The 288,358-nt window shown below is 41.0% G+C and overlaps 2 protein-coding genes across 2 annotated transcripts in view; both read right to left on the minus strand.

The window, feature by feature from the left end:
• Nucleotides 1–3,813: 3,813 nt before the first annotated feature.
• LRGUK (leucine rich repeats and guanylate kinase domain containing) lies at nt 3,814–211,973 on the minus strand. The gene is made up of 20 exons (XM_053716389.1): nt 211,111–211,973; nt 204,990–205,097; nt 174,842–174,923; nt 170,104–170,204; nt 169,161–169,242; nt 161,996–162,120; nt 159,341–159,484; nt 157,749–157,829; nt 154,836–154,922; nt 140,540–140,646; nt 128,575–128,694; nt 99,343–99,439; nt 97,304–97,417; nt 91,627–91,828; nt 91,389–91,499; nt 62,471–62,616; nt 62,304–62,392; nt 29,574–29,708; nt 28,405–28,577; nt 3,814–4,254 (listed from the first exon to the last, which is right to left on the minus strand). Exons 1-20 carry the CDS (start codon nt 211,288–211,290, stop codon nt 4,070–4,072), a joined length of 2,469 nt encoding a protein of 822 aa, XP_053572364.1. The 5' UTR covers nt 211,291–211,973; the 3' UTR covers nt 3,814–4,069.
• A 52,355-nt stretch (nt 211,974–264,328) lies between these two features.
• Nucleotides 264,329–288,358, minus strand: part of EXOC4 (exocyst complex component 4) — a 1,163,948-nt gene continuing 1,139,918 nt past the window's right edge. Inside the window, exon 18 of the mRNA XM_053716390.1 lies at nt 264,329–264,839. Coding sequence (XP_053572365.1) covers nt 264,602–264,839 — 238 coding nt within the window. The 3' untranslated portion in view covers nt 264,329–264,601. The remainder of the gene's footprint in view (nt 264,840–288,358) is intronic.

Consider the following 288,358-nt stretch of genomic DNA (forward strand, 5'->3'; position numbering starts at 1 on the left):
TATTGGTGTTACAATGTAACTATCGCCAATTTTGAAAAAACATGGTTTTGAAATAGCAAAGTGCTACTTGTACTTATTGCCCTATAACTTGCAAAAAAAGCAAAGAACATGTAAACATTGGGTATTTATAAACTCAGGACAAAATTTAGAAACTGTTTAGCATTGGTATTTTATGGTGGTTGTAGATGTGTAAGAGATTTTGGGGCTCAAAGTTAGAAAAAGTGCATTTTTTTTCATTTTTTCCTCATATTTTATATTTTTTTTTACAGTAAATTATAAGATATGATGAAAATAATCATATCTTTAGAAAGTCCATTTAATGGCGAGAAAAACAGTATATAATATGTGTGGGTACAGTAAATGAGTAAGAGGAAAATTACAGTTAAACACAAACATCGCAGAAATGCAAAAATAGCCTTGGTCCCAGATGGTCAACAAATTGAAAAGTGGTCTGGTCACTAAGGGGTTAAGGAACTAGCTGACAATCCTTTTTCCAATCCTTCTTGGAATCCTGACTTTACTCCATGAGTAACCCTTGGATTCACACCAATAAAGATATTTACGCCATATCTTATGATAGATTTTCCTGGTGAAAGGCTTTCGTGCCTGAATTAAGGTATCAATGACTGACTCGGAGAAGCCACGCTTTGATAAAGTCAAGCGTTCAATCTCCAGGAAGTCAGTCAGTCTCAGAGAAATTAGATTTGGATGGTTGAAAGGACCCTGAAGTAGAAGGTCCTGTCTCAGAGGCAGAGTCCATGGTGGAAAGGATGACATGTCCACTAGATCTGCATACCAAGTCCTGCGTGGCCACGCAGGCGCTATCAAGATCATCGATGCTCTCTCCTGCTTGATTTTGGCAATCAGACGAGGGAGCAGAGGAAACGGTGGAAACACATAAGCCAGGTTGAAGGACCAAGGCGCTGCTAGAGCATCTATCAGCGTTGCCTTGGGGTCCCTGGACCTGGATCCGTAACAAGGAAGTTTGGCGTTCTGGCGAGACGCCATGAGATCCAGTTCTGGTTCGCCCCCTCTTCCCTGAGTCAGAAAAATCACCCACAGAAAGAAGCTCTCCTTCCTCAGCTTCTGCATATTGTGAGGGGGTATCAGACATAGCTACTAAAGCGTCAGTATGCTCTGTATTTCTTCTAACTCCAGAGCTGTCTCGCTTTCCTCGTAACTCAGGTAGTCTGGATAATACCGCTGACAGTGTTTTATCCATGACTGCCGCCATGTCTTGTAAAGTAAACGTCATGGGCGCGCTAGATGTACTTGGCGCCTCTTGAGCGTGAGTCCCTTGAGCGGGATTTAAAGGTTCTGATACGTGGGGCGAGTTAGTCGGCATAACTTCCCCCTCGTCAGATTCTCGTCAGTGGTGATAAATTTTTTAAAGACAGAATATGGTCTTTATTACTTAAAGTGAAATCAGTACATTTGGTACACATTCTAAGAGGGGGTTCCACCATGGCTTCTAAACATAATGAACAAGGAGTTTCCTCTATGTCAGACATGTTTAAACAGACTAGCAATGAGACCAGCAAGCTTGGAAAACAATTTAAAGCAAGTGAACAAGCAAAAAATAAAAACGGTACTGTGCCTTTAAGAAAAATAAAAAAGGTCAGAATTTGAAAAACAGTGAAAAAAAGCAGTAAATCAAACAAAATTTTTACAGTGTGTATAATAAGTTAACAGAGCATTGCACCCACTTGCAAATGGATTAACCCCTTAGTTTAAAAAACGGATAAAAAAAACGATATAAACGTTTTTTAACAGTCACACCAACTGCCACAGCCTTGCTGTGGGCCTACCTTTCCATACAAACGACTTTGGAAAGCCTAAAAGCCCTTTAGAGAGGTCCTATAGCATTCAGGGGACTCCTTGAGGGAAGCTGGATGTCTCAGTCTGCAAAAGTTACTGCGCAATTAAGCGCTAAATTAGGCCCCTCCCACTCATAGTAACACAGTGGTAGGCCTAAGAAAACTGTTTCTAGGCAAATTTAAGCCACCCATGTGGAAAAAAACTAGGCCCCAATAAAGTTTTATCACCAAAAGTATATATAAAAACGTTTAAGCACTCCCAGCAAACGTTTTATATGACAGGAATTGAAAAATAATAAGAGTATTACCTCTGACAGTAAGCATGATACCAGTCGCTATTAAATCACTGTAATCAGGCTTACCTTAAATAAATCTGGTATCAGCAGCATTTTCTAGCATTTACATTCCTCTAGAAAAAATTTAAACTGCACATACCTCATAGCAGGATAACCTGCACGCCATTCCCCAGCTGAAGTTACCTCTCTTCAGTTATGTGTGAGAACAGCAATGGATCTTAGTTACAACCTGCTAAGATAATTAGAGACCACAGGCAGATTCTTCTTCTATTTTCTGCCTGGGACCAAAATAGTACAACTCCGGTACCATTTAAAAATAACAAACTTTTGAATTGAAGAAAAAACAACTACATTTCACCACATCTCTCTTACTGCTTCCATGCTTGTCAAGAGTTGCAAGAGAATGACTGGAGGTGGCAGTTAGGGGAGGAGCTATATAGACAGCTCTGCTGTGGGTGATCCTCTTGCAACTTCCTGTTGGGAAGGAGAATATCCCACAAGTAATGGATGATCCGTGGACTGGATACACCTTACAAGAGAAATGAGAAGCGCCTTGAGACCCTTACGGGTGATTAGCCGCGCTTTACAAGTACCCAATACATACATACATACATATGGTGAGAAAAATCTTAAAGGGACAGTAAAGTCAAAATTAAACTTATATGGATTGGATAGAGCATTACATTTTAAACAACTTTCCAATTTACTTCAATTCAATTTTGCTTAGTTCTCTAGGAGCGTGCACGTGTCTTTAGCCATCTGACAGAAGTGTTTGTATCTATGTATAACATTGCTATGATTGGAAAAAGGTGGGAAATAAGGGAACGCTAAACCAGCTATTCCTGAACAAATTTATTTCAAATCTTATATATAAAAGTCTAAAGGATTATATATATAGTATTAATGAACCAATTTTGGTGGGTTATAAACAATAAAGGATTTATTAAAAAAAACAGTGAAATGTTGGATATGGCCAATCCCAACTAATCTAATATATTATAAAAGCATAAAAACATATGGTGCACCTATAAATCTTCATATATTTTGGTTTCAATAGAAAAGCCTATAGGTGTCAGAAATAAATCCAATAAAATGCTTTATGTTACTTTGAGACGAGAACAGGGGAGTTCTTCAGAGCTTATCTTCCAGTTTACTCACTTTTTACCACCTCCCTGTTAGTGGAATGATGAAACCATCCCAATTGCGGAAACCGTTCTGGATGAATTGCGACTCGTAGTGATAGCTGCAGCTCACATTAAAGAGGTTCAGTTCCTGAGCTTATCCAGGTGGTTGTTGGTATTGGAGGTCATACGTATAACCGGAGACCGGACTTCCCTCTGTGAATAGGTGAGTGGCCATTACATTTTCAGATGAGTGATACAGATGAATCGGAGGCCCGAATTAGACCCGATTCTCTTGCCTTTGCTGAAAAAATTCCTTTCTTTCATGGAGCAGATTCCTCAGGCTACTGTTTGTAGATGTGGGCTTGTAACTCCTGTCCTATCAGTGTACCTAGGTTTACTCTCAACAAAGAATAACACAAGAACAAAGCAAATTTAATAATAGAAGTAAATTGGAACATTGTTTAAAATCACATGCTCTATCTGAATCATGAAAGTTTAATTCTGACTTTACTATATCTTTAATGCTTGATCACACAATGTATCTATAAAATACATTATAGAATAGGAAGAACAGTCTTTATGTGAAATATTTATTCAGGATAAGTATTACAGTTCATGAAACAGAATTAGCAGGATAATGAAAAACAACTGGATTTTGTTTACAATATGAAATATTTCTAATTTTATGCCCAAAACAAACTCAGATGAACTAGGAATAAAGCATTCATTTTTCTGTATAGAGATGGAAACAGTTGACGAGCCCAGAAACCAAGCGAGCGTTCATTAAAAATAATGCTGTATTTGTATAGCTCAGGAATCACAGATTTGTCAGTCATTTCGTTTTCTTCCGCCCTGATGGGATGGGAGGTAGAATTGGTTTTGTATCAGAACCCGGGCGGCTTGTGTGGGCTGAGAGCCTGGATGAAGAAGATGCTTTGGACTTGGACGCTTTGTGATCAGAACGGTCTGTAGATGGCAACCGCGGTGTATCCGGAGTGTGTCCTACACTGTTCTGATCTGTGAAAGAAGGAAAAAAGTCTCATAAGCAGGTGACATATTGGTAAGATCTATTATTCTGGGTTCTGTTTTTATATTTTTTGTATAGGATTTTTTTTGTAAGGACCTTCACCTCAAGCAATGTTCTCATCTTATGAAAACTAAACCCTTATCAGTTATTAACTACTCACCTGACAATTGTTTGTAATAATAATTGTGGATGTACATGGATGGAGAGTGTAGGATCCGCCCATTAGCCTGGGATATCAAACAACCATAGTCTGTTTATATGAGGGATCTTTTAGCCCATGCACCACAATGTGATACCTTTATGTGTGTAATGTGTTAGTTATTGTAACCCATTAGCCTGGGATATGAAACAACCATAGTCTGCTTATATGAGGGATCTTTTAGCCCATGCAATACAATGTGATACCTTTATGTGTGTAATGTGTTAGTTATTGTAACCCATTAGCCTGGGATATGAAACAACCATAGTCTGCTTATATGAGGGATCTTTTGTTTAGCCCATGCATTACAATGTGATACCTTTATGTGTGTGATGTGTTAGTTATTGTAACCCATTAGCCTGGGATATGAAACAACCATAGTCTGCTTATATGAGGGATCCTTTAGCCCATGCAATACAATGTGATACCTTTATGTGTGTGATGTGTTAGTTATTGTAACCCATTAGCCTGGGATATGAAACAACCATAGTCTGCTTATATGAGGGATCTTTTGTTTAGCCCATGCAATACAATGTGGTACCTTTATGTGTGTGATGTGTTAGTTATTGTAACCCATTAGCCTGGGATATGAAACAACCATAGTCTGCTTATATGAGGGATCTTTTGTTTAGCCCATGCAATACAATGTGATACCTTTATGTGTGTAATGTGTTAGTTATTGTAACCCATTAGCCTGGGATATGAAACAACCATAGTCTGCTTATATGAGGGATCTTTTAGCCCATGCAATACAATGTGATACCTTTATGTGTGTAATGTGTTAGTTATTGTAACCCATTAGCCTGGGATATGAAACAACCATAGTCTGCTTATATGAGGGATCTTTTAGCCCATGCAATACAATGTGATACCTTTATGTGTGTGATGTGTTAGTTATTGTAACCCATTAGCCTGGGATATGAAACAACCATAGTCTGCTTATATGAGGGATCTTTTGTTTAGCCCATGCAATACAATGTGATACCTTTATGTGTGTGATGTGTTAGTTATTGTAACCCATTAGCCTGGGATATGAAACAACCATAGTCTGCTTATATGAGGGATCTTTTGTTTAGCCCATGCAATACAATGTGATATCTGTATGTGTGTAATGTGTTAGTTATTGTAACCCATTAGCCTGGGATATGAAACAACCATAGTCTGCTTATATGAGGGATCTTTTGTTTAGCCCATGCAATACAATGTGATATCTGTATGTGTGTGATGTGTTAGTTATTGTAACCCATTAGCCTGGGATATGAAACAACCATAGTCTGCTTATATGAGGGATCTTTTGTTTAGCCCATGCAATACAATGTGATACCTTTATGTGTGTGATGTGTTAGTTATTGTAACCCATTAGCCTGGGATATGAAACAACCATAGTCTGCTTATATGAGGGATCCTTTAGCCCATGCAATACAATGTGATACCTTTATGTGTGTGATGTGTTAGTTATTGTAACCCATTAGCCTGGGATATGAAACAACCATAGTCTGCTTATATGAGGGATCTTTTGTTTAGCCCATGCATTACAATGTGATACCTTTATGTGTGTGATGTGTTAGTTATTGTAACCCATTAGCCTGGGATATGAAACAACCATAGTCTGCTTATATGAGGGATCCTTTAGCCCATGCAATACAATGTGATACCTTTATGTGTGTGATGTGTTAGTTATTGTAACCCATTAGCCTGGGATATCAAACAACCATAGTCTGCTTATATGAGGGATCTTTTGTTTAGCCCATGCAATACAATGTGATACCTTTATGTGTGTGATGTGTTAGTTATTGTAACCCATTAGCCTGGGATATCAAACAACCATAGTCTGCTTATATGAGGGATCCTTTAGCCCATGCAATACAATGTGATATCTGTATGTGTGTGATGTGTTAGTTATTGTAACCCATTAGCCTGGGATATCAAACAACCATAGTCTGCTTATATGAGGGATCCTTTAGCCCATGCAATACAATGTGATATCTGTATGTGTGTGATGTGTTAGTTATTGTAACCCATTAGCCTGGGATATCAAACAACCATAGTCTGCTTATATGAGGGATCTTTTAGCCCATGCAATACAATGTGATACCTTTATGTGTGTGATGTGTTAGTTATTGTAACCCATTAGCCTGGGATATGAAACAACCATAGTCTGCTTATATGAGGGATCTTTTGTTTAGCCCATGCAATACAATGTGATACCTTTATGTGTGTAATGTGTTAGTTATTGTAACCCATTAGCCTGGGATATGAAACAACCATAGTCTGCTTATATGAGGGATCTTTTGTTTAGCCCATGCATTACAATGTGATACCTTTATGTGTGTGATGTGTTAGTTATTGTAACCCATTAGCCTGGGATATGAAACAACCATAGTCTGCTTATATGAGGGATCTTTTAGCCCATGCAATACAATGTGATACCTTTATGTGTGTGATGTGTTAGTTATTGTAACCCATTAGCCTGGGATATGAAACAACCATAGTCTGCTTATATGAGGGATCCTTTAGCCCATGCAATACAATGTGATACCTTTATGTGTGTAATGTGTTAGTTATTGTAACCCATTAGCCTGGGATATGAAACAACCATAGTCTGCTTATATGAGGGATCTTTTGTTTAGCCCATGCAATACAATGTGATACCTTTATGTGTGTGATGTGTTAGTTATTGTAACCCATTAGCCTGGGATATGAAACAACCATAGTCTGCTTATATGAGGGATCCTTTAGCCCATGCAATACAATGTGATACCTTTATGTGTGTGATGTGTTAGTTATTGTAACCCATTAGCCGGGGATATGAAACAACCATAGTCTGCTTATATGAGGGATCTTTTAGCCCATGCAATACAATGTGATACCTTTATGTGTGTGATGTGTTAGTTATTGTAACCCATTAGCCGGGGATATGAAACAACCATAGTCTGCTTATATGAGGGATCCTTTAGCCCATGCAATACAATGTGATACCTTTATGTGTGTGATGTGTTAGTTATTGTAACCCATTAGCCTGGGATATGAAACAACCATAGTCTGCTTATATGAGGGATCTTTTGTTTAGCCCATGCAATACAATGTGATACCTTTATGTGTGTGATGTGTTAGTTATTGTAACCCATTAGCCTGGGATATCAAACAACCATAGTCTGCTTATATGAGGGATCTTTTGTTTAGCCCATGCAATACAATGTGATACCTTTATGTGTGTGATGTGTTAGTTATTGTAACCCATTAGCCTGGGATATGAAACAACCATAGTCTGCTTATATGAGGGATCTTTTAGCCCATGCAATACAATGTGATATCTGTATGTGTGTGATGTGTTAGTTATTGTAACCCATTAGCCTGGGATATCAAACAACCATAGTCTGCTTATATGAGGGATCCTTTAGCCCATGCAATACAATGTGATACCTTTATGTGTGTGATGTGTTAGTTATTGTAACCCATTAGCCTGGGATATCAAACAACCATAGTCTGCTTATATGAGGGATCTTTTAGCCCATGCAATACAATGTGATACCTTTATGTGTGTGATGTGTTAGTTATTGTAACCCATTAGCCTGGGATATGAAACAACCATAGTCTGCTTATATGAGGGATCCTTTAGCCCATGCAATACAATGTGATACCTTTATGTGTGTAATGTGTTAGTTATTGTAACCCATTAGCCTGGGATATGAAACAACCATAGTCTGCTTATATGAGGGATCTTTTAGCCCATGCAATACAATGTGATACCTTTATGTGTGTGATGTGTTAGTTATTGTAACCCATTAGCCTGGGATATGAAACAACCATAGTCTGCTTATATGAGGGATCTTTTAGCCCATGCAATACAATGTGATACCTTTATGTGTGTGATGTGTTAGTTATTGTAACCCATTAGCCTGGGATATCAAACAACCATAGTCTGCTTATATGAGGGATCCTTTAGCCCATGGAATACAATGTGATACCTTTATGTGTGTGATGTGTTAGTTATTGTAACCCATTAGCCTGGGATATCAAACAACCATAGTCTGCTTATATGAGGGATCTTTTAGCCCATGCAATACAATGTGATACCTTTATGTGTGTAATGTGTTAGTTATTGTAACCCATTAGCCTGGGATATCAAACAACCATAGTCTGCTTATATGAGGGATCCTTTAGCCCATGGAATACAATGTGATATCTGTATGTGTGTGATGTGTTAGTTATTGTAACCCATTAGCCTGGGATATGAAACAACCATAGTCTGCTTATATGAGGGATCTTTTAGCCCATGCAATACAATGTGATACCTTTATGTGTGTAATGTGTTAGTTATTGTAACCCATTAGCCTGGGATATGAAACAACCATAGTCTGCTTATATGAGGGATCTTTTGTTTAGCCCATGCAATACAATGTGATACCTTTATGTGTGTGATGTGTTAGTTATTGTAACCCATTAGCCTGGGATATGAAACAACCATAGTCTGCTTATATGAGGGATCTTTTAGCCCATGCAATACAATGTGATACCTTTATGTGTGTGATGTGTTAGTTATTGTAACCCATTAGCCTGGGATATGAAACAACCATAGTCTGCTTATATGAGGGATCTTTTAGCCCATGCAATACAATGTGATACCTTTATGTGTGTGATGTGTTAGTTATTGTAACCCATTAGCCTGGGATATGAAACAACCATAGTCTGCTTATATGAGGGATCTTTTAGCCCATGCAATACAATGTGATACCTTTATGTGTGTGATGTGTTAGTTATTGTAACCCATTAGCCTGGGATATGAAACAACCATAGTCTGCTTATATGAGGGATCTTTTAGCCCATGCAATACAATGTGATACCTTTATGTGTGTGATGTGTTAGTTATTGTAACCCATTAGCCTGGGATATCAAACAACCATAGTCTGCTTATATGAGGGATCTTTTAGCCCATGCAATACAATGTGATACCTTTATGTGTGTGATGTGTTAGTTATTGTAACCCATTAGCCTGGGATATCAAACAACCATAGTCTGCTTATATGAGGGATCTTTTGTTTAGCCCATGCAATACAATGTGATACCTTTATGTGTGTGATGTGTTAGTTATTGTAACCCATTAGCCTGGGATATGAAACAACCATAGTCTGCTTATATGAGGGATCTTTTAGCCCATGCAATACAATGTGATACCTTTATGTGTGTGATGTGTTAGTTATTGTAACCCATTAGCCGGGGATATGAAACAACCATAGTCTGCTTATATGAGGGATCTTTTAGCCCATGCAATACAATGTGATACCTTTATGTGTGTGATGTGTTAGTTATTGTAACCCATTAGCCTGGGATATGAAACAACCATAGTCTGCTTATATGAGGGATCTTTTAGCCCATGCAATACAATGTGATACCTTTATGTGTGTGATGTGTTAGTTATTGTAACCCATTAGCCTGGGATATCAAACAACCATAGTCTGCTTATATGAGGGATCTTTTAGCCCATGCAATACAATGTGATATCTGTATGTGTGTGATGTGTTAGTTATTGTAACCCATTAGCCTGGGATATGAAACAACCATAGTCTGCTTATATGAGGGATCTTTTGTTTAGCCCATGCAATACAATGTGATACCTTTATGTGTGTGATGTGTTAGTTATTGTAACCCATTAGCCTGGGATATGAAACAACCATAGTCTGCTTATATGAGGGATCTTTTAGCCCATGCAATACAATGTGATACCTTTATGTGTGTGATGTGTTAGTTATTGTAACCCATTAGCCTGGGATATGAAACAACCATAGTCTGCTTATATGAGGGATCTTTTGTTTAGCCCATGCAATACAATGTGATACCTTTATGTGTGTGATGTGTTAGTTATTGTAACCCATTAGCCTGGGATATCAAACAACCATAGTCTGCTTATATGAGGGATCTTTTAGCCCATGCAATACAATGTGATACCTTTATGTGTGTGATGTGTTAGTTATTGTAACCCATTAGCCTGGGATATCAAACAACCATAGTCTGCTTATATGAGGGATCTTTTAGCCCATGCAATACAATGTGATACCTTTATGTGTGTGATGTGTTAGTTATTGTAACCCATTAGCCTGGGATATCAAACAACCATAGTCTGCTTATATGAGGGATCTTTTAGCCCATGCAATACAATGTGATACCTTTATGTGTGTGATGTGTTAGTTATTGTAACCCATTAGCCTGGGATATCAAACAACCATAGTCTGCTTATATGAGGGATCTTTTAGCCCATGCATTACAATGTGATACCTTTATGTGTGTGATGTGTTAGTTATTGTAACCCATTAGCCTGGGATATGAAACAACCATAGTCTGCTTATATGAGGGATCTTTTGTTTAGCCCATGCAATACAATGTGATACCTTTATGTGTGTGATGTGTTAGTTATTGTAACCCATTAGCCTGGGATATGAAACAACCATAGTCTGCTTATATGAGGGATCTTTTAGCCCATGCAATACAATGTGATACCTTTATGTGTGTGATGTGTTAGTTATTGTAACCCATTAGCCTGGGATATCAAACAACCATAGTCTGCTTATATGAGGGATCTTTTAGCCCATGCATTACAATGTGATACCTTTATGTGTGTGATGTGTTAGTTATTGTAACCCATTAGCCTGGGATATCAAACAACCATAGTCTGCTTATATGAGGGATCTTTTGTTTAGCCCATGCAATACAATGTGATACCTTTATGTGTGTGATGTGTTAGTTATTGTAACCCATTAGCCTGGGATATCAAACAACCATAGTCTGCTTATATGAGGGATCTTTTGTTTAGCCCATGCAATACAATGTGATACCTTTATGTGTGTGATGTGTTAGTTATTGTAACCCATTAGCCTGGGATATCAAACAACCATAGTCTGCTTATATGAGGGATCTTTTGTTTAGCCCATGCAATACAATGTGATACCTTTATGTGTGTGATGTGTTAGTTATTGTAAATAGATCTCTCTTGCTCACAGCAGCTGTAATTTAATTTAATTCCGGGTTTTTAGCCTGGTATATTTTTTACTAATGATTAAAGATTACGTTTTGTGGTTGTTTTCCGTTTCACTTCTCAAACTACATTTTTAAAGGGATATTAGACCCCAAATTTTTCTTTAGTGATTCAGACAGAGCAAACCATCTTAAAAAAGTTTCAAATGTACTTCTATTATCAAATTTGCTTTGCTCCCATGATAGTCTGTGTTGTAGAGATACCTAGGTAGCATATGGAGCACTGCATGGTGGGAAATAGTGCTCTTGCAAATGGTTAACAAAACTGCTGCCATATAGTGCTCCAGGCACGTGCACGCTCCTGAGCTTACATCCCTGCTTTACAACAAAAGATACCAAGCCGACAAAGACTTTTTTATAATAGAAGTAAATTAGAACGTTGTTTCAAATGATAAGCTCTATCTGAATCATAAAGGAACATTTGTGGGTTTCATATCCCTTTAAGAACACTACATTTGTGTACATAGACAGAGCCCAGTTCAGCTCTCTCTGCCTTTAGATCTGAGGTCACACTTTTCTCCTACATTCTATTACAACAGATGAAGTCATATTTCATATTTATAGTCAGGTTCCCTCCCTCCCGGAGAGCTAGAAACACTTTGAAGTTAACAGCTGACAATAGTCTGTAGCCCTCTCTTCCCTCGGGTTTCTACAAGATGATAAGGACACTCTGCATGAGCACAGCTCTTGATGGGCACAATTTATAACAGACTCTAATGTGAAACATGTTTGTCGTTGGTTCCAGCTCCTGCAGTGAAAACTCTCAGCACAGAACATGTGTCTCTCGGTGCCGCCGTAAAGATAAAGAAATCAAATGTCTTCTTCATTCCAGAGAGAGTGGTCAGCATGTGCCACCCCTTGCACACTCACTCACCCACACACACATGTATATTTAGATAGATAGATGAATAACATTGAGCAATGATACTTTTTTTATTGTACTAACTATAACTATATATATATATATAAATATATATATACAGTTGTGCTCATAAGTTTACATACCCTGGCAGAATTTATGATTTCTTGGCCATTTTTCAGAGAATATGAATGATAATACAAAAACTTTTCTTTCACTCATGCTTAGTGTTTGGCTGAAGCCATTTATTATCAATCAACTGTGTTTACTCTTTTTATATCATAATGACAACAGAAACTACCCAAATAACCCTTATCAAAAGTTTACATCCCCTGGTGATTTTGGCCTGATAACATGCATACTAGTTGACACAAAGGGGTTTGAATGGCTATTAAAGGTAACCATCCTCACCTGTGATCTGTTTGCTTGTAATTTGTGTGTGTGTGTATAAAAGCTCAATGAGTTTCTGGACTCCTGACAGACCCTTGCATCTTTCATCCAGTGCTGCACTGACAATTCTGGATTCTGAGTCATGGGGAAAGCAAAATAATTGTCAAAGGATCTGCAGGAAAAGGTAGTTGAACTGTATAAAACAGGAAAGGGATATAAAAAGATATCCAAGGAATTGAGAATGCAAATCAGTAGTGTTCAAACTCTAATAAAGAAGTGGAAAATGAGGGGTTCTGTTGAAACCAAACCACGGTCAGGTAGACCAACTAAAATTTCAGCCACAACTGCCAGGAAAATTGTTCGGGATGCAAAGACAAACCCACAAATAACTTCAGGTGAAATACAAGACATGTGGTGGGCTGTTTCAAGATGCACAATAAGGAGGCACTTGAAGAAAGATGGGCTGCATGGTCGAGTCGCCAGAAGAAAGCCATTACTACGCAAATGCCACAAAGTATCCTCTTACAATACGCCAAACAACACAGAGACAAGCCTCAAACCTTCTGGCATAAAGTCATTTGGAGTGATGAGACCAAAGTTGAGCTTTTTGGCCACAACCATAAACGCTACATTTGGAGAGGAGTCAACAAGGCCTATGATTAAAGGTACACCATTCCTACTGTGAAACACGGAGGTGGATCGCTGATGTTTTGGGGATGTGTGAGCTACAAAGGCACAGGAAATTTGGTCAGAATTGATGGCAAGATGAATGCAGTATGTTATCAAACAGAACGCCTCACTTTCCACTTCTTGATTAGAGTTTGAACACTGCTGATTTGCATTCTCAATTCCTTGGATATCTTTTTATATCCCTTTCCTGTTTTATACAGTTCAACTACCTTTGTGTACCTTTTTCTGTCCTACCTAAAATGTCAGCTATTTCTTCTGTCCTACCTGAAATGTCAGCTATTTCTTCTGTCATACCTGAAGTGTCAGCTATTTCTTCTGTCCTACCTGAAATGTCAGCTATTTCTTCTGTCCTACCTGAAATGTCAGCTATTTCTTCTGTCATACCTGAAGTGTCAGCTATTTCTTCTGTCCTACCTGAAATGTCAGCTATTTCTTCTGTCCTACCTGAAATGTCAGCTATTTCTTCTGTCATACCTGAAGTGTCAGCTAGTTCTTCTGTCCTACCTGAAATGTCAGCTATTTCTTCTGTCCTACCTGAAATGTCACAATTTTTTCTGTCCAACCTGGTGTCAGCTATTTCTTCAGTTCTACCTGAAATGTCAGCTATTTCTTCTGTCCAACCTGGTGTCAGCTATTTCTTCTGTCTTACCTGGTGTCGGCTATTTCTTCTGTCCTACCTGAAGTGTCAGCTATTTCTTCTGTCCTACCTGAAATGTCAGCTATTTCTTCTGTCATACCTGAAGTGTCAGCTATTTCTTCTGTCCTACCTGAAATGTCAGCTATTTCTTCTGTCCTACCTGAAATGTCAGCTATTTCTTCTGTCCTACCTGAAATGTCAGCTATTTCTTCTGTCCAACCTGGTGTCAGCTATTTCTTCTGTCTTACCTGGTGTCAGCTATTTCTTCTGTCTTACCTGGTGTCAGCTATTTCTTCTGTCCTACCTGAAGTGTCAGCTATCTTCTGTCCTACCTGAAGTGTCAGCTATTTCTTCTGTCCTACCTGAAGTGTCAGCTATTTCTTCTGTCCTACCTGAAGTGTCAGCTATTTCTTCTGTCCTACCTGAAGTGCCAGCTATTTCTTCTGTCCTATCTGAAGTGTCAGCTATTTCTTCTGTCCTACCTGAAGTGTCAGCTATTTCTTCTGTCCTACCTGAAGTGTCAGCTATTTCTTCTGTCCTATCTGAAGTGTCAGCTATTTCTTCTGTCCTATCTGAAGTGTCAGCTATTTCTTCTGTCCTATCTGAAGTGTCAGCTATTTCTTCTGTCCTACCTGAAGTGTCAGCTATTTCTTCTGTCCTATCTGAAGTGTCAGCTATTTCTTCTGTCCTACCTGAAATGTCAGCTATTTCTTCTGTCCTACTTGAAGTGTCAACTATTTCTTCTGTCCTACCTGAAGTGTAAGCTATTTCTTCTGTCCTACCTGAAGTGTCAACTATTTCTTCTGTCCTACCTGAAGTGTCAGCTATTTCTTCTGTCCTATCTGAAGTGTCAGCTATTTCTTCTGTCCTATCTGAAGTGTCAGCTATTTCTTCTGTCCTACCTGAAGTGTCAGCTATTTCTTCTGTCGAAGTGTCAGCTATTTCTTCTGTCCTATCTGAAGTGTGAGCTATTTCTTCTGTCCTACCTGAAGTGTCAGCTATTTCTTCTGTCCTATCTGAAGTGTCAGCTATTTCTTCTGTCCTACCTGAAGTGTCAGCTATTTCTTCTGTCCTACCTGAAATGTCAGCTATTTCTTCTGTCCTATCTGAAGTGTCAGCTATTTCTTCTGTCCTACCTGAAGTGTCAGCTATTTCTTCTGTCCTATCTGAAGTCCTATCTGAAATAGCTATCTGAAATAGATGACACTTCAGGTAGGAAAGAAGAAATAGCAGACACTTCAGGTAGGACAGAAGAAATAGCTGACACTTCAGATAGGACAGAAGAAATATCTGACACTTCAGATAGGACAGAAGAAATAGCTGACACTTCAGGTAGGACAGAAGAAATAGCTGACACTTCAGATAGGACAGAAGAAATAGCTGACACTTCGACAGAAGAAATAGCTGACACTTCAGGTAGGACAGAAGAAATAGCTGACACTTCAGGTAGGACAGAAGAAATAGCTGACACTTCAGGTAGGACAGAAGAAATAGCTGACACTTCAGATAGGACAGAAGAAATAGCTGACACTTCAGGTAGGACAGAAGAAATAGATGACACTTCAGGTAGGACAGAAGAAATAGCTGACACCAGGTAGGACAGAAGAAATAGCTGACACTTCAGGTAGGACAGAAGAAATAGCTGACACTTCGACAGAAGAAATAGCTGACACTTCAGGTAGGACAGAAGAAATAGCTGACACTTCAGGTAGGACAGAAGAAATAGCTGACACTTCAGGTAGGACAGAAGAAATAGCTGACACTTCAGATAGGACAGAAGAAATAGCTGACACTTCAGGTAGGACAGAAGAAATAGCTGACACTTCAGGTAGGACAGAAGAAATAGCTGACACCAGGTAGGACAGAAGAAATAGCTGACACTTCAGGTAGAACTGAAGAAATAGCTGACACTTCAGGTAGGACAGAAGAAATAGCTGACACTTCAGGTAGGACAGAAGAAATAGCTGACACTTCAGGTAGGACAGAAGAAATAGCTGACACTTCAGATAGGACAGAAGAAATAGCTGACACTTCGACAGAAGAAATAGCTGACACTTCAGGTAGGACAGAAGAAATAGCTGACACCAGGTAGGACAGAAGAAATAGCTGACACTTCAGGTAGGACAGAAGAAATAGCTGACACTTCGACAGAAGAAATAGCTGACACTTCAGGTAGGACAGAAGAAATAGCTGACACTTCAGGTAGGACAGAAGAAATAGATGACACTTCAGGTAGGACAGAAGAAATAGCTGACACCAGGTAGGACAGAAGAAATAGCTGACACTTCAGGTAGGACAGAAGAAATAGCTGACACTTCGACAGAAGAAATAGCTGACACTTCAGGTAGGACAGAAGAAATAGCTGACACTTCAGGTAGGACAGAAGAAATAGCTGACACTTCAGGTAGGACAGAAGAAATAGCTGACACTTCAGATAGGACAGAAGAAATAGCTGACACTTCAGGTAGGACAGAAGAAATAGCTGACACTTCAGGTAGGACAGAAGAAATAGCTGACACCAGGTAGGACAGAAGAAATAGCTGACACTTCAGGTAGAACTGAAGAAATAGCTGACACTTCAGGTAGGACAGAAGAAATAGCTGACACTTCAGGTAGGACAGAAGAAATAGCTGACACTTCAGGTAGGACAGAAGAAATAGCTGACACTTCAGATAGGACAGAAGAAATAGCTGACACTTCAGATAGGACAGAAGAAATAGCTGACACTTCGACAGAAGAAATAGCTGACACTTCAGGTAGGACAGAAGAAATAGCTGACACTTCAGGTAGGACAGAAGAAATAGCTGACACTTCAGGTAGGACAGAAGAAATAGCTGACACTTCGACAGAAGAAATAGCTGACACTTCAGGTAGGACAGAAGAAATAGCTGACACTTCAGGTAGGACAGAAAAAATAGCTGACACTTCAGGTAGGACAGAAGAAATAGCTGAAACTTCAGGTAGAACTGAAGAAATAGCTGACATTTCAGGTAGGACAGAAGAAATAGCTGACACTTCAGGTAGGACAGAAGAAATAGCTGACACTTCAGATAGGACAGAAGAAATAGCTGACACTTCAGGTAGGACAGAAGAAATAGCTGACACTTCAGGTAGGACAGAAGAAAAAGCTGACACTTCAGGTAGGACAGAAGAAATAGCTGACACTTCAGGTAGAACTGAAGAAATAGCTTACACTTCAGATAGGACAGAAGAAATAGCTGACACTTCAGGTAGGACAGAAGAAATAGCTGACACTTCAGATAGGACAGAAGAAATAGCTGACACTTCAGATAGGACAGAAGAAATAGCTGACACTTCAGGTAGGACAGAAGAAATAGCTGACACCAGGTAGGACAGAAGAAATAGCTGACCCTTCAGGTAGGACAGAAGAAATAGCTGACACTTCAGGTAGGACAGAAGAAATAGCTGACACTTCAGGTAGGACAGAAGAAATAGCTGACACTTCAGATAGGACAGAAGAAATAGCTGACACTTCAGGTAGGACAGAAGAAATAGCTGACACTTCAGGTAGGACAGAAGAAATAGCTGACACTTCAGGTAGGACAGAAGAAATAGCAGACACTTCAGGTAGGACAGAAGAAATAGCTGACACTTCAGATAGGACAGAAGAAATAGCTGACACTTCAGATAGGACAGAAGAAATAGCTGACACTTCAGGTAGGACAGAAGAAATAGCTGACACTTCAGATAGGACAGAAGAAATAGCTGACACTTCGACAGAAGAAATAGCTGACACTTCAGGTAGGACAGAAGAAATAGCTGACACTTCAGATAGGACAGAAGAAAACATAATTTATGCTTACCTGATAAATTCCTTTCTTCTGTAGTGTGATCAGTCCACGGGTCATCATTACTTCTGGGATATTACTCCTCCCCAACAGGAAGTGCAAGAGGATTCACCCAGCAGAGCTGCATATAGCTCCTCCCCTCTACGTCACTCCCAGTCATTCGACCAAGGACCAACGAGAAAGGAAAAGCCAAGGGTGAAGTGGTGACTGGAGTATAAATTAAAAAATATTTACCTGCCTTAAAAAACAGGGCGGGCCGTGGACTGATCACACTACAGAAGAAAGGAATTTATCAGGTAAGCATAAATTATGTTTTCTTCTGTTAAGTGTGATCAGTCCACGGGTCATCATTACTTCTGGGATACCAATACCAAAGCAAAAGTACACGGATGACGGGAGGGATAGGCAGGCTCTTTATACAGAAGGAACCACTGCCTGAAGAACCTTTCTCCCAAAAATAGCCTCCGATGAAGCAAAAGTGTCAAATTTGTAAAATTTGGAAAAAGTATGAAGCGAAGACCAAGTTGCAGCCTTGCAAATCTGTTCAACAGAGGCCTCATTCTTGAAGGCCCAAGTGGAAGCCACAGCTCTAGTAGAATGAGCTGTAATTCTTTCAGGAGGCTGCTGTCCAGCAGTCTCATAAGCTAAACGAATTATGCTACGAAGCCAAAAAGAAAGAGAGGTAGCGGAAGCTTTTTGACCTCTCCTCTGCCCAGAGTAAATGACAAACAGAGAAGACGTTTGTCGAAATTCCTTAGTTGCCTGTAAGTAAAATTTTAGAGCACGGACTACATCCAGGTTGTGCAGTAGACGTTCCTTCTTTGAAGAAGGATTTGGGCATAAAGAAGGAACAACAATCTCTTGATTGATATTCCTGTTAGTAACTACCTTAGGTAAGAACCCAGGTTTAGTACGCAGGACTACCTTATCCGAATGAAAAATCAAATAAGGAGAATCACAATGTAAGGCTGATAATTCAGAGACTCTTCGAGCCGAGGAAATAGCCATTAAAAATAGAACTTTCCAAGATAACAACTTTATATCAATGGAATGAAGGGGTTCAAACGGAACGCCCTGTAAAACATTAAGAACAAGGTTTAAACTCCATGGTGGAGCAACAGTTTTAAACACAGGCTTAATTCTGGCCAAAGCCTGACAAAAAGCCTGGACGTCAGGAACTTCTGACAGACGTTTGTGTAACAGAATGGACAGAGCTGAGATCTGTCCCTTTAATGAACTAGCAGATAAACCCTTTTCTAAACCTTCTTGTATAAAAGACAATATCCTAGGAATCCTAACCTTACTCCAAGAGTAACCTTTGGATTCACACCAATATAGGTATTTACGCCATATCTTATGGTAAATCTTTCTGGTAACAGGTTTCCTAGCCTGTATTAAGGTATCAATAACTGACTCAGAAAATCCACGTCTTGATAAAATCAAGCGTTCAATTTCCAAGCAGTCAGCTTCAGAGAAGTTAGATTTTGATGTTTGAAGGGACCCTGTATCAGAAGGTCCTGTTTCAGAGGTAGAGACCAAGGTGGACAGGATGACATGTCCACCAGGTCTGCATACCAAGTCCTGCGTGGCCACGCAGGTGCTATTAGAATCACTGATGCTCTCTCTTGTTTGATTCTGGCAATCAATCGAGGAAGCAACGGGAAGGGTGGAAACACGTAAGCCATCCTGAAGTCCCAAGGTGCTGTCAGAGCATCTATCAGGACTGCTCCTGGATCCCTGGATCTGGACCCGTAACGAGGAAGCTTGGCGTTCTGTCGAGACGCCATGAGATCTATCTCTGGTTTGCCCCAACGTCGAAGTATTTGGGCAAAGACCTCCGGATGAAGTTCCCACTCCCCCGGATGAAAAGTCTGACGACTTAAGAAATCCGCCTCCCAGTTCTCCACTCCCGGGATGTGGATTGCTGACAGGTGGCAAGAGTGAGACTCTGCCCAGCAAATTATCTTTGATACTTCCATCATAGCTAGGGAGCTTCTTGTCCCTCCCTGATGGTTGATGTAAGCTACAGTCGTGATGTTGTCCGACTGAAACCTGATGAACCCCCGAGTTGTCAACTGGGGCCAAGCCAGGAGGGCATTGAGAACTGCTCTCAATTCCAGAATGTTTATTGGCAGGAGACTCTCCTCCTGACTCCATTGTCCCTGAGCCTTCAGAGAATTCCAGACGGCACCCCAACCTAGAAGGCTGGCGTCTGTTGTTACAATTGTCCAGTCTGGTCTGCTGAATGGCATCCCCCTGGACAGATGCGGCCGAGAAAGCCACCATAGAAGAGAATTTCTGGTCTCTTGATCCAGATTCAGAGAAGGGGATAAGTCTGAGTAATCCCCATTCCACTGACTTAGCATGCACAGTTGCAGTGGTCTGAGGTGTAAGCGTGCAAAGGGTACTATGTCCATTGCCGCTACCATTAAGCCGATTACCTCCATGCATTGAGCCACTGACAGGTGTTGAATGGAATGAAGGGTGCGGCAAGCACTTTGAAGTCTTGTTAGCCTGTCCTCTGTCAGGTAAATCTTCATTTCTACAGAATCTATAAGAGTCCCCAGGAAGGGAACTCTTGTGAGTGGAACGAGTGAACTTTTCTTTTCGTTCACCTTCCATCCATGTGACCTTAGAAATGCCAGCACTAACTCTGTATGAGACTTGGCAGTTTGAAAGCTTGAAGCTTGTATCAGAATGTCGTCTAGGTATGGAGCTACCGAGATTCCCCGCGGTCTTAGTACCGCCAGAAGAGCACCCAGAACCTTTGTGAAGATTCTTGGAGCTGTAGCCAATCCGAATGGAAGAGCCACAAACTGGTAATGCCTGTCTAGGAAGGCAAACCTTAGGTACCGATAATGATCTTTGTGAATCGGTATGTGAAGGTAAGCATCTTTTAAATCTACAGTGGTCATGTATTGACCCTCTTGGATCATAGGTAAAATTGTCCGAATAGTCTCCATCTTGAACGATGGAACTCTTAGGAATTTGTTTAGGATCTTTAAGTCCAGGATTGGTCTGAAAGTTCCCTCTTTTTTGGGAACCACAAACAGATTTGAGTAAAACCCCTGTCCCTGTTCCGATCGTGGAACTGGATGGATTACTCCCATTAACAAGAGCTCTTGTACGCAGCGTAGAAACGCCTCTTTCTTTGTCTGGATTGTTGACAATCTTGACAGATGAAATCTCTCTCTTGGAGGAGAGTATTTGAAGTCCAGAAGGTATCCCTGAGATATTATCTCTAGCGCCCAGGGATCCTGAACATCTCTTGCCCAAGCCTGGGCGAAGAGAGAAAGTCTGCCCCCCACTAGATCCGATCCCGGATCGGGGGCCCTCAATTCATGCTGTTTTAGGGGCAGCAGCAGGTTTCCTAGTCTGCTTGCCCTTGTTCCAGGACTGGTTAGGTTTCCAGCCTTGTCTGTAGCGAGCAACAGCTCCTTCCTGTTTTGGTGCAGAGGAAGTTGATGCTGCTCCTGCTTTGAAATTACGAAAGGAACGAAAATTAGACTGTCTAGTCTTGGCTTTGGCTTTGTCCTGAGGCAGGGCATGGCCTTTACCTCCTGTAATGTCAGCGATAATCTCTTTCAACCCGGGCCCGAATAAGGTCTGCCCTTTGAAAGGTATATTAAGCAATTTAGACTTAGAAGTAACATCAGCTGACCAGGATTTTAGCCACAGCGCCCTGCGTGCCTGAATGGCGAATCCTGAATTCTTCGCCGTAAGTTTAGTAAGATGTACTACGGCCTCCGAAAGGAATGAATTAGCTAGTTTAAGGACTCTAAGCCTGTCCGTAATGTCGTCCAGAGTAGCTGAACCAATGTTCTCTTCCAGAGACTCAATCCAGAATGCCGCTGCAGCCGTGATCGGCGCAATGCATGCAAGGGGTTGCAATATAAAACCTTGTTGAACAAACATTTTCTTAAGGTAACCCTCTAACTTTTTATCCATTGGATCTGAAAAAGCACAGCTATCCTCCACCGGGATAGTGGTACGCTTAGCTAAGGTAGAAACTGCTCCCTCCACCTTAGGGACCGTTTGCCATAAGTCCCTTGTGGTGGCGTCTATTGGAAACATTTTTCTAAATATCGGAGGGGGTGAGAACGGCACACCGGGTCTATCCCACTCCTTAGTAACAATTTCAGTAAGTCTCTTAGGTATAGGAAAAACCTCAGTACTCGTCGGTACCGCAAAATATTTATCCAACCTACACATTTTCTCTGGTATTGCAACTGTGTTACAATCATTCAGAGCCGCTAACACCTCCCCTAGTAATATACGGAGGTTTTCCAGTTTAAATTTAAAATTTGAAATATCTGAATCCAGTCTGTTTGGATCAGAACCGTCACCCACAGAATGAAGTTCTCCGTCCTCATGTTCTGCCACCTGTGACGCAGTGTCTGACATGGCCCTAATATTATCAGCGCACTCTGTTCTCACCCCAGAGTGATCACGCTTACCTCTTAGTTCTGGTAATTTAGCCAAAACCTCAGTCATAACAGTAGCCATATCCTGTAATGTGATTTGTAATGGCCGCCCAGATGTACTCGGCGCTACAATATCACGCACCTCCCTCTGAGCGGGAGATGTAGGTACTGACACGTGAGGCGAGTTAGTCGGCATAACTCTCCCCTCGTTGTTTGGTGAAATTTGTTCAATTTGTACAGATTGACTTTTATTTAAAGTAGCATCAATACAGTTAGTACATAAATTTCTATTGGGCTCCACTTTGGCATTGCAACAAATGACACAGGTATCATCCTCTGAATCAGACATGTTTAACACACTAGCAAATAAACTTGCAACTTGGAAATACAATTCAATTAGAATAATATTAAAACGTACTGTGCCTTTAAGAAGCACAGAAGATCTATGACAGTTGAAAATTAATAAATTGAAACAGTTATAGCCTCAATCCTTGTAAACAACACAACTTTAGCAAAGGTTTAATCCCATTAGCAAAGATAACAAATTCTGAAAGCAGGAAACAAATTACAGAATAAACGTTTTTTATCTCAGTCAAACTATAATTCTCACAGCTCTGCTGAGAGAAATTACCTCCCTCAAAATAAGTTTTGAAGACCCCTGAGCTCTGTAGAGATGAACCGGATCATGCAGGGAATACAATGAGTTGCTGACTGAAATATTTGATGCATAGTAAAAGCGCCAAAAAACGGCCCCTCCCCCTCACACACAGCAGTGAGGGAGAACAGAAACTGTCAGAAAAACAGATTAAGCAACTGCCAAGTGGAAAAATAGTGCCCAAACATTTATTCACACAGTACCTCAGCAAATGAAAACGATTTTACATTCCAGCAAAAACGTTAAACATAATCTCTAGTTATTAAACAGCTTTATGTATTTCTTACAGTGTAATTCTAGTGAAGTACCATTCCCCAGAATACTGAAGTGTAAAGTATACATACATGACATTATATCGGTATGGCAGGATTTTCTCATCAATTCCATTGTCAGAAAATAAAAACTGCTACATACCTCTATGCAGATTCATCTGCCCGCTGTCCCCTGATCTGAAGTTTACCTCACTCCTCAGATGGCCGAGAACAGCAATATGATTTTAACTACTCCGGCTAAAATCATAGCAAAACTCTGGTAGATTCTTCTTCAAACTCTGCCAGAGAGGTAATAACACACTCCGGTGCTATTTTAAAATAACAAACTTTTGATTGAAGATATAAAACTAAGTATAATCACCATAGTCCTCTCACACATCCTATCTAGTCGTTGGGTGCAAGAGAATGACTGGGAGTGACGTAGAGGGGAGGAGCTATATGCAGCTCTGCTGGGTGAATCCTCTTGCACTTCCTGTTGGGGAGGAGTAATATCCCAGAAGTAATGATGACCCGTGGACTGATCACACTTAACAGAAGAAATAGCTGACACTTCAGGTAGGACAGAAGAAATAGCTGACACTTCAGGTAGGACAGAAGAAATAGCTGACACTTCAGGTAGGAAAGAAGAAATAGCTGACACCAGGTAGGACAGAAGAAATAGCTGACACTTCAGGTAGGACAGAAGAAATAGCTGACACTTCAGGTAGGACAGAAGAAATAGCTGACACTTCAGATAGGACAGAAGAAATAGCTGACACTTCAGATAGGACAGAAGAAATAGCTGACACTTCAGGTAGGACAGAAGAAATAGCTGACACTTCAGGTAGGACAGAAGAAATAGCTGACACTTCAGGTAGGACAGAAGAAATAGCTGACACTTCAGGTAGGACAGAAGAAATAGCTGACACTTCAGGTAGGACAGAAGAAATAGCTGACACTTCAGGTAGAACTGAAGAAATAGCTGACACTTCAGGTAGGACAGAAGAAATAGCTGACACTTCAGGTAGGACAGAAGAAATAGCTGACACTTCAGGTAGGACAGAAGAAATAGCTGACACTTCAGGTAGGACAGAAGAAATAGCTGACACTTCAGATAGGACAGAAGAAATAGCTGACACTTCAGATAGGACAGAAGAAATAGCTGACACTTCGACAGAAGAAATAGCTGACACTTCAGGTAGGACAGAAGAAATAGCTGACACTTCAGGTAGGACAGAAGAAATAGCTGACACTTCAGGTAGGACAGAAGAAATAGCTGACACTTCAGGTAGGACAGAAGAAATAGCTGACACTTCAGGTAGGACAGAAGAAATAGCTGACACTTCAGGTAGGACAGAAGAAATAGCTGACACTTCAGGTAGGACAGAAGAAAAAGCTGACACTTCAGGTATGACAGAAGAAATAGCTGAAACTTCAGGTAGAACTGAAGAAATAGCTGACATTTCAGGTAGGACAGAAGAAATAGCTGACACTTCAGGTAGGACAGAAGAAATAGCTGACACTTCAGATAGGACAGAAGAAATAGCTGACACTTCAGGTAGGACAGAAGAAATAGCTGACACTTCAGGTAGGACAGAAGAAAAAGCTGACACTTCAGGTAGGACAGAAGAAATAGCTGACACTTCAGGTAGAACTGAAGAAATAGCTGACACTTCAGATAGGACAGAAGAAATAGCTGACACTACAGGTAGGACAGAAGAAATAGCTGACACTTCAGATAGGATAGAAGAAATAGCTGACACTTCAGATAGGACAGAAGAAATAGCTGACACTTCAGGTAGGACAGAAGAAATAGCTGACACTTCAGGTAGGACAGAAGAAATAGCCGACACTTCAGATAGGACAGAAGAAATAGCCGACACTTCAGGTAGGACAGAAGAAATAGCTGACACTTCATGTAGAACTGAAGAAATAGCCGACACCAGGTTGGACAGAAGAAATAGCTGACATTTCAGGTAGGACAGAAGAAATAGCTGACACTTCAAGTAGGACACAAGAGATATGTAGCATACGGGTTAGCTACAAGCAGGTAGATGCCAGATGGGTCAGTTTGATGTGGTGACACTGGCCTGGTTTATAAGTCCTGGGTTAAATGAATCTGCCTGTAGTATATAGTGTATGTAACATGCGCCTCTATTGTCTGGTTATGTGTGATGTTGTATGACATCCTCACCATGATGTAATCTAACATATATGTCAGCAAGTAGCAGGTACTAATTACTACAATTACACGGGTGTGCTGCTGAGCTCCATGTACTCTTCCTTCATTTCTGTTTTCTGGCAGCAATTGGTTGTCATATTACATGAAAAACTGTAAAATAACTGAGTGAACCCCCATTTGTTTGTAATAATCATTTCAGGGCAAATGTGTTGAATTATTTTAATTCCCCAGTGTCTTACTTTACACTAAGTTGTTATGGGCCGGATTACAAGTGCAAAAATGCAAGCGGTATGGAGCCCTAATGTAATATTGCTCCAGCTAAATCACTACAGCTTCCATTTTTGCACTAAAAGGGATATCAAACCCCCCAAATATCTTTTATGATTAAGACAGAACATACAATTTTAAACAATTTTCCAATTTACTTCTATTGTCAAATCTGTTTTTATTCTCTTCATATCCTGTGTTAAATGAGCAACAATGCACTACTGAGAGCTAGCTGAACATATCAGATGAGCCAGTAGCAAGAGGCAAATGTGCAGCCTCCAATCAACAGCTAGCTCCTAGTAATGCATTTCTCCTCCTGAGTCTACCTAGGTATGATTTTCAACAAAATTATGCCAACAGAACAAAACAAATTAGATAATAAAAGTAAATTAGAAAATTGTATTCTCCATCTGAATCATTAAAGGGCCATAATACCCAAATGTTGAAACACTTGAAAGTGATGCAGCATAGCTCTAAAAAGTTGACTAGAAAACATCACCTTAACATCTCTATAAAAAAGAAAGATATTTTACCTCAAAATGTCCTAAGTATTCTCACCCAATTGTTAAGGACTTTAAGCAGTAAATCAGTATGTCTGTCCCGGGACAGGCAAGGGAGTGAGCCTCATGCACACTCATGCTATTTCTCTATTCAGTTTAAGGAAGTTTACTATGAAATCTCATGAGAGTTAAGTCAAATCTCATGAGATCACAGTAAAAGAGTTCATGACCTCAGCACTGCTGATGCTGATTGGCTGCAGTTCATTTCTTCTTTTTTTTTACATGCAGCTGGGCAGCAGCTGAAGTATAACTTTTACACAGAACTTACTCTGCTAAGCTGAGGAAATTGTAAGGTAAAATAATATCTTTTTTTACATAGAGATGCTCAGGTGATATTTTCCTGTCAGCTTTTTATAGTTATACTGCATCAGTTTCAAGTGACTTAGCATATGAGTATTATGTCCCTTTAAAGAAAAATTGTGGGTTTCATGTCTCTTTAAATTATAAGTAGTTGGTTAACTTTTTTGGTGCATCACTATAGTTTTGCATGTGGTTTTGCACTATTAAACCCTAAACTGCCAGAACCCCCATTGCAAAAAAAACAACTTCTAGACCACAATAACCCCGCCATTACAATGAACTCTCTCACTGCTAAACCTGCCTCCAGCTTTTATTAACATTTAAACTGCCAGGCCCCCCATTGCAATTAACTCCTAACCACCACAATCCTCATCACAATTAGTCCCCCACCACAAAAACCGCTAGACCCCCATTAAAACTTACCCACTAGCCATTACCCCTATCATAATTACCACACACACACCGTAGTGAAGGCTGACAATAGCTTTTGCCTGTTTTTGTGTTTCATTACATTTTTTTTGTGATTTGTAAACATCAAGTGATATGAAGTCTACAAATGGCAGGCACAGTTCTAGGAGGTTTATGCACCCCTATTTATTATGGTTGCACCCCCATATATCAAATGTGCCAGCTGCCCTGATTTTGCAAGGTAGCTCCATTTCTTTTTTGTTTTTAAACTTATCCAGCACTTTATACTAAGCAGGGACTGAGATCAGTGAAAGAGAAGAGGGTTCCTAGGGGTCAGTAGAAGATAAGGTCCTTTACCAATACCTTCTGCATCCTTAATATTTAGTATTATACCCCCTAGATTTTATAGGCTAAAACCCACTCCTGGGCAAGTACCATTCCATTTGCTTCTGTCTCACAAAAGGGACCTGCTCCACCGAAATAAAACAAAAAATGGTGTTACGTGTCTTGATTGGCTGGACAAAATACAATATTGCTGAACATTTTTTTCCTAATTATTATTATCGGTTATTTGTAGAGCGCCAACAAATTCTGCAGCGCTATAAACATAGGCGGAATACAACAAAACATTTATAGAGATTAAACTGGTAGAGGGCCCTGCCAAGAGTCGCACTGTTGTAGTCAGCTCTTAAGAAGGTGATCTACAAACAGCTGGGCTCTTAGGCTTACATGCTAAGGGGGTTCAGGGGATAGTAATGGAGGAGAGGAACTGGTATAAAGAAAGGTTAGTGTAGGTTGTATGTATCCCTGAACAGTAGAGTCTTTAGAGAATGCTTGAAGCTTTCAAAACTAGGGGAGAGTCTTGTAGAGCGAGGCAGAGAGTTCCACAAGATGGGAGCCAGTCTGGAGAACTCCTGTAAACGGCAGTGTGAGGAAGTAACAAGAGAGGAGGAGAGTAGGAGGTCATGAGCGGAGCGAAGGGGACGGGAGGGAGAGTATCTGGAGACAAGTTCTGAGATGTAGGGGGGAGAAGTGCAGTTGAGCACTTTGTATGCCAGAGTGAGAATTTTGTGTTTAATCCTGAAGGCAAGAGGAAGCCAGTGAAGGGATTGGCAGAGAGGTGCAGGAGATGAAGAGTGACGAGTAAGGAAGATGAGCCTGGCAGAGGCATCATTATGGATTGTAAAGGAGCTAGGCGGCAGCTGGGGAGACCAGAGAGGACAAAAAAGAAAATATAGTTTTCTTAACTTGACATAACTATTTGTAGGGTTTTAGTTATGTGCTAAGTTTGAACTCTACCAGGATAATATGATAGATAAAATAAAATAGATAATTTATCTACAACAGCTGTACATGCTCTGTACAACATACAGACGCATCATATCTAGAGATGAGCGACACATTTTGCATCAGTAACTGAATTATAAATTATAAACTGAAATCGCTGCTCCTGTAGTAGATACATAAGAACATCTCATACCTGGTGTGCTCTCTGATCCTTGCCCAAGGCCAGACAGATCCAGAGGCTCTATCTTATCTTCTGGAGGAGAGTGAATATTAATGATCGGAGTTTGTTGAGATGATCTTCTTGTAGAGAATGCGCCCGCTGAGGAGACTAAAGAAAGGCCTGAACTGGCCCGTGACTCTCTGGAGCTGTAACATTAAGGGGAGCAGTAAGAGGGTGTATTAGATTTTCTGAAGTAAGAGAACAGACATTCTATAACTATGTAATCAATATGACAGAACACCGATAAGATGCAGGTAAATCTGTTCTTTGATATTGATCCATTATAAGAGAAAAAAATTCTGCCCAGGAATTTTGCTCATATTGAAAATATAATTTAATTTAAATTTCCAGTCTTACCAATTAGGGGTTAGGTGATAACAAGTAGAAAGCTCTCTTACAATAACTATCAAAGACTGGATAATGGAAGGTGGGGGTTGTTTGGTGTATTAATAACTCAGTAACTGCTAAAATGATTCAATACCGTTATTTCAAATTTGAACTGGTGACATGAGATGCCAAATGTGAGCCAATGGTTTTGTGGTTATTAAAAGTCCTTTATGAGATAGCAAATGTGTAATACAGCAGCAACACTGATACGACCCTATCAGATAGGTTTATAATATCATGATAACCTCACAGTCAGTAATAAAACAACACATTTGGCCCAATGAACTAAGCTGGGTTCCTGACTTGGGAAACTGTCCAACTGGCTTTGAATCGAACAGACAGCAGACACTGTATGGCCGCTGCCCAGATGTATCATGACACACTCACTTGAGTGTGTAATGCCGCCCATTGAGTGTTCAAGCCTGCCCTGCAAGGTCTAATAAGCAACATACACTGCTTAGTACACTGAGCCCATTATATATTAATAATATCCCTGGGAGTTTTCAAAAGAAAGAGCTTTAATCAGAATATCCAGTTATAAGTAGCTCTGTAGACTAAAAAGAGCAAATGTTTCTACAAATGTTTATACTTCTAAAATGATCACTTACAGGGTACAGTGCTGGTCGTTAAGGGGTTAAAAAGACACAAACGTAATTTAATTTTTTTGCATGATAGAAATGTTTAGAGTTTAACAGACTTATGGTTGTGAGTTACTCTATACCTGTGTAATCTATGGGCACTTATATCTTACTTGCCTGGTATCAGGGCTGGCCAGTGCCAGGCTGCGATCTCCAGTAACATTACTCCCGCTCGGGAGCATAGATGAGCACGATGCCGGGTCTAGTAAAAGACGGTGCGTTCCCAGTGTTGCTGGCGCAGTAACGGGACATCTACAAAAATCAGCATTAAACATTACACGACAAAACATTATTATAAACATTACAATCACGTATTAAGTAACCAATGAACATTGAAATTTAGCTTTCATGATCCCGGCAGACTGTACAGATTTAAATACTTTTGTTTACTTCTATTATTAGACTGACCTCTTGTTCTCCTTTGTTAATTATGGTATTAATCACAAAAAGATATGTCCTTAAAATGTGCAGTGGCCCAGATTTAGGTAAGATTGCAACTTACTCTTTTCTACTGTTCTCTCCTCCAGAGGGCGCTTTGAGTTGTGGCCACCCCCAAGCACAGATTTTCAGTTATACTTTTTCCCAGATTCCGTAAAACCCAATGCAAAGGATCACATGTGGCCCCCTCAGCAACCAGATAGTCACCCCCTGCTTTAAATACCAGCCTACTGAGGTATGCTCATGAGCGTGCACATGTGTTGAGTTGAGCACTATATGGTATCAGTGTTTTTAACAGTTTTTATAGAAATAGTATAAATGTAGTCCTGCAACACATGCACGATCCTGAGCATACCTTGGTATGTCCTCATGGAAATGTTTTAAACTGAAATGTGTCCGAAAAAATCTACAGCTCATTTGAAATTCTGCTCTAAAGCCTCAGGATGATTTACACTACAATGTCTTTATCTAAACATTTAATAACTAAATATATTCCTTCTAGTACTGAAGTCAATAAACTCATTATTTATTTTTGGGTCATACTGCTCTAAAGCTCTCTGCTATGGCGAGATTATCTAGGAATTCTCATCAGTACTGCAAGATAACATAATTTATGTAAGAACTTACCTGATAAATTCATTTCTTTCATGGTGGCAAGAGTCCACGAGCTAGTTACTGATAGGATATACATTCCTACCAAGAGGGGGCAAAGTTTCCCAACCCCTAAATGCCTATAAATACACCTCCCACCTCACTCATACTTATAGCTAAGTTGGTGAGGTGTAAAAGAAGTAAAAGCATAAAAACAAGGAGCAGGAAAAAAAATGTGCTTTATATAAAAAACAGAATTTATGCTTACCTGATAAATTTCTCTCTCTTGTGATGTATCGAGTCCACAGATTCATCCATACTTGTGGGATATTCTCCTTCCTAACAGGAAGTGGCAAAGAGAGCACCCACAGCAGAGCTGTCTATATAGCTCCTCCCTTAGCTCCACCCCCCAGTCATTCGACCGAAGGCTAGGAAGAAAAAGTTGAAACTATAGGGTGCAGAGGTGACTGAAGTTTTTCAAATAAAAATATACTTCCTGTCTTAAACAGACAGGGCGGGCCATGGACTCGATACATAACAAGAGAAAGAAATTTATCAGGTAAGAATAAATTCTGTTTTCTCTTGTAAGATGTATCGAGTCCACGGATTCATCCATACTTGTGGGATACCAATACCAAAGCTTTAGGACACGGATGAAGGGAGGGACAAGACAGGTACCTTAAACGGAAGGCACCACTGCTTGTAGAACCTTTCTCCCAAAAATAGCCTCTGAAGAAGCAAAAGTATCAAATTTGTAAAATTTAGAAAAAGTATGAAGAGAAGACCAAGTCGCCGCCTTACAAATCTGTTCAACAGAAGCCTCATTTTTAAAAGCCCATGTGGAAGCCACTGCTCTAGTAGAATGAGCAGTAATTCTTTCAGGAGGCTGCTGGCCAGCAGTCTCATAAGCCAATCGGATGATGCTTTTCAGCCAAAAAGAAAGAGAGGTAGCCGTAGCCTTTTGACCTCTCCGCTTACCAGAATAGACAACAAACAATGAAGATGTTTGACGGAAATCTTTGGTTGCTTGTAAGTAGAACTTTAAAGCACGAACCACATCAAGATAGTGCAACAGACGTTCCTTCTTTGAAGAAGGATTAGGACACAGCAAAGGAACAACAATTTCCTGATTGATATTCCTATTAGAAACAACCTTAGGAAGGAATCCAGGTTTGGTACGTAAAACCACCTTATCTGCATGGAAAACAAGATAAAGTGAGTCACACTGTAAAGCAGATAACTCAGAAACTCTTCGAGCCGAAGAGATAGCTACTAAAAACAGAACTTTCCAAGATAGAAGCTTAATATCTATGGAATGCATAGGTTCAAACGGAACCCCTTGAAGAACTTTAAGAACTAAGTTTAGGCTTCATGGCGGAGCAACAGGTTTGAATACAGGCTTGATTCTGACTAAACGCTTGAAGGTCTGGGACATCTGCCAGACGCTTGTGTAAAAGAATAGACAATGCAGAAATCTGTCCTTTTAAGGAGCTAGCTGATAATCCCTTCTCCAATCCTTCTTGGAGAAAAGACAATATCCTAGGAATCCTAATCTTACTCCATGAGTAACCCTTGGATTCACACCAATAAAAATGTTTGCGCCAAATCTTATGATAGATTTTCCTGGTGACAGGCTTTCTAGCTTGAATCAGGGTATCAATGACCGACTCAGAGAAACCACGCTTGATAAAATCAGGCGTTCAATCTGCAAGCAGTCAGACGGAGAGAAATTAGATTTGGATGCTTGAAAGGACCTTGGATTAGAAGGTCCTGCCTCATTGGCAGAGTCCACAGTGGAACCGATGACATGTCCACTAGGTCTGCATACCAAGTCCTGCGTGGCCACGCAGGTGCTATCAGAATCACTGAAGCTCTCTCCTGCTTGATTCTGGCATCCAGACGTGGGAGGAGAGGAAACGGTGGAAATACATAGGCCAGATTGAAGGACCAGGGCACTGCTAGAGCATCTATCAGTACCGCCTGGGGATCCCGGGACCTGGACCAGTAACGAGGAAGTTTGGCGTTCTGCCGGGACGCCATCAGATCCAATTCTGGTGTGCCCCATAGCTGAGTCAGCTGGGCAAATATCTCCGGATGGAGCTCCCACTTCCCCGGATGAAAAGTCCGCCTCCCAGTTCTCTACCCCTGGGATATGGATTGCTGAGAGATGGCAAGAGTGATCCTCCGCCCATCAGATTATTTTGGTTACCTCCATCATCGCTAGAGAACTCCGTGTTCCTCCTTGATGATTGATATAAGCTACAGTCGTGATGTTGTCCGACTGAAATCTGATGAATTTGGCCGCAGCTAGCGCATTGAATATCGCTCTCAGTTCTAGAATGTTTATCGGGAGGAGAGTTTCCTCCCGAGACCATAAGCCCTGTGCTTTTAGGGAGTTCCAGACTGCACCCCAGCCTAGCAGGCTGGCATCTGTCGTTACTATGAGCCACTCTGGCCTGCGGAAACACATTCCCTGAGACAGGTGGTCCTGAGACAAGCACCAGAGAAGAGCATCTCTGGTCTCCTTGTCCAGATGCAGTTGAGGAGATACATCTGCATAATCCCCATTCCACTGTTTGAGCATGCATAGTTGCAGTGGTCTGAGGTGTAGGCGGGCAAAAGGAACTATGTCCATTGCCGCTACCATGAGTCCGATTACCTCCATACAGTGAGCCACATATGGCCGAGGAATGGAATGAAGAGCTCGGCAAGTGGTTAAGAGTTTTGATTTTCTGACCTCCGTCAGAAATATTTTCATTTCTACCGAGTTTATCAGAGTCCCTAGGAAGGAAACTCTTGTGAGAGGGAAGAGAGAACTCTTTTTTATGTTCACCTTCCACCCGTGAGATCTCAGAAAAGCCAACACGATGTCCGTGTGAAACTTGGCTAGCTGGAAAGTCGACGCCTGAATTAAGATGTCATCTAGATAAGGCGCCACTGCTATGCCCTGCGGTTTTAGAACAGCCAAAAGGGACCCTAGCACCTTTGTGAAAATTCTGGGAGCCGTGGCCAACCCGAAGGGAAGGGCCACGAGCTGGTAATGCCTGTCCAGAAAGGCAAATCTGAGGAATTGATGATGATCTCTGTGAATAGGGATGTGTAGATACGCATCCTTTAAGTCCACGGTAGTCATATATTGACCCTCCTGGATCAACGGTAGAATAGTCCGAATAGTCTCCATCTTGAATGATGGTAGTCAGAGGAATTTGTTTAGAATTTTGAGATCCAAGATTGGTCTGAAAGTTCCCTCTATTTTGGGAACCACAAACAGGTTTGAGAAAAACCCTAGCCCTTGTTCCGCTTTTGGAACTGGGCGGATCACTCCCATGTTATGTAGGTCTTCTACACAGCGTAAGAACGCCTCTCTCTTTGTCTGGTTTGCAGACAATTGATAAATGTGAAATCTCCCCCTTGGGGGGGGGGGGGAGTCTTTGAAATCCAGAAGATATCCCTGGGACACAATTTCTAAAGCCCGGGAATCGTGGACATCTCTTGCCCAAGCCTGAGCGAAGAGAGAGAGTCTGCCCCCTACTAGATCCGGTCCCGGATCGTGGGCTACCCCTTCATGCTATCTTAGAGGCAGCTGCAGGCTTCTTGGCCTGTTTACCCTTGTTCCAAGCCTGGTTAGGTCTCCAGACTGACTTGGATTGGGCAAAATTCCCCTCTTGCTTTGCAGCAGGGGAAGCTGAAGCGGGACCACCCTTGAAGTTCTGAAAGGAACGAAAATTATTTTGTTTGGTCCTCATTTTATTTGTTTTATCCTGAGGGAGGGCATGGCCTTTCCCTCCAGTGATGTCTGAAATAATCTCTTTCAGTTCAGGCCCGAATAGGGTCTTTCCTTTGAAAGGAATGTTAAAAAGTTTAGATTTTGATGATACATCAGCAGACCAGGACTTAAGCCATAACGCCCTGCGTGCTAAAATGGCAAAACCTGCATTCTTTGCCGCTAATTTAGCCATTTGGAAAGCGGCATCTGTAATGAAAGAATTAGCCGACTTAAGGGCCTTAATTCTATCCATAATATCCTCTAATGGAGTCTCCATCTGAAGAGCCTCTTCTAGAGCCTCGGACCAGAAAGCAGCTGCAGTAGTTACAGGAACAATGCACGCAATAGGTTGGAGAAGAAAACCTTGATGAGCAAAAATTTTCTTCAGGAGACCCTCTAATTTTTTATCCATAGGATCTTTGAAAGCACAACTGTCTTTGATAGGTATAATTGTACGCTTAGCAAGAGTAGAAATAGCTCCCTCCACCTTAGGAACCGTCTGCCACGAGTCCCGCATGGTGTCAGATATGGGAAACATTTTCTTAAAAACAGGAGGGGGAGCGAATGGAATACCTGGTTTATCCCACTCCTTAGTAACAATATTCACAATCCTCTTAGGGACTAGTAAAACATCAGTGTAAACAGGAACCTCCAAGTATTTGTCCATTTTACACAATTTCTCTGGAACCACTATAGGGTCACAATCATCTAGAGTCCCTTATACCTCCCTGAGCAATAAGCGGAGGTGTTCAAGCTTAAATTTAAAGGCCGTCATATCAGAATCTGTCTGAGGGAGCTTCTTTCCTGAATCAGAAATTTCTCCCTCAGATAACAAATCCCTTACCCCTACTTCAGAACATCGTGAGGGTATGTCGGATACGGCTACTAAAGCGTCAGACGGCTCAGCATTTGTTCTTAACCCAGAGCTGTCATGTTTTCCTTGTAAACCAGGCAGTTTAGAGAAAACCTCTGTGAGGGTTTTATTCATAACTGTGGCCATGTCTTGTAAAGTAAATTAATTTGACGCACTAGAGGTACTTGGCGTCACTTGTGCGGGCGTTACTGGTTGTGACACTTGGGGAGAGCTAGATGTCAAACACTCATTTCCTTCTGTCTGAGAATCATCTATTGCTATATTTTTAAGTGCTAAAATATGCTCTTTATAATTTATAGACATATCAGTGCAAGTGGGACACATTCTAAGAGGAGGTTCCACAATGGCTTCTAAACACATTGAACAAGGATTTCCTTGATGTCAGACATGTTAAACAGGCTAGTAATGAAACAAGCAAGCTTGGAAAACACTTTAATTAAAGCAAATAATACTTAGAAAAAAACGGTACTGTGCCTTTAAGAGAAAAAAAGATGCACAAACTCTGTAAAACAGTGTAAAAAAGCAGTAAACTTTACGAAATTTTTAACAGTAGCATCATAAAGCCTTAGTAAGATTGCACAGCTAGAGAAATAAACGATTAACCCCTTAATGTAAAAACCGGATTGACAAAACGTCAAAAATCGGTAAAAAACGTTCAGCACCTTGCCACAGCTCTGCTGTGGCGCCTACCTGCCCTTTAGGAAAGATTTGTGGGGGAAAAAACTTCTTTTAAGCCCTCAAACACAGCAGGACCCTCTGGAGAAGCAGCTGGATGTCTCTGAGGAAAAGAAACTGCGCAACTGAGGTGCGACAATAGGCCCCTCCCACTTCACTCGATGTTATGGGGCCTAAACGAAACACACCAGAGTGTTTCTAAACTATCCATGTGGGTTAATAACCCTTAAATAAGCCACAATGACCCCTTAAAGTCCCTCAAAAAACGTTATGTTTGCAATAAAAAAACGTTTTTTCCTAACAGTGTCACCAGTAACCAATGAGCCCTTTATGCAAGCTGGGATTCCTACTAAGTGTCTGAATACAGCTTACCCTTCCCTCATGGGGATATTGCCAGCCTTTTCTAGAATTATCACAGTCTGTCTAGAAAAAAATAGACAGAACATACCTCAATGCAGCTTAGCATGCAAACCGTTCCCCCAACTGAAGTTTTCCTGTACTCTTCAGCCCTTGTGAGAACAGCAGTGGATCTTAGTTACAAAGTGCTAAGATCATCATCCTCCTTGCAGAAATCTTCATCCCTTTTCTGCCAGAGAGTGAATAGTACACACCGGTACCATTCAAAATAACAAACTTTTGCTTGAGAAAATAAAAACTAACATTTTTGTCACCACACTAACTTTACCCTTCCTAGCAGTTAAGCAGGCAAAGAGAATGACTGGGGGGGGTGGAGCTAAGGGGGGAGCTATATAGACAGCTCTGCTGTGGGTGCTCTCTTTGCCACTTCCTGTTAGGAAGGAGAATATCCCACAAGTATGGATGAATCCGTGGACTCGATACATCTTACAAGAGAAATTGCAACAACAAAAAACAAACAAAAAATGGGTGGATCTTGTGGCTTCTTTCCACCATGAAAGAAATGAATTCATTAGGTAAGTTCTTTCATATAGGTGGCAGGGGTACACAAGCTTGTTACTGATGGGATATAATACCAGGGCCGGATTGGGCCGCCGGGATTCCGGGAAAAATCCTGGAGGGCCGGCAGAGGCTGGGCTGGGGCAGCTGCAAAAGCGTGTCTGGAACACTCTGGAGAGCAGCAAAGTTGTGAGGGAGCGCAACGGGCTGCCGCTCGGCTAATTCACTAGCCGCATCGCTCCTTACATCACCGCCCATCACCTCCTTACAAATCCGCCCATATCCCTCATTTTGAACCGCCCACCCAGTAATCCTACTGAGGGCGTTCCAACAGATTCAGTATCCCCCATTAGAATCTATATCACTGTCTCTCGCCGCACTTGCTTTCAGCCCCTCCCCTTTCTGACAGACGCAGAGAAACACTGCCCAGTGATGCCTTGGTGTATAGCTCTGTCCATACGAGTAAGAGAATGTCATTCTGGTAAACACCTTTTTAAATAGTCATTAATTACTGCCTATGCTTATGTTTATAGACTGTTTCACATTCCCTGTTTTGAGTCTTCTCAGTAACCAGGGAACCCTGATTTCAGCTCCGGTAAAAGTAAAGGAAGTGACGTGAATGTTATTTATATATCAGGTCATTTTTTTTGCTGCAGGAAATAATGCGGGGCTGCTATATAACGATCTGCACTGGCTGGTATTTTACCTGGGCACAGAAGAAAATGATTGTTCCTCGTTTTGGTCTCAGTAAAATGTTTATTTGCGTGTGTAGCAGCAAACTGGATCCTAGGGGAATTTACACACTTGTAAGGCTGTCATCAATAGCCTTAAAAAGGAAGTGTAGCCCTCACTGTACTGGCTAGTAGCCATTAAATCAATTATGTGGGATGCAAGCATGCATAGAACGCATATAAATCAGCCCGATTTTATAATAAGGTATTACAACATGACCACTACAATTTAACCCGCGTAGAGCCCATAGCAGGATTTTTTTTTGTCTTTGTTCTTTCTACTTCCTAATAATACTCATTGGCTTATAAAGACAATTACAAAATTTCTATTGGTGGAGAGGAATATGTCTCTGCAAGTATGTCATTCAGGATATCAATGTGCCTTTCTTAGAAAAAAAAATACTCTAAGATGTTTAAAAATGTTCACTTTAACATAAATGCTTTTTTTTAAAAAAAGAAAGCACTACAAATGGTGGGTGGTACTCTCCTGAGTGTGGATATTTTAAAATAATAACTTTTCTTAAAAAAATATATTAAACAGCAAAGATTTATGTTAATGATTTGTTGCTGAACTGTCTAATGTGTTTTACATCCCTTAGTGGCAAATAAAAATGGACTACAACGTCCCTTTAAAACCTTTTTTTTCCCAGAAGTTTGGGAATAATGCACAGCAATTAATGGGCCAGAGGGGCGGGGCTGGGTCAGAGGGGGCGGGGCTGGGTCAGAGGGGGCGGGGCTGGGCCAGGCCGGTCTATACAAATTTCCAGGGCTGGTCTGATGTCCCAGTCCGGCCCTGCCAAGCTGTGGAAGTCCACGATTAACAATAAAGGGAGGGATAAAATAAAAACAGCTATTGTCGCTAAGAAATTAAATCCAAAAAGTTATTGTCTTTTTGAAAATAAAAAAAACTCAAAATATAGGCACTAGAATCAAACTGAGACAGCTGCCTGAAGAACCTTTCTATCAAAAACTGCTTCAGAAGAAGCAAAAACATAAAAATGGTAAAATTGAGTAAAGGAATGCAAAGAAGACTAAGTGGCTGCTTTGCAGATTTGATCAGCTGAAGCTTCATTCTTGAAAACCCAAGATGTGGCAACTGATCTAGTAAAAAGAGCAGTAATTCTCTGAGGTGGAGACTGACCTGCCTCCAAATAAGCTTTGTGAATCAGTTTCAACCAAGATGCTAAAGAAATGGCAGACACTGTCTGACCTTTTCTGGAACCAGAAAAAAAAAACAAATAGACTAGAAGTCTGTCTGAAATCCTTAGTAGCATCTACATAGAATTTAAAAACTCTAACAAAGTCCAAAGAATGCAAAGAACTTTCAATAGAAATCTTAGGATTAGGACATAAAGAAGGAACAATAATTTCCCTATTAATGTTGTTAGAATTCACAATTTAAGGTAAAAAATTTGAAAGAAGTCTGCAAAACAGCTTTATCTTGATGAAAAATCAGATAAGGAGACTCACAAAAGAGAGCAGACGATTCAGAGACTCTTATAGCAGAAGAGTTGGCCAATAGAAACAACAATTTCTGAGAAAGTAGTTTAATGTCCAAAATATGCATAAGCTCAAAAGAAGACGCCTGTAAAATCTTCAATACCAAATTAAGACTCCAAGGTGAAGAAAAAGATTTATGACAGGTTTAATACGAATTAAAGCCTAAACAAAACAGTGAATATCAGGAAGATTAGCAATCTTTCTTTGAAATAAAACAGCAAGAGCAAAGATTTGTCCTTTCACAGTATTGGCAGACAAATCATTATCTAAACCATCCTGAAGAAATTGGAGAATCCTAGGAATCCAAAAGGAATGCCAGGAGTAATCATGGGAAGAACACCATGAAATATACATTTTTCAAACCTTGTGGAAGCTCTTTCTTGAAACAGGCTTGTGAGCCTGAATTATAGCGTTAATCATAGTCAGAGAAACTTTTATGACTGAGGACTAAACGTTCAATTTCCATGCCCTCAAGATTAGAGATTTGAGATCTGAATGGAAAAACTGACCTAGAGATAGAAAGTCTGGTCTTAGAGGAAGAGGCCGAGGCTTGCAACTGGACAATGGGACAAGGTCCGCATACCAAAACCTGAGAGGCCACACTGATGCTATCAAAAACACATAAGATTGTTCCATTATGATCTTTAAAATCACTCTTGGAAGTAAAACCAGAGGGGAAAAACGTAAGCTGGCTGATAAGACCAGGATACTGCTAGTGCATCCAACATTTCCGCCTGAGGATCCCTGGACCTGGAAAGGTACCTGGGAAGTTTCTTGTTCAGACGAGAGGCCATCAGATCGATCTCCGGAAGGCCCCACATTTGAACAATACGATAGAACACATCTGGGTGAAGGGACCACTCCTCAGGATGTAGAGACTGTTGGCTGAGATAATCCGTTTCCAATTGTCTACACCTGGAATATGAATCACAGTGATTAGACAGGAATTGGATTACGCCCAAGATAGTACATATGTCACTGTTGTGATAATGTCTGTCTGAAAACAATGGAAAGATTCTCTCTGCAACAGGGGCCACGCCTGAAGGGTTTGAAGAGAGCACAAAGTTCCAGAATATAGATTGGTAACCTCATCTCTTAAGGATTCCAAACTCCTTGTGCTGTCAGAGACCCACAGACACCTTCCCAACCTGTAAGACTTGCATCTGTGGAGATCACAGACCAGGTAGGACGAACAAATAAGATCCCTTGAAGAATAAAGTCAGAGAGAGTTAAGTGTTGGGATTAAAGAATATCAGTTGTGATATCCGAGTGTAACCCTTGCACCATTGGTGCAACATGTAAAGCTGAAGAGGTCTCATATGAAAAATGAGCAAAGGGGATTGCGTCTGATGCTGCAATCATGAGACCTAAAACTTCCATACATATAGCCACTGAAGGGAATGATAGAGACTGAAGGTTTAGACAAGCAGAAACCAGTTTTATTCATCTCTTGTCTGTCAGAGTTAGAGTCTAACTGAATACTGAATCTATCTAGAAACAAAAAAAGGTGACCCTTGTCTGAGGAATCAAGAAACTCTTTGGTAAATTGATCCTCCAACCATGTCTTCAAAAAAACAAAAATAGTTGTGTCATGTGAGATTCTGCTAAGCTTGTACCAAGATATCGTCCAAATAAGGAAAACACTGCAATACCCTGCTCTCTGATTACAGATAGAAGGGCACCAAAAACCTTTGAGAATATTCTCAGAGCTGTTTCTAGTCCAAATGAAAAAGTGAGAAATTGGTGATGTTTGTCTTGAAAAGAGAATCTCAGAAAACAATAGTGATCTGGGTGGAATGGGATGTGAAGGTAAGCATCTTGTAAGTCTATTGTGGACATAAACTGAACAAAAGGCAGAATAGTCCTTAAAGTCACCATCTTGAAAGTCAGGACTCTTACAAATCGAAAGTTTTCAGATCCAAAATTGGTCTGAAAGAATTTTCCTTCTTTGGGACAATGAAAAGATTTGAATAAAACCCCAACACTTGTTCCTGAAGAGGAACTGGAACAATTACCTCCAAAAGTTCTAGATCTGAAATGCATTTCAGAAAGACCCGAGCTTTTACAGGGTGTTTTGGAACATGGGTTAGAAAGAATCTTCCCATGAGAGGTCTTATTCTGAATCCAATTTGATAGCCCTGAGAAATAATATACTGAATCCAGTGATTTTCGATAGAGTTGGCCCAAGATTCTTGAAACAGTTTAATCTGCCCCCCACCAGAAGAACTGGATTAGTAGTCGCACCTTCATGATGGCTTAGGGGCTGGATTCGGGTTCTTATATTGTTTGGATGTGTTCCAATTAGAAGATGGTTTCCAATTAGAGCCAGAGGCTTTAGGGAAGGGAGCAGGTTTTTGTTCTCAAAAGGATGAAAACGATTGGAAGCTTAAAATTTTTCCCTAGATGTTTTGTCTTGGGGAAGAAAAACTAATTTCACCCCAGTAATAGTAAAAATAATTGAATCCAATTGAGAACCAAAAAGGTTCTTACCTTTAAAAGAAAGAGATGGTGTCTAAAACAAGATTACAATGTCAGCATTCCAAAATTTTAAGCCAAAAAGCTCTTCTAGTAAGAATAGCTAAAGACATAGATTTGATACTGATTTTTATAACATAAAAAATTCCATCGCAGATAAAGTGATTTGCAAGTTGAAGTAAAAGAATAATGTTAGATAATTCAGGGTCTGAAGACAACTGCAGAGCTTAACTGTCCAACCAAAAAGGTAGAAGCAGCAGCGACATCAGCCATAGATATAACTGGTCTAAGAATATAGCCAGTAAGTAAGTATGCCCTTCTAAGATAAGATTCAAGCTTCCTATCTATAGGGTCTTTAAAATAAGTGCTGTCTTCAAATAGTAGTGCATCTGGCAAGAGTGAAAATAGCCCCGACAACCTTTAGGTACTGTTTCCCAAAGTTCCAAATTAGCAATAGGTAAAGGATATCATTTTTCAAACCTAGAAGAAGGGTTAAAAGAGGTACTTTTAGCAATCACATTAGAGATAGCGTCTGTAATAGGAAAAACTTCAGGAGTAATAACAGTAGTCTTAAATACAGAAATTAAATTATTACAAGTTTAAACATCAGATGCTTTAGGATCCTCAATCCCCAAAGTAAACAACACTTCCTTAAAAAGAGAGTGAATATATTCAATTTTAAACAAAAATGAAGATTTGTCAATCTCTGTCTCTGATGTAGGAACCCCTGAATCAGATGAACCCCCATCAGTAGAGGATATGTCAGTATGTTAATGGTCATTACAAAATTCACTAGATTATGGAAAATTTTGTAATGTCCTTTTACGTTTATTTGAAAATGGTATAACAATTATAGCCTTCTCTATGGCTGTAGCAATGAAATCTTTCATTGCTGCAGGAATGCCTTCTATATGAGACAGAGTTAATAATAGTGGATACATTTGTACTCATAGAAATATTGTCAGAATGTAATACATTTTCAAAACAAGAGCCACATAATTGAGCTGAAGAAATCAGATCAGCTTTTTTACAACAAACACACTAAGCTTTTGTAGAAATAATTTCAGGCAGCTCAGTTTCTATGGTAGTATCTGAGGCAGGTTCAGTTTGAGACATCATCGCAAAAAAATTACAAAAAATATATAGTTAGTTGCCAAACATCACATGCTCCTTAAAGGGACAGTACACTGTAAAATTGTTTTTACATTAATGTATTTTCAATGACTTGTTATATCAGCAACAGAGTATAAAATATTTGAGAAATTGCATTTTCAGGTTTATTTGTGTATATGAAGTAGCTGGTTTTGTGCTTTGAAACCACAGCCTATTACAATGGGTTGAACTTAAAGGTAATATCATTTCTCATTATGGCCTAGATTTAGAGTTGGGCGGTAGCCGTGAAAACCAGCGTTAGAGGCTCCTAACGCTGGTTTTTACCGCCCTCTGGTATTTGGAGCCAGTCATTAAAGGGTCTAACGCTCACTTTCCAGCCACGACTTTTCCATACAGCAGATCCCCTTACGTCATTTGCGTATCCTATCTTTTCAATGGGATCTTTCTAACGCCGGTATTTAGAGTCGTGGCTGAAGTGAGCGTTAGAAATCTAACGACAAAACTCCAGCCGCAGAAAAAAGTCAGTAGTTAAGAGCTTTATGGGCTAACGCCGGTTTATAAAGCTCTTAACTACTGTGCTCTAAAGTACACTAACACCCATAAACTACCTATGTACCCGTAAACCGAGGTCCCCCCACATCGCCGCCACTCGATTAAATTTTTTTAACCCCTAATCTGCCGACCGCCACCTACGTTATACTTATGTACCCCTAATCTGCTGCCCCTAACACCGCCGACCCCTACATTATATTTATTAACCCCTAACCTGCCCCCCACAACATCACCGCCAGCTACCTACAATAATTAACCCCTAATCTGCCGCTCCGTAAACCGCCGCTACCTACATTATCCCTATGTACCCCTAATCTGCTGCCCCTAACACCGCCGACCCCTATATTATATTTATTAACCCCTAATCTGCCCCCCTCAATGTCGCCTCCACCTGCCTACACTTATTAACCCCTAATCTGCCGAGCGGACCGCACCGCTACTATAATAAAGTTATTAACCCCTAATCCGCCTCACTCCCGCCTCAATAACCCTATAATAAATAGTATTAACCCCTAATCTGCCCTCCCTAACATCGCCGACACCTAACTTCAATTATTAACCCCTAATCTGCTGACCGAATCTTGCCGCTACTGTAATAAATGGATTAACCCCTAAAGCTAAGTCTAACCCTAACCCTAACACCCCCCTAAGTTAAATATAATTTAAATCTAACGAAATAAATTAACTCTTATTAAATAAATTATTCCTATTTAAAGCTAAATACTTACCTGTAAAATAAACCCTAATATAGCTACAATATAAATTATAATTATATTATAGCTATTTTAGGATTTATATTTATTTTACAGGTAACTTTGTATTTATTTTAACCAGGTACAATAGCTATTAAATAGTTAAGAACTATTTAATAGCTAAAATAGTTAAAATAATTACAAAATTACCTGTAAAATAAATCCTAACCTAAGTTACAATTAAACCTAACACTACACTATCAATAAATAAATTAAATAAAATACCTACAATTAAACCTAACACTACACTATCAATACATTAATTAAATACAATACCTACAAATAACTACAATTAAATTAACTAACTAAAGTACAAAAAATAAAAAAGAACTAAGTTACAAAAAATAAAAAAATATTTACAAACATTAGAAAAATATTACAACAATTTTAAACTAATTACACCTACTCTAAGCCCCCTAATAAAATTACAAAGCCCCCCAAAATAAAAAAAATGCCCTACCCTATTCTAAATTAAAGAAGTTCAAAGCTCTTTTACCTTACCAGCCCTGAACAGGGCCCTTTGTGGGGCATGCCCCAAGAAATTCAGCTCTTTTGCCTGTAAAAAAAAACATACAATACCCCCCCCAACATTACAACCCACCACCCACATACCCCTAATCTAACCCAAACCCCCCTTAAATAAACCTAACACTAAGCCCCTAAAGAGCTTCCTACCTTATCTTCACCTCGCCGGGTATCACACCGATCCATCCTGGCTCCAAAATCTTCATCCAACCCAAGCGGGGGCTGGCGATCCATAATCCTGCGGCTGAAGAGGTCCAGAAGAGACTCCAAAGTCTTCATCCTATCCGGGAAGAAGAGGCGATCCAGACCTGCAACCATCTTGATCCAAGCGGCATCTTCTATCTTCATCCGATGAGGAATGGCTCCATCATGAAGACCTCCAGCGCGGATCAATCTTCTTCTGACGACGTCCAACTGAAGAATGACGGTTCCTTTAAGGGACGTCATTCAAGATGGCGTCCCTCGAATTCCGATTGGCTGATAGGATTCTATCAGCCAATCGGAATTAAGGTAGGAAAATTCTGATTGGCTGATGGAATCAGCCAATCAGAATCAAGTTCAATCCGATTGGCTGATCCGATCAGCCAATCAGATTGAGCTCGCATTCTACTGGCTGATCGGAACAGCCAATAGAATGCTAGCTCAATCTGATTGGCTGATCGGATCAGCCAATCGGATTGAACTTGATTCTGATTGGCTGATTCCATCAGCCAATCAGAATTTTCCTACCTTAATTCCGATTGGCTGATAGAATCCTATCAGCCAATCGGAATTCGAGGGACGCCATCTTGGATGACGTCCCTTAAAGGAACCGTCATTCTTCAGTTGGACGTCGTCGGAAGAAGATTGATCCGCGCTGGAGGTCTTCACGATGGAGCCGTTCCTCATCGGATGAAGATAGAAGATGCCGCTTGGATCAAGATGGTTGCCGGTCTGGATCGCCTCTTCTTCCCGGATAGGATGAAGACTTTGGAGCCTCTTCTGGACCTCTTCAGCCGCAGGATTATGGATCGCCAGCCCCCGCTTGGGTTGGATGAAGATTTTGGAGCCAGGACCGATCGGTGATACCCGGCGAGGTGAAGATAAGGTAGGAAGATCTTCAGGGGCTTAGTGTTAGGTTTATTTAAGGGGGGTTTGGGTTAGATTAGGGGTATGTGGGTGGTGGGTTGTAATGTTGGGGGGGGGTATTGTATGTGTTTTTTTTTACAGGCAAAAGAGCTGAATTCTTTGGGGCATGCCCCGCAAAGGGCCCTTTTCAGGGCTGGTAAGGTAAAAGAGCTTTGAACTTTTTTAATTTAGAATAGGGTAGGGCATTTTTTTATTTTGGGGGTCTTTGTTATTTTATTAGGGGGCTTAGAGTAGGTGTAATTAGTTTAAAATTGTTGTAATATTTTTCTAATGTTTGTAAATATTTTATTATTTTTTGTAACTTAGTTCTTTTTTATTTTTTGTACTTTAGTTAGTTTATTTAATTGTAGTTATTTGTAGGTATTGTATTTAATTAATGTATTGATAGTGTAGTGTTAGGTTTAATTGTAGATAATTGTAGGTAGTTTATTTAATTTATTTATTGATAGTGTAGTGTTAGGTTTAATTGTAACTTAGGTTAGGATTTATTTTACAGGTAATTTTGTAATTATTTTAACTATTTTAGCTATTAAATAGTTCTTACCTATTTAATAGCTATTGTACCTGGTTAAAATAAATACAAAGTTACCTGTAAAATACATATAAATCCTAAAATAGCTATAATATAATTATAATTTATATTGTAGCTATATTAGGGTTTATTTTACAGGTAAGTATTTAGCTTTAAATAGGAATAATTTATTTAAAGGATTACTTTCTGTTATCATTTTTAAGCTAAACAACTAACATATTAAAGTTAATAAACATTAATTAAAACCTACTGACCTATATTTTCTCCAAAACGAAGTTTCATAACGTTCTAAAAGTTATATCTTTTATTCGCCGATGATGTCACGTTATCCTGCCCACTATTTTCAGCACTGTGTGTTCAAAATACTTAAACCAATAACTTTGTGTTTAAAGCGCCATTTTGAAACCTAGGTATTGTAAACGGATTGGTACAGAGCAAAGGATACTCACAGAGTGGGTTTGGAAAACAATTAAATTTGCAGACAAGATTTCTGATATACGGTAGAGATATGTTAATGAAATGCTATTGATAAAAAGCGTATTTTGGGTAGTTAGTTAGTAACAGGCATAGAAAATATTTACTTACAGTGGCCCTTTAATAAGAGTTAATTTATTTAGTTAGATTTAAATTATATTTAATTTAGGGGGGTGTTAGGGTTAAAGTTACACTTAGCTTTAGGGGTTAATAAATTTATTAGAGTAGCGGTGAGCTCCTGTCGGCAGATTAGGGGTTAATACTTGAAGTTAGGTGTCGGCAATGTTAGGGAGGGCAGATTAGGGTTTAATACTATTTATTATAGGGTTATTGAGGCGGGAGTGAGGCGGATTAGAGGTTAATACATTTATTATAGTAGCGCTCAGGTCCGGTTGGCAGATTAGGGGTTAATAAGTTTAGTTAGGTGGAGGCGACGTTGGGGGCGGCAGATTAGGGGTTAATAAATATAATATAGGGGTCGGCGATGTTAGGGCAGCAGATTAGGGGTACATAGGGATAATGTAGGTGGCGGGGGTGTACGGAGCGGAAGATTAGGGGTTAAAAATAATATGCAGGGGTCAGCGATAGCGGGGGCGGCAGATTAGGGGTTAATAAGTGTAAGGTTAGGGGTGTTTAGACTCAGGGTACATGTTAGAGTGTTAGGTGCAGACGTAGGAAGTGTTTCCACATAGAAAACAATGGGGCTGCGTTAGGAGCTGAACGCGGCTTTTTTGCAGGTGTTAGGTTTTTTTTCAGCTCAAACAGCTCCATTGTTTTTTATGGGGGAATCGTGCACGAGCACGTTTTTGAAGCTGGCCGTGTCCGTAAGCACCGCTGGTATCGAGAGTTGAAGTTGCGGTAAATATGCTATACGCTCCTTTTTTGGAGCCTAACGCAGCCATTCTGTGAACTCTAAATACCAGCGGTATTTAAAAGGTGTGGCCAGAAAAAAGCATGCGTAGCTAACGCACCCCTTTGGCCGCAGAACTCTAAATCTAGGCGTTAGTTATTACTTTGTGTACACACACTTGCTTCCTTATCTTATATTTGTCTGGAAAACTAAAGCTCAATACATACAGAGAACAATGGAAAATTATAATTGTATTACTTAACTATCCTGCACACCACTGAGAGTGTAACTTCTGGCTGTGTTTACCTAGGCTATTCAGTAGCTGAGACTCCAGTTTCGAAACTTTCAGTATAGGTGACTAAAACAAAGGCTAAATTAGCTATTTCAAATGCTGAAATAGGAGTAAAGGAGCTACTTGTAAACAATTTATTACACTCTAGCAGGTAAAATGGAAAATTGGGAATAATTTAAAGGGGAGAACATTTTTGGGTGAACTGTCCCTTTAATACAGCAGTACTTTTACGAGGAAATGAGAAACATTGCTATTAAAATAATAAAACATCAATGAAGATGTACAATCAAAATTTGCATATAGCTCTCTAAAAATTGAGAGAGCACAGTGAAGTGGAAGCAGGTCTTTTAAGCTGAAAAAAGACACAACAATTTTGCCGCCAAAAATACAGCGCAAATTTATGATGCTTCACTAGTGACGCAAATAGCGTCACCCGTGGTGCGCCATAGATGACCCAATAGCGTCAATATGTGCCCGATTTTGCGTGCAAAATATGAAAAAATAGAACCTCCGAGTATGCAGAGGTAATGAAGGCCTAAGCTAAGCTAAAAAATAAACATTGTTTAACTAACCCCCAAACACTAAAAAACTAAATTTATGCTTACCTGATAAAGTGTTAAGTGTCACTCCCCTACCCATAATCCCCAGTCATTCGACCAAAGGGAAATGGAAAAAGAAGGTTCAGTAAAAAATAACTGAGTTTAGTAAAAACTATCTGTCATAATAAAGGGTGGGGTCGTGGACTCTCCATATCCGGAAAGAAAGAAATTTATCAGGTAAGCATAAATTTTGTTTTCTTTGCTAAGATATGGAGAGCCCACAACGTCATTCAATTACCCAAGCTAGAGGACACAGAATGAACAGGAAGGGAGAACAAGACAGGCAGACCTAAACAGAAAAGCACCACCACTTGAAGAACCTTTCTCACAAAAGAGGCCTCAGCTGAGGCAAAAGTATCAAATTTGGGAAAAGTATGCAGAGGACACCAAGTTGCAGCCTTGCAAAGCTGTTCCACGGAAGCTTCATCTTTGAAAGACCAAGAAGAGGAGACAGTCCTAGTGGAATGAGCTGTAATTCTCTCAGGAGGCTGCTGTCCAGCAGTCTCATAAGCAAAACGAATCATACTTCTCAACTAGAGGGAAAGAGAAGTATAAGTAGCCTTCTGACCCTTACGCTTTCCTGAGAATCAAACAAACAGGGCAGAAGACTGGCAAAAATCCTTAGTCACCTGTAGGTAGAATTTCAGAGCATGCACAACATCCAAGTTGTGCAACAGACGTTCTTTATAAGAAGAAGAATTGGGACAGAGAGAAGGAACAACAATTTCCTGATTAATATTTCTATACAAAACCACTTTAGGAAGAAACCCCAATTTAGTACGAAGAACTGCCTTATCTGCATGAAAGATAAGGTAAGGCGAATCTCACTGCAAAGCCGAGAGTTCCGAAACTCTCCGAGCAGAAGAGATAGCAATAAGAAACAAAACCTTCTAAGATAGCAACTTAATATCAATGGAATGCATTGGCTCAAACGGAGCCTGCTGCAAAACTTTAAGAACAAGATTAAGCCTCCAAGGAGGAGCAACAGGTTTAAACACAGGCCTGATTCTGACTAGGGCCTGACAAAAAGACTGAACATCTGGCACGGATGGAGAGCCCACTCCCTGGGATGAAATATCTGTCTGCACAGGAAATTCGCTTCACAGTTACTCCAGGAATGTGAATGACAGATAGACAACAAATGTGAGCTTCTGCCCACTGAATAATCCGTGCCACCTCCTTCATGGCTAAGGAACTCAGAATTCATCCCTGCTGGTTGATGTAAGCTGGTTGAGGTGATGTTGTCCAACTGAAACCTGATAAACCGGGCTAGGGACAATTGAGGCCAAGCCATCAAAGCATTGTAAATCACTCTCAACTTCAAGATGTTTATGGGGAGAGCAGACTACTCCCTAGTCCATAGTCCCTGCGCCTTTAACATTTCCCAGACTGCTCCCCAGCCTTGCAGGCTGGCGTCCATGGTCACAATCACACAGGAAGGTCTCCAGATGCATGTGCCCTGAGACAGATGGCCCTGAGAAAGCCACCACGGGAGAGAGTCTCTTGTCGACTGGTCTAGATCTATCCTCTGAGACAGTTCCGAATGGTCTCTGTTCCATTGTTTGAGCATGCATAATTGCAGAGCTCTCAAATGGAATCGAGCAAAAGGAATGATGTCCATGGAAGTGACTATCAGACCAAGTACATCCATACATTGAGCCACTGATGGACGAACAGTAGACTGAAGAGAGAGGCAAGAGAAGAGAATTTTGGATTTTCTGACCTCCGTCAGAAAAATCTTCATAGATAGGGAATCTATTATGGTCCCTAAGAAAACCACCCTTGTAGCTGAAACAAGGGAACTCTTTTCCAGATTCACTTTCCAACCACGGGAACGTAGAAAAGACAACAAGATCTCTGATCACTGCCAAAAGAGCCCCCAGAACCTTTGAGAAAATTCTGGGGGCTGTGGCAAGGCCAAACGGAAAGTATTTGTCTAGAAAGGCAAATCTCAGGAATTTGTGATGATCCCTCTGGATGGGAACATGAAGATATGCATCCTTCAGGTCTATGGTCGCCATGTACTAACCCTCTTGGACCAAAGGAAGAATGGAACGAATGGTTTCCATTTTGAAGGACGGTACCCTGAGAAACTTGTAGCGGCACTTTAGGTCTAAAATGGGTCGAAAAGTTCCCTCTTATTTGGAAACGTTTGGTAATAATAGACCCCCATTGATATCTCCACCTTTAGCTGCAGCGCTCCTGTTTTTCTTGTGTACTATTATTGTTTTACCTATGTGAGGGACACTTAGGTTATATCAGGAGTCTGGTGGTACACTCAGCGCTCACCTATACTATATATTTGCTACACCATCATATCTAACTCCGGCACCCCCCATTTGAGGTCTAAGCTGGAAAACGCCTCCGGGATGAAAAGTCGGTCTGCTCAGAAAATCCGCTTCCCAGTTGTCTAGTCCTGGAATGTGGATGGCAGATAGACAGCAATTGTGGGTCTCTGCCCACTGAAGAATCCGAGTAACCTCCTTAATGGCTAAGGAACTCCGAGTTCCTCCCTGGTGATTGATGTAGGCCACAAAGGTTATGTTGTCTGACTGGAACCTGATAAACTGAGGCCAAGCCAATAGAGCATTGTAAATCGCCCTCAACTCCAAGATGTTGATGGGAAGAGCAGACTCCTTCCAAGTCCAAAGGCCCTGAGCTTCTAATGAGTTCCAGACTGCTCCCCAGCCCAGCAGGCTGGCGTCTGTGGTTACGATCACCCAGGAAGGTCTCCGAAAGCATGTGCCCTGAGACAGATGTTCCTGAGAAATCCACCACCGGAGAGAATCCCTTGACGACTGATCTAACTCTATTCTCTGAGATAGATCCGCATGGTCGCCATTCCATTGTCTGAGCATGCACAACTGGAGAGCTCTCAAATGGAATCGAGCAAAAGGAATGATGTCCATGAAGCCACCATCAGACCGATTACCTCCATACATTGAGCCACTGTAGGATGAGCAGAAGCCTGAAGAGAGAGGCAAGAGGAAATTATTTTGTTTTTCCTGACCTCTGTCAGAAAAATCTTCATCAATAGAGAATCTATTATGGTCCCTTAGAACACTACTCTTGTAGCAGGGGAAAGGGAGCTTTTTTCCAGATTCACATTCCATCAGTGGGAACGAAGAAAACGAGCACAATCTCTCTGTGTGAGATTTTGCTAGTTGAAAAGATGGCGCCTGAACCAATATGTCGTCCAGGTAGGGTGCCACAGCAATTCCACGAGAACGGATGATTGCCAAAAGAGCCCCCAGAACCTTTGAATAAATTATGGGAGCCATGGCTAGACCAAATGGAAGAGCCACAAACTGGAAATGTTTGCCCAGAAAGGCAAATCTCAGGAATCTGTGATGGTCCCTATGAATAGGAACATGAAGATACACATTCCTTAAGGTCTATGGTTGTCATGAACTGACCCTCTTGTACTAAAGGAAGAATGGAGTGTATAGTCTCCATCTTGAAGGATGGAACTTTGAGAAACTTGTTTAGACACTTCAAGTCTAGAATGGGACGGAAAGTTCCCTCTTTTTTGGGAACCACAAATAGGTTGGAGTAGAACCTGAGACCCTGTTCCTGCACTGGAACTGGAACTATCACTCCCAGGAAAGAAAGATGTTGTATACATTTCAAAAACACCTCTCTATTTATCTGGTCTGCAGATAATCTTGAGAGAAGGAATCTGCCTCTGGCAGGAAAAGTCTTGAATTCCAATTTGTAACCCTGGGATACTATTTCCACAGTCCAGGGATCTGGGACATCTCGTATCCAGGCTTGAGAGAACTGAGAAAATCTGCCCCCCACCTGATCCGATCCCGGATCGGGGGCAAACACTTTATGCTGATTTGGAATCAGCTGCAGGTTTCTTTGATTGTTTCCCCTTGTTCCAAGACTGATCGAGTTTCCAAGAATGTTCCTGCTTGGAAGAAGAAAGGAACAAAAATTACTCTGACGTCCTTTAGGCCTATTCTTCTTATCTTGAGGTAGAAAAGACCCTTAACCGGGTCCAAACAAGGTTTTGCCCTTGTAAGGAATCGCAAGAAGCTTGACTTTAGAGGAAACGTCCGCAGACCAGGATTTCAACCATAATGCCCTGCGGGCTAGAACAGTGAAACTAGAAGTTTTAGCTCCTAGTCTAACAACCTGTAAAATGGCATCTGCAATAAAGGAATTGGCCAACTTAAGAGCTTTAATCCTATCTTGAATTTCATCCAAGGAAGTCTCTACTTGAAGATAATCAGACAAGGCTTCGAACCAATAAGATGCCGAACTAGTCATGGTGGCAATACACACTGCAAGTTGCCATTGGAGACCTTGATGAACATAATTTTTTTTTTCAAATAAGCCTCCAGCATCTTGTCCATCAGATCATTAAAAGAGCAGCTATCCTCAATAGGAATAGTGGTTCTCTTAGCCAGAGTGGAAATGGCCCCTTCAACTTTTGGTACAGTATACCAAGGGTCTTTAATGGAGTCCTCGACAGGAAACATTTTCTTAAAAATGGGAGACGGGGAAAAAGACACCCCTGGTTTCTCCCATTCCTGTGAGATAATCTCCCTAGCACGGTCCGGCACAGGAAAAACCTCTGAAGTGGAAGGTTTATCAAAGAAACTATTAAGTTTACTAGATTTCTTAGGAGTGACAACGACAGGGGTATCAGAGTCATCTAAAGTAGCTAAAACCTCCTTTAACAACACACAAAGGTGTTCAAGCTTAAATCTGAAGGATACCACCTCAGTCTCAGAAGAAGGAATTATACTGTCCGAATCTGAGATTTCACCCTCAGAAAGTCCCGATGTATCTTCCTCATCAGACTTATGGGAAAGGGCAACTTGGGAAGCAGAACTGAGGACAGGCACCTTACTTTCTAAATTTCTAGATTTGCTCTTGCATTTTCCCTGTAATCTGGGAATGGCAGCAAATGCTGCAGATATCACTGAAGATACCTGGGCAGCAATTTCTGCTTTTTAAATTAACTCCACTAGGAGTTATAGAGGAACTGCAGGGCACTGCATGTGACGCTATTGAGGCTTGGGATGTAGCAGAAGAAAGCTGAGGTATTATTTTAACAGCAGCATCCTGAGAGACATTAGGCTCAAAAATTTTACATTTATTTTGCAAGGTTTTCTTGACACATGAAGAACAAAATTGCATAGGAGCTGCAATTTGTGCATCTAAACATAATAAGCATGAATTCATGAGAGCAGGCTCTTTCTACATATCAGACATGCTGTGAAGCAGTAAATAAACTTGTATAGATAAGTTTCAAAGATTTTAATATTCAATTAAAATAAGCCAAGGAAAAATTTCACTTTAAATTTTATCCCAAATTAGGAGGGATCCCCAGCTAAAATTATGTGAGAAAAGTTAAGAAAAAACATTTAACAAACAACTTTCCTCAGAAACGTTATGAAGTAAAGCCGGTCATGTGACCGCAACAGCCGAGATCAAATTACTGCTGCGACACGTAGAGGCACTAAAAATGGCTTCCTGGTACACTGAGTACCAGAAATAACCGTTTTTTCAAACCGGACACTTTAAAATGTTGCATTGGTTTATTTTAAAGCAATGGGGAAATGAATAAGCTGCTGAAATAGAAAATTCAGACTTACTTTCAGTTTAAACTTGTATTGTTTTATGAAGTAAATATGTGTCAGAAAATAAAGCCTAATAAAAACATTTTACCCTTTCTTTTTAAAAGTGTTAGTCTCACACATGCTACAGTGCCTGCGTCATGCCCCAGTGTAACCCATACAACAGGATTATCTATGTCCCAATAAAAAAGCAGTGTCTTTTAATTTGTTAAGTGCATGGTCTCCCCAACTGGGAGAAAAATCACTTACCTGCTCCGCTGTCCGGCATGTAGACAGTTACAAGGTATGAGAAGACACAGTTCTTCACAGAGACCTTTGAAAAGAAAGAACAGAGTAGCCAACTCTGGCTTTCTAAACTAGGGCAGCAATTGTTAGGAAAACTCAGTAAGTACCTCTTTACAAGTTCCTAACTGCTTTAAAGCCACCACTACCCGACTGCAAGGAATGACGTGGAATATGGCTATACCCCAAAACTTTCTTGTAGATGAAATAAAAAAATTTCTTCAGACACCTAAACTTCACCTCCTCCATGCACCAAAGGCAAAGAGAATGACTGGGGGTTGTGGGTAATGGAGTGATACTTAACAGTTTAACTGTGGTGCTCTTTGCCTCCTCTTGATGGCCAGGAGTGATATTCCCAACAATAATTACTCAAGCCGTGGACTCACCATATCTTAGGAAAGAAAGCACTTGCAGTCTAGCCGTCCGGCAGGAAGACCGCTCACAAGGTGTAAAAGGACACATACTCCTTACAGAGACCTGTAGAAAAAGAAAGAACAGAGTTACCAGCTCTGGCTTTCTGTACCATGGGCAGCAATGTGTTAGGAAACAAAGCAAGGACTACCTCACAACTTCCTAACTGCTTAATAGCCACCACTACTCTTCTGAAGAGATTGACGTGGACTCAGCTAAACCCAAATCATTGCTTGCATGGAAAAGTACCTGAAAAAGGAATTCATTTCTTCAGACACCAAACTTCACCTCCTCCATTGATAGAGGCAAAGAGAATGACTGGGGATTATGGGTAGGGGAGTGACACTTAACAGCTTTGCTGTGGTGCTCTTTGCCTTCTCCTGCTGGCCAGGAGTGATATTCACACTAGTAAATGAATGACGTTGTGGACTCTCCATATCTTAGGATAGAAAGCAATGTTTCACAAATTCATGCTGCATTTATGACTTTTAAGAAGAAATAAATAAACACATATTTATACATATTTATAACTTTAAACAAATAAAGTGCCTTCCATAGCTGAGAGTGTCTTAAAGAAAAAAACGGATTATACTTATAATAAAAAACCCATCCACATATAGCAGACAGCCAAACCAGTACTAAAACATATAAACATTGGTAATGGTAGAGGAGTATAATGTCGATCTGTAGCAGATGAATCTTTGGAAACCGAATTTACAGAGTGCCTAATGAATAGATTTCCCATAGGTGAAAACATGGCGTCATCAGGCAATACTCCCTTCACTTCCCTCAGACAATCCCTGTACTTAGAGAGGAACTGGGCTTCAATATACTTAGAAGCGCCTTTCACTGAAGAATCAAGCACATCATGCTTCCTCACCTCCTAAGAAGGTGTATTTATAGGCATTTGGGGTTTGGCAAACTTTGCCCCCTTCTGGTAGGAATGTATATCCCATCAGTAACAAGCTCGTGGACTCTCGCCACCTATATGAAAGAAATAATGGTACATTTTAGCTTAAGAGCTGTTTATCTATTTATGGAGGGACTGGATGGGAAGGTTTCACTCCATGCTTGTTAATGTTTGATTATCAGCCCTTGGAATCTTTTATTTGTTGGCATTTTGCCGTTATTGTATTGTTCAGTGAGCGCACACTAAGATCGCTAGCTACATCAGTAGTCAACAGGTGAGCAATTCTCTGAAATCTAAAGTGCAGCTCAGCTGTCTCCTTGACAATCTTCAGTGAAAACAATTAAATGTCTGGGTAGTTTGAAATGATAATAAAAATATACTATTTTCTATCAAAAGAGATACTGATCTTTCATATTTGTACTTGATTATTAACAAATTTACTGTGCTAATTATATGTAATTTACAAATGCAAAACAGGACGTTTAAAGGGACAGTAAAGCCATAATTAGACATTTATGATTTAGACAGAGCATACAATTTTAAACAACTTTCCAATTTACTTCTATTTTTTAATTTGCTTCCTTCTCTTGTTATCATTTGCTGAAAGGTTTATCTAGGTAAGCTTAGGAGCAGCAAAGAACCTAGGTTCTAGCTGCTGATTGGTGGCTGCATATATAAATACTGATTGTCATTGGCTCACCCATGTGTTTAGTTAGAAACCAGTAGTGCATTGCTGCTCCTTCAACAAATGATACCAAGAGAATGACGCAAATTTAATAATAGAAGTAAAATGGAAAGTTGTTTAAAATTGTCTGTTCTACCTAAATCATGAAAGAAAAAACTAAATTTATGCTTACCTGATAAATTTCTTTCTTTCTGGAAATGGTGAGTCCACAACGTCATCAATTACTAGTGGGGAATATCACTCCTGGCCAGCAGGAGGCGGCAAAGAGCACCACAGCAAAGCTGTTAAGTATCACTCCCCTACCCATAATCCCTAGTCATTCGAACGAAGGGAAATGGAAAAAGGAATAACACAAAGGTGTAGAGGTGCCTGAGGTTTAGTCAAACATAACCGTCTTAAATATATGGGTGGGGTCGTGGACTCCACCATATCCGGAAAGAAAGAAATTTATCAGGTAAGCATACATTTTGTTTTCTTTCCTAAGATACAGTGATTCCACAATGTCATCAATTACTAGTGGGAAGCAATACCCAAGCTAGAGGACACAGATGACTAGGGAGGGAAAACAAGACCGGCAGACTTAAACAGAAGGCACCACCGCTTTCAGAACCTTCCTCCCAAAAGAGGTCTCAGCCGAGGCAAAAGTATCATTAATTTATAAAATTTTGAAAAAGTGTCCAGAGAGGACATCTGTTCCACAGAAGCTTCATTTTTGAAAGCCCAAGAAGACAGCCCTAGTGGAATTAGATGTAACTCTCTCAAGAGGCTGCTGTCCAGCAGTCTCATAAGCAAAACGAATCATACTTCTCAACCAAAAGGAAAGAGAAGTTAGCAGTAGCCTTCTGACCCTAACGCTTTCCCGAGAAACAAACAAAAAGGGAAGAAGAATGGCGAAAATCCTTAGTCGCCTGTAAATAGAATTTTGAAGCACGCACTACATCCAAGTTGTGCAACAGATGCTCCTTATGAGTAAGAAAACCCAACCTAATAGTTAGGACCACCTTATCCGCATGAAAGATAAGTTAAGGAGAATCATACTGCAAAGCCGAGAGTTCCGAAATTCTCCTCGCAGGAGAAATAGCAACAAGAAAAAAAACCTTCCAAGATAACAATTTAATATCTAAGGAATGCATTGGCTCAAATGGAGCCTGCTGTAAAACCTTAAGAACAAGGTTAAGACTCCAAGGAGGAGTAACCGACTTAAACACAGGCCTGATTGTGACCAAGGCATGACAAAAAGATTGAACATCTGGCACAACCAGCCAAACACTTATGCAACAGAATAGATAAAGCAGAGTACTGACTGACAACCCTTTCTCCAGACCTTCCTGGAGAAAATACAAAATTCTAGGAATTCTAACCCTACTCCAAGAGTAGCCCTTAGATTCATACCAATAAAGGTATTTACGCCATACCTTATGGTAAATTTTTCGAGTAACAGGCTTGTGAGCCTAAATCACGGTCTCAATGACCAACTCAGAAAAAACACACATATACAAAACTAAGCGTTCAATCTCCAAGCAGTCAGTTTCAGAGAAACGAGACTTGGATGGTAGAAAGGAGCCTGAGTAAGAAGATCCTTCCAAAATGATAGTATGGGATACAGCACCTTTTTTCTTTTCTTTCCTGTGGCAAGGAGCAGGACTAGCCAGGTCCCAATGTATAACTGCAAATAAGTAGATTTCCAGCCTCCAGGGAAAAAAGACCTTTATTTCTTTTTCACAGGGTCCATGAAACAAACGACTAAGAAGATCCTTCCTCAGAGGCAGCCTCCAAGGAGGCAGAGATGACATGTTCACTAGGTCTGCATACCAGATCCTGCACGGCCATGCAGGAGCTATTAGAATTACCTACACGCTCTCCTGTTTGAGCGTGTCGGAGAGCAAACGGAGGAAACAGATAAATTAGACCGAACCCCCAAGGCACTGCCAGAGCATCTATCAGATCTGCCTGCAGATCTCTTGACCTTGAACCGTACCTTGGAAGATTGGCGTTCTGCATCAGATCCAACTCCGGCACCCCCCATTTGAGGATTAACCTGGAAAACACCTCCAGATGGAGAGCCCACTCCCTGGATGAAATGTCTGTCTGCTCAGAAAATCCACTTCCCAATTGACCACTCCTGGAATGTGGATGGCAGATAAACAACAATCATGAGCGCCCACTGAATAATCCGAGCCACCTCCCTCATGGCTAAGGAACTCAGAGTTCCTCCCTGATGGTTGATGTAAGCCACTGAGGTGATATTGTCCGACTGAAATCTGATAAAGCGGGCTAAAGCCAACTGAGGCCAAGTAATCAGAGAATTGTAAATCGCTCTCAACTCCAAGATGTTTATGGGGAGAGCAGACTCCTCCCGAGTCCATAATCCCTGCGCCCTTAACAGGTCCCAGACTGCTCCACAGCCTAGCAGGCTGGAATTCGTAGTCACGATCAACCAAGAAGGTCTCCGGAAGCATGTGCCCTGAGACAGATGTTCCTGAGAAAACCACCACGGAAGAGAGTCTCTAGTTGACACGTCTAGATCTATCCTTGACACAGATCCAAATGGTTTCCGTTCCATTGCTTGAGCATGCATAATTTCAGAGGTTTCAAATGGAATCAAGCAAAGGGAATGATGTCCATGGAAGCGACCATCAAACCAATCACCTCCATACATTGGACTACTGATGGCCGAACAGTAGACTGAAGAGAGAAGCAAGCAGAGAGAATTTTGAATTTCCTGAACTCCGTCAGAAAAATCTTCATAGATAGGGAATCTATTATAGTCCCTAAGAACACCACAATTGTAGCTGGAACAAGGAAACTCTTTCCCAGATTCACTTTCCATCCGTGGAAACGTAGAAAAGACAACAAGATCTCTGTATGGGAGCTTGCTTGTGGAAAAGATGGCGCCTGAACCAAAATGTCGTCTAAGTAAGGCGCCAGTGCAATTCCCCGAGACCTGATCACTGCCAAGAGAGCCCCCAGAACCTTGGAATGAAAAGTTCCTTCTTTTTTGGGAACCACAAATAGATTTGAATAGAATTCTAGACCCTGTTCCTTTACTGGATCTGGAACAATCACTTCCAGAGAGAAAAGATCCTGAACGTAGTTCATGAATGCCTCTCTTTTTACCTGATCTGCAGACAACCTTGAGAGGTGAAACCTGCCCCTGGGAGGAAGAAAATTGAATTCTATCTTGTAACACTGAGAAACAATGCCCACAGCCCAAGGATCTGGGACATCTCGTAACCACTCCTGACAAAACAGGGAAAGTCTGCCCCCCCACTTGATCCAACTCTGGACCGAGGGCTGGCCCATCATGCTGACTTAGACTCAGCTGAGGGTTTCTTAGATGGCTTCTCCTTGTTCCAGGACTGACTGGGTCTCCAATAGGACTTGGATTGCTCCAGTTTGGAAGCAGAAAAGGAAGGCTTTTGACCTTTCAAATTACAAAAGGAACGAAAATGACTCTGATGTCCTTTAAATCTAATCTTCTTGTCTTGCGGTAGAAAAGATCCTTTTTCACCCGTAATATCAGATATTATTTCTGCCAGTCCAGGCCTAAACCAAGTCTTACCCTTGTAAGGAAGCTCCAAAAGCTTAGACTTGGAGGAAACCTCAGCTGACCAAGATTTAAGCCACAAAGCCCTGCAAGCCAAGACAGAGAAACCAGACATCTTGGCCCCAATTTAATAATTTGCATGTAAGCATCAGAAATAAAATAATTGGCTAGCTTAGGAGCCTTAATCCTATCCTGAATTTCCTCCAACAAAGCTTCCTCTAAAATAGATTCAAACAAAGCATCGCACCAATAAGATGCTGCACTTGTCACTGTGGCAATACAAATTAAAGACCCTGATGCACATACATCTTCTTTAAATATACCTCCAGCTTCTTATCCATTGGATCCTTAAAAGAGCGACTATCCTCTATAGGGATTGTAGTTCTCTTAGCCAGAGAAGAAATAGATCCTTTTAGTTTAGGCACCGTGCGGCAAGAATCTTTAATGGATTCAACAACAGGAAACATCTTTTTAAAAACTGAAGACGGGGAGAAAGGAATCCCTGGTTTTTCCCATTCCTGCACAATAATCTCCGTCACACGATCTGGAACAGGAAATACTTCCACAGAGGAAGAGACATCATAGAATCTATTAAGCTTACTAGATTTCTTAGGGTTAACCACAACAGGAGAGTCAGAATCATACAAAGTAGCCAATACCGCCTTTAATAAAACATGACGGTGTTCAAGCTTAAACCTAAAGCTTACTTCTTCCACCTCAGACAAAAGATTAACACTGTCAGAATCAGAGATTTCACCCTCAGAAGGAACCAAGGTAACGTCCTCCCTAGAATTATGAGGAAGATCGACCTGCATAGTATTTGCTGAAACATGCACCTTACTATCTATTAAGTGTTTAGTTTTCCTCTTGCGTTTTCCTAAAACAGGAAAAGCAGATAATGCTGCAGATACCGCAAAAGATATCTGTGCGGCGAAATCTGCAGGCAAATATACCCCACCAGTAGGTTGAGAGGAACCGCAGGGCACTGCATGTAACGCCATAGAGGCTTGGGATGTTTGAGGAGAAGGCTGCGGCATTGCCTGAAGAGCATCATCCTGAGAGACATTAGAATCATAGGGCAATAATTTTTCTTTACAATGTAGCGTTCTAGCTAAACAAGTAGTACAAAATTGCAAAGGAGAAACAATTTGCACCTCTAAACATAATAAACATTTATTAAAAACAATATCATCATTATCCATGTCCATAGCTTAGAAAAATCAGGCCCAGGAAAAAAAGTAAAAATACATTTGAATAAAGGACAACTGTCAGTTTAAGAGAGACCTTAAAACAAAAAACGTTATCAAAAAACTAAAGCTTGACAACCTCTACACCTCGGCAGCACTGGGGTGCCTGCCGCAACTCCAGGAGACTTGAAGAGGACACAGAGACCAGCACGCAACTGCACATACACTGAGACTGCAGCAACAACACAGAGACGCCGATCAGTTCCGTATAACGGAAACACAAGGATCACATGACCAGCACCTCCGGAAAAGCGCAGACAAGAAAAAAGGCGCGCAATCCGAAAAAAACATAGCAACAACCGTTACTAACATAAACAAAACATTTGCCGACAATAAATATCTCCAAGCAGCACCCGGTCCAAAAAAGAACACAGTGCAATCCCCAAATCACATAGTGCCTGCATACTGCCTATTGAATCCTAATAAAAGGATTACTAAATCACATAAAGAAAAACTGCAGAATATAAATAATGAATCTTCTAAAGTACAAAGTCTCCTATACCTAGAAGACAAAAAAGCACCTGCAGTCTAACTGTCCGGCAGGAAGACCGCTCACAAGACGTGAAAGGACACAAACTCCTTACAGAGACCTGTAGAAAAAAAGAAAGAACAGAGTAACCAACTCTGGCTTTCTACACATAGGGCACAAAGTAAGGAAACAAAGTAAACACCACCTTACAACTTCCTAACTGCTTAAAAGCCACCACTACTCTGCAGCAGAGATTGACGTGGACTACAGCTATACCCAAATCCTTGCTTGCAGGGAAAACTATCCCCATAAAGGATTTCATTTCTTCAGACACCAAACTTCACCTCCTCCACTGACAGAGGCAACGAGAATGACTGGGGTTTATGAGTAGGGGAGTGACGTTTAACAACTCTGCTGTGGTGCCCTTGGCCGCCTCCTGCTGGCCAGGAGTGATATTCCCCACTAGTAATTGATGACGTCGTGGACTCACCCTATATTAGGAAAGAAATTTAGTGTTTCATGTCCCTTTAAATGGACATAAAACCCAAAATTTTCTTTCATGATTGAGACAGAACATACAATTTTAAACAAAGTTCCAATTTACTTCTATTATGAAGTTGTTTTGTTTTCTTGGTATTCTTTGTTTAAAAGCAGAAAAGTACATTCAGGAGTGTGCACGTGTCTGCACCTCTGTATGGCAGCAGTTTTGTAACAATGTTATACATTAGCAACAGCACTAGATGGCAGCACTATTTCCTGCCATGTAGTACACTAGATATGTTCACGCTACCTATCTAGATATCTCTTCAACAAAGAATAACATGAGAACAACGCAAATTTAATAATAGAAATACATTTGGAAACTTTCTTAAAATTGTATTCTCTATCTTAATTGTGAAATAATTTTTGTCCCTTTAAGTTACCTTTGGAACAGCTGGGTGTATGTGCTCGGGGTCTTCATTGCTAGGGCCTGCCGGGCTGCCTGCTGACGTCTCTGCACAGAGGCTTCTTCCTGAGCAGAAAATAACAACGATGCACATATTGTATGGATAGACGCTACTATTAGAGAGCAGACACGTTCGCTCCTTACCACGGGCGTTTTCTGCGCGCACACTTTTGCAGAGATTCTAGCGGAGTAGTTTCTGGCAGCTGCATCCAGGAAATCATTAGTGGATTCCATCCGAGCGAGTTTGCCAACTGCACCTGGTGACGACCCACTCAGCGACTTACCAGAATCTTAACAAAAAGAGCACAGCAGATATGTTCATCTTTTTTTTTCTTCTTCAAATACCTCAACTTTATTGAATATTATCATGAAAATTAAAGTTCTAATAAAAACATGTGGCAGATGAAAGCAGAGGAGAACGTGACATTGGAGAAGTTCTCCTACATTTGAGCACTGCATAATGTAATGGTGCTGGTCCGCATAATCTGAGCACTGCATAATGTAATGGTGCTGGTCCGCATAATCTGAGCACTGCATAATGTAATGGTGCTGGTCCGCATAATCTGAGCACGGCATAATGTAATGGTGCTGGTCCGCATAATCTGAGCACTGCATAATGTAATGGTGCTGGTCCGCATAATCTGAGCACAGCATAATGTAATGGTGCTGGTCCGCATAATCTGAGCACGGCATTATGTAATGGTGCTGGTCCGCATAATCTGAGCACGGCATAATGTAATGGTGCTGGTCCGCATAATCTGAGCACGGCATAATGTAATGGTGCTGGTCCGCATAATCTGAGCACGGCATAATGTAATGGTGCTGGTCCGCATAATCTGAGCACTGCATAATGTAATGGTGCTGGTCCGCATAATCTGAGCACGGCATAATGTAATGGTGCTGGTCCGCATAATCTGAGCACTGCATAATGTAATGGTGCTGGTCCGCATAATCTGAGCACGGCATAATGTAATGGTGCTGGTCCGCATAATCTGAGCACTGCATAATGTAATGGTGCTGGTCCGCATAATCTGAGCACGGCATAATGTAATGGTGCTGGTCCGCATAATCTGAGCACTGCATAATGTAATGGTGCTGGTCCGCATAATCTGAGCACAGCATAATGTAATGGTGCTGGTCCGCATAATCTGAGCACGGCATAATGTAATGGTGCTGGTCCGCATAATCTGAGCACGGCATAATGTAATGGTGCTGGTCCGCATAATCTAAGCACTGCATAATGTAATGGTGCTGGTCCGCATAATCTAAGCACTGCATAATGTAATGGTGCTGGTCCGCAAAATCTAAGCACTGCATAATGTAATGGTGCTGGTCCGCATAATCTAAGCACTGCATAATGTAATGGTGCTGGTCCGCATAATCTGAGCACTGCATAATGTAATGGTGCTGGTCCGCATAATCTGAGCACTGCATAATGTAATGGTGCTGGTCCGCATAATCTGAGCACTGCATAATGTAATGGTGCTGGTCCGCATAATCTGAGCACTGCATAATGTAATGGTGCTGGTCCGCATAATCTAAGCACTGCATAATGTAATGGTGCTGGTCCGCATAATCTGAGCACGGCATAATGTAATGGTGCTGGTCCGCATAATCTAAGCACTGCATAATGTAATGGTGCTGGTCCGCATAATCTGAGCACTGCATAATGTAATGGTGCTGGTCCGCATAATCTGAGCACGGCATAATGTAATGGTGCTGGTCCACATAATCTAAGCACAGCATAATGTAATGGTGCTGGTCCGCATAATCTGAGCACGGCATAATGTAATGGTGCTGGTCCGCATAATCTAAGCACTGCATAATGTAATGGTGCTGGTCCGCATAATCTGAGCACTGCATAATGTAATGGTGCTGGTCCGCATAATCTGAGCACGGCATAATGTAATGGTGCTGGTCCGCATAATCTGAGCACTGCATAATGTAATGGTGCTGGTCCGCATAATCTGAGCACGGCATAATGTAATGGTGCTGGTCCGCATAATCTGAGCACGGCATAATGTAATGGTGCTGGTCCGCATAATCTGAGCACTGCATAATGTAATGGTGCTGGTCCGCATAATCTGAGCACTGCATAATGTAATGGTGCTGGTCCGCATATAGGTCTCAGGCACAGCTAAATAAAGAACATAGGTCTGGTGCTCTGGGACCATTAACTGTCAAAGGGACATTAAACCCACATCTTTTCTTTCATGAGTCCGATAGAGCAGAAATTTTAAGCAACTTTCTAATTTACTCCTATTATCAATTTTTCTTCGTTCTCTTGATTTCTTTATTTGAAAAGGCAGGAATGTAAGCTTAGGAGCCGACCCATTCTTGGTTTAGCACCCTGGGTAGCGCTACATTTAGCCACAAATCAGTAAGCGCTACCCAGGTTCTGAACTAAAAATGGGCCGGCTCCTAAGCTTACATTCCTGCTTTTCAAATAAAAATTCAAGTTATTGGGAGTGTGCGCTGCCTGTTTTGTTTCAGTTTAGCTTTAGTTGTTTATTTTCTTCTGTTTTGATTGGATGGACTGACCGGACATGAAGTATCATTTATGCAACAAACTGGATTTAAAGGGTTTTAAAAGCGAAAACGTAACATTTTTAACTATGCATAATTTTAAAACTTTTCATTATTTATTTCTCCTGCTTGTTCTGTATTTTAACTCTGAAAATTGTACTGTTTCGTTCCACCCAGAAAAGCTGGAGTGCTTTCCATGAATGCAAAACCTTAACCCTGCTACATGCTGCCCAGTGATTGGCTGGCCACAGCAAAAGGAGTAAGACAGCATCCAAGAGGCTTTACAAGGAGTGTGTCCAGGGCCTGAAAAATCTAGTATTACCAGTGACCTGTTCAACATGCAAAAAGTAACCTACTCAGGACCCAACTAATGAGTAAACGGCTAAAGAACTAAAAAGTAATCTGCATGGACTTCCGGTGGGCGGGGCATCGGGCTGGAAGCAGGACACAGGAGCTCCGCAACTTAGTCTCCAACTTTGTTCTTTATACTGCTTCCAGCCGACCCCTATGCCTCAGTATTGCTTGTTAAAGCGGTTTAATTGCCGCTACCGCATCGGGGCTACAAGATATCCCTGCACAAAGGACTTTAACATCAGTCCTAGCCCACGGAGGACAGGAGGAAGGAAAGGGCGCGAACGGCGCCATATTGGAGAAAAAAGTTTTACATCCCGGATCCCCCCCCCTCTCGAAGCTGCATATATCGCCCAGCACAGGGGCATTGGAAAAGGCTGCATCTCTACACAGCTCCTTTAATGAGAGTGCTGGCAGGTCGGATCGATTTGAAGAGAGCGACTCTGCTGGTGGCCGGTCTGGGTGAGCTATTTGGGGGCTGTACTATCTTTGCTCTACATGACAAGAGACGTTCAGTTAATTTAACCTGCTCCTTATTAATTTGGATACACAGACACCATTGCAGAGAGGGGTGACATCTTATGCACTGTTTTTGCACATACTGGAACTTTCCACACATTACTGCTGTTTACACTGGTGCTTAAATGTTTTTTTTTTTTTTTTCTGCAAGGTACCTTTTTTGAGTGCCCCTTTGCTATCTCTACATAAGCTATCGTTGCCTCCTGGTGGGCTGTGACTGTGAGTGAAGAGGGAAGTTTATTTACTGCAGTATACCCCCTGAGATCTGCTGCTGTCATTTGTTTTTCCAGACCCCATGCAGTTTGGTTTATTCTGCTTCTTTTTTGGAGAGTAACAGCACCAGCTAGTGAATTATATATATTTCTGCAATCTCATCATTCCCTTCTTACTTTATTCTATGAAAGTTGACGATTATTTTCAAAGGCTGCCACCGCCTATAAAAAACACCATGAGTCAGAGATCTAAAAATCAAGATAAAAGACAACAGAGCGCCATGGAAGCGCAAGTGACCGCCTCACTTTCTGATGTTGAAGGTCAGCCCTCAGGAGACCATATTTCATTGCTGCAGGAGCTTAAGGCATTTTTCTTGGCTAAAATGGACACTTTACAGGTTGGAGTGGACACATTAACCAGCGAGGTGCGTCTGTTCTCCACACGTTTGTCCGCGGCAGAGCAGAGAATCTCTGGTGTTGAAGATAGGCAACAAGAATCCGATATATCCTTAAAACACCTGCTGAAGCAAAACCAACAGCTTCAAATCAAAGTGGAAGATCTAGAAAATCGCAGTAGGCGAAATAACCTAAGAGTTATTGGAGTTCCGGAATCTATCAAGGATAAAGATCTACTGGAATTTGCTGCCATCACTCTGCCTAAACTCCTGGGAATGCCTCAGGAATGCATACCGCTAGACATTGAAAGATCACACCGCATAGGCCCAAACAGATACCTGGAAAACTCCATGGAGAAGCCACGCCAAGTCATCTTTAAATGCCTGAACTTTCAGGACAAGCTAGCCATCCTTAGAGCCTACAGAGCAGCGAAAGAAGTCACCTATGAAGATCGCCGTCTCCTGTTATTTCAGGACTTCTCTGTGGAGGTTACTAAGAAGCAAAGGGACTTTGCATCAATCTGTTCCAACCTCCATGATCAGGGGAGAAGATTTGCCCTTATGTTTCCTGCTACATTAAAGATCCAAACCACGTCTGGTCCTAAAACCTTCCATACTCCAGCAGCAGCACAGGCCTTCCTGGCATCGGAGCGAAGACAGGACAATGGCTGAGAACTCTGTATTAAGTATCATTGTTTCAAACTTAGCTCACACTGTATTTCAGGATGAATGTTATTTGTTTTTTACAGGGGTTACTCTTCTGGCTGCTTGGTTCACTCCAGAACCTATGCACCTGGGGTCGGGGATTGGGGCATTGCTGCGCCGGGGTGTTGCTAAGCCGAAACCTATGGTCCTTCTCAAAAATGTCTGACCATGGTTATTCCCCCCCCTGGTTGCGGCGGCGCCCCTCTCCCTGCCTTCACAGGCTGTCTGGATTGTGTGGGACCCAAGGTCTCACAGATGTTTTATTTAATTTGTTATTGTATTGTTTCTGTTGTTCTTAATTTGTATATGCATAACTGTTTTCTGTTCCTGGTTTTGCTTTGCACCTTATGCTTTATTGGTCTGTATGTAGTGCAGGGATTTCTATGTAAATACCTAGTACTCTATGGCCTGTGTCACCCTGTGCACATAAATAACCTCATACTCCTGCCCCCCTCTGAAACCCCTCAGAGAAGAGTATTTCTTGAAGTGAGACATGTCACCCATGTACTCCCTCAGATTGTATTATCCTTTAGCCTTCCCCCTGGAAGTGGATCTGTGGATTCATATCACTGTGTTATTTCTTTTGTCATGGGAAATCTCTCATACCCACAGCCCAGATACATTTATACTCCCTTTCGGCTGTTATTTCAATCTGCTGATGTTAATGTGTTCTGGAGAATATTGTGTTGCATTACTTATGCCTTTCTCTGTGTTCGCTTTTTTTTTAGAGGTTCTCATGCCGCTGCCTGGACGCCTCTGGTCTCCCCTACAGATCTACATCGTTGTAACTTGAAGATCTACTTGCTCTATCGCACCACTGTAAGTCAGAAAGCAACTCACACTTCTCATACACCAAAGATCCGAACAGATTTGCACCATCTATCCTGGGAGGGACACATACTCTTTCACATAGTTGTAAGTCTTTTTACATTTCCTACGCTCTATATGCTGATACTTGAGTTAGGCAGGGTTGGCTTTCCTGATAGCTTGCTTTTTACCTGCATGAGCTTTATAAATGACCACCCCTTGTAGGATTGTCTCCTGGAATGTATGGGGCATATCGTCCCCTGCAAAAAGGAGTTTAATACTTCAACACTTAAAATCGCTCCGTGCCGACGTAGCTCTGCTCCAGGAGACTAAATTGACGGCAGAGGAGCATGAGAAGTTGAAATCTCGCTGGGTAGGTCACATTATATGTTCCCCTACAGAGGGTAGGAAAAGAGGGGTGGCCATTTTAGTACGGAAGGGTCTTGCAGTTTCCTTTTCCAAATTAGAAATAGACCAGAGAGGCAGATTTATTGTTGCTCTTTTCCATATTGACAATTTCACCTTCACCTTATGTAATGTGTATGGCCCCAACGTATTTGACTCTACCTTTTGGACTGACTTATTAGCGATCCTCTCTACATACGATGCTCCTATAATCATGGGGGGAGATTTTAACTTGGCCCAAGCTCTCCCACTAGACAGATTCAGGGATCCTACTGTTTCGGGGGTCTCTGGGGCGCATACTGGTAGATATAAACGTGAAGCAACCCTAATTACATCCTTTAAAGGACACCTTGGACTTGTTGGATGTGTGGAGGGCGAGAAACCCAGATGGCAGAGATTATACATTCCTATCAAAGACGCACCATACTATGTCTCGCATTGACTACTTTTTAACCTCCTCAGCCATAACACCACAGGTTTATTCTTCTGACATAGGACAGATTACTATTTCAGATCATGCCCCAATCACTTTAGTTTTGCACCCACAACCTCCCAGGCCTTTCACCATGTCTTGGAGGTTCCCTTCCCATCTGTATAATAATATAGATTTTCGTAGGCACCTTAAAGCTTCTTGGACGCATTATGCATCAGACAATGCCTCTCATATTAACACTCAAGATTTATTCTGGCATGCTTCGAAAGCAGTAATGAGAGGCCACATAACTTCCTTCTCAGCACATTATAATCAGAGTCTTAAAAAAGTGGATAGGGATCTTCTTTCCCAGCTTACAGATTCTTATAACAACTATCTATCTAACCCCACACCCTCGTCCAGGAAATCCTATTATGACCTCAAACAAACTAGAGACACATTCCTAGCTCAGCGAGACAACAAACTTAATATTCACAGACAAGGCCGTTATTATAGACACGGCAACAGGGCCGGTAAACTGCTAGCCAATCTAGTTAAATCCTACAGCCCCAAATCCCACATCCTTGCCATTAAAGCACGGGGCCAGTTAACCACTAATTCTAAAGAAATAATGTCTGAATTTGTAGACTATTACACATCTCTGTACTCTAAACAAAAAATTAATTTAGAGGCAAAGCAACGTTTCTGGGAGGCGGTGCAGCTGCCGGCTCTGACTGACGAGCAGACTTCACTCCTTAACTCACCAATTTAGCCGCAGGAAGTACTAAAGGCCATACGTCATAGTAAATTAGGAAAGGCTGCAGGTCCGGATGGCTTACCTGCAGAATATTTTAAATTGTTAGATGAGGAGTTCGCCCCAATCTTGTCCTCGTTATTTTCAGCCTACTTAGCAGGCAGTGAACAGATGGACTCTAGATTTTCTGAGGCTACTATCTGTCTCTTACTCAAGCCAGACAGGGATCCTACCCAAACTGCATCATACCGTCCAATTTCCCTACTAAACGGGGACTACAAATTATTAACGAACATCCTGGCGGACAGGCTGGCTTGTGTTCTGCCTTCTATAGTCCATACGGATCAGACTGGCTTCGTAAAGGGTAGATCTTCAGTAGTAAACATCAGGAAAACCATTGGTATCTCTGCACATTATTGGTACAATTCTCACTCACATTCTCCCTCCCTTCTACCGGATGCTTGCCTTTTGGCGCTTGACGCCGAGAAGGCGTTTGATAGGATTGAGTGGGATCATCTACACACTTCCTTGACGCATTTTGGTTTAGATGGGAACTTTTCTAACTTTCTTCAGAGGCTGTACTCTGCTCCCAGGGCTTCTCTCATAATTAATGGTGGGCTTTCCGATTCTTTTACTCTGCAGAGAGGTATGAGGCAGGGGTGTCCGCTCTCTCCTCTTCTTTTCGACTTGGCCATCGAGCCGCTAGCATCATTTATCAGACAACACTGTGCGGGACTGGATGTGGGTGGACAAAGGCATCACTTGTCACTATACGCAGATGACCTGTTGCTCTTTGTGGGAGACCCTCTTAGAAATCTACACCCCCTCATGAATATTATTAATAGCTTTGGCACATTCTCAGGTTATAAGATTAACGTTGATAAGTCCGAGGTCACTTGGTTGCAAAATAATTGTAACATGTCCCTAGCGGATACAGGTCTTAGGACTACCGACGGTAGCTTTAAATATTTAGGCATAGTTATCAATGTAAATCCCCATAAATTATACTCTTTAAGCATTAGTGGTATTATTCATGGCATCAAACGAATGATGCAGGGTTGGTTAAGGCTTCCCCTTACTCTTTCGGGTAGAGTACACCTCTTTAAGATGGTTGCTCTGCCCAAACTTCTTTATCCGTTACAAATGCTGCCACTTCTTTTAACTCAGAGGGATGCCAGTTCCCTGCAGGCTTCTGTTGGGAATTTCATTTGGCAGGGCAAGAAGCACAGAATAAGCAAAACTCGTTTGGTAATGCCACCGGGTGGGGGCGGACTCCGCCTCCCGAACATCTGCTGGTATAATTGGGCTGCCTTGTCCAGATTCGTACTGGACTGGTTAGTGGGAAATGAATGTTACACCGTTCCTGGCTTGGAGTCTGCCCTTATTAAGCCATTGCATCTGGCCTTTTTGCCTCATGCTGACCTTAGATCCTTGTCTCCTTCTGTCCAGAACCATGTACACTTTAGGGACCCCCTGAGAGCCTGGGCAAAAATTTGTAGGCTATGGGGGGTGCAACGATCGGTGAGTAAGTATTTTCCGATTCAGGGCAACCTTAATTTTCTGCCTGGATACACCACTAAGATATTTCAACTGTGGCAGCAGTCACAGCTCACTAGGCTTCATCAACTTCTTCACCCTCTGACCTTTGAGATAGTGTCATTTCAGGATTTGCAGATCCGTTTCGGCCTCCCATCTACCCACAAGTTTGCATATTTCCAATGCAGACATTATATTTTTCAATTAGTTTCAGCAGGTCTATTATCTAGGGAAACATCTAATTTAGATAGGCTGTGTGTCTTAGCAAAAATGGGCACCTTCAGACTCTCCCATACCTATAACCTTCTACTCCACCACTTTGAGAACTCCGCTCTACGTGGGATTGTCTTGAAGTGGTCACATTATGGGGAGTTGGTTGTCGACACAGACTTGGTTGCAGCAAGCTTTGAGAAGGCAAATCTTTGTACTGTCTCTGCTAATCTGAGAGAGTCTCATATGAAGTTCTTACACCAGGCTTATGTCACTCCTGGTGTGCGCTCTAAATGGGTACCTGGGGCTCAGAATCTTTGTAATAAATGTAGTTTTGACTCCCCTGACTGGATCCACTTGTTATGGGAATGCCCTAGGGTACGGAGCTTCTGGCATAAAATTTCCTATTGGCTCACCAAATTGACTAAACAAAGGGTACCCCTCACGCCACATCATATTATTTTTTTAATTCCAAAAGACAGGACTTTCATACATGACATTTTTATTACTACGGTTCTCATGCTAGCCAAACAGATCATCCTACAGGAATGGGTGAACGACCGGTCCTTACCCTTTCAGCAACTACTCAGGAAAATACACAATCAAATGCTAATAGAACAGGCAGATACTAAGGGAGATCCTGAGAAGAGAATAAAGCGCTTCCTTCTTGAGTGGGAGGCTTACTTACTACATCTCCCAGCAGTCGTGAGGGATAGAGTTATTTTACCCTTTAAAAATAGCTTGTATGTTTTAAACGAGAATATTAGGGGTAATTGGTGTATATCCTCTGATTAGGTCCTGCTTTACTCTCCTTTATGCACATAACTGGAAATATAGCTATATCATAGACTCTCTTGGGAGCCTCTCTGGGCTCCTACTGTTTTCTTCTTGCGGATCTGTGTGGGGGGATCCGGAGGTGTTCTGGGTAAGTACGGTTCCCATTTTAGTTAATGTGTTTTTTGTTAATATGTTTCTTTTTTTGTTTGTAAGGAAAACTCTGAAAATTTTGGATCCAATTTGCATGCATGCAATCTGCATCTTAATTGTCACCTTGTACTACAGTCTTTGTATTACTATTTTTTATGTATTTGTTTATGACCAAATATTTGAACTTTTGTGACTGTTATTCTCATGCATGCCTTGGATCTTCTTATAAATAAAGTTATTTAAAAAAAAAAAGTAATCTGCATAATAATGAGTAACCTCCCTTACAGCGAGGCGAGCAATTAACCTGTGTAAGAACTGAGCTCTCAGAACCAGCAAGTAGCCTGCATAAGAATAAGTAACCTCCCTTATAGCGAGCAATTAACCTGCGTAAGAACTGAGCTATCAGAACCAGCAAGTAACCTGCATAAGAATGAGTAACCTCCCTTACAGCGAGCAATTAACCTGTGTAAGAACTGAGCTATCAGAGCCAGCAAGTAACCTGCATAATAATGAGTAACCTCCCTTATAGCGAGCAATTAACCTGTGTAAGAACTGAGCTATCAGAACCAGCAAGTAACCTGCATAAGAATGAGTAACCTCCCTTAGAGCGAGCAATTAACCTGTGTAAGAACTGAGCTATCAGAACCAGCAAGTAACCTGCATAAGAATGAGTAACCTCCCTTACAGCGAGCAATTAACCTGTGTAAGAACTGAGCTATCAGAACTAGCAAGTAACCTGCATAAGAATGAGTAACCTCCCTTACAGCGAGTAATTAACCTGTGTAAGAACTGAGCTATCAGAACCAGCAAGTAATCTGCATAAGAATGAGTAACCTCCCTTACAGCGAGCAATTAACCTGTGTAAGAACTGAGCTCTCAGAACCAGCAAGTAACCTGCATAAGAATGAGTAACCTCCCTTACAGCGAGTAATTAACCTGTGTAAGAACTGAGCTCTCAGAACCAGCAAGTAACCTGCATAAGAATGAGTAACCTCCCTTACAGCGAACAATTAACCTGTGTAAGAACTGAGCTATCAGAACCAGCAAGTAACCTGCATAAGAATGAGTAACCTCCCTTACAGCGAGCAATAAACCTGCGTAAGAACTGTGCTATCAGAACCAGCAAGTAATCTGCATAAGAATGAGTAACCTCCCTTACAGCGAGTAATTAACCTGTGTAAGAACTGAGCTCTCAGAACCAGCAAGTAATCTGCATAAGAATGAGTAACCTCCCTTACAGCGAGCAATTAACCTGTGTAAGAACTGAGCTATCAGAACCAGCAAGTAACCTGCATAAGAATGAGTAACCTCCCTTACAGCGAGTAATTAACCTGTGTAAGAACTGAGCTCTCAGAACTAGCAAGTAACCTGCATAAGAATGAGTAACCTGCCTTACAGCGAGCAATTAACATGTGTAAGAACTGAGCTATCAGAACCAGCAAGTAACCTGCATAAGAATGAGTAACCTCCCTTACAGCGAGCAATTAACCAGTGTAAGAACAGAGCTATCAGAACCAGCAAGTAACCTGCATAAGAATGAGTAACCTCCCTTCCAGCGAGCAATTAACCAGTGTAAGAACAGAGCTATCAGAACCAACAAGTAACCTGCATAAGAATGAGTAACCTCCCTTCCAGCGAGCAATTAACCTGTGTAAGAACTGATCTATCAGAACCAGCAAGTAGCCTGCATAAGAATGAGTAACCTCCCTTACAGCGAGTAATTAACCTGCGTAAGAACTGAGCTATCAGAACCAGCAAGTAACCTGCATAAGAATGAGTAACCTCCCTTACAGCGAGCAATTAACCAGTGTAAGAACAGAGCTATCAGAACCAGCAAGTAACCTGCATAATAATGAGTAACCTCCCTTCCAGCGAGCAATTAACCTGCGTAAGAACTGAGCTCTCAGAACCAGCAAGTAACCTGCATAAGAATGAGTAACCTCCCTTACAGCGAGCAATTAACCTGTGTAAGAACTGAGCTATCAGAGCCAGCAAGTAACCTGCATAAGAATGAGTAACCTCCCTTACAGCGAGCAATTAACCTGTGTAAGAACCGAGCTATCAGAACCAGCAAGTAATCTGCATAAGAATGAGTAACCTCCCTTACAGCGAGCAATTAACCTGTGTAAGACTGAGCTATCAGAACCAGCAAGTAACCTGCATAAGAATTAGTAATCTCCCTTACAGCGAGCAATTAACCTGCGTAAGAACTGAGCTATCAGAACCAGCAAGTAACCTGCATAAGAATGAGTAACCTCCCTTCCAGCGAGCAATTAACCTGTGTAAGAACTGAGCTATCAGAACCAGCAAGTAACCTGCATAAGAATGAGTAACCTCCCTTACAGCGAGCAATTAACCTGTGTAAGAACTGAGCTATCAGAACCAGCAAGTAACCTGCATAAGAATGAGTAACCTCCCTTACAGCGAGCAATTAACCTGTGTAAGAACTGAGCTATCAGAGCCAGCAAGTAACCTGCATAAGAATGAGTAACCTCCCTTACAGCGAGCGATTAACCTGTGTAAGACTGAGCTATCAGAACCAGCAAGTAACCTGCATAAGAATGAGTAACCTCCCTTACAGCGAGCAATTAACCTGTGTAAGAACTGAGCTATCAGAACCAGCAAGTAACCTGCATAAGAATGAGTAACCTCCTTTCCAGCGAGCAATTAACCTGTGTAAGAACTGAGCTATCAGAGCCAGCAAGTAACCTGCATAAGAATGAGTAACCTCCCTTACAGCGAGCAATTAACCTGCGTAAGAACTGAGCTATCAGAACCAGCAAGTAATCTGCATAAGAATGAGTAACCTCCCTTATAGCGAGCAATTAACCTGCGTAAGAACTGATCTATCAGAACCAGCAAGTAACCTGCATAAGAATGAGTAACCTCCCTTATAGCGAGCAATTAACCTGCGTAAGAACTGAGCTATCAGAACCAGCAAGTAACCTGCATAAGAATGAGTAACCTCCCTTACAGCGAGCAATTAACCTGTGTAAGAACTGAGCTCTCAGAACCAGGAAGTAACCTGCATAATAATGAGTAACCTCCCTTACAGCGAGTAATTAACCTGTGTAAGAACTGAGCTATCAGAACCAGCAAGTAACCTGCATAAGAATGAGTAACCTCCCTTACAGCGAGCAATTAACCTGTGTAAGAACTGAGTTATCAGAACCAGCAAGTAACCTGCATAAGAATGAGTAACCTCCCTTCCACCGAGCAATTAACCTGTGTAAGAACTGAGCTATCAGAACCAGCAAGTAACCTGCATAAGAATGAGTAACCTCCCTTACAGCGAGCAATTAACCTGCGTAAGAACTGAGCTATCAGAACCAGCAAGTAATCTGCATAAGAATGAGTAACCTCCCTTATAGCGAGCAATTAACCTGCGTAAGAACTGATCTATCAGAACCAGCAAGTAACCTGCATAAGAATGAGTAACCTCCCTTCCAGCGAGCAATTAACCTGTGTAAGAACTGAGCTATCAGAACCAGCAAGTAACCTGCATAAGAATGAGTAACCTCCCTTAGTGCAAGCAATTAACCTGCGTAAGAACTGATCTATCAGAACCAGCAAGTAACCTGCATAAGAATGAGTAACCTCCCTTCCAGCGAGCAATTAACCTGCGTAAGAACTGAGCTATCAGAACCAGCAAGTACCCTGCATAAGAATGAGTAACCTCCCTTACAGTGAGGAATTAACCTGTGTAAGAACTGAGTTATCAGAACCAGCAAGTAACCTGCATAAGAATGAGTAACCTCCCTTAGAGCGAGCAATTAACCTGTGTAAGAACTGAGGTATCAGAACCAGCAAGTAACCTGAATAAGAATTAGTAATCTCCCTTACAGCGAGTAATTAACCTGTGTAAGAACTGAGCTATCAGAACCAGCAAGTAACCTGCATAAGAATGAGTAACCTCCCTTACAGTGAGGAATTAACCTGTGTAAGAACTGAGCTATCAGAACCAGCAAGTAACCTGCATAAGAATGAGTAACCTCCCTTAGTGCGAGCAATTAACCTGTGTAAGAACTGAGCTATCAGAACCAGCAAGTAACCTGCATAAGAATGAGTAACCTCCCTTACAGCGAGCAATTAACCTGTGTAAGAACTGAGTTATCAGAACCAGCAAGTAACCTGCATAAGAATGAGTAACCTCCCTTACAGTGAGCAATTAACCTGTGTAAGAACTGAGCTATCAGAACTAGCAAGTAACCTGCATAATAATGAGTAACCTCCCTTACAGCGAGCAATTAAACTGTGTAAGAACTGAGCTATCAGAACCAGCAAGTAACCTGCATAAGAATGAGTAACCTCCCTTACAGTGAGCAATTAACCTGTGTAAGAACTGAGCTATCAGAACTAGCAAGTAACCTGCATAATAATGAGTAACCTCCCTTACAGCGAGCAATTAACCTGCGTAAGAACTGAGCTATCAGAACTAGCAAGTAACCTGCATAATAATGAGTAACCTCCCTTACAGCGAGCAATTAACCTGCGTAAGAACTGAGCTATCAGAACAAGCAAGTAACCTGCATAAGAATGAGTAACCTCCCTTACAACGAGCAATTAACCTGTGTAAGAACTGAGCTATCAGAACCAGCAAGTAACCTGCATAAGAATGAGTAACTTACCTTACAGCGAGCAATTAACCTGCGTAAGAACTGAGCTATCAGAACCAGCAAGTAACCTGCATAAGAAACAGAATTTATGTTTACCTGATAAATTACTTTCTCCAACGGTGTGTCCGGTCCACGGCGTCATCCTTACTTGTGGGATATTCTCTTCCCCAACAGGAAATGGCAAAGAGCCCAGCAAAGCTGGTCACATGATCCCTCCTAGGCTCCGCCTACCCCAGTCATTCGACCGACGTTAAGGAGGAATATTTGCATAGGAGAAACCATATGTTACCGTGGTGACTGTAGTTAAAGAAAATAAATTATCAGACCTGATTAAAAAAACCAGGGCGGGCCGTGGACCGGACACACCGTTGGAGAAAGTAATTTATCAGGTAAACATAAATTCTGTTTTCTCCAACATAGGTGTGTCCGGTCCACGGCGTCATCCTTACTTGTGGGAACCAATACCAAAGCTTTAGGACACGGATGAAGGGAGGGAGCAAATCAGGTCACCTAAATGGAAGGCACCACGGCTTGCAAAACCTTTCTCCCAAAAATAGCCTCAGAAGAAGCAAAAGTATCAAATTTGTAAAATTTAGAAAAAGTGTGCAGTGAAGACCAAGTCGCTGCCTTACATATCTGATCAACAGAAGCCTCGTTCTTGAAGGCCCATGTGGAAGCCACAGCCCTAGTGGAGTGAGCTGTGATTCTTTCAGGAGGCTGCCGTCCGGCAGTCTCATAAGCCAATCGGATAATGCTTTTAATCCAGAAGGAGAGAGAGGTAGAAGTTGCTTTTTGACCTCTCCGTTTACCAGAATAAACAACAAACAAAGACAAAGTTTGTCTGAAATCCTTAGTAGCTGCTAAGTAAAATTTGAGAGCACGAACTACATCTAAGTTGTGCAACAAACGTTCCTTCTTTGAAACTGGATTAGGACACAAAGAAGGCACAACTATCTCCTGGTTAATGTTTTTGTTAGAAACAACTTTTGGAAGAAAACCAGGTTTAGTACGCAAAACCACCTTATCTGCATGGAACACCAGATAAGGAGAAGAACACTGCAGAGCAGATAATTCTGAAACTCTTCTAGCAGAAGAAATTGCAACCAAAAACAAAACTTTCCAAGATAATAACTTAATATCAACGGAATGTAAGGGTTCAAACGGAACCCCCTGAAGAACTGAAAGAACTAGGTTGAGACTCCAAGGAGGAGTCAAAATTTTGTAAACAGGCTTGATTCTAACCAGAGCCTGAACAAAGGCTAGAACATCTGGCACAGCTGCCAGCTTTTTGTGAAGTAACACAGACAAGGCAGAAATCTGTCCCATCAAGGAACTTGCAGATAATCCTTTTTCCAATCCTTCTCGAAGGAAGGATAGACTCTTAGGAATCTTAACCTTGTCCCAAGGGAATCCTGCAGATTCACACCAACAGATATACCAAATTATGTGGTAATTTTTCTGGTTACAGGCTTTCAGGCCTGAACAAGAGTATTAATAACAGAATCTGAGAACCCTCGCTTTGATAAGATCAAGCGTTCAATCTCCAAGCAGTCAGCTGGAGTGGGTCGAACGGACCTAGAACAAGAAGGTCTCTCGAAGGTAGCTTCCATGGTGGAGCCGATGACATATTCACCAGATCTGCATACCAAGTCCTGCGTGGCCACGCAGGAGCTATCAAAATCACCAACGCCCTCTCCTGATTGATCCTGGCTACCAGCCTGGGGATGAGAGGAAACGGCGGGAACACATAAGCTAGTTTGAAGGTCCAAGGTGCTACTAGTGCATCCACTAGAGCCGCCTTGAGATCCCTGGATCTGTACCCGTAGTAAGGAACTCTGAAGTTATGACGAGAGGCCATCAGATCCATGTCTGGAATGCCCCACGGTTGAGTGACTTGGGCAAAGATTTCCGGATGGAGTTCCCACTCCCCCGGATGCAATGTCTGACGACTCAGAAAATCCGCTTCCCAATTTTCCACTCCTGGGATGTGGATAGCAGACAGGTGGCAGGAGTGAGACTCCGCCCATAGAATGATTTTGGTCACTTCTTCCATCGCTAGGGAACTCCTTGTTCCCCCCTGATGGTTGATGTATGAACTTGGCCCTCGCTAGCTGAGGCCAAGCTTTGAGAGCATTGAATATCGCTCTCAGTTCCAGAATATTTATCGGTAGAAGAGATTCTACCCGAGACCAGAGACCCTGAGCTTTCAGGGATCCCCAGACCGCGCCCCAGCCCATCAGACTGGCGTCGGTCGTGACAATGACCCACTCTGGTCTGCGGAAGGTCATCCCTTGTGACAGGTTGTCCAGGGACAGCCACCAACGGAATGAGTCTCTGGTCCTCTGATTTACTTGTATCTTCGGAGACAAGTCTGAATAGTCCCCATTCCACTGACTGAGCATGAACAGTTGTAATGGTCTTAGATGAATGTGCACAAAAGGAACTATGTCCATTGCCGCTACCATCAAACCTATCACTTCCATGCACTGCGCTATGGAAGGAAGAGGAACGGAATGAAGTATCCGACAAGAGTCTAGAAGTTTTGTTTTTCTGGCTTCTGTCAGAAAAATCCTCATTTCTAAGGAGTCTATTATAGTTCCCAAGAAGGGAACCCTCGTTGACGGAGATAGAGAACTCTTTTCCACGTTCACTTTCCATCCGTGAGATCTGAGAAAGGCCAGGACAATGTCCGTGTGAGCCTTTACTTGAGGAAGGGACGACGCTCGAATCAGAATGTCGTCCAAGTAAGGTACTACAGCAATGCCCCTTGGTCTTAGCACCGCCAGAAGGGACCCTAGTACCTATGAGAAAATCCTAGGAGCAGTGGCTAATCCGAAAGAAAACGCCACGAACTGGAAATGCTTGTCCAGGAATGCAACCCTTAGGAACCGATGATGTTCCTTGTGGATAGGAATATGTAGATACGCATCCTTGAAATCCACCTTGGTCATGAATTGACCTTCCTGGATGGAAGGAAGAAGTGTTCGAATGGTTTCCATCTTGAACGATGGAACCTTGAGAAACTTGTTCAAGATCTTGAGATCTAAGATTGGTCTGAACGTTCCCTCTTTTTTGGGAACTATGAACAGATTGGAGTAGAACCCCATCCCTTGTTCTCCTAATGGAACAGGATGAATCACTCCCATTTTTAGCAGGTCTTCTACCCAATGTAAGAATGCCTGTCTTCTTATGTGGTCTGAAGACAACTGAGACCTGTGGAACCTCCCCCTTGGAGGAAGCCCCTTGAACTCCAGAGAATAACCTTGGGAGACTATTTCTAGCGCCCAAGGATCCAGAACATCTCTTGCCCAAGCCTGAGCGAAGAGAGAGAGTCTGCCCCCCACCAGATCCGGTCCCGGATCGGGGGCCCGCATTTCATGCTGTCTTGGTAGCAGTGGCAGGTTTCCTGGCCTGCTTTCCTTTGTTCCAGCCTTGCATAGGTCTCCAGGCTGGATTGGCTTGAGAAGTATTACCTTCCTGCTTAGAGGACGTAGCCCTTGGGGCTGATCCGTTTCTGCGAAAGGGACGAAACTTAGGTTTATTTTTGGTCTTGAAAAGACCTATCCTGAGGAAGGGCGTGGCCCTTGCCCCCAGTGATATCAGAGATAATCTCTTTCAAGTCAGGGCCAAAGAGTGTTTTCCCCTTGAAAGGAATGTCAAGCAATTTGTTCTTGGAAGACGCATCCGCTGCCCAAGATTTTAACCAAAGCGCTCTGCGCCACAATAGCAAACCCAGAATTTTTTCGCCGCTAACCTAGCCAATTGCAAGGTGGCGTCTAGGGTGAAAGAATTAGCCAATTTAAGAGCACGAATTCTGTCCATAATCTCCTCATAAGAAGAAGAATTACTAATAATCGCCTTTCCTAGCTCATCAAACTAGAAACACGCGGCTGCAGTGACAGGGACAATGCATGCAATTGGTTGTAGAAGGGAACCTTGCTGAACAAACATCTTTAGCAGACCTTCTAATTTTTTATCCATAGGATCTTGGAAAGCACAACTATCTTCTATGGGTATAGTGGCGCGCTTGTGTAGAGTAGAAACCGCCCCCTCGACCTTGGGGACTGTCTGCCATCAGTCCTTTCTGGGGTCGACTATAGGAAAACAATTTTATAAATATGGGGGGAGGTACTAAAGGTATACCGGGCCTGTCCCATTCTTTACTAACAATGTACGCCACCCGCTTGGATATAGGAAAAGCTTCGGGGGGCCCCGGGGCCTCTAAGAACTTTTCCATTTTACATAGTGGTTCTGGAATGACCAGATAATCACAATCATCCAAATTGGATAACACCTCCTTAAGCAGAGCGCGGAGATGTTCCAACTTAAATTTAAAAGTAATCACATCAGGTTCAGCTTGTTGAGAAATGTTTCCTGAATCTGAAATTTCTCCCTCAGACAAAACCTCCCTGGCCCCCTCAGACTGGTGTAGGGGCCCTTCAGAAACCATACCATCAGCGTTCTCATGCTCTACAGAATTTTCTAAAACAGAGCAGTCGCGCTTTCGCTGATAAGTGGGCATATTGGCTAAAATGTTTTTGATAGAATTATCCATTACAGCCGTTAAATGTTGCATAGTAAGGAGTATTGGCGCACTAGATGTACTAGGGGCCTCCTGTATGGGCAAGACTGGTGTAGACGAAGGAGGGGATGATGCAGTACCATGCTTACTCCCCTCACTTGAGGAATCATCTTGGGCATCATTTTTACTAAATTTTTTTATGACATAAAATACATATAGTTAAATGAGAAGGAACCTTGGTTTCCCCACAGTCAGAACACAATCTATCTGGTAGTTCAGACATGTTAAACAGGCATAAACTTGATAACAAAGCACAAAAAACGTTTTAAAATAAAACCGTTACTGTCACTTTAAATTTTAAACTAAACACACTTTATTACTGCAATTGCGAAAAAGTATGAAGGAATTGTTCAAAATTCACCAAAATTTCACCACAGTGTCTTAAAGCCTTAAAAGTATTGCACACCAAATTTGGAAGCTTTAACCCTTAAAATAACGGAACCGGAGCCGTTTTTATATTTAACCCCTTTACAGTCCCTGGAATCTGCTTTGCTGAGACCCAACCAAGCTGCTGTCCTCAAAAACAAGTGCGCCATACCGGCGCGAAAATGAGGCTCTGACTATGATTAGGGAAAGCCCCTAAAGAATAAGGTGTCTAAAACAGTGCCTGCCGATATAATCATATCAAAATACCCAGAATAAATGATTCCTCAAGGCTAAATATGTGTTAATAATGAATCGATTTAGCCCAGAAAAAGTCTACAGTCCTAATAAGCCCTTGTGAAGCCCTTATTTACTATCTTAATAAACATGGCTTACCGGATCCCATAGGGAAAATGACAGCTTCCAGCATTACATCGTCTTGTTAGAATGTGTCATACCTCAAGCAGTAAGAGACTGCACACTGTTCCCCCAACTGAAGTTAATTGCTCTCAACAGTCCTGTGTGGAACAGCCATGGATTTTAGTTACGGTGCTAAAATCATTTTCCTCATACAAACAGAAATCTTCATCTCTTTTCTGTTTCTGAGTAAATAGTACATACCAGCACTATTTTAAAATAACAAACTCTTGATTGAATAATAAAAACTACAGTTAAACACTAAAAAACTCTAAGCCATCTCCGTGGAGATGTTGCCTGTACAACGGCAAAGAGAATGACTGGGGTAGGCGGAGCCTAGGAGGGATCATGTGACCAGCTTTGCTGGGCTCTTTGCCATTTCCTGTTGGGGAAGAGAATATCCCACAAGTAAGGATGACGCCGTGGACCGGACACACCTATGTTGGAGAAATGAGTAACCTCCCTTACAGCGAGCAATTAACCTGTGTAAGAACTGAGCTATCAGAACCAGCAAGTAACCTGCATAAGAATGAGTAACCTCCCTTAGTGCGAGCAATTAACCTGTGTAAGAACTGAGTTATCAGAACTAGCAAGTAACCTGCATAAGAATGAGTAACCTCCCTTAGTGCGAGCAATTAACCTGTGTAAGAACTGAGCTATCAGAACTAGCAAGTAACCTGCATAAGAATGAGTAACCTCCCTTAGTGCGAGCAATTAACCTGCGTAAGAACTGAGCTATCAGAACTAGCAAGTAACCTGCATAAGAATGAGTAACCTCCCTTAGTGCGAGCAATTAACCTGTGTAAGAACTGAGTTATCAGAACTAGCAAGTAACCTGCATAAGAATTAGTAATCTCCCTTACAGCGAGCAATTAACCTGCGTAAGAACTGAGCTATCAGAACCAGCAAGTAACCTGCATAAGAATGAGTAACCTCCCTTACAGAGAGCAATTAACCTGTGTAAGAACCGAGTTATCAGAACCAGCAAGTAACCTGAATAAGAATAAGTAACCTCCCTTACAGCGAGCAATTAACCTGTGTAAGAACTGAGCTATCAGAACCAGCAAGTAACCTGCATAAGAATGAGTAACCTCCCTTACAGCGAGCAATTAAACTGTGTAAGAACTGAGCTATCAGAACCAGCAAGTAACCTGCATAAGAATGAGTAACCTCCCTTACAGCGAGCAATTAACCTGCGTAAGAACTGAGCTATCAGAACCAGCAAGCAACCTGCATAAGAATGAGTAACCTCCCTTACAGCGAGCAATTAACCTGTGTAAGAACCGAGTTATCAGAACCAGCAAGTAACCTGCATAAGAATGAGTAACCTCCCTTACAGCAAGCAATTAACCTGTGTAAGAACTGAGCTATCAGAACCAGCAAGTAACCTGCATAAGAATGAGTAACCTCCCTTACAGCGAGCAATTAACCTGTGTAAGAACTGAGCTATCAGAACCAGCAAGTAACCTGCATAAGAATGAGTAACCTCCCTTAGTGCGAGCAATTAACCTGTGTAAGAACTGAGCTATCAGAACCAGCAAGTAACCTGCATAAGAATGAGTAACCTCCCTTAGTGCGAGCAATTAACCTGCGTAAGAACTGAGCTATCAGAACCAGCAAGTAACCTGCATAAGAATGAGTAACCTCCCTTACAGCGAGCAATTAACCTGTGTAAGAACTGAGCTATCAGAACCAGAAAGTAACCTGCATAAGAATGAGTAACCTCCCTTACAGCGAGCAATTAACCTGTGTAAGAACTGAGCTATCAGAACCAGCAAGTAACCTGCATAATAATGAGTAACTTACCTTACAGCGAGCAATTAACCTGTGTAAGAACTGAGCTATCAGAACCAGCAAGTAACCTGCATAAGAATGAGTAACCTCCCTTACAGCGAGCAATTAACCTGTGTAAGAACTGAGCTATCAGAACCAGCAAGTAACCTGCATAATAATGAGTAACCTCCCTTACAGCGAGCAATTAACCTGTGTAAGAACTGAGCTATCAGAACCAGCAAGTAACCTGCATAATAATGAGTAACCTCCCTTACAGCGAGCAATTAACCTGCGTAAGAACTGAGCTATCAGAACCAGCAAGTAACCTGCATAAGAATGAGTAACCTCCCTTACAGCGAGTAATTAACCTGTGTAAGAACTGAGCTATCAGAACCAGCAAGTAACCTGCATAAGAATGAGTAACCTCCCTTACAGCGAGCAATTAACCTGCGTAAGAACTGAGCTATCAGAACCAGCAAGTAATCTGCATAATAATGAGTAACCTCCCTTAGTGCGAGCAATTAACCTGCGTAAGAACTGAGCTATCAGAACCAGCAAGTAACCTGCATAAGAATGAGTAACCTCCCTTACAGAGAGCAATTAACCTGTGTAAGAACTGAGCTATCAGAACCAGCAAGTAACCTGCATAAGAATGAGTAACCTCCCTTACAGCGAGCAAATAACCTGTGTAAGAACTGAGCTATCAGAACCAGAAAGTAACCTGCATAAGAATGAGTAACCTCCCTTACAGCGAGCAATTAACCTGTGTAAGAACTGAGCTATCAGAACCAGCAAGTACCCTGCATAAGAATGAGTAACCTCCCTTACAGCGAGCAATTAACCTGTGTAAGAACTGAGCTATCAGAACCAGAAAGTAACCTGCATAAGAATGAGTAACCTCCCTTACAGCGAGCAATTAACCTGTGTAAGAACTGAGCTATCAGAACCAGCAAGTAATCTGCGTAATAATGAGTAACCTCCCTTACAGCGAGCAATTAACCTGCGTAAGAACTGAGCTCTCAGAACCAGCAAGTAACCTGCATAATAATGAGTAACCTCCCTTACAGCGAGTAATTAACCTGTGTAAGAACTGAGCTATCAGAACCAGCAAGTAACCTGCATAAGAATGAGTAACCTCCCTTACAGCGAGCAATTAACCTGTGTAAGAACTGAGCTATCAGAACCAGCAAGTAACCTGCATAAGAATGAGTAACCTCCCTTACAGAGAGCAATTAACCTGCGTAAGAACTGAGCTATCAGAACCAGCAAGTAATCTGCATAAGAATGAGTAACCTCCCTTACAGCGAGCAATTAACCTGTGTAAGAACTGAGTTATCAGAACCAGCAAGTAACCTGCATAAGAATGAGTAACCTCCCTTACAGCGAGCAATTAACCTGCGTAAGAACTGAGCTATCAGAGCCAGCAAGTAACCTGCATAAGAATGAGTAACCTCCCTTACAGCGAGCAATTAACCTGCGTAAGAACTGAGCTATCAGAACCAGCAAGTAACCTGCATAAGAATGAGTAACCTCCCTTACAGCGAGCAATTAACCTGCGTAAGAACTGAGCTATCAGAACCAGCAAGTAATCTGCATAAGAATGAGTAACCTCCCTTATAGCGAGCAATTAACCTGCGTAAGAACTGATATATCAGAACCAGCAAGTAACCTGCATAAGAATGAGTAACCTCCCTTCCAGCGAGCAATTAACCTGCGTAAGAACCGAGCTATCAGAACCAGCAAGTAACCTGCATAGGAATGAGTAACCTCCCTTACAGAGAGCAATTAACCTGCGTAAGAACCGAGCTATCAGAACCAGCAAGTAACCTGCATAAGAATGAGTAACCTCCCTTACAGTGAGGAATTAACCTGTGTAAGAACTGAGTTATCAGAACCAGCAAGTAACCTGCATAAGAATGAGTAACCTCCCTTAGAGCGAGCAATTAACCTGTGTAAGAACTGAGGTATCAGAACCAGCAAGTAACCTGCATAAGAATGAGTAACCTCCCTTACAGAGAGCAATTAACCTGTGTAAGAACTGAGCTATCAGAACCAGCAAGTAACCTGCATAAGAATGAGTAACCTCCCTTACAGCGAGCAATTAACCTGTGTAAGAACTGAGCTATCAGAACCAGCAAGTAACCTGCATAATAATGAGTAACCTCCCTTACAGCGAGCAATTAACCTGTGTAAGAACTGAGCTATCAGAGCCAGCAAGTAACCTGCATAAGAATGAGTAACCTCCCTTACAGCGAGCAATTAACCTGTGTAAGAACTGAGCTATCAGAACTAGCAAGTAACCTGCATAATAATGAGTAACCTCCCTTATAGCGAGTAATTAACCTGCGTAAGAACTGAGCTATCAGAACAAGCAAGTAACCTGCATAATAATGAGTAACCTCCCTTACAGCGAGCAATTAACCTGCGTAAGAACTGAGCTATCAGAACAAGCAAGTAACCTGCATAAGAATGAGTAACCTCCCTTACAACGAGCAATTAACCTGTGTAAGAACTGAGCTATCAGAACCAGCAAGTAACCTGCATAAGAATGAGTAACTTACCTTACAGCGAGCAATTAACCTGCGTAAGAACTGAGCTATCAGAACCAGAAAGTAACCTGCATAAGAATGAGTAACCTCCCTTACAGCGAGCAATTAACCTGTGTAAGAACTGAGCTATCAGAACCAGCAAGTAACCTGCATAAGAATGAGTAACCTCCCTTACAGCGAGCAATTAACCTGCGTAAGAACCGAGTTATCAGAACCAGCAAGTAACCTGCATAAGAATGAGTAACCTCCCTTACAGCGAGTAATTAACCTGTGTAAGACTGAGCTATCAGAACCAGCAAGTAACCTGCATAAGAATGAGTAACCTCCCTTACAGCGAGCAATTAACCTGTGTAAGAACTGAGCTCTCAGAACCAGCAAGTAACCTGCATAAGAATGAGTAACCTCCCTTACAGCGAGCAATTAACCTGCGTAAGAACTGAGCTATCAGAACCAGCAAGTAACCTGCATAAGAATGAGTAACCTCCCTTACAGAGAGCAATTAACCTGTGTAAGAACTGAGCTATCAGAACCAACAAGTAACCTGCATAAGAATGAGTAACCTCCCTTACAGAGAGCAATTAACCTGTGTAAGAACTGAGCTATCAGAACCAGCAAGTAACCTGCATAATAATGAGTAACCTCCCTTACAGCGAGCAATTAACCTGCGTAAGAACTGAGCTATCAGAACCAGCAAGCAACCTGCATAAGAATGAGTAACCTCCCTTACAGCGAGCAATTAACCTGTGTAAGAACTGAGCTATCAGAACCAGCAAGTAACCTGCATAAGAATGAGTAACCTCCCTTAGTGCGAGCAATTAACCTGTGTAAGAACTGAGTTATCAGAACCAGCAAGTAACCTGCATAAGAATGAGTAACCTCCCTTAGAGCGAGCAATTAACCTGTGTAAGAACTGAGGTATCAGAACCAGCAAGTAACCTGCATAAGAATGAGTAACCTCCCTTAGTGCGAGCAATTAACCTGTGTAAGAACTGAGTTATCAGAACCAGCAAGTAACCTGCATAATAATGAGTAACCTCCCTTCCAGCGAGCAATTAACCTGTGTAAGAACCGAGCTATCAGAACCAGCAAGTAACCTGCATAAGAATGAGTAACCTCCCTTACAGCAAGTAATTAACCTGTGTAAGAACTGAGCTCTCAGAACCAGCAAGTAGCCTGCATAAGAATGAGTAACCTCCCTTACAGCGAGTAATTAACCTGTGTAAGAACTGAGCTATCAGAACCAGCAAGTAACCTGCATAAGAATGAGTAACCTCCCTTACAGCGAGCAATTAACCTGTGTAAGAACTGAGCTATCAGAACTAGCAAGTAATCTGCATAATAATGAGTAACCTCCCTTACAGCGAGCAATTAACCTGTGTAAGAACTGAGTTATCAGAACCAACAAGTAACCTGCATAAGAATGAGTAACCTCCCTTACAGCGAGCAATTAACCTGTGTAAGAACTGAGCTATCAGAACTAGCAAGTAACCTGCATAATAATGAGTAACCTCCCTTATAGCGAGTAATTAACCTGCGTAAGAACTGAGCTATCAGAACCAGCAAGTAACCTGCATAATAATGAGTAACCTCCCTTACAGCGAGCAATTAACCTGCGTAAGAACTGAGCTATCAGAACAAGCAAGTAACCTGCATAAGAATGAGTAACCTCCCTTACAACGAGCAATTAACCTGTGTAAGAACTGAGCTATCAGAACCAGCAAGTAACCTGCATAAGAATGAGTAACCTCCCTTACAGCGAGCAATTAACCTGCGTAAGAACTGAGCTATCAGAACCAGCAAGTAATCTGCATAAGAATGAGTAACCTCCCTTACAGCGAGCAATTAACCTGCGTAAGAACTGAGCTATCAGAACCAGCAAGTAACCTGCATAAGAATGAGTAACCTCCCTTACAACGAGCAATTAACCTGTGTAAGAACTGAGCTATCAGAACCAGCAAGTAACCTGCATAAGAATGAGTAACTTACCTTACAGCGAGCAATTAACCTGCGTAAGAACTGAGCTATCAGAACCAGAAAGTAACCTGCATAAGAATGAGTAACCTCCCTTACAGCGAGCAATTAACCTGTGTAAGAACTGAGCTATCAGAACCAGCAAGTAACCTGCATAAGAATGAGTAACCTCCCTTACAGCGAGCAATTAACCTGTGTAAGAACTGAGCTATCAGAGCCAGCAAGTAATCTGCATAATAATGAGTAACCTCCCTTACAGCGAGTAATTAACCTGTGTAAGACTGAGCTATCAGAACCAGCAAGTAACCTGCATAAGAATGAGTAACCTCCCTTACAGCGAGCAATTAACCTGTGTAAGAACTGAGCTCTCAGAACCAGCAAGTAACCTGCATAAGAATTAGTAATCTCCCTTACAGCGAGCAATTAACCTGTGTAAGACTGAGCTATCAGAACCAGCAAGTAACCTGCATAAGAATGAGTAACCTCCCTTACAGCGAGCAATTAACCTGCGTAAGAACTGAGCTATCAGAACCAGCAAGTAACCTGCATAAGAATGAGTAACCTCCCTTACAGAGAGCAATTAACCTGTGTAAGAACCGAGTTATCAGAACCAGCAAGTAACCTGAATAAGAATAAGTAACCTCCCTTACAGCGAGCAATTAACCTGTGTAAGAACTGAGCTATCAGAACCAGCAAGTAACCTGCATAAGAATGAGTAACCTCCCTTACAGCGAGCAATTAAACTGTGTAAGAACTGAGCTATCAGAACCAGCAAGTAACCTGCATAAGAATGAGTAACCTCCCTTACAGCGAGCAATTAACCTGTGTAAGAACTGAGCTATCAGAACTAGCAAGTAACCTGCATAAGAATAAGTAACCTTCCTTACAGCGAGCAATTAACCTGTGTAAGAACTGAGCTATCAGAACCAGCAAGTAACCTGCATAAGAATGAATAACCTCCCTTAGTGCGAGCAATTAACCTGTGTAAGAACTGAGCTATCAGAACCAGCAAGTAACCTGCATAAGAATGAGTAACCTCCCTTAGTGCGAGTAATTAACCTGTGTAAGAACTGAGCTATCAGAACCAGCAAGTAACCTGCATAAGAATGAGTAACCTCCCTTACAGCGAGCAATTAACCTGTGTAAGAACTGAGCTATCAGAACCAGCAAGTAACCTGCATAAGAATGAGTAACCTCCCTTCCAGCGAGCAATTAACCTGCGTAAGAACTGAGCTATCAGAACCAGCAAGTAATCTGCATAAGAATGAGTAACCTCCCTTACAGAGAGCAATTAACCTGTGTAAGAACTGAGCTATCAGAACCAGCAAGTAACCTGCATAAGAATGAGTAACCTCCCTTACAGCGAGCAATTAACCTGTGTAAGAACTGAGCTATCAGAACCAGCAAGTAACCTGCATAATAATGAGTAACCTCCCTTACAGCGAGCAATTAACCTGTGTAAGAACTGAGCTATCAGAACTAGCAAGTAATCTGCATAAGAATGAGTAACCTCCCTTACAGCGAGTAATTAACCTGTGTAAGAACTGAGCTATCAGAACCAGCAAGTAACCTGCATAAGAATGAGTAACCTCCCTTACAGCGAGTAATTAACCTGCGTAAGAACTGAGCTATCAGAACTAGCAAGTAACCTGCATAAGAATGAGTAACCTCCCTTACAGCGAGTAATTAACCTGGGTAAGAACTGAGCTATCAGAACCAGCAAGTAACCTGCATAAGAATGAGTAACCTCCCTTAGTGCGAGCAATTAACCTGCGTAAGAACTGAGCTATCAGAACCAGCAAGTAACCTGCATAAGAATGAGTAACCTCCCTTACAGCAAGCAATTAACCTGTGTAAGAACTGAGGTATCAGAACCAACAAGTAACCTGCATAAGAATGAGTAACCTCCCTTACAGCGAGCAATTAACCTGTGTAAGAACTGAGCTATCAGAACCAGAAAGTAACCTGCATAAGAATGAGTAACCTCCCTTACAGCGAGCAATTAACCTGTGTAAGAACTGAGCTATCAGAACCAGCAAGTAATCTGCATAATAATGAGTAACCTCCCTTACAGCGAGCAATTAACCTGCGTAAGAACTGAGCTATCAGAACCAGCAAGTAACCTGCATAAGAATGAGTAACCTCCCTTACAGCGAGCAATTAACCTGCGTAAGAACTGAGCTATCAGAACCAGCAAGTAACCTGCATAAGAATGAGTAACCTCCCTTACAGCGAGCAATTAACCTGCGTAAGAACTGAGCTATCAGAACCAGCAAGTAATCTGCATAATAATGAGTAACCTCCCTTACAGCGAGCAATTAACCTGTGTAAGAACTGAGCTATCAGAACCAGCAAGTACCCTGCATAAGAATGAGTAACCTCCCTTACAGCGAGCAATTAACCTGTGTAAGAACTGAGCTATCAGAACCAGCAAGTACCCTGCATAAGAATGAGTAACCTCCCTTACAGCGAGCAATTAACCTGTGTAAGACTGAGCTATCAGAACCAGCAAGTACCCTGCATAAGAATGAGTAACCTCCCTTACAGCGAACAATTAACCTGCGTAAGAACTGAGCTATCAGAACCAGCAAGTACCCTGCATAAGAATGAGTAACCTCCCTTACAGCGAGCAATTAACCTGTGCAATTCTTACTGGCAAAGAACAAGTAAGCTGCTTAGTAATTGAGCTACCAGCCTAAGAATCAGCAAGTAACTTGCTTAGGAACCAAAATGTAACCTGCTTAAAGAAATACTAAACCCACATTTTTTTCTTTCATGATTCAGATAGAGCAGCGATTTTAGGCAACTTTCTAATTAATTCCTATTATCAATTTTTCTTCATTCTCTTGGTATCTTTATTTGAAAAAGCAGGAATGAAAGCTTTGGAGCCGTTCCATTTGGGTTTAGTATCCCTTGAATAACTGAGGTACTGGCCTAAGAAACAGTAATTAACTTGCTTAGGAAACAACATGTAACAAGTAACAAGTGTTAGAAAATAAAAGATAACAATTAAGAACGTAAGACCCACTTACCAGTGCTTGCTTTCTCCCTTGTAACACTCTGGTTGGAACGTGTAGGTTCAATGAGACCCAAGTATTCCTTAATCAGTAAACTTAATTTAGTGTAGGCTTCATCCAAATCATCTGAAAAATAAAACACACAAATAGCATAGCAATGTGCACACGGGGCCTGTATAATTATTGTCTAGCAGGTACAGGGAACACACATCCCATTACTAAATGCGTGTGAAGATCTGAGAACCTCAGTTACCTGTATTGATCACAGCATCAAAGAAGCCTGGGTTATTCTCATTGATTTTTCTGTACATGTCTACACGGGACACCGCGACCTCTATCTCCGGTCTGGTGAATAAGCCTTTCCTCCGCAGCCATCCCTCATATCGCTCCTTGTTTACAGGCAGAAGCAGGATGTACCGAGGTTCAAAGTGGGAATTCTTCAAGCTCCTTACTCCCTGGAAGAGTCCACAACTGGTATTCAGGAGGCAACATGGGCAGACTTGATGGGGTTTATCTGCCATTTAAATCTTTGTTTCTGTGTCTCTAATGTTATTGCACATATTTGAAATTTGGCTGCAAATGCAGTGACTTGTGGAAGCGTTTATACCTAGGCACTTTAGATGGGGCATTTTTTCCACCATCTCTCCATTCAATTCAAATCATAAAGGGCACAATACACAGCCCATTATTTTACAATCTTTTACAACATTTTTTATGTTCATAGGATTTTATGCAAGGGTAATACTGTTTTGATTATTTTGACACAATTTAGCCAGTATTTTGTTTGCCTGCACAGTGTAGTTTTATTACAATTTCTACTTGTGTCTTAAATAGTTTTTTTTCAGCGTAATTTCAACACGAATTCAAATTTTTCCATAAAATATGATTTTTGCAGAACATTGTTTGGCTTTTTATTTTCATTCTAATACTTAATTTATTCCTTTGTTACGCAAGGAACACCCCTATGCAAGACACACTGTTTTCAAGGTAAACACTGTCTTTAGAGAATGAGGCCAGGGGCGTCATAATACTGGTGAGATTTCTTAGAGAATCTCTCAAGCCCAGAGAGCTTTAGATCACTGGGCCCTCAGTCACTACCATAAAAAGTGAGGCAGGAGACAAGTCACATGAGGGGGGCACTTCTATCTTAGAGCTTGTTTCCATTGAGCCGTTAAAAATGGAGCCGTAAGCTTCTGAAGTTGCCGGCAGCTAAAAGTAATTTACGCTCCATTTTAGTACCAGGTTTCCATTGAATTATTTAGCACATTGCATGCAGTCTCTCTTTTCGTGTAGGTGTAAGTTAGCGTTGTGTTAACAATTCCACCCTATGCCGGATTTCTTTAAAATCAATAGGTTACTATAGTAACCTGACCTTATACTATACTTACACTTGATCGCATATATGGTGCGTATATTTTACCCGTCGCTTGCTGTTAAAATAAAAGCAAACACCTAATGCATGCGCAATATCTACCTCTCAACCGCCACCCCCCCCTCCCCACCGCAAAAACTTATAAATGTATTAACCCTTTAGTGACCAGACCATTTTTCAATTTTCTTACCCTTTGGGACCAGGGCTATTTTTAAATTTCTGCTGTGTTTGTGTTTAGCTGTAATTTTCCTCTTACTCATTTACTGTACCCACACATATTATATACCGTTTTTTTCTCCATTAAATGGACTTTCTTAAGATACCATTATTTTCATCATATCTTAAAGTTTACTATAAAAAAAATTATAAAATATTATGAAACAATTTAAAAAAAAACACACTTTTTCTAACTTTGACCCCCAAAATCTGTTACACATCTACAACCACCAAAAAACACCCATGCTAAATAGTTTCTAAATTTTATCCTGAGTTTAGAAATACCCAATGTTTAGATGCTCTTTGCTTTTATGCAAGTTATAGGGTAATAAATACAAGTAGCACTTTGCTATTTCAAAACCATTTTTCCCCCTCAAAATTAGCGATAGTTACATTGTAACATTGATATCTGTCAGGAATCCCTGAATGTGTATATTTTTTTTTAGTAGACAACCCAAATTATTGATCTAGGCCCATTTTTGTATATTTCATGCCACCATTTCACCGTCAAATGCTATTAAATAAAAAAATAGTTAACTTTTTCACACTGAAATTATTTACAAACAGCTTGTGCAATTATGGCACAAATGGTTGTAAATGCTTCTCTGTCCCCTTTGTTCAGAAATAGCAGACATATATGGCTTTGGCATTGCTTTTTGGTAAACGCTGCTGCGCACAACACTTGTATTATGCCCAGCAGTGAAGAGGTTAATTAGGTAGCTTGTAGGGTTAATTTTAGCTTTAGTGTAGAGATCAGCCTCCCACCTGACATATCCCATCCCCTGATCCCTCCTTGACCTCCCTCAAACAGCTCTCTTCTCTCCCCCACATCACAATTGTCACGCCATCTTAAGTACTGGCAGAAAGTCTGCAAGTACTAAAATAAAAAGCTTTTTATGTATGTGTGTATATATATATATATATATATATATACACACATACATACACTGGTCCTAAAGCATGTTTACACGGGCCATTTTTTGCAGTACAGCGGTCCCACCCTTTGCTCTCTCTCCCCCTCTCTTTTGTTCTCTCTCTCTCCCCCTCTCTTTTCCGCTCTCTCCCCCGTCTCTTTTGCTCTCTCTCCCCCTCTTTTCCACTCTCTTTTGCTCACTCTCTCTCCTGCTTTCTTTTGCACTCTCTCAACCCTCTCTTGCTCTCTCTACCCCTCTCTTTTGCTCTCTCTCCCCCTCTCTTTTGCACTCTCTCTGCCCCCCTCTTTTGCGCTCTCCTCCCCCTCTCTTTTGCGCTCTCTCCCACTCTCTTTTGCGCTCTCTCCCCACTCTCTTTTGCTCTCTCTCCCCACTCTCTTTTGCTCTCTCTCTCTCCCACCTCTTTTTTTTTTCTCCCCCCCCCTCTCTGTTGCTCTCTCTCCCCTCCTCTCTGTTGCTCTCCCTCTCTCAAGGCCATGGCCGCTCCCGCCTGGTCCTGCCCCCGTCACGCCAGCTGGGCCCCACCCCTGTCACGCCCGGTCGGCCACGTCCCCGTCATGCCCGTCTGGTCCTGCTCTGCCCTCATCATGCCTACAGTTCTCGCGGTGGACAGGTCAGTTAGTTGAAGGCAAGGTGTATTTTTCCTCATGCAGTTTCTACTGCGCATGAGAGCTTTGGACAAACACACTTGGCCTTTTATATTATAGGATAATTTTTTTTTATTTATTCTGCAGTGTTGGATCCCCCCTTAGCCCCCAACCTCCATGATCCCCCCCAAATAGCTCTCTAACCCTCCCCCCTCTACCTATTTGCCACCATCTTGGGTACTGGCAGCTGTTTGCCAGTACCCTGTTTGCTAAAATAAGTGTTTTTTATTTATTTTTTGGCAAAAAAGCCAATTTTCTGTAGTGTAGCTGCCCCCGCTCAATAGCCCACCCCCTCCCAGATCCCTTTCTTAACATTTATTAACCCCCCTTTTCCTTCTCCCTCCATCCCATCATCTCCTGCCCCCCCCCCCCCCGCACTCCCAACCACTCGAGCGCACCGGATATAACCTGCTACGGTTCCCACCCACCAATGATCAGCACCATCGCTAGTCGATGCAGCCAATAGGATTTTAGTAGCTCTCATCCTATTGGCTGATTTGAAAATATCAGTCAAAAGGAATGCAACGGTACCCCAATATAAAACGGGTACCTTGCATTCAAGCTTCAGTGTGAGCGGTGACGATCGTACGAAGAGGATCCTTCAAACTGGATGGCTCCGCGGTCACCGGTCCTGTTACGCGGTCACCTCCGCTCCACGTCGCCTTGGTCCTGGATGAAGATAGAAGAGGTCCCCACGCTGGATGAAGATATCACCAGCTGGAAAAAGACCTTCAGCGCCTGGAAGAAGATCTTCTCCGCCGTACTTCAGGAATGGTGAGTACCTATTTGGGGTTAGACTTAGGTTTTATTTTTATTTTTTTGGGTGTTTTTTTTTTTTAGATTAGGACTTTGTTATTTTAATGGGCTGAAAAAGAGCATACAAATGCCCCTTTAGGGGCAATGGGTAGTTTTTGTTTTTTTTAGTGTAAGGTTTTCTATTTTGGGGGTTTGTGGGTTTACTGTTAGGGGTTAATTTGTATTTTTAAGTAAAAGAGCTGATCGCTTTAGGGCAATGCCCTACAAAAGGCCCTTTTAAGGGCTATTGGTAGTTTGGTTTTAGATTAGGGGGTGTTTTTATTTTGTTTTTTGTTTTTTTTATAGGGGTATTAGATTAGGTTTACATTTTTTTATTTTTGATAATTTGGTTTATTTTTTTCTTTAATTTTAGACTTTTTTATTTTTTGTAATTTTAGATTTCATTATTGTAATTTAATCTTAGGTTGTATTTTAAAATTAATGTTAGGATTTTTTAGTTTAATTGTAATTCAGTATTTATTTAATTTATGTAATGGGGGTTTATTTAGGGGGTGTTGGGTTAGGAGGCTTAGTAATTAGATTAGTTATTTGTGTTGTGGGGGGATGGCGGATTGGGGTTAATAGTTTAAATAGGTAGATTGCGTTGTGGGTGGATGGCGGATTAGGGGTTAATAGTTTAAATAGGTAGATTGCACTGTGGGGTGATGGAGGACTAGGGGTTAATAGTTTAAATAGGTACTTTGCGATATGGGGCAATGGGGGTTTAGAGGTTAATACATTTTATTGTTAATTGCGATGTGGGGGAATGGTGGTTTAGAGGTTAATAACTTATATTGTTAGTTGCGATGTGGGGGGATGGCGGTTTAGAAGTTGATAAATTTATTATAAGTTGCGATGCGGGGGGTGGCGGTTTAGAAGTTGATACATTTATTATAAGTTGCGATGCGGGGGGGGGTGGCGGATAGAAGGGTTTTGACGGGTCAGGTTAATTTTTGTGAGGCGGGTTAGTCTTCAATGGGAAAAAGGTCTCAAAAAGCACCCCTTTCCTATTTTACACCTAGTTGAGCTGGGTGTAATTTTTGTTAATGTATCGGCAGCCTCCGACAGTGTATTAACTGTTTGCACGGTCATTGGAAACCTGGTATTATTTAAAGATTAGCGGGTTCTGATACTTTGTATGGGACACGAAAATGTTTTCGGCAGCCGGAGTCCAGTTGCCGAAATTGAGGTATAACAGGCAGTTGGAAGCAGTCGGTGAACAATATTAATTCCGACAGCATATTTAACGGTTTGCAAGCGCACGCAAACCTAATTACAGCTCAATGGAAACGAGCCCTTAGTGTCTTACTGTCACATAATTCTACTGTCACATAACATTTACCAATTACCTCTTGAATCCAAGTCAGTTATATGATAGTATTTATTATGCATGATCAGAGCAACAATAATCATCATATAGTAATTAGGTTATAATCCTCCTCTCCACTGATGCAGTTTTCCTGCGCAGACAGTGTGGCTGGTGACATGAATTGTGTGACTGTACTGTGCGTAATGTGCTGTACAGTCTGCATCATGCCGTGTGCGGCATAGCTAGGATCACAGGGACAAGAGGACAAAACTAGTGGTGCAGCGCACGACTTCATGCTATTAAGTTTATATACATATATCAGAGTTTATCATTTACCCGATTAACCACTACTAAGCATTAACCATGTGAGGATATAAATAGTTTTCTACTAATGCCAGCACTTCAGCTTCTGTTGGTGCTCTACAAATAAATAAATAATAATAATGCTGCTAAATTATTGCTCATAGAAAGCTGCTACACAGATAAAATGTAATGTGGCCCTCGGGGCTTATGTTGAACATATCTGCTGTGTATAAATAGACTGCAATGATTTATACATTGAAGATTGTAAAACCTGGAAGAGAATTAATCTTCAACTGGTCCATGAAAGTGAATGGATTCCCTTACAAGATCTGATATGATTTAGTGTCTGGAGATACCTCTATTTCCATGTGGGTGCAGCAAGCAAGACCTTCTCTTGCAACAGACTCAACAGCCTCTCTGCTAAGACCGTAGTAGTGGCCACTGTATTTCATAGTCACAAGAAACTGACCCTGAAATTAAAGGAGAGATGTAAAAATAAAAATGTAGTGTTAAGTGTCTAAAAACAAAAGCTGCAAACAACACATATCTGCAACATATAAGATTTTTAGCTCAGAATACTTATATATATATATATATATATATATATATATACTGTATCTCTATTAGTGAAACTATAAATATCAGCTTATTAAAAAGCAAGCAATTCGGTAAGTATTTACAGTGAGATTATGGTTTGGATGTAAGCCACAAAGTAAGTGTGACATAGATAGAAATTAATAAAAAGTAGCCCTGTCTGCCTCTCACTGTCTTGCTGTGTCTGTGAGCCAGTCACAGAGAAGCATCTCCTCTTGATGATGCCTGTGGGTGCCTGCTTATGTGTGACTGTGGATGTCTGTGGTGCTTTGTCTGTGCATGTGAGTGCCGACTGCCTGTGGGTGCCTGTTTATGTGTGACTGTGGATGTTTGTGGTGCTTTGTCTGTGCATGTGAGTGCTGACTGCCTGTGGGTGCCTGTGGATTTCTGTGGTGCTTTGTCTGTGCATGTGAGTTCTGACTGCCTGTGGGTGCCTGTTTATGTGTGACTGTGGATTTCTGTGGTGCTTTGTCTGTACATGTGAGTGCCGACTACCTGTGGGTGCCTGTTTATGTGTGACTGTGGATGTTTGCGGTGCTTTGTCTGTGCATGTGAGTGCCGACTGCCTGTGGATGTCTTTGTGTGCTATTGCTCTCTGATAGTGCAGATTGTGTGTGATGATAAATACTCAGGTCGCTATTTTGGGGTCTATTTATGAAGCAGCGGATGTTGCTTTGGAACTGAAGCGGAAGTTAAGAAGCAGCGGTTCTACGACCGCTGCTCCTTAACTCGTCCACCACCTCTGAGATGGCAGACAGCAATCAGCCCGATCGAATACGATCGGATATACTGATACCCCTGCTAGCGGCCGATTGGTCGGGAATCTGCAGGGGGCAGTATTGCACCAGCAGTTCACCAGAACTGCTGGTGCAATAATAAATGCCGACAGCACCTACATAAATAGACCCCTTTGAGTGATTGTGACTATACAGGCTAATGAGCAATAAACACTAATTCTTTATTTAAATGTTAACTGTTTGTTTTTTTTTAAATTAAATTTCACATTTTTAATGGCAATTTACAAAATACAGTGACAGAAGGGTGTTACGAACTAGTACCTTATACTTGTCAGTTTTCCTGTATGGTTAAATAACAAAAAGGGGAGAGGAGAAGGCTGCTCCTCCTTACAATGCCAGAGACTATTTTTTGTCCCAGTCTGTCCCTGTATACTATACAAAACATATGTTTTATGTGTTTATAGGGACATTAAACTGCTGGGCACGACTACATGGTTATGACTTAATACGCTATCGCGGTTCTTCTATTTTAACACTCATAAGGTATCCGATACTGAAGCTCAACCTCTTCAAACTGGGAACCGCATTGTAGAATTGCATCATGCGCTTCAGGTGAGCGCGCATGACACAAAGCACAAGCTTTACATTTCTGCAGCAGTTGCATTACTCTATATTATTCTTGAGGTTTTTAATTATTTTTTGGACTTTAAAATTGTTGTAAATGCAAATATTTTAAGCTCAAACTGTATTATTCAAGCTAACCTCAAATAAATGATAAAGGTCAGAAAGCCAGCAACATTAATAGTCTGTGAGGTTGGACCACATCTATCACAGGTTGTGAGAATACCTATACTCCAAGATGGCGGCACTTAGTTTGAAGAGACGGGGCTTCAGCCTTTTTTTTAATATAGTAGAATAGCTTTGCAAATAGCTGCAGGCACAGGAAGAAGTACACTAGCATGGTGAGTGGTAACCATTCTAAAGTAATAGTACCCAGCAATTTAATGTCCCTTTAAATAATCAATGGACAAAATATATATTAAATAATGCCCAAAATTTCTTACCGAGCAGGTCATATCCTCAAACACCTCTGGTGTAACAAAGTGGTAATCAAAACGTTTCTCCTCACCAAAGTATGGATTCCGGGTGGTGTGGCATGGGCTGAAATAGAAGCCAGTTGTATCACTTCCTGGATAATGAGGTGCAAATTATATTTGTATATCTGATAGTATTTTATGAAATATATAAATATATAACCAGAATGAAATAGGACTGAACACAAATACTGTAACTAATTCTAATTAAGAGAACCAGAAGAGAACAATATTTTCAAGTTACAGAAATATTTTTCATAGTCATTTATGTAGTTTATTCTGTCAAGATTTATGTCTCCAACATTTGCCAAACGATGAGGTGCATTTCCATCCATGATATGTTTGATATGACTTTTGAAAATTTTATAATTAACTTTTTTAGTGTCCAAAAACTGAATTGCTTTCAGAAAGGAATATCCTGGTTACATTTCCATAGAGTGCTTTGAGATATATATTATTAATAAACCAGATGTAATATTGTAATCAGGCATACAAAACCCCTTTAACATGATGACTAAGCTCTCTAGCTCTGGATTCTTTATGAAATTGTAATTTTTGTTTTATGAAAAACTGTAAGATCGGTAATTAAGTTATCCTGTTTGTACTTTGATATATCAATAAAGCTGATCTTTTTTAAAGAACAAAAAACTTTAACACTGAAAAAAGTCAATATTCAACCTACATAATTCAGATAGAGCTTGCAAATGTAAACAGAATTCCAATTTACTTCTATTATCTAATATGCTTCATTCTTTTGGCATCCTTTGTTGAAGAGTAAACCTTAGGAGCATCAGTGCACTGCAAAGTAAATTGACCCCACGTAATTTTTATCTCTTTTTCAAAGCAAGCCTGGAATTGTAACAATTACTACAAACTGCTGTGCGTCTAGGTGCTAAACGTTAACATATAATCTTCTCTAACAAGATGTGATAGCATTAACTCAGTTACAGCTTATATAGTTAATCTAAAGTTACTCCATCGTTTGCTTGTAAATTGCTGCCCAGCTTTTAAAATGTCTATCTGCACATTTTTGTGATTAGGTTGACATGCACAATATGTAGGGAATAAAAACAATATGCTGCATCTGGTGCACATCAGACCCTCAAAGAAAAGAATCATGTGACCTTCTCGTACACTGACCCATTTGGTCTATGTGGCCTACACAGCAGCTTAGAAAATATTTCAAAATGATAAGTGGTTCCTGTTAAAAGGGAATGGAAGACAAAATTAAAGTTTCATGATTCAGATAGAGCGTACAAATGTAAAAACTTACCAAATGACATCTATTATTATCTACCTCTTTCTTGTGGTGTAGAAACTGAGGACCTTTCCATGAGAGCATACTGAGGTAGCCACAGGAGCGTACGGCAGCAGTGTCTGCAACAATGCTTGTAAAAATGTTATTCATATGGTGCTTAAGACATGTGCATGCTCCTGAGTTACCCAAGTATGCTCTCATGGAAAAGAACTAAGTTTCAACAAAGAATGTGGTAAATGTAATACTATAAATCAACTGGGGAGTGTTGTCTTTTCTTTCGTACAATTATAAGAGTCCATAGGAATTCCATAACATGTGGGAAATACTTCCCGCCACTAGTAGGAGACAGAGAGCCCACACAAAAGCTGTTATCCTTTCCCACCTCCCGTCTCTCCTCAGTTTAATCTTGGCCTCCCAGGAGGAAAAGCTTAAAGTGAAGGTAAAGTCAAGTATAATTGATCACGCCATCTGAAAAATCATTTGAAAATAACGATAGTTTAATTCATCATTTTCTCAGCAACATTATGCTACTCACAAAATAGAAGTTTAAAGTCTCTATCCCTTTGCGCCGCTTCTCCGCCCGACATCAATCATTATTGATTGACATATACTTAAAATCATAGTTTCACCCCCGGGGCGTTCGGCCCCTTTCCTGCAACGTCACTATTGTTATGCGCTTGTGCTAATCCAAAATTTGCGTATGGATTCTAGATGCGCGTCCACGATTTGCGCATGCTCAATGCTGCTGCCATCGCAAAATCGGACTTCTCATCCGATCTTTCTAAGTATAGATGCTGTATTGCTGCGGGGTTAGCAAAACCGGGTTAAATTATCTCCAATCGATTTAACGTTGTTCTTCAATCTTATAATCTAAATGCTGCTGCGCTCTCTGCTCTTATAGTATTCAATAAATGCATCATTCATTGAATACTATAAGAGCAGAGAGCGCAGCAACATTTAGATAATAAGATTGAAGAACAACGTTAAATAGATTGGAGATAATTTAACCCGGTTTTGCTATTGACATATAGCTGGAATTTGTGCCTGCACTGGGCTGAGATTTGCGCATGCGCAGGACCACGCTATCTCGGGAGCGCGCATCAGACTTACGTATGCAGCGGGTTGGACCGCTGTACATGCCAAACCAGGAAGTCGGCTCTGGGAGGAGTTTGATAGGAAACGGTACTATTATTGAATTAGATTTTATAATAAAAATGTTAATGATAATAAAAAAAAAAGATAGCGACTTCACTACTGTACTATAGATAAATGTGTAGCAGGCTACCAGAAACCGAAAATTGACCTTCACTTTAAGATTGAGGTGCTCCAGCTATTTGATAAAAAAAATGGATTTCACGGGAGCTCAAAAACGAATTTGAGACCCTTAACCCATGATGCAGATTCATTCTGTAAGAAGAGATCAACAGAGAGAGCGTTGTGGCCCATAACGCATCATTTTCCCTAACACAGCCATTACAAGTCTTGTCGGTATGGTGTACTGCAAGCCTTTAAGCCTGTAACGCAACGTCAGTAACACACTCGTTTTTTTTTTTAATGGGATTCTCATAGTGCTGGTATTAAGAGTTTTGCGTTCTGGCTAAAAAGCGAGCGTTACACTCTAAAACTACAAGATCCGTACCACCATCTAAAGTCAGTAGTTATGAGTTTTATGCTACAAAGCTGTAACATAAAACTCATAACTAATGTGTTAAAAAGTACACTAAACACCCATAAGCTACCTATTAACACCTAAACCGAGGCCCTCCTGCATTACAAACACTATAATAAATGTATCAACCCCTAATCTGCCGCTCCCGACTGCCGCCACAAAAAATTATTAACCCCTATTTCTCCGCTCCCCGACATCGTCACCAATATACTAAAAGTTATTAACCCCTAAATCGCCGCCCTCCCGCATCTCAAACACTATTTAAATATTATTAATCCCTAATCTGACATCCGCCCACATCGCCCCCACTATACTAAAGTTATTAAGCCCTACACCGTCGCCACTATAATAAGCCTATTAACCCCTAAACTGAAAGCCCCCACAACGATATATAATAAATTAATCTATTAACCCCTAAACCGGAAGCCCCTAAAACGCAATAAACTAATTTTAACTAGTAAACCCTAAACCTAACGCCTCCCTAATGTTATATTAAAATTAAAATTTCCCTATCTTAAATTAAAACTGACCTGTCAAATGAAAAAAACTAAGTTTAAACTATATATTAAACTAATATAATTATTAAACTAAAATTAAACTACCAATTAAATAAACTAAACTACACATTAAAAAAAATCCTAACACTACTCTAATTGCAAAAAAAAAGAAGACAAAATTACAAAAACAAGCAAACACAAAATTACGGAAAATAACAAACGAAAGTATCAAAAATAAAAAAGAATTACACCTAATCTGATAACCCTATCAAAATAAAAAAGCCCACCCAAAATAAAATAAAAACAATAGCCTACAATAAACTACAAATGGCCCTTTAAAGGGCCTTTTGTGTGGCATTGCCCCAAAGATAATAGCTCTTTTACCTGTAAAAAAAATACAAAGACCCCCCCAAACAGTAAAACCCACCTCCCAACCATCCCCCCAAAATAAAAAACCTAAAACCAATAGGATTTAAGCAGCTCTCATTCTATTGGCTGATTCATCATCCAATAGAATTAGAGCTGCTTAAATCCTATTGGCTGATTTGAACAGCCAATAGGAATTTAGCAGCTCATTTTTCTATTGGCTGATTCAAATCTTTCAGTCAATAGGAATGCAAGGGACGCCAATTTGACTCGCGTACCTTGCATTGAAGATTCAGTATATTGCGGCGACCGTATGCAGAGGATGCTCCGCGACGGATGTCTTCAGGATGGACCCGCTCCGCGCCGCCGGGATCAAGATAGAAGATGCCGCCTGGATGAAGATTGAAGAGGCCGCCTGGATGAAAACTTCTCACCTCTTGGATGAGGACTTCTCCACGGGGATGAAGATTAAAGAGGCCGTCTGGATGAAGACTTCTCCGCCCGGGATGAAGATCGTTCAAGCGGGACTTCAAAAATTGTAAGTTTATCGTCTTGGGGTTAGTGTTAGGTTTTTTTTAAGGTTTTTTTTTGGTGCGTTTTATTTTTAGATTAGGGTTTGGGCAGTAATAGAGCTAAATGCCATTTTAAGGGCAATGCCCATACAAATGCCCTTTTCACAGTAATGGGTAGCTTAGGTTTTTTAGATAGTTTTATTTATTTTGGGGGGGTGTAGGTTTGTAATGTTAGTGGCTATTTGTATTTTTTTTTTTTTTTTCAGAAAAAGAGCTGATATCTTTAGGGCAATGCCCTACAAAAGGCCCTTTTAAGGGTCATTGGTAGTTTGTTCTAGATTAGGTTTTATATTTTGGGGTGTTTTTTTTTTAATGGGTATTAGAATAGGAATAATTTGTATTATTTTTGATAATTTGTTTGTTATTTTGTGTAATGTTTTTTTTAGGGGGTGTTTGTTTTTCTTTTGTAGGAAAAGAGCTATTATCTTTAGGGCAATGCCCTACAAAAAGCCCCCTTTTTTTAAAGGGTATTAGAATAGGAATAATTTTTATTAATTTGTATAATTTAGTTTTTTTGTAATTTATTTTTTTTATTTTTTGTAATATTAGGTTTTAGTGTAAGGTAGCTTAGGTTTTATTTCACAGGTAAGTTTGTATTTATTTTAACTAGGTAGTTAGTAAATAGTTAATAACTATTTACTAACTAGTCTACCTAGTTAAAATAAATACAAACTTACCTGTGAAATAAAAATAGAACCTATGCTAGCTAAAATATAACTATTAGTTATATTGTAGCTAGCTTAGGTTTTATTTCACAGCTAAGTATTTAGTTTTAAATAGGTATTATTTAGTTAATAATTGTAAATTTAATTTAGATCTATTTTAATTATGTTAAAGTTAGGGGGTGTTAGGGTTAGGTTTAGGGGTAGGGTTAGGGGTTAATAGTTTAATTTAGGTTCTTGCGATGTGGGGGGCTGGCGGTTTAGAGGTTAATAGGTTTATTTAGTTAATAATTGTAAGTTTAATTTAGCTCTATTTTAATTATGTTAAAGTTAGGGGGTGTTAGGGTTACATTAGGGTTAGGTTAGGGGTTAATAGTTTAATTTAGGCTGTTGCGATGTAGGGGGCTGGTTGATTTAGGGTTAATAGGTTTATTTAGTGGTAGTGATGTGGGAGGCCAGAGGTTTAGGGGTTAATAGGTTTATTTAGTTGCAGTGATGTTGGGGAGCGGCGGAATAGAGGTTAATAGCTTTATTATAATGTGGGCGATGTTGGGGTGCAGGGGAATAGGGGTTAATGACTTTAGTATAGTGGCTGCGATATTGGGAGCAGCAGATTAGGGGTTAATTTGCATAATGTTGAGCAAAAAGAGGCTGCTTCTTGGGTGGTAACTAGCCATAGAGAAAGCTATTATGCTATTGTTCGTTCTCAGGTTGAGCGCTTCGCTCTGTTGATTTATGCAAATTATGACACTTAGGGAAGTCTCCCTAAGTGTGGTGCGGGAATCCAGACGTGGATCCGTTGCTCAGTGTGCCTAGAGAGATATGGCTGCACCTCACTGACGAGGCCCACAATAGGCCGAAACGTACGTCTGGGGTTTTGCTGTTTCTCTCGTTCAGAGAGGGATTGCCTGGTATTTCTGGGCTGGACTGTACTGTGAAGTCAGGATCAGGCTGATATGATTCAAGAAAGTTCTTCTCTGTGAAAGGCACATGTTGAGCAAAAAGAGGCTGCTTCTTGGGTGGTAAATAGCCATAGAGCAAGCTATTATGCTATTGTTCGTTCTCAGGTTGAGCGCTTCTCTCTTTTTATTTATGCAGATTAGAGGTTAATATCTTTATTTTGGTGGCAGCGATATCGGGAGCGGCAGATTTGGGGTTAATAACTGTAGGCAGGCGTCGGCGATGGCACATTAGGGGTGTTTAGACGTAGGGTTTATGTCAGGGTGTTGTGCTACCTCACATTATACATGCAAATCACAATAAATATACCGAATATCACAAAGAAAAAAATGTGAAATAAATGTGATAACAAAAATCATAAAAGGAAAACCAAATAAAGTTCTGAATCAAGGATATGTCTGTGTCCTCTGGATGAGTTTTTCAGCTTGTTAGCATTCCTCAGTGAGATCCCATAAAAAAGGAAACAGAAAATTGCAACATAGTGTGAATCTGTAATGGCACTTTGAGGAAGTAGTTGTTTTGTAACAAATGACTACTCACATTTGTTGGAGCTTTCAACTAAGCTCAAGGATATGCGCACTCCCACTTTATACTGATAGGAAAACAGTACACTAGGCAAAACTTGGATACAAATTTATTTTAAAATATATAAAAGCGTCACATAAGCCTTATCAGTATAAAGTGGGAGTGCGCATATCCTTGAGCTTAGTTGAAAGCTCCAACAAATGTGAGTAGTCATTTGTTACAAAACAACTACTTCCTCAAAGTGCCGTTACAGATTCACACTATGTTGCTATTTTCTGTTTCCTTTTTTATGGGATCTCACTGAGGAATGCTAACAAGCTGAAAAACTCATCCAGAGGACACAGACATATCCTTGATTCAGAATTTCATACATGCAAATCAGCCATAAACCATAATCCCTGCTATAGCTCTCTGTTCTGCTCCAGTCTGTAAGGTTAACCAGCTATACAATAGTTGTGCTACCTCACATTATAAATATAAAATCAGCCATAAGCCATAACCCCTGCTATAGCTCTCTGTTCTGCTCCAGTCTGTAAGATTAACCAGCTGTACAATAGTTGTGCTACCTCACATTGTACATACAAATCAGCCATAAGCCATTACCCCTGCTATAGCTCTCTGTTCTGATGAAGTCTATAAGGTTAACCAGCTATACAATAGTTGTGCTACCTCACATTGTACATACAAATCAGCCATAAACCATAATCCCTGCTATAGCTCTCTGTTCTGATGAAGTCTATAAGGTTAACCAGCTATACAATAGTTGTGCTACCTCACATTGTACATACAAATCAGCCATAAACCATAACCCCTGCTATAGCTCTCTGTTCTGCTCCAGTCTGTAAGGTTATCCAGCTATACAATAGTTGTGCTACCTCACATTGTACATACAAATCAGCCATAAGCCATAACCCCTGCTATAGCTCTCTGTTCTGCTCCAGTCTGTAAGATTAACCAGCTATACAATAGTTGTGCTACCTTACATTGTACATACAAAATCAGCCATAAGCCATTACCCCTGCTATAGCTCTCTGTTCTGCTCCAGTCTGTAAGGTTAACAAGCTATACAATAGTTGTGCTATCTCACTTTGTACGTACAAATCAGTCATAAGCCATAACCCCTGCTATAGCTCTCTGTTCTGCTCCAGTCTGTAAGGTTAACCAGCTATACAATAGTTGTGCTACCTCACATTGTACATACAAATCAGCCATAAGCCATAACCCCTGAAATAGCTCTCTGTTCTGCTCCAGTCTGTAAGGTTAAGAAGCTATACAATAGATGTGCTACCTCACATTATACATACAAATCAGCCATAAGCCATAACCCCTGCTATAGCTCTCTGTTCTGTTCCAGTCTGTAAGGTTAACCAGCTATACAATAGTTGTGCTATCTTACATTGTATATACAAATCAGCCATAAGCCATTACCCCTGCTATAGCTCTCTGTTCTGTTTCAGTCTGTCAGGTTAACCAGCTATACAATAGTTGTGCTACCTCACATTGTACATACAAATCAGCCATAAGCCATAACCCCTGAAATAGCTCTCTGTTCTGCTCCAGTCTGTAAGGTTAAGAAGCTATACAATAGATGTGCTACCTCACATTATACATACAAATCAGCCATAAGCCATAACCCCTGCTATAGCTCTCTGTTCTGTTCCAGTCTGTAAGGTTAACCAGCTATACAATAGTTGTGCTATCTTACATTGTATATACAAATCAGCCATAAGCCATTACCCCTGCTATAGCTCTCTGTTCTGTTCCAGTCTGTAAGGTTAACCAGCTATACAATAGTTGTGCTATCTTACATTGTATATACAAATCAGCCATAAGCAATAACCCCTGCTATAGCTCTCTGTTCTGATGAAGTCTGTAAGGTTAACCAGCTATACAATAGTTGTGCTACCTCACATTGTACATACAAATCAGCCATAAACCATAATCCCTGCTATAGCTCTCTGTTCTGCTCCAGTCTGTAAGGTTAACCAGCTATACAATAGTTGTGCTACCTCACATTGTACATACAAATCAGCCATAAGCCATTACCCCTGCTATAGCTCTCTGTTCTGCTCCAGTCTGTAAGGTTAACCAGCTATACAATAGTTGTGCTACCTCACATTATACATACAAATCAGCCATAAGCCATTACCCCTGCTATACAAATCAGCCACAAGCCAATCTAAAGAAAAGTTGCCTAGTGTTGGTAAGGCAAAAGACGAAATTTCTTTTCTTTAGATTGGCTTGTCTTGACAACACTGTATACTTCAGCTTTTAGATAAGTTAGACATGGATCCATGCGTCTAATTTGATTTTAATTGTTTATGTATATTATTTATTATTAATATGTAATAAATTGTGTCCATTTTACCTAGCCTTTAAGCTATTTAGCGCTTACTCTCACCCTTATCTGTAATAGCTACCTCACATTATACATACAAATCAGCCATAATCCATTACCCCTGCTATAGCTCTCTGTTCTGCTCCAGTCTGTAAGGTTAACCAGCTATACAATAGTTGTGCTACCTCACATTAAACATACACATCAGCCATAAGCCATAACCCCTGCTATAGCTCTCTGTTCTGCTCCAGTCTGTAAGGTTAACCAGCTATACAATAGTTGTGCTACCTCACATTGTACATACAAATCAGCCATAAGCCATTAACCCTGCTATAGCTCTCTGTTCTGCTCCAGTCTGTAAGGTTAACCAGCTATACAATAGTTGTGCTACCTCACATTGTATATACAAATCAGCCATAAGCCATTACCCCTGCTATAACTCTCTGTTCTGCTCCAGTCTGTAAGGTTAACCAGCTATACAATAGTTGTGCTACCTCACATTAAACATACACATCAGCCATAAGCCATAACCCCTGCTATAGCTCTCTGTTCTGCTCCAGTCTGTAAGGTTAACCAGCTATACAATAGTTGTGCTACCTCACATTGTACATACAAATCAGCCATAAGCCATTAACCCTGCTATAGCTCTCTGTTCTGCTCCAGTCTGTAAGGTTAACCAGCTATACAATAGTTGTGCTACCTCACATTGTACATACAAATCAGCCATAAGCCATAACCCCTGCTATAGCTCTCTGTTCTGATGAAGTCTGTAAGGTTAACCAGCTATACAATAGTTGTGCTATCTCACATTGTACATACAAATCAGCCATAAGCCATTACCCCTGCTATAACTCTCTGTTCTGATGAAGTCTGTAAGGTTAACCAGCTATACAATAGTTGTGCTACCTCACATTATACATACAAATCAGCCATAAGCCATAACCCCTGCTATAGCTCTCTGTTCTGCTCCAGTCTGTAAGGTTAACAAGCTATACAATAGTTGTGCTACCTCACATACATACAAATCAGCCATAAGCCATTACCCCTGCTATAGCTCTCTGTTCTGTTCCAGTATGTAAGGTTAACCAGCTGTACAATAGTTGTGCTACCTCACATTGTACATACAAATCAGCCATAAGCCATTACCCCTGCTATAACTCTCTGTTCTGTTCCAGTCTGTAAGGTTAACCAGCTATACAATAGTTGTGCTACCTCACATTATATATACAAATCAGCCATAAGCCATAACCCCTGCTATAGCTCTCTGTTCTGCTCCAGTCTGTAAGGTTATCCAGCTATACAATAGTTGTGCTACCTCACATTATATATACAAATCAGCCATAAGCCATAACCCCTGCTATAGCTCTCTGTTCTGCTCCAGTCTGTAGGGTTAACCAGCTATACAATAGTTGTGTTACCTCACATTGTACATACAAATCAGCCATAAGCCATAACCCCTGCTATAGCTCTCTGTTCTGCTCCAGTCTGTAAGGTTAACAAGCAATACAATAGTTGTGCTACCTCACATACATACAAATCAGCCATAAGCCATAACCCCTGCTATAGCTCTCTGTTCTGTTCCAGTCTGTAAGGTTAACAAGCTATACAATAGTTGTGCTACCTCACATACATACAAATCAGCCATAAGCCATAACCCCTGCTATAGCTCTCTGTTCTGCTCCAGTCTGTAAGGTTATCCAGCTATACAATAGTTGTGCTACCTCACATTGTATATACAAATCAGCCATAAGCCATAACCCCTGCTATAGCTCTCTGTTCTGTTCCAGTCTGTAAGGTTAACCAGCTGTACAATAGTTGTGCTACCTCACATTGTATATACAAATCAGCCATAAGCCATAACCCCTGCTATAGCTCTCTGTTCTGTTCCAGTCTGTAAGGTTAACCAGCTGTACAATAGTTGTGCTACCTCACATTGTACATACAAATCAGCCATAAGCCATTACCCCTGCTATAGCTCTCTGTTCTGATGAAGTCTATAAGGTTAACCAGCTATACAATAGTTGTGCTACCTCACATTAAACATACAAATCAGCCATAAGCCATAACCCCTGCTATAGCTCTCTGTTCTGCTCCAGTCTGTAAGGTTAACCAGCTATACAATAGTTGTGCTACCTCACATTGTACATACAAATCAGCCATAAGCCATTACCCCTGCTATAGCTCTCTGTTCTGCTCCAGTCTGTAAGGTTAACCAGCTATACAATAGTTGTGCTACCTCACATTAAACATACAAATCAGCCATAAGCCATAACCCCTGCTATAGCTCTCTGTTCTGCTCCAGTCTGTAAGGTTAACCAGCTATACAATAGTTGTGCTACCTCACATTGTACATACAAATCAGCCATAAGCCATTACCCCTGCTATAGCTCTCTGTTCTGCTCCAGTCTGTAAGGTTAACCAGCTATACAATAGTTGTGCTACCTCACATTGTACATACAAATCAGCCATAAGCCATAATCCCTGCTATAGCTCTCTGTTCTGATGAAGTCTGTAAGGTTAACCAGCTATACAATAGTTGTGTTATCTCACATTGTACATACAAATCAGCCATAAGTCATTACCCCTGCTATAACTCTCTGTTCTGATGAAGTCTGTAAGGTTAACCAGCTATACAATAGTTGTGCTACCTCACATTATACATACAAATCAGCCATAAGCCATAACCCCTGCTATAGCTCTCTGTTCTGCTCCAGTCTGTAAGGTTAACAAGCTATACAATAGTTGTGCTACCTCACATACATACAAATCAGCCATAAGCCATTACCCCTGCTATAGCTCTCTGTTCTGTTCCAGTCTGTAAGGTTAACCAGCTGTACAATAGTTGTGCTACCTCACATTGTACATACAAATCAGCCATAAGCCATTACCCCTGCTATAACTCTCTGTTCTGTTCCAGTCTGTAAGGTTAACCAGCTATACAATAGTTGTGCTACCTCACATTATATATACAAATCAGCCATAAGCCATAACCCCTGCTATAGCTCTCTGTTCTGCTCCAGTCTGTAAGGTTATCCAGCTATACAATAGTTGTGCTACCTCACATTATATATACAAAATAGCTATAAGCCATAACCCCTGCTATAGCTCTCTGTTCTGCTCCAGTCTGTAGGGTTAACCAGCTATACAATAGTTGTGTTACCTCACATTGTACATACAAATCAGCCATAAGCCATAACCCCTGCTATAGCTCTCTGTTCTGCTCCAGTCTGTAAGGTTAACAAGCTATACAATAGTTGTGCTACCTCACATACATACAAATCAGCCATAAGCCATAACCCCTGCTATAGCTCTCTGTTCTGTTCCAGTCTGTAAGGTTAACAAGCTATACAATAGTTGTGCTACCTCACATACATACAAATCAGCCATAAGCCATAACCCCTGCTATAGCTCTCTGTTCTGCTCCAGTCTGTAAGGTTATCCAGCTATACAATAGTTGTGCTACCTCACATTGTACATACAAATCAGCCATATGCCATAACCCCTGCTATAGCTCTCTGTTCTGCTCCAGTCTGTAAGGTTAACCAGCTATACAATAGTTGTGCTACCTCACATTGTACATACAAATCAGCCATAAGCCATTACCCCTGCTATAGCTCTCTGTTCTGCTCCAGTCTGTAAGGTTAACCAGCTATACAATAGTTGTGCTACCTCACATTAAACATACAAATCAGCCATAAGCCATAACCCCTGCTATAGCTCTCTGTTCTGCTCCAGTCTGTAAGGTTAACCAGCTATACAATAGTTGTGCTACCTCACATTGTACATACAAATCAGCCATAAGCCATTACCCCTGCTATAGCTCTCTGTTCTGCTCCAGTCTGTAAGGTTAACCAGCTATACAATAGTTGTGCTACCTCACATTAAACATACAAATCAGCCATAAGCCATAACCCCTGCTATAGCTCTCTGTTCTGCTCCAGTCTGTAAGGTTAACCAGCTATACAATAGCTGTGCTACCTCACATTGTACATACAAATCAGCCATAAGCCATTACCCCTGCTATAGCTCTCTGTTCTGCTCCAGTCTGTAAGGTTAACCAGCTATACAATAGTTGTGCTACCTCACATTGTACATACAAATCAGCCATAAGCCATAACCCCTGCTATAGCTCTCTGTTCTGATGAAGTCTGTAAGGTTAACCAGCTATACAATAGTTGTGCTATCTCACATTGTACATACAAATCAGCCATAAGTCATTACCCCTGCTATAACTCTCTGTTCTGATGAAGTCTGTAAGGTTAACCAGCTATACAATAGTTGTGCTACCTCACATTATACATACAAATCAGCCATAAGCCATAACCCCTGCTATAGCTCTCTGTTCTGCTCCAGTCTGTAAGGTTAACAAGCTATACAATAGTTGTGCTACCTCACATACATACAAATCAGCCATAAGCCATTACCCCTGCTATAGCTCTCTGTTCTGTTCCAGTCTGTAAGGTTAACCAGCTGTACAATAGTTGTGCTACCTCACATTGTACATACAAATCAGCCATAAGCCATTACCCCTGCTATAACTCTCTGTTCTGTTCCAGTCTGTAAGGTTAACCAGCTATACAATAGTTGGGCTACCTCACATTATATATACAAATCAGCCATAAGCCATAACCCCTGCTATAGCTCTCTGTTCTGCTCCAGTCTGTAAGGTTATCCAGCTATACAAAAGTTGTGCTACCTCACATTATATATACAAAATAGCTATAAGCCATAACCCCTGCTATAGCTCTCTGTTCTGCTCCAGTCTGTAGGGTTAACCAGCTATACAATAGTTGTGTTACCTCACATTGTACATACAAATCAGCCATAAGCCATAACCCCTGCTATAGCTCTCTGTTCTGTTCCAGTCTGTAAGGTTAACAAGCTATACAATAGTTGTGCTACCTCACATACATACAAATCAGCCATAAGCCATAACCCCTGCTATAGCTCTCTGTTCTGCTCCAGTCTGTAAGGTTATCCAGCTATACAATAGTTGTGCTACCTCACATTGTACATACAAATCAGCCATATGCCATAACCCCTGCTATAGCTCTCTGTTCTGCTCCAGTCTGTAAGGTTAACCAGCTATACAATAGTTGTGCTACCTCACATTGTACATACAAATCAGCCATAAGCCATTACCCCTGCTATAGCTCTCTGTTCTGATGAAGTCTATAAGGTTAACCAGCTATACAATAGTTGTGCTACCTCACATTAAACATACAAATCAGCCATAAGCCATAACCCCTGCTATAGCTCTCTGTTCTGCTCCAGTCTGTAAGGTTAACCAGCTATACAATAGTTGTGCTACCTCACATCGTACATACAAATCAACCATAAGCCATTACCCCTGCTATAGCTCTCTGTTCTGCTCCAGTCTGTAAGGTTAACCAGCTATACAATAGTTGTGCTACCTCACATTAAACATACAAATCAGCCATAAGCCATTACCCCTGCTATAGCTCTCTGTTCTGATGAAGTCTGTAAGGTTAACCAGCTATACAATAGTTGTGCTACCTCACATTGTACATACAAATCAGCCATAAGCCATTACCCCTGCTATAGCTCTCTGTTCTGCTCCAGTCTGTAAGGTTAACCAGCTATACAATAGTTGTGCTACCTCACATTGTACATACAAATCAGCCATAAGCCATTACCCCTGCTATAGCTCTCTGTTCTGCTCCAGTCTGTAAGGTTAACCAGCTATACAATAGTTGTGCTACCTCACATTGTACATACAAATCAGCCATAAACCATAACCCCTGCTAGCTCTCTGTTCTGCTCCAGTCTGTAAGGTTAACCAGCTATACAATAGTTGTGCTACCTCACATTGTACATACAAATCAGCCATAAGCCATTACCCCTGCTATAGCTCTCTGTTCTGCTCCAGTCTGTAAGGTTAACCAGCTATACAATAGTTGTGCTACCTCACATTGTACATACAAATCAGCCATAAGCCATAACCCCTGCTATAGCTCTCTGTTCTGCTCCAGTCTGTAAGGTTAACCAGCTATACAATAGTTGTGCTACCTCACATTGTACATACAAATCAGCCATAAGTCATAACCCCTGCTATAGATCTCTGTTCTGCTCCAGTCTGTAAGGTTAACCAGCTATACAATAGTTGTGCTACCTCACATTGTACATACAAATCAGCCATAAGCCATTACCCCTGCTATAGCTCTCTGTTCTGCTCCAGTCTGTAAGGTTAACCAGCTATACAATAGTTGTGCTACCTCACATTAAACATACAAATCAGCCATAAGCCATAACCCCTGCTATAGCTCTCTGTTCTGCTCCAGTCTGTAAGGTTAACCAGCTATACAATAGTTGTGCTACCTCACATTGTACATACAAATCAGCCATAAGTCATTACCCCTGCTATAACTCTCTGTTCTGCTCCAGTCTGTAAGGTTAACCAGCTATACAATAGTTGTGCTACCTCACATTGTACATACAAATCAGCCATAAGCCATTACCCCTGCTATAGCTCTCTGTTCTGCTCCAGTCTGTAAGGTTAACCAGCTATACAACAGTTGTGCTACCTCACATTATATATACAAATCAGCCATAAGCCATTACCCCTGCTATAACTCTCTGTTCTGCTCCAGTCTGTAAGGTTAACCAGCTATACAATAGTTGTGCTACCTCACATTATATATACAAATCAGCCATAAGCCATTACCCCTGCTATAGCTCTCTGTTCTGCTCCAGTCTGTAAGGTTAACCAGCTATACAATAGTTGTGCTACCTCACATTGTACATACAAATCAGCCATAAGTCATAACCCCTGCTATAGCTCTCTGTTCTGCTCCAGTCTGTAAGGTTAACCAGCTATACAATAGTTGTGCTACCTCACATTGTACATACAAATCAGCCATAAGCCATTACCCCTGCTATAGCTCTCTGTTCTGCTCCAGTCTGTAAGGTTAACCAGCTATACAATAGTTGTGCTACCTCACATTGTACATACAAATCAGCCATAAGCCATTACCCCTGCTATAGCTCTCTGTTCTGCTCCAGTCTGTAAGGTTAACCAGCTATACAATAGTTGTGCTACCTCACATTAAACATACAAATCAGCCATAAGCCATAACCCCTGCTATAGCTCTCTGTTCTGCTCCAGTCTGTAAGGTTAACCAGCTATACAATAGTTGTGCTACCTCACATTGTACATACAAATCAGCCATAAGTCATTACCCCTGCTATAACTCTCTGTTCTGCTCCAGTCTGTAAGGTTAACCAGCTATACAATAGTTGTGCTACCTCACATTGTACATACAAATCAGCCATAAGCCATTACCCCTGCTATAGCTCTCTGTTCTGCTCCAGTCTGTAAGGTTAACCAGCTATACAATAGTTGTGCTACCTCACATTATATATACAAATCAGCCATAAGCCATTACCCCTGCTATAACTCTCTGTTCTGCTCCAGTCTGTAAGGTTAACCAGCTATACAATAGTTGTGCTACCTCACATTATATATACAAATCAGCCATAAGCCATTACCCCTGCTATAGCTCTCTGTTCTGCTCCAGTCTGTAAGGTTAACCAGCTATACAATAGTTGTGCTACCTCACATTGTACATACAAATCAGCCATAAGTCATAACCCCTGCTATAGCTCTCTGTTCTGCTCCAGTCTGTAAGGTTAACCAGCTATACAATAGTTGTGCTACCTCACATTGTACATACAAATCAGCCATAAGCCATTACCCCTGCTATAGCTCTCTGTTCTGCTCCAGTCTGTAAGGTTAACCAGCTATACAATAGTTGTGCTACCTCACATTGTACATACAAATCAGCCATAAGCCATAACCCCTGCTATAGCTCTCTGTTCTGATGAAGTCTGTAAGGTTAACCAGCTATACAATAGTTGTGCTATCTCACATTGTACATACAAATCAGCCATAAGTCATTACCCCTGCTATAACTCTCTGTTCTGATGAAGTCTGTAAGGTTAACCAGCTATACAATAGTTGTGCTACCTCACATTGTACATACAAATCAGCCATAAACCATAACCCCTGCTATAGCTCTCTGTTCTGCTCCAGTCTGTAAGGTTAACCAGCTATACAATATATATATTTGGCAGCTAGTTCCAATCCTTATTTCATGTAACTTAATGACAGAACATATTAATTACAAGTCATGTACTGGCCAATTACATGTATTATTGTATGTAAGATAGATTCTGTGGTTACAGAACATAGTAATTTTAGGATTTTGGGCAATAGTCCTAGATTATGTGTATGGTTACAAGTTTATTTGCGTGTGCTTCAGAACATACAATCTCATTAAATGTAAACAAGCACCTTATATACGTAGATTCTGTTTTGGCAATACATCTCATACAATGCACACTATATCTTTCCATTTACTTGGTGCATTATTGTGTAACTTCTGTATAATTGATGGTTTATATGCAGTTTGTACCATATAGTGGCTATATGTATATGTGTCTTTGTTTTTGTCAGAATACTACATAGGCGGTAATACCATGTGCACATCTGTAGGTTAAAAGGGACACTGAACCCAAATTTTTTACTTTCATGTTTCAGATAGAGCATGCAATTTTATACACCTTTCTAATTTACTTCTATTATCTATTATCAATTTTTCTTCATTCTCTTGATATCTTTATTTGAGAAGCAAGAATGCAAGTTTAGAAGCCGGTCCATTTTTGGTTCCCAACCTGGGTTGTACTTGCTGATTGGTGGCTACATGCACCCACCAATTAACAAGTGCTCAAATAAAGATAATATGGGAACGAATAAAAAGAAATAATAGTAGTAAATTAGAATGTTGCTTAATATTGCATGCTCTATCTGAATCATAAATTAAAAAAATTGGGTTTAGTATCCTTTTAAATAATTACTGCTTGACCAGTTTGTGTAATAATAGGTACAGCAACGCCCACAAGGTTATAATATGCATGCCTGCTCTTTATTTATACAAGCAGCTCTTAAAGGAACATTAAACACCTCAAGATATCAATATAAAATGTTAAATTACATGCAGTATAACAACTGTGCTATATACTATCATTATTTATTTTGTCCTTTCCTGTAACTGAGTTCTGAATATTGTGGGTTTTCCAATTCATGTTAAACATGGGAAGTGCAGACACAGCTGTATTCCTCACAGCCATTGGTTGCACACCCTAGTGAACCATTTCTAACCATTCCTAATTGGTCTCAGTGTAACCTAAGTTACAATATGGTGGTACCTGGACATTAGACTTTAGCCTTATTTTTTCAATATTTGAACTAATATAATTTTTAAAAATACATGTACACTTTATTCTCATGCTAATCTTTGCTCTGGATATATCATTCAATCAATGATTTATTTAGTGTTACATATCCCTTTAACTTCTATGAGAGCTCATGTGTATCTATGGGAGGAGCTGTGTTCAAGTCTTAATAGACTCTGCATATAACCGTATGAGCGCAGATTCCTTTTATGTTGCTTTATTATGTATTATTATTTATCTTACGGCAATGTATGTCTACCAAGCATATTAATCCCTCCATGTTTTTAATATAGGCAGTTCATATTTATGAAGCTTTGTTTTTTTCTAAAATGTATCCCATAACATGTACATCTATACACAAGATATACAAATTGTACACATGTAGCAATGTGTATATCCTGCAAAGGTGTAAGTAGTCACTGTATGCAGACTAGGTCAGATTAGAGTTTGAATACAGTGCAGTTTGTTTCTCACTTTTAAGCTAGTCCTTTATATATTTGTAGAACATGTCCTTTTTTTCTTATGCAGAACCTACTTTGATTAAATCTAATTATCAATCACTTAATGTAAGCTCCTCAATACAGCTGTCAATTTTCTGGATTGGAGTACCCCAATCTATTATGAATGCTTCTGCTAGACTCATCCACCTAAGTCGTCGATCTACATCAGGTGCTCCGCTCTGCCAGTCTCTACACTGGCTCCCCATACACTCCAGAATACAATTTAAAAGTATTAACCCTAACTTACAAAGCACTAAACAGTCTAGCACCCAACTATATTTCCTCTCTCATTGTGACATTTTTCCCCATCCCGTCCTCTTCGATCAACCTCTGATTTACGTCTCTCCTTTCCTGTTATCTTTACGTCCCACTCCCGCCTCCAAGACTTCGCACGTGCTGCTCCTGTCCTCTGGAACTATCTACCCCGCTCCATAAGACTGTCTCCAACCTTGTATAGCTTCAGACGCTCCTTGAAAACTCACCTATTCAGAGAGGCTTACCATCTCTCCTCCATCCCTCATCCGAACCAAATAAATACATGTACATGGACTGCCTGACTCACTGCTGCAAATACAACTGATGTAACAAGCTACCCCAACCTTATGTTTCTGCACCCTAACCCTATAAACTGTGAGCTCTCCAGAGCAGGGCCCTCTTCCTCCTGTGCTAGATTTGTTTAGTTTTGTATTTTATCACAAATCTTTGTCATTGTATACCCCTATCATTGTACCCAGCGCTACGGAATTTGGCGGCGCTATACAAATAAATGATAATAATAATAATAGGAGTGGCAAGGAGCACTAGAATTTTGGACTCATCTTGAGGCGAGGTTTCCAATTATCTTCTTGGAGCTCCAAGTATTCAGTCATGGCTCCTACTAAAGAAAGAAAATATCATTATGGACAGACTCACAGTCACCTGGCTATGCTAGAGGTATTCTAAATCTGTTTTGGGTAGAGCAGATTCAATGTTCTGTTTCAGATTTTCTCTGCCAGTCTCTACACTGGCTCTCCATACACTCCAGAATACAATTTAAAAGTATTAACCCTAACTTACAAATCACTCAACAGTCTAACTCTCAACTATATTTCCTCTCTCATTGTGAAATTTTTCCCCATCCCGTCCTCTTCGTTCAACCTCTGATTTACGTCTCTCCTTTCCTGTTATCTCTACGTCCCACTCCCGCCTCCAAGACTTCGCACGTGCTGCTCCTGTCCTCTGGAACTCTCTACCCCGCTCCATAAGACTGTCTCCAACCTTGTATAGCTTCAGATGCTCCTTGAAAACCCACCTATTCAGAGAGGCTTACCATCTCTCCTCCATCCCTCATCCAAATCAAACAAATACATGTACATGAACTGCCTGACTCACTGCTGCAAATACAACCGATGTAAACAAGCTACCCCAACCTTATGTCTCTGCACCCTAACCCTATACACTGTGAGCTCTCCGGAGCAGGGCCCTCTTCCTCCTGTACTAGATTTGTTTAGTTTTGTTATGTTTTGTATTTTATCACAAATCTTTGTCATTGTATACCCCTATCATTGTACCCAGCGCTACGGAATTTGGCGGCGCTAGACAAATAAATGATAATAATAATAGGAGTGGCAAGGAGCGCTAGAATTTTGGACTCATCTTGAGGCGAGGTTTCCGATTATCTTCTTGGAGCTCCAAGTATTCAGTCATGGCTCCTACTAAAGAAAGAAATTATCATTATGGACAGCCTCACAGTCACCTGGCTATGCTAGAGGTATTCTAAATCTGTTTTGGGGAGAGCAGTTTTAATGTTCTGTTTCAGATTTTCTCTTTCCAGAAGTGTAGAACAGGGAAGTAGATTTATCAGCAATCTCAGGGGAGCAGTCTCTCAGGAATTTGCCGGATATATTCAGATGTTTTTCTTGAACTGTGACCTTCCAGGTACTGTGCCAGACCTAAAGGCACAATTGATATATGCATTAGAAAGCCTATGGCATTTCTTTTTCTAACTCATCTGTTTTTCTTTCATTTGGTTTCCTTTCAAGAATGTTTGCTTGAATCAGGAGTCTGCTTTAGCAATCCTAACAGCTCCAGCTTGGGCCTGAATAGGACCTGGTATACTGACCTGGCTCAGATAGCCAGTTGCTGCCTTCATTTCTTCATGCTAACTTGTGTCTCAGGGGTGACCCATTGCAATTCAAGACAGCAGTTTTAAGTTCAATACCCAAGTAGGCTGTTAAAAAAAAAATTGTAAGGAAATTAAACACCTAATTCTGAGACATAGAGTTTTATAGGATTGGGTTATGTCTCTCTCTGGAACTAGTAAACCAGTTTCCCAAAGAATAGTCCACATGTTTGGAAGTTTTTTCTTTGAGTGGTGATCTTCAGAGGTTTTTTTCATGGCATTTTTTTAGGATCCGTTGGATTTTTCAGTTTCTGCTTGATGGTTTTGACAAGGGATTTTCAGTTCCTTGAAGGGCCAACATTGTTCCTTTTTCAGTTCTTTTAAATAAGAATTTAGCCAGTCTTTATAATGTTTATATATCTTTGTTTAAGATTTGGAAATTAGGTCAGTTGTTAGACCTATTCCTCCACCATGGAATTGTATTTAGTTCTTCTGCTCTCCAAGGACCTCCCTTCCCTTGAACCTATGTTCATCATAGTTTTCAATATTATGTCCTAGAGGTTCTTTAAATTATTTTTATCTCAGCTAGAATAATTTACAAATTATCTGCTTTCTTGTGAATCTCCCTATTTTCTGGTTTTCATAAGGATAAAACTGTTCTTCTTAACCAGTATGTTTTTCTCTAAAATTGTTTCTGCAGAAAATTTTAAACAATTGATATAACTTCTTTGAATCCTCTAGAGCGTTAAATATATTCATTAAGATTCCTAACAAAGTTCAGTTTGTTTGTTCTCTATTCTGGTTTTTCATTACTGGCAAGGCGGCTACTAGTAGCTCTAGCTTTTGGTTCAATCAAATGATTTTCAGAACTTATTGGTGGCAGGGAAGTCTCCTCCTATGCATGTCTTAGCTCATTCTTCCAGTTCAGTAGCTACTTCCTGGTCTGTCATAAATTATGCATCTATTGGAGTAGATTTGTAAATCTGTACTATGTCATCTCTGCACATACGGCTAGATTACAAGTGTTGCGGTATGGCTTTTAACGCTGAAAAAATGGCCATTCCAGCGTAATGGTCAGGAACACATATTACGAGTTGTGTTGGTATAGCTATACCGCAAGCATTTTAGCCTGTAACGAAACGTCCATTTCACACTCAAAAAAATGACGTTTTTGTGTGGAACTTCCATAGCACCGGTATTACAGGTTGTGCGGTCCGCCTAAATTGCTTGCGTTACAGCCTATACAGACATGATCTATACCGCCATCTGAGAGTAGTAGTTATGGATTTTGCGAAACAAAAATATGTTTCACAAACATCATAACTAAAAGTTACAAAGTACACTAACACCCATAAACTACCTATTAACCCGTAAACCGCCGCCCTCCTGCATCGCAAACACTATTTAAAACTTATTAACCCCTAATCTGACACATAACCCACCCACCCACATCGCCAACACTATTTAAATATATTAACCCCTAATCCGCCCCTCCCCGACATCGCTGCCACTTTAATAAAGTTATTAACCCCTAAACCTCCGGCCCCCCCACATCGCCGCCACTATAATAAAGTTATTAACCCCTAAACCTCCGGCCTCCCACATCGCTGCCACTAAATAAACCTATTAACCCTTAAAACGCCGGCCCCCCCACATCGCAAAACACTAAATTAAACTATTAACCCCTAAACCTAACACCCCCTAACTTTAAATTAAAATTACAATATAACAATATTTAAATAAATTTAAAAAAAAAAAAACTTACCTGTGAAATAAGAATAAACCTAACATTAAACTATAAATTAACCAAACATTACTATTTCTAATAAAATAAAAAATACTACCAGGCTCCAGGTCCAGATGGGTACCCGACAGCCTTCTATAAATTGTTTAAATCGGAATTACATGGGATCCTCCTCAAGGTCTTTTCGGAAGCCCGAGAAGCAGGCTCATTCCATAAAGAATTTTTACAAGCAGTAATTCTGCCCATTCCGAAACCAAACAAAGATCCCTCACAATGTACGAGTTACAGAACAATCTCCTTGATAAATGGTGATGTAAAGCTATATGCAAAGCTATGGGCTAACCGCCTTAATGGCCTGCTCCCGAAGGTGATACATACAGACCAAGTTGGTTTCACGTTTGGTAGAGAAGGCCCAGACAATTCTCGAAAAACGCTAAACATACTTACAGAAGCCTCCCGCCTGAGGTTGCCCATGCTGGCCCTGTCGCTAGACGCAGAAAAAGCGTTTGACAGGGTCAGATGGGAATACTTATGGCATACGCTTGCTCAATTTGGCATACCAGAGGACGTGATTAGAGCAATCCGTGCCCTGTATTCTTGCCCCTCAGCAGTAGTTAAAGGGCCACTGTAAGTAAATATTTTCTATGCCTGTTACTAACTAACTACCCCAAATACGCTTTTTATCAATAGCATTTCATTAACATATCTCTACCGTATATCAGAAATCTTGTCTGCAAATTTAATTGTTTTCCAAACCCACTTCGTGGGTATCCTTTGCTCTGTACCAATCAGTTTACAATACCTAGGTTTCAAAATGGCGCTTTAAACACAAAGTTATTGGTTTAAGTATTTTGAACATGCAGTGCTGAAAATAGTGGGCAGGATAACGTGACATCATCGGCGAATAAAAGATATAACTTTTAGAACGTTATGAAACTTCGTTTTGGAGAAAATATAGGTCAGTAGGTTTTAATTAATGTTTATTAACTTTAATATGTTAGTTGTTTAGCTTAAAAATTATAACAGAAAGTAATCCTTTAAGGGTATGGGTTTTGCCTCTCCGGAAATATGTATCACTAACGGCACCAGACAAGGATGCCCCCTGTCACCTTTAATTTTTTCCATGGCTATTGAACCTTTAGCCCAGGCTATTAGGCAATCACCTACAGTAAGAGGGGTTCAGCTTGGAGGCGCGATTGTGAAGATCTCACTGTACGCAGACGATGTTACGCTCTTTTTAACAAAACCAATAGGCTCCCTGCCAGTACTCTTTAATATTATCACTGAGTTCGGAGCTCATAGTTACTACAAGGTAAATGTCACCAAAACGGAGGCTTTACCAATATGCATTCCAGCATTTGAATTGGATATACTACAAACATCGTACTCCTTCCAATGGTCATGAACCACCATTCGACATTTGGGGGTACAACTTGGTCCAGACCCGATATTAGTTATTTCCGTTAACTATACAAACCTTATTAAAGAGGTTACTGAGCTCACCTCCTCGTGGAGTCTTAAAGAGATCTCATGGCTGGGCCGCATCGCCTCCTTCAAAATGACGATCTTGCCAAAAATTCTGTACTATTTTCGCTGTATCCCTCTTAATGTACCTACCGCTCTAATAGATAAGTTCCAATCTCTTGGGCAACACTATATCTGGGATAGGTCCAGGCCCCGGGTAGCGGCGAAAGTACTCCAAAAAAGATATGAACATGGAGGAGTTGCAATGCTTAGCATACGTGGATATTATGAGGCAGCCAGGCTTTCTCACATCACAGCGTGGGCAGACAAGGGGGAACAACAGGGCTGGAAAAGCATAGAAACATTGGCCCTTCCTCTGGGCCTAAAGTTGGCAGACTTACCCTGGATCCCTAGTCACTGCTTTGACAGCTTGGGACTACAAAATGTCATTATCAGAGATAATCTGAAAGTTTGGTATAGCCTTAGAAATCTACGCGACATCGCTCCACACCCGTCTCCCATTCATTCTATACCAGCCTTACTGGCGGCTCTCCCTGATACACACATACAACAGTGGAGTGAATGGGACCTGAAAGTGGTCTCCCGTGTATACCTCTCAGGCACCCTAATCACACCCCATAATATAAGTACAATTATCCCAGAGCCCCCCCTGTGGGCCTCTTTTGAATACTCGAGGCTTTATGCTTTTATGACATCTTGGGGATTCCCCAAAGCCCTAAACAGGCCCCTGACTAACTGGGAAAAGCTATGGCAACTCCCTATTAGGACTCCTAGGCTCATATCGTTCCACTATGATCTCTTACAGTTGTTCACTAACAAAGACAGACCCTGGCAGCTAAGGGCCTGGGAGGGAGATTTATCCAGACCTATTTCAGATAAAGACCTATCTACAGCTATGACGTTAACTAAAAAGACGGTACACTGCGTAAATACATTGGAGGCCTACATGAAATTATTTCTAAAATGGTACTATACTCCCACGAGGTCACAGATGTTCCCTACAACGTCCCCTTTATGTTGGAGGGAGTGCATGCAAAGAGGCTCAGATATGCATATTTGGTGGGACTGCCCAAAACTGGCACCTCTCTGGACACAGGTAAAAACCCTCTGTGCTAACCTTGGGCTCTCTATTCCACTCACTCCTGCAACCGCCCTTCTACACATTTTCCCGAGGAGTGTTCCAACCCACGTTTCTAAATTGGTCATCTTTGTCCTAGCGGCCACAGTTGTTACATCTATAATGCAGGTGTACGCCAAAATGGAACAAAGTTTCTATTCCAGTATGGACAAGGAAGAGCTATACTGGCAGATTTGGGAGTCCTGGTTTAACCATCAGGGAGCTCAAAGCTAAATTCCTGGTCGAATTAAAGGTTCTCGTCACTCCTACCACCATAATTTAACTTCCACATCCAGTTGAGATTTGCTAATTAGCCAATAACACCCGCTTTTTTAAACTTCCTAACATAAAATGATCGCCCCCCCCCTCTTTTTCTCTTGTCCTACCCCCTTCCCCCCCTCATATAACATGAGAGCTCATACTCCTCCTTCCCCCGCCTCTTTCCATACCAGGCCTCCCCCGCCTGGAGATGCGCACTACAATTACTAGTTGAAGCACACGGAGAGGTACTCCTAAGCTGACTTCACAAAATTCCAAGAAAGTTGAGTTACTGTTAAGGACTGAAGTACTACTCGGTCCCTGTATTCTAAGTCTGTTCATACTGTTCGTAAATGAGGTTTCCATAATTGATATATTTCTTTGTTCACATTAATCAAAAATGAGGTTTATATGGTAGATATTTTATTTCATACTCGACATGCTTGATCTATATGCTCAGTATTTTCATTAATAGCTATGTCTACTGTGTCATTACAACGGCATAATGTTTATGTGTATGTTAACCTGTTGGTCACCTGCGTTGTGACATCTGTTGTAATGCTTAATCCTCAATAAAAAAACCTTTTGGAAAAAAAAAAAAAAAATACTACCAATTAAAAAATCTAAAATAACAAAATATAATAAACACTAAATTACGAAAAATTTAAGCTTACAAAAAATAATAAACAAAATTATCAAAAAAGGAAATTTATGCTTACCTGATAAATTCATTTCTTTTACGATATGACGAGTCCACGGATTTCATCCTTACTTATGGGATATCACTTCCTGATTAACAGGAGGAGGCAAAGAGCACCACAGCAGAGCTGTATATATAGCTCCTCCCTTCCTTCCCACTCCAGTCATTAGACAGAAGTTAGGAAGAGAAAGGAAAAGCCAAGGTGCAGAGGTGACTGAAGTTTAAAAAAATTAAATAAATACCTGTCTTAGAAATGACAAGGTGGGCCGTGGACTCGTCATATCGTAAAATAAATAAATTTATCAGGTAAGCATAAATTTCCTTTTCTTTTACAAGATATGACGAGTCCACGGATTTCATCCTTACTTATGGGATACAATACCAAAGCTATAGGACACGGATGAAAGGGAGGGACAAGACAGGAACCTAAACGGAAGGCACCACTGCTTGAAGAACCTTTCTCCCAAAAACAGCCTCGGACAAGGCAAAAGTGTCAAATTTGTAAAATATGGAAAAAGTGTGACGAGACGACCAAGTTGCAGCTTTGCAAATCTGTTCAACAGAAGCATCATTTTTGAATGCCCATGAGGAAGCCACAGCCCTAGTAGAATGAGCACTAATTATTTCAGGAGGCTGCTGTCTCATATGCAAAACGGATGATACTCTTCAGCCAAAAAGAAAGAGGTAGCCGTAGCTTTTGACCCCTACGTTTTCCACAGAAAACAACAAATAATGAAGAAGATTGACGAAAATCTTTAGTCGCCTGCAAGTAAAACTTCAGGGCACGGACCACATCCAAGTTATGTAACAGACGCTCCTTCTTAGAAGAAGGATTAGGACACAATGAAGGAACAATAATTTCCTGATTAATATTTTTGTTGGAAACAACCTTAGGAAGAAAACCAGGTTTTGTACGTAACACTACCTTATCGGAATGAAAAATAAGGTAAGGAGAATCACATTGTAATGCTGAAAGCTCAGAAACTCTGCGAGCAGAAGAAATAGCAACCAAAAACAAAACTTTCCAAGATAATAACTTAATATCTATGGAATGCATAGGTTCAAACAGAACCCCTTGAAGAACCTTAAGAACTAAATTCAAACTCCAAGGAGAAGCAATAGGTCTAAACACAGGCCTGATTCTAGTCAGAGCCTGACACAAAGATTGAACATCCGGAATATCTGCCAGATGTTTGTGTAGCAAAATAGAGAAAGCAGAAATCTGTCCCTTTAAGGAACTTGCCGATAACCCTTTCTCCAATCCTTCTTGGAGAAAAGATAAAATCCTAGGAATCCTAATCTTACTTAACCTCTTCCTATTACTAACACAGGCAAAGAGAATGACTGGAGTGGGAGGGAAGGGAGGAGCTATATATACAGCTCTGCTGTGGTGCTCTTTGCCTCCTCCTGTTAACCAGGAAGTGATATGCCATAAGTAAGGATGAAAGGATGGACTCGTCATATATTGTAAAAGAAAATAAATTATCAAAAATAAAAACAATTACACCTAATCTAATAGCCCTATAAAAATAAAAAGCCCCCTCGCCTACAATAAACTACCAATAGCCCTTAAAAGGGCCTTTTGTAGGGCATTGCCCTAAGTTAAACAGCTATTTTACCTGTAAAAAATACAAAGTCCCCCCAACAGTAAAACCCACCACCCAACCAACCCCCCAAAATGAAAAAAACTAACTCTAAAAAAAACCCTAAGCTACCCATAGCCCTTAAAGGGGCATTTGTATGGGCATTGCCCTTAAAAGAGCATTCAGCTCTTTTTCACTGCCCTTAAAAGGACATTCAGCTCTTTTACAAAAGCCCAAAGCCCTAATTAAAAAAAAACAAACAAAAAAAAACACTAACCCCAGAATATCTACTCACAGTTCCTGAAGTCCGGACATCCATCTTCATCCAGGCGGCGAGAAGTCTTCATCCATCCCGTGGGCGTTCTATCTTCATCCCGGTGGCATGGAGCGGAGCCATCCTGGAAATGCCGATCCCATCCTGCGCGGAGCGTCCTCTTCATACAGTCACTGCCATACACTGAAGTTGAATGCAAGGTAGCCGTTTCAAAATGGCGTACCTTGCATTCCTATTGGCTGATTTGATTCTTCGAATTCAAATTAGCCAATAGGATGAGAGCTTCTGAAATCCTATTGGCTGTTCAAAACAGCCAATAGGATAAGAGCTACTGAAATCCTATTGGCTGTTCAAATCAGCCAATAGGATTTCAGTAGCTCTCATCCTATTGGCTGTTTTGAACAGTTTGAATCCTTTGTGCTCTAATGATGAACTTGTGGATGCAGCTTAAGAGACCATTCCTGTGCAGGCTGGCTCATGTGACCCTCATGTGGGATGTTACTTATTATATTATTATTATTATTATCATCATCAGTTATTTGTAGAGGGCCAAAATATTCCACAGAGCTATAAACATAGGACTAAAATGCAAGGTAGCCCTGTCCAGGATACTGAACCAAAAATTGTCTGGCTCCTTAGCTTAGATGCCTTCTTTTTCAAATAAAGATAGCAAGAGAAAGAAGAAAAATGATAATAGAAGTAAATTAGAAAGTTGCTTAAAATTGCTGCTCTATCTGAATCATGGAAAAAAAAATTGGTTTAGTGTCCCTTTAACTACAAGCTTGAAACTTTCCTTACTGCAATAAAAACTAACTTACGTTTCTTTATATGATGAAATCCGGTCCTCCTAATAATCAGCAGATGTTGCAGACAGTTCTAGTGGATGTTGTCTGATACATGTAAGTGCCTTAGCATCTCTAATTTACACATGACTTATTTAGTACGGTACGTTGTGCATCCCCTGCTTGCACACATATGCAGAGGTTTACTGAGTAACAAACAGATGAACTACCATTTCCCTGACGTAATCCAGAGACGATAACTGTTCAGCTACACTATATGAATTTATTTAGCGGTCTAATCATTAAACAAGGTTGTTGTTTAAGTGACATTTAGTGACCAAAATTCATAGTAAATGGACAATGTACTGAAAAATCAATTATCATAGATTTGAAAGAACAGCAATTAAAAAGGTTATATATTTAATTAAAAAAAAGATGCTCAAATGTAGCTTAAAACCACTTTAATTAAACATGAATCTGCATTCATTTCATAGCACGTTACAGAACCATAAAGCTATGAACGCCCTGCAGTCTGTACCTGGTATAGCAATCTTACCCATATCGGAAAAATTCCTTGAACCCGCGGCACATCCGATGTACCAGTTCTCGCTTCCCAGAGGACTGAGGACCAGTCAGCACTAACATGGGGTACGGGGTGTTATAGTTGGGTAGTGTGCTGCAAGACAGGAGCGTTGCATCTCAGAATACTTTGCAAACATTATAAAATAAATAGTAGCCACATTATCTCTAAATATTATACATATTCTCCCTTAGGGGTAAGCTCTGTGATTTTGTGCAGTTAGACTAAACAACTGGTATTTTTACAAATACAATTACAAAATTATCTGTAACTCCTTCACAATATTGTTTTTAATTTACCAATTAGCTCTTCACAAATAATAATACGGTTTGGCTGTATAAAGGTGCGGTTTGCTTTCTTGGGCCTGGAAAACCTTTTAGAGGACCAATAAAAAATGATTTATGGACAAAACAAGAGTTTTTCAAACAGAAGGAGAAACCTTTATAATATGAATAGCTGATTGTATCACATATGGGAATGTTTAGCTGGTCCTATGTCACATTAATTACTGCATTTTATTTGTTTGTAACCTCCCCAGCACCTGTCTGTTTCCTCTGTAATCTATCAGGAATACTGATGCTAGACTATTTGACGTCACTCAGTAACCCACACCAGGCAATCGTCTGTCTAATACTTGCTCCCTATAGCCCAATACTCACACTTACAAAGCTCTAAACAATCTTACACTGATTATATTTCCATATTCATCTCCAGATATTTACCAAACTATCCTCCTATCTCCCCCTCTTCTATCTCCCCCTCCCCTATCTCCTTGACGTCTCTTGTGCTTATCTACATCTATCAAAGATTCATCTCTGAGAACCAATCTGTTTCAAGATGCATAACAACTTCCCTCCTAATTGTTCATCCCCAACCAATATTATTATAATATATTTGTATAGTGCCACAAAAGTCCATAGCGCCACCCTTTTCACTGTTGCTACAACTACCAACCATTCCCCCACCTTGGCAAAACATCCCCTACATCTTTTGTCTTGCTAACCCCTAACCTCTAGATTGTAAACTATTCGTAGCAGGGCTCTGCTCCTGTATCAATTCCATTGTGTTCAGCACTGAGGAATACTTGATACTTAAAGGGGCAGTATACACCAATTTTCATTTAACTGCCTGTACTAGACACTAGTATAAAGAATAATATGTACAGATACGGATGTAAAAAACAGAATTTATGCTTACCTGATAAATTACTTTCTCTTGCGGTGTATCCAGTCCACGGCTTCAACCTTTACTTGTGGGATATTCTCATTCCCTACAGGAAGTGGCAAAGAGAGCACACAGCAGAGCTCTCCATATAGCTCCCCCTCTAGCTCCGCCCCCCAGTCATTCGACCGAAGGTTAGGAGAAAAAGGAGAAACCATAGGATGCAGTGGTGACTGTAGTTTAAACAAAAAATTCATTTACCTGACTTAATTGTCAGGGCGGGCCGTGGACTGGATACACCGCAAGAGAAAGTAATTTATCAGGTAAGCATAAATTCTGTTTTCTCTTGCAAGGTGTATCCAGTCCACAGCTTCATCCTTTACTTATGGGATACCAATACCAAAGCTTTAGGACACGGATGAAGGGAGGGAACAAGACAGGTACCTTAAACGGAAGGCACCACTGCTTGCAAAACCTTTCTCCCAAAAATAGCCTCCGAAGAAGCAAAAGTATCGAATTTGTAAAATTTGGCAAAAGTATGCAGTGAAGACCAAGTCGCTGCCTTACAAATCTGTTCAACAGAAGCCTCATTCTTGAAAGCCCATGTGGAAGCCACTGCTCTGGTAGAATGAGCAGTAATTCGTTCAGGAGGCTGCTGGCCAGCAGTCTCATAAGCCAACCTGATGATGCTTTTCAGCCAGAAGGAAAGAGAGGTAGCAGTAGCTTTCTGACCTCTCATCTTACCAGAATAAATGACAAACAAGGATGATGTTTGTCTGAAGTCTTTAGTTGCTTGTAAATAGAATTTTAAAGCACGAACCACATCAAGATTGTGTAGCAGGCGTTCCTTCTTTGAAGATGGGTTAGGACACAGAGAAGGAACTATTATTTCCTGGTTAATATTCTTGTTAGAAACAACCTTAGGAAGAAAACCAGGTTTGGTACGCAAAACAACCTTATCTGCGTGAAACACCAGGTAAGGTGAATCACACTGTAAAGCAGATAATTCTGAAACTCTTCGAGCAGAAGATATAGCTACCAAAAACAAAAAACTTTCCAAGATAATAACTTAATATCTATGGAATGTAAAGGTTCAAACGGTACCCCTTGAAGAACTGAAAGAACTAGATTAAGACTCCATGGCGGAGCCACAGGTTTATAAACAGGCTTGATTCTGACTAGAGCCTGAGCAAACGCTTGAACGTCTGGAACCTCTGCCAGACGCTTGTGTAAGAGAATAGACAGAGCAGATATCTGTCCCTTTAAGGAACTAGCTGACAGTCCTTTCTCCAATCCTTCTTGGAGAAAAGACAATATTCTGGGAATCCTAATCTTACTCCATGAGTAACCCTTGGATTCACACCAACAAAGATATTTTCGTCATATTTTATGGTAGATTTTCCTAGTGACAGGCTTTCTAGTCTGAATCAGAGTATCTATAACTGACTCAGAGAAACCACGCTTAGATAGAATCAAGCGTTCAATCTCCAAGCAGTCAGACGCAGAGAAACTAGATTTGGATGCTTGAATGGACCCTGTATTAGAAGATCCTGCCTCAATGGCAGTGTCCATGGTGGAACAGATGACATTTCCACTAGGTCTGCATATCAAGTCCTGCGTGGCCACGCAAGCGCTATCAGAATCACCGAAGCCTTCTCCTGCTTGATTCTGGCACCAGACGAGGGAGAAGAGGAAACGGTGGAAAGACATAAGCCAGATTGAAGGACCAATGCGCTGCTAGAGCATCTATCAATACCGCCTTGGGGTCCCTGGACCTGGATCCATAGAGAGGAAGTTTGGTGTTCTGACGGGACGCCATCAGATCCAATTCTGGAGTGCCCCATAGCTGAGCAAAAACCTCCGGCTTGGAGTTCCCACTCCCCCGGGTGAAAAGTCTGACGACTTAGAAAATCCGCTTCCCAGTTGCCCACTCCTGGGATGTGAATTGCTGAGAGATGGCAGGAGTGATCCTCCGCCCACTCGATTATTTTGGAGACTTCCTTCATCGCTAAGGAACTCTTCGTTCCCCCCTGATGATTTATGTAAGCTACAGTCGTGATGTTGTCCGACTGAAATCTGATGAATTTGGCCGCAGCTAGTTGAGGCCATGCCTGAAGTGCATTGAATATCGCCCTCAGTTCCAAAATGTTTATCGGGAGAAAAGATTCTTCCCGAGATCATAGGCCCTGAGCTTTCAGGGAGTCCCAGACTGCACCCCAGCCTAACAGACTGGCATCGGTTGTTACAATGATCCATTCTGGTCTGCGGAAACATGTTCCCTGAGACAGATGATCCTGAGACAACCACCAGAGAAGAGAGTCTCTGGTCCTCCGGTCCAATTGTATCTGAGGAGACAAGTCTGCGTAATCCCCATTCCACTGTTTGAGCATGCACAGTTGCAGTGGTCTGAGATGTATTCGAGCAAAAGGGACTATGTCCATTGCCGCTACCATTAATCCGATTGCCTCCATACACTGAGCTATAGATGGCTGAGGAGTGGAATGAAGTACTCGGCAAGTAGCTAAAAGCTTTAACTTCCTGACCTCCGTCAGAAATATTTTCATTTCTACCGAATCTATTAGTGTTCCCAGAAAGGGAACCCTTGTGAACGGGGACAGAGAACTCTTTTCGATGTTCACCTTCCACCCGTGAGACCTTAGAAAGGCCAGTACAATTTCCGTGTGAGCCTTGGCTCTGGGAAAAGATGATGCCTGAATTAGGATGTCGTCTAGATAAGGTGCTACTGCTATGCCCCGCGGTCTTAGCACCGCCAGAAGGGAACCTAGCACCTTTGTGAAAATTCTGGGAGCAGTGGCCAAACCGAAGGGAAGAGCCCCGAACTGGTAATGCTTGTCCAGAAAAGTGAACCTGAGAAACTGGTGATGATCTTTGTGGATAGGAATATGTAGGTACGCATCCTTTAAATCGGTAGTCATATATTGACCTTCCTGGATCATTGGTAAGATCGTTCGAATGGTCTCCATCTTGAATGATGGGACCCTGAGGAATTTGTTTAAAATTTTTAGATCCAGGATTGGTCTGAAAGTTCCCTCTTTTTTGGGAACCACAAACAGGTTTGAGTAAAAGCCCGTTCCTTGTTCTGCAATTGGAACTGAACATATCACCCCCATCGTGAGTAGATCTTCTACACAGCGTAAGAACGCCTCTTTCTTTGTCTGGTCTGAAGACAGATGAGAAATGTGAAACCTTCCCTTTGGAGGGGAGTCCTTGAATCCTAGAAGATATCCCTGGGTCACAATCTCTATTGCCCAGGGATCGTGAACATCTCTTGCCCAAGCCTGAGCGAAGAGAGTCTGCCCCCTACCAGATCCGGTCCCGGATCGGGGGCTACCCCTTCATGCTGTCTTGGTAGCAGCTGCAGGCTTTTTGGCCTGCTTACCCTTGTTCCAGCCCTGGTAAGGCTTCCAGGTTGCCTTGGGCTGTGAAGCGTTACCCTCTTGCTTTGCAGCTGTAGAGGCTGAAGCCGGACCGCTCCTGAAGTTACGAAAGGAACGAAAATTAGCTTTGTTTCTAGCCTTAAAGGGCTTGTCCTGAGGAAGAGCATGGCCCTTTCCCCCGGTGATTTCTGAAATAATCTCTTTCAATTCTGGCCCGAAAAGGGTCTTCCCCTTGAAAGGGATATTTAACAATTTAGATTTTGATGACACAAACATCGGCCGACCATGACTTGAGCCAAAGCGCTCTGCGCGACATAATGGCGAAACCTATTAACTTAGCCAATTGCAAGGCGGCATCCGTGATAAAAGAATTTGCCAGCTTTAGAGCCTTAATTCTATCCATAATTTCGTCGTATGAGGTCTCCGTCTGGAGCGACTCCTCCAGCGCCTCAAACCAGAAAGCCGCTGCAGTAGTTACAGGAATAATGCAGGCAATAGGTTGTAGAAGGAAACCTTGTTGAACAAATATTTTCTTAAGTAAACCTTCTAATTTTTTATCCATCGGATCTTTAAAAGCACAACTGTCCTCAATTGGTATGGTTGTGCGCTTAGCAAGAGTAGAAACCGCCCCCTCAACCTTAGGGACCGTCTGCCACGAGTCCCGCCTGGGGTCATTTATGGGGAACATTTTCTTAAAAATAGGGGGGGGAACAAAAGGGACCCCTGGTCTATCCCACTCCCTAGTGACAATATCCACAACCCTTTTAGGGATCGGAAACGCATCAGTGTATACAGGGACCTCTAGGTACTTGTCCATTTTACACAATTTCTCTGGGACCACCATAGGGTCACAATCATCCAGAGTGGCTAATACCTCCCTAAGCAATACGCGGAGGTGTTCCAGTTTAAATTTAAACGCTAATGAGTCTGATTCTGCCCGCTGAGAAACCTTTCCTGAGTCAGAAATTTCTCCTTCAGACATCAAATCCCTCACCGCCACTTCAGAGTGTTGTGAGGGTACATCAGATAAACCTCCAAAAGCTTCTGACTGCTCATAATCTGTTCTTAAAACAGAGCTATCACGCTTTGTAGGAAAAACTGGCAGCTTGGATAGAAATGTCGCAAGGGAATTATCCATAACTGTCGCTAATTGTTGTAAGGTAATAGGGGCCAATGCACTAGAGGCACTAGGCATCGCTTGCGCGGGCGTAACTGGTGGCGACACATGGGGAGAGGAAGGCGGACTATCCTCGTTACCTTCTGTCAAAGAATCATCTAGGGCTACATTTTTAAGTGACACAATATGATCTTTAAAGTGTATAGACACATTAGTGCACTTGGAACACAATTGTAGAGGGGGTTCCACCATGGCTTCTAAACACATAGAGCAAGGCCTCTCTTTAGTGTCAGACATGTTTAACAGACTAGTATTATTCACAAGCAGGCTTGGAAACACTTTATACAAATAAAATTTACAATTTGAAAAAAACGTTACTGTGCCTTTAAGAAATAAAAAGCGCACACAATTTTACCAAACCGTGAAAAATGATCCAATCTCTCTGAAATTTTTACCGCATGAGCCTAAGGATTTGAAATGATTGCACAACAATTTTCAGCCCAATTAGCCCCTTAATGCCCAAACCGGAGCAACCTAAAGCTGACAACCGGTTAATAAACTACAGCACCTTGCCACAGCTTACTGCTGTGGCCCTACCTGCCCCTGGGGACTAGTTTTGTGGAAAACAAGCTTCTCTGAAGTCCTCAAGCAGTCTCTGGACCCTCCACGTGAAGCTGCATGAACTGCCTGCCAATATTAACTGCGCAACTGAGGCGCAAATTTTAGGCCCCCTCCCCCATCACTCCGGAGTTGTGGGGCCTTCAAAATCCCAAATCGGTGTCTAAACATATGCCATGTGGAAGATAAAACCATAATAACACACCAAAGTGCATAAAAACGTCTATAATGAGTATTTTTTCCCATTAAATAATCGATTGCCCTGTAACAGTGTCCACCAGCCTATTGAGCCCTGTTAAGTAAGCCTTCCTTCTATACTGAGTCTCAGAACATAGCTTACCTTCCCCACATGGGGATTCTTGTCAGTCTTCTAGCATTAACTGAGTCTTGTCTAGAAAAAGATGACTGAACATACCTTATTGCAGTTAAGCCTGCAAACTGTTCCGCCCAACTGAAGTTTTCTGGTACTCCTCAGTCCTGTGTGGGAACAGCAATGGATTTTAGTTACAACATGCTAAAATCATTTTCCTCTCAGCAGAATTCTTCATCACATTTCTGCTATAGAGTAAATAGTACAAACCGGTACCATTTAAAAATAACAAACTCTTGATTGAAGATATAAAACTACAAATCTAACACCACATTCACTTTACCCTCCCGCAGAGTGGCCCTGCTGTCAGAGCCGGCAAAGAGAATGACTGGGGGGCGGAGCTAGAGGGGGAGCTATATGGACAGCTCTGCTGTGTGCTCTCTTTGCCACTTCCTGTAGGGAATGAGAATATCCCACAAGTAAAGGATGAAGCCGTGGACTGGATACACCTTGCAAGAGAAATCCAGTGTATAACCTTTTAAAAACTTACTTAAAAGCTCCCAATTTAACCTTGTTAATGATATAAGTCTGGGACACCCACTGAAAGGGGCTGATAGCAGAACCTCCCCCTCATATGAAAAGACCCATTATACAAACAGAAGAAGCAGTTTGGAGTCTGTATACATCAGTATACATCTAAAACTTTGAGGCTTGGTTTGGAGTCTGAAAATCAGCAAAATGTTATTTAAAAATAAGCAAAATTATACAGCTACAAAATATTTATGCAAAGAAATATCTAGTGTACAATGTCGCTTTAATAACAAAAACTACAGAATACATGGTATGAACTTTACATTTAACAATAAGAATTACAAATCTCTAAAACAGCACATTTCTTAGGACAAAAAAACATTCAAAATATCACCTAAATAAATACCAGGAAACACAGCAATAAAATAAAGATGAATGCTCTTTAAGACTCTTGCAGTGTATCATGCACTGAGATTTCCTCTTTAGTTAGTGCTTTCGGCTAATTCGGCGGTTTTCTTGCTAAAACAATTATTAATGGTCTTTTTTGATCTGACTATGCAGCATAGAGATTAATACCAAATAGACATAAAACTGTAAATATATTTTATACATAGGTTTTATTCTTCATAAGGAGAGAGCGCAGCTGACTTTGCTTTACGTGAACAAACATTAATTAACCGCTTCTAATTGCTTTGGACATCTTATTTAATCTATATGAGCACATCAAGAAATATGAGGTATTTCAGCACTTAAGGAAAATGATTAAAGAAAACTTTGGGGCCTAGTTATCAAGCCGTCAACCTCAAATACGCTGGAATTCCGCAGCGTATTTGTGGCGAGGCTGATTCGCCTTAGTTATCAAAGGCTAGGGACCGGCAAAAGTAGAATTTTGTGACGTAAACTTCGATCAGCCGGACTCAGTCCGACACAGATCGATTCTTACGTCACTCCAGATGTTCCGCACACAAGTACGGCACAATCTGACTACTTTTGCTAGTTATCAAAAAACTAGCAGGTACGCTTGGCACTTTTCCGGCCCAGCGTACCTGGTTTTCAATCCGCCACCCTGGAGGCGGCGGATCCCATAGGAATCAATGGGAGTCTGACCATAGCGAAAGTACAAGTTCGCTGCTGCCAGACATCCCATTGATTTCTATGGGAGCTGTCTACACCTAACACCCTAACATGTACCCCGAGTCTAAACACCACTAATCTGTCCCCCCCTACACTGCCGCAACTAAATAAAGGTATTTATTTTAGCTAGTTAGAATAGTTATTAAATAGTTATTAACTATTTAATAACTACCTAGCTAAAAGAAATACAAAATCCCCTGTAAAATAAATCCTAACCTAAATTACAATTAAACCTAACACTACACTATCATTAAATAAATTACCTACAAATAACTACAATTAAATACAATTACATAAACTAACTAAAGTACAAAAAATAAAAAAAGCTAAGTTACAAAAAATAAAAAAAATAGGTTACAAACATTTTAAAAATATTACAACGATTTTAAGCTACTTACACTTAATCTAAGCCCCTAATAAAATAACAAACCCCCCCCCAAAATAAAAAAATGCCCTACCCTATTCTAAATTAAAAAAGTTCAAAGCTCTTTTACCTTACCAGCCCTTAAAAGGGCCATTTGTGGGGCATGCCCCAAAGAATTCAGCTCTTTTGCCTGTAAAAGAAAAATACAACCCCCCAACATTAAAACCCACCACCCACATACCCCTAATCTAACCCAAACCCCCCTTAAAATAACCTAACACTAATCCCCTGAAAATCATCCTACCTTTAGTCGTCTTCACTCAGCCGAGCCACCGATGGAACTGAAGAGGAGACCCGGACCGGCAGAAGTGATCCTCCAAGCGGCGCTGAAGAAATCTTCCATCCGATGAAGTGATCCTCCAAGCGGCGCTGAAAAAGTCTTCCATCCGGGCGATGTCATCTTCCAAGAGGCGCTGTTTCGATCAGCCAATAGAATGCGAGCTCAATCTGATTGGCTGATTGGATCAGCCAATCGGATTGAACTTGAATCTGATTGGCTGATTCAATCAGCCAATCGGATTTTTCCTACCTTAATTCCGATTGGCTGATAGAATCCTATCAGCCAATCGGAATTGAAGGGACGCCATCTTGGATGACGTCCCTTAAAGGAGCCTTCATTCGTCAGTAGTCCGTCGGTAAAGAAGGATGTTCTGCGTTGGCGGGATGAAGATTCAAGACCCGGCTTGGAAGATGACATCGCCCGGATAGAAGACTTCTTCAGCGCCTCTTGGAAGATGACATCGCCCGGATGGAAGACTTTTTCAGCGCCGCTTGGAGGATCACTTCATCGGATGGAAGATTTCTTCAGCGCCGCTTGGAGGGTCACTTCTGCCGGTCCGGGTCTCCTCTTCAGTTCCATCGGTGGCTCGGCTGAGTGAAGACGACTAAAGGTAGGATGATCTTCAGGGGATTAGTGTTAGGTTATTTTAAGGGGGGTTTGGGTTAGATTAGGGGTATGTGGTGGTGGGTTTTAATGTTGGGGGGGGTTGTATTTTTCTTTTACAGGCAAAAGAGCTGAATTCTTTGGGGCATGCCCCACAAATGGCCCTTTTAAGGGCTGGTAAGGTAAAAGAGCTTTGAACTTTTTTAATTTAGAATAGGGTAGGGCATTTTTTTTATTTTGGGGGGGTTTGTTATTTTATTAGGGGGCTTAGATTAGGTGTAAGTAGCTTAAAATTGTTGTAATATTTTTAAAATGTTTGTAACCTATTTTTTTTATTTTTTGTAACTTAGCTTTTTTTATTTTTTGTACTTTAGTTAGTTTATGTAATTGTATTTAATTGTAGTTATTTGTAGGTAATTTATTTAATTTATTTACTGATAGTGTAGTGTTAGGTTTAATTATAACTTAGGTTAGGATTTATTTTACAGGTAATTTTGTATTTATTTTAGCTAGGTAGTTATTAAATAGTTAATAACTATTTAATAACTATTCTAACTAGCTAAAATAAATACAAAGTTACCTGTAAAATAAAAATAAATCCTAAGATATCTACAATATAATTATTAATTACATTGTAGCTATCTTAGGGTTTATTTTAAAGGTAAGTATTTAGTTTTAAATAGGAATAATTTATTAAAGTATAGTGTAGTGTTAGGTGTAATTGTAACTTAGGTTAGGATTTATTTTACAGGTAAATTTCTCTTTATTTTAGCTAGGTAAGCTATTAAATAGTTAATAACTATTTAATAGCTATTGTACCTAGTTAAAATAAATTGAAATTTGCCTGTAAAATAAAAATAAATCCTAAGATAGCTACAATATAATTATTATTTATATTGTAGCTATATTAGGGTTTATTTTAAAGGTAAGTATTTAGTTTTAAATAGGATTAATTTAGTTCATAATAGAAATATTATTTAGATTTATTTAATTAATAGTTAAGTTAGGGGGGTGTTAGGGTTAGTGTTAGACTTAGGTTTAGGGGTTAATAAATTTATTACAGTGGCGGCGGTGTAGTGGGGGGCAGGATAGGGGTTAATAAATTTATTATAGGTGGCGACGGTGTAGGGGGGCAGGATAGGGGTTAATAGGTATAATGTAGGTGGCAGCGGTGTCCGGGAGCGGCGGTTTAGGGGTTAATACATTTATCAGAGTTGTGGCAGGGTCTAGGAGCGGCGGTTTAGGGGTTAATACATTTATCAGAGTTGCGGCAGGGTCTAGGAGCGGCGGTTTAGGGGTTAATAACTTTATTTAGTTGCGGGGGGCTCCGGGGGCGCCGGTATAGGGGGTAGAACAGTGTAGATAGTGTGGGTGCTTAGTGACAGGCTAGCAATAAAGCTGGGAAAAAGCCGAAGAGCAGCGAGATCGGATGGGTGATAACTCTCACAGTCCGCTGCTCATCGCCCCGCGGCTTTTTGACAGCTTTATTTGATAACTTAGGCGAAATGTTTCAGGTCCGCGGCGGCGATGTGAGGCGAGCTTAGGCGGGCGTATTGGGCCTGCGAAGGCAGGAAAGTTGACACGTTGATAACTACCCCCCTTTGAGTGAACAACAGAAAGCAGATGAGTCCTCTAGTCATGCAAACTGTTTATTCAGTTTTAAAGGGACATGATACTCAAATGTTGAAGCACTTGAAAGTGGTGCAGTATAGCTGTAAAAAGCAGACTAGAAATATCACCTGAACATCTCTGTGTAAAAAAGGAAGATATTTACCTCAAATATCCTAATCACACCCCACTGTAAAGAGACTTTAAGAAGCCAGTCAGGATGCTTGTCCCAGGACTTGCTAGGGAGTGTGCATCTGTCATGTGCAGGCACAGTCATGTTATTTTCCTATTCAGTTTAAGTTCTATGAAATCTCATGAGATTTCAGTGAAATATCATGAGATCACAGCAAAAGGCAAAGCATTACCTCAGCCATGCTGATGTTAATTGGCTATTGCTTTTTTTTTTCAACTTGCAGCTGGACAGCAGCTGAAGTATAATGGTTTACACAACACTTACTATGGTGAGCTGAATACATTTTGAAGGTAAATATCTTTTTTACATAGAGATGCTCAGGTGATATTTTCTTGTCAGCTTTTTACAGTTATGCTGCCTATTTTCAAGTGATATAGCAAATTACTATTATGTCCCTTTAAAGCTTGTTAACTAGTAGCATGGAGTTTGTGAAAGAAATAAACTTGTAGTATTAATGAACCGCATGATACCACAATATCCATGGTAACATCACACACTGAAAAAGCTACACGATTAGTATTTCTGACTTCAGTTAAATAAATCATCTAAAGCTGAGGCGCTTACCTGTCAAACACCCTCTGTGGCTGAATAACGCTGTACATAACATGCGCCATGTGATCACGGGCCGCTATAACTTCAGGAGGGGGGTCATATTTATTCACTGCTGCCACCTGTTCATTGACGGCCGAGAAGACAAATATAGAAATAACGTAAAACAACCATAACACAGACATTTGAATGTTTTCGAACTGTAGAATAAGGCTAAGTAGTGGAATGGGGAGGGAACATATAACAAGCTCGGGAGCTGCATTGTGGCCGTTGTTTTAGAATTAAAAAACCTATGATTAAATCTCCCTGCTACTTGCTATCTATGTTTCACAGCATATCATAGGAACAGAGAAGTACCCAGGACTACAGAGTGTTGTTTAGTCTGTTATGTATTTGTATCTTACTCATCATATACCCCTACTTCTGTACCCAGGACTACAGAGTTTTGTGGTGCTAATGAAGTCAGTGATAATATAATAACAATCAAATGGTTTTTATTTCAAACCAATAACCATCATTTTGAAAAGTCAACCACTGCTTAAACAGTTGCAAATGTTTCCACGTTTTATGACATAGCTGTTTTTTATTGCTGTGTTAGTTTTTTTCTTTATATGAACTTGGAATATTTTATTTGTGCATTGCTTATTTGCTAGAACATGGTAATTATGTGTCACCTACTACATTCAGGAGCTATAATGCACTGTTTCTCCTGAGCAAGACGTGGCTGGTGAGCTAATCAGGAATGGTATCTGCCGGTAGCCGCCAATCATCAGCTGTGTCCTGTTCAGAACCATTTCCGCAGCAATAAAGAACTACAATGCACAGAACTACAATGCACTGTTGCTACTAAGCAAGACAAGGCTGGTTAAATAATAACCTGTTCAGAACCAGCTTGGCAGCAGCAAAGAACTATAATGCACTGTTGCTAGACATGGCTGGTGAGCTAATCAGGAATGGTATCTGCAGGTAGCCGCCAATTACCAGCTGTGTCTGTTCAGAACCAGCTCTGCAGCAGCAAAGAACTACAATGCACAGAACTACAGTGCACAGAACTACAATGCACAGAACTACAATGCACAGAACTACAGTGCACAGAACTACAATGCACAGAACTACAATGCACAGAACTACAATGCACAGAACTACAATGCATTGTTGCTACTAAGCAAGACAAGGCTGGAAGAATAATAACCTGTTCAGAACCAGCTCAGCAGCAATAAAGAAATATTATGCACAGAACTACAATGCACTGTTGCTACTAAGCAAGGACAAGGTTGGTAAAATAATAACCTGTTCAGAACCAGCTTTGCAGCAACAAAGAACTACAATGCACTGTTGCTAGACATGGCTGGTGAGCTAATCAGGAATGGTATTTACAGGTAGCCGCCAATTACCAGCTGTGTCTGTTCAGAACCAGCTCAGCAGCAATAAAGAACTACTATGCACAGAACTACAATGCACTGTTGCTACTAAGCAAGACAAGGCTGGTAAAAACAAAATTTATGCTTACCTGATGATAAATGTATTTCTCTTGTGGTGTATCCAGTCCACGGATTCATCCATTACTTGTGGGATATTCTCTTTCCCAACAGGAAGATGCAAGAGGATCACCCACAGCAGAGCTGTCTATATAGCTCCTCCCCTAACTGCCACCTCCAGTCATTCGACCGAAGACAAGCAAGAGAAAGGAGAAACTATAGGGTGCAGTGGTGACTGTAGTTTAAAAATAAAAAACACCTGCCTTAAAATGACAGGGCGGGCCGTGGACTGGATACACCACAAGAGAAATACATTTATCAGGTAAGCATAAATTTTGTTTTCTCTTGTAAGGTGTATCCAGTCCACGGATTCATCCATTACTTGTGGGATACCAATACCAAAGCTATAGGACACGGATGAAGGGAGGGACAAGGCAGGCGCTTAAACGGAAGGCACCACTGCCTGTAAGACCTTTCTCCCAAAAATAGCCTCCGAAGAAGCAAAAGTATCAAATTTGTAGAATTTAGAAAAAGTATGAAGCGAAGACCAAGTCGCCGCCTTACAAATCTGTTCAACAGAAGCCTCATTTTTAAAAGCCCATGTGGAAGCCACCGCTCTAGTGGAATGAGCTGTAATTCTTTCAGGAGGCTGCTGGCCAGCAGTCTCATAAGCTAAGCGAATTATACTTCTTAACCAAAAGGAAAGAGAAGTTGCTGAAGCCTTTTGGCCTTTCCTCTGTCCAGAGTAGACAACAAACAATGCCGATGTTTGACGAAAATCTTTAGTAGCTTGTAAATAAAACTTTAAAGCACGAACCACGTCAAGATTGTGTAATAGACGTTCCTTTTTTGAAGACGGATTAGGACACAGTGACGGAACAACAATCTCCTGATTGATATTCTTATTAGATACCACCTTAGGAAGAAACCCAGAATTTGGTACTCAAAACTACCTTATCTGCATGGAAGATCAGATAAGGGGAATCACACTGCAAGGCAGATAACTCTGAAACTCTTCGAGCCGAAGAGATAGCTACCAAAAACAGAACTTTCCAAGATAAAAGCTTGATATCTATGGAATGCAGAGGTTCAAACGGAACCCCTTAAAGAAGTTTAAGAACTAAATTTAAACTCCATGGCGGAGCAACAGGTTTAAACACAGGCTTGATTCTAACTAACGCCTGACAAAACGCCTGAACGTCTGGAACATCCGCCAGACGCTTATGCAAAAGAATAGACAGAGCAGAAATCTGTCCCTTTAAGGAACTAGCTGACAATCCCTTCTCCAATCCGTCTTGGAGAAAAGATAATATCCTTGGAATCCTGACTTTACTCCATGAGTAACCCTTGGATTCACACCAATGAAGATATTTACACCATATCTTATGATAGATTTTCCTGGTGACAGGCTTTCGAGCCTGAATTAAGTTATCAATGACCGATTCGGAGAAACCACGTTTTGATAAAATCAAGCGTTCAATCTCCAAGCAGTCAGACGCAGAGAAATTAGATTTGGATGGTTGAAAGGACCATGAAGTAGAAGGTCCTGCCTCAGCGGTAGAGTCCATGGTGGAAGGGATGACATGTCCACCAGATCTGCATACCAAGTCCTGCGTGGCCACGCAGGTGCTATCAAAATCACAGAAGCTCTCTCCTGCTTGATCTTGGCAATCAGACAAGGGAGCAGAGGAAACGGTGGAAACACATAAGCCAGGTTGAAAGACCAAGGCGCTGCTAGAGCATCTATCAGCGCTGCCTTGGGATCCCTGGACCTGGATCCGTAACAAGGAAGCTTGGCGTTCTGACGAGACACCATGAGATCCAGTTCTGGTTTGCCCCAAAGTTGAATCAACTGTGCAAACACCTCCGGATGGAGTTCCCACTCCCCCGGATGAAAAGTCTTTCGACTTAGAAAATCCGCCTCCCAGTTCTCTACTCCTGGGATATGGATAGCTGATAGATGGCAAGAGTGAACCTCTGCCCATAGAATTATTTTTGAAACCTCCAACATTGCTAGGGAACTCCTTGTTCCCCCTTGATGGTTGATGTAGGCTACAGTCGTGATGTTGTCCGACTGAAATCTGATGAACCTGACTGCAGCTAGCTGAGGCCAAGCCTGAAGAGCAATGAATATCGCTCTTAGTTCCAGAATATTTATCGGAAGGAGTGTCTCCTCCTGAGTCCACAAGCCCTGAGCCATCAGGGAATTCAAGACTGCACCCCAGCCCAGAAGGCTGGCATCTGTCGTTACTATTGTCCAATCTGGCCTGCGGAAGGTCATACCCTTGGACAGATGGACCCGAGATAACCCCCAGAGAAGAGAATCCCTGGTCTCTTGATCCAGATTTAGTAGAGGGGACAAGTCTGTGTAATCCCCATTCCACTGACTGAGCATGCAGAGTTGCAGCGGTCTGAGATGTAGGCGGGCAAACGGCACTATGTCCATTGCCACTACCATTAAGCCGATTACTTCCATACACTGAGCCACTAAAGGGCGAGAAGTAGAATAAAGAACACGGCAGGAGTTTAGAAGTTTTGACAACCTGGCCTCTGTCAGGTAAATCTTCATTTCTACAGAATCTATCAGAGTTCCTAGGAAGGAAACTCTTGTGAGAGGGGATAGAGAACTTTTTTCTTCGTTCACTTTCCACCCATGCAACCTCAGAAATGCCAGAACAATGTCTGTATGGGACCTGGCGATTTGAAAATTTGGCGCCTTTATTAGAATGTCGTCTAGGTAAGGGGCTACTGCTATACCCCCGCGGCCTTAGGGCCGCTAGGAGTGACCCCAGAACCTTCGTAAAGATTCTTGGTGCCGTAGCTAACCCAAAGGGAAGAGCCACAAACTGGTAATGCCTGTCTAGGAAGGCGAACCTGAGAAAACGATGATGATCTCTGTGTATCGGAATGTGCAGATAAGCATCCTTTAAGTCCACGGTAGTCATATATTGACCCTCCTGGATCATAGGTAGGATGGTTCGAATAGTCTCCATCTTGAAGGATGGGACCCTGAGAAATTTGTTTAGGATCTTGAGATCTAAGATTGGTCTGAAGGTTCACTCTTTCTTGGGAACCACAAACAGATTTGAATAGAAGCCTTGCCCCTGTTCCTCCTTTGGAACTGGGTGGATCACTCCCATAACTAGGAGGTCTTGAACACAATGTAAGAATGCCTCTCTCTTTATCTGGTTTGCAGATAATTGTGAGAGATGAAATCTTCCTTTTAGGGAAGAAGCTTTGAAGTCCAGAAGATATCCCTGGGACACAATTTCCAACGCCCAGGAATCCTGGACATCTCTTGCCCAAGCCTGGGCGAAGAGAGAAAGTCTGCCCCCTACTAGATCCGTTACCGGATCGGGGGCTGATCTTTCATGCTGTCTTAGAGGCAGCAGCAGGTTTTTGGCCTGCTTTCCTTTGTTCCAAGCCTGGTTAGGTCTCCAGACCGGCTTTGACTGGGCAAAATTTCCCTCTTGTTTTGTATTAGAGGAAGTTGAAGCTGCGTCACTCTTGAAGTTTCGAAAGGCACGAAAATTAGGCTGTTTGGTCCTTAATTTGTTGGACCTATCCTGAGGAAGGGCGTGACCTTTTCCTCCAGTAATATCAGAAATGATCTCCTTCAGTCCAGGCCCGAATAGGGTCTGCCCTTTGAAGGGAATGTTGAGAAGCTTAGACCTGAATAGCAAAACCTGAGTTCTTAGCCGTTAGTTTGGTTAAATGAACAACAGCGTCAGAAACAAATGAATTGGCTAGCTTAAGGGCTTTAAGCTTGTCAAGGATATCATCCAATGGGGTTTCTACCTGTAGAGCCTCTTCTAAAGACTCAAACCAGAAGGCCGCAGCAGCAGTGACAGGGGCAATGCATGCAAGGGGCTGGAGAATAAAACCTTGTTGAATAAAAATTTTCTTAAGGTAACCCTCTAATTTTTTGTCCATTGGGTCTAGAAAAGCACAACTGTCCTCGACAGGGATAGTTGTACGCTTCGCTAGAGTAGAGACTGCTCCCTCCACCTTAGGGACCGTTTGCCACAAGTCCCGTGTAGCGGCATCTATGGGAAACATCTTTTTAAAAACAGGAGGGGGAGAGAACGGTACACCTGGTCTATCCCATTCCTTAGTAATAATTTCTGAAACTCTCTTAGGTATTGGAAAAACATCAGTGTAAACAGGCACTGCGTAGTATTTATCCAATTTACACAATTTCTCTGGGACTACAATGGCGTCACAGTCATCCAGAGTTGCTAAAACCTCCCTGAGCAACATGCGGAGGTGTTCAAGCTTAAATTTAAATGTAGACATATCAGAATCAGGTTGAAGTGTCTTCCCTGAGTCAGAAAAATCACCCACAGATAGAAGCTCTCCTGCTTCGGCTTCTGCACATTGTGAGGGAATATCGGACATAGCTACTAAAGCGTCAGAGAGCTCTGTATTTTTTCTAGTGCCAGAGCTGTCTCGCTTTCCTTGTAACCCTGGCAGTTTGGACAATACTTCTGTAAGAGTATGATTCATAACTGCCGCCATGTCTTGTAAAGTATACGCAATGGGCGCGCTAGATTTACTTGGCGCCTCTTGAGCGGGAGTTAAAGGCTCTGACACGTGGGGAGAGTTAGTCGGCATAACTTCCCCCTTGTCAATTTCCTCTGGTGATAAATCTTTTAAAGCCAGAATATGGTCTTTATAACTTATAGTAAAATCAGTGCATTTGGTACACATTCTAAGAGGGGGTTCCACAATGGCTTCTAAACATAATGAACAAGGAGTTTCCTCTATGTCAGACACGTTTAACAGACTAGTAATGAGACCAGCAAACTTTGAAAACACTTTAATTAATGTGAAAAAACAGAATATAAAAAACGGTACTGTGCCTTTAAGGGAAAAAAAACAAACACAAAAACTGCAAAACAGGGAAAAAAGCAGTTAACTCTATGAAATTTTAACAGTGTATATAATAGACTAAAATAACATTGCACCCACTTGCAAATGGATGTTTAACCCCTCAGGTTCAAAAACGAAGCAAAAAAACGGTAAAAACCGTTATAACAGTCACAAGCAAACTGCCACAGCTCTACTGTGGCTCCTACCTTCCCATAAAACGACTTTTTTAGGCACAAAACCCTTTACAGAGGTCCAATATGTCAGGGGACTCCTTTAGGGAAGCTGGATGTCTCAGGATGTAATAAACAACTGCGCACTTAGAGCGCGAAAAACATAATTTATGCTTACCTGATAAATTCCTTTCTTCTGTAGTGTGATCAGTCCACGGGTCATCATTACTTCTGGGATATTACTCCTCCCCAACAGGAAGTGCAAGAGGATTCACCCAGCAGAGCTGCATATAGCTCCTCCCCTCTACGTCACTCCCAGTCATTCGACCAAGGACCAACGAGAAAGGAAAAGCCAAGGGTGAAGTGGTAACTGGAGTATAAATTAAAAAATATTTACCTGCCTTAAAAACAGGGCGGGCCGTGGACTGATCACACTACAGAAGAAAGGAATTTATCAGGTAAGCATAAATTATGTTTTCTTCTGTTAAGTGTGATCAGTCCACGGGTCATCATTACTTCTGGGATACCAATACCAAAGCAAAAGTACACGGATGACGGGAGGGATAGGCAGGCTCTTTATACAGAAGGAACCACTGCCTAAAGAACCTTTCTCCCAAAAATAGCCTCCGATGAAGCAAAAGTGTCAAATTTGTAAAATTTGGAAAAAGTATGAAGCGAAGACCAAGTTGCAGCCTTGCAAATCTGCTCAACAGAGGCCTCATTCTTGAAGGCCCAAGTGGAAGCCACAGCTCTAGTAGAATGAGCTGTAATTCTTTCAGGAGGCTGCTGTCCAGCAGTCTCATAAGCTAAACGAATTATGCTACGAAGCCAAAAAGAAAGAGAGGTAGCAGAAGCTTTTTGACCTCTCCTCTGCCCAGAGTAAACGACAAACAGAGAAGACGTTTGTCGAAATTCCTTAGTTGCCTGTAAGTAAAATTTTAGAGCACGGACTACATCCAGGTTGTGCAGTAGACGTTCCTTCTTCGAAGAAGGATTTGGGCACAAGGAAGGAACAACAATCTCTTGATTGATATTCCTGTTAGTAACTACCTTAGGTAAGAACCCAGGTTTAGTACGCAGAACTACCTTATCCGAATGAAAAATCAAATAAGGAGAATCACAATGTAAGGCTGATAATTCAGAGACTCTTCGAGCCGAGGAAATAGCCATTAAAAATAGAACTTTCCAAGATAACAACTTTATATCAATGGAATGAAGGGGTTCAAACGGAACGCCCTGTAAAACATTAAGAACAAGGTTTAAACTCCATGGTGGAGCAACAGTTTTAAACACAGGCTTAATCCTGGCCAAAGCCTGACAAAAAGCCTGGACGTCAGGAACTTCTGACAGACGTTTGTGTAACAGAATGGACAGAGCTGAGATCTGTCCCTTTAATGAACTAGCAGATAAACCCTTTTCTAAATCTTCTTGTAGAAAAGACAATATCCTAGGAATCCTAACCTTACTCCAAGAGTAACCTTTGGATTCACACCAATATAGGTATTTACGCCATATCTTATGGTAAATCTTTCTGGTAACAGGCTTCCTAGCCTGTATTAAGGTATCAATAACTGACTCAGAAAACCCACGTCTTGATAAAATCAAGCGTTCAATTTCCAAGCAGTCAGCTTCAGAGAAGTTAGATTTTGATGTTTGAAGGGACCCTGTATCAGAAGGTCCTGTTTCAGAGGTAGAGACCAAGGTGGACAGGATGACATGTCCACCAGGTCTGCATACCAAGTCCTGCGTGGCCACGCAGGAGCTATTAGAATCACTGATGCTCTCTCTTGTTTGATTCTGGCAATCAATCGAGGAAGCATCGGGAAGGGTGGAAACACGTAAGCCATCCTGAAGTCCCAAGGTGCTGTCAGGGCATCTATCAGGACTGCTCCTGGATCCCTGGATCTGGACCCGTAACGAGGAAGCTTGGCGTTCTGTCGAGACGCCATGAGATCTATCTCTGGTTTGCCCCAACGTCGAAGTATTTGGGCAAAGACCTCCGGATTGAGTTCCCACTCCCCCGGATGAAAAGTCTGACGACTTAAGAAATCCGCCTCCCAGTTCTCCACTCCCGGGATGTGGATTGCTGACAGATGGCAAGAGTGAGACTCTGCCCAGCGAATTATCTTTGATACTTCCATCATAGCTAGGGAGCTTCTTGTCCCTCCCTGATGGTTGATGTAAGCTACAGTCGTGATGTTGTCCGACTGAAACCTGATGAACCCCCGAGTTGTCAACTGGGGCCAAGCCAGGAGGGCATTGAGAACTGCTCTCAATTCCAGAATGTTTATTGGCAGGAGACTCTCCTCCTGACTCCATTGTCCCTGAGCCTTCAGAGAATTCCAGACGGCACCCCAACCTAGAAGGCTGGCGTCTGTTGTTACAATTGTCCAGTCTGGTCTGCTGAATGGCATCCCCCTGGACAGATGTGGCCGAGAAAGCCACCATAGAAGAGAATTTCTGGTCTCTTGATCCAGATTCAGAGAAGGGGATAAGTCTGAGTAATCCCCATTCCACTGACTTAGCATGCACAGTTGCAGTGGTCTGAGGTGTAAGCGTGCAAAGGGTACTATGTCCATTGCCGCTACCATTAAGCCGATTACCTCCATGCATTGAGCCACTGACGGGTGTTGAATGGAATGAAGGGTGCGGCAAGCACTTTGAAGTCTTGTTAGCCTGTCCTCTGTCAGGTAAATCTTCATTTCTACAGAATCTATAAGAGTCCCCAGGAAGGGAACTCTTGTGAGTGGAACGAGTGAACTTTTCTTTTCGTTCACCTTCCATCCATGTGACCTTAGAAATGCCAGTACTAACTCTGTATGAGACTTGGCAGTTTGAAAGCTTGAAGCTTGAATCAGAATGTCGTCTAGGTATGGAGCTACCGAGATTCCCCGCGGTCTTAGTACCGCCAGAAGAGCACCCAGAACCTTTGTGAAGATTCTTGGAGCTGTAGCCAATCCGAATGGAAGAGCCACAAACTGGTAATGCCTGTCTAGGAAGGCAAACCTTAGGTACCGGTAATGATCTTTGTGAATCGGTATGTGAAGGTAGGCATCTTTTAAATCTACAGTGGTCATGTACTGACCCTCTTGGATCATAGGTAAAATTGTCCGAATAGTCTCCATCTTGAACGATGGAACTCTTAGGAATTTGTTTAGGATCTTTAAGTCCAGGATTGGTCTGAAAGTTCCCTCTTTTTTGGGAACCACAAACAGATTTGAGTAAAACCCCTGTCCCTGTTCCGATCGTGGAACAGGATGGATTACTCCCATTAACAAGAGCTCTTGTACGCAGCGTAGAAACGCCTCTTTCTTTGTCTGGATTGTTGACAACCTTGACAGATGAAATCTCTCTCTTGGAGGAGAGTATTTGAAGTCCAGAAGGTATCCCTGAGATATTATCTCTAGCGCCCAGGGATCCTGGACATCTCTTGCCCAAGCCTGGGCGAAGAGAGAAAGTCTGCCCCCCACTAGATCCGATCCCGGATCGGGGGCCCTCAATTCATGCTGTTTTAGGGGCAGCAGCAGGTTTCCTGGTCTGCTTGCCCTTGTTCCAGGACTGGTTAGGTTTCCAGCCTTGTCTGTAGCGAGCAACAGCTCCTTCCTGTCTTGGTGCAGAGGAAGTTGATGCTGCTCCAGCTTTGAAATTACGAAAGTAACGAAAATTAGACTGTCTAGCCTTAGCTTTGGCTTTGTCCTGAGGCAGGGCATGGCCTTTACCTCCTGTAATGTCAGCGATAATCTCTTTCAACCCGGGCCCGAATAAGGTCTGCCCTTTGAAAGGTATATTAAGCAATTTAGACTTAGAAGTAACATCAGCTGACCAGGATTTTAGCCACAGCGCCCTGCGTGCCTGAATGGCGAATCCTGAATTCTTCGCCGTAAGTTTAGTAAGATGTACTACGGCCTCCGAAATGAATGAATTAGCTAGTTTAAGGACTCTAAGCCTGTCCGTAATGTCGTCCAGAGTAGCTGAACTAATGTTCTCTTCCAGAGACTCAATCCAGAATGCCGCTGCAGCCGTGATCGGCGCAATGCATGCAAGGGGTTGCAATATAAAACCTTGTTGAACAAACATTTTCTTAAGGTAACCCTCTAATTTTTTATCCATTGGATCTGAAAAAGCACAGCTATCCTCCACCGGGATAGTGGTACGCTTAGCTAAAGTAGAAACTGCTCCCTCCACCTTAGGGACCGTTTGCCATAAGTCCCGTGTGGTGGCGTCTATTGGAAACATTTTTCTAAATATCGGAGGGGGTGAGAACGGCACACCGGGTCTATCCCACTCCTTAGTAACAATTTCAGTAAGTCTCTTAGGTATAGGAAAAACCTCAGTACTCGCCGGTACCGCAAAATATTTATCCAACCTACACATTTTCTCTGGTATTGCAACTGTGTTACAATCATTCAGAGCCGCTAACACCTCCCCTAGTAATACACAGAGGTTTTCCAGCTTAAATTTAAAATTTGAAATATCTGAATCCAGTCTGTTTGGATCAGAACCGTCACCCACAGAATGAAGTTCTCCGTCCTCATGTTCTGCCACCTGTGACGCAGTGTCTGACATGGCCCTAATATTATCAGCGCACTCTGTTCTCACCCCAGAGTGATCACGCTTACCTCTTAGTTCTGGTAATTTAGCCAAAACTTCAGTCATAACAGTAGCCATATCCTGTAATGTGATTTGTAATGGCCGCCCAGATGTACTCGGCGCTACAATATCACGCACCTCCCGATCGGGAGATGCAGGTACTGACACGTGAGGCGAGTTAGTCGGCATAACTCTCCCCTCGTTGTTTGGTGAAATTTGTTCAATTTGTACAGATTGACTTTTATTTAAAGTAGCATCAATACAGTTAGTACATAAATTTCTATTGGGCTCCACTTTGGCATTGCAACAAATGACACAGGTATCATCCTCTGAATCAGACATGTTTAACACACTAGCAAATAAACTTGCAACTTGGAATACAATTCAATTAGAATAATATTAAAAACGTACTGTGCCTTTAAGAAGCACAGAAGATCTATGACAGTTGAAAATTAATAAATTGAAAACAGTTATAGTGTAAACAACACAACTTTAGCAAAGGTTTAATCCCATTAGCAAAGATAACAAATTCTGAAAGCAGGAAACAAATTACAGAATAAACGTTTTTTATCTCAGTCAACTATAATTCTCACAGCTCTGCTGAGAGAAATTACCTCCCTCAAAATAAGTTTTGAAGACCCCTGAGCTCTGTAGAGATGAACCGGATCATGCAGGAAATACAATGAGCTGCTGACTGAAATATTTGATGAGTAGCAAAAGCGCCAAAAAACGGCCCCTCCCCCTCACACACAGCAGTGAGAGAGAACAGAAACTGTCAGAAAAAAGATTAAGCAACTGCCAAGTGGAAAAAATAGTGCCCAAACATTTATTCACTCAGTACCTCAGCAAATGAAAACGATTTTACATTCCAGCAAAAACGTTAAACATAATTTCTAGTTATTAAACAGCTTTATGTAATTCTTACAGTGTAATTCTAGTGAAGTACCATTCCCCAGAATACTGAAGTGTAAAGTATACATACATGACATTATATCGGTATGGCAGGATTTTCTCATCAATTCCATTGTCAGAAAATAAAAGCTGCTACATACCTCTATGCAGATTCATCTGCCCGCTGTCCCCTGATCTGAAGTTTACCTCTCCTCAGATGGCCGAGAAACAGCAATATGATCTTAACTACTCCGGCTAAAATCATAGCAAAAACTCTGGTAGATTCTTCTTCAAACTCTGCCAGAGAGGTAATAACACACTCCGGTGCTATTTTAAAATAACAAACTTTTGATTGAAGATATAAAACTAAGTATAATCACCATAGTCCTCTCACACATCCTATCTAGTCGTTGGGTGCAAGAGAATGACTGGGAGTGACGTAGAGGGGAGGAGCTATATGCAGCTCTGCTGGGTGAATCCTCTTGCACTTCCTGTTGGGGAGGAGTAATATCCCAGAAGTAATGATGACCCGTGGACTGATCACACTTAACAGAAGAAATATGCCCCTCCCACCATGCACTCAAAGTCAGAGGGCCTTAAAAAACTATTCCTAGGAGTAAAATAACAGCCATGTGGAAAACTAGGCCCCAAATAAAGATTTATCACCTCAGTAAAAAACGTTCCTTATATATATAACGTTTCACATACTAAGCCATAATAGAAAGTAATATGAAAATTACACTTTACTGCAAGCATGATGCCAGTCGTTATTAAATCACTGCAATCAGGCTTACCTTAACTATATCAGGCACTGTCAGCATTTTCTAGTTCTTATCATCCTCTAGAAAAAAATATACTGAACATACCTCAGGGCAGTTCATTCTGCAGGCCGTTCTCCCAGCTGTAGTTTCCCCATACTCTTCAGTTATGTGTGAGAACAGCAGTGGACCTTAGTTACAACCTGCTAAGAGCATCAAAAACCTCAGGCAAATTCTTCTAATTTCTGCCTGAGGTAAAAAAAAAACAGTACACCGGCACCGTTTAAAAATAACAAACTTTTGATTGAAGATAAACTACACTAATTCACCACATCTCTCTAGCTACTTCCCTTGTCGAGAGCTGCAAGAGAATGACTGGAGGTGGCAGTTAGGGGAGGAGCTATATAGACAGCTCTGCTGTGGGTGATCCTCTTGCAGCTTCCTGTTGGGAAGGAGAATATCCCACAAGTAATGGATGAATCCGTGGACTGGATACACCTTACAAGAGAAATAATAATCTGTTCAGAACCAGCTCAGCAGCAAAGAACTACAATGCACAGAACTACAGTGCACAGAACTACAATGCACTGTTGCTAGACATGGCTGGTGAGCTAATCAGGAATGGTATTTACAGGTAGCCACCAATCACCAGCTGTGTCTGTTCAGAACCAGCTCGGCAGCAGCAAAGAACTACAATGCACAGAACTACAATGCAGTGTTGCTATTAAGCAAGACATGGCTGGTGAGAAAATAAGCTGTGTAGAACCAGCTCGGCAGCAAAATATAAATTATGTGTTTATCCTCTTTTAACCACACAGCTAAATGAAAGCATTTATACAATAATACAATGCTCTATGACAATGAAGCACATTATTTTTTGCATCATTATGTCCCTTTAAAACAACAGTAACATCATGTACATCATATATCTTTTTATTCTGCAGCACAACCAGTTTACTATTCTGCCCTGCATTTAAATAATTTATCATCTGTTTCATCCAATAAGGATCTATTACAGTGATATTGGGTAAAGTGGGGAAGCCCCTACACTCACTTTACAAACAAATGCAGGTTTACTAGGTTTCTAAGAAAAAATAAATAAAGTGTAAGACATAGTTAGGAACATGCAGTGGTGGTTCTACGGGGGAGTGCTGTTGTGTTAAGGAGGCGAAAAGGGGAAAAATGACTACTCCCTGCCACTGTCCTTTTAGACAGGCCACATCCCACAACTGCCCAACCACACCCACAGAGAGCCTGGCTCCACCCTCAGAACACATGTGACTCCGCCCCCTTGCACCGGTAACTACACCACCACCAGCCCTGTCCCCACCTGTGGAATACCCACAACTCCACCCAGTAGTGTTTGCTCCTCTCATAATAAGGTTTCTGGAACCGCCCATGGGAACATGTGCTGAAGTCTCTGCACATTGAGAGGCATGACCTGTAGGATTTCCCTCACATCCACACACAGAGATCATAACCTAGCAACAAATTGCAGCACTGGCTTTGGGGATGAATTTATTCTGAGAGCAGCATGATGTTGTACGGATACCTTTTCCTCAATCTTAACCTTCTTCAGGTCCAGTTCAGTTAATCTCTGAAGCATGAACAGCACAGACAGCCAATATTCTGGTTGTTCCTAGAAGAGATATGATTTGAAAGCTCTATTACATTATACATAGCTGAATAGCACAGTTAGCAGATAACAGAAGCTTTAACAGAAATTGTCAGGCTCCAGTAACAAGAATTAAACTTGTTGCAAAGAATCTATATATAAGATATATATTGTATTGTATAAGTGGTACATGATACAATATAAATCAATTAAAATAAAAGTACTAGATTAGAATCAAGTGGGTTATGCCCCTATCCCCCCTTACAGACAAGAACAGCGACTGCCAATAAATCTATAGCACTTGGAAAACATTTTTACTGTATGTCTCACAATCTGTCACTATTCATTGTGAGCCGCAGGCATGAAGCTGACAACTTTATTTTTATTTTCCCCGGCTTAAAGGACCATGAAAAGCCGCATAAATGTCCACAACACAATGCTTATCCCATACAGTTAGAGTGTGAAGGACTTTAAATAACCTACCTTATTCTACAACGTTTCATATCAAGTAAATTTGTTTTTTTTTGTGTGTTCATTACTCCTTATTTTGAATGCATCCATTAAACAAGTGATTAATAATGAGCAATTTCAATATTAAAGGAATAGTTTAGTCAAAATTAAACTTTCATGATTCAGACAGATCATGTAATTTTCAGCAACTTTCTAATTTACTCCTATTATCAATTCTTCTTTTTCTTGCTATCTTTATTTAAATGTAAGTTTAGAAGCCAACCCATTTTTGGTTCAGCACCTGGGTAGCTCTTGCTGATTGGTGGCTACATTTAGACACCAATCAGAAAGTGCTACCCAGGTTCTCAACCAAAAATGGGCCGGCTCCTATGCTTACATTCTTGATTTTTAAAATAAAGATACCAAGAGAATGAAGGACAATTGATAATAGGAGTAAATTAGACAGTTGCTTAAAATTGCATGCTCTATCTGAATCATAAAAGTTTAAATTTTAACTAGACTATTCATTAAATATTGGCACTGCGCGCTCCCATACGCATGCACATTTTACCCGGCAGTTAGACGCATGCGCATTTGATGGGATTGTTAGAGACAATGAGAAAAAGTAATGTCGGAAACTACATTTACAGTGCTGTCTGAAAATTAGTATTGTGCATGTGCATGTGCATGTAATGTGTGTGGTACTGATATTGCCTATTCTGATAGATGTCATAGGAGTGCATAATTAGTAAAAAAAAAAAAAAAAAGAGCGCTTGGAAACCATTAACTATTTAGATTAATTATGCAAGCAAACAGCAATAATTAGATAAATGCAGTGATTTGCTTAAAGTGATGGTAAATCCAATGTTTAAAAAACGCTAGGATTAACCATCACTAAAAATAAACTGTAGTTTCAGTCATCAGTTATTAAAAAAAGGAGCTAAACTCACTTTTTATGTGCCGCGGCAGCTCTAAAGTCAGCGCCTCCAGCCGCCCACGGAACAGCACTCTTAACCAATGAGGAGACGTTTCCACCTCTAAACCAATAGCCGTGCTTGTCATATGACAGTGTTCTGTATGCGAGCACGGCTATTGGTTTAGAGGTAGAACCGTCATCTCATTGGTAAAGAGCGCGGTGCCGTGGGAAGCTTGAGGCTCTGACTTTAGCGAGCTATTGCGGCACAGAAAAGGTGAGTTTAACACCTTTTTTTTAGTAACTGATGACTGAAACAACAGTTTATTTTCAGTGATGGTAAATCCTAGCGTTTTTTTAATGCTCAGATTTACCATCAGTTGAATTGTTTGTATAAAGGTAAACATTCCTATGATTAAAAAAATATATTTGTTTTTCATGTCCCTTTAAGGCTGTAAAGCTTTCATCACCCAGATGATCAGACCAAGGGAATGTCGTATGCTTCTAGGCCTTATATTTAAACCCATATTGGGACTGGCACTGCTGACTGGACCAACAGTGTTCTGCAGCTCCTGGGCAGTACTGTAACTATGTGTTTAACCCATTTTCAGGGGTATCGTTTCTTTGAGGTAAACTAATTGAATTATTTTAAATCCATGAATAAGTCTTTCTTATCCGTGTTTACAGAGAGTCACAGGACTTGATTATATTGCAGTTGTAATGTTTTCTAGTTGGTAGCGGCAACAAAAATGTTTATTAATGGGACAGTAAAGGTCTTGAGTTTTTTAATAAAATGGTTATTTATGTGCAATGAAACAACTTTGCAATATAATTTCATTATTTACTTTGTCCCCTTTTCATATAATTTAACTCTGAAAACTGAGCAATTTCTAATTCTCAGAAAGTGAAATGCACCTGCTGACTTCTCAAGGCTAACCCTGCTGCACATCTGTCAGTAATTGACTTTATTAGGTAACAACTGCAAAACAATGCATTTTATATTAACTTTATGAACATGGTTGGCCTTGTTGTCTGTGGCAGAAACCCAGATTAACTCCTCCAAATAAGGCAAATGGTTGATCGAGTTTTCCTATTTAAAAATAATTGCAGTAAAAAGGATCTTGATTTGTTTTATAAACATTTAGATTTGGCTATTTTCTTCTAGCAACACAACAGTCATGTCTTGTAATTACAAGGCGATTACTGATTTTACATAATACGGGGTAGGTTAGGTTACAAGTGGGGCGGGATTTTGCATGTGCCGGTATTACTCAGTGGATAGCAAATATTGCTTTTGTGAAAGTGATATTTTGTGCTCCACTTGTAATCTTGCCCTAAATATAATATAAGTTCTAATGATGGAGTTGATGATGCCAGTGTCACACAACTTGAGCAGCTGTTGAGCAATTACAAGAGAGGAAGGTGCGTTTGTGTGGCAGATTATTATTACCAGTAAAAATCTCTTCCCTTATTGGATGGTCACTAACCTGAAGTGGGTTTTTTACAAGATTTAGCACGTGCAGCAACGGAAGTTCTTCAATGTACGATATTTCACTGATCTCACAAATCTGTACAAACATTAAAACCAGAGACATCATTCAGAAGATAATTAAAGGGATATGGAACCCAAAATGTTTCTTTTGTGATTCAGACAGAACATTTAAAAAAAACACAATTTATGCTTACCTGATAAATGTATTTCTCTTGTGGTGTATCCAGTCCACGGAACATCCATTACTTGTGGGATATTCTCCTTCCTGTTGGGAAGGAGAATATCCCACAAGTAATGGATGTTCCGTGGACTGGATACACCTTATAAGAGAAAGTTTCAAATTTATTTCTATTATCAAATTCGCGTTGTTCCTATTATATTCTGTTTTGAGGAGATACCTAGGTAGGCATCTGTAGCACTACATGGTAGGAAACAGTGCTGCCCTCTAGTGCTTGCTAATGGATGACATTCTTGCAAAACTGCTGCCACATAGTGCTACAAAAAAAATGGGCCGACTCCTAAGCTTACGTCCCTGCTTTTCAACAAAAGATACAAAGAGAACGAATAACAATTGATAATAGAAGTAAATTAGAAAGTGGTTTAAAATCCCAGCTCTGTCTGAATCATGAAAGAAAACATTTTAAGTTACAAAACGCAGTGAAGTTTTTCAATTACAAAAACAAAACGTGGCGCACAGGGTGTAAAAAATATCCATATACAGATGATTCCAACTTTATTCATTTTTTACTCATCAGCTGTTTATGGTGAGAGCGTCTAAACGCAATTACAGAAATGAAATGCTGCCGCTTCATTTTTACAAAAATTCCTAGAGAGGGAAGCTTTAGGGAGAACATCGCCACGTTCTCCCTTCGGTACACATCTATCATACGCATCCATTTCTAGTTTGAACCGTAGAAAACTCCAGCAACCAATAGGTGAGCAGGAAACGCTGAGGGTTTGCAACCATACAGGCCACAGTCACCATGTGTTCAATGCCTCAACCGTAAAGGGATAGGAAAGTGAAATGAAAGTTGCGTGATTCAGACAGAGCCGGTCATTTTAAGGAACTTTTTAAATTTATTCTATTTTCAAATGTGCTTCGTTCTCTTGGTATCCCTTGTTGAAAAATAATATGCACATATCATACACCAGTGGTAGCTAGCTGCTGATTGGTGCCTGCACACATTTGTCTCTTGTGATTGGCTGACTAGATGCATTTAGCTGGCTGCCAGTAGTGCAATGCTGCTCCTTCAGCAAAGGATAGCAAGAGAATGAAGCACATGTTATAATAGAAGTAAAATGGAAAGTTGTTTAAAATTGTATGTTCCATCCGAATCATGAAAATCAAGAAAATGTTGGGGTTTCCGGTCCCTTTAAAGGGACATTCTAGTTCAAATATAAAAAGGCACATGCGTGTATTTCAATTTCCACTAGAATTTATTTGTATTTGTTACTCCTTTGTATTAGTAAAAAACAAACAAACAATCTGTTACGACGACCAGCGGTACATATGGGGGTAGGTTGTGTGCACTCCCTCGCTAGCGCCTGCACAGATAACTGGAGCACATAATAGTAACCAACCCGTACTTCATTGTCTTCCAGATGAAGATTTTGCAGAAGGTCCAACCCCTCCAAACCTTCCAGGCTGGAGATCCGGTTCCCAGACAGGTCCAGTGTTTGCAGGTTTTTCAAATTGTCTAAGCCAGAGATGTTTTTAATCTGGTTGGAACCCTAGAACAGTAAAACCAAGAAGAATAAACTAGCAATAAAATGATATATTTAAGTAGAGCTACGCCGGCTGGTGCTAATGACTAAAGGCATATGAGACCCTATTTGTGTGATTCAGACAGAACATGCAATATAAAAAAAGTTTCCAATTTATTTCTATGATCAAATTTGCTTCATTCCCATGATATTCTTTGTTGAAGAGATACCTAGGCTGGAGCACTACAGGGCAGGAAATAGTGCTGCCCTCTAGTGCTTTTGTAAATGAATAACATTACTGCAAAACTGCTGCAATATAGTGCTCCAGACTCATGCATGCTCCTGAGCTTATCTCCCTGCTTTTCAACAAAAGATACCAAGAGAATGAAGACAATTTGATAATATAAGTAAATAAGAAAGTTGTTTAACATTGCATGTTTTATCTGAATCATGAAAGAAAAAAAAAATGGGTACAAATGGGAATCTCTTCCGTTCCATTAGAAGCGCAGTGTGAGTGCTTTGTACAAACGCATTCCAATACTTTTGAAAACCATCAGGAAAAAAAAACAGATATTGGGTGGCCCAGCGGCTTTGCACCATTTTAACTTCGTGAATACTTTGCATTGAGAGAATGTTACAGGGTTATTTCAATACATAATGAACACAGATTGAGCAGCGTTTCCTATGATATTTAGAATTCTGTAACTCAGCAGCCTGGAGCTTTTGAAAACCTAAACTGAACAGCATATCTTGTCTGTTTTTAATAATATGATCATTAGACTGTTCATTTATGATTGTTATAAAGCAACTGTGTAATTATATTATATTTACTCAAAATACTATGAAACTGTAGAGAAGTAAAAAAAACTGTAGTTTAAACACATTAGGTTGTCTTAACCAATACTGATTTATTTTCTTAAGTCGCTGATTAAATTGTCTGCATTTCCAACTCTAAAGGTCTTTAAGGATAATGGTAAATCCTTAACGATTTATTTCTTCTAAATTGTAGAGATGTAAATAGAGCTATAACTCTCAATAACGTCCCTTTTTGGTTACTATAAGCCTCAAATTACTAGCTTCATTACCAAATTTAGTCCAGTTAGTGACAATCATGTTTGTAATGGTTATATGGAGACCTTATGTGGCTCCTTATGTTAGCTCTTTTGACCAAAGGTTGAGTATGAAGTATTATAGAATACTAATTTCTCTAAACTTTAGTAGAGCATGAAGTCCCTAGTATATCACTGCCCTATTGCTTGAGATATAGGGGCCTATTTATTAAAGGTCTTGCGGACCTGATCCGACAGTGCGGATCAGGTCCGCAAGACCTCGCAGAATGCGGAGAGCAATATGCTCTCCGCATTTAACATTGCACCAGCAATGCAACGCCACCCCCTGCTGACTCGCAACCAATCGTCCGCCAGCAGGGAGCTGTCAATCAACCCGATCGTACTCGATCGTGTTGATTTCCGGCGATTCCTGTCCGCCTGCTTTAGACCGCTGCTTCATAACTTGTGTTTCTGGCGAGTCTGAAGACTCGCCAGAAACACAGGCCCACAAGCTCCATACGGAGCTTGATAAATGGGCCCCATAGTTTCTGTAATGTTGGACTTGATTGATCTCTGTGCTGTGCTCTAAAAAGCCAATTATGTATGCACATGCTCCCCTTGACCTGTTGTCAGCGGCGGGACGACAGGTTTGATACTATTGTTTAGGACTTGCATGGTTGGTCCGTCACCCTTTAGGGATCTTATCTAATCTCTCCTATATGTCCTATATGCTCACATGCTCTCAGTGGCTTTTTTAAAAATCTACTATAGTGTATCGCAACAAAAATAAATGTATAGAAAGTTTTATTATTACTCTAACAGGATAATTTAACTGGCAAATAGATAGTATGTCTTAGACTCTATACTACAAAGAGTACTTAAGGTTAATTAAAAATAGTAAGCTTACATTTATTTGGCTTGATATTTAATTCCAAGTTTATTCTTTACTTATTCTGCTATAATAAACTATACTACCCCAATGTTCTGTAATGCTAGTGCTTAGGGTTCAAGAGAGGCCTTAATGAGAGATTATGCTTTATATTTGTTACTGTTATTCAGGTACCATTTTAACAACCTTTAGTCTGTCCTTAGATATGCAGGTTATATTTAAACTTTACAGTTTAACTGATTAGGCTCTATAGTAGAACTATGTATTTTCCATTGTGTCTTCATGTACTCGTATATTTTATTCTGCCACTATTGTGCAGTTTCTATTTTGATAACCTGTATCTTTACTTTTAATGACCAAGGTGTATTTTCTTTCCTTTGTATAACTGATCAAGATCTGTAGTAGAATTTATTTTTGGTATTATGTCTATATGTAGCTGTAATCCTTGCATGTGGTCAATAAAATTAATATTGAAACTAAAAGCATCCTTCACTTATTTCTGTTTGAGCAATTACCTTTCTCAACTACATATTTAAAACCAATCATACGGAGCGTTTTACTGAGCGTTTTCTGCACCCATTCACAGTTACATATACGTACCAGGCATAGTGTTTTGATTGGTAAACTCCCGAAGTCACAGATGCTGCTGATTTGGTTGTGAGACAAGTTAAGGTGTGAGAGGCTGCGGCAATTTTCCAATCCTTTGATCTCTGTTATTTTATTATCTGTAAAGCAGGACTTAAGGAGTTAACATTTTTATGTTCATTTCTGATTTGCTGAGGCCCACAAATATTTCATATGGATATATCACGTTTATCCGTCTATGGGCTAGATTATGAGTGAAGCCCTAACAGATAGGCACAAGTGAAAAGGGGTTTATCGCGAGTGTTTGTGGCATTGGGATTTTCACTCGTAATACAGATATACACCCCTCACATTTTTGTAAATATTTTATTATATCTTTTCATGTGACAACACTGAAGAAAGGACACTTTGCTACAATGTAAAGTAGTGAGTGTACAGTCTGTATAACCGTGCACATTTGCTGTACCCTAAAAATAACTCAACACACAGCCATAATGTCTAAACCATTGGCAATAAAAGTGAGTACACCCCTAAGTGGAAATGTCAAATTGGGCCCAATTAGCCATTTTCCCTCTCCGGTGTCATGTGACTTGTTAGTGTTAAAAGGTCTCAGGTGTGAATGGGGAGCAGGTATGTTAAATTTGGTGTTATCGCTCTCACACTCTCTCATACTGGTCACTGGAAGTTCAACATGGCACCTCATGGCAAAGATCTCTCTGAGGATCTAAAAAAAAGAATTGTTGCTCTACATAAAGATGGCCTAGGCTATAAGAAGATTGCCAAGACCCTGAAACTGAGCTGCAGCACGGTGGGCAAGACCATACAGCAGTTTTACAGTACAGGTTCCACTCAGAACAGGCCACGCCATGGTCGATCAAAGAAGTTGAGTGCACGCATATCCAGAGGTTGTCTTTGGGAAATAGACGTATGAGTGCTCCCAGCATTGCGGCAGAGGTTGAAGGGGTGTGTAGGTCAGCCTGTCAGTGCTCAGACCATACACTGTACACTGCATAAAATTGGTCTGCATGGCTGTCGTCCAGAAGGAAGCCTCTTCTAAAGATGATGCACAAGAAAGCCTGCAAACAGTTTGTTGAAGACAAGCAAACTAAGGAAATGGATTACTGGAACCATGTCCTGTGGTCCGATGAAACCATAATAAATTTATTTGGTTCAGATGGTGTCAAGCATGTGTGGCGGCAACCAGGTGAGGAGTACTAAAACAAGTGTGTCTTGCCTATAGTCAAGCATGGTGGTGGGAGTATCATGGTCTGGGCCTGCATGAGTGCTGCCGGCACTGGGAAGCTACAGTTCATTAAGGAAACCATGAATGCCAACATGTACTGTGACATACTGAAGCAGAGCATGATCCCCTCCCTTCGGAGACTGGGCCGCAGGGCAGTATTCCAACATGATAATGACCTCAAACACACCTCCAAGACGACCATCGCCTTGCTAAAGAAGCTGAGGGTAAAGTTGATGGACTGGCCAAGCATGTCTCCAGACCTAAACCCTATTGAGCATCTGTGGGGCATCTTAAAGCGGAAGGTGGGGGAGCGCAAGGTCTCTAACATTCATCAGCTCCATGATGTTGTCATGGAGCAGTGGAAAAGGACTGCAGTGGCAACCTGTGAAACTCTGGTGAACTCCATGCCCAAGAGGGTTAAGGCAGTGCTGGAAAATAATGGTGGCCACACAAAATATTGAAATTTTTGGCCCAATTTGGATATTTCCACATAGGGGTGTACTCACTTTTGTTGGCAAACGGTTTAGACATTAATGGCTGTGTGTTGAGTTATTTTTAGGGGACAGCAAATTTACACTGTTATACAGGCTGTACACTCACTACTTTACATTGTAGCAAAGTGTCATCTCTTCAGTGTTGTCACATGAAAAGGTATAATAGAATATTTACAAAAATGTGAGGGGTGTACTCACTTTTGTGGGATACTGTATATTGATATATGTATTTATGAATAAATAGAACATATTCTTCTATGTGAAGAACATTGGCTTAGCGCACTTGAGAACATGCGATCGGGTTCACGCACAAATAGGGTGTCTATTCAACTTTTTTACTCCATTGACTTCTATGAGTGAACAGGTTATCGAGCGGGCTATGTTGTAAGTTCGGCTTTTTGTGCACATCGGGTTAGTGTGCGTGCAAAAACAGTTTACTTTTAACTTGTAATACAAGCGCAACCTGATGTGTGCAAAAAGCTTACTTCTAGCACAGTTAGCGCTCGAGCGGGAGCATTAAATATCGCTCCACTTTTAATCTGGTCCTAAATAAGTTGTGTTCAAATATACTAATCTATATAATCTAATGAACAACTTCCTAACACTTGGGGACTGTGGGTCAATATTCTTGAAGCCTTAAGGGCCACATATAGATTTCTGACTATTAAGCCCCCAAATAATAATACACTAAAAATGTCCAGTGGCCCCCGGGGATATAGGTAAGGGTAGCAGTGTAGCCTCTAGTTGCTGTTCTCCCCTATAGAGGGCTCGAGTTTTGGCCACCCTAAAGCACACAGTTTTAGTTTTGCCTTTTCCAGGGGCCACAAAAACCATGAAACACATTCTTAGCTTCACTTTTTCCCAAGGGCCGCATGAGACCCTTGGGCCACCAGTTGGTCATGCCTACCATATATAGATGAGACTTGTTCTCACTATTGAAGATGGATTTCTGGGTTTAGAGACCCCAGTGATAATTACTACACATTAAATGACCCATGTCTAGCTTGCTTTTATTTTAAATAAATACGATAGTTATTACACCACATTTTTACACTATAACACTGCATTCTCCTAAGGAGTTTCTTAAAGGGGTAATAAAGTCATTTTTCATACGTGCTTCAAAAATCAATCACTGCTTTGCAAAAGCTCTGCATACAAAATAAATGTATTTTAAAGCATTTAAAACTGGTAAAAAAAACTGTTAAAGGGACAGTCTAGTTAAAAATTAAAACTGTCATGATTCAGATAGGGCATGCAATTCTAAACAACTTTCCAATTCACTTTTATCATCAAATTTGCTTTGTTCTCTTGGTATTCTTAGTTGAAAGCTAAACCTAGGTAGGCTCATATGCTAATTTCTATGCCCTTGAAGGCCGCCTCTTAACTGAATGCATTCAACTGTTTTTCACAGCTAGAGTTCGTTAGTTTATGTGTGCCATATAGATAACATTGTGCTCACACCCGTAGAGCTACATATGAAACGGCACTGATTGGCTAAAATGCAAGTCTGTCAAAAGAACTGAGATAAGGAGGCAGTTTGCAGAGGCTTAGATAAGGTAATCACTGAGGTAAAAAGTGTATTAATATAACCATGTTGGTTGTGCAAAACTGGGGAATGGGTAATAAAGGGATTATCTATATTTGTAAACAATAATAATTCTGGAGTAGACTGTCCCTTTAAGTGTCCATTGAATGCATTCAGCCAGGCAAAATACAGAATAAATGTGTATTGCAAAGCTTTCTATTATGTATAAATTAAACATGTGACAGGAAACTAAAGTTTGAATTTACTGTTGTCATACTCTTGCCTACACATGGCCCTAAATTGGAGATTTAAGCAGGATACTGCATCATGTGGTCACATTTATCTCCCAAAAAATGTAATATTTCTTTACCACACACCAGTCCTACAGAGGATATTCAGAGCAGTTGCTATGTGTGAATTTGAGACCATCTGCATATTATATCTGGGTATTGTTACCAGCCATCCGCATCTGTTTTATATCTCATTTTACACTTTCATGCACGGCACATTCCAAAATGAAATAATACGGGAGGGGGGAGGGGGGCAACCACTCTAAAATTTTTGCTTCTCTCAACTTGTTTACCAATTATCTCACCTTTAGACTATAAGCTTAGATGGCCACTAAACTCAAAATTGAAGTTTCCTGATACACGTAAAGCATGCAATTTAACACCTTAGTGACCAGACCATTTTTCAATTGTCTTACCCTTAAAGTGAATGTAAATTTTGATGCTAAAGTGCCCGTTTTTTTAAAATTAGATTAAAAACGGGCACTTTAATTCATCAACATTTACATTTCACTCCTGTTGTGAAAAAAAAACTTACCTTTTAATCTTGACAGCTGCTCCAGCTTCCTCCGGCTGTCGTAAGCCATTTCTGATGTCAGAAATGATGGATGGGTCATTCTCCAATCACGGCTTTCCCCCCCTGGGGGAATCAGTGTCTGATTCAATGCCGTGATTGGAGGAAGCCGGATTCCTCATTTTAGACCCAGGAAGAGGATTTGCGACGGGTGGAGGAAGCTGGATAGGCTGTCAAGATTAAAAGGTAATTTTTTTTTCACAACACAAGTGAAATGTAAATTTTGATGAATTCAAGTGCCCCTGTTTTTAATCAAATTTTTAAAAACCGGGCATTTTAGCATCAAAATTTACATTCACTTTAAGGACCAGGGATATTTTTACATTTCTGCGGTGTTTGTGTTTAGCTGTAATTTTCCTCTTACTCATTTACTGTACCCACACATATTATATACCGTTTTTCTTTCCATTAAATGGACTTTCTAAAGATACCATTATTTACATCATATCATATAATTTACTATAAAAAAATTATACAATATGATTAAAACAATGGAAAAAACACGCTTTTTCTAACTTTGACCCCCAAAATCTGTTACACATCTAAAACACCAAAAAACACCAATGCTAAATATGTTCTAAATTTTGCCCTGAGTTTAGAAATACCCAATGTTTACATGTTCTTTGCTTTTTTTGCAAGTTATAGGGCAATAAGTACAAGTAGCACTTTGCTATTTCCAAACCATTTTTTTTTTTTTCAAAATTAGCGCTAGTTACATTGTAACACTGATATCTGTCAGGAATCCCTGAATATCCCTTGACATGTATATATTTTATTTTTAGTAGACAACCTAAAGTATTGATCTAGGCCCATTTTGGTATATTTCATGCCACCATTTCACCGCCAAATGCGATCAAATAAAAAAAACAAAAAACTTTTCACTACCTTTTTCACAAACTTTAGGTTTCTCACTGAAATTATTTACAAACAGCTTGTGCAATTATGGCACAAATTGTTGTAAATGATTCTCTGGGATCCCCTTTGTTCAGAAATAGCAGACATATATGGCTTTGGCATTACTTTTTGGTAATTAGAAGGCCTCTAAATGTCACTGCGCACCACACGTGTATTATGCCCAGCAGTGAAGGGGTTAATTAGGTAGCTTGTAGGGAGCTTGTAAGGGTAATTTTAGCTTTAGTGTAGTGTAGTAGAGAACCCAAAGTATTGATCTAGGCCCATTTTGGTATATTTCATGCCACCATTTTACCGCCAAATGCGATCAAATAAAAAAAATTGTTCACTTTTTTTCACTTAATTTAGGATTCTCACTGAAATTATTTACAAACCGCTTGTGCAATTATGGCACAAATGGTTGTAAATGCTTCTCTGGGATCCCCTTTGTTCAGAAATAGCAGACATATATGGCTTTGGAATTGCTTTTTGGTAATTAGAAGGCCGCTAAATGCTGCTGTGCACCACAGTTGTATTATGCCCAGCAGTTAAGGGGTTAATTTTAGCTTTAGTGTAGAGATCAGCCTCCCACATCACACACCCTGATCCTTCCCTGACCCCCCTCAAACAGCTCTCTTCCCTCCCCCACCTCACAATTGTCACGATGGGCCGCCCATCGGCCTCCCTGCTATGGCTCCCACCGACCAACGATCATCACCATCGCTGGCCAATACAGAGAGGGCCACTGAGCGGGTCTGGTATTCCCTCAGAGCGTATCTGGGCAGCTGTCTAGTCACAGCCTGGCCAGACTGCACCATTACACTCAATGTAGCTTGCTCCTGCTCTGTCTGACAGCGGGAGCGAGTTACAATGAGTGTAATGGCGCAGTCAGGCTGGGCTGTGACTAGACAGCTGCCCAGATGCGCTCTGAGGGAAAACCAGACCCGCTCAGTACAGCACAGAGGGCGGGTCTGAAAAACCCTCTTTTTTTAATAAAAATTCACAGGCAATATTATGTTATGTTACATAAAGCTAGCACTAATATAATGTTATATAATTCTGCACTTTGAGCAGAATTATATAACATTATTTTCTAGGTTTAAAAAACTTTCCACACTTTCTAAGACTCTCCTCCTACTGAGAAAGTGCAAACGTGGACAGTGTATACGCATAAACAATTTGTGATTGGCTGATAACTGTCACATGACACAGGGGGAGATAAAATTGGAATAACTTTGAAATTTGCCAGAAAATATTATACTGCTCATTTCAAATTAAAAGGAAGAGATAATGATTTGTCTTTTTATTGCGTATTTATCAGGTATTCCGTTCTACTGTATTTAGTCGTTATTTAAAAGCCTTTCTACTTACAGTGCAGTGTAGATAAGTTTGAATAAATACTAAACAGTATTGTCATTGTCACAGATCTGGAATGTCTCCCTGCAATGGCAGTGTGTGAAATGTTAATTTATAAATAAAACATAATAATCACATAAAAAAATGCTGATACATTAAAGGGACATTCCGGTCAAAATGTAAATGCACATAGATTAATTACATCTTTGAATAGAAACATATTTGCAATATATGTGTATTGCCAAAAAAGCTTCTAGTAAAAGCTATCACTATTTTAGCGTTAGCATTTTTCTCTGCATGTGCATGCGAGTCATAGCTAGATATTCTCCGTGCACCAGCATTTTATATACTGCAGTGGCTCAGAGCACCAGTGGAGCTTGTATCATGCCAGCAATTAACAAATTGAGTCATTACCAGATGATACAAGCACCTTAGGCTGTCTGAGTAAGTTGTGTGTATAAAATACTGGTGCACGGTGCATACTTAAATACACTTTTGAAAAAGGTATGTCTTTAATTAGAAGCATTTTTGTTAATACATGTATATTACAAAAATGCTTCTATTCAAAGCTGAAATCCATCCATGTGGATTTCAACTTTCGCTGGAATGTCCCTTTAATATTTTAATGAATTATCTATTTTACTTCCCTATTACCTTTGCTCAACAAAAAAGGAATTACAACTATTAAACAAACAATTATTTCTTAGACTAGCACACATGATTTGTATATAGCTATTTCCCACTTTGGTAATTTTTATCAATCATCTGTTACCAGCACAATATTTAGATATACGGCTATTAAAAGGATACTGTTCAGTATAAGAGTTCTCAGCACTTTGTGCACAGATAAGTCTTTCATATCCGTTATAAGATTGAAAGAAAGGTCCACCACCTAGGAAGGAGAAATCACAACAAAAGCCATTAATATCACAAAACACACACACATATAATAACCATTAGAGCAGGGCTCGACAAATCCAGGAGCCGGGGAGTCACTGGATAACTTTTTTGGTTATTCTCTATAGATATATTATCTGCTATAATCCCTGAAAAAAAGAGCCCCTCTGGGCAGGAAATGCGTTGGGTCAGTTGTATTTGGGAAGTGTTGTTTGTTTGTATTTGTGAACCTTTGACATTTAAGAACTCCAGATTGCAGTACATCTTGTATTGTTGGTTTATTATCACTATTATTGAGTGACTAAATGTAAAAACTAATGTTTTAATAGATAGATAGATAGATAGATAGATAGATAGATAGATAGATAGATAGATAGATAGACATGGGCAGCGCTGTGGAATCTGTTGGAGCTTTATAAATAAATAATAATAATAATAGATAGATAGATAGATAGATAGATAGATAGATAGATAGATAGATAGACAGACATACAGACAGAAAGGTAGATAGATGGACGGACAACAAATAAATAGGTAGATGGATGGACAGACCGACAGATGATAGATTGGACCTGCAAACAGCACTTATAAAAGGCTCCTCTGCATTAGGTTTCTACACATTCTGTGCCCACCTTTGTATAGACTGGCTGCTATGGGCCCCCTCTCAGCACTTGGCCCTGGGGCCACTGCACCTGCTGCACCAATGGCAGTTCTGCTCTTGGGTGGGGGTCTGTGTCTCCATAGTACATTTAATAAATAAATAAAACTAATTGAAGTTCTCCTGCACTATGTTTAGCTTCAGTAAAACAGGGGGAGAGTTTTCAGATAACATCGCTTACTGCAGATATGCACTTACCTGTAGATTTTTTGGCGGTGCAAAATCGAAAAATGTGGTCAGCTTGTTATTGGATGCTTTGAGCTCAGTCAGGTACGGCATGTGACTGACACAGGATAAATCTAGGGAGAAGTGACAGATCTCTTACATACAGCTTGCATGCTGGATAGCACTAAATAAACCACTAACTGAACTGTGAGACGTAGCTCATGTTATATGTATTTACCCATATGTGACCAGGGTGCAACTTGTAAACACTGTATGTTTCTTTATAAAATGTGTAGATAATTCTCTGCTCAGACCAAATCAGCAAAGGCCAAAGATAAAAATTCAACAACAGAGTAGCCAGTTAGACATTTGTAGCTTTTGAAAAGGGGCCCTTCTTTGCTATTTCAATACAAAATATATGAAGATGAACAGAAAGTAGTGGTTATAATTTGCGTAGAGTCTACACAATGCACAAATTGCATCCTCTACGCAAATTATAGAGGATGTGACGTTTAGTAGAAGGTGTAATATGAGGAACATTTTGCTGAAGACCCCTGGTGACCATACGAAAAACCATAAAGCTTGGGATGTGCAATGTGTAGGAGTGATTTCTGGCTCATATTTTACCCACATTCAAATCAGTAAGTTGTGTGGTTATAAAGGTAAATGCGCTATGAAGGAAATACTTTCAGGGCATTACCGTAGCCTAAAGGGCAGGAAAATCTGCCAAACTAGCGGAACAGCATGTGAGAGCAGAAGAATGCTAGAATTTTTCAGATTCAGATACACTGACCATGACAGCTGGTCATTTTTTTTATGATGTGTAGATTGTAAGAAAACAATATTAAATAATTTAAGATTTAAGAGTTTTGATGATTTTTTTTTTATTTCTTGAAAAAGAGCCAAAACAATCCAAAGACAAAAATACTGATGTTAATTCTGAATTGTAGGTTCTCATTAAAGTGCCATAAAACATATTGAGATCTGTGCATATCCTAAAAGGGCTAATTAAAGGGACAGTCAACACCAGAATTGTTGTTTAAAAAGATAGATAATCCTTATATTACCCATTCCCCAGTTTTGCAAAACCAACACTGTTATATTAATACTTTTTACTTCTGTGACTAACTTGTATCTAAGCATCTTCTGACCGCCCCTAATCACATGACTTTTAGTTATTATCTATTGACTTGCATTTTAGCCAATTAGTGCAGTGTCTGCCACTAGCCACGGGCGTGATCACAATGCTATCTATATGGCCTACATGAGCTTGCTCTCCCCTGCTGTGAAAAGTAAATAAAATAGAGGCGGCCTTCAAGGTCTTATAAATTGTCATATGAGCCTTCCTAGGTTTGCTTTCAACTAGAATACCAAGAGAACAAATCAAAATTGTTGATAAAAGTAAATTGGAAAGTTGTTTAAAATTATATGCACTATTTGAAAAATGAAAGTCTTTTTTGGACTTGACTGTCCCTTTAAGTAAAAATTAAAAAAAAAATGGTTTAAAAATTGCTGGAAAGTATTTTAAATAATTTTCAAAAATAAGCAAAATTAGTTACATAACTATGCTGTCTGGAGTAGACTGACCCACCCCCCCCCCCTTATCAGCGTTTAGCATCAGAAACACAGGCATTGTATTTCAACTGAGTTCACAGTAGCTTATTTGCTTCTAGGGATGCTCCAGCAGATAATAAGTGTTAAAGTCTTGCATTTTACCAACGCAAAAGTGGATATAGATACAGCCATATAAGGAATTGTGTGGGGAGAGCTGTACAATTCAGAAACTTAAATGAAAGGGTTAATGACAAGGCACTGCACTATACATTTGCAGGTAAAGTAATTAAAGTACATATTATATTTTGTCTCTATCCCAACTTGTTTTATGTCCCTTTAATACACCCAAAATCCAAGAACATTTGTAACTTAAAGTGATAATAAATGTTAGTGATATTTAGATGGAGTCTCATTCATCATTTGTAATGAAAATGCGCTATAACTTACTTTTTAATATAGATATAAAATTAAAATACCCGCGCTCCGCCGCCCACTACAAAGTACATTTTTCTGTGAGCTAAAGGTTTGAACTGCTCTCCAATCAGCGCTCTCCCCATATGGCACTTTTGTTGTAGCTAGAGTGCTGATTGGACAACAGTTCAAACTGTTAGATCACAGAAAAATTTACTTTTGAAGTGGGCGGCGGAGCGAGGGTAATTTTATTTTCATAGCTATATTAAAAAGTAAGTTATAGCGCAACTTCATTACAACATTTTTTTTCATGATTCAGAGCAATCAGAGTAGCAATCAGAGTTAAACCACTTTCCAATTTACTTCTGATAGCATTTTTTCTTTGTTCCTTTGGTATCTTTTGTTGAAAAGCAGATTAGTAAGCTCAGGAGTGTGCATCTGTCTGCAGCACTATATGGCAGCAGTTTTGCAAGAATGTTATGCATTTGCGAGAGCACTAGATGGCAGCACTATTTCCTGTCATGTAGTGCTAGGTATCTCTTCAACAAAGAATACAATGAAAAGTAAGCAAATGTAATAATAGAAATACATTAGAAACCTTTTTTAAAACTGTATGTTCTGTCTGAATTACAAAAGAAACATTTTGGGTTTCATGTCCCTTTAAAACACCTTAGTATTTTCTTTAAAAAAATATTTTAGTTAATTTCATGCTATAGTGTAGTTTATTATTAAAGGGACATAATACTCATATGCTAAATCACTTGAAACTGATGCAGTATAACTGTAAAAAGCTGACAGGAAAATATCATCTGAGCATCTCTATGTAAAAAAGGAAGATATTTTACCTCACAATCTCCTTAGCTCAGCAGAGTAAGTACTGCGTAAAATTATACTCAGCTGCAGGTAAAAACATTTTTTTAAAAAAATGAAGAAATGAACAGCAGCCAATCAGGTCATGAACTCTTTTACTGTGATCTCATGAGATTTCACTTAACTCTCATGAGATTTCATAGTAAACTTCCTTAAACTGAATAGGAAAATAAGATGAGTGTACACGAGGCTCACTCCCTTGGCTGTCCCGGGACAGACATACTGATTTGCTGCTTAAAGTCCTTTACAATGGGGTGTGAATACTTAGGACATTTTGAGGTAAAATATCTTTCTTTTTATATAAAGATGCTCAGGTGATATTTTCTAGTCAGCTTTTTACAGCTAAACTGCATCACTATTAAGTGTTTCAACATTTGAGTATCATGGCCCTTTAAAGTGATGGTCAAGTATGACTAACTACATCTTGCGATCCTAATGTAACTAGCAAAATAATGTGACTTTCATTCATCATTTCGCCATATTCATTCTAGTTTGTGCGCTATCTTATATTATTTTCCTACCTTACTAATATCCATCCTCCTCCCGTCGATTGTCCGCCATTGTTTTTTCTGCCGTCATGTGTTTTTATTATCCAATTACAGTACAGGCCACTCGGGGAATCAGCTCTAAGTAAAAACACCCTTATTCAATTCTGCGCATGCCCTAGCTCCGTAATCGCATCCTAATCTCTGTCTCACCGCGGTTACGGAGCTAGGGCATGCGCAGAATTGAATAAGGGTGTTTTTACTTAGAGCTGATTCCCCGAGTGGCCTGTACTGTAATTGGATAATAAAAACACGTGACGGCAGAAAAAACAATGGCGGACAATCGACGGGAGGAGGATGGATATTAGTAAGGTAGGAGAATAATATAAGATAGCGCACAAACTAGAATGAATATGGCGAAATGATGAATGAAAGTCACATTATTTTGCTAGTTACATTAGGATCGCAAGATGTAGTTAGTCATACTTGACCATCACTTTAAATAAATGGATATATTATTTTTAATGACCTCCTTCAAAAATATGTTTTATATGAAAATGTCATATTTTATATTTGTATATTTACTTTATTAAAGGGACTCTAAACACTAAAAGTATGGTGTCTATAATGTTGTATTTAAAGTAACGATCAATCAGAATAATATGCTATTTTTTTATTATATTAGTTGTTTAAATATTGAAGAAATTAGTTTTAGTTTTCATAAAGTTACTGTAACCACAATGTGTATTCTTATCTCATCTCTTCTGGGGAAAGTGAGTGACAGATATAAATGTATTACTACAATGAGCAAACAATGGCTGTGTATAATATAGCAGGGTTTACGCTGGTGTTAAATTATAAGAAATGTGGCAAACTAAATCATGAAAGTATATAGCAAAGCTGTTTATTTCTAAGCACAATTTAATATTTTAAATTTCAAACTATTCAACGTTCCTTTGAGGTAGGATTTATTTCCTGATGAAGAAACAGAAAAACATAGAAGGAATTAGAGGCATATGATATTAATGCAGCTACAGAATATTTGAAAAATTTTAGTTTAATGTATAATATTACTGATATCAGTAAATGTATGATGTATGAGGTCAGCAACAATAAATTACAAGTGTATGACATCAGCATTTACATCATATGTCATAATCTGTGTGTTGTAGGTGATGTCATTTGTGGTCCTACTTATGATGTCACACAAATCATGTTTTCTTGTTGAACCAATAAGGTTATGATGCAATTACTGCTCATCCTAGATCATATTTTACATATCCGAAATCTAACGTTTTTCATTCAATTACTAACCCCAGACCTGTGCGACTTTGATTAAGTGTACGGCCAATATTAAATTCTCAAGACTGAGCCTGGTTTAAAGGTGATAAACATTTCCCAATTAATAGCATTAAACAATGTGTGTTGGCAAATAAATGAATCATACACACCAGTGATTTCATTGCAGGAGACATCCAGTTTTTGCAGGTGAATGTATTTGCAGAGGAGCTGAATGCTCTGTAACATACGATTCTGCAAAGGGAACATTAAAGAGACAGTAAAGTCAAAATCAAACTTTCATGATTCAGATAGGGCGTGTCATTTTAAAACAACTTCCCAATTTACTTTTATCATAACATTTTGCTTGGTACTCTTTTTTTAAAGGCTAAACCTAGGTAGGCACAAACGGATTTCTAAACCGTTGAAAACCTCCTCTTATCTCAGTGCATTTTGACAGTTTTTCACAGTAAGTCAGCGCTAGTTCATGTTATAGATAAACACCCTGCTCACTCCAGTGGAGTTATTTAGGAGTCCGCACTATTTGGCTAAAATGCATGTCTGTCAAAAGCACTGAGATAAGGAGGGTGTCTGCTGAGGCTTAAATACAAGATAATCACAGAGGTAAAAACAAAATGTATGCTTACCAGATAAATTCCTTTCTTTCCTTGCCAGGAGAGTCCACAACTTCATTCCTTACTGTTGGGAAATACAACACCTGGCCACCAGGAGGAGGCAAAGACAACCCAGCCAAAGGCTTAAATATCCCTCCCACCTCCCCTATCCCTCCCGTCATTCAGCCGAGGGAACGAGGAAAGTAGGAGAAACATCTGGGTATAAAGGTGTCATAAGAAAAACAAAAAGGGGGCCGCCCCCCAAAAAAAAAATAACTTACTGGCGGGTTCGTGGACTCTCCTTGCCAGGGAAAAAAAGGATTTATCTAGTAAACATAAATTTTGTTTTCTTGCCATAAGGCAGGGAGAGTCCACAACTTCATTCCTTACTATTGGGAAAACAATACCCAAGCTCCAGAGGACACTAAAGGAATAACAGAAGGGAACAAAAAAGAGGCGGACCCTAATCTGAGGGCACCACAACATGCAAAGTCTCCCAAAAGCTGCTTCAGCCGAAACAAAAACACATCCAACTTGTTCAATTTAGAAAAAAGTATACAAGGAGGACCAGGCAGCCACCTTACAAATCTGATCCATTGAGGCTTCATTCTTAAAAGCCCAGGAAGAAGCTACTGCTCTAGGGAAATGAGCCGTAATCCTCTCAGGAGGCTGTTGTTCGGCCATCTCATAATCTAGGCAGATGACACTTCTCAGCCAGAAAGATAGGTAAGACGTAGTGGCCTTCTGACCCCTACGCTTACCTGCATAGATGACAAACAAAGATGAAGATTGTCTGAACTCCTTAGTAGCCTGAAGATAGAACTTCAAGGCACAAACCACATCTAGATTGTGAAGCAAACGTTCCTTCGCCAAAGAAGGATTGGGACACAAGGAAGGAACAACAATCTCTTGATTAATGTTGCGATCTGACACCACCTTAGGAAGGAAACCTAACTTAGTACATAAAAGGGGGGGGGGTCGCATTGCAAGGCAGCAATCTCTGAGACCCTGCGGGCAAAGGCAATAGCCAATAGAAACAAAACCTTCCAAGATAACAGTTTAATGTCAACATTATGCATGGGCTCAAAGCGGAGCCTGCTGCAACACACAAAGAACAAGATTGAGACTCCAAGGTGGAGCCATCTTTCTAAACACAGGTCTGATCCTAGTCAGGGCCTTAATGAAGGACTTGTGCAGCAACACCGACAGGGCCGATATCTGTCCCTTCAGGGAACTAGCAGATAGACCCTTCTCCATTCCATCCTGGAAAAAAGATAAAATTCTGTCAACTTTAACCTTATGCCAAGAAAAATAATGCTCCTCACACCAGTGCAGGTAAGTCCGCCACACCTTATGGTAGATGCATCAAGTAACTGGCTTACGAGCCTAAATCAAAGTGTCGATGACACTCTGAGAAAAACCTCCTGGCTAAGACTAAGCATTCAATAACTTAATTTCTAGTGATGAACGGCAAAGAATGACTGGGGGGATAGGGGAAGTGGGATGGATATTTAAGCCTTTGGCTGGGGTGTCTTTGCCTCCTTCTGGTAGCCAGGTGTTGTATTTCCCAACAGTAAGGAATGAAGTTGTGGACTCTCCCTGCCTTATGGAAAGAAAAGTATAATTCTATAACAGTGCTGGTTATGCAAAACTGGGGAATGCTTAACAAAGGGATTTTTATTATTATTTTTATTATATTTTTATTGAGGATATATATTACAGATATCTCAGAATAGAGTGCAATATACAGTCCTGGCCAAAAGTTTTGAGAATGACACAAATATTAATTGTCACAAAATCTGCTGCTTCAGTGTTTTTAGATCTTTTTGTCAGATGTTACTATTGTATAATGAAGTATAATTACAAGCATTTCATACGTGTTAAAGGCTTTTATTGACAATTACATTAAGTTTATGAAGAGTCAATATTTGCAGTGTTGACACTTCTTTTTCAAGACCTCTGCAATTCGCCTTGGCGTGCTGTCAATCAACTTCTGAGCCACATCATGACTGATGGTAGCCTATTCTTGCATAATCAATGAGTTGTTCACCGCCTCTTGAGGATTGACCACAAGTTCTCAATGGGATTAAGGTATGGTGAGTTTCCTGGCCATGGACCCAAAATTTTGATGTTTTGTTCCCCAAGCCACTTAGTTATCACTTTTGCCTTATGGCAAGGTGCTCCATGATGTTGAAGGCATTGTTCATCACCAAATTGTTCTTGAATCGTTAGGAGAAGTTGCTCTTGGAGGATGTTTTTGTACCATTCTTTATTCATGGCTGTGTTCTTAGGTAAAATTGTAAGTGAGCCCACTCCCTTGGCTGAGAAGCAACCCCACACATGAATGGTCTCAGGATGCTTTACTGTTGGCATGACACAGGACTGATGGTAGCGCTCACCTTTTCCTCAGCAGTCCAATCCCAAAATATCAGTCTGTCCCTGATGTTTTTCCTGGAGAGAAGTGGCTTCTTTGCTGCCCTTCTTGATACCAGGTCATCCTCCAAAAGTCTTTGCCTCACTGTGCATGCAGATGCACTCACACCTACCTGCTGCCATTCCTGAGCAAGCTCTGCACTGGTGGTGCCCCAATCCTGCAGCTGAATCAACTTTAGGAGACGATCCTGGCACTTGCTAGACTTTCCTGGGCACCCTAAAGCCTTCTTCACAACAATTGAACTTCTCTTCTTGAAGTTCTTGATGATTCAATAAAAGGTTGATTTAAGTGCAATCTTAGTAGCAGCAATATCCTTGCCTGTGAATCCTTTTTTTTGTGCAAAGCAATGATGACTGCACATGTTTCCTTGCAGATTACCATGGTTAAAAGAGGAGAATATTTTTTTAAGCACCATCCTCCTTTTTAAAGTTTCCAGTCTGGTATTCAAGCTCAATCAGCATGACAAAGTGGTCTCCAGCCTTGTCCTCGTCAACACTGACACCTATGCTAATGAGAGAATTACTGGCATGATGTCAGCTGGTCCTTTTGTGGCAAGGCTGAAATGAAGGAAATGTTTTTTGGGGGGATTAAGTTAATTTTTATTGCAAAGATGGACTTTGCAATTGATCTGATTACTCTTCATAACATTCTGGAGTATATGCAAATTGCCATCATAAAAACACAATTTATGCTTACCTGATAAATTTATTTCTCTTGTGGTGTATCCAGTCCATGGATCATCCATTACTTGTGGGATATTCTCCTTCCCAACAGGAAGTTGCAAGAGGACACCCACAGCAGAGCTGCTATATAGCTCCTCCCCTAACTGCCATATCCAGTCATTCGACCGAAACAAGCAGAGAAAGGAGAAAACATAGGGTGCAGTGGTGACTGTAGTTTAATCTAAAATTTTGACCTGCCTTGGACTGGATACACCACAAGAGAAATAAATTTATCAGGTAAGCATAAATTGTGTTTTCTCTTGTAAGGTGTATCCAGTCCACGGATCATCCATTGTGGGATACCAATACCAAAGCTAAAGTACACGGATGAAGGGAGGGACAAGGCAGGTACCACTGCCTGTAAAACCTTTCTCCCAAAAATAGCCTCCGAAGAAGCAAAAGTATCAAATTTGTAGAATTTTGAAAAAAGTATGAAGCGAAGACCAAGTCGCCGCCTTGCAAATCTGTTCAACAGAAGCCTCATTTTTAAAGGCCCAAGTGGAAGCCACAGCTCTAGTAGAATGAACTGTAATCCTTTCAGGAGGCTGCTGTCCAGCAGTCTCATAGGCTAAGCGGATTATGCTTCTTAGTCAAAAAGAAAGAGAGGTTGCCGAAGCCTTTTGACCTCTCCTCTGTCCAGAGTTAATCACAAACAAGCAGATGTTTGACGAAAATCTTTAGTAGCTTGTAAGTAAAACTTTAAAGCACGAACCATGTCCAGATTATGTAAAAGACGTTACTTCTTTGAAGAAGGATTAGGACACAATGATGGAACAACAATCTCTTGATTGATATTCTTAGTAGATACCACCTTAGGCAAAACCCCAGGTTTTGTACGCAGAACTACCTTATCTGTATGGAAGATCAGATAAGGAGAATCACATTGTAAAGCAGATAACTCGGAAACTCTATGAGCCGAGGAAATAGCCATCAAAAAAAGAACTTTCCAAGATAAAAGTTTGATATCTATGGAATGAAGAGGTTCAAACGGAACCCCTTGAAGAACTTCAAGAACCAAATTTAAGCTCCATGGGGGAGTAACAGGTTTAAACACAGGCTTGATTCTAATCAACGCCTGACAAAACGCCTGAACGTCTGGAACATCCGCCAGACGCTTGTGCAAAAGAATAGACAGTGCAGAAATCTGTCCCTTCAAAGAACTAGCTGATAATCCTTTTTCCAACCCCTCTTGGAGAAAAGATAATATCCTGGGAATCCTAACCTTACTCCATGAGTAACTTTTGGATTCACACCAATAAAGATATTTACGCCATATCTTATGGTAGATTTTCCTGGTGACAGGCTTTCGTGCCTGTATTAAGGTATCAATAACTTACTCGGAGAAGCCACGCTTTGATAAAATCAAGCGTTCAATCTCCAGGCAGTCAGTCTCAGTGAAATTAGATTTGGATGATTGAAAGGACCTTGTAGTAGAAGGTCTCGTCTCAAAGGCAGAGTCCAAGGTGGAAAGGATGACATGTCCACTAGGTCTGCATACCAAGTCCTGCGTGGCCACGCAGGCGCTATCAAGATCACTGATGCTCTCTCCTGCTTGATTTTGGCAATCAGTCGAGGGAGCAGAGGAAACGGTGGAAACACGTAAGCCAGGTTGAAAGACCAAGGCGCTGCTAGAGCATCTATCAGCATCGCTTCCGGGTCCCTGGACCTGGATCCGTAACAAGGAAGCTTGGCGTTCTGGCAAGACACCATGAGATCCAATTCTGGTGTGCCCCAACGATGAACCAATTGAGCAAACACCTCCGGATGGAGTTCCCACTCCCCCGGATGAAAAGTCTGACGACTTAGAAAATCCGCCTCCCAGTTCTCTACACCTGGGATATGGATCGCTGATAGATGGCAAGAGTGTCTCTCTGCCCAGCGAATTATTTTGGAGACTTCTAACATCGCTAGGGAACTCCTTGTTCCCCTTTGATGGTTGATGTAAGCCACAGTCGTGATGTTGTCCGACTGAAATCTGATGAACCTCAGGGTTGTCAACTGAGGCCAGGCTTGAAGAGCATTGAATATTGCCCTCAATTCCAGAATATTTATTGGGAGGAGTTTCTCCTCCTGAGTCCACGATCCCTGAGCCTTCAGGGAATTCCAGACTGCACCCCAACCTAGAACACTGGCATCTGTCGTTACAATTGTCCAATCTGGCCTGCGAAAGGTCATACCTTTGGACAGATGGACCCGAGATAGCCACCAGAGAAGAGAATCTCTGGTCTCTTGATCCAGATTTAGTAGTGGGGACAAATCTGTGTAATCCCCATTCCACTGACTGAGCATGCATAGTTGCAGCGGTCTGAGATGTAGGCGCGCAAACGGTACTATGTCCATTGTCGCTACTATTAAGCCAATTACTTCCATGCACTGAGCCATCGAAGGGCGCGGAATAGAATGGAGAACACGGCAAGAATTTAGAAGTTTTGATAACATGGACTCCGTCAGGTAAATTTTCATTTCTACAGAATCTATCAGAGTTCCTAGGAAGGAAACTCTTGTGAGTGGGGATAGAGAACTCTTTTCCTCGTTCACTTTCCACCCATGCGACCTCAGAAATGCCAAAACTATGTCCGTATGGGACTTGGCAATTTGGAAGTTTGACGCCTGTATCAGGATGTCGTCTAGATAAGGGGCCACTGCTATGCCCCGCGGCCTTAGGACTGCCAGAAGCGACCCCAGAACCTTTGTAAAAATTCTTGGGGCTGTAGCTAACCCGAAGGGAAGAGCCACAAACTGGTAATGCCTGTCCAGAAAAGCAAACCTTAGGATGTGTATCGGAATGTGAAGGTAAGCATCCTTTAAATCCACGGTAGTCATATATTGACCCTCCTGGATCATAGGTAGGATGGTCCGAATAGTTTCCATTTTAAATGATGGAACTCTGAGGAATTTGTTTAAGATCTTTAGATCCAAGATTGGTCTGAATGTTCCCTCTTTTTTGGGAACCACAAACAGATTTGAGTAAAATCCCTGTCCCTGTTCCTCCTTTGGAACTGGATGGATCACTCCCATAACTAGAAGGTCTTGCACACAGTGTAAGAATGCCTCTTTCTTTATCTGGTTCACAGATAATCGTGAAAGGTGAAATCTCCCTTGTGGAGGGGAAGCCTTGAAGTCCAGAAGATACCCCTGAGATATAATCTCCAACGCCCAGGGATCCTGAACATCTCTTGCCCACGCCTGGGCGAAGAGAGAAAGTCTGCCCCCTACTAGATCCGTTACCGGATAGGGGGCCGTTCCTTCATGCTGTCTTAGAGGCAGCAGCAGGCTTTTTGGCCTGCTTGCCTTTGTTCCAGGACTGGTTAGGTTTCCAGGCCGTCTTGGACTGAGCAAAAGTTCCCTCTTGTTTTGTAGCAGAGGAAGTTGATGCTGCACTTGCCTTGAAGTTTCGAAAGGCACGAAAATTAGACTGTTTGGCCCTTGATTTGGACCTGTCCTAAGGAAGGGCATGACCTTTACCTCCAGTAATGTCAGCAATAATTTCCTTCAAACCAGGCCCGAATAGGGTCTGCCCCTTGAAGGGAATGTTAAGTAATTTAGACTTTGAAGTCACGTCAGCTGACCAAGATTTAAGCCATAGCGCCCTGCGTGCCTGGATGGCAAATCCAGAATTCTTAGCCGTTAGTTTAGTCAAATGAACAATGGCATCAGAAACAAAAGAATTATCTAGCTTAAGTGCTCTAAGCTTGTTAAGTATATCATCCAATGGAGTCGTTGCCTGTAAAGCCTCTTCCAGAGACTCAAACCAGAACGCCGCAGCAGGAGTGACAGGAGCAATGCATGCAAGGGGCTGCAGGATAAAACTTTGTTGAATAAACATTTTCTTAAGGTAACCCTCTAATTTTTTATCCATAGGATCTGAAAAAGCACAACTGTCCTCAACAGGGATAGTAGTACGCTTTGCTAAAGTAGAAACTGCTCCCTCCACCTTAGGGACCGTCTGCCATAAGTCCCGTGTGGTGGCGTCTATTGGAAACATTTTTCTAAAAATAGGAGGGGGGGGAAACGGCACACCGGGTCTATCCCACTCTTTATTAATAATTTCTGTAAACCTTTTAGGTATTGGAAAAACCTCAGTACACACCGGCACTGCAAAGTATTTATCCAGTCTACACAATTTCTCTGGCACTGCAATTGTGTCACAGTCATTCAGAGCAGCTAAAACCTCCCTAAGCAGTACACGGAGGTTCTTAAGCTTAAATTTAAAAGTAGAAATATCAGAATCAGGTTTCCCTGAGTCAGAGATATCACCTACAGACTGAAGCTCTCCTTCCTCAGCTTCTGCATATTGTGAGGCAGTATCAGACATGGACCTTAAAGCGTCTGTATGCTCTGTATTACGCCTAACACCAGAGCTATCACGCTTTCCTCTAAATTCAGGCAGCCTGGCTAATGCCGCTGACAGTGTATTATCCATGACTGCCGCCATGTCTTGTAAAGTAATTGCTATGGGCGTCCTTGATGTACTTGGCGCCATTTGAGCGTGAGTCCCTTGAGCAGGAGTCAAAGGGTCTGACACGTGGGGAGAGTTAGTCGGCATAACTTCCCCCTCGTCAGAATCCTCTGGTGATAAATTTTTTAAAGACAAAAGCTGATCTTTATTGTTTAAAGTGAAATCAATACATTTAGTACACATTCTCATATGGGGTTCCACCATGGCTTTTAAACATAATGAACAAGGAGTTTCCTCTATGTCAGACATGTTTGTACAGACTAGCAATGAGACTAGCAAGCTTGGAAAACACTTTAAATCAAGTTAACAAGCCTATATAAAAAACGGTACTGTGCCTTTAAGAGAAACAAATTTTGTAAAAATTTGAAAAACAGTGAAAAAAGGCAGTAAATCAAACAAAATTTTTACAGTGTATGTAATAGGTTAGCAGAGCATTGCACCCACTTGCAAATGGATGATTAACCCCTTAATGCAAAAAACGGATCAAAAAAACGAAATAAACGTTTTTTAAACAGTCACAACAACTGCCACAGCTCTACTGTGGCCCTACCTTCCTCAATAAACGACTTTTGAAGCCTTTAGAGCCCTTCAGAGATGTCCTATAGCATGCAGGGGACTGCTCAGGGAAGCTGAATGTCTCTGTCTGTAATTTTAACTGCGCAAAAAAGCGCTAAAATAGGCCCCTCCCACTCATACTACCACAGTGGAAAGCCTCAGGAAACTGTTTCTAGGCAAAAATCAAGCCAGCCATGTGGAAAAAACTAGGCCCCAATAAAGTTTTATCACCAAAGCATATATAAAAACGATTAAACATGCCAGCAAACGTTTTATATTGCCATTTTATAAGAGTATATATCTCTGATAGTAAGCCTGATACAAGTCGCTATTAAATCACTGTATTTAGGCTTAACTTACATTAATCCGGTATCAGCAGCATTTTCTAGTCCCTAGAAAAATTTAAAACTGCACATACCTTATAGCAGGATAACCTGCACGCCATTCTCCCTCTGAAGTTACCTCACTCCTCAGACATATGTGAGAACAGCAGTGGATCTTAGTTACAAGCTGCTAAGATCATAGAAAACGCAGGCAGATTCTTCTTCTAAATACTGCCTGAGATAAAATAGTACAACTCCGGTACTATTTGAAAATAACAAACTTTTGATTGAAGAAAAAACTAACTATATTTTACCACTCTCCTCTTACTACCTCCATCTTTGTTGAGAGTTGCAAGAGAATGACTGGATATGGCAGTTAGGGGAGGAGCTATATAGCAGCTCTGCTGTGGGTGTCCTCTTGCAACTTCCTGTTGGGAAGGAGAATATCTCACAAGTAATGGATGATCCGTGGACTGGATACACCTTACAAGAGAAAACTAATATTTGTGGAGGGCGTGCCTAGGCAGTGGCCATGACAGGTCACATTCTCTAAGGCTCTGGAAGAGAACAAAATAATCAGCCGATAATGCTGTGAACACAAAAGCATCCATATCAACAGACACTATTATGAGAATCTTTGATCCAAACTGAACAGATAAATATATGTCTTGCTGTATTTATGACCTTCCTGTCAAGATCTGGGCCGATGTGACTTTAGGCGGCAGCCTACTACAAGATTCATCACCCCCCCCAGGGCCACGGGGGTTATAGCCGTGATATGGCTAATCTAAATAAGGAGGAAACTCACAAAGATATATGCACTCTTCTTGCTAACCTAGAGCAACGAATAACACATCACTTTGGCAGCCTCATCAGGGGACTGACCTACAGGATCCACCACTGCAAATAGCAAACAGAAGGCCTGGTACACAATCCTACCCCTGGTTGAATGCACCCGCTGATAATGGTGAGCCGTTATACCAAGATAACCTGACTACGGAAGAGGAAGACCGAAGGGACGAAATAGCTGTAACCCAATCTGCTCATCTCAGTTGGCCAGCGGGAGTTAGGCTGAAACCCTGTGCACATTCACCCCCTATGGATGTCCAGGGCAATGCGGCCAGTCCCCTGGAGAATCGGGTAGAAAATCCCAGTTATATAGCGCAGGGTAAGGCTATACTCCAGATTACACCGCAATGTGAGAGAGATACGACTCGGATTGATGAGGACGTCACTGATGCTCCCTTGCATAGCCCGGTGTGTGGCTGGCTATTCCCGGTTACAGGCTTCACTATGACGCTGAAAAAGAAGATAGCTGAGAACACTCCTCACGCTTGGATCTCGCCATCCGCATACCGGGGAGTCTTCTTGTTGGATATGGTGAGCTTCACGGAGGGTCTTTTAGCTCTGATGAATATATCGACAGTCAGGAATGCCACCCACCCTCAGGCTTCATCACTTACATACTGGGAGTACATCTTGCTGGACAGACTATGTTTAATAGAGCCCATGTGTAGGTGTGGAGTAGGGTGAAGTTAAGGCCTCTTATAATATAACTCATGTGTGGGTACAATTTTTATCTAGCTCTAGTACTCCACTACATGTATAATGGCTATGTTGGTCTGGACTTGGTTCTCCCTGCTGGACTTCACTGGAGCCGTTTTGTTGCGGGTCTTGTCAGCTCAATACTCGGCATAATGCAATGACTTTAACAAATGTTACTCCAGAGATTTTACTTTTAAGGTGCACTCTATATACAGCAGTTATTTTCCCCATGTATCCCTAACAACACAGGCTAGCTCAGTAGGGGTATAAAAATAGGATGTCCACTGAAATTGAGGCCCTATTACTTCAGTCTTTTCTCCTACAGCTTGTATTATGGATATAACAACATGTTTGCTGTCCAGGTGCATATATAGATCCGTATAATGTATAAGTTATCCTAGATAGGAGTTTGGTGTATGTGCCCCTATATTTTATGAGCCAGACATGCAGCTATTAGCTATCTGTGTGTTTTATTTTTAATATATATCTTTTCTATCTTAGATGAGATAACGCAGCCTTAAATTTATTTTAAGTACTCAAATTCAGTGCCCTATAAGGGAACAGAAACCCTGGCTCTCTAGTTAGACATTATTATTATTATTATCGGTTATTTGTAGAGCGCCAGCAGATTCCGCAGCGCTATTAACAAAGGCGGAGTACAAAAAAAAACAGTTATAGGGATCAAATGGGTAGAGGGCCCTGCCAAGAGTTGCACTGTTGTAGTCAGCTCTTGAGAAGGTGATCAACAAACAGCTGGACTCTTAAGCTTACATGCTAGGGGGGTTCAGGGGATAGCAATGGAGGAGAGGAACTGGTATAAAGTAAGGTTAGCGTAGTTTGTATGTATCCCTAAACAGTAGAGTCTTTAGGGAGCACTTGAAGCTTTTAAAACTAGAAGAGAGTCTTGTGGAGCGAGGCAGAGAGTTCCACAAGATGGGAGCCAGTCTGGAGAAGTCCTGTAAACGGGAGTGTGATGAGGTGACAAGAGAGGAGGAGAGTAGGAGGTCTTGAGCAGAGCGAAGGGGACGGGAAGGAGAGTATCTGGAGACAAGATCTGAGATATAGGGGGGAGCAGTGCAGTTGAGGGCTTTGTATGTCAGAGTGAGAATTTTGTGTTTGATCCTAGAGGCAAGAGGAAGCCAGTGAAGAGATTGGCAGAGAGGTGCAGCAGATGAAGAGCGACTTGTAAGGAAGATGAGTCTGGCAGAGGCATTCATTAAGGATTGTAAAGGAGCTAGGCGGTAGGTGGGGAGACCAGAGAGGACAGAGTTGCAGTAATCGAGGCGGGAGAGGATGAGAGAGTGGATTAAAATCTTAGTTGTGTCTTGTGTAAGGAAGTGTCTAATTTTAGAGATGTTTTTAAGGTGGAAGCGGCAGGCTTTAGCCAAGGAGTGAATGTGAGGAGTGAAAGAAAGATCTGAGTCAAATGTGACCCCGAGACATCGGGCATGTGGGGTAGGGGTAATGATGGAGTTGTCGACAGTTATAGAGAGATTGGGGGTGGAGAGTTTTGAAGAAGGGGGGAAAATAAGGAGCTCAGTTTTGGAGAGATTTAGCTTGAGGTAGTGAGAGGACATCCAGTTGGAGATGTGAGAAAGACAGTTAGTGACACGGGTTAGCAAGGAAGGAGAAAGGTCTGGTGCAGAGAAGTAGATTTGGGTGTCGTCAGCATACAAATGATATTGTAAACCATGGGACTTTATTAGGGAACCTAGTGATGATGTGTAGATTGAGAAGAGAAGGGGACCGAGGACAGAGCCTTGCGGTACTCCGACAGAAAGTGGTGACGGGGCAGAGGAGGCCCCAGAGAAGGCTACACTAAAGGTACGGTTTGACAGGTAGGAAGAGAGCCACGAAAGGGCTGTGTCACATATGCCGAAGGATTGGAGGGTTTGGAGCAAGAGAGGGTGGTCAACAGTTTCAAAGGCTGCGGACAGATCAAGGAGAATAAGCAGAGAGAAGTGGCCTTTTGATTTTGCTGTAAGTAGGTAGTTGGTAACCTTAACAATTGCTGTTTCTGTGGAGTGATGGGGACGAAATCCAGATTGCAATGGGTCAAGGAGGGAGTTTATTGTAAGGAAATGGGAAAGGCGTGCATAAGCTAGTTTTTCGAGAAGCTTTGATACAAGAGGGAGGAGGGAAATAGGGCGGTAGTTGGATGGGGAGGTAGGATCAAGGGAAGGTTTTTTGAGGATAGGTGTGACCAGTGCATGTTTCAGCGATGAGGGAAATATACCAGTGCTGAAGGAGAGGTTGAAAGTGTGTGTGTGTATAGGGGTAAGGGTGGCAGAGAGGGAGGGGAGTAGCTGTGAGGGGATAGGGTCAAGGGGACAGGTAGTGAGGTGAGAGCGCAGTATAAGTGCCGAAACTTCTTCCTCAGTAACAGTGGAGAATGAGCTAAGTTTAAGGTTATGTGGGTTGTGGTTGGTTGAGAGCATTTGAGGAAGTGAGGGAATGGAATTATGTTGAGAGCTGATTTCATTTCTGATGGAGTTGATTTTGTTATTGAAGTGGTTGGCAAAGTCTTGAGCTGACAGAGAAGTTGTATTAGGAGGTGGGGGAGGGCGGAGAAGAGTATTGAAAGTGGAGAACAAACGTTTTGGGTTTGAAGAAAGATTAGAGATAAGAGTAGAGAAGTAGTGTTGCTTATGGAAATTAAGGGAAGAGTAGTAGGAGTTCAAGATAAATTTGTTGTGTTGAAAATCAGCTGAACTCCTAGATTTTCTCCAGTGCCGCTCAGCAGTACGGGAACATCTGCGTAGGTATCGTGTCAGTGGAGTGTGCCAGGGCTGATTTCCGAGCTATGGTAAGAGTGGCGAGATTGTCAAGGACGGATGTAAGGGTGGAATTATAGTGGCAGATAGATTGGTCAGGGCATGAAAAGGAGGAGAAGGATGAGAGGAGAGGTTTGATGGAATTAGAAAGCTGTTGTTGATCTAATGACGTAATGCTTCTGTGAAGTTTGGTGTGAGGAGCAGAAGGAGGGAGAGTTGTAGGGAGGGATGATATGTTGCAAGTAAGAAGATGGTGGTCAGAAAGAGGAAAGGGGGAGTTTGTGAAGTTTGAGAGGGTGCATCGATAGCTAAAGATCAGGTCAAGGGAGTGACCATCTTTGTGAGTGGGAGAATCAGTCCATTTTGACAAACCAAAAGAGGAAGTGAGTTGCAGAAGTTGTTTTGCAGAGGAGTTAGTGGGATTGTCAAGAGGGATGTTGAAGTCACCAAGAATGAGGGAAGGGGTGTCTGAGGAAAGGAAATAAGGTAGCCATGCAGCCAAGTGATCTAGAAATTGAGTAGAGGAGCCAGGAGGACGGTATATGACTGCGACACGTATAGAAAGAGGAGAGAATAAGCGAATCATGTGGGTTTCGAATGAAGAAAATGTGAGGGAAGAGATGGGGTGTATTTGTTGAAAGGTGCAATGAGAGGAAAGTAAAATACCAACACCACCTCCTTGTCTATTACCAGACCTAGGAGTGTGGCTGAAGTGGAGACCCCCATGTGACAGAGCAGCAGTGGATGCTGTGTCTAGGGGAGAGAGCCAGGTTTCTGTTAGGGCCAGAAGGTTGAGGGAGCGGGAGATAAAGAGGTCATGTACAGAAGTGAGTTTGTTGCAAACAGAGCAAGAGTTCCAAAGTGCACAAGTGAAAGGGGAAGTGGCTTTTGATGCAAGATGAATGTGAGTAAGGTTGTCAGAGTTTTGTTTTTTGAGTCTGTGGGATGGTACACATGGATGTGCACGGCTAGGCAGTTGTTGGGGACCAGGATTAGGGGAGATGTCGCCAGCAGTTAGTAGAAGCAAGAGGGAGAGTGACATAAGATGAGATACAGATTTGCAGTAGTGAGACTGCTTTTGAGACAAGGTGCAGGGGGGAGAGAGTGTTTAGGAATAGGTAAAGTTCATGAGTACAAAAGTAATGTGAGTTTAAGAGAGATGGGCTAATAAACAGTGCAGGTGGAGAGGGAGAAGGAGTAATTGAGTAATGTAGTTTGTTATAGAGACAAAAGGCAGCAAAAAGGAATAAGAAGATATTAGGCATTTTTACAAAAGAGGGAACCAGTTAAACACATAAGACACAGTATTACAGTAGCAATTGCATTTGAAAACAGTAAGGTATATCAAACATAATATTTCAAAAGTACTTGCCTTGTGTCTTGCCCCTTGCCCAATCCTTGTTCAATTCTTGTATAATTATATTGCTATATTGCTAGCGAATCACTTATAAAATGTTCACTTTGAAAATGTGAACATATGCTATTGTTACAATGTACACTGCCCATGCAATGCACCCCTGTGCAATGCACATCCCAAACTAGTGTGAAATATATGCAGGGAGGGCAGTCAGCTGAGTCCACTAAATTTAGTTGATTGCTAATCAAAGACAATTGGAAAGGCCAATTGGAAAGTTAGATTCTGGTATGGTCAGGGTGAGATGTTAAGTAAACAGACAATAAAATTTGGGGGAGGTTAAAACTATAGAATAAGACAGCTATACATTTTAGAATAATAGCAAGTATTGATAAGGATTGAACATCACATGGTAGTTAAATGAACATTAGAAATAACACATTGGATAACATTACAACAGATGTAGGACTAAATTAACAAACTAAAATCATTTGCTCTATGTAAATATTCATGTACCAGAAGAGAGTTGCAGGAGAGTAAAAGACACCAGAGAGCAGTGAATAGTTTCAGATTAACAGGGTCTCTATTTACGTACCAGAAGAGAGTTACAGGAGAGTAAAAAACACCAGAGAGCAGTGAATAGTTGCAGAATGACAGGGTCTCTATTCACGTACCAGAAGAGAGTTACAGGAGAGTAAAAAACACCAGAGAGCAGTGAATAGTTGCAGAATGACAGGGTCTCTATTCACGTACCAGAAGAGAGTTACAAGAGAGTAAAAGACACCAGAGAGCAGTGAATAGTTGCAGAATGACAGGGTCTCTATTCACGTACCAGAAGAGAGTTACAGGAGAGTAAAAGACACCAGAGAGCAGTGAATAGTTGCAGAATGACAGGGTCTCTATTCACGTACCAGAAGAGAGTTACAGGAGAGTAAAAGACACCAGAGAGCAGTGAATAGTTGCAGAATGACAGGGTCTCTATTCACGTACCAGAAGAGAGTTACAGGAGAGTAAAAGACACCAGAGAGCAGTGAATAGTTTGCAGAATGACAGGGTCTCTATTCACGTACCAGAAGAGAGTTACAGGAGAGTAAAAGACACCAGAGAGCAGTGAATAGTTGCAGAATGACAGGGTCTCTATTCACGTACCAGAAGAGAGTTACAGGAGAGTAAAAGACACCAGACACACATTACCTACTACTATGCTTTGTTCTTACATTACGCTACCCCTACTGGGTCTCTAAACCTTACATATAATCTATATTGGGAGCACGAGTTGAAGCTTACTATATGGCTTTAGCGGTTCTGGTTAGATTACCAGTTAAGCAAAATAGTTGGGCATAGCTATATTTAGGTTGTATCTACTCCTCTATATAAATGTCAATATATATATATAAGTGCATAGAAGGCTTTTAAACCTATCAATTTTATGTAAGAGAAGATATTCTCCTTATCAAATGTTTACATCACCTTACTTTATTTTCAGCTGTTATTAATATATTCTCATATTGTGTATCAGATGCTCATTTCCATTACTGCATACTAAGGTCTAAGACTGACCATGGCAATATGCTATTTCCCCTAACCTTTATACTTACGGATTAGTGACCCTCTGTGCATTATGGGGTACACAATTTAAAATTGAAAACTGAGGTTTCATTAATATAAGTCCTGGTTTATTTTTCGACACTTTTGTGGCCTAGAGGCAAGTAATTGTGTATTATTTTATTCCTTCTTTTCTTCATAATACCTCAGCATATATGCGTAGAATAGCAAATATAATGATATGGATTTAACTAGTAGACACTGCCTTATCCTTTATATAATGTTCACTCTTACACCGCAATGTGAGAGAGATACGACTCGGATTGATGAGGACGTCACTGATGCTCCCTTGCATAGCCCGGTGTGTGGCTGGCTATTCCCGGTTACAGGCTTCACTATGACGCTGAAAAAGAAGATAGCTGAGAACACTCCTCACGCTTGGATCTCGCCATCCGCATACCGGGGAGTCTTCTTGTTGGATATGGTGAGCTTCACGGAGGGTCTTTTAGCTCTGATGAATATATCGACAGTCAGGAATGCCACCCACCCTCAGGCTTCATCACTTACATACTGGGAGTACATCTTGCTGGACAGACTATGTTTAATAGAGCCCATGTGTAGGTGTGGAGTAGGGTGAAGTTAAGGCCTCTTATAATATAACTCATGTGTGGGTACAATTTTTATCTAGCTCTAGTACTCCACTACATGTATAATGGCTATGTTGGTCTGGACTTGGTTCTCCCTGCTGGACTTCACTGGAGCCGTTTTGTTGCGGGTCTTGTCAGCTCAATACTCGGCATAATGCAATGACTTTAACAAATGTTACTCCAGAGATTTTACTTTTAAGGTGCACTCTATATACAGCAGTTATTTTCCCCATGTATCCCTAACAACACAGGCTAGCTCAGTAGGGGTATAAAAATAGGATGTCCACTGAAATTGAGGCCCTATTACTTCAGTCTTTTCTCCTACAGCTTGTATTATGGATATAACAACATGTTTGCTGTCCAGGTGCATATATAGATCCGTATAATGTATAAGTTATCCTAGATAGGAGTTTGGTGTATGTGCCCCTATATTTTATGAGCCAGACATGCAGCTATTAGCTATCTGTGTGTTTTATTTTTAATATATATCTTTTCTATCTTAGATGAGATAACGCAGCCTTAAATTTATTTTAAGTACTCAAATTCAGTGCCCTATAAGGGAACAGAAACCCTGGCTCTCTAGTTAGACATTATTATTATTATTATCGGTTATTTGTAGAGCGCCAGCAGATTCCGCAGCGCTATTAACAAAGGCGGAGTACAAAAAAAAACAGTTATAGGGATCAAATGGGTAGAGGGCCCTGCCAAGAGTTGCACTGTTGTAGTCAGCTCTTGAGAAGGTGATCAACAAACAGCTGGACTCTTAAGCTTACATGCTAGGGGGGTTCAGGGGATAGCAATGGAGGAGAGGAACTGGTATAAAGTAAGGTTAGCGTAGTTTGTATGTATCCCTAAACAGTAGAGTCTTTAGGGAGCACTTGAAGCTTTTAAAACTAGAAGAGAGTCTTGTGGAGCGAGGCAGAGAGTTCCACAAGATGGGAGCCAGTCTGGAGAAGTCCTGTAAACGGGAGTGTGATGAGGTGACAAGAGAGGAGGAGAGTAGGAGGTCTTGAGCAGAGCGAAGGGGACGGGAAGGAGAGTATCTGGAGACAAGATCTGAGATATAGGGGGGAGCAGTGCAGTTGAGGGCTTTGTATGTCAGAGTGAGAATTTTGTGTTTGATCCTAGAGGCAAGAGGAAGCCAGTGAAGAGATTGGCAGAGAGGTGCAGCAGATGAAGAGCGACTTGTAAGGAAGATGAGTCTGGCAGAGGCATTCATTAAGGATTGTAAAGGAGCTAGGCGGTAGGTGGGGAGACCAGAGAGGACAGAGTTGCAGTAATCGAGGCGGGAGAGGATGAGAGAGTGGATTAAAATCTTAGTTGTGTCTTGTGTAAGGAAGTGTCTAATTTTAGAGATGTTTTTAAGGTGGAAGCGGCAGGCTTTAGCCAAGGAGTGAATGTGAGGAGTGAAAGAAAGATCTGAGTCAAATGTGACCCCGAGACATCGGGCATGTGGGGTAGGGGTAATGATGGAGTTGTCGACAGTTATAGAGAGATTGGGGGTGGAGAGTTTTGAAGAAGGGGGGAAAATAAGGAGCTCAGTTTTGGAGAGATTTAGCTTGAGGTAGTGAGAGGACATCCAGTTGGAGATGTGAGAAAGACAGTTAGTGACACGGGTTAGCAAGGAAGGAGAAAGGTCTGGTGCAGAGAAGTAGATTTGGGTGTCGTCAGCATACAAATGATATTGTAAACCATGGGACTTTATTAGGGAACCTAGTGATGATGTGTAGATTGAGAAGAGAAGGGGACCGAGGACAGAGCCTTGCGGTACTCCGACAGAAAGTGGTGACGGGGCAGAGGAGGCCCCAGAGAAGGCTACACTAAAGGTACGGTTTGACAGGTAGGAAGAGAGCCACGAAAGGGCTGTGTCACATATGCCGAAGGATTGGAGGGTTTGGAGCAAGAGAGGGTGGTCAACAGTTTCAAAGGCTGCGGACAGATCAAGGAGAATAAGCAGAGAGAAGTGGCCTTTTGATTTTGCTGTAAGTAGGTAGTTGGTAACCTTAACAATTGCTGTTTCTGTGGAGTGATGGGGACGAAATCCAGATTGCAATGGGTCAAGGAGGGAGTTTATTGTAAGGAAATGGGAAAGGCGTGCATAAGCTAGTTTTTCGAGAAGCTTTGATACAAGAGGGAGGAGGGAAATAGGGCGGTAGTTGGATGGGGAGGTAGGATCAAGGGAAGGTTTTTTGAGGATAGGTGTGACCAGTGCATGTTTCAGCGATGAGGGAAATATACCAGTGCTGAAGGAGAGGTTGAAAGTGTGTGTGTGTATAGGGGTAAGGGTGGCAGAGAGGGAGGGGAGTAGCTGTGAGGGGATAGGGTCAAGGGGACAGGTAGTGAGGTGAGAGCGCAGTATAAGTGCCGAAACTTCTTCCTCAGTAACAGTGGAGAATGAGCTAAGTTTAAGGTTATGTGGGTTGTGGTTGGTTGAGAGCATTTGAGGAAGTGAGGGAATGGAATTATGTTGAGAGCTGATTTCATTTCTGATGGAGTTGATTTTGTTATTGAAGTGGTTGGCAAAGTCTTGAGCTGACAGAGAAGTTGTATTAGGAGGTGGGGGAGGGCGGAGAAGAGTATTGAAAGTGGAGAACAAACGTTTTGGGTTTGAAGAAAGATTAGAGATAAGAGTAGAGAAGTAGTGTTGCTTATGGAAATTAAGGGAAGAGTAGTAGGAGTTCAAGATAAATTTGTTGTGTTGAAAATCAGCTGAACTCCTAGATTTTCTCCAGTGCCGCTCAGCAGTACGGGAACATCTGCGTAGGTATCGTGTCAGTGGAGTGTGCCAGGGCTGATTTCCGAGCTATGGTAAGAGTGGCGAGATTGTCAAGGACGGATGTAAGGGTGGAATTATAGTGGCAGATAGATTGGTCAGGGCATGAAAAGGAGGAGAAGGATGAGAGGAGAGGTTTGATGGAATTAGAAAGCTGTTGTTGATCTAATGACGTAATGCTTCTGTGAAGTTTGGTGTGAGGAGCAGAAGGAGGGAGAGTTGTAGGGAGGGATGATATGTTGCAAGTAAGAAGATGGTGGTCAGAAAGAGGAAAGGGGGAGTTTGTGAAGTTTGAGAGGGTGCATCGATAGCTAAAGATCAGGTCAAGGGAGTGACCATCTTTGTGAGTGGGAGAATCAGTCCATTTTGACAAACCAAAAGAGGAAGTGAGTTGCAGAAGTTGTTTTGCAGAGGAGTTAGTGGGATTGTCAAGAGGGATGTTGAAGTCACCAAGAATGAGGGAAGGGGTGTCTGAGGAAAGGAAATAAGGTAGCCATGCAGCCAAGTGATCTAGAAATTGAGTAGAGGAGCCAGGAGGACGGTATATGACTGCGACACGTATAGAAAGAGGAGAGAATAAGCGAATCATGTGGGTTTCGAATGAAGAAAATGTGAGGGAAGAGATGGGGTGTATTTGTTGAAAGGTGCAATGAGAGGAAAGTAAAATACCAACACCACCTCCTTGTCTATTACCAGACCTAGGAGTGTGGCTGAAGTGGAGACCCCCATGTGACAGAGCAGCAGTGGATGCTGTGTCTAGGGGAGAGAGCCAGGTTTCTGTTAGGGCCAGAAGGTTGAGGGAGCGGGAGATAAAGAGGTCATGTACAGAAGTGAGTTTGTTGCAAACAGAGCAAGAGTTCCAAAGTGCACAAGTGAAAGGGGAAGTGGCTTTTGATGCAAGATGAATGTGAGTAAGGTTGTCAGAGTTTTGTTTTTTGAGTCTGTGGGATGGTACACATGGATGTGCACGGCTAGGCAGTTGTTGGGGACCAGGATTAGGGGAGATGTCGCCAGCAGTTAGTAGAAGCAAGAGGGAGAGTGACATAAGATGAGATACAGATTTGCAGTAGTGAGACTGCTTTTGAGACAAGGTGCAGGGGGGAGAGAGTGTTTAGGAATAGGTAAAGTTCATGAGTACAAAAGTAATGTGAGTTTAAGAGAGATGGGCTAATAAACAGTGCAGGTGGAGAGGGAGAAGGAGTAATTGAGTAATGTAGTTTGTTATAGAGACAAAAGGCAGCAAAAAGGAATAAGAAGATATTAGGCATTTTTACAAAAGAGGGAACCAGTTAAACACATAAGACACAGTATTACAGTAGCAATTGCATTTGAAAACAGTAAGGTATATCAAACATAATATTTCAAAAGTACTTGCCTTGTGTCTTGCCCCTTGCCCAATCCTTGTTCAATTCTTGTATAATTATATTGCTATATTGCTAGCGAATCACTTATAAAATGTTCACTTTGAAAATGTGAACATATGCTATTGTTACAATGTACACTGCCCATGCAATGCACCCCTGTGCAATGCACATCCCAAACTAGTGTGAAATATATGCAGGGAGGGCAGTCAGCTGAGTCCACTAAATTTAGTTGATTGCTAATCAAAGACAATTGGAAAGGCCAATTGGAAAGTTAGATTCTGGTATGGTCAGGGTGAGATGTTAAGTAAACAGACAATAAAATTTGGGGGAGGTTAAAACTATAGAATAAGACAGCTATACATTTTAGAATAATAGCAAGTATTGATAAGGATTGAACATCACATGGTAGTTAAATGAACATTAGAAATAACACATTGGATAACATTACAACAGATGTAGGACTAAATTAACAAACTAAAATCATTTGCTCTATGTAAATATTCATGTACCAGAAGAGAGTTGCAGGAGAGTAAAAGACACCAGAGAGCAGTGAATAGTTTCAGATTAACAGGGTCTCTATTTACGTACCAGAAGAGAGTTACAGGAGAGTAAAAAACACCAGAGAGCAGTGAATAGTTGCAGAATGACAGGGTCTCTATTCACGTACCAGAAGAGAGTTACAGGAGAGTAAAAAACACCAGAGAGCAGTGAATAGTTGCAGAATGACAGGGTCTCTATTCACGTACCAGAAGAGAGTTACAAGAGAGTAAAAGACACCAGAGAGCAGTGAATAGTTGCAGAATGACAGGGTCTCTATTCACGTACCAGAAGAGAGTTACAGGAGAGTAAAAGACACCAGAGAGCAGTGAATAGTTGCAGAATGACAGGGTCTCTATTCACGTACCAGAAGAGAGTTACAGGAGAGTAAAAGACACCAGAGAGCAGTGAATAGTTGCAGAATGACAGGGTCTCTATTCACGTACCAGAAGAGAGTTACAGGAGAGTAAAAGACACCAGAGAGCAGTGAATAGTTTGCAGAATGACAGGGTCTCTATTCACGTACCAGAAGAGAGTTACAGGAGAGTAAAAGACACCAGAGAGCAGTGAATAGTTGCAGAATGACAGGGTCTCTATTCACGTACCAGAAGAGAGTTACAGGAGAGTAAAAGACACCAGAGAGCAGTGAATAGTTGCAGAATGACAGGGTCTCTATTCACGTACCAGAAGAGAGTTACAGGAGAGTAAAAGACACCAGACACACATTACCTACTACTATGCTTTGTTCTTACATTACGCTACCCCTACTGGGTCTCTAAACCTTACATATAATCTATATTGGGAGCACGAGTTGAAGCTTACTATATGGCTTTAGCGGTTCTGGTTAGATTACCAGTTAAGCAAAATAGTTGGGCATAGCTATATTTAGGTTGTATCTACTCCTCTATATAAATGTCAATATATATATATAAGTGCATAGAAGGCTTTTAAACCTATCAATTTTATGTAAGAGAAGATATTCTCCTTATCAAATGTTTACATCACCTTACTTTATTTTCAGCTGTTATTAATATATTCTCATATTGTGTATCAGATGCTCATTTCCATTACTGCATACTAAGGTCTAAGACTGACCATGGCAATATGCTATTTCCCCTAACCTTTATACTTACGGATTAGTGACCCTCTGTGCATTATGGGGTACACAATTTAAAATTGAAAACTGAGGTTTCATTAATATAAGTCCTGGTTTATTTTTCGACACTTTTGTGGCCTAGAGGCAAGTAATTGTGTATTATTTTATTCCTTCTTTTCTTCATAATACCTCAGCATATATGCGTAGAATAGCAAATATAATGATATGGATTTAACTAGTAGACACTGCCTTATCCTTTATATAATGTTCACTCTCACTCATGAGTATACCATAACTAAGGTATGATATGGCGTCTATGATCTACAATATTTCTGCAATGTTACTGATGTTCTTGTTGTTTTAATGTTACACGACATACGTATGTCTCTCCTTATCATGTTGGCTTTGCATAAGGACGTATTTTCTTTTTGTTTTTTTTATGTTGTAAACTGATCAAAACCTCAATAAAAAATGGAAAAAAAAAAAACTAATATTTGTGTCATTCTCAAAACTGTTGGCCAGGACTGTAGACAGGATTCGTACACATGAACTTGTATACAACATTAAATGATAAATAATATGCACATAAGTAGAAAAACAATCATATTACAATATAACTCTCAATTATAAAAAGTACAATCAAAAAGTTATAGGTGTTAAGTTAAACTTTATCAAGTAGGGATTATCTATCTTTTTAAACAATAAAACATTTCAAGCAGACTGTCTCTTTAATAAAGTTACTTGACGTTCTATATAGTCTGCTACACACGGTTGTTCTCAGAATACATAAACTCTGAAATTACTCCGGTTTTGTAATAAAATACAAATTAATGCCGAGGTCAGCAATTCCTAGGCAGGCTAATCTGAAGCGGCTACAAACGGCAACCTATGATTGAGTCCTGGGAGCATTAACCCTTTAACTGCTGAGCCATTTTTACCCCTGTGCTCAGCTGTTGTGCAGTTTTAGATGCTGCTCACATTTAGGTATACTGTAGGCCATTCTCAGTGAGAAACACACATTTCAGATGACCCGTCAGATTCAAACTATACCATTATTTTATGTATACATCATGTTGTGTACGATGCATTTTTTAAATTAAAACGTTAATAAACAAGATTATAAACTACAGTGTCTGTGTTTTCCCCCTAAATTCTATATTAAAAAGAAGGGTAATCCTCATATAAATAAAACTTATATAGGGGCTTTATTTTAAAAAGAGGGACTTCAGGGCTTTAAAAAAAAATGGGTCTTGGGGGTCTCTCTAAGCCTTTTTGATTGCCAGTTATAATGATATATACGTCTTAAAGGGACAGTCTAGTCTAAATTAAACATTCATGATTCAGATAGGGCATGCAATTTTAAACAACTTTCCAATTTACTTTTATCATCAAATTTGCTTTGCTCTCTTGGTATTAGCCGTTTTCTTGTATGACAGTTTAGCAGTGCACGTTTAATATTTTTCAGTTGGCTATTTCAAATTGCACATGCACAAATCAGCGTGTGTAAGTAGGGAAACGTAATTACGAGTCGATCATGTACTGCTCGTGGGATATTCCACTATCAGACCGAACTCGGCCAGTAGTCTTGTTTTCCCGGCGTTGAACTGGAATGATGGGGAATATCCCAGAGCAGAGAAAGTTTGCAAGATGAGGTAAGCGGTACTCACCACAGGCAGGATAGTCTTCAGCAGCAACAGGCAGGGAATCAGTTAAAGGCCGTTCAAAGATAAACCACTAGAATGGTCAGGCAGGCAGGGTTTGGCAACGGTAAAGCAGTCCAAAGGCAAACCACTAGAATGGTCAGGCACGCGACCATGCCCTTGATCCCGCACCCCTCTTAATCAAAAAAGCCATTGATGGCCGCCCACCCGCCTCCCACCCACCAACGATTTTCGGCCATCGATGTCCGGTGCAGAGAGGGCCACAGAGTGGCTCTCTCTGCACCGGAGGGGTAAGAAAGGTTATTGCAGGATGCCTCAATATCGATAGTAAGGCAGTCCAGAGGTAAACCACTAGAATGGTCAGGCAGGGTTTGGCAACAAAGAGGCAATCCAGAGCAATAGGGGTTAATCAGGCAGAGTAGTCAGGCAGGGTTCATCATCAATAAGGCAATCCAGAGCAATAGGGGATAATCAGGCAGGCAGGGTTCATCAACAATAAGGCAATCCAGAGCAATAGGAGTTAATCAGGCAGAGTAGTCAGGCAGACAGGGTTCATCAACAATAAGGCAACCCAGAGCAATAGGGGTTAATCAAGTAGAGTAGTCAGGCAGGCAGGGTTCATCAACAATAAGGCAATCCAGAGCAATAGGAGTTAATCAGGCAGAGTAGTCAGGCAGACAGGGTTCATCAACAATAAGGCAATCCAGAGCAATAGGAGTTAATCAGGCAGAGTAGTCAGGGAGACAGGGTTCATCAACAATAAGGCAATCCAAAGCAATAGGAGTTAATCAGGCAGAGTAGTCAGGCAGACAGGGTTCATCAACAATAAGGCAACCCAGAGCAATAGGGGTTAATCAGGCAGAGTAGTCAGGCAGGCAGGGTTCATCAACAATAAGGCAACCCAGAGCAATAGGTTTTAATCAAGTAGAGTAGTCAGACAGACAGGGTACATCAACGATAAGACAACCCAGACCAATAGGGGTTAATCAAGTAGAGTAGTCAGACAGACAGGGTACATCAACGATAAGACAATCCAGAGAATAGCGATCTATCACACCCAGGAGCACACAAAATAACACCTATACTTGGCAGGATTCGCGCCACAGGAATCTGGACCGGCATCAGAGAGGAGCGTGCGGCGATGACGTCAGCGCCGCACGCATCCGGACCCCAAACAGTCTCTGACAACGAGCAGGGAAGGAGACGATGTGCCCCTAGCAACAGCAAGAGTGGCACGGCGTGACAGAGCATGATTGGAGAAACTTAACAAATCAAATTATCCACGCAATTGGTGGGCGGAGCTTGGTGGCCATATTTAGCACCAAACAAACGATGAATATTTAAATGTTTCATGTACGTCTAACAAGGTTATTGATGTGGGACCAGTTGCAGGATGCTTCTCTGGTAACTAACAATGCATAATCAAACCTGTTCTCAGGCCTCCCTAACAGGCCAGATTTTGAGGTTAACTGAACTAGAGCACAGGTGACATAATCAGCTGATTAGTAACCATGGAAACGTGTGCCACTAACTGAGACTTGAGACTCATAAAAAATAAATAAAACACACATTTGTATTTGGTACTTTGATTATTCATTTTATTTTATACAAGTTACGCCACTTATACAGGTGCACAGCTATCAGCAAAATTAGCCTTTCTAGAATCTTTGGAATGATCTTGAAGAACCAAAAAATATTTTTAGATAATCTTGTTTCAGTGAAGAGCTTTAAAGAAATGAGCCCTAAGTGAGAACTCAAATCAGATTTCCTGGACCCCACTACCGCAACTGTATGTGAGACATCAGATTAAGTGTCCTTGCAGCTACCATTACACTAGTGAGCTAGCTGCCCCTGCAGCTTTCATTATGCAATTTACAAGCCTATGTGAGATGTCAGATGAGATGCATGCCCCTGCAGCTACCATTGTACTATATTAAAGTGCATGTACGATGTCAGATCAGATGCATGCCCCTGAAGCTACCATTGTACTATATAAAAGTGCATGTACGATATCAGATGAGATGCATAATGCTTTGGTTTATAAAGCACTTTTATTACTCTTGAGAAAGACGGCTGGGACCGTTGAAACGCTTTTGCGTTGAGCCAAATAAAGACAAACTTTTTTACTGAATCTGTGATATTGTCTTTTCATATTGGGAAGGAGCCGGTAACCTGCAATATACACTGTGAGTAGATATTCACCTCTGTATGGTGTATTGCCTGATATTTCAGCACCACTATTTTGCACCTAGAGTTATACAACTGAGGAAGGAAAGGAAGATACCAATGACTGATACAAGCTGAACCAGCGCCTCCAGCTAGCACACCTGATCTATTCACACAGACCTTGGGAGAGACTGTGGGACGGCTGCGGTTCACCAGAAGGGGAAAGTATTAATACATATTATACACCTGTTTGCAACTATATTAAAGTGCATGTGCGATGTCAGATCAGATGCATGCCCCTACAGCTACCATTGTACTATATAAAAGTGCATGTGCGATGTCAGATCAGATGCATGCCCCTGCAGCTACCATTGTACTATATTAAAGTGCATGTGCAATGTCAGATCAGATGCATGCCCCTGCAGCTACCATTGTACTACATAAAAGTGAATGTGTGATGTCAGATCAGGTGCATGCCTCATTATGCCATCTATGGGAGTCTTTGCAGCTGCTATTATAGTATCTAGAAGCTACATAAGATGTATAGTCCCTGCAGCTCCCATTACACTAGAATCCTATATCAGACATCACATCAGATGCATAGTCCCTGCAGCCCCATTTATACTGCATGGAACATGAAGCCAATACTACCCTCACTTTCTGTCTAAATCAAACTTCATGAGCTTAGTAACACAAAAGCAAAACAACAAAAACACTGTAAGCTGTGGGCGAGCGCTCTACTGTCATGCTCTCCAGTGCGCCTTCACCTGCTGCACCAGCTCTTGTTCTGCCTCTCAGTCAGACCTTGACTGTTAAACACACAAAACTTGCCCTGACTTGTTCATACACATTTGGAAATAGTATGAACTGTACCTGTAAGTGTGAGATTTCTTCTGTTGAAATCTACTGGGGAACATATCTTACTAAATTCACTTAATTACAAGATGTGGCACAATTAAGCGCTGCGCCACATTCTCCGTTTGCTGTATTATAGTAGGAAGCTTGTGACAGTCCCTGAGACATTAATCACTAAATAAATGCTTGATAGAATGATGTATTCAACAAAAAGATTAGTCTGAGAGTAACAGGTAGATGTATTTTTTAAAGTTTCATTGTTTTTTTTAAATATTGACCAAATAAGTGTAAAGTTTTAGTGTCTATAAAACAATGGGAGCTGCCATGTTTTAACTTAGGTTACATTCTCTGCTGTGTCCAATTAGGGACAGTTATAAATAGGTCACTAGAGTGTGCAGCCAATGGTTGTGTGGAATATAACAGTGTCCTGCACTTCCATTTCTAACAGGAACTGAAAAGCTCACAAATTCAGAACTGAATTAAAGAAAAAGCGGACAAAATAAATATGTGAATAAAATTATTTTGCACGTTTTTTTATCCATACAATTTATCATTTTATAGCACTATGTCAAAGTGTTTAGTGTCCCTTTAACTCTTTGGCAAAGCAATTCACGCCCATTTAACAGTTTCATTGGATTTTTTGTTTTTTAAACAAATTGCACATTTGAAAGAAATAGACAGTTTTAGCTAAAGAGACATAAAAATGAAAAAGAAAAAACAACTAATGTGTTACAGAATTATATTATTTCAGTCGTGTGCCAATAACTATGTGTTTAACCTCTGCAACATACTTAAACACATAGCTCCATAGCAGCAATGCACTACTAAGACCTAGCAGAACACATCTGGTGAATCAGTGACAACAGACCAGCAGCTACTCCTGAGCCTGCTTAGGTATGCTTTTCAACAAAGAATAGCAAAAAACAAAGTAAATTTGATAATAGAAGTAAATTGAAACAACAAAAATATATTATCTGTGAGTTCTCTGGCATATGCACATTTTAGCAGTGCTATGTTTTAAAAGCTACCTTCAATAACAGTACACATTTATCTAAAATGGATTAAGAAGAAAAAAGTGAGATGTTATAAAATGTATTTGCATATCCTTAACCCTACTCTGCAGGCCTAGATTGGATGTGGCCTGCTATGGTGCATATGCTACAAAAGTATCTACAACCAAAGACTTCCTGCACTGGCTCCATGTAATCAACTTGATCATACTAGTACTAGCATTATTTAGTGACACTACACGCAGCTCACTAAATAACTACAGGATGAACAAAGGTTTCTGAACACTTGTTAAAAATACTAAATGTTTGCTACATTGTACCTAAATGTCCTTATTTGCTGAACATCTGACATGCCTATACAGTTGAGCCAGATGTATCATTTTCCAGACAGACAGGGCCCCCAGGCAGGGAACCTGTCTGGCTGATGCCACAGCAATAGGGCTGAATTTTCAGCCTGCATAAGCAGATGCGTGTGCAACGCCGCCCCTTCTCTTACACAACCAATCAAACAAAAGCAGGGCTTCTCTATCCCCACCTGTCGGATCAGTCTTGGGTGATTTAAATCCTCAGAGGTTAGGATTGCTACTTATTAAATTACAGTTAAAGGTTCATATGCACGAGCCAGCACCACAAGAGCCATTCACAGCTCTGTCTAATGCTTATTCATCATTGTATTGTAAATAACACAAATAAATTAAAGGAAAAGTGAGTCAAAAACTGGCTTTAGATTTAAGGTCTTAAGTAAAAAAAAAGCATAAATTGTTTACAGAAATTATTTCCCCCATTATTAAACCATATTTACTTACAGTAAAACAATTATTTGTTTCACTTAAAGAGACAGTAACAGCTATAGCTCATACTGTTGTTTAGATAAAGTGAGCCACACGCATGTTAAAATGACAAATAATAAGAGAATGAACATTAGTATAATAGCTTGTTCTATGGGTAGTTACCACCCAAGAAGCAGCCTCTTTTTGCTCAACATGAGCCTTTCACAGAGAAGAACTTTCCTGAAGCATATCAGTCTGATCCTGACTTCACAGTACAGTCCAGCCCCGAAATACCAGGCAATTCTTCTCTGAACGAGAGAAACAGCAAAATACCAGACGTACGTTTCGGCCTATTGTGGGCCTCGTCAGTGAGGTGCAGCCATATCCCTCTAGGCACACTGAGCAACGGGTCCACGTCTGGATTCCCGCATCACACTTAGGGAGACTTCCCTCAGGGTCATAATTTGCATAAATAAACAGAGAGAAGCACTTAACCTGGGAACGAACAACAGCATAATAGCTTGTTCTATGGTCAGTTACCACCCTAGTAGCAGCCTCTTTTTGCTCAGCATGTGCCTTTCACAATTGGGTAAAAAGAAGCTGCTCCCAGGTGGTAACCGGGCCATAGAACAAGCCACTGAGCTGTTTTTCGTTCCTGGCAGACGGCTTCTCTTTCTGTTTCATGTTAAAATGAGTCACTTAACAAAACTGCAGCAATCATTTCTTTTATATTTTTTAATGTTTAATTAATCCTATCAACAGCCCTCATACCTTATGTAAGATGTAATTGCATATTGCATTTTTCTATAGTTTCCTTCACCCTGCAACATGCTACACAGTGCTTGCTGAGATCTGCTGCAGGATCTCATTTTACCTGATACTAACTGGCCGCAGCAGAGAAAATACAGTAAACATATTCAAGAGGTTTTTCAAGGTGCATGTTGCTGCAAAAGTCATTAACAAATGAACAGTGCTACATACACATTATGTCTGTGGATCTTTTACAATGTGGTGCTTAATTACTTTTATAAAAATACTTTATTGTCCTTTTTAATACAAAAATGTTTACTTTATTTTCTACACTTCAATTGGTTGTGAACAATATATTATTACTTACAGATAGTGTCAGATTCAGAAAAACGTATTCAGTGCCCAGCGCTGAGCGACCCAACATGGACAGTCCTTCGGCAACCATTTCTTCCTTCAACACCGCATCAAACATCGTCTGGATAAAAAGGAAACCATGAATACAATGTTGCCTTTCGGTATTGGAAAAGCCTCTTCTTTAAAAGGGACATGAAACCCCAAAAAAAATCTTTCATGATCAAGACAGAGCACACCATTTTAAAGAAGATTCTAAAATGTGCTTCATTCTCATAGTATTCTTTGTTGAAGAGATATCTAGATAGGTAGCGTGCACATGTGTGTGGAGCACTGCATGACAGGAAAAATGTTCTGCCATCTAGTGCTCTTGCTAATGTATAACATTCTTTCAAAACTGCTGCCATCTAGTGTTCTTGCTGATGTATAACATTATTATAAAACTGCTGCCATCTAGTGTCCTTGCTGATGTATAACATTATTATAAGACTGCTGCCATCTAGTGCACTTGCTGATATATAACATTCTTTCAAAACTGCTGCCATCTAGTGTTCTTGCTGATGTATAACATTATTATAAAAACTGCTGCCATCTAGTGCTCTTGCTAATGTATAACATTATTATAAACTGCTGCCATCTAGTGTTCCTGCTAATGTATAACATTGTTATAAAACTGCTGCCATCTAGTGCTCTTGCTAATGTATAACATTATTATAAACTGCTGCCATCTAGTGTTCCTGCTAATGTATAACATTGTTATAAAACTGCTGCCATCTAGTGCTCTTGCTAATGTATAACATTATTATAAAACTGCTGCCATCTAGTGGTCTTGCTTATGTATAACATTATTATAAAACTGCTGCCATCTAGTACTCTTGCTAATGTATAACATTGTTATAAAACTGCTGCCATCTAGTGTTCTTGCTGATGTATAACATTGTTATAAAACTGCTGCCATCTAGTGCTCTTGCTGATGTATAACATTCTTTCAAAACTGCTGCCATCTAGTGCTCTTGCTGATGTATAACATTCTTTCAAAACTGCTGCCATCTAGTGCTCTTGCTGATGTATAACATTCTTTCAAAACTGCTGCCATCAAGTGCTCTTGCTGATGTATAACATTATTTTAAAACTGCTGCCATCTAGTGCTCTTGCTGATGTATAACATTATTATAAGACTGCTGCCATCTAGTGCTCTTGCTGATGTATAACATTCTTTCAAAACTGCTGCCATCTAGTGCTCTTGCTGATGTATAACATTATTTCAAAACTGCTGCCATCTAGTGCTCTTGCTGATGTATAACATTATTATAAACTGCTGCCATCTAGTGTTCCTGCTAATGTATAACATTGTTATAAAACTGCTGCCATCTAGTGCTCTTGCTAATGTATAACATTATTATAAAACTGCTGCCATCTAGTGGTCTTGCTTATGTATAACATTATTATAAAACTGCTGCCATCTAGTGGTCTTGCTTATGTATAACATTATTATAAAACTACTGCCATCTAGTGATCTTGCTGATGTATAACATTCTTTCAAAACTGTTGCAATCTAGTGCTCTTGCTAATGTATAACATTATTATAAAACTGCTGCCATCTAGTGCTCTTGCTAATATATAACATTCGTTCAAAACTGCTGCCATCTAGTGCTCTTGCTGATGTATAACATTATTATAAAACTGCTGCCATCTAGTGCTCTTGCTGATGTATAACATTGTTATAAAACTGCTGCCATCTAGTGCTCTTGCTGATGTATAACATTATTATAAAACTGCTGCCATCTAGTGCTCTTGCTGATGTATAACATTCTTTCAAAACTGTTGCCATCTAGTGCTCTTGCTAATGTATAACATTATTATAAAACTGTTGCCATCTAGTGCTCTTGCTAATGGATAACATTATTATAAAACTGCTGCCATCTAGTGCTCTTGCTAATGTATAACATTATTATAAAAACTGCTGCCATCTAGTGCTCTTGCTAATGGATAACATTATTATAAAACTGCTGCCATCTAGTGCTCTTGCTAATGGATAACATTATTATAAAACTGCTGCCATCTAGTGCTCTTGCTAATGTATAACATTATTATAAAACTGTTGCCATCTAGTGCTCTTGCTAATGGATAACATTATTATAAAACTGCTGCCATCTAGTGCTTATGCTGATGTATAACATTCTTTCAAAACTGTTGCCATCTAGTGCTCTTGCTAATGTATAACATTATTATAAAACTGCTGCCATCTAGTGCTCTTGCTAATGTATAACATTATTATAAAAACTGCTGCCATCTAGTGCTCTTGCTAATGTATAACATTATTATAAAACTGCTGCAATCTAGAGCTCTTGCTAATGTATAACATTCGTTCAAAACTGCTGCCATCTAGTGCTCTTGCTGATGTATAATATTTGTTCAAAACTGCTGCCATCAAGTGCTCTTGCTGATGTATAACATTATTATAAAACTGCTGCCATCAAGTGCTCTTGCTGATGTATAACATTATTATAAAACTGCTGCCATCTAGTGCTCTTGCTGATGTATAACATTATTATAAAACTGCTGCCATCCAGTGCTCTTGCTTATGTATAACATTATTATAACACTGCTGCCATCTAGTGCTCTTGCTTACGTATAACATTATTATAACACTGCTGCCATCTAGTGCTCTTGCTAATGTATAACATTGTTCTAAAACTGCTGCCATCTAGTGCTCTTGCTGATGTATAACATTATTATAAAACTGCTGCCATCTAGTGCTCTTGCTGATGTATAACATTATTATAGAACTGCTGCCATCTAGTGCTCTTGCTTATGTATAACATTATTATAAAACTGCTGCCATCTAGCGCTCTTGCTTATGTATAACATTATTATAAAACTGTTGTCATCTAGTGCTCTTGCTGATGTATAACATTGTTATAAAACTGCTGCCATCTAGTGCTCTTGCTAATGTATAACATTGTTATAAAACTGCTGCCATCTAGTGCTCATGCTAATGTATAACATTGTTATAAAACTGCTGCCATCTAGTGCTCTTGCTAATGCATAACATTGTTATAAAACTGCTGCCATCTAGTGCTCTTGCTAATGCATAACATTGTTATAAAACTGCTGCCATCTAGTGCTCTTGCTAATGCATAACATTATTATAAAACTGCTGCCATCTAGTGCTCTTGCTGATGTATAACATTGTTATAAAACTGCTGTCATCTAGTGCTCTTGCTAATGTATAACATTATCATAAAACTGCTGCCATCTAGTGCTCTTGCTGATGTATAACATGCTTTCAAAACTGCTGCCATCTAGTGCTCTTGCTGATGTATAACATTATGTTGCAGACACATGCACACTCCTGAGCTTACATTCTTTTTGGTATCCTTTTTCAACAAAGGATACCAAAAAGATGAAGAAAAGTTTATAACAGAAGTAAAGTTGTTTAAAATTGTATGGTCTATCTAAATAATGAAAGAAAATGTTTGGGTTGCATGTCCCTAATAATAATAATATTAAAATAACATTTAAAGGGGCACTAAACCGAAAAAAATCTATCATGATTCAGGTAGACAATACAATTGCAAACAACATTTACATTTACTTCTATTATCAAATTTGCTTCATTCTTTAGATATCCTTTGTTGAAGAAATAGCAATGCACATGGGTGAGACAATCACATGAGACATCTATGTGCAGCCACCAATCACTAGCTACTGCGCCTATATTGATATGCTTTTCAGCAAAGGATATCATGAGAATGAAGCAAAATAAGATAAGAGAAGTAAATTAGAAAGTTGTTTAAAATTGCATGCTCCTTTTAAATCATGAAATAAAAATAAATAATAATAAAATAAACGAATGTCCTAAAGCATTTTATTAAAGGGACGTTAAACCCAAACATTTTCTTTCATGATTCAGAAAGAACATACAATTTTAAAAGTTTCAAATTTATTTCTATTATTAAATGTGCTTAGATCCCATGATTGTTGAAGAGATACCTAGGTAGGCATCCTGAGCACTACATGGCAGGAAATAGTGCTGCCCTCTAGTGTTCTTGCACATGGATAACATTCTTGCAAGACTGCTGTCATTTAGTGCTGCAGACACGTGCACGCTTCTGAGTTTACCTCCCTACATTCAACTAAAGATACCAAGAGAATGAAGAAAATGTGATAATAGACGTAAATTACAACAGTGCATGCTCTCTCTGAATCATGAAATAACATTTTTGGGTTTCATGTCCCTTTAATGCACTTGCTTGAACAGACCTATGTGTTTAACTACCACATGGGGCAAAAATACATAGTTAAAGCCATTTCAGGTACTTGTCCTGAGCTGATAAAGAAGCTGAAATAGAGCTATGCACAGTTAGCAACACAACGCTCTGCTTCTTATCTCTCTTTTACTGATGCTACATAACCTGCCGTCCCATTCAGCATAACTTTGTTCCATGAGCGCTGGTGTTGAACTACTATGTGCTAAAGTCGCTCAGTAATATATTACAATCGCCCTGCTTGGAGAAAAGTTTTCCTGCAGATAATTGCTAAAAATGTATTTACCATACAGAGTAAGTATAGCCATAAGGCATTTTCTTGCTACTAGATGCGTTCTGTTACCCATTAAAAGCTACCTGTTGTCTTTTTAATTCATGTAAAACCATTTCATATCATCTTTATTGGCAAGAGAAATCACTATCATGTCGCCCAAGCAGTATTTTAGGAAACAGGGAGACTAAAGTATGGTCTATGCACCTGTCTGATCTGTATAAACTTCTCTTATGTTAGATTGTAAACACACTAGAGAGCAGAGCATTATAATACTTCTGTGCTGCTCTGACATCATTAAAGGGATCCTGAACTCAATTTTTTTCTTTCGTGATTTAGATAGAGCATGCAATTTTAAGCAACTTTCTAATTTACTCCTATTATCAATTTTTCTTCGTTCTCTTGCTATCTTAATTTGAAAAAGAAGGCATCTAAGCTTTTTTCTTGGTTGAGAACTCTGGACAGCACTTTTTGATTGGTGGAGGAATTTATCCACCAATCAGCAAGGACAACCCAGGTTGTTCACCAAAAATGGGCCGGCATCTAAACTTACATTCTTGCATTTCAAATAAAGATACCAAGAGAATAAAGAAAATTTGATAGTAGGAGTAAATTAGAAAGTTGCTTAAAATTTCATGCTCTATCTGAATCACGAAAGAAAAAATTTGGGTTCAGTGTCCCTTTAACTTTACTTCTTGTACCTCTGTATAGCGCTGCAGAATCTGTTAGCACATTACAAAAGATAATAATCTCACACATAGGTCGCAAACATAACCAAGGTATATGTGCACAGTATTAATTAGTTCAAATGTGTCACATATTTAAATGTAAGCTTGGGATTTTCTCTCAGTTTTGCAACCTGTAGCTAATGATAACCAACAGTCCCCTACTTATATGTCACTTAAAGGTTTGGTTGGCTGAGATATAAATTAGCCCATTACTCTTGTTATTAGAGAATATATACATAAATTGTAAACACAGCCAACAAAACTGTGCACAGTATAACTGATTTTACATATATTAGAGCAGAACTCACATATGGTGCTTGCCCTGACATGGATAAAAATATATGTTGCTAAAATCCCCTTTTTAATAAGTTTGTGGATAGGGTGTAACGTTTTTTTCCAGTCATATCTTACCTCTAATTAATGTAAACTGCTACAGGATATTATGATGCATTAGTAAATAAATACTATTAAGTGTCAGATGTGTATTCTTGTCTTCTATAAGACTGTTGCAGTGTACACAGTGCACATGATATGTAATGCAATGACTGCCCTTAGTGACCTATAGTATAGAGATTATTTCAGTGGAATGAATGACACAGCTAGGGGACCTCGCCCACGTGACAGACCTCACATTTAGCAGCGAACTTTAATGAATCTAGACTAGCAGCTCAGATTCACTAAGGATAAAAAGTCCTCCCCAGTGAGATACAGATCTATAGCTCCTCTGTTACCCCATATAGTAAATATACTTTGATTTGGAGCCCCCTCCCGAGCTTTAGTGAATCAATTCCAGGGAAGACATTGTATTAGGTGTTTTTTTCTCACTGAAGAGCCGGAATCTGGGCGTGCGGCTCCCCAGGGTCTCACCTCACTCTCCTCCTCTCCCTCCTGGCTGCTCTCGCTGTCACTCAGCGGCTCTTTCAGCTCTCGGTAACTATCAGGTTCAGGACTCTCCCATCCCTGCCCGCTCGCCCCCTCAATCTCCGGGTAATCCGGGAGTGAGAAGTCCTCCAGGAGCCCTGGGCTCAGCATTGCCAGCGCTGCCATGTTACAGCTCCCCCGGGACTCGCTGCTGGGTAACGGGACGCTCAGTGCACAGCCGCCATGTTGTGTACAAACTGGTTGCCTAGTTACCACTGTCAGAAAAAAAAAATGGCCAATTAGCAAGCGCCGTTTCCACAATGAATTTCGGGAGTTGTAGTTTAGTTTGTTTTGTTTTTTTCTTAGATTGTCAACAAACTTTATTAAAAATGGACTAAATTTAGACTACAGAAAAATGTACAGTATTTAGGATGGTGAGGTGACTGCTCCTGCTTTACGCCAAGTGCTAGTTGAAATCTTCCTGCTTTAGAAACCAGTCTCCTGGGTAAAGAGAGACTGATGACTGAGAAATTCTGCCGCCCATTTGGTCACACGGAATGTGGATGGCAGTGCTAGTAGCACGACTCAGATGTGCTGTTATTGGATCATCTGTGTTTCCCACTTGGGACCTGAAGTGCTCTGTGGGTCCTGTGCAGCAGTTCTACTGTATGTTTAACATCTTTGTAGGGGTCAAGCACACCGTACTACAGGGTCGATTAGTCTTAAAATGATATGCTCTAACGGCTTAGACAATGTCATGTGTCTACTATAATGGCCCTTTAAAAGAGGAGCTACCCTCCAAAGTAATAGGGCTATACCCGGCAAGTGTGCAAAAAGCTGCATCTACCATAGGAACAGTTTCCCAAAACTCTGTGGCCTAGATTTAGAGTTCGGCGGTGTGATGATAGCAGGATGTGATGTCACTAGCATGTGGGCGGGGCTTAGGTCCGGTGTCTGTGTCGCAGTGAGTTTAGTACAATCAACCTGACTAGATGTGTATTGTTATGCTCTGTAATAAAATAGAGTTGTACCATCATTGCTGTGTCCTGCATATGTCCTGCATCTCATGACATGGTGTCAGAAGTTCTGGACTGCGCTTCTGTTCCTGATCGATGACGATGTCAAAGTTTACCCCACCTGAGCCTTTTGACTTTTCTCAGCCTGCAGCTTGGCCCACATGGCGTCAGCGGTTTCAGCGCTTCAGGATTGCATCCAAACTGAACAAGGAGAGTGGTGAAGTACAAGTTAATTCTATTTTATACTCTATGGGGAAAGATGTAGAGCCAGTGTTCAATGCTTTTACTTTTCAAGAAGGGGAAGAAGTTAACTTTGATATAGTTATGGATAAACTCAGTGCCCACTTTGTGCCCAAAAGAAATGTGATTCATGAGAGAGCTTGTTTTCACAAACGTAATCAGCGTGTGGGAGAATCTGTGGAGTCATTTGTGCGCAGCCTGTATGAATTAGCTGAATTCTGTGAGTTTGGTGTTGCTAAAGAAGAGCAAATCAGAGACAGAATAGTTATTGGAATTGCAGATGCTGAAGTCTCCCTGAAGCTGCAGTTAGAGCCTGATTTAACGTTAGAAGGGGCTATTAGGATGGCCCGCCAGAGTGAACTGGTGAAAAAGCAAAGTGCTGATCTGAGGTCTGAGAGTATTGTGGATGAAGTGCAACAGTCTAGAAAAATTACTAGTGAAAGGCACAGTGTGAGCGGTAGATCAAAAGTATTGGAAAGGCCTAGAAGTGGATGGGCGCAACATGGCCGATGCACACGGTGCTACCGGGCTCATGATCAGAGTGCTATATGCCCGGCCAGAGATAAAAGATGCAGAAAATGTAACAGAATAGGCCATTTTGAAGTGGTGTGTAAAACTGAATACATTAAGGAGATGCAGGTGGACAGTGACCAGGAGGGTCAGGAAGTGTCTTTTGTGGGGTCTGTTGTGGAACGGACAAGCTCAGAGGAAGATTGGAAAGTTACTTTTACTGTAATGGGAGCCAAAGTTGATTTTAAGATTGACACAGGAGCAGATATCACTGTAATGTCTTTTGCTGAATTTATAAAACTGCCTAGACAGCCCCAGCTGGCGAAGGTTACTACAAATGTTCATAGTCCTGGTGGCCGCATTGATTGTGTGGGGAAATTTCTTGCCAGCTGTGAGTACAAACAAAAAAAGTTCACCATGTGGGTGCATGTGATCCGAGGTCAGTGTGTTAACAGTTTATTGAGCAGAAAAGCAGCCTGTGACTTGGGCCTCGTGGCCAGAGTGAATGAGATCTCTGAAGATATGTTTGGCGAGTTGGGCCTACTGAGCTGCAAACCTGTCCGTATAGCACTTAAAAGTGACGCAGTCCCGTACAGTATTTCTACTCCTCGTAGAATTCCGTTCCCGCTCATGCCTCAAGTGGAGAAAGAGCTCATGCGCATGAAGTCTATGGGGGTTATTGAAGAGGTTGTTGAAGCAACTGATTGGTGTGCCCCCATTGTTCCAGTTGCAAAGAAAAACGGAAAGGTGCGCATCTGTGTGGACCTGAAAAGGTTGAATGAGGCAGTGAAGAGGGAAAGATTTGTGCTGCCGACACTGGAAGATATAGCCCCGAAGTTGGCTGGGGCGAAGTTCTTTTCCACATTAGACGCTTCTAGCGGCTTTTGGCAGATCCCCCTGGATCCAAAGTGCCGCAAACTGACTACCTTTATCACTCCGGTAGGTCGGTTCTGTTTCTGCAGACTTCCCTTTGGGATATCCTCCGCTCCTGAGATCTTTCAGAGGGAAATGAGTTCTCTCCTGAGTGGCCACGTGGGCACAGCAGTCGTCATGGACGACATTCTAGTGTATGGGTCTACAGTGGAGGAGCATGATCAGCGTTTGAGTTGTGTGCTGCAGGCTATCAAAGAGTCTGGGCTGAAGCTGAATAAAGAAAAATGTCATTTTAGGAAAACTGAATTATGCTACTTTGGGCATATCATCAACGGGGATGGCATCAAGCCGGACCCCGAGAAAATTCGGGCTATCGAACAGATGAAAAGCCCTTCGGATGTACATGAGCTGAGACAGATATTGGGCCTTGTAAATTACGTGGGCAAGTTTCTTCCAGATTTATCTACAGTTTTGCACCCTATCACGGAGTTGCTTAAGAAAGATGTTGCCTGGGTCTGGGGACCCTCACAAGAAAAAGCGTTCCTGCATGCTAAGTCCCTGCTGGGGTCTGCCCCAGTGCTGGGGTTCTACGACCCTTCAAAAAAGACTGTGGTTAGTGCTGATGCAAGCAGTTATGGGTTGGGGGCTGCACTCCTGCAGCTGAATGACAACAAACTACAGCCCATCGCCTACTGTTCCCGCACACTGACGGCTGCGGAGTCGAAATACGCTCAGATTGAGAAAGAGTGCCTGGCTGCAGTTTGGGCCTGTGAGCGCTTTCAGCGTTATCTAGTGGGTTTGGAGAAATTTAGTCTGGAAACTGACCACAAACCGCTAGTCCCTCTTATCAATTCTTATGACATCGACAAAACACCCTTGAGATGCCAGAGACTTTTAATGAGACTACTCAGGTTCAATGTTCAGGCAGTGCATGTGCCGGGGAAGCAGCTGGTTGTGGCAGATACACTGTCCAGGCTCCCGCTGGCTGCTGCTGAAGAATCCTCCACAGAGTCGGATGTAAAAGTGTATGTTGATTCAGTTCTGGCCTCTAAGTCCATTTCTTCAAGGAAACTGGAAGAGATAAAGAAAGGGACATATTTGGACACAGATCTGCAAGAAGTTATAAGGTACATAAGAGATGGCTGGCCCGAGAGCCGGGCAGCCTGGATGTCTTTAAATGCTTACCAGCTGGAGAGGTCGCAGCTCACGGAGCTGGAGGGGTTGGTGCTGTTCCAAGACCGTATTGTAATTCCTGTCAGCATGAGGAAGGAGATGTTAAACAGGATTCACGATGGCCACTTAGGCATTACAAAGTGCAGAGAAAGAGCAGCTACAGCTGTGTGGTGGCCTGGGATCAGCTCCGACATTGCAAATCATGTGTCTAAATGTGCCTTTTGCCGGGAACGCCGGCCTACTCAGAGAAGGGAGCCCTTAATGTCTACTCCGCTGCCTGCGGGGCCGTGGCAGAAAATAGCTGCTGATTTGTGCGAACTGCACGGGAAAAAGTTTCTTGTTGTTATCGACTACTATTCCAGGTATTTGGAAATAGCACCCCTGAATGATATCACAAGTCAGGCCGTTATCATTCGCCTGAAGAGCTTGTTCGCCCGCTGGGGCATTCCAATGGAGCTGGTGAGTGATAATGGCATGCAGTTCGCTTCTACAGAGTTCAGTGCTTTCAGCAGGGAATATGATTTTGTACATTCCACGTCAAGTCCACATTATCCGCAGGCCAACGGAATGGCTGAAAGGGCAGTTCAAACAACAAAATTCATCCTAAAGCAATCTGAACCGTACCTAGCCCTCTTGTCATACAGGGCGACGCCCATTCAAGCCACCGGGTTTAGCCCGGCACAGCTGATGCTAGGACGCCAGATTCGCACCACTTTACCCTCAGTGGGTGTCTTCAAGCCGCCTGGCCCTGTTCCTCGGGACGAAGTCCTTAGGAGGGATGAAGAGGCCAAAAAGGGTTATCGTTTCTTCTACGACAGGAGACATTCTGTCAGGCCTTTACAGGAACTGAAAGCGGGCCAAAGTGTCAGAATCAAACTGGATGATGAGAAGAAATGGAAGACGCCTGCTACGGTAGTGGGCCGCTCTCCAGAACCAAGGTCTTACACAGTCCTTACAGAGGGAGGGACGGTTACACGCCGTAACCGAAGACATCTTCAGCCTGTACCTGAGAGTCTGGAACCGGATACCTCAGTACCACCGCCGGTGGGATCTCCTGTTCTAAGAGAGGTGCCTTCCCCTCAGCAAGATCATAGCGGGGATATATCTTTGCCTCCAGCAGACTCTTGTTCACCATCTTCTGTATCAGAGGACAGTTCATGCAAAGTTACATCAAGCGGAAGAGTGGTGAGGCTTCCGGCCCGATACAGGGACTGACTTTAGCTAGAACAGTGACCGGAAGTATGGGCAGAATAATCCCATGGTCACTGTGGACTAGGGTAGTCTACCCCGATGTCCAAGTCAGGATGTAATTTATTTGTTCATGTTTTCTAATCTATCTGTTTTTATAATGTTCTAAAACAAAATGTTGTTGTATACCCTGTTGGTGTACCTTGTTATTTAATATATGCAAATGTATGCTTTGCCTTTGAAAAAGGGGAAGATGTGATGATAGCAGGATGTGATGTCACTAGCATGTGGGCGGGGCTTAGGTCCGGTGTCTGTGTCGCAGTTAGTTTAAGACAATCAACCTGTCTGGATGTGTATTGCTATGCTCTGTAATAAAATAGAGTTGTACCATCATTGCTGTGTCCTGCATATGTCCTGCATCTCATGACAGGCGGTAAAAGGGCTGTTAACGCTCCGCGGGCTTTTTTCTGGCCGCACCATAAATTTAACTCTGGTATCGAGAGTTCAAACAAATGCTGCGTTAGGCTCCAAAAAAGGAGCGTAGGGCATTTTTACCGCAAATGCAACTCTCGATACCAGAGTTGCTTACGGACGCGGCCGGCATCAAAAACGTGCTCGTGCACGATTCCCCCATAGGAAACAATGGGACTGTTTGAGCTGAAAAAAAAACCTAACACCTGCAAAAAAGCAGCGTTCAGCTCCTAACGCAGCCCCATTGTTTCCTATGGGGAAACACTTCCTACGTCTGCACCTAACACTCTAACATGTACCCCGAGTCTAAACACCCCTAACCTTACACTTATTAACCCCTAATCTGCCGCCCCCGCTATCGCTGACCCCTGCATTACAGTTTTAACCCCTAATCTTCCGCTCCGTAAACCGCCGCAACCTACGTTATCCCTATGTACCCCTAATCTGCTGCCCTAACATCGCCGACCCCTATGTTATATTTATTAACCCCTAATCTGCCCCCCACAACGTCGCCGACACCTACCTACACTTATTAACCCCTAATCTGCCGAGCGGACCTGAGCGCTACTATAATAAAGTTATTAACCCCTAATCCGTCTCACTAACCCTATCATAAATAGTATTAACCCCTAATCTGCCCTCCCTAACATCGCCGACACCTACCTTCAATTATTAACCCCTAATCTTCCGATCGGAGCTCACCGCTATTCTAATAAATGTATTAACCCCTAAAGCTAAGTCTAACCCTAACACTAACACCCCCCTAACTTAAATATATTTTACATCTAACGAAATAAATTAACTCTTATTAAATAAATTAATCCTATTTAAAGCTAAATACTTACCTGTAAAATAAATCCTAATATAGCTACAATATAAATTATAATTATATTATAGCTATTTTAGGATTAATATTTATTTTACAGGCAACTTGGTATTTATTTTAACTAGGTACAATAGCTATTAAATAGTTAAGAACTATTTAATAGTTACCTAGTTAAAATAATTACAAAATTACCTGTAAAATAAATCCTAACCTAAGATATAATTAAACCTAACACTACCCTATCAATAAAATAATTAAATAAACTACCTACAATTACCTACAATTAACCTAACACTACACTATCAATAAATAAATTAAATACAATTGCTACAAATAAATACAATTAAATAAACTAGCTAAAGTACAAAAAATAAAAAAGAACTAAGTTACAGAAAATAAAAAAATATTTACAAACATAAGAAAAATATTACAACAATTTTAAACTAATTACACCTACTCTAAGCCCCCTAATAAAATAACAAAGCCCCCCAAAATAAAAAATTCCCTACCCTATTCTAAATTTAAAAAGTTACAAGCTCTTTTACCTTACCAGCCCTGAACAGGGCCCTTTGCGGGGCATGCCCCAAGAAGTTCAGCTCTTTTGCCTGTAAAAGAAAACATACAATACCCCCCCCCCAACATTACAACCCACCACCCACATACCCCTAATCTAACCCAAACCCCCCTTAAATAAACCTAACACTAAGCCCCTGAAGATCTTCCTACCTTGTCTTCACCATCCAGGTATCACCGATCCGTCCTGGCTCCAAGATCTTCATCCAACCCAAGCGGGGGTTGGCGATCCATAATCCGGTGCTGAAGAGGTCCAGAAGAGGCTCCAAAGTCTTCATCCTATCCGGCAAGAAGAGGACATCCGGACCGGCAAACATCTTCTCCAAGCCGCATCTTCTATCTTCTTCCATCCGGTGCGGAGCGGGTCCATCTTGAAGCAGGCGACGCGGATCCATCCTCTTCTTCCGATGTCTCCCGACGAATGACGGTTCCTTTAAGGGACGTCATCCAAGATGGCGTCCCTCGAATTCCGATTGGCTGATAGGATTCTATCAGCCAATCGGAATTAAGGTAGGAATTTTCTGATTGGCTGATGGAATCAGCCAATCAGAATCAAGTTCAATCCGATTGGCTGATCCAATCAGCCAATCAGATTGAGCTCGCATTCTATTGGCTGTTCCGATCAGCCAATAGAATGCGAGCTCAATCTGATTGGCTGATTGGATCGGCCAATCGGATTGAACTAGATTCTGATTGGCTGATTCCATCAGCCAATCAGAAAATTCCTACCTTAATTCCGATTGGCTGATAGAATCCTATCAGCCAATCGGAATTCGAGGGACGCCATCTTGGATGACGTCCCTTAAAGGAACCGTCATTCGTCGGGAGACATCGGAAGAAGAGGATGGATCCGCGTCGCCTGCTTCAAGATGGACCCGCTCCGCACCGGATGGAAGAAGATAGAAGATGCGGCTTGGAGAAGATGTTTGCCGGTCCGGATGTCCTCTTCTTGCCGGATAGGATGAAGACTTTGGAGCCTCTTCTGGACCTCTTCAGCACCGGATTATGGATCGCCAACCCCCGCTTGGGTTGGATGAAGATCTTGGAGCCAGGACGGATCGGTGATACCTGGATGGTGAAGACAAGGTAGGAAGATCTTCAGGGGATTAGTGTTAGGTTTATTTAAGGGGGGTTTGGGTTAGATTAGGGGTATGTGGGTGGTGGGTTGTAATGTTGGGGGGGGGGGTATTGTATGTTTTTTTTAACAGGCAAAAGAGCTGAACTTCTTGGGGCATGCCCCGCAAAGGGCCCTGTTCAGGGCTGGTAAGGTAAAAGAGCTTGTAACTTTTTTAATTTAGAATAGGGTAGGGAATTTATTATTTTGGGGGGCTTTGTTATTTTATTAGGGGGCTTAGAGTAGGTGTAATTAGTTTAAAATTGTTGTAATATTTTTCTTATGTTTGTAAATATTTTTTTATTTTCTGTAACTTAGTTCTTTTTTATTTTTTGTACTTTAGCTAGTTTATTTAATTGTATTTATTTGTAGCAATTGTGTTTATTTAATTTATTGATAGTGTAGTGTTAGGTTAATTGTAGGTAATTGTAGGTAGTTTATTTAATTATTTTATTGATAGGGTAGTGTTAGGTTTAATTATATCTTAGGTTAGGATTTATTTTACAGGTAAATTTGTTATTATTTTAACTAGGTAACTATTAAATAGTTCTTAACTATTTAATAGCTATTGTACCTAGTTAAAATAAATACCAAGTTGCCTGTAAAATAAATATTAATCCTAAAATAGCTATAATATAATTATAATTTATATTGTAGCTATATTAGGATTTATTTTACAGGTAAGTATTTAGCTTTAAATAGGATTAATTTATTTAATAAGAGTTAATTTATTTAGTTAGATTAAAATTATATTTAAGTTAGGGGGGTGTTAGTGTTAGGGTTAGACTTAGCTTTAGGGGTTAATACATTTATTAGAATAGCGGTGAGCTCCGATCGGAAGATTAGGGGTTAATAATTGAAGTTAGGTGTCGGCGATGTTAGGGAGGGCAGATTAGGGGTTAATACTATTTATGATAGGGTTAGTGAGGCGGGTTAGGGGTTAATAACTTTATTATAGTAGCGGTGCGGTCCGCTCGGCAGATTAGGGGTTAATAAGTGTAGGCAGGTGTCGGCGACGTTGAGGGGGGCAGATTAGGGGATAATAAATATAATATAGGGGTCGGCGGTGTTAGGGGTAGCAGATTAGGGGTACATAGGGAGAACGTAGGTGACGGTGATTTGCGGTCGGAAGATTAGGGGTTAATTATTTAAAGTAGCTGGCGGCGATGTTGTGGGGGGCAGATTAGGGGTTAATAAATGTAATATAGGGGTCGGCGGGGTTAGGGGCAGCAGATTAGGGGTACATAAGTATAACGTAGGTGGCGGTCGGAAGATTAGGGGTTAAAATTTTTAATCGAGTGGCGGCGATGTGGGGGGACCTCGGTTTAGGGGTACATAGGTAGTTTATGGGTGTTAGTGTACTTTAGGGTACAGTAGTTAAGAGCTTTATAAACCGGCGTTAGCCAGAAAGCTCTTAACTCCTGCTATTTTCAGGCGGCTGGAATCTTGTCGTTAGAGCTCTAACGCTCACTGCAGAAACGACTCTAAATACCAGCGTTAGAAAGATCCCATTGAAAAGATAGGCTACGCAAATGGCGTAGGGGGATCTGCGGTATGGAAAAGTCGCGGCTGTAAAGTGAGCGTTAGACCCTTTAATCACTGACTCCAAATACCAGCGGGCGGCCAAAACCAGCGTTAGGAGCCTCTAACGCTGGTTTTGACGGCTACCGCCGAACTCTAAATCTAGGCCTGTATTAACATAGAATTAAACTTAGCGATGAAACAAAAGGAATACCTGGCTTCTGCCAAGATTTTCAAATTAGTTTAGTCAGGCACAGGAAAAGAAGACGGCTGTCTGGGAGCTATCAATCCTATTAACTGGTTCCTTAAAGGGCCACTAAACCCAAAATCTTTCTTTCATGATTCAGATAGAGAATACAAATGTAAACAACATTACAATTTACTTCTATTATTTATTTTGCTTCATTTTTTAGATATCCTTAGTTGAAGAAAAAGCAATGCACATGGGTGAACCAATCACACGAGGCTTCTATGTGCAGAAACCAATCAGCAGCTACTGAGCATATCTAGATTTGCTTTTCAGCAAAGAATATCAAGATAATAAAACAAATTAGATAATAGAAGTAAATTAGAAAGATGTTTAAAATTGATTTCTCTTTCTAAATCATGAAAGAAAAAATGTGGCTTTCATGTCCCTTTAAATGGACAGTCTACTTGAAAATTGTTATTGTTTAAAAAGATAGATAATCGGATTATCTATCTTTTTAAACAATTAAATCCCTTTATTTCCCATCCTCCAGTTTTGCATAACAAACCTGGGTATAATAATATACATTTAACCTCTGTGATTACCTTGTATCTAAGCTTCTGCAGACTGCACCCTTTCTCAGTCATTTTGACAGACATGCATTTTAGTCAATCGGTGCTGACTCATGCATAACTCCACGGGAGTGAGCACAATGTTATTTATATGACACACATGAAATAGTACTATCTAACATTGAAAAGCTAATACAATTAACTAAGAGAAGAGGCAGCCTTCAAGGGCTTAGAAAATCAGAAAATAGCATATGAGCCTACCCAGGTTTAGCTTTCAAAAAAGAATACAAAGAGAACAAGGCAAATTTGATGATAAAAGTAAATTAGAAAGTTGTTTAAAATCACATCTGAATCATGAAAGTTTAGTTTTGACTTTACTGTTAATTTCTGAGACTCAGATGGGGCTATCCTCAGAATAAGAGTCTTCAGAGTCATAAACACCCCTATCATCAATGGATTACTTAGGGGGACCACTCCTAAGGGAAGTACCTGATGAGCTAAGGCCAAAGAATGATCATGTTCCAATCCTTGCATATGTCTGCACTTAACAGCTGGAGACATAACAGCTAACACTTCATTAACAGCAGAGTGAAGATACTCAAGTCTCTGAGAAAGTTCAGATGAACCCTCCTGGGAACAACCTATATAAGGCAAAAACCTATGGACACTCTGAAAAGAAGGTAGCGCAGCAAAACCCTGCTTAGGGCTCGATTTATTAAAGCTGAGGCGGACAGGGGCGCATATACGCGCCCCTGTATGCCTCAGCTTGCCTGTGGCAGGGCGAATTTTCCTGCAGAAAATTACCATTGCACGCGAGCGATATTTTGCGCTCTCGTGCAATCCCGCCCCCTGCCCGCGCACAGCCAATCACGCAGGGGCAGGACCTGTCAATATCCTCGGTCGGGCTAGACCACGGAGATTGAATTTTGCCACCTTAGAGGTGGCGAAGAGGTTAGGTCTGGTGACCGCTGCTTGTTAAATATGGCAAGCAGGTTCTTGTGAGAACTTGCAGCCGTAAGCTTTGATAAATCGAGCCCTTAGAGTTAGAAATAGGCTCACCACATAAAGTACATAGCTGATCAGAGGGACACACCCGACACAATCCTTACAAAGCAAACACAAACTGGAAGGGGTTAAAGTATTATAGGATCTCCCTTCTAAAATGTCAGCTGATGAACCAGAGGCCTGAGCGGTAGTAGTTTGCTCCATAGTAACAGTAAAGCAAAATCTTACGTATCAGAGATAGACTGAAGCAAAAAAGGAATACAAAGCACACAGATAATTAATCCCAAAGGGAAAAAGTGGAACAATATAAAACTGATTAACCCTTAAGAGAGAAACAGTTACAATAGCAACATGTATGCTTACCTGATAAATTCCTTTCTTTCATGGTGGTGAGAGTCCACAAGCCATTATTCCTGAGCTTCAACTCCTGGCCACTAGCACAAAGCAAAGATAACCCCCCCCCCCCCACCTCTCTGGTATGTGAGTCAAACATATAGCCAAGAAAGGAGAAAAACAGAAAAGTAAAAAAGGACAAAGCAGGGTAAATGAGGAGCACCTTAGAATTACTGCCAATTAAAAGTATAAAGATGGGTGAGTCGCATGGACTCTACCACCATGAAATAAATTAATTTATGAGGTAAGCATACATTTTGTTTTCTTTTATACGGTTGTGAGAAGTCTACATAACTTCTGGGATCTAATACCCATGCTGTGGGGTCCACAAATAAATATATGGTATAAAAAGTAAGGCAGGCACCTATTTACCAGACAGTATAGCCTGTAGGACGTTCCTGCCAAAAGAGGCAAAAAACATCAAAATAGTAGAACCCCTGCCCTGACCTGATATTGTTTAACAAACTTGCCTCAACTGCCGCCTGCTTTTCGCCTGACTCTTGCATCACTGGCCCTGTTGTTTTTAAGTATACGTTTGTCACAGTCACTCCCATTTAAGGAATATCTCTACCTGATGAAGACTAGCGGCCAGGAATAGGAAGGGTGAACGTGAACGTGGTAATGTCAATGGCGTTCCTGACAGCACAAACAAGCCAGAAAGATGTCAGAGGCTGCAAGAGTTGACTCAATTGGAGGAGCTAGCACAACATATGTCACAGATTAGCCACTTTGGGGAGGCCTTTGTCAGCTGAAAACCCAAGTGTCTCGGCTACAACCCAGAGTACTGGAAGAAACCATACCTGTATCTAGTACTTTCAGAACTTTTTCACTGCATTTACACGTGAACCACAAGTACCTCTCTCAGCTTGTTTTTCGGGCGACTGTTCTAGGTATAGAAGTTTTAAGACATCCTGCCAGCTGTTGTTCTTACTTAAACCACATACCTATGCCACTGACTTTCTAAACGTTTTTATTACAGTACTAGATGAAGCCCCATGGTCTGGGCCCACTAACAATCCCTGCCTCCTTTCTTAGGATTCCTTTTTTGGAGCCATGGATGTCTTATATGAAGATCCTCAATTAGCCTTTACTGCTGATACTAATCTACTTTCTCTGCAGCAAGCAAGGGAACCGTCATGAGGAAGATTGCATTTCGGAGTTTAGACGCTGGTCTACTTTATGCGGCTGTAATGAAGCAGCTCTTCAGATTCAATTTTGTCTTGGTTTATTTGAAGCAATTAAAGATGAATTGGCTCGGAATGAGACTCCTACTTCTCTAGAAGCTTTTGCCTTGCCAGCAATACTGATCGACTGACGAATGCAAGAGCGCAGATTAGAGAGACCTAATCTACATTTATGTGCTAAAAAAACCTTCTGCCTGACAGACTCCATATTATCGTTCTCCCATTCCTACAGAACCAGTAGCTTTGCATGACCCTTTGGAAATTGGTATAGCTAGGGGACCTCTGTCTGCTGAAAAATGGTCTAGATGGAGAATGTTTCATGTACTGTGGTGGTGCCAATTACTTTATTTGCTCTTTTCCTTAAAAAAGGTTGTTGCTCTTCTGGTGAGTCTCAGCTCCAGCTGAATTGGGCCTCCGGGATCATTTATTGTCCTTGTCCTAAATTCCCTTAACAATGTGCTGTGTTTACTGAAGGTTCTGCTCCTCAAATTACTTCTACTTCACAAGATCAGCAGATCCCAGAGGCTTAGATGTCTTTTCAAGGTGTATTCATAAAGAAAAAGGCAAAAGTTCTTCCTCCGCATTGGCCATATGACTACCCTATAGATCCTCTTCCTGAAGCACCCAAACCTTATAGCTATATTTACCCACTTCAGAGCCAGAATTGGCCACTTTAAAAGCTTATTTGGATTATAACCTTGCAAGGGGATTCATATGCCTCTGCTGGTGCTGGGATCTTTCAATGTAAGAGGAAATTTGTATCCAATAGTTGCAACTTGCTTGTAGTTAAAGTCATAGGAAAGTTAAAATTAAACTTGCATGATTCAGATAGAGCAGGTAATTTTAAGACACTTTAAAATTCACTTCTATTTTCAAATGTGCTTCATTCTCTTAGTATCCCTTGTTAAAAAATTAATACGCACATATTATACACTAGTGGGAGCTGCTGCTAATTGGTGCCTGCACACATTTGTCTCTTGTGATTGGCTAAATAGATACTTTCAGCTTCCTGTTAGTAGTGCAATGCCGTCCCTTCAGCAATGGATAACAAGAGAATGAAGAAAATTTAATAACAGAATTAAATTGGATAGTTGTTTAAAGTTGTATGTTCTATCTGAATCATAAAAGAAAATTTTGGGGTTTACTATCCCTTTAAACTCAAAGATAGAAAGACAACCAATAGTGCAACACAGTTTCAAACAGAGCCCAAATGAAAAACTCTTGTTGAAACACACTCACATGGCCTTGAGCTGCACTAGCTCAAAGAATTGCGGTCTCTTTTTAAATCCTTCTGGCAAAACAGGAACTGGCGATCAAACATAAATTCATTCCACAATTTAAAAAAAAATAATAAAAGTCCCTCAGGGCACAAATATTGACACCAAAAGCAACATAATAACACAATAGAAAGAGGGTTCAAAAGCTCAATAGCTCACAGGAACCAAATGTAAAGCAGTGAGTTTTCCAGAATGTTGCAGTGGTCATATGATGTCCCTTCCAGGTGACAGATCCTGACGTACGTTTCACCTTGATGGTTTTTTTAAAAGGGTCCTTTGAACTACACTGTACAGAAGAGACAGAGAAAGGACACATTCTTTCCTTTAGAGTAAAAAGATTAAATTTGTGCTTACCTGATAAATTCATTTATTTCATGATAGTGAGAGTCCACAAGTCATCAAATGTGGGATTATTTTCCTCCTGGCCACTAAGAGGCAAAAGACACACCAACACACTAGAGCTTTAAATATCTCCAATTTCCCATGAACCTCAGTCATACAGATATCCAAGTAGTTGAGGGGGAAAAAAAGGAGGAAAGATAAAGCGGGGCCACCACCTGAAGAAAGGGTGGGGCTTGTGGACTATCACCATCATGAAAGAAATTCATTTATCAGGTAGCATTTATTTTGTTTTCTTTCATCAGATGGTGAGATTCAACTAGTCATCACATGTGGAAATCAATACCCAAGCAGTGGAGTCCACAAGGCCACCGTGAATAGTAAAGGCGAGACATTACTATGGCCCGCAGAACTTTCCTGCCAAAGTCTGTATCAGAAGAAGCTTACACATCAAAGTGATAAAATATTAAAACGTGTGTAAAGAAGACCAAGTAGCTGACTTACAAATCTGTAGTAGAATGAGCAGTTATGCACTCAGGGGGCTTTCCTCATGACCAAATAAGCCTTGCGAATTAAAGCTTTAAGGTAAATGGCTAAAGTAATAGCTGTAACTTTCTGACCTCTGTAAGGCACCGAAAAATGAACAAAATTATATATTTAAGAGCTCTTACATCATCCAAGCTGTGGAGAAGACGAGCCTTAGATTGATCTGTAGAAACCACCTTAGTAAGAAAAGAATAGTTAGTGCGAAGAACAGACTTATACTGATGAAAAATCAGAAAATTAGGTTTTTAAATGAAAAAGCTGAAAGCTCAGAAACTCTTTTAGCCAAAGAAATAGCTAAAAAGAACCATCCAGGATAAAAGCTAAAGGTCTAAATCCATGCATCAGCTCAAAAGGAGGAGTTAAAAAAAACGTCAAAAACAGATTTAGATTCCAAGGGGGAGAATCTGAACGAATAACTGGTTAAATTCTGATCAGAGTCTGAACAAAGGCTGGAAAGTCTGGAATTTTCTTATGAAACAAAACAGAAAGAGACAAAATCTGATCCTTAAAGAGACACTGAACCCAAATTTTTTCTTTCTTTCATGTAATTAGCAAGAGTCCATGAGCTAGTGACGTATGGGATATACATTCCTACCAGGAGGGGCAAAGTTTCCCAAACCTCAAAATGCCTACAAATACACCCCTCACCACACCCACAAATCAGTTTTACAAACTTTGCCTCCTATGGAGGTGGTGAAGTAAGTTTGTGCTAGATTCTACGTTGATATGCGCTCCGCAGCAGGTTGGAGCCCGGTTTTCCTCTCAGTGTGCAGTGAATGTCAGAGGGATGTGAGGAGAGTATTGCCTATTTGAATTCAATGATCTCCTTCTACGGGGTCTATTTCATAGGTTCTCTGTTATCGGTCGTAGAGATTCATCTCTTACCTCCCTTTTCAGATCGACGATATACTCTTATATATATACCATTACCTCTGCTGATTCTCGTTTCAGTACTGGTTTGGCTTTCTACAAACATGTAGATGAGTGTCCTGGGGTAAGTAAGTCTTATTTTCTGTGACACTCTAAGCTATGGTTGGGCACTTTTTTATAAAGTTCTAAATATATGTATTCAAACATTTATTTGCCTTGACTCAGAATGTTCAACATTCCTTATTTTCAGACAGTCAGTTTCATATTTGGGATAATGCATTTGAATAAAACAATTTTTTTCTTACCTTAAATTTGACTTTTCCCTGTGGGCTGTTAGGCTCGCGGGGGCTGAAAATGCTTCATTTTATTGCGTCATTCTTGGCGCGGACTTTTTTGGCGCAACATTTTTTTTCTGTTTCCGGCGTCATACGTGTCGCCGGAAGTTGCGTCATTTTTGACGTTCTTTTGCGCCAAAAATGTCGGCGTTCCGGATGTGGCGTCATTTTTGGCGCCAAAAGCATTTAGGCACCAAATAATGTGGGCGTCTTATTTGGCGCTAAAAATATATGGGCGTCACTTTTGTCTCCACATTATTTAAGTCTCATTTTTTATTGCTTCTGGTTGCTAGAAGCTTGTTCACTGGCATTTTTTCCCATTCCTGAAACTGTCATTTAAGGAATTTGATAAATTTTGCTTTATATGTTGTTTTTTCTATTACATATTGCAAGATGTCCCATGTTGAAGCTGAGTCAGAAGATACTTCTGGAAAATCGCTGCCTGGTGCTGGAGCTACCAAAGCTAAGTGTATCTGCTGTAAACTTTTGGTAGCTGTTCCTCCATCTGTTGTTTGTATTGAATGTCATGACAAACTTGTTAATGCAGATATTTCCTTTAGTAAAGTTACATTACCTGTTGCTGTTCCATCAACATCTAATACTCAGAGTGTTCCTGATAACATAAGAGATTTTGTTTCTAAATCCATTAAGAAGGCTATGTCTGTTATTCCTCCTTCTAGTAAACGTAAAAAGTCTTTTAAAACTTCTCATTTTTCAGATGAATTTTTAAATGAACATCATCATTCTGATTCTGATAATGGCTCTTCTGGTTCAGAGGATTCTGTCTCAGAGGTTGATGCTGATAAATCTTCATATTTATTTAAAATGGAATTTATTCGTTCTTTACTTAAAGAAGTCCTAATTGCATTAGAAATTGATGATTCTGGTCCTCTTGATACTAAATCTAAACGTTTAGATAAGGTTTTTAAATCTCCTGTAGTTATTCCAGAAGTTTTTCCTGTTCCTGGTGCTATTTCTGAAGTAATTTCCAGAGAATGGAATAATTTGGGTAATTCATTTACTCCTTCTAAACGTTTTAAGCAATTATATCCTGTGCCATCTGACAGATTAGAATTTTGGGACAAAATCCCTAAGGTTGATGGGGCTGTCTCTACTCTTGCTAAGCGTACTACCATTCCTACGGCAGATGGTACTTCCTTTAAGGATCCTTTAGATAGGAAAATTGAATCCTTTCTAAGAAAAGCTTACTTGTGTTCAGGTAATCTTCTTAGACCTGCTATATCTTTGGCGGATGTTGCTGCAGCTTCAACTTTTTGGTTGGAAGCTTTAGCGCAACAAGTAACAGATCATAATTCTCATAGCATTATTATTATTCTTCAACATGCTAATAATTTTATTTGTGATGCCATCTTTGATATCATTAGAGTTGATGTCAGGTATATGTCTCTAGCTATTTTAGCTAGAAGAGCTTTATGGCTTAAAACTTGGAATGCTGATATGTCTTCTAAGTCTACTCTGCTTTCCCTTTCTTTCCAGGGTAATAAATTATTTGGTTCTCAGTTGGATTCTATTATCTCAACTGTTACTGGAGGGAAAGGAACTTTTTTACCACAGGATAAAAGATCTAAAGGTAAATTTAGGTCTAATAATCGTTTTCGTTCCTTTCGTCACAACAAGGAACAAAAGCCTGATCCTTCATCCTCAGGAGCGGTATCAGTTTGGAAACCATCTCCAGTCTGGAATAAATCCAAGCCTTTTAGAAAATCAAAGCCAGCTCCTAAGTCCACATGAAGGTGCGGCCCTCATTCCAGCTCAGCTGGTAGGGGGCAGATTACGTTTTTTCAAAGGAATTTGGATCAATTCTGTTCACAATCTTTGGATTCAGAATATTGTTTCAGAAGGGTACAGAATTGGCTTCAAGATAAGGCCTCCTGCAAAGAGATTTTTTCTTTCCCGTGTCCCAGTAAATCCAGCGAAGGCTCAAGCATTTCTGAAATGTGTTTCAGATCTAGAGTTGGCTGGAGTAATTATGCCAGTTCCAGTTCTGGAACAGGGGCTGGGGTTTTATTCAAATCTCTTCATTGTACCAAAGAAGGAGAATTCCTTCAGACCAGTTCTGGATCTAAAAATATTGAATCGTTATGTAAGGATACCAACATTCAAAATGGTAACTGTAAGGACTATCCTGCCTTTTGTTCAGCAAGGGCATTATATGTCTACAATAGATTTACAGGATGCATATCTGCATATTCCGATTCATCCAGATCACTATCAGTTTCTGAGATTCTCGTTCCTAGACAAGCATTACCAGTTTGTGGCTCTGCCGTTTGGCCTAGCAACAGCTCCAAGAATTTTTACAAAGGTTCTCGGTGCCCTTCTGTCTGTAATCAGAGAACAGGTTATTGTGGTATTTCCTTATTTGGACGATATCTTGGTACTTGCTCAGTCTTCACATTTAGCAGAATCTCATACGAATCGACTTGTGTTGTTTCTTCAAGATCATGGTTGGAGGATCAATTTACTAAAAAGTTCATTGATTCCTCAGACAAGGGTAACCTTTTTGGGTTTCCAGATAGATTCAGTGTCCATGACTCTATCTTTGACAGACAAGAGACGTCTAAAATTGATATCAGCTTGTCGAAACCTTCAGTCACAATCATTCCCTTCGGTAGCCTTATGCATGGAAATTCTAGGTCTTATGACTGCTGCATCGGACGCGATCCCCTTTGCTCGTTTTCACATGCGACCTCTTCAGCTCTGTATGCTGAACCAGTGGTGCAGGGATTACCCAAAGATATCTCAAATGAAAGAAGTATCTCGAATTCTGGTTTGGGCGGAATCCAGCTCCTGTCTAGTTTCTGCGGTTCATATCCCAGGTATAGACAATTGGGAAGAGGATTATCTCAGTCGCCAAACGTTGCATCCGGGCGAATGGTCTCTTCACCCAGAGGTATTTCTTCAGATTGTCCAAATGTGGGGACTTCCAGAAATAGATCTGATGGCCTCTCATCTAAACAAGAAACTTCCCAGGTATCTGTCCAGATCCAGGGATCCTCAAGCGGAAGCAGTGGATGCATTGTCACTTCCTTGGAAGTATCATCCTGCTTATATCTTTCCGCCTCTAGTTCTTCTTCCAAGAGTGATTTCCAAGATTCTGAAGGAATGCTCGTTTGTTCTGCTGGTAGCTCCAGCATGGCCTCACAGGTTTTGGTATGCGGATCTTGTCCGGATGGCCTCTTGCCAACCGTGGACTCTTCCGTTAAGACCAGACCTTCTGTCGCAAGGTCCTTTTTTCCATCAGGATCTCAAATCCTTAAATTTAAAGGTATGGAGATTGAACGCTTGATTCTTAGTCAAAGAGGTTTCTCTGACTCTGTGATTAATACTATGTTACAGGCTCGTAAATCTGTATCTAGGGAGATATATTATAGAGTCTGGAAGACTTATATTTCTTGGTGTCTTTCTCATCATTTTTCCTGGCATTGTTTTAGAATTCCAAGAATTTTACAGTTTCTTCAGGATGGTTTGGAGAAAGGTTTGTCTGCAAGTTCTTTGAAAGGACAAATCTCTGCTCTTTCTGTTCTTTTCACAGAAAGATTGCTAATCTTCCTGATATTCATTGTTTTGTACAAGCTTTGGTTCGTATAAAACCTGTCATTAAGTCAATTTCTCCTCCTTGGAGTTTGAATTTGGTTCTGGGGGCTCTTCAAGCTCCTCCGTTTGAACCTATGCATTCATTGGACATTAAATTACTTTCTTGGAAAGTTTTGTTCCTTTTGGCCATCTTTTCTGCCAGAAGAGTTTCTGAATTATCTGCTCTTTCTTGTGAGTCTCCTTTTCTGATTTTTCATCTGGATAAGGCGGTGTTGCGAACTTCTTTTGAATTTTTACCTAAGGTTGTGAATTCCAACAACATTAGTAGAGAAATTGTGGTTCCTTCATTATGTCCTAATCCTAAGAATTCTAAGGAGAAATCATTGCATTCTTTGGATGTAGTTAGAGCTTTGAAATATTATGTTGAAGCTACTAAGAATTTCCGAAAGACTTCTAGTCTATTTGTTATCTTTTCCGGTTCTAGGAAAGGTCAGAAGGCCTCTACCATTTCTTTGGCATCTTGGTTGAAATCTTTAATTCATCATGCTTATGTCGAGTCGGGTAAAACTCCGCCTCAAAGGATTACAGCTCATTCTACTAGGTCAGTTTCTACTTCCTGGGCGTTTAGGAATGAAGCTTCGGTTGATCAGATTTGCAAAGCAGCAACTTGGTCTTCTTTGCATACTTTTACTAAATTCTACCATTTTGATGTGTTTTCTTCTTCTGAAGCTGTTTTTGGTAGAAAAGTACTTCAGGCAGCTGTTTCAGTTTGAATCTTCTGCTTATGTTTTCAGTTTTTTTTCATTATAAAATTTAAACTTTATTTTGGGTGTGGATTATTTTTCAGCGGAATTGGCTGTCTTTATTTTTTCCCTCCCTCTCTAGTGACTCTTGCGTGGAAAGATCCACATCTTGGGTAGTCATTATCCCATACGTCACTAGCTCATGGACTCTTGCTAATTACATGAAAGAAAACATAATTTATGTAAGAACTTACCTGATAAATTCATTTCTTTCATATTAGCAAGAGTCCATGAGGCCCACCCTTTTTGTGGTGGTTATGATTTTTTTGTATAAAGCACAATTATTCCAATTCCTTATTTTTTATGCTTTCGCACTTTTTTTCTTATCACCCCACTTCTTGGCTATTCGTTAAACTGATTTGTGGGTGTGGTGAGGGGTGTATTTGTAGGTTTGGGAAACTTTGCCCCTCCTGGTAGGAATGTATATCCCATACGTCACTAGCTCATGGACTCTTGCTAATATGAAAGAAATGAATTTATCAGGTAAGTTCTTACATAAATTATGTTTTTGTGATTCAGATAGAGCATGCAATTTTAAGCAACTTTCTAATTTACTCCTATTAGCAAATGTTCTTCATTCTCTTGGTTTCTTTATTTGAAAAGCAAGAATGTAAGTTTAGATGCCGGCCCATTTTGGTGAACAACCTGGGTTGTTCTTGCTGATTGGTGGATAAATTCATCCACCAATAAGCTAGTGCTGCCCAAGGTTCTGGGCTTTCTTTTTTTAAATAAAGATAGCAAGAGAACAAAGAAAAATTGATAATCGGAGTAAATTAGAAAGTTGCTTGAAATTGCATGCTCTATCTGAATCACGAAAGAAAAAAAATTGGGTTCAGTGTCCCTTTAAGTGAACTAACTGACAAACCTTTGGCCTTTAAATGGACATTTAATTAGTTTACCTGCAAGTTTATACTACAGTGCCTCCCCATTAACCCTTTTTTAAGTTTCCACATTGTACAGCTCTAACTCCCCCCCACACATTTCCTTCTATGACTGTATCTATATCTACCGTTGCTTTTGGTAGAATGCAGAAGTGAACACTCATTATCTGCTGGAGCATGCCTAGAAGCAAATAATCTGCTGTGAAATACAATGCCTGTGTTTCTGATGCTAAACACTGACAAGGGGTGGTGGATCAGACAACCCCAGACAGCATAGCTATGTAAGTCATTTAACTTATTTTGGAAAATTATTTTAAAATATTTGCCAGCAATTTTTTTTAAAAAAATATGAAAACAATGTTTTACTAAATTAGGCCTTTCAGGATATGCACAGATCTCAACCTGTTTCTGGCACTTTAAGTAACAACACATAGTCGTCCACCAGCCCTCAACCCCCAGAAGCAGAGGAAGCAAGTAGGAAGCTGAATGGAGGGGAACATATTAAAACCCCTGGATCTCAGCTCTAAGCCCTAGAAACACCCAACTATTTGAAAAGCAATTGTCTGTTCTTTCAGTGTTTGGGTATGTGAAAGTAAAAGTGAAGTTAATAAAAAAAATGAAACATACATAATAGGCCAACAAAAAGGCCTAGAGACCCCCATGACCCCTTGTTATATATCGCAATAGCCACTCTTTAAAGTTAGTCCCTAAGATTTAAATCCTCAGGTGATAGCTGTGGTATTGGTGATCACATGGTGTGAATAAAGGTGCATTCAATTGGAGAAGAGGCTCATGGGAGCCCTTACATGCAATTCAAAGCTATATAAATAAACCCAAAGGCCCTGAATTATATGAGGATAACCCCTTCTTGTTCTTTGTCTATAGAGTTTAGGAAAAAAACACAAAACATTGGCCCAGATTACGAGTTTTGCGTTAGAGGCTGTGCGGTGCTAACGAGCAGTTTTCCCTCACCGCTCACTTACCTGCAGCGCTGCTATTACGAGTTTTCAGAAACCCGTCGTTAAAAGACAAGAAGTGAGCGTTGAGCAAAATTTTGCTCATTACCGCACTCCAATACCAGCGTTGCTTAAGTCAGCGGTGAGCTGGTCGTACGTGCTCGTGAACGATTTCCCCATAGGAATCAATGGGGAGAACCGGCTGAAAAAAAGTCTAACACCTGCAAAAAAGCAGCGTAAAACTCACTAACGCAGCCCCATTGATTCCTATGGGAAAATAAAAGTTATGTCTACACTTAACACCCTAACATGAACCCAGAGTCTAAACACCCCTAATCTTACACTTATTAACCCTGATCTGCCGCCCCCGATATTATATTTATTAACCCCTAATCTGCCACCCCGACACCTACATTATAATTATTAACCCCTAATCTGCCGCTCCGGACACCGCCGCCACCTACATTATATGTATAACCCCTAAACTGCTGCCCCCAACATCGCCAACACCTACATACTATTTATTAGCCCCTAATCTGCCGCCCCCAATGTTGCCGCAACCTACCTACTATTTTTTAACCCCTAATCTGCCGCCCCAACGTTGCGGTCACTATATTAAAGTTATTAACCCCTAAACCTAAGTCTAACCCTAACCCCCCCTAACTTAAATATAATTTAAATAAATCTAAATAAATATTACTTTTATTAACTAAATTATTCCTATTTAAAACTAAATACTTACCTGTAAAATAAACCCTAAGATAGCTACAATATAACTAATAGTTACATTGTAGCTATCTTAGGGTTTATTTTTATTTTACAGGTAAGTTTGTATTTATTTTAACTAGGTAGAATAGTTAGTAAATAGTTATTAACTATTTACTAACTACCTAGCTAAAATAAATACAAAAGTACCTGTAAAATAAAACCTAACCTAAGTTACAATAACACCTAACACTACACTATAATTAAATAAATTAACTAAATGAAATACAATTACCTAAATTAAATTAAATTAGCTAAAGTACAAAAAACACACAACACTAAATTACAGAAAATAATAAACAAATTACAGATAAACTAAACTACAAATAGCCCTTAAAAGGGCCTTTTGCGGGGCATTGCCCCAAAGTAATCAGCTATTTTACCTGTAAAAAAAAATACAAACCACCCCCCCAACAGTAAAACCCACCACCCACACAACCAACCCCCCAAATAAAATACTATCTAAAAAAACCTAAGCTCCACATTGCCCTGAAAAAGGCATTTGTATGGGCATTGCCCTTAAAAGGGCAGTTAGCTCTATTGCAGCCTAAAGTCCCTAACCTAATAATAAAACCCACCTAATACACCCTTAAAAAAACCTAACACTAACCCCCTGAAGATCGACTTACCGGGAGAAGTTTCCAAGCCGGGCCGAAGTCCTCAACGAAGCCGGGAGAAGTCTTCATCCAAACCGGGCGAAGTGGTCCTCCAGACGGGCAGAGCGGCTCCATCTTCAAGACATCCGACACGGAGCATCCTCTTCATCCAACGACTAAAGCTGAATGAAGGTACCTTTAAGTGACATCATCCAAGATGGCGTCCCTTAGATTCTGATTGGCTGATACAATTCTATCAGCCAATCGGAATAAAGATAGAAAAAATCCTATTGGCTGATGCAATCAGCCAATAGGATTGAGCTCGCATGCTATTGGCTGTTCAATCAGCCAATAGAATGCAAGCTCAATCCTATTGGCTGATTGGATCAGCCAATAGGATTGAATTTCAGTCCTATGGGCTGATTGCATCAGCCGATAGGATTTTTTTCTACCTTAATTCCGATTGGCTAATAGAATTCTATCAGCCAATCGGAATCTAAGGGACGCCATCTTGGATGATGTCACTTAAAGGTACCTTCATTCAGCTTTAGTTGTCGGATGAAGAGGATGCTCCACGTCGGATGTCTTGAAGATGGAGCCGATCCTCGTCGGATGGATGAAGATAGAAGATGCCGTCTGGATGAAGACTTCTGCCCGTCTGGAGAACCACTTCACCCGGCTTGGATGAAGACTTCTCCCGGCTTCGTTGAGGACTTCGGCCCGGCTTGGATGAAGACTTCTCCCGGTAAGTCGATCTTCAGGGGGTTAGTGTAAGGTTTTTTTTTAAGGGTGTATTGGGTAGGTTTTATTTTCAGGTTAGGGATTTTGGACTGCAATAGAGCTAACTGCCCTTTTAAGGGCAATGCCCATACAAATGCCCTTTTCAGGGCAATGGGGAGCTTAGGTTTTTTTAGATATTATTTTATTTGGGGGGTTGGGTGGGTGGTGGGTTTTACTGTTGGCGGGGTTGTTTGTATTTTTTTTTTACAGGTAAAAGAGCTGATTACTTTGGGGCAATGCCCTGCAAAAGGCCCTTTTAAGGGCTATTGGTAGTTTAGTTTAGGCTACGGTTTTTTTTTATTTTGGGGGGGCTTTTTTTATTTTAATAGGGCTATTAGATTAGGTGTAATTAGTTTAAATATCTGTAATTCGTTTATTATTTTCTGTAATTTAGTGTTTTTTTTGTTTTTTTTTGTACTTTAGCTAACTTAATTTAATTTAGGTAATTGTATTTAATTTAGTTAATTTATTTAGTTAATTTATTTAATTATAGTGTAGTGTTAGGTGTTACAGGTAAGTATTTCATTTTAAATAGGAATAATTTAGTTAATGATAGTAATATTTATTTAGATTTATTGTAATTATATTTAAGTTAGGGGGTGTTAGGGTTAGATTTAGGTTTAGGGGTTAATAACTTTAATATAGTGGCGGCGACGTTGGGGGTGGAAGATTAGGGGTTGACATTGGGGGTGGCACATTAGGGGTTAATAAATAGTATGTAGGTGTCAGCGATGTTGGGGGCAGCAGATTAGGGGTTAATACATATAATGTAGGTGGCGGCGGTGTCCGGAGCGGCAGATTAGGGGTTAATAATTATAATGTAGATGTCGGGGGTGGCAGATTAGGGGTTCATAAATATAATGTAGGTGGCGGCGGTGTCTGGAGCAGCAGATTAGGGGTTAAAAATTTTATTATAGTGTTTGCGATGCGGGAGGGCCTTGGTTTAGGGGTTAATAGGCAGTTTATGGGTGTTAGTGTACTTTTTAGCACTTTAGTTATGAGTTTTATGTTACGGCATTGTACCATAAAACTCATAACTACTGACTTTTAAATGCGTTAGGACTCTTGACGGGGTAGGGTGTATCGCTCACTTTTTGGCCTCCCAGGACAGACTCGTAATACTGGCGCTATGGAAGTCCCATAGAAAAAAGACTTTACGAAGTGTACATAAGTCATTTTGCGGTAAGGCCAAAGAAGTGTGCCGTGACCCTAAATCTTCAAGACTCGTAATACCAGCGGGCGTAAAAAAGCAGCGTTAGGACCTCTTAACGCTGCTTTTTTACCCTAATGCACAACTTGTAATCTAGCCGATTGTTTGTAACCTTGATGATTAAAATTTTAATATATATATATATTTTAAATAAGGGGGTCTATAGGCACTTATAATAGGCCTAGAGACCCTCAAGACCCCTTGTTTTAAAAACACCCCTATATAGGTTTTAATAGCCAGGTGATCACCGTAGTAATAGGGATCACCTTGTGCTCATTTATTTGAGTATAGTTTCATGGGAGCCCATATGTGCACATGAAATATATATAATCATAACCTAAGGCCTATATTTATATGAGGGTAACCCCTTCTTCTTTTAACAATTATTTACAACCTACTTTATTGAGTTCTTCTGAAAATCCATCAACAAACAGGAACCAGGAGCAGAAATACGGGTAAAGGCATAGGGGCCAATTTATCAGTATCTGTCCGACATGATATGCTGTAGCGTATCATGTCCGACAGACATCGCTGAATGCCGACAGCATACACTGTCGGCATTTAACATTGCACAAGCAGTTCACCAGAACTACTTGTGCAATGCCGCCCCCTGCAGATTCAATCGGCCGCTAGCAGGTGGTGTCAATCAGCCCAATCATATAGGATCAGGTGGATTGCAGACCGCAGCCTCAAAGGCAGTAGACCAGTTAGTCTTAAGACCGCTGCTTCATAACTGCTGTTTCCACGCGAGCCTTAATTCGGCCCCATAGGCTGTATAGTCAGAGAGCACTCTACTGATTGTCTGGCATCCAGAGAGGGTGGAGCTGGGAGACATCTGCTTGCACAATTCCCTACAAGTAAACAACCTCTAGTGGCACAGTGCAAGCTGGTCTCATAATCTGGGGTTCTGGTTCTATCCCAAGCAGTGAAGACATCACCAGAGGCATCCCCGTTGTGCAGTTTGCATTTTGGCATGAACAGAGCTTATGAGATCCTGACAAATATATAGCCAAGTAAAGAGAAGAAGGAAGAAAAAAAAAGGGAAAAGAGGTGCAATCTAGAACTGCCACCAGCATAATTAAGAAAATAATAAAAACTGGGCGGGTCTCGTGGACTCCCACCACTATGAAAGAAATTAATTTATCAGGTAAGCATACATTTTGTATTCTTTCATAAGGTGGTGAGAGTCCATGAGTCATAGGTATTCCATTACAGGAAAATTCTCCCATTGTACAAAAGATTATTATGTAATATATAAATAGTCTAATTGAATGGTGGTATATGGAGTCAATATATGTCCCTGGCTTTGGTGCACCTCAAACTTGGTGTACCTGCTAATAGCCTTTGGGCTAGGTGAGTGCATAAAATATTTGCACTTACCTCAGATGCACCCGTTCTACCATGCATACTAGCTGCAGAAATTACTGCTTCTAGTAGACAGCCCATTTAGTGCAGTGCCAACACAGCAGTGGATCTATGTGTGGAGTATATGGATGAACCAACAGGAGGAGGCTAAGGGACTGATCCCTGCAACACCTGTGACAGGCTTGTGACTAACTCCTCACTGGGAGTAATTGTGTCACTGCCCAATACATTCTCTCCTCTGTCTCAGTAACTGCTCTGTGCGTCTGGAGCACCTCATTTCTTCACCTTCTTCCATTGGAGGCAAAGAAAAGACTGGAAAACAAGAGAGGTGGGAGGTTTTAAGTGATCTTAAGAGTTTTGGGAATCTCTGCCTCCTCCTTGTGGCCAGGAGTTGGATCCCAGGAGTAATGGCTCACCACCTTATCCCCTTAATGACCACAATGTACCCTGTATGTCACTGGTCGTTAAGGGTTTTTTCAGGACATAATAGCACAAGTCTAGCAAGAACACGCTATTAATTCCCTCCCTCCAGCAGGCTTTGTGGAATAGAGCAGTCTCAAAGCTGGTGGCAAGACCGCGCTATAAAACAATCAAGTCCCAAAAAAAGGCCAGCGACATACAGGGTACGTCGCTGGTCCTTAAGGGGTTAAGAAAGAAATCTCAATATTTTAAGTGCTACAAACTGCTAAATGTATGGTGTATAAATATTTATCCTCACAGATGATTAGAATCATGTGTACATGTTCATACTAATTGCCAATGGACTATTAAGGTGCAAAGTACTTAACTGTCAGCACCTTCAACGATTGTGCTTACCTCAGCTGCAGTAACTTGCTTCTGGTAGACAAGCCCATCCTAGGCAGTACAAGCACAATACCAAGGATCTTAACAAACCCAGGGGAAAGGTTGGCAAGTCCATATTTCCTTATCAAGAAGGCTGTGTATCTGTCAGGGTTTTTTCCCTGTTGTGTTTGCCATGTGCTGCTGGCAGCCATTTTACTCACCTCTCTTCCTGACTATGGTGCATTATGGGGGATGCTGCTCAATTCCTGCACTTCCTTTTATGGCCAGACTGGTGTGCATCATCCATGTGAGACAGGATGCAGTCTCAGAATTGTGATGTCATCACTTATTATTTAAAGGGTCTCTGTTCAGTATGCTTTGCCTCTGCATTGTCTCAGACCTGTTTGTGAGAGTTCCTGTGTATTACCTGGCTGCCTGACCTCCTTCCTGATCCCTGGCTTGTTCCTGACTTTGCTGTTTTCCTTGTTCCTGATTCCGGCTCGTCTGACTATTCGCTTTGGCTCCTGACTACCAGCTCTGGTTTTGATTCCTTGCTTGTTTTTTGACTTGTGGACTTTTTATTATTTGAACCAGGTGGGCATTTACTTTGAGATGTTACCTCTGGCGTTTCCCTCTGACAGAGCTAAGGTGGGATTTCTCATCTCGTTACTCTCTGACACAGCTCTTGCCTGGGCTAATCCCTTGTGGGAGACTAATAAACCTGTGATTTCAAATTACCCTGAATTTGTGGCCTCCTTTCAAATGGTATTTGATGTTCCGGCTCGCTCCTCCTCTGCTGCTAAACGACTCATGTCCATTCAGCAAGGTACAAGATCTTTTGCTCAGTATGCTATTGAGTTCCGTATGATTGCCGCAGAGGTAGGTTGGAACAATGAGGCCTTTGTTGCCGCCTTCTTTCATGGGCTCTCTGAGGCGATTAAAGACGAAGTTGCTGCCAGAGATTTACCAGAGGATCTCGAGGCATTGGTGTCTTTTTTGATCCTAATTGACATCAGACTCAAAGAGAGGCCCTCTTTCAAGGAGCGCTTGCGGAAGCCTCCTGTTCAGTTGTCTCCTACGTGTTCGTTCCCACCCATGCCTCCCTCTCCTCCCATGCCTCCTGGTCCCGAGTCACCAGGTATTGCTGAGCCGATGCAGCTGGGATTCACGCGTCTCTCCGCGGCGGAGAGGGCCTTTAGGAGGAGGGAGGGGCTCTGCCTCTATTGTGGGTTACAGGGCCACCTTTTGAAGTCTTGTCCTACATGGCCGGGAAACACTCACACCTAAGGTCCTGTCGGGGGCAGACCTTGGGTGGTTTATCCTCGTCCCCGGAACCGCTTAAGGAGAAACCTTTGGTCACGGTTGTCCTTTCCTGGGTGGACTCCTCCATAGTCACCCAGGCTCTTGTTGACTCCGGTGCTGCGGGCTATTTCATTGATAGTGCTTTTGTATCAAAGCACTCCATTCCTGTTTTGCCTCGGTCCGTTCCGCTTGCTATTGAGGCCATTGATGGCAGGCCCCTTCAGCCCACACTCGTTACTCACGAAACTGCTCCGTTGTCCATGGCTGTTGGGGCTCTCCATTTTGAAATCCTCCAGTTCCAGGTGATAAACTCTCTGCATTTTCCGGTTGTTCTGGGTTATCCCTGGCTCCAAAAGCACAATCCCAGTCTCGACTGGCGCAGGTCCGAAATTTTGTCATGGTTCCCGCAATGTATTTCCACTTGTCTTCGGAAACCAGTTAAAGTCTTGTGCACTTCTTCGGTTTCTCAATTGCCAGAGGAGTACTGAGAGTTCCTAGACGTGTTTGATAAAGTGCGTTCCGGTACGTTGCCTCCTCACCGGTCTTACGATTGTGCCATAGACCTGCAACCCGGAGCCATTCCTCCTCGGGGCCGGGTGTACCCTCTGTCTGTTGCAGTGAATTGTGCTATGGAGGAGTATGTTGCCGATGCTCTGTCGCGGGGGATCATCCGCAAATCCTGCTCTCCTGCAGGGGCTGGCTTCTTCTTGTGAAGAAAAAGGGTGGCGAGTTAAGACCATGTATCGATTATAGGGGTCTTAATCGTCTTACCATTAAGAATGCTTACCCTATTCCGCTTATTACGGAACTCTTTGACCACATCAAGGGAGCTACGGTCTTTACTAAACTTGATTTGAGAGGAGCGTACAATCTCGTTAGAATTAAGGAGGGCCACGAATGGAAAACAGCATTTAACAACAGGAGCGGGCATTATGAGTATCTTGTAATGCTCCTGCTGTTTTTCAGGAATTTATTAATGATGTCCTACAAGATATGTTGCAACAGTGTGTTGTGGTGTACTTAGATGACATCCTCATACACTCACCCACACTTGAGGCTCATCGTTCTGATGTTACACGGGTTCTTCAGAGACTACGTGAGAACGGCCTGTTTTGTAAATTCGAGAAATGTGAGTTCCATCAGACTCAAGTAACCTTCCTAGGTTATGTTATCTCCGTTGCAGGGTTCTCCATGGATCCTGACAAGTTATCTGCAGTTCTGCAGTGGCCTCGCCCAGTTGGTCTTCGGTCTATTCAACGTTTTTTGGGGTTCGCCAATTACTATAGAAAGTTTATTAAAAACTTTTCTTCCTTGGTCAAACCTATTACAGACATGACCCGTAAAGAGAATGATGCACTCCATTGGTCACCTACTGCCATTAAGGCCTTTGATAGTCTTAAGACTGCCTTTGCTGCCGCTCCAGTTCTGGCTTATCCTAACCCTGTCCTGCCTTTCGTTCTTGAGGTCGATGCATCTGAGACTGGAGTAGGTGCCCTCTTGTCTCAACGTCCTACGCCTGACGGTTCCTTGCATCTGTGTGGTTTCTTCTCTAAGAAATTGTCTCCAGCGGAGTGCAATTATGAAATTGGCGACAGGGAATTACTGGCCATAATTTTGGCACTTAAGGAATGGAGGCATCTTCTCGAGGGTACTAGCATGCCAGTGCTCATTCTTACTGACCACAAGAATTTAAATTATCTCTCTGAAGCAAAACGTTTGTCCCCCCGACAGGCCAGATGGGCACTATTTTTGTCTCGGTTTAATTATGTGGTCTCCTACCTTCCTGGTAGTAAGAAAGTTAGGGCTGATGCGCTCTATCGACAATTTTCACCTCTGTCCAAGGAGGAGTCTGTACCTACTGCTGTTATACCTCCTGACCATATTTTTGCTACCATACGTACTAATTTGACTTCTCCCTTGGGGAGGAGATCCTGGCTGCACAAACCAATTAACCTCCTGAGAAACCTAGTGGTAAGTGTTTTGTTCCTGAGAATCTTCGAACTAAACTTTTGCACACTTACTACTATCCTAAAGCCGCAGGTCACCCAGGCAAGAACCAAATGATTTGGTCTGTCACTCGTCAATTCTGGTGGCCAGGTCTTCGTTCTGATGTTGCTGCGTATGTTGCCTCCTGCTCAGTTTGTGCACAGAATAAGACTCCTCAACGTCTTCCTGTGGGTCTTCTTCAACCTATTGCTAATGGTGAGCGTCCTTGGACACATCTTTCCATTGACTTCATTGTCGAGCTCCCTGTTTCCAATGGCAATACTGTTATCCTTATGGTGGTTGACCGTTTTTCTAAAATGTCACATTGCATTTCCTTGATGAAGCTGCTTACCGCTCAGGAGCTTGCTTCAATTTTTGCACGGGAGGTCTTCCGTTTACATGGGTTACCCAAGGAGATAGTGTCGGACCGGGGTAGCCAGTTTGTCTCCAGATTTTGGTGTTTCCTTTTGTGCTCAAATGGGGATCCAGCTTTCCTTCTCCTCGGCATATCACCCTCAATCCTATGGGGCTGCGGAACGGTCTAATCAAGCTCTGGAACAGTTCCTCCATTGCTATGTCTCAGATCACCACAATAATTGGTCTGAACTGTTACCTTGGGCAGAGTTTGCTCGTAATAGTGCTATTAATGCTTCCTCCAAGATATCCCCGTTCATGGCGAATTATGGGTTTCAACCATCCTTGTTGCCCAATTCATTCATGTCTCAGGGTATTCCGGCTTTGGAGGAGCATCTCCGGCAACTCCGTTCCACGTGGGTGCAGATTCAGGATTGCCTTCATCGTTCTATGCAGCGTCAAAAGTTCCAGGCTGATCGTAGGCGTCTGCCCGCACCTTCCTACCAGGTTGGTGAGAGAGTTTGGCTGTCCTCCCGCAACTTGAACCTTCGTGTGCCTTCCAATAAATTGGCTCCCCGTTATGTTGGTCCTTTTCGAATACTCCGACGGGTTAATCCTGTGGCCTACGCTCTTGACCTTCCTCCTGCTATGCGCATATCCAACGTTTTTCATGTCTCCCTCTTGAAACCATTGATTTGTAATCGGTTTACCACTGTGTTGCCTCGTCCCCGTCCTATCTTTGTTGACAACCATGAGGAGTATGAGGTCAGCAGCATTATTGACTCATATGTCCAGGGGCCGTGTACAGTATTTGGTTCACTGGAGAGGTTACGGTCCGGAGGAGCCTTCTTGGGTTCCCTCCTCTGATGTTCATGCTCCCGCCCTCCTCCGTGCCTTCCATGCCCGTTTCCCCAATAAGCCTTTTGTCCTCCCGCGGGGGAGGGGTCGTTGAGGGGAGGGTACTGTCAGGGTTTTTTCCCTGTTGTGTTTGCCATGTGCTGCTGGCAGCCATTTTACTCACCTCTCTTCCTGACTATGGTGCATTATGGGGGATGCTGCTCAATTTCTGCACTTCCTTTTATGGTCAGACTGGTGTGCATCATCCATGTGAGACAGGATGCAGTCTCAGAATTGTGATGTCATCACTTATTATTTAAAGGGCCTCTGTTCAGTATGCTTTCCCTTTGTGTTGTCTCAGACCTGTTTGTGAGAGTTCCTGTGTATTACGTGGCTGCCTGACGTCCTTCCTGGTTCCTGATCCCTGGCTTGTTCCTGACTCTGCTGTTTTCCTTGTTCCTGATTCAGGCTCGTCTGACTATTCGCTTTGGCTCCTGACTCGGCTCGTCTGACTACCAGCTCTGGTTTTGATTCCTGGCTTGTTTTTTGACTTGTGGACTTTTTATTATTTTTTGCTATTAATAAAGGTGTGATTATTTTTGCACTTCTCGTCTCAGTCTGATTCCTGGCACCCTGATAGTATCCCACAAGGAGCAGTTCACTGTAGACCAAGGAAGTAGTGGATAAGTCTAAATTTCACCTGAGTAAGGCTGTATATCCCACAAGAAGCAGCTCAATGTAGACCAAGTAATTAGTGGATAAGTCCAAATTTCCCCTGAGTAAGGCTGTATATCCCACAAGGAGCAGCTCACTGTAAACCTAGGCATTGGTGGACAAGTTCACATTTCACCTGGGAGGCCTGTGACATTTAAGATCTGACATTACCTGGCTGAAAACTCCTTGTCTACCCTTGTGACTGACAGGGTACTGCGAGGAGATAATGGGCACTACATCAGTTAGAGGACACCTCTCAACGATGAGTAGATCTGCACTCTCAGCTCACTAAATCTAGTAGGAAAAAGAAAATGAGGATCATGGGAAGTGGGAGGGATTTAAAGCTCTGATGTGCTGGATTATTATTTCAATGTGAATTAAAAATGTGGAGCTATTTAATAAAATATATAAACGTTTCCCTGGTGGAATGTGTAACTGTGCTTATTAGGCTGCTTCCCTAGTATCTTGGGTATAAGTTTAGATTTGTGAGAAACCTGTACATTTTGGACAGGACCATACTCCCGCAGTAAGTCATATGAGAAGGGAGAAAGTCTAACGATCCTTTGGTTAATACTTGATGCATAATGAGCAATTCCTTTAATAGATGCATGAGAGTACCTGCAATGCACATTTATTTGGAGCCACATGTAATATGCTTTGTGCGGGGAAGTGTATAGAAAGTGCAGTAGGGCATATTCTAGACACTTCTTTTAACACTTTCCCATCTGCAAGTATCTTATCATACAGAATAACAGTTCTATAATATTCTCTAGTGATAGTTTTGGCTTCATTTCTCATTTCATTTGATATTGTTATCAGGGGTCAAGTCCAACCAAAAAAGTGTGGGAACTCAAAAAGACCCCCCCCTCACAATTAATATTGTGTTATATATATATACACATGCACACACTGTATTTGTATGTATATAATCTATTCACTTTGGTTAATAAAAGTAAATTAAATCCAATGAAGGGTTGAATGGTTGCCTTTGGGTCTGAGACTCCTCCTCTGTCACAGAGTCTCATCCACTAAAGGTGCAATAGTCCTATTTCTGCTGAGGGGAGCTAAATAACCCCAGAGCAAGCCACACAGAAATGTAAGCACCATGTGTTACACACAGTGCAGGGTGATCACACAGCAGGACCGCTGACAGGCTTGCATTTAGTGTATTGTAGGAAGTGTTACTGCCCATTACTAGAGGATCTCACTATCCCTCTAAGCAGACTGTGCTCCAGCTCTTCCCACTAGCAGCAGCGTTGTTTACTGAAGTGTTTCTGTTCTCTGTCCAGAGGGAACGTAGCTCCTCCTACATACGTTCACGCTCGACTTGACCCCTGGTTGTTATGACATATGATGGAAGATAATTTTGGAACAGAAATTTCATGTGCCCAAGTAGAGATTTGATCCCAGACCATAAAGGTGTTAAATAAAAGAGGGCAATGCTCTGTAAAATTGATTTATGTCCAACACAGATATATATATATATATATGTATAGCTAGATTTTTTAAAATGTCTTCTAAATGGTGTTTGTGACCAACTCCTGCAGACCAACAAATAACAGTTAAACTAAAATAAATTATTCTTGCAACAATGTTTAAGAAGTTTGTTACATTGTGAACATATATACAATGTTTTAGCTTTTTATATATAAAATTACAGTCCTGTTTTAACACATTTCATAAAACACGATTGGTCAACAAACTAGGTAGTGACTGCTTTAAAATGTCACAAACTATTCTAAACTATTTGTGGTAATAAAATTCAGCTTGTCCCTGGACCTTTTACTATTTTTATATCTATATTTTAATAAATGATTTTCAAGGAATTGAATCCACTTCCTCTTTGATCATCAATAATAAAGAGATATGATAATCTCAAATTAGTTGTGTTTGTTCCTGATTTTTTTTTCCATTTGTACACGTCTAACTTTTATAAATTCCCTTTTAAGAATACCTTTGACCACATGACATGGGTGACAAAATCTACAATTCCAAAGGCTACTTCCAGCTGTAAACTTAGGATACAACTGTGCCTGAACACCTTCTGCTGTTAAAGGGACACCAAAAAAAGTACCAACTTAACATAATTTCCCCTCCACCAAAAGACGAACATTTTAAGAGCATTATGAATATCTTTTAAAGACTGATCTGCAGATAATGTATTTCCATCCCATTCTATGATCAAGTCTCCAGCATAATTACCAGATAACATAATTTGATGTCTACATGGGCCCCCATCTGCAACGATGTTGGATACCTACCTGCAAACGTAGAGATTACCGCAACCTTGGCAAGTGGCTCCTGACCCGGAAACCCCAGAGTCTGTGTGGGCGTTGAACTCCTGACCTCCTGGAGTGCCGTAGCCGTGACGGCAGATCAAGCCGAAATAGTAGCGAAAACAAAAATAGGCAGGCACTCTCCAAACCGCAATAGTGTTTAAAAACAATAACACTTTATTGAAGCAATATTTAAAAGAATACATGCAGACAAGGCAGTATAGGTGACAGACAGTCTAACATGTTTCACGCCACAACAGGCGCTTACTCATAGACTCATGTGCTATGAAAAAGGCATTAAGCTATTATGAGCTGCGCAACACTCAAAAACAAAAGTGAAACCTATTTGTTCCAAGCTAAAAGCCAGTGGCGTCACTAGGGGGGTGCGGGCCGCACCCGGGTGACACCTTCCAGGGGGTAACACCACCAGAAAAGAGATGGATAATTTTTTTATTAGAGAGACCAGCATTTGTGAACATTAGTGGGACTGGGAAAGTTTATAGACACACTTAATTATTTTGCCCCTTGAGCCAGCGCTGCAATTTCCACAAATAGTTTTCCCGGCTGCTTTTGCTTGTTTGTACTTTGCTCCTCCCCTGCCCAATTTCACTATGAATGTTGTGGGCATGCAAAGTTGCGCTGCTAGCCTAAACCTGTCTGCCTATCTGTGCTCACTGCTCAGTGACGTGTGGAGCAGTGGAGTCACTCACTGCTGTGCTGTCTCTCTAAACAGGAACTGGGAAATCGTGAGGGGGATGCCTGGCCCCTGACCGCATGACTGTCTAACACTGTCTGACTGTCTCTAAAGTGAAGGAGCCATGTATGATGCCCACCAGACCGGTACGGTTACAGTACACTAAGTGCACACTGAAGAGGTAGGAGGGGAGGGCGGGCAGGGGTCTGGGAGTGGGCAGAGTGCAGAGGTGATTGGCCATAAGAAGCGGTAGACACGCGGCCCGGGGCTGTGCACTGACAGACTTGGAACAGAGTCAGAGAGCAGAATTTTCATAGTTTGCACCTAAACCTTTTCTTTAGTGATTTATTTTTAGAGTGCTCTGTTTATCTTTCATTTGATGCTCTGCTGAGCCAGGGAGCAGCTCTAGGCATGAGCTTTATAATTAATGCAGTGCAGTTTACATATTTTGTATGTGTGTGTGTTTGAGTTGTTGTGTGTGTGCCTGGGTGTTTTTGTGTGTGTGTCTGAGTGTTTGTGTGTGTGCCTGAGTGTTTTTGTGTGTGTGCCTGAGTGTTTTTGTGTGTGTGTGTGCGTTACCGCACCGGGTGACACCAACCCTAGTGACGGCACTGCCAAAAGCACACAGTCTATGAGTCCAAAAACTCTCACATAAAGCAGTTATAAATAACCCCTAGCTGTTCAAATAATCTCCCTGAAGGAAATATTAACCTTTGATCCTATCGAGGCATAAAGGAACCACACTGTGACCCTGTATTGAAAAAGTGTATATATAAACTGTCTTACCCTCCAGGATCCATGTTGTGGAACAGGCACAGCCTCTCAAGTGTGACAGTCTTGCAGCAACGCCTCTGACATGGACTTGAGTGTGTAATAGTAAGCAGTGAAACTCGTCAACACTGATTGCTCAGGAGCTGTTAGGCAACAGTCGGATGGGTTCGCAAAACACTTTCCCTGCATCTCCAGACTCTAACTTTCATCAATACTCTCACTGAGAGGTTGACATGATTACTTAAAACTCCAGTCCTTTCTTGAAGGGAACATACCCATTACAGGACTACCCAAATCTTCTGACACTTCCATGCCACCTCCTATAGTGACGAAAGGCAAAGAATGACTGGGGGATAGGGGAAGTGGGAGGGAAATTTAAGTCATTGGCTGGTGTGTCTTTGCCTCCTCCTGGTAGCCAGGTATTTCCCAAGAGTAAGGAATGAAGTCGTGGACTCTCCCTGCCTTATGGAAGGAAACAAACAATTATTTGTTAAGAGTTCATAGAGAGTTGCTAAAATTTGGAGAAAAAAAAGAATTGTAGCTCAGGTAGCCTAACATAAATGGCTTAAATATAGAGTATTAGGCGTGAGTAACTGATTGCAAAGGTTAAGGTCATTTTTATGTATTGTGTGTTTAATAAAAAAAATAAAAACTAGGACAAAAATGAAACAAATTTATGTTAACAATAACTAGGGCAGACATCCTCAAACTTGGCCCTCCAGAGGTTTTGGAACTACATTTCCCATGATGCTCAGCCAGCTGATATCCTGGCTGAGCATCATGGGAAAACAGAATTTATGTTTACCTGATAAATTACTTTCTCCAACGGTGTGTCCGGTCCACGGCGTCATCCTTACTTGTGGGATATTCTCTTCCCCAACAGGAAATGGCAAAGAGCCCAGCAAAGCTGGTCACATGATCCCTCCTAGGCTCCGCCTACCCCAGTCATTGGACCGACGTTAAGGAGGAATATTTGCATAGGAGAAACCATATGATACCGTGGTGACTGTAGTTAAAGAAAATAAATTATCAGACCTGATTAAAAAACCAGGGCGGGCCGTGGACCGGACACACCGTTGGAGAAAGTAATTTATCAGGTAAACATAAATTCTGTTTTCTCCAACATAGGTGTGTCCGGTCCACGGCGTCATCCTTACTTGTGGGAACCAATACCAAAGCTTTAGGACACGGATGAAGGGAGGGAGCAAATCAGGTCACCTAAATGGAAGGCACCACGGCTTGCAAAACCTTTCTCCCAAAAATAGCCTCAGAAGAAGCAAAAGTATCAAACTTGTAAAATTTGGTAAAAGTGTGCAGTGAAGACCAAGTCGCTGCCCTACATATCTGATCAACAGAAGCCTCGTTCTTGAAGGCCCATGTGGAAGCCACAGCCCTAGTGGAAGGAGCTGTGATCCTTTCAGGAGGCTGCCGTCCGGCAGTCTCGTAAGCCAATCTGATGATGCTTTTAATCCAAAAAGAGAGAGAGGTAGAAGTTGCTTTTTGACCTCTCCTTTTACCAGAATAAACAACAAACAAGGAAGATGTTTGTCTAAAATCCTTTGTAGCATCTAAATAGAATTTTAGAGCGCGAACAACATCCAAATTGTGCAACAAACGTTCCTTCTTCGAAACTGGTTTCGGACACAGAGAAGGCACGACTATCTCCTGGTTAATGTTTTTGTTAGAAACAACTTTTGGAAGAAAACCAGGTTTAGTACGTAAAACCACCTTATCTGCATGGAACACCAGATAAGGAGGAGAAGACTGCAGAGCAGATAATTCTGAAACTCTTCTAGCAGAAGAAATTGCAACCAAAAACAAAACTTTCCAAGATAATAACTTAATATCAACGGAATGTAAGGGTTCAAACGGAACCCCCTGAAGAACTGAAAGAACTAAGTTGAGACTCCAAGGAGGAGTCAAAGGTTTGTAAACAGGCTTGATTCTAACCAGAGCCTGAACAAAGGCTTGAACATCTGGCACAGCTGCCAGCTTTTTGTGAAGTAACACAGACAAGGCAGAAATCTGTCTCATCAAGGAACTTGCAGATAATCCTTTTTTCCAATCCTTCTCGAAGGAAGGATAGAATCTTAGGAATCTTAACCTTATCCCAAGGGAATCCTTTAGATTCACACCAACAGATATATTTTTTCCAAATTTTGTGGTAAATTTTTCTAGTTACAGGCTTTCTGGCCTGAACAAGAGCATCAATAACAGAATCTGAGAACCCTCGCTTTGATAAGCAGTCAGCTGGAGTGGGACCAGATTCGGATGTTCGAACGGACCTTGAACAAGAAGGTCTCGTCTCAAAGGTAGCTTCCATGGTGGAGCCGATGACATATTCACCAGATCTGCATACCAAGTCCTGCGTGGCCACGCAGGAGCTATCAAGATCACCGACGCCCTCTCCTGATTGATCCTGGCTACCAGCCTGGGGATGAGAGGAAACGGCGGGAATACATAAGCTAGTTTGAAGGTCCAAGGTGCTACTAGTGCATCTACTAGAGTCGCCTTGGGATCCCTGGATCTGGACCCATAGCAAGGAACCTTGAAGTTCTGACGAGAGGCCATCAGATCCATGTCTGGAATGCCCCACAGTTGAGTGATTTGGGCAAAGATTTCCGGATGGAGTTCCCACTCCCCCGGATGCAATGTCTGACGACTCAGAAAATCCGCTTCCCAATTTTCCACTCCTGGGATGTGGATTGCAGACAGGTGGCAGGAGCGAGTCTCCGCCCATTGAATGATTTTGGTCACTTCTTCCATCGCCAGGGAACTCCTTGTTCCCCCCTGATGGTTGATGTACGCAACAGTCGTCATGTTGTCTGATTGAAACCGTATGAACTTGGCCCTCGCTAGCTGAGGCCAAGCCTTGAGAGCATTGAATATCGCTCTCAGTTCCAGAATATTTATCGGTAGAAGAGATTCTTCCCGAGACCAAAGACCCTGAGCTTTCAGGGATCCCCAGACCGCGCCCCAGCCCATCAGACTGGCGTCGGTCGTGACAATGACCCACTCTGGTCTGCGGGAGGTCACCCCTTGTGACAGGTTGTCCATGGACAGCCACCAACGGAGTGAGTCTCTGGTCCTCTGATTTACTTGTATCTTCGGAGACAAGTCTGTATAGTCCCCATTCCACTGACTGAGCATACACAGTTGTAATGGTCTTAGATGAATGCGCGCAAAAGGAACTATGTCCATTGCCGCTACCATCAAACCTATCACTTCCGTGCACTGCGCTATGGAAGGAAGAGGAACGGAATGAAGTATCCGACAAGAGTTTAGAAGTTTTGTTTTTCTGGTCTCTGTCAGAAAAATCCTCATTTCTAAGGAGTCTATTATTGTTCCCAAGAAGGGAACTCTTGTCGACGGAGATAGAGAACTCTTTTCCACGTTCACTTTCCATCCGCGAGATCTGAGAAAGGCCAGGACTATGTCCGTGTGAGCCTTTGCTTGAGGAAGGGACGACGCTTGAATCAGAATGTCGTCCAAGTAAGGTACTACAGCAATGCCCCTTGGTCTTAGCACCGCCAGAAGGGACCCTAGTACCTTTGTGAAAATCCTTGGAGCAGTGGCTAATCCGAAAGGAAGCGCCACGAACTGGTAATGCTTGTCCAGGAATGCGAACCTTAGGAACCGATGATGTCCCTTGTGGACAGGAATATGTAGATACGCATCCTTTAAATCCACCGTGGTCAAGAATTGACCTTCCTGGATGGAAGGATTGTTCGAATGGTTTCCATTTTGGACGATGGAACCTTGAGAAACTTGTTTAGGATCTTGAGATCTAAGATTGGTCTGAACGTTCCCTCTTTTTTGGGAACTACGAACAGATTGGAGTAGAACCCCATCCCTCGTTCTTTTAATGGAACAGGATGAATCACTTCCAGAAGATAACCTTGGGAGACTATTTCTAGCGCCCAAGGATCCAGAACATCTCTTGCCCAAGCCTGAGTGAAGAGAGAGAGTCTGCCCCCCACCAAATCCGGTCCCGGATCGGGGGCCCGCATCTCATGCTGTCTTGGGAGCAGTGGCAGGTTTCTTGGCCTGCTTTCCTTTGTTCCAGCCTTGCATTGGTCTCCAGGCTGGATTGGCTTGAGAAGTATTACCCTCCTGCTTAGAGGACGTAGCACTTGGGGCTGGTCCGTTTCTGCGAAAGGGACGAAAATTAGGTTTATTTTTGGCCTTGAAAGACCTATCCTGAGGAAGGGCGTGGCCCTTGCCCCCAGTGATATCAGAGATAATCTCTTTCAAGTCAGGGCCAAACAGTGTTTTCCCCTTGAAAGGAATGTCAAGCAATTTGTTCTTGGAAGACGCATCCGCTGACCAAGATTTTAACCAAAGCGCTCTGCGCGCCACAATAGCAAACCCAGAATTTTTCGCCGCTAACCTAGCCAATTGCAAGGTGGCGTCTAGGGTGAAAGAATTAGCCAATTTAAGAGCACGAATTCTGTCCATAATCTCCTCATAAGAAGAAGAATTACTAATAATCGCCTTTTCTAGCTCATCGAACCAGAAACACGCGGCTGTAGTGACAGGGACAATGCATGCAATTGGTTGTAGAAGGTAACCTTGCTGAACAAACATCTTTTTTAGCAAACCTTCTAATTTTTTATCCATAGGATCTTGGAAAGCACAACTATCTTCTATGGGTATAGTGGTGCGCTTGTTTAGAGTAGAAACCGCCCCCTCGACCTTGGGGACTGTCTGCCATAAGTCCTTACTGGGGTCGACTATAGGAAACAATTTTTTAAATATGGGGGGAGGTACGAAAGGTATACCGGGCCTGTCCCATTCTTTATTAACAATGTACGCCACCCGCTTGGGTATAGGAAAAGCTTCGGGGGGCCCCGGGGCCTCTAGGAACTTGTCCATTTTACATAGTGTTTCTGGAATGACCAGATAATCACAATCATCCAAATTGGATAACACCTCCTTAAGCAGAGCGCGGAGATGTTCCAACTTAAATTTAAAAGTAATCACATCAGGTTCAGCTTGTTGAGAAATTTTTCCTGAATCTGAAATTTCTCCCTCAGACAAAACCTCCCTGGCCCCCTCAGACTGGTGTAGGGGCCCTTCAGAAACAATATCATCAGCGTCCTCATGCTCTTCAGTATTTTCTAAAACAGAGCAGTCGCGCTTTCGCTGATAAGTGGGCATATTGGCTAAAATGTTTTTGATAGAATTATCCATTACAGCCGTTAATTGTTGCATAGTAAGGAGTATTGGCGCGCTAGATGTACTAGGGGCCTCCTGTATGGGCAAGACTGGTGTAGACGAAGGAGGGGATGATGCAGTACCATGCTTACTCCCCTCACTTGAGGAATCATCTTGGGCATCATTTTTACTAAATTCTTTATGACATAAATCACATCTATTTAAATGAGAAGGAACCTTGGCTTCCCCACAGTCAGAACACAATCTATCTGGTAGTTCAGACATGTTAAACAGGCATAAACTTGATAACAAAGCACAAAAAACGTTTTAAAATAAAACCGTTACTGTCACTTTAAATTTTAAACTGAACACACTTTATTACTGCAATTGTGAAAAAGTATGAAGGAATTGTTCAAAATTCACCAAAATTTCACCACAGTGTCTTAAAGCCTTAAAAGTATTGCACACCAAATTTGGAAGCTTTAACCCTTAAAATAACGGAACCGGAGCCGTTTTTATATTTAACCCCTTTACAGTCCCTGGAATCTGCTTTGCTGAGACCCAACCAAGCCCAAAGGGGAATACGATACCAAATGATGCCTTCAGAAAGACTTTTCTATGTATCAGAGCTCCACACACATGCAGTTGCATGTCATGCTGTTCTCAAAAACAAGTGCGCCATACCGGCGCGAAAATGAGGCTCTGACTATGATTAGGGAAAGCCCCTATAGAATAAGGTGTCTAAAACAGTGCCTGCCGATATTATTTTACAAAAAATACCCAGATTAAATGATTCCTCAAGGCTAAATATGTGTAAATATGATCGATTTAGCCCAGAAAATGTCTACAGTCTTAATAAGCCCTTGTGAAGCCCTTATTTACTGTCTGAATAAAAATGGCTTACCGGATCCCATAGGGAAAATGACAGCTTCCAGCATTACATCGTCTTGTTAGAATGTGTCATACCTCAAGCAGCAAAAGACTGCTCACTGTTCCCCCAACTGAAGTTAATTCCTCTCAACAGTCCTGTGTGGAACAGCCATGGATTTTAGTAACGGTTGCTAAAATCATTTTCCTCATACAAACAGAAATCTTCATCTCTTTTCTGTTTCAGAGTAAATAGTACATACCAGCACTATTTTAAAATAACAAACTCTTGATTGAATAATAAAAACTACAGTTAAACACTAAAAAACTCTAAGCCATCTCCGTGGAGATGTTGCCTGTACAACGGCAAAGAGAATGACTGGGGTAGGCGGAGCCTAGGAGGGATCATGTGACCAGCTTTGCTGGGCTCTTTGCCATTTCCTGTTGGGGAAGAGAATATCCCACAAGTAAGGATGACGCCGTGGACCGGACACACCTATGTTGGAGAAATGCAGTTCCAAAACCTCTGGAGGGCCAAGTTTGAGGATGTCTGAACTAGGGGATCCCCATTTTAAAAAGCTACTTCTTATTAATCTGTACACTGTTCAGGTCAATGTACTGACCTCCATCTTACTCAGTTTTAGTCTACAGAACTGGGCAATATCAAAGGAGTTCACCCCCCACCCATTTGTACTGCCCTCCCCACCCATTTGTACTGACCTCCATCTTACTCAGTTTTAGTCTACAGAACTGGGCAATATCAAAGGAGTTCACCCCCCCACCCATTTGTACTGCCCTCCCCACCCATTTGTACTGACCTCCATCTTACTCAGTTTTAGTCTACAGAACTGGGCAATATCAAAGGAGTTCACCCCCCCACCCATTTGTACTGCCCTCCCCACCCATTTGTACTGAACCTCCATCTTACTCAGTTTTAGTCTACAGAACTGGGCAATATCAAAGGAGTTCACCCCCCCCCACCCATTTGTACTGCCCTCCCCACCCATTTGTACTGACCTCCATCTTACTCAGTTTTAGTCTACAGAACTGGGCAATATCAAAGGAGTTCACCCCCCCACCCATTTGTACTACCCTTCCCACCCATTTGTACTGACCTCCATCTTACTCAGTTTTAGTCTACAGAACTGGGCAATGTCAAAGGAGCTCACCCCCACCCATTTGTACTGACCTCCATCTTACTCAGTTTTAGTCTACAGAACTGGGCAAAGTCAAAGGAGCTCACCCCCCCCACCCATTTGTACTGATCTCCATCTTACTCAGTTTTAGTCTACAGAACTGGGCAATGTCAAAGGAGCTACCCCCCCACCCATTTGTACTGACCTCCATCTTACTCAGTTTTAGTCTACAGAACTGGGCAATGTCAAAGGAGCTAACCCCCCCCCCCATTTGTACTGACATCCATCTTACTCAGTTTTAGTCTACAGAACTGGGCAATGTCAAAGGAGCTCACCCCCCCCCCACTCATTTGTACTAGAGGGATAAGTGACTAATTTACCTCTTTCACGTGTCCGCCCCTAGCACGCAGGTGATCACTGTTAAAAACTGCCCCACTAGAAAACAGGTTATTTATAGTGTTGGATCCTTAAAAGTGACCACTACTAATACTTTAGTCTGGTTAATGATATGTTACAATAAATAACAAAACAACAATTGTCATATAGAATGATTTTATTTCCATTTTATAGGCAAAGAGTTGGTTCCCTTCCAGTCACGTATCTGCTTCATTATTCACAGAATGCACTTCCGAGGGCTCATTAGGACAATAATATATATATATATGTAGATATGTAGCTGGCTGTGCTATTTGTGAGTTTCTCTAATAGTGGGAGCTGTCTGAGTATGTACTTAACTCCTTGTTAGTATAGAATGAATGTACAAATATGACGTGTGCCTGTGCGCTGCTCCATAAAGGGACATATTACACATCAGGCGCACATATAACATATGAAAGGATTTTTCTTTGCTCTGATTAATGGTTTGACAACTTTGTGGCACATTCTAGAACTTGCTATTATCTGTGGGGTTATTTTACATTTACAATTTCATTTTGTTTTTCTGTGTACGCTGCATTTTTGTTAAAGGGACATGAAACCCAAAATTTTTCTTTCATGATTCAGTTAGAGCATACAATTTTAAACAACTTTCCGATTTACTTCTATTATCTAATTTGCTTCATTCTTTTGGTATCCTTTGTTAAAAAGCATATCTAGGTAGGCTCAGTAGCTTGGAGCTAGCTGTTGATTGGCCGCTGTACATATATACCTCTAATCATTAGCTTACTGTTCAGCTAACTCCCAGTAGTGCATTGCTGCTCCTTCAATAAAGGATACCAAGATAATGAAGCAAAATTGATAACAGAATTAAATTGGAAAGTTGTTGAAAATCGTATGCTCTGTCTGAAAAACGCAACGGTTTTATGTCCCTTTAAGTATACAGTAAAGAGAACTCCTAGCAAGAATTGATCACTTAAAGGGACACTGAACCCAATTTTGTTCTTTTGTGATTCAGATAGAGCATGAAATTTTAAGCAAATTTCTAATTTACTCCTATTATTAAATTTTCTTCATTCTCTTGGTATCTTTATTTTAAATGCAATAATGTAAGTTTAGATGCCGGCCCATTTTTGGTGAACAACCTGGGTTGTCTTACTCCTATTATTAAATTTTCTTCATTCTCTTGGTATCTTTATTTGAAATGCAATAATGTAAGTTTAGATGCCGGCCCATTTTTGGTGAACAACCTGGGTTGTCCTTGCTGATTGGTGGATAAATTATTCCACCAATAAAAAAGTGCTGTTCAGAGTGCTCAACCAAAAAAAGCTTAGATGCCTTCTTTTTCAAATAAAGATAGCAAGAGAACGAAGAAAAATTGATAATAGGAGTAAATTAGAAAGTTGCTTAAAATTGCATGCTCTTTCTGAATTACAAAAGAACAAATATGGGTTCAGTGTCCCTTTAAGATTGCGATTATGTACTAGTTTCACCTTTCATGGTGACAATCGTATATTTTATACACAGAATGTCATATGTATTAATCACATTTTCTTGTGGTCTTACTGTATCTTTATAGTATTATAATGTAGATAATGTAACAGTATTACATATTAAAACAAATTACTGTATAAAACTATCTACATGGCCCACATGAACTAGCAGTCTCTTGTTGTGAAATGCAAATAAAAAAGCATGTGATAAGAGGCTGACTATTGTGGCTTAGAGACAGGCAGTAATTTAGAGGTTTAAATGTTGTAAAGTATAACATCAAGTTACTCCTACAGTGCAAGTGCAGAGCATGCTGGGACAGCTAAACAGTATTTTATTAGCCATCCTACCCTTATAAATACTAGTGTGCTCCCTAACATCATGGTATATTTTATGTATTCAGACACTTGCACGGCCCGGCACATATAAGGAAGTTCCATATTTATGCAAATAAGTTTGTCTGCAATTAGACAGCGTAACTAGGTAATAGACAGAGGGAGATGTCTACATCTGTAAGGTTAATAAAAACATAATTTATGCTTACCTGATAAATGTATTTCTCTTGTAGTGTATCCAGTCCACGGATCATCCATTACTTATGGGATATTAACTCCTCCCCAACAGGAAGTGCAAGAGGATTCACCCAGCAGAGCTGCTATATAGCTCCTCCCCTAACTGCCATTACCAGTCATTCGACCGAAAACATGCAGAGAAAGGAAAACCATAGGGTACAGTGGTGACTGTAGTTTAATGGAAAAATTACCTGCCTTAAAGTGACAGGGCGGGCCGTGGACTGGATACACTACAAGAGAAATACATTTATCAGGTAAGCATAAATTATGTTTTCTCTTGTTAAGTGTATCCAGTCCACGGATCATCCATTACTTATGGGATACCAATACCAAAGCTAAAGTACACGGATGACGGGAGGGACAGGCAGGCTCTTTATACGGAAGGAACCACTGCCTGAAGAAACTTTCTCCCAAAAACAGCCTCCGAAGAAGCAAAAGTGTCAAATTTGTAAAATTTGGAAAAAGTATGAAGAGAAGACCAAGTTGCAGCCTTGCAAATCTGTTCAACAGAAGCCTCATTCTTAAAGGCCCAAGTGGAAGCCACAGCTCTAGTAGAATGTGCTGTAATTCTTTCAGGAGGCTGCTGTCCAGCAGTCTCATAGGCTAACCGTATTATGCTACGAAGCCAAAAGGAGAGAGAGGTAGCCGAAGCTTTTTGACCTCTCCTCTGACCAGAATAAACGACAAACAGGGAAGACGTTTGTCGAAAATCCTTAGTTGCCTGTAGATAAAATTTCAGGGCACGGACTACATCTAGATTGTGTAGCAGACGTTCCTTTTTCGAAGAAGGATTAGGACACAAAGATGTAACCACAATCTCTTGATTGATATTCCTGTTAGTGACCACCTTAGGTAGGAACCCAGGTTTAGTACGCAGAACTACCTTGTCTGAATGAAAAATCAGATAAGGAGAATCACAATGTAAGGCAGATAACTCAGAGACTCTTCGAGCCGAGGAAATCGCCATTAAAAACAGAACTTTCCAAGATAACAACTTGATATCAATGGAATGAAGGGGTTCAAACGGAACCCCCTGTAAAACATTAAGAACTAAGTTCAAACTCCATGGTGGAGCAACAGTTTTAAACACAGGCTTGATCCTAGCTAAAGCCTGACAAAAAGCTTGAACGTCCGGAACTTCTGACAGACGTTTGTGTAAAAGAATGGACAGAGCTGAAATCTGTCCCTTTAAGGAACTAGCGGATAAACCCTTTTCTAAACCTTCTTGTAGAAAAGACAATATCCTCGGAATCCTAACCTTACTCCATGAGTAACTCTTGGATTCGCACCAATATAAGTATTTGCGCCATATCTTATGGTAATCTTTCTGGTAACAGGCTTCCTAGCCTGTATTAAGGTATCAATAACTGACTCAGAAAAACCACGTTTTGATAAAATCAAGCGTTCAATTTCCAAGCAGTCAGCTTCAGAGAAATTAGATTTTGATGTTTGAAGGGACCCTGGATCAGAAGGTCCTGTTTCAGAGGTAGCGACCAAGGTGGACAGGATGACATGTCCACTAGATCTGCATACCAAGTCCTGCGTGGCCATACAGGCGCTATTAGAATCACTGATGCTCTCTCCTGTTTGATTCTGGCAATCAATCGAGGAAGCATCGGGAAGGGTGGAAACGCATAAGCCATCCCGAAGGTCCAAGGTGCTGTCAAAGCATCTATCAGAACCGCTCCCGGATCCCTGGATCTGGACCCGTAACGAGGAAGCTTGGCGTTCTGTCGAGACGCCATGAGATCTATCTCTGGTTTGCCCCAACGTCGAAGTATTTGGGCAAAGACCTCCGGATGAAGTTCCCACTCCCCCGGATGAAAAGTCTGACGACTTAAGAAATCCGCCTCCCAGTTCTCCACTCCCGGGATGTGGATTGCTGACAGGTGGCAAGAATGAGACTCTGCCCAGCGAATTATCTTTGATACTTCCATCATTGCTAGGGAGCTTCTTGTCCCTCCCTGATGGTTGATGTAAGCTACAGTCGTGATGTTGTCCGACTGAAACCTGATGAAACCCCGAGTTGTTAACTGGGGCCAAGCCAGAAGGGCATTGAGAACTGCTCTCAATTCCAGAATGTTTATTGGTAGGAGACTCTCCTCCTGATTCCATTGTCCCTGAGCCTTCAGAGAATTCCAGACAGCGCCCCAACCTAGTAGGCTGGCGTCTGTTGTTACAATTGTCCAGTCCGGCCTGCTGACTGGCATCCCCCTGGACAGATGTGGCCGAGAAAGCCACCATAGAAGAGAATTTCTGGTCTCTTGATCCAGATTCAGAGTAGGGGACAAGTCTGAGTAATCCCCATTCCACTGACTTAGCATGCACAATTGCAGCGGTCTGAGATGTAGACGTGCAAAGGGTACTATGTCCATTGCTGCTACCATTAAGCCGATCACCTCCATGCATTGAGCTACTGACGGGTGTTGAATGGAATGAAGGACACGGCATGCATTTTGAAGCTTTGTTAACCTGTCTTCTGTCAGGTAAATCTTCATTTCTACAGAATCTATAAGAGTCCCCAAGAAGGGAACTCTTGTGAGTGGAAAGAGAGAACTCTTCTTTTCGTTCACCTTCCATCCATGCGACCTTAGAAATGCCAGTACTAACTCTGTATGAGACTTGGCAGTTTGAAAGCTTGAAGCTTGTATCAGAATGTCGTCTAGGTACGGAGCTACCGCAATTCCTCGCGGTCTTAGTACCGCCAGAAGAGCACACAGAACCTTTGTGAAGATTCTCGGAGCCGTAGCCAATCCGAATGGAAGAGCTACAAACTGGTAATGCCTGTCTAGAAAGGCAAACCTTAGATACCGGTAATGATCTTTGTGAATCGGTATGTGAAGGTAAGCATCCTTTAAATCCACTGTGGTCATGTACTGACCCTTTTGGATCATGGGTAAAATTGTCCGAATAGTTTCCATTTTGAACGATGGAACTCTTAGGAATTTGTTTAGGATCTTTAAATCCAAGATTGGCCTGAAAGTTCCCTCTTTTTTGGGAACCACAAACAGATTTGAGTAAAACCCTTGTCCTTGTTCCGACCGCGGAACCGGATGGATCACTCCCATTAATAAAAGATCTTGTACGCAGCGTAGAAACGCCTCTTTCTTTATTTGGTTTGTTGACAACCTTGACAGATGAAATCTCCCTCTTGGGGGAGAGAATTTGAAGTCTAGAAGGTATCCCTGAGATATGATCTCTAACGCCCAGGGATCCTGGACATCTCTTGCCCAAGCCTGGGCGAAGAGAGAAAGTCTGCCCCCCACTAGATCCGTTCCCGGATCGGGGGCCCTCGATTCATGCTGTCTTAGGGGCAGCAGCAGGTTTCCTGGCCTGCTTGCCCTTGTTCCAGGACTGGTTAGGTCTCCAGCCTTGTCTGTAGCGAGCAACAGCTCCTTCCTGTTTTGGTGCAGAGGAAGTTGATGCTGCTCCTGCTTTGAAATTACGAAAGGAACGAAAATTAGACTGTCTAGCCTTAGGTTTGGCTCTGTCTTGAGGCAGGGCATGGCCTTTACCTCCTGTAATGTCAGCGATAATTTCTTTCAACCCGGGCCCGAATAAGGTCTGCCCTTTGAAAGGTATATTAAGCAATTTAGAAGTAACGTCAGCTGACCAGGATTTTAGCCACAGTGCTCTGCGTGCCTGAATGGCGAATCCGGAATTCTTAGCCGTAAGTTTAGTTAAATGTACTACGGCATCTGAAATAAATGAGTTAGCTAACTTAAGGGCTTTAAGCTTGTGTGTAATCTCATCTAATGGAGCTGATTCAAGTGTCTCTTCCAGAGACTCAAACCAAAATGCTGCTGCAGCCGTGACAGGCGCAATGCATGCAAGAGGTTGCAATATAAAACCTTGTTGAACAAACATTTTCTTAAGGTAACCCTCTAACTTTTTATCCATTGGATCTGAAAAGGCACAGCTATCCTCCACCGGGATAGTGGTACGCTTAGCTAAAGTAGAAACTGCTCCCTCCACCTTAGGTACCGTTTGCCATAAGTCCCGTGTGGTGGCGTCTATTGGAAACATCTTTCTAAATATCGGAGGGGGTGAGAACGGCACACCGGGTCTATCCCACTCCTTAGTAACAATTTCAGTAAGTCTCTTAGGTATAGGAAAAACGTCAGTACTCGCCGGTACCGCAAAATATTTATCCAACCTACACATTTTCTCTGGTATTGCAACTGTGTTACAATCATTCAGAGCCGCTAACACCTCCCCTAGTAATACACGGAGGTTTTCCAGCTTAAATTTAAAATTTGAAATATCTGAATCCAGTTTGTTTGGATCAGAACCGTCACCCGCAGAATGAAGCTCTCCGTCCTCATGTTCTGCAAATTGTGATGCAGTGTCTGACATGGCCCTAATATTATCAGCGCACTCTGTTCTCACCCCAGAGTGATCACGCTTACCTCTTAGTTCTGGTAATTTAGCCAAAACTTCAGTCATAACAGTAGCCATATCCTGTAATGTGATTTGTAATGGCCGCCCAGATGTACTCGGCGCTACAATATCACGCACCTCCCGAGCGGGAGATGCAGGTACTGACACGTGAGGCGAGTTAGTCGGCATAACTCTCCCCTCGTTGTTTGGTGAAATATGTTCAATTTGTACAGATTGACTTTTATTTAAAGTAGCATCAATACAGTTAGTACATAAATTTCTATTGGGCTCCACTTTGGCTTTAGCACATATAGCACAGATATCTTCCTCTGAATCAGACATGTTTAACACACTAGCAAATAAACTAGCAACTTGGAAATACTTTTCAAGTAATTTACTATAATATGAAAACGTACTGTGCCTATAAGAAGCACAGAAAAAGTTATGACAGTTGAAAATTAATAAACTGAAAAGTTATAGCATCAAATCTTTGTAAAAAACACAATTTTAGCAAAGGATTGCTCCCATTAGCAAAGGATAACTAAACCTGATAGCAGAAAAAAAAAAAAAATACAGAAATAAACTGGTTTTTTTTATCACAGTCAACTACAATCTCACAGCTCTGCTGTGAGTGATTACCTCCCTCAAAACAAGTTTTGAAGACCCCTGAGTTCTGTAGAGATGAACCGGATCATGCAGAGAAGACAATAAACTTCTGACTGAATTTTTTGATGCGTAGCAAAAGCACCAAAAAAGGTCCCTCCCCCTCACACATAACAGTGAGAGAGATCAGTAAACTGTCATAAATTAAATAAAACGACTGCCAAGTGGAAAAAAATAGTGCCCAAAACATTTTTTCACCCAGTACCTCAGAAAATTAAACGATTTTACATGCCAGCAAAAAACGTTTAACATTAATAAATTGAGTGTTATTAAAAAGCCTGTTGCTAGTCCCTGCAAATTAGGCTAAAGTTTTATGCATACAGTATAATTCCAGTGAAGTGCCATTCCCCAGAATACTGAAGTGTAAAATATACATACATGACAGCCTGATACCAGTTGCTGCTACTGCATTTAAGGCTGAGTTTACATTATATCGGTATGGCAGAATTTTCTCATCAATTCCATTGTCAGAAAATAATAAGCTGCTACATACCTCTTTGCAGATTAATCTGCCCGCTGTCCCCTGATCTGAAGTTTACCTCTCCTCAGATGGCCGAGAAACAGCAATATGATCTTAACTACTCCGGCTAAAATCATAGAAAAACTCAGGTAGATTCTTCTTCAAATTCTACCAGAGAAGGAATAACACACTCCGGTGCTATTATAAAATAACAAACTTTTGATTGAAGGTATGAAACTAAGTATAATCACCACAGTCCTCTCACACATCCTATCTATTCGTTGGGTGCAAGAGAATGACTGGTAATGGCAGTTAGGGGAGGAGCTATATAGCAGCTCTGCTGGGTGAATCCTCTTGCACTTCCTGTTGGGGAGGAGTTAATATCCCATAAGTAATGGATGATCCGTGGACTGGATACACTTAACAAGAGAAAACAATGTTTCATATGGGATGTACAGGGGGGGTGTTAGTGACCAGTAGCCCCTTTAAAGCCGCTTCAGTCACTATTGTGTGAACATTACATTTCTGTTAGTCAGCAAATTGCAACCTTTAATTTACCTTTAAAGGGATAGTCTAATGTACAAATCACAGGCTTTAATTTGTTAGACTATCTAATGTTTGTGTTATTAACCCTAGCTTAATGTGTGTTTAACCCCTGCTAAGGAAACACACATTGCACAACCAGTGAGTCAATCATCAGTGGCTGTCACATGTAGCTGCCAATTACCAGGCGTGTCCTGCCCATGAACTACAATGTAATGAGTGAGACTTTACCTTTGTGTTTAATGCTGTTGCAGGGTTTAAATGAATTAGTGCATGTAATGTTTGCAATAGACTGTGTCTTTAATGATTGATGGAAATTAAAGGGACATAAAACCCCATTTTTTTATTTTAATGATTTAGATAGAACATACAATCTTAAACAACATTTCAATGGGTTTATTACATTTGCTTCATTCTCTTGGTATCCTTTGGATGAGCAGTGCACTACTTGGTGCTAGCTGAACACAAGTGAGAAACTGACAAATATATGTAGCTACCAATCAGCTTCCAGTACTGCATTGCTGCTGCTGAGCCTACCTATGTATGGTTTTGAGCTAAAGATTTCAAGAGAACAAAGCAAATTTTATAACATAAGTAAACTAGAAAATTGTTTAAAATTCCATGCTCACTCTGAATCATGAAAATGTTTTGCCTTATGTGGTTTTTAGAGAAATATTTAGCTTTATAAAATAACAAAAACAGAGAACACACATTGCTTATATTTCTAATAAACAGCTCCTTAAACCATTAAAGTGACATCAGCCACCTTTATCTTTTGTGTAAAGATTGTCCTTGTCACAGGCTCTCTGGACAGAACAAAAGCAAAATCTATAATCTAGGTTTTCAAAATGCTGAAATCTGCCTAAAGCAGCAATTTGATTTGTGAGGTGTTTAAAGTCCTTTTGATAAGATGTGAAGCCACCAAGCCTGCCAACACCATTAGCCATAGGAATATGACAGTGAGCTTAACCCCTCTGGCAAACAAGGGGTTATTCTGCTCAGAGAGCCCCTGTTACACGGTGGTGATCTTTTTGTCCTTTGTGGCTTGCTTGATGGCAGCTTGTTCGCAGATAATCTCCTTTAGTCGCTGCAGCCTCATGTTCTGTGTGGTCTGGTCACCCACTCCGGTCTGGCTGCGGTGTAGAAGGCTCAGGGCATTAATATACTCCAGCTCTGTATACTTCACACCCTGATCCACCACCAGGTTTAGCAGCTCATCTGCTGAGTTGTACATCATCTCGTAGTATTGCCTGTAAAGAGAGAAGACACAGTGAGTATTGGCTGTAAAGAGAGAAGAGACTGTGTATTGCCTGTAAAGAGAGAAGAGGGGCAGTGAGTATTGTCTGTAAAGAGAGAAGATACAGTGAGCATTGCCTGTAAAGAGAGAAGATGGACCGTGAGTATTGTCTGTAAAGAGAGAAGACAGTGTGTGTATTGCCTGTAAAGAGAGAAGAGAGACAGTGAGTATTGGCTGTAAAGAGAGAAGAGGGGCAGTGAGTATTGCCTGTATAGAGAGAAGAGAGACAGTGAGTATTGCCTGTAAATAGAGAAGAGAGACAGTGAGTATTGTCTGTAAAGAGAGAAGAGACAGTGTGTATTGCCTGTAGAGAGAAGAGAGACAGTGAGTATTGTCTGTAAAGAGAGAAGAGGGGCAGTGAGTATTGCCTGTAGAGAGAGAAGAGAGACAGTGAGTATTGCCTGTAGAGAGAGAAGAGAGACAGTGAGTATTGCCTGTAAAGAGAGAAGAGAGACAGTGAGTATTGTCTGTAAATAGAGAAGAGACAGTGTGTATTGCCTGTAAAGAGAGAAGAGAGACAGTGAATATTGGCTGTAAAGAGAGAAGAGGGGCAGTGAGCATTGCCTGTAGAGAGAGAAGAGGGACAGTGAGTATTGCCTGTAAAGAGAAAAGAGGGCAGTGAGTATTGCCTGTAAAGAGAGAAGAGGGCAGTGAGTATTGTGGTAATGTGAGAAGAGAGGCAGTGAGTATTGTCAATAAAATGATAATAGGGATGGACTGTAAGTATTGCCAGTAAAGTGAGAAGAGGGATAGTGAGTGTTGACAGTAAAGTGAGAAGAGGGAGTATTGCCTGTAAAATGAGAAGAGGGGCAGTGAGTATTGCCTGTAAAGTGAGAAGAGGGTCAGTCAGTATTGCCTGTAAAGTGAGAAGAAGGGCATTGAGTATTGCCTGTAAAGTGAGAAGAGGGGCAGTGAGTATTGCCTGTAAAGTGAGAAGAGGGGCAGTGAGTATTGCCTGTAAAGTGAGAAGAGGGACAGTGACTATTGCCTGTAAAGTGAGAAGAGGGAGTATTGCCTGTAGATATTGCCTGTAAAGTGAGAAGAGGGAGTATTGCCTGTAAAGTGAGAAGAGGGAGTATTGCCTGTAGAGTATTGCCTGTAAAGTGAGAGGAGGGAGTATTGCCTGTAAAGTGAGAAGAGGGAGTATTGCCTGTAGAGTATAGCCAGTAAAGTGAGAAGAGGGAGTATTGCCAGTAAAGTGAGAAGAGGGAGTATTGCCTGTAAAGTGAGAAGAGGGGGCAGTGAGTATTGCCTATAAAATGAGAAGGGGGGCAGTGAGTATTGCCTGTAAAGTGAGAAGAGGGAGTATTGCCTGTAAAGTGAGAAGAGGGACTGTGAGTATTGCCTATAAAATGAGAAGGGGGGCAGTGAGAAGTGCCAGTAAAGTGAGAAGAGGGACTGTGAGTATGGCCTATAAAATGAGAAGGGGGCAGTGAGAAGAGGGAGTATTGCCAGTAAAGTGAGAAGAGGGAGTATTGCCTTTAAAGTGAGAATATGGATCATGTATATTGCCTGTAAAGTGAAAAGAGGGACAGAGTATTGCCTGTAAAGTGAGAATATGGATCATGTATATTGCCTGTAAAGTGAAAAGAGGGACAGAGTATTGCCTGTAAGTGAGGATGGTGAAAGTTTGGTAAGGGGATGTATGTGTTTGGAATTAATTGAATGTAAATCATACAGTTCTGTACACAGGATATTCTGCTTTACAATAATATATAATAATAATAATAATAATAATGGGTACATTTCAATGTCAAATAGAAGCATTTTTGCAATATACTTCCATTAACCAAAACACTTCTAGTAAAAGTTATCTGTTTTTAACCAGCATATGCACATATGCTGTGAGCTGCCTATGCACCAGTATGGTGTGTGTAATACCTGTGCACCAGTATGGTGTGTGTAATGCCTGTGCACCAGTATGGTGTGTGTAACGCCTGTGCACCAGTATGGTGTGTGTAAAGCCTGTGCACCAGTATGGTGTGTGTAATGCCTGTGCACCAGTATGGTGTGTGTAATGCCTGTGCACCAGTATGGTGTGTGTAATGCCTGTGCACCAGTATGGTGTGTGTAATGGCTGTGCACCAGTATGGTGTGTGTAATGCCTGTGCACCAGTATGGTGTGTGTAACGCCTGTGCACCAGTATGGTATGTGTAACGCCTGTGCACCAGTATGGTGAGTGTAATGCCTGTGCACCAGTATGGTGTGTGTAATGGCTGTGCACCAGTATGGTGTGTGTAATGGCTGTGCACCAGTATGGTGTGTGTAACGCATGTGCACCAGTATGGTGAGTGTAACGGCTGTGCACCAGTATGGTGTGTGTAATGGCTGTGCACCAGTATGGTGACTGTAATGCCTGTGCACCAGTATGGTGAGTGTAATGCCTGTGCACCAGTATGGTGAGTGTAATGCCTGTGCACCAGTATGGTGTGTGTAATGCCTGTGCACCAGTATGGTGTGTGTAATGCCTGTGCACCAGTATGGTGTGTGTAACGCCTGTGCACCAGTATGGTGTGTGTAACGCCTGTGCACCAGTATGGTGTGTGCAATGCCTGTGCACCAGTATTGTGAGTGTAATGCCTGTGCACCAGTATGGTGAGTGTAATGCCTGTGCACCAGTATGGTGAGTGTAATGCCTGTGCACCAGTATGGAGTGTGTAATGCCTGTGCACCAGTATGGTGTCTGTAACGCATGTGCACCAGTATGGTGTGTGTAACACCTGTGCACCAGTATGGTGTGTGTAATGCCTGTGCACCAGTATGGTGAGTGTAATGCCTGTGCACCAGTATGGTGAGTGTAATGCCTGTGCACCAGTATGGAGTGTGTAATGCCTGTGCACCAGTATGGAGTGTGTAATGCCTGTGCACCAGTATGGTGTGTGTAACGCCTGTGCACCAGTATGGTATGTGTAATGCCTGTGCAGCAGTATGGTGTGTGTAATGCATGTGCACCAGTATGGTGTGTGTAATGCCTGTGCACCAGTATGGTGAGTGTAATGCCTGTGCACCAGTATGGTGTGTGTAATGCCTGTGCACCAGTATGGTGTGTGTAACGCCTGTGCACCAGTATGGTGTGTGTAATGCCTGTGCACCAGTATGGTGTGTGTAATGCCTGTGCACCAGTATGGTGTGTGTAATGCCTGTGCACCAGTGTGGTGTGTGTAATGCCTGTGCACCAGTATGGTGTGTGTAATGCCTGTGCACCAGTGTGGTGTGTGTAATGCCTGTGCACCAGTATGGTGTGTGTAATGCCTGTGCACCAGTATGGTGTGTGTAATGCCTGTGCACCAGTATGGTGTGTGTAATGCCTGTGCACCAGTGTGGTGTGTGTAATGCCTGTGCACCAATATGGTGTGTGTAATGCCTGTGCACCAGTGTGGTGTGTGTAATGCCTGTGCACCAGTGTGGTGTGTGTAATGCATGTGCACCAGTATAGTGTGTGTTATGCTTGTGCACCAGTGTGGTGTGTGTAATGCCTGTGCACCAGTATGGTGTGTGTAATGTCTGTGCACCAGTATGGTGAGTGTAATGCCTGTGCACCAGTATGGTATGTGTAATGCATGTGCACCAGTATGGTATGTGTAATGCATGTGCACCAGTGTGGTGTGTGTAATGCATGTGCACCAGGATAGTGTGTGTTATGCTTGTGCACCAGTATGGTGTGTGTTATGCTTGTGCACCAGTATGGTGTGTATAATGCCCGTACAAACCACTGCTGACTGAGCATGCACGGTGTTTGAATACTGGTGCACAGTTTTTCTTCTAATAGAAGTATATTGCAAAAATTATTTTTAAAAACTAAAATGCACCGATGTACATTTAAATTGTGACCTTTTTATACCTTTAATTTGGACTTTATTGTCTCTTAAGGAGCAGCCATACTTTGTGCATGCACTGATATAGGGCTAGATTACAAGTGGAGTGCTAATTTATTGCATGCCCGCAAACGGGCAAATTTGACCGTTTGCGGGCGGGCGCGATAAATAACCAGCCATTACAAAATCAGATCTCTGGTTAATTTTATAAATGTGCCCCACATGCCCCCCACAATACAGTATTATGTATTTTATTAAAAAATAAAAACTCTAGCTTTTTTATATTTTAATAAAATAACTGCACCAGGCCGTTTTTGGGCGCTAAAGTTGGCCGGTGTGTGGGATGAAAAAAAATGGCACTGAAAAGAGCCTTTACACTGTGTTCTCAGTAACATATATGTATATGCTTATATACTGTACATATATATTTACAATTTGCTGCCATCTCTATTGAGCGCATAGCTTCCTAGTATTTGCATTTCGGGCCATTTCAAATACCAGCGCACAATTGCGTGCGCTGGTATTAGGAGTGGAGTGCAAATATTGTGATTGCGAAAGCACAATTTTGCGCTCCACTCATAATCTGGCCCATATTGTGTAATGACTTCTTATTTGCTTTGCCATAATAATGGTCATTTGGTAACACAACAAAATTAGAATAAAACCTTCCTTGCAAAAGACTGCAAAGTAATACTGATAAAGTGCTAAATAACAGTATTTACTATATATAATCAGCAGACACAAACATTCTCTTTTTATTAACTCCCTGTATAAATATTAGAATAGATTAGCTTTAAGCAGTGGCTGCGTCTGTAACAATCAGTGACGATGATTAAGGAACGCGTCGGGTTTTCTAGATGAACGACTCTGCTGACGCATCCTGTGCTCTAGATATACTGAGCATACACTGGGAAGTCCGTGGGACAGAAGGCAACACATTTATTGAGACACTGTTATCTCTTATCAAATAATGAGAATGAGCCGGGGAACTGAACGCACACAATGGTCACAGCCTTTTGTTTAATTGTGTGTGTTCCTATGTTGTCTCTCACAGAGAGAAAGGAGCAGATTAACAGGGTTTGCAGGGAAACACTCACAGTCAGAATGAAATGTTTATTTAGACACGGTGTACATGCCTTAAAGGGACAGTATACAAGAAAATAGTTTTTCCCTTAATGAGTTTCCAATGACTTTTTTTTACCAGCTGTAGAGTATAAAATGTATGAGATTTGCTTTTTTAAGGTTTATTTCTGCATATGAATTAGCTGGTTTTGTGTTTTGAAGCCACAACCTAATAAAATGGGTTAAGCTTGTAGGTATAATCAGATCTCATTACTTTATCACATTGTGTACATATAAATGCTTCTTTATCTTATAAATGTCCATAAACCAATCACCAACACTTGGAGAGAACAATGGATAATTAACATTTTATTACTTTATCTCTTCTATACCCCACTGGGAGTGTAATTTCTATTACTGGCTGTGTTAACAGAGCTTGGCCTTGAGGCCAAAAACTTTAAGGATAGGTGGGGATACCACAGGGTAAATAAACTATTTAAAATGCCAATATAAAGGTAATAGAAATACTTGTAAACAATTTAATACACTCCAGCAAGTAAAGTGGATCACTGGGAACAAATTAACGGGGAGACATTTTTTGAGTAAACTGTCCCTTTAAGTATAAAATTATTACATACAATAAAGGGACATTGTATTATAAAACTCCCCTTTAATGTTTTCCGAATGATCCATTTTATCTGCTGGAGTGTATTACATTGTTTAAAAACACATCTTTGACCTTTATTTGTTATTTGAAATAGCAATTGTTGCCTGCTGTATTTCCATCTATGCTGAGTAACATTTTCTCTGTAGATAAGCTATGTAAATAGCACTGATTAATCTCACAGTGGAGAGTATGAGGGATAGAGAGATTTTGTATGTGAAATAGTTGCTTGTATTTATTCAGCCCCTGCCCCCCAGCTATAATCACCATGTCATTACCTAACATAAATAACATTAGCAGGTCTGCTTTACTTGCAGGCACAGCCCATTGTTACGGACATGTCCTGTAGAACAACAGATTTTCACAGAACTTCAATGTCACAAGAAGATATCCCGCTCCAAATAGAGCCGAATGCCGCTGGCATATTTAGCTTTCTTTGCTACCCAAAAGCAATAAATGCACACGTCTAGTAGGTATAACAAGTCATTAGCAACAGAGTACAGTGTCCCTGTAAGTCTATAAGAAAAAAGTCAGAGAGGAAGTTTATATACAACTACGGAATGTCAATACTAAGCACAGTGCGTTTTGCCTGCTATCATTCACTAAGGGAACTTGATAGATATATTTCTTGCTGCTACTACACAAACACTGTCTCTGTGTATATTAAATTGCGTAACTTTATTTGAAAGTATTGTCCTTATTTAGGAAAGGATATTAAACGTTCCTTTTGGAGTCTGTTTTCTCATTGGCAGATAGTTCCTTTAGTTTGCTTTTGGATATTTTCTGCTACATCTATTGTTAACACTGAGCGTGCTGTTGCTTTTCTTTGATGTAATTGTATAAAAACTGCCTCTCTGACTTTTGTCTTTTACAATTATAGTTTTATTTCAGCGCCTAAGGTGTGTCATTGCTATTATTTTTTGTACTTGGTACCTTTTTATTACAAACATTGTTGCACACACAGTGGGCAAGGCATGTGCGCGCTCCTTAGCCTACATCAGTATGTTCTTATGAAAAGTGGCTATATTTCCACAAAGGATACGACGAGAAAAAAAGGTGCGTTTCATAACTGAAGACATCTGGAAAGCTTTTATCTGAAATGATATGCTCTGTTTGTATAATAAAAGTTTGACTTCTATGTCCTTTTAATTGTTATTCTATATGTTGAAGAGCAATAGTAAACATGTTAAAATATTTCTGCATAAAAAAACAAAACAATAAAGCGGACTATTTTGAATCTAACAGGAAGTGCATGTGGGACAGGACAGGGACTCCTATAGCTGACGGAGCGGGTAGTATTACTGAGGGAAATGTAAAAGAGTGAAGAGGGGTAACACAGCTACAGGTTCAAGCAACAATATCAGCAATTCCTTCCAGGTTACGGTAACACCAATGCAAGGCAGCGTCCGACAAGACTCTGGTCGTCATACAAAGTAGCGAGGTGCAAGCCAAAAGGTAAGGGCTGAGCAAGCCAACAGCATTGAAGAAGAAAAAGGATTGGCAGCACACCGGGAATTCCAAAGATAAAAATGCAAACTTTATTTCGGCTAATATTAGTGGAACAGAACCATAAGCAAACCGACAGACTGGAGACTCTCCGCATTCCAGCGAGCTGAACCTAAATCTACAGCACCAGTATTGTTTGTTCTTTACCCAGAATGGAAACCAGAAATCCAAGCTCAGCTGCAGGTACAGCCATTACAATCATGAGCTCATAAAATGGGCCATTTCATCATCACTGTCCTTCTGATTAATCAAAGAAGAGGTCTACAAGGGACTTGTGGTGGTGGCGGCAGGAAAGTATTGGGGTTTACAAATTATGGGATCACATAGGGCGTTCTTAAACTTTAGAGAGTTCTGCAATGGAGAGATCATGAAAGAGGAGTTTAGCAATATATTGTAGTTGGCATTTGAGGTAACAGGGAAGTATTGTTGTGGAAGGAGGTCTTCAAAAGTGGGTGAGATGAGGTTCAGGTTAATATTAATGGGGCTGGTTCATGGTTAGACATAACTGGGGTTTGGGGATCCTGGTTCTATTGTGGTGTTGGGGGGGGTGTCATTAATAGAGATACACGCTACCCTAATATACAACTTAAGTATAGGTATTGCAGTGTCTAGAGTCAGAAGCTCTTTACCTGGCTGGTTATAGTGACCATCTATATGTAGCCTCTAATGTTCAATTACAAAAACAGTGAGCTGTCACTAAATAGTAGCAATCAGATTGTGACACAGCCGCTACCTTATGTTTGTCATCAGATGTTCTATGACATGATTTTAGTGAAGCATTTGAACCCTGCCCCAGAAAACACATTAATACAAGGGGGTATTAAGAGGGCGCTAACTTAAGCTTAAGATTCCCATATATAAACACCATCAAAATCAATTAATACATTTACAACAAGTAAATTTAAAATTTTTTTATTATATTATTTCATAAAAAATTATTATACTCCCTTAAATTAATTACATGCACAAATATTGCTCACTAAATATATGTTCACTAAATATATGTCTAATTATATAAAATCAATTAATACTTCCTAAAATTCCAAGATATGCTCCAATAAAAATCACTGCACAAATATCCAAAAAGGTTTAAAAGTGACACACAAAGGTATTTAACAGCAACAATGTGACTCTGAGATTATAACTACCTCAAACCAAGTTATTCCCAAGATAATATCGTAACATAAGTCTTGTGAGTATCTCACTCTTATACCTTCGGTTGTCCTGAAGTTGTATGCAGTCCGTCTTTCTCCTTTGCGCATGTGCTGTGCATACGTATCCCTCTTGTACTGTTTACACTTACGATTGGCCGCTCACCATTACGTGACTCGTTTCTTTTCCGTTACTCCTTGTAATTTAAATTGACAGATTAATAGATACAATGTTATTGCCACAAGTTACTTATCTTAAGTGCCTGCTCTTAGTGTATCGAACACGCAAGCTTTCTCAGCAATATCGTGAAGAACTGGGTGAAACACGTTGATGTTTTAAGGCAGTAACCAACATAACATAGTAACATAGTAACATAGTAGATAAGGTTGAAAAAAGACTGAAGTCCATCGAGTTCAACCTATACAAATCTAAAATACTTACAAAAAGCTCCAGTTAAGCTTAAATAACCCCATTAAAATGTGACCCATTTAATACTAGCAATCATATCCATGAATTTTGTTTATATACAGAAATTTATCCAGACTATTTTTAAATGTATCTATGGTATTGGCATTCACTACCTCCTTTGGTAATGAGTTCCACAATTTTATTGCTCTTACAGTGAAAAAACGTTTCCGTTGCAGGAGATTAAATCTCCTTTCCTCCAACCTTAAATTATGACCTCTTGTCAGAACCAATTTTCTTGGAATAAAAAGAGCTTCTGCCATCTCTGTATATGGGCCTTGAATATATTTATATAAAGTAATCATGTCACCTCTCAAGCGCCTTTTTTCTAAAGAGAACAGACCCAGTTTGGCTAGCCTCTCCTCATAGGTTAATTTCTCCAATCCCCTTATTAGCTTTGTGGCCCTTCTCTGAACTTTTTCTAGTTCTGCAATATCTTTTTTAGCAATCGGTCCCCAGAACTGCACTCCAAACTCAAGGTGAGGTCTTACCAGGGCTTTATATAATGACAGAATTATGCTTTCCTCCCTTGAATCAATGCCTCTTTTAATACATGCTAGTATCTTATTAGCCTTTGAAGCCGCTGCTCTGCATTGTGCACTCATCTTTAGCTTGTTATCTATTACTACTCCCAAATCCCTTTCCTCCTGTGTTTGGCTAAGTCTTGTCCCATTTAAAAAATACATAGCCTGCTTATTTTTACTTCCAAAATGTAGAACCTTACATTTTTCCGTATTAAATCTCATTTTCCATTCACTTGCCCATAGTTCTAATTTTAGCAAATCCCTTTGCAAAGAGAGCTCATCCTGCTCTGACCTAATGACCTTACTTAACTTAGTATCATCTGCAAAAATAGAGATGTCGCTATTTAATCCTTGCTCCAAGTCATTTATAAAAATATTAAAAAGAACAGGGCCCAGTACTGATCCCTGGGGGACGCCACTGATTACCTTTGTCCAATCTGAGTATGATCCATTTACTGCTACTCGTTGCTCCCTATCTTTTATCCAGTTATTTATCCATGAGCTAACATTTTCAGCTATTCCCAGTCCCTTAATTTTGTGCATTAATCTCTCATGTGGCACTGTTTTAAAAGGCAGTAACCAACATATACAGTGGTAAGTTACGGACGTAACTCTTATGGGAAAGAGTCAACGGATGCAATTCTACATAACCCGGGTTATACTGTGATCCACATTGTATTCTGACTGACACGAATTGGCATACCACGATACTGCTGAGAAAGCTTGCATGTTCGATACACTAAGAGCAGGCACTTAAGATAAGTAACTTGTGGCAATAACATTGTATCTCTTAATCTGTCAATTTCAATTACAAGGAGTAACGGAAAAGAAACGAGTCACGTGATGGTGAGCGGCCAATCGTAAGTGTAAACAGTACAAGAGGGATACGTATGCACAGCGCATGCGCAAAGGAGGAAGACGGACCATATACAACTTCAGGACAACCGAAGGTATATGAGTGAGATACTCACAAGACTGTATACAAGACTTCATTGTGTTATCATTTACATTGAGAACCGCCAGGTGATCTCCCTCTAGTCTAAAGACCTATGTTGCGATATTATCTTGGGAATAACTTGGTTATAATCTCAGAGTCACATTGTTTAATTGTTGCTGTTGAATACCTTTGTGTGTCACTTTTAAACTTTTTTGGATATTTGTGCAGTGATTTTTATTGGAGCATATCTTGGAATTTTAGGAAGTATTAATTGATTTTATATAGTTAGACATATATTTAGTGAGCAATATTTGTGCATGCAATTAATGTAAGGGAGACGTCACAAATTTTAACAATTTTTTATGAAATAATATAATAAAAAGTTTTTTTAATTTACTTGTTGTAAATGTATTAATTGATTTTGATGGTGTTTATATATGGGAATCTTAAGCTTAAGTTAGCGCCCTCTTAATACCCCCTTGTATTTTTGTATTATTATTAACGCAACTTAGAGGAAGCTGCGTTTTTATGAGTGGTTTAATCCTTTTCAGTTCAGCGCAATAATATTCTCTATAACTTAATATTTGTTCTATTCCCAGAAAACACATTGCCTTGGACATAAGACAAGAATACTTAAAAGGACATAAAACTGCAAAAAGAAAATGCTCTGTTATAATTTTTTTTAATTGTGCTATTACTTTGCGCAAAGGGATTATTAAACACATAGTAAAAGTCAGACCCAGAACAGCATAGTACTACTAGGAGCTTGCTAGTTATGCCTTTAAAAGAGGATACCAAGAGAAAAAGTAAAATTGGTAAAGAAAGTACATTGAAAAGTCTCCAGAAACCATATGCTCATGCATCATAAATTTCATTTTAATCCCCTTTAAATAAGTAAAATGCTGGCTTATAGATAAAAGCAGAGTGTTTTAACTAATGCTTTAAACAATAGGAACACTGGCGGTATGCTTCAGAGATCAGTTATTGGGCCTGTTTTGTTTAATTTATTCATTAATGATATAGGTGTTCGGCTTCAAGAGAAAGTGTAGCTTTTTCAGATGATACAAAGATTTGTAACCAAAACGGGGGAAATCACTGGAATCTAAAATAGAACCACAAGGTGCAAAATTAAGAATTTAAGATGCAAAACCCCAAAAAGCTAATTATAGACTCTGTGAAACTTTACTGCTAGTAACAAAAGAGGAGTAAACGTTCAAAGTAGGGCTACTAATATGTTACATGGACTTAAAAATTACATTTTATTAAAGGAAAAGGTTATTACCTTAATATATGTAGATTGGGGGAGAGAAAAGTGCTTAACAGAGAGAGAGAGATGATGGGATAGAAACCTTCCAGTAAGAGATTTAATAAAAATAGGGATAGAAAAGAGCAATACCACTATTGGGGTCATAATCTGAAGTTAGAACACTGGATAAGAAAGCTCTTTATAGAAAGGGTGGATTATTCATGGAATCAATTTCTAATGGAGGTGGCAGAGACAAAGCCTGTAAGAAAACGTATTATCTGGGATATGCATAAGGCTATTATACGGGAACCTGTTTGCTCGTCATCACAAGTTAATGCATTTACAATTGCACAAGATCCCAGTCAGACCTGTACAGGATGATTTATCTCCACCAACCTTGATGTGGCAGAGACATCTTAAAACCGCTACTACTTAATTAGATTTTGCATCCACAGCTTCATAAATGAAGCCCAATGGGTCTTCTGGTATTTTTTGCTATATAAATATACAACCGGTCAAAAATTTTAGAACACCTCCATTTTCCAGTTTTTATTTACCTTTTTGCAGTTTAAAGGAACATGAAAAGCATACCTAGGTATGCTCAGGAGCTGGGAGCTAGCTGCTGATTGGTTACTGCACATATATGCCTCGTCATTGGCTTACTGATATGTTTAGATACCTCCCAGTAGTTCATTGTTGCTCATTCAACAAAGGATCCCAAGAGAATGAAGTAAAATAGCTAATATAAGTAAATTGGAAGAAATAACAGAATCATTTTGTAACCAAACTTTAGGACTCATTAAAGTGGCCACCTTTTGAAAATATAACGGCAACGTGTAGCATTCTTTCTATAATGGAAATAACACATTGTTTGGAAAGTTCTTCCCAACCCTGTTGCAGAAGTTACAACACATCTGTTGCTTTCACCCTTCTGTACATTTCATCCCAATTCAGCTCAAAGAGGTTTAAAAGTCTGAACACTGAGCAGGCGCTGCTATAAACTGGGGCAGTGTTTTTGTTCCAGGTTGCCACTCACTCTGTTCATGCTGACTATGGATCTAGCCAGAACATCACACATCCTCCTCCATGTTTGAGACTTTGTGTGACACAATGAGGAACCTTCCTTTTACCTACTCAGTACCACACAAAAACCCTGTGTGATTAAATAAAGATTTAAAATGTTGATTCATCTGTCCATTAGACCTTCTTCCAGTCTTCAGTATCTGCTGGAGGTGCTTCATGACCCAGGGAAGCCTTTTTGCTTATTTTCCATCTTGTTAATGGGGTTTTTTCTGCCACTTGACTTGTCAAACCTGCAGCACAAGGTCTTCTCTTCAAGTTGAAAGTGAGACTTGCTTACTTTGGTCAGTCTTAAAATGTGCTTGAAGCTGTTGTCCTGGGTGCTGCCAATCATGTCATGTGTGGATGGCAAGCATAAACAGGGGCGCCACATGGTCTAGCACAGTTGAGTTATGTTTTGCATAGTAAAGAAAGAAAAACGCTCACATGTGGTGTTGCACCAGTAACAGAAAGGTGCAAAAAAGGCAAGCTGGAACCACTCAGTCGTCCAGCAAACAGTTCTCCTGCATGACACCAGCAGGGCAGGCAATGATCCTAGGCTGACTTGCTGAGAAACGTGTTGCATGATTTTAATGTTTTAATAAATGTAAGTGAATCATCTTACACGTACTATATCATTATTTGCATTAATCCTCTATACTACACTCTCAGTGACTTGCCTAGGTGCATTGCCTGCCCTGCTGGTGTCATGCGGGAGAACAGTCTGCTGGTGTCATGCGGGAGAACAGTCTGCTGGTGTCATGCGGGAGAACAGTCTGCTGGACGACTGAGTGGTTCCAGCTTACGTTTTTTGCACCTTTCTGTTACTGGTGCAACACCACATGTGAGCGTTTTTCTTTCTTTACTATGCAAAACATAACTCAACTGTGCTAGACCATGTGGCGCCCCTGTTTGCCATCCACACATTGTCGATTTGGGTTGTTGGACCAAACTAACCTCCACAGAGAGCTGCCTGGGCCTAGATGATTTCACCTTGATCTCCAATGGGTTCCCTCAAGGACATTTGTGTTAGAGCACATTTACTATTTCAAGACATTGCTGGACTTATTACTATTATTAGAATTGTTTGCCATTTGAACACATTTTCTATATTCCTTATTATTTTGGCTTTTGATTCTGTTTCACATTTTGTTTTTCTATTCTGCAAGAGGGCGCCCCTAGTTCTCATTGCTCTTCAATCACGTAAACTGTTCATTCTCAGATACTTGCAATTTGATTCTGTAGATGCTTTGGGACTGCCGGATTTCTTCTTATCAGTTTCCTCCATTTCAAAGATTATAATGGTCCACATACATTATTTTTCATTTCTTTGGTAACCTAAGTCTGTTACTTTTTACCTCTGGCAGTTTACATTTGCAACAACGCACGTTATTCACTGGATGAGAAAAATTATGCTAAAAATGGTTCTATTGTAAGCTTCTATGAAGAATGCACACAATGCTTAGAACAGTACACTTTTTCTCAAATCCCACATAACATTATTATATGTAGATTTAAATACACAAAATACATTTATATGTGCAAGAATATCATAAGAGCTGTATGCCAGAAAATGAAACCACAAAGTGTAAAGTAATAGAAAAAGAAGCGTGTATTGCAAAAGGTAGAGCATTCATCTCCGCAGCTGTAGGAGGCCAGACACGCTATTAATACATCTCCATTTAAATGCTAATTCTCCCCTCTGACCTAGTGCAGTAGATGGAGGGCCAAAAGGAAGGACCCGGTGAATTTACAATGAAATCCTCATTCGTTCCTGAGAGATTCAATCTTTGCTTTACAGAGTGACCCTACAGTTCATGCTGCGTCCTGAGACATCATTTTCATACAGAGCAGTAGGGCTGAATTAAATGTGGGCTACACTTTCACCAAGTAGGTCAAATACACGGCAGTAGCTGTCTAAATTCTGAAGTGTCACTTGACAATTTGTGGGCAAATCAACTGTTAGCTGTAAAATGACTTTTCCTATAATTACTGCAGGTAGGTAAGATGAAGACTTTGTGCTGAATGGCTTATGATACAATGAATTGCTTCTCCTGCAGCGTAGGGACGGAGAAACAAAAACTAAATATTCTTACATGGATTATTAAACAGGTTTGGTAATGCCAAAAATCCAAAACACAGAGTCAGGCACTAAATCAACTAGAGAAGTAAGCGCTACTCACTAATATGGGTGTGCAAATAAGCAATGCAATCTGGTGATGCTGCAAATGACATCATATACATACAGTATTATTATTATTATCGGTTATTTGTAGAGCGCCAACAGATTCCGCAGCGCTAATACAGTACGTACATATATCATAAGATATGGTTTGGCCATCTTGACAGACAGGTAGATATACCCTATTGGTCACAGCTAACCTAATGAAGCTGTCACCTGACCAGACTTTTTTGAAAAAGGTGAATTATTTTAAGAGACTCATAGTTTGAACTATTTTAATTCATCTACTTGTTAACCCCTCACATTGTATTTCACAGACTGGAGCACACTGGGTAAAGTTACCACGATACGTTCATACTACACTTCTGCAGAGTACATGGAGTATGTGTCAGGAAATTTAGCACAAAACAATTTCATATCTTCCCAATAGATTTAGCTAAGGATTGTTTTTTAATCAGATAGCTTTCTTTGTGTGTTCTTTCAAGAGGTAAGATTTGTGAGGAGGATCATTGCCTGTATGTGTGGCGCTATCAATATGTTCAAACTAGATCAAAGATAATCAATTTCTAAGAAATCCTTAAAGGGACACTGAACACAATTTTTTTCTTTCATAATTTAGCTAGAGCAGCAATTTTAAGCAACTTTCTAATTTACTCCTATTATCAATTTTTCTTTGTTCTCTTGGTATCTTTATTTGAAAAAGCAGGAATGTAAGCTTTATCTGAATCAAGAACAAAAAAAATTGGGTTCAGTGTCCCTTTAATGAGCAACCGGTCTGTACCAACATCATAAGTGTCAAATAAAACAACAACAAAACAAAGCTAACAATGAACAAATTGGTATATCTTGCACTAGCACTGCAGGAAGAACTTACCTGGTGCTCATGGGAAACAAGGTCAGACTGCTGTTCTCACACAAGTATAATATGAAAAGGCATCTCAGGCACAAATAGGTTTGTTAATTAATATAAAATAATTATTGTCATTACTAATAATAACTGTTATTGACAGTAATACTAAAAATAAAGAACGGACATGAGATAAGACACCAGCAGCCCCTCAGTCAGCTGCATGCGCACATTAGACCTGAAAGCACCTTTATTACCGCTACCAGCACCTTACCGATCATTCCCTGCAGTACCTGCCTGGCGCTTTGTTTCACCCTACATTTAGTGTGCTGTCTCTAATGCACTGCTCATACGGCCTGACCTGAGCAGCAGCAGTGAATGGAATGACAGTGCTGGGTCTGGCCGCCACCCTGCCTGACAGAAATGTGACGTCACCACACTGTTCTGCACTCAACGTGTCACACACTGTGCTAGCGCCACTGTATGGTCTTCACAGCCAACAGAGATTAGAAAAGTTCCTAAATTCAAAAAGAGGGATTTTGCCTGCTAGATAAGATAGGTGGTCATGTGTGGACATAACCTGAATGGGACATCACTGGCCCCTAAATCATCTTTCACACTTTATCCGACCAGCAGTTTAGAACTAACAAAATTGAAGGGACAGTCAAGTCCAAAATAAACGTTCATGATTAAGATAGGGCATGTAATTTTAAACAACTTTCCAATTTACTTTTATCACTAATTTTGCTTTGTTCTCTTGGTATTCTTAGTTGAAAGCTAAACCTAGGTAGGCTAATATGCTAATTTCTTAGACCTTGAAGGCCGTCTCTTATCTCAGTGCATTTGACAGTTTTTTACCACTAGAGGGCATTACTTCATGTGTATCATATAGATAACATTGTTCTCACGTACATGAAGTTACTTAGGAGTCAGCACTGATTGGCTAAAATGCAAGTCTGTCAAAAGAACTGAAATAAGGGGGCAGCTTGCTGAGGCTTAGATACAAGGTAATCACAGAGGTAAAAAGTATATTATTGTTTTCCCCAGCATTATCTATCTTTAATGATCTCTCTACTATACCATGTAGGTTAAGGAGGGCATTGGCCCAGATTATGTTTAATGCTGCTAAAAAAGTGATACCTAGATACTGGAAGTCTGCTCAGATCCCATTATTGGAAAACTGGCTGAAACAAGTGGAGAATATGGTCAAACTGGAGAGGTATTATTATTTTTCCACAGGGAAATTAAATATATATTATGATATTGTATTCCTTTGGGACCAATATAAAAATGCAGATGTAAATTGAGTTGTTGTGAACTTGCTTACCCAAAAATCGAATACTCTAGCCTAAGCCATATCCTGACCTTGTAATTCACAACTGAGAATATAGGAAATACAATATTGTGTTTTGGGTCTCTCTTTCTCCATATGTGCAACAATGATGATGGTAGAATTTAAAACAAGCTAAAGCTGATTGGTGGGCTGTGTAGTGGCAATATTATTATCACTATTTGATGTTTTTATAACTGATATAATACTGTACAGTCTCAATTATGTATTTATATGTGTGTTGTCCATGGACTTTGTTGTGAAATATGGTTCTTGCTGATTTGTGTTGATGATGCATCTTTTCAATAGATCAGCTCCCTGCTATTGACTGCTTAGCAATAACATTGAAGATGCCAAAAAAGGTATTGAACTTTCGGATAGCAGAGACTTCTTTTTTTTACAGAAGCAGATAGTTCCGGGAGACTGATTAACCTTGGTACTTATCTATAATTCAAGGACTCAAGTAAGGTCATGGTGCCTGAATGATTTGATATGAACCATTGATTGCCATTGAGTTGACTGTTGATTACCTTGTTATACTTTGAATAAAGATACAATAAATATATATATAAAAAAAAAGTATATTATTATAACTGTATTGGTTATGCAAAACTGAGGAATGGGTAATAAAGGGATTATCTCTAAAAGACATTTTACACTGTCCAGTAAAGAAACTCCCGGCAAACATTGCAGGTCTTGTGTCATTAAAGAATGTAGTATTAGGCTGGCAGAAGTTGTGTACTATATTGGAAATGGACTTTTCTTTTTCAGAGTTCTTACCAATAAGGGGTAACGTAAATTTTTCCCCTGGGATACACCAATTAGTATTTCAGATCTGGGCCGAAAAGGGCCTCATAGTCATTCAACAGCTTTTCTCAGCCGAAGGGTATATATTAACGTTTGAGAATCTTCGGCATAAGTTTGGTCTTCATAGTAATAATTTTTATGCGTATCTACAAATAAGACATTATATACAGGAATGGAATTGGGACGTTAATAGGGAGGTAGAGTGGGCCGAGGTTAAGAGTTGGATGAAAATCTTCAGAGCCGGGAATACTTCTATATCCTTAATGTATGACATAATGCTTGCCAAACAAAGTCTGTTTTTATTGAATAAGACCTGTGAGTCTTGGTTACTGTATCTGCCAGATATAAATACAGATAAAATCATAGCAAGCTGCACTATGATAAGTAAATATCAAATCCCGATGAGTTGGAGGGAATCTCATTTTAAACTCATAAATAATTTTTATTTAACCCCGGCTAGGCTCTCAAGATTTTCTTCCCAGTTATTCTTTGTGTGCCCTCGGTGTTCATCGGATGCAGCTGACTTGGTACATATGTATTGGTATTGCCCTAAGATCTTACAGCTTTGGAAGAAGGTGGTTTTCTGGTTCAATAAGCATTATCAACTAAATGTAGTCTTAGAGCCAGAGAACATATTCTTGTTAAATATCCAGACATTAGCTTTTCCTCTAGGTCTGACTATACTAAATACTATAATCTTATTAGTAAGACATCTAATAGCTAAAAATTGGAAGGCTAAGCGAGCCCCCCCATTAAATCTGTCCTCCAAGAAATCCAAAATCAGATTATTTTTTAATCTTATCATACTAGGTTCCTGAAAGAAAAAAAAATCAAACAATTCTTAGTTGGCTGGTTGCCTATAATTAAATCTTACCCAATTGGTATTCAAAAATCGATCCTATTTCCCTTTTTGAGCTCAGAAAGTTTTATGGACCTGGTTTTATTAGGAGATTTTCCTGCTGATTGGATAGTACTAGGATAAAGGTATAGATGTCGGCAACGGGTGGGACTGAGGAAGGGAGCTCTCTGGGTTTTTCCTCCCTTTTTTTTTTCCCCCTTCTTTTTTCTCTTCTTTCCTTCTTTTTCTTTTATCTTCTCTTGTTTTGATTTGTTTTATTTTGGTCTATTTTGTGTTTTTTTTAGGTTAGTCCAATTTAAGGTTGATGTAGGTAGGTTTAGAGTGATTCCCAAAAATGTAAAAAATCCCAACATTGTGGTATTAATAAGATATTGATTATGTAGAAGAATATGTTAGACAAATGATAAAAGTGGTGTATAGACCCGGATACAAATATGTTTAGCATAAATTGTTATAGTACTTGATAATTGTGTATCGATGTATGCTATGTTATCTTACAATGCTATTAATTGTATTCTATATTATTTCACCCTGCGTGGTGTTTCTCTGCTTTTGTTCTTTTTTTTCTTTTGTCTACAATACCGCATGTTGGTTATAAATAAATAAAAAAAATAAAAAATAAAGGGATTATCTATCTTTTTAAACAACACAAATTCTGAGATGTTGAGTGTCACTTTAAGGCCTAGATTGTGATTACGAGGTTTGACCTCTGGTTAATTTTGCTTAGCGTAAAATACTACTGCGAGCTCGCGGGAGCATTAACCAACCACTTGTAATGGCTGGTTATTTAACATGCACCCATAAACAGGCAAAATTGCCCCTTTACGGACGCACGTTAAATTAGCTCTTCACTTGTAATCTAGCCCTAAATGTTTTAAACAACAAAATGAGACAGTGATGGGCAGCTAGCAGCTGAGGAAACAAAAAAGGAAATTTATGCTTACCTGATAAATTTAATTCTTCTACGATATGACGAGTCCACGGATTTCATCCTTACTTGTGGGATATTAACCTCCTGCTAGCAGGAAGTGGCAAAAGAGCACCACAGTAGAGCTGTATATATATAGCTCCTCCCTTCCCTCCACCTCCAGTCATTCGACCGAAGTTAGGAAGAGAAAGGAAAAGCCAAAGGTACAGAGGTGACTGAAGTTTAACTAAAATATAACATATACCTGTCTTAAAAATTACAGGGTGGGCTGTGGACTCGTCATATCGTAGAAGAAATAAATTTATCAGGTAAGCATTATAAATTTCCTTTTCTTCTACAAGATATGACGAGTCCACAGATTTCATCCTTACTTGTGGGATACAATACCAAAGCTACAGGACACGGATGAAAGGGAGGGACAAGACAGGAACCTAAACGGAAGGCACCACTGCTTGAAGAACCTTTCTCCCAAAAACAGCCTCAGAAGAAGCAAAAGTATCAAATTTATAAAATTTGGAAAAAGTGTGAAGAGACGACCAAGTTGCAGCCTTGCAAATCTGTTCAACAGAAGCATTGTTTTTAAATGCCCATGAGGAAGCCACAGCCCTATTAGAATGAGCCGTAATTCTTTCAGGAGGCTGCTGTCCAGCAGTCTCATACGCCAGACGGATGATACTCTTCAGCCAAAAAGAAAGAGAGGTAGCCGTAGCTTTCTGACCCCTACGCTTTCCAGAAAAAAAAAAGAATAATGAAGATGAGTGATGGAAATCCTTAGTCGCCTGCAAGTAAAACTTCAGGGCACGGACCACGTCCAAGTTATGCAACATACGCTCCTTCTTAGAAGAAGGGTTAGGACATAATGAAGGAACAACAATGTCCTGATTAATATTCTTATTAGAAACAACCTTAGGAAGGAAACCAGGTTTGGTACGTAAAACCACCTTATCAGAATGGAAGATAAGGTGAATCACATTGTAATGCTGAAAGCTCCGAAACTCTACGAGCAGAAGAAATAGCAACCAAAAATAAAACTTTCCAAGATAACAACTTAATATCTATGGAATGCATGGGTTCAAACGGAACTCCTTGAAGAACATTAAGAACTAAATTCAAACTCCAGGGTGGAGCAATTGGTCTAAACACAGGTTTAATTCTGGTTAGAGCCTGACAAAAAGACTGAACGTCTGGAACATCTGCCAAACGTTTGTGTAGTAAAATTGACAAAGCAGAGATTTGTCCCTTTAAGGAACTCGCTGATAACCCTTTCTCCAATCCTTCTTGGAGGAAAGACAGAATCCTAGGAATCCTAACTCTACTCCATGAGTAGCCTATGGATTCACACCAAAAAAGATATTTACGCAATATCTTATGATAGATCTTTCTAGTGACAGGCTTACGTGCTTGAATCAAAGTATCAATGACCGAATCAGAGAACCCCCGCTTAGATAAAATCAAGCGTTCAATCTCCAAGCAGTCAGTTGCAGAGAAACTAGATTTGGGTGTTGGAAGGGTCCCTGAATGAGAAGGTCCTGCCTCAATGGAAGCTTCCATGGCGGCAGAGAGGACATGTCCACTAGATCTGCATACCAAGTGCCATACCACTTCAACCTAGCTTATGCGCGATTAGAATTACTGAAGCCCTCTCCTGTTTGATCCGAGCAATCACCCGGGGTAGGAGAGCAAACGGTGGAAACACATAAGCTAGGTTGAACGACCAAGGCACTGCCAAGGCATCTATCAGTTCGGCCTGAGGATCCCTTGACCTGGATCCGTATCTTGGAAGCTTGGCATTCTGATGAGATGCCATCAGATCCAACTCCGGTCTGCCCCATCTGAGGATCAGAGTGGCAAAGACCTCCAGATGGAGTTCCCACTCCCCCGGATGAAATGTCTGTCTGCTTAAAAAGTCCGCTTCCCAGTTGTCCACTCTTGGGATGTAGATTGCTGACAGATAACAAGAGTGGGCCTCCGCCCACCGAATTATCTTGGATACTTCTGTCATCGCTAAGGAACTCCTTGTTCCTCATTGATGATTGATGTAGGCCACAGTCGTGATGTTGTCCGACTGAAAGCGAATGAATTTGGCCGAAGCCAACTGAGGCCACGCCTGAAGCGCATTAAATATTGCTCTCAATTCCAGAATATTGATTGGAAGAAGTGACTCCGACTGAGTCCACACACCCTGAGCCTTCAGGGAATTCCAGACCGCACCCCAACCTAGAAGGCTGGCGTCCGTCGTCACTATCACCCATGAGGGTCTGCGGAAGCATGTCCCTTGGGACAGATGATCCTGAGACAACCACCAAAGAAGAGACTTTCTTGTCTCCTGAGCCAGATCTATCTGAGGAGACAAATTTGCATAATCTCCATTCCACTGTCTGAGCATGCTGAGATGAAAATGAGCAAACGGAATGATGTCCATTGCCGCCACCATCAATCCAATTACCTCCATGCACTGGGCCACTGATGGCCGAGGATTGGACTGAAGAGCTCGGCATGTATTCAGAATCTTTAACTTTCTGACCTCTGTCAAGAAAATTTTCATGGATATGGAATCTATTAGAGTTCCCAGGAAGGGAACCTTGGTCTGTGGAATTAATTAACTCTTTTCTAGATTCACCTTCCACCCGTGAGTCCTCAGAAAGGACAGAACCATGTCTGTATGAGACTTTGTCAGATGGTAAGACGACGCCTGGATCAGAATATCGTCCAGATAAGGCACCACTGCAATACCCCGCGGCCTGAGAACCACCAGAAGGGACCCTAAAACCTTCGTGAAGATTCTGGGTGCTGTGGACAACCCGAAGGGAAGAGCCACAAACTGAAAATGTTTGTCCAGGAAGGCAAACCTTAGGAACTGATGATGATCCTTGTGGATAGGAATATGAAGGTATGCATCCTTCAAGTCCACGGTAGTCATATATTGACCCTCCTGTATCAATGGTAGAATTGTTCTAATAGTCTACATTTTGAAGGATGGGACTCTGAGAAACTTGTTTAGACTCTTTAGATCTAAAATGGGTCGAAACGTGCCCTCTTTTTTGGGGACCACGAAAAGATTTGAGTAAAACCCCTGTCCCTGTTCCAGTCTTGGAACGGGACGAATTATTCCCATAGTAGAGAGATCTTTTACACAACGTAAGAACGCCTCTCTCTTTGTCTGGTCTGCAGACACTTGTGACAGAAGAAACCTCCCCCTTGGGAGAGAACTTTTGAATTCCAGCTGATACCCTTGGGACATGATCTCCAGTAGTGTCCAAGGATCCTGAACATCTCTTACCCAAGCCTGGGCAAAAAAAGAAAGTCTGCCCCCTATTAGATCCGGTCCCGGATCGGGGGCCGCCCCTTCATGCTGTTTTGGTAGCAGCAGCGGGCTTCTTGGGTTGTTTACCCTTGTCCAAAGCCTGGTTGGGTCTCCAGACAGACTTGGCCTGAGCAAAATTCCCTTCCTGCTTGGCGGAGGAAGAGGAAGAAGAGGGGACTCTCCTTTAAAGTTCCGAAAGGAACAAAAATAATTTTGTTTACCCCTCAGTTTAGCAGTTCTATCCTGAGGTAGGAGATGACCATTACCTCCCGTAATGTCAGAAATGATCTCTTTCAAGTCAGGCCCGAATAGGGTTTTCCCCTTGAAAGGAATAGCCAAAAGCTTTGATTTAGATGACACATCAGCAGACCAAGATTTTAACCATAATGCTCTACGCGCTAAAATAGCAAATCCGGCATTCTTAGCCGCCAACTTGGCAATCTGAAAGGCGGCATCTGTAATAAAAGAATTAGCCAGCTTAAGAGCCTTAATTCTATCTAAAGGAGTCTCAGTCTTAAGAGACTCTTCTAAGGCATCAAACCAGAAGGCCGCCGCAGTGGTAACTGGTACAATGCAGGCCGTTGGTTGTAAGAGGAAACCCTGATGAATAAACAATTTCTTTAGAAGACCCTCCAATTTCTTATCCATAGGGTCTTTAAAAGCACAGCTGTCCTCAATAGGAATAGTTGTACGCTTAGCCAGGGTAGATATAGCTCCTTCCACCTTAGGGACTGTTTGCCAAGAGTCCCGAACAGTGTCAGATATGGGATACATCTTCTTGAAA

Source organism: Bombina bombina, chromosome 6 (genome assembly GCF_027579735.1).
Source record: "Bombina bombina isolate aBomBom1 chromosome 6, aBomBom1.pri, whole genome shotgun sequence".
NCBI classification, from domain to species: domain Eukaryota; kingdom Metazoa; phylum Chordata; class Amphibia; order Anura; family Bombinatoridae; genus Bombina; species Bombina bombina.

Coding starts and splice junctions, on each gene's coding strand:
- LRGUK (XM_053716389.1), bottom strand. CDS start 211,290: ATGGCAGCGCTGGCAATGCTGAGCCCAGGGCTCCTGGAGGACTTCTCA. Junction 205,098..211,110: donor AGGGAGAGGAGGAGAGTGAG/GTGAGACCCTGG, acceptor CTTTTTATCCAG/ACGATGTTTGATGCGGTGTT. Junction 28,578..29,573: donor CTGGCCAGCCCTGATACCAG/GCAAGTAAGATA, acceptor TTAATGTTACAG/CTCCAGAGAGTCACGGGCCA.